At 39.0% G+C, this 243,793-nt stretch overlaps 3 long non-coding RNA genes across 7 annotated transcripts; 2 read left to right on the plus strand and 1 right to left on the minus strand.

The window, feature by feature from the left end:
- Positions 1-43,448: 43,448 nt before the first annotated feature.
- LOC122199992 lies at positions 43,449-88,796 on the plus strand. Of its 2 annotated transcripts, none has more exons than XR_006193686.1 (7): positions 43,449-43,471; positions 46,548-46,764; positions 67,213-67,291; positions 67,791-67,871; positions 77,424-77,483; positions 79,386-79,511; positions 88,611-88,796. It is a non-coding gene; the product is annotated as an uncharacterized LOC122199992 (long non-coding RNA). The 2 variants fall into 2 exon arrangements; XR_006193687.1 differs by lacking the exon at positions 43,449-43,471 and adding an exon at positions 43,477-43,513.
- Positions 48,167-243,208, minus strand: LOC122199995. Of its 3 annotated transcripts, none has more exons than XR_006193693.1 (7): positions 243,061-243,208; positions 242,933-242,956; positions 241,757-241,780; positions 237,543-237,691; positions 236,155-236,244; positions 99,281-99,318; positions 48,167-48,242 (listed from the first exon to the last, which is right to left on the minus strand). It is a non-coding gene; the product is annotated as an uncharacterized LOC122199995 (long non-coding RNA). The 3 variants fall into 3 exon arrangements; XR_006193691.1 differs by having other exon boundaries at positions 237,516-237,691; XR_006193692.1 differs by lacking the exon at positions 241,757-241,780 and having other exon boundaries at positions 237,516-237,691.
- Positions 90,547-110,659, plus strand: LOC122199994. 2 transcript variants are annotated; one of them, XR_006193689.1, is made up of 6 exons: positions 90,547-90,647; positions 91,890-91,928; positions 92,289-92,435; positions 96,310-96,410; positions 98,136-98,237; positions 110,248-110,659. It is a non-coding gene; the product is annotated as an uncharacterized LOC122199994 (long non-coding RNA). The 2 variants fall into 2 exon arrangements; XR_006193690.1 differs by lacking the exons at positions 98,136-98,237; positions 110,248-110,659 and adding an exon at positions 97,744-97,976.
- Positions 243,209-243,793: the final 585 nt, after the last annotated feature.

Here is a 243,793-nt window from a genome sequence, read left to right on the forward strand (position 1 = left end):
GAGAGATGGTAGTTAATACTGTGGTAGTAAATCAAATCAAGGTGTCATACATCTTAAACTTGCAGTGTTCTGTCAGTTGTATCTCAGTAAAACTCCAGGGGGCGCTAATGGTGGGGCTTTAAGGTGAGGTGGAGAGAGAAAGGCACCTTGACCAATGTTGGGAAATTAACTTACTGAGGAAATAGTGAGTGCTTAGGGTCCTCCACTGATGTATTATAGGCATTCATTTACTTCATTTATATCTTGAGTTAATCTTTACTGAGGCAATTCAGACATTTCCATTAAACATTGTTAAGGTCTTTAAAGTGGAGTGTTAAAGTCCCCTGCAATCACCACATTCTTATCAATAAGGTTGCTTATGTTTATGAGTAATTGTTTTATATATTTGGGGGCTCTGGTATTCGGTGCATAGACATTTATAATTGTTAGCTCTTCCTGATGGATAGACCCTGTGATTATTATATAATGCCCTTCTTCATCTCTTGTTACAGCATTTAATTTAAAGTCTAGTTTGTCTGATATAAGTATGGCTACTCCAGCTTTCTTTTGACTTCCAGTGGCATGATAAATAGTTCTCCATCCCCTCACTCTCAATATGAAGGTGTCCTCAGGTCTAAAATGAGTCTCTTGTAGACAGCCAATAGATGGGTCTTGTTTTTTTATCCATTCTGATATCCTGTGTCTTTTGGTTGTCGCGTTTAGTCCATTTACATTCAGTGTTATTATAGAAAGAAATGGGTTTAGAGTCATTGTGATGTCCGTAGGTTTCATGCTTGTAGTGATGTCTCTGGTACTTTGTCTCACAGGATCCCCCTTAGGATCTCTTGTAGGGATGGTTTAGTGGTGACGAATTCCTTCAGTTTTTGTTTGTTTGGGAAGACCTTTATCTCTCCTTCTATTCTAAATGACAGACTTGCTGGATAAAGGATTCTCGGCTGCATATTTTTTCTGTTCAACACAGTGAAGATCTCCTGCCAATCCTTTCTAGCCTGCCAAGTTTTAGTAGAGAGATCAGTCACGAGTCTTATAGGTCTCCCTTTATATGTTAGAGCACGTTTATCTTTAGCCGTTTTCAGAATTTTCTCTTTATTCTTGTATTTTGCCAGTTTCACTATGATATGTTGTGCAGAAGATCAATTCAAGTTACATCTGAAGGGAGTTCTCTGTGCCTCTTGGATTTCAATGCCTTTTTCCTTCCCCAGATCCAGGAAGTTCTCAGCTATTATTTCTTCAAGTACACCTTCAGCACCTTTCCCTCTCTCTTCCTCCTCTGGAATACCAATTATGCGTATATTATTTCTCTTTAGTGCATCACTTAGTTCTCTAATTTTCCCCTCATACTCCTGGATTTTTTTATCTCTCTTTTTCTCAGCTTCTTCTTTTTCCATAATTTTATCTTCTAGTTCACCTATTCTCTCCTCTGCCTCTTCAGTCCGAGCCATAGTTTTCTCCATTTTATTTTGCAGTTCATTGATAGCATTTTTTAGCTCTTCCTGGCTGTTCCTTAGTCCCTTGATCTCTGTAGCAAGAGATTCTCTGCTGTCCTTTATACTGTTTTCAAGCCCAGTGATTAATTTTATGACTATTATTCTAAATTCACTTTCTGTTATATTGTTTAAATCATTTTTGATCAGTTCGTTAGCTGTTGTTATTTCCTGGATGTTTTTCTGAGGGGAATTCTTCCGTTTCGTCATTTTGGATAGTCCCTGGAGTGGTGCGGGACTGCAGGGCACTTCCCCTGTGCTGTCTTGAATAACTTGCGTTGGTGGGCGGGGCCACAGTCAGACCTGATGTCTGTCCCCAGCCCACCGCTGGGGCCACAGTCAGACTGGTGTGTGCCTTCTCTTTCCCTCTCCTAGGGGTGGGATTCACCCACCTAGGGGTGGCGTGGCCCGTCTGGGCTACTTGCACACTGCCAGGCTTGTGGTGCTGGGGATCTGGCATATTAGCTGGGGTGGATCTGCAAGGTGCAGGGGGGCAGGAAGGGCAGGCTCAGCTCGCTTTTCCTTCGGAGATCCACTTTGGGAGGGACCCTGCGGCACCAGGAGGGAGTCAGACCCACCAGAGGGATGGATCCGCAGAAGCAAGCATTCGGTGTTTGCGCGATGCAAACCAGTTTCCTAGCAGGAACTGGTTCCCTTTGGGATTTTGGCTGGGGGATGGGCAAGGGAGATAGCACTGGCGAGTGCCTTTGTTCCCCGCCAAGCTGCACTCTGTCCTCCGGGGCTCAGCAACTCTCCCTCCCGTTGTCCACCAGCCCTCCCGTTCTCCAAGCAGAGCTGTTAGCTTATAACCTTCCAGATGTCAAGTCACGCTTGCTGTCGGAACACACTCCGTCCGGCCCCTCCGCTTTTGCAAGCCAGACTCGGGGGCTCTGCTTGGCCGGCGGGCCACCCCTCCACCCCGGCTCCCTCCCGCCAGTCCATGGAGCATGCACTGCCTCCCCGCCCTTCCTACCCTCTTCCCTGGGCCTCTCATCTGCACTTGGCTCTGGAGACTCCGTTCTGCTAGTCTTCTGGCGGTTTTCTGGGTTATTTAGGCAGGTGAGGGTGGAATCTAAGTGATCAGCAGGACGCGCGGTGAGCCCAGTGTCCTCCTACGCCGCCATCTTCCCAGGATCCTCCTGTTAAGGTCTTTAAAATGACAGCTTTGAAATGGTCTGACTGTAACTCATCATAAATACATTTTATGCCCTGAGCCACAGCACACATATATGTTCATGTGTGTATATAAGGTACACATAATTAAAAAAGCAAGAGTAATAAAACAACTCTTATCCTTACAACTCAAAGATTGAAACCAGCAGTTTAACAAGCACTGATTTAGAAAAATAAGTTCTTTTGGCAAGCTTGACCAGAAAAATGTTCAGTGGCCTATAAGTTACTTTGTTCGAAAATAAGTATTTCAGAAAGCATTTCAGTGCTAAAATGTAACAAATAATCTTAGATTACAGCCATTTGTGACTATTGCAATTGTGAATTTTCCATTACTACCTTATTTTTTTTTCTCAGGGACTACATTTCTACACATAATTTTATAGCAGATAAATGACGTAGCGTAAGGATATTGTTTTTCATCAAATCTAGTCTGTGTTTTCTACTCTCTTTTTACCCTATCTTGGGCTTCCTTCTTATTTAGCTTTGGTTAAGAAATGATTTCTGTATCCATTGGCCTTGTTCACAAATGAGTACACTGTCTCTTACATTCTGTAAGAGAAAAACTGTCCATCCTTAAGTCAGAGCCTAAAGAATTTTCCTCTCCCAGTATTAGTTTTTCACTAACTCTAATCCCATTAAACATTTCATTGTTTGGGATAACATGTCTTTTGCCTTTAAGGAAGTGCTTCATCATCATTCTTGCCTAAATATGTTGTTGGCAGTATGGAAAGGCAGTTATAATATTTGATATTTAACATTTTTAGGTTAAAGATTCATTAAGTATTCCATTTTGTCATCATGAACAAATTCAGCAAAGGTGGATAAGAGTCTTTTGAAGCTAACTGTGTATGTAAAGTTGAAGAATATGAATATAAAAATATATCATTTTAATTAAAGGAAGTTGCTTAGCCATTGAAGGAGTGACTTTCCTTCCTTATCACTGTAGAATAATATGCTTGGTGAAACCATTGTAGAAAATAAACTATAATTATTCATTCATTCCATCCATTCCATCCATTCCAGAAAGATGACTTCTGGGGATTAAAGATGTACATGGGAACAAGATTATAATCTAGCATAGGAAGCAGGCTTATAAAAATAATTAGAGTACAACGTGATCAATGAACTAGTTGAAATATATAGAGCACAGTGGTACTAAATGGCATGAGGGAGAAGGGTTCAAAAGATGGGTTCCTTAAGCTGAATATTGGAGGAATGTGGAAGGAAGCTTATTCCAAAGGACAGAATAGTTGTGAGAAGCCATCAAGATGTTTTCAATCTTTCAAGGCCTGCCTTAATTAATTAATTTCAAGGCCTGCCTTAATTAATTAATCTGATTCTGGCAGGTATGATTTCCTCCAAATTTACAAAAAGAGCTAGTTCATCAATGAAGGAGTCATTTTTCCCCCTGCTGATTTTACAATGATTGGCTGACTTGTGTCATTGTAGAAAATGGTCTCTACTTAAATTATACTGAATTTCTAAAGGGCAGTTACCACTACAAGACTGCGTATTTTTGCCCCCTTTGGTTTTCTCAGCTAAGTCTCTCCCTATGACAAAAGTAAGACTTTTTTTTACCACTCAGTTTCCTGGCAAAGTTGCTTGTTTGCAAAGTCACACACCCAGCCCAGAGAAATGAAAAATTATTTTAGTCAGTCAGTTGGCAATGCTATTTATACAAATAGGTTAGGAACACTACAAGGATTTGAAAGATAGCCAAAATCCGAAATTGCAAAGCTCAGAGTTTGCATTGTGTAGTGGCAACAGTAGACAACAGACCCCACCAATTCTTTCCTCCTGACTTCAGCTCCCATATCTTTTTACCAGGTATTGAAAAGAACAGAGGTTGGGCGCTTGGGTGGCTCAGTCCATTAAGCATCCCACTTCAGCTTAGGTCATGATTTCACAGTTCATGAGTTCAAGCCCTGTGTTGGGCTCTGTGCTGACAGCTCAGAGCCTGGAGCCTGCTTCGGATTCTGTGTCTCCCTCTCTCCTGCTTGCACTCTGTCTGTCTCTATCTCTCCCCAAAATAAACAAACACTAAAAAAACCTTAAAGAACAGAGTAATTTTTAAAAATATGAATTTGTGGTAGTATGGAGATTTTCATTTATTTGCTTATTGTATTTCCATTAGAATGCAGATGTTATAAAAGCAGAGACCTCGTCTTATTGTATTTATTCCTGTATCTTCAATACATAGAACAGTGTGAAGCGTATAGTAAGAACTCAACAAATATTTGGTTGGTGAATGAATATATACTGAAATAAATCAGTACTGAATGAAGTAAATCTTTTCTTCTAGCAATATTACTTTTTATAAACAGGAAGATGTGGTTGCATTCTTCTCAAAACCAGGGAAGCAGGGAATGAGCATTTTGTGATTTTTTTTAAACATTGCAATTTCAGGTATGTGGTTCATTTATTCATCTAAAATCTATTGAACATTTACTATTTCTTCCACAAAAATAAATAGACATGGTCTGTCCTTTCATAGAATGTAGATTGGGATGGATTGGCAAATGTTTAAACAAGTAAGTGCTATAATATTGATCCTTAGTATTTATACAATTTACATTCTTAGTTTGAATAGTTCACTAGTAAGTACAGAGTAGTTATACACCGTAAATAGTAATTTCACTTAGACATATATTTAAATTGTCCATGAGATAGGAGTTGGGCAGGGAGCTAGTCAGTGAGCTGAGACTGTTTTTCATCATCTGCACATTCATATACACATATGTTTTGTCTCCTTCTTAAGAAACATTTTTGGGAGAAATTTATGATGCTCTGGCTTTGTGAATTTAGGGATTTCTAAAGATTAGTCTGGATTGCTACAGGAATGACCTCTTCATCTCTTCAGTAAGATTTTAAGAGTCTACTATTATTTATGCATGCTAAAGTAGAGGAGTATACAAGAAACCAAGATAGCAGAGGGGATGGGATGATAGAGTATGGCTGGTGAAGTGTGGGAAGAGGGAGTTCAAGAAAGTAGGGAAGTCTTTATTAAGAGGGAATGTGAGATGAGTGTTGAAGATTAATAGATTGAGTAGGAATTTCTCAGGTAATTAAAGTAGGAGGACAGTACAAGCAGAAGAAATAGCATATCAAAAAGTGCAGAAGTGTGAAATTATTCTTTGAATTTAGAAAATGAGAAGGCACATGGTGTTTTAAGAGGAGAAATTGTAAGGAGTGTCTGATGAAACAGGGCCATTGGCAACGAGCCAGGCCATTAAAAAATATGAACTCCTTGCAAAGGGGTCTGGATATTAATCAGGAGGAAGTCAGGAACCATTGAGAGATTTTAGTTGGGGAGAAACTTTTTCAGAAGAATGTCCTAGAACATTTTAGAAAGTACCACCTGGAAGCTATGTATTGGAAGATTGAAGAGGAACCAAGCTAGACACAGGTAGACAAATGGTACATCAGGGTGGTACTCGGTAAGAGAGTGACAGCCCCAGCTAAGGTGGGAACAACAGGAAAGGAGAGGAGAGAAGCCAGTTAAAGATTTCTAAGTGATTTCAGTTACTAAACTAAACTAAGTCTAGTTTCTGAACATGCGTTGTCTTCCTTTTTAAGAGATCTGTGATTTTCTTTTTTCAGAAGTGTTACAGTATTTTTCTTCTGTTGAATTCTTTCTAAATGACTGGGGCAAAGGAGCAATTAAAAAATGTGACCTTAGGGGGCGCCTGGGTGGCGCAGTCGGTTAAGCGTCCGACTTCAGCCAGGTCACGATCTCGCGGTCCGTGAGTTCGAGCCCGGCGTCAGGCTCTGGGCTGATGGCTCGGAGCCTGGAGCCTGTTTCCGATTCTGTGTCTCCCTCTCTCTCTGCCCCTCCCCCGTTCATGCTCTGTCTCTCTCTGTCCCAAAAAAAAAAAAAAAAAAAAAAAAAAAAGTGACCTTAGTGCTGTGTTTAGGAGATTGAAAATTCTTCTGAGGCTTAAGAAATTAAGAGTGTCTGTGGTTTCCTTCCCAGATCAAGAGACTAAAGTCATCTAATTGAGAAGCTCATGTCCTCATTACATGTTCTCATCTTGCAGATGTGGGAAAATGCCAGTGTCTGGATTCTCTTTGCCAGATTCTGTGAGTCAGGTTCAGGGGACTCTCAGTGGGAAAGTCTCCAGATGGGCTGCCTCTCTCGGGACATCTCTCAAATTTGGTCTCCCATGGTCAGGATGGGCCTCTGAGTCTCTGCTTACCGCAACATGGATGTCCTTTTTGCCTACTTTCTTCTTTGTCCAGAACTTAGGCTTTATTAAGGGACTGACTCTTGTCCTGATGGGTTTTCTTTACGTTTAAGATCCCCTTTTTTTCATTGCCTCAAGCTTCGTCACTTGCCTCCTTATGCATCACCTACTTCTTGGTTTTGTCCTGCCGTTTTGCCCTGATCCACAACTCCTACGTGTGTCTGCTCTACAGTTTCAGACTGTGGACTTGGCTGTACTTTGATCATGAATCTTTTCAATATTTTGTTCCTCAAAATTATTCACCCAGCTGTTTTTCTTTCTTCCCCCGTGTTTTACTGGTCAATCTGCCAAAGACACGGCATGTGGAACCACTTCAGAGTTGATTTTTCCCATTCAAATCTAACTCACATTTGACACTCCCTTTCAAATGTTCACCCCACACAAAGGAATGTATTCTTTCTTCTTTAGCCTTTATTCCAATACATGACACCTAGCACACTAATCCAGAGTTTTGGACATCCTCAGAATTCTTTTAACCTTACCTGCATTTGGTCACCAAGTCCCATCAATTTGCCACCTAAATCTCCAAGACGGCTCCTCCTCTCCATCAGCATTACCACTCATATTTCAGTAAGAACTCCTTTAACCTGCCATCTTTGTTCCTCAGCCAAAAGTCTAAAGTCATTTTCCATCCTGTAGCCCATGTCAGTACTCTGGATCAAAAATATAATCTGCTAATGTACAACTTAAGTTTTGCTTGTTTACCTAATAAATTTGTATCAATCACCTATTTACAAGATAGACACGACTGAGTCTCAGCCTCTTGATAGCTTTCTTAATCACATCAAAAGTCCTTAAAATGCTTAAAACCCACAGTCTGTTCTTGCCTGTTGGGGGAAAAAGGGGGAATGATACTGTGTAAGATTTGCTTTTATTTTCTTCTCCCCCCCCCCCAAAAGTAATGCATAGTCCATGCATGGCTATATAAAAGGGACATACAATCTGGTGTAGGAAGCTGGAATCCACTGTGGACTGTCACTGTGAAAGTCACTGGAGATTCCAGCACTTAATTAGACAGGCATATGTCTGTTACCGACTACCCTTAAGTTCATAATAAAAATTGGTATCTTACCATTTCTGATGTTTGGTTCAAGGTACTCTGAAACACTTCTAAGTCATTTCTATGAGAATATACTCTTTTTTAATATTGTGACAGAAACAAATTACATATTGAAACGTGTTACTTTATACTAAAGAACAGTAATCTGCCATGGCTTGATTTTTGTTCTGATGATACCCGTCCCTATTTACATTTAAAGTACTTGATGTTATTTTGGTAATTGTAGGATATATATGTTCTGTTCCATATGCCAAATGGATATCACAGCCCGATGTTTTAGTGGCTAGTGTCAATAAGAAAGAGGGAACCGGCTTCATTTTGCCACGTGCCTGGCTCCCGATTACAGCCCTCACAGGTAACCCTTAGAGAGTCAGTTCCACTGGGCAGGTGCCATTGCTCCGATACAGTCACTTAACCTGACTCAGTTTCTTCTGTTTGTTCATCTTGTTGTTTTTCACTTGGTGGTAGAAGGGAAATTAAAACACATGGGGGAGTATCTTAGGCAAGTTTCTGGCAAATTACTCTTTAGTTAAATCTGCATTTTAGGGTATTTCTTGTATGAAGAGGAACAGTTGAAGAAAACAAAACACGTTTCAGATATCTAATTCAAAAGGCATAGTCATATTCTGAGGTGTTGAAAGAAATGACTTATTCATATTTCACTTCAGTATTTATTGAGCCACTACTATCTGCAGGAATGTTCTGGTAGGTGCTGAGATATAACAATGAGCAAGACATATACTACCCTTGTTTTTCAGAGATTAGCACCACGCTGAGGAGATAATGAAAACAATTGAACAAAACGTAGTGCCTGTTAGGGGAAATGCAGTGACTACAATTCATGCCAGGTCGCCTATATTCCTGATGAAACGCTATGTGGAAGAAACAATTTATAAGCTGTGGTGTGAAAGGTGAGAGGCCATCCAGATAGGTCAAGGACTGGGGAGAGCAGAGAGAGCAGCTTATGCATGGGTAGAGCACTGATGATGGCCAAGCTGGGTGTCTGAAAATGTCCTCCAGGCAAGTGGTGGAAGGGAGTCAAATCAGGTAAAAAGTGACAATAAAGGCCCAGGGCAGTAAAGCAGTGGGGTGGTTTTAGGAATATATAGGTGACTTGGTACCAAAATATATGTCGAAATATCTGTGTAGGTTTTAATAGTCTTATAAGGTCACATATTAATAAACACAAAGTAAGAATCAGAAATCCTTTTTTAAATTAAAGAAAAAAAAGTTTGGTTGAAGCTACTGAGTTCTTATCCCACATTTCACGTGCTCAGAAAATGGGGTCAAAACAAATTCGTACACATGAACTGTTCTTGGGGTTCTTTGCATGAAGAGATTCCTTAAAATTAACATTGAATTTGTCTTTCATGACTGCTCTGTATACATTCTTCATTTATCATGTTACCTTTTTGAAGAAAAAGGTTTCCTACTCTTTTTCCCTTTGCTTGCTTAGATGGCATCATCAAGTGTTGTGTTAATTAGAAATAAATATTACAAAGCCTTTCATTTCAAACTTGAGAGCTTTCTCTCAAAGCCCACGTTAAAAGCAGAGCCCTGGTTAAATCAGATGACTTCTTCTAGTCCATGGACTCATTGATTCCTGAGAATCTATTATCCTTTTATTCAGTGCTATAGAATGCCATCAAAAATAAAAACATCACAGCTGGACTGAAGCAGCACTAAAAGAACAACTTTGAGATCTGAGTTGTAATTTTATCCCCAGTTGCTAAAGTTTTTACTTTCTTTTTACAGCCATTAACTAGTTTCTTTTAATTTTTAGCCAGATTTGGGATGATCGAAAGCTACAACTTTATAAAGTTCTGGGATGATGTTCCTTTATCAATTACCGGACTAATATGATAAGCAGTGGCAGGACTGGGTATAAAAACACCAATTCAAGATCCCTTGTTTAAAAGGTGCTTTTCAATCTTAGTTTGCAAATATTGATGAGAGATACATAGATAAATAAGTATTCAATAACTTGACTGGTAAAAAATAAAATGTTGTAAGTATTTAGAGGAAGGGAAGGGGTAACATTTGTGCTCAGCATAGAATTTCATTTTGTTCATTATCCAGTAAATAAACTTTTTAAGATTGTGTAATGCAAAATTTAATGGTAAATGGTGAATAGGGACATGGTTTGAAACTGAAAAGTATATTAAAATAATGGTTCTCAAATATTGAGGTATCTATGGCTCTTTTGAAAATCTGATAAAAATGATGGATCCAACATATATGAACATCTTCAGGAAATCTGTAGATGCCTTGAAGTTTGCCTTTGGAGCCCTTGAGATTTATGAATCCTACTTAATGATTTCTTAATTTCTAGTTTTGTTCATTGTTTGAATTTTGCCTTCCAACGTAAGGTTTCTTTAAACTTTGTTATGGGGTTAACTTTGTTTTCAAACAATTTAACTTTAAAATGAATATTAGGCTAAATCTTCCAGAAATGTCGCCAGGTGAGACACCTATTAGAGATATTGAGAAGCCAACCTGGTCAGTAAAATGAACATGAGCGCCATCTAATGCCCAAATGGAATAAATGTCGGTAACAACAGTAATAACACAACATGACTAGGATATGTAACACTAGTAAACATTAAAAAAACTGTGAAAATGTGTCCTTTTATTGGTGGAGGATCATATGATTTACATTTTGAAATAACTTTTTATTTTATAATAGTTTTAGATTTTCAGAATAATTGCTAAATTAGTGCAAGGAGTTCCCAAATAGTCTACATGCAGTTTTCACCAAACAATAGCATGACACTGTTGTTATAATAATAAACTCAGATGGATGCACTATTATTTTCTTTTAATTTTTATTTTTTTAATTTACATCCAAATTAGCATATAGTGCAACAGTGATTTCAGGAGTAGATTCCTTAATGCCCCTTAGCCATTTAGCCCATCCCCCCCCCCCACAATCCCTCCAGTGAACCTCAGTTCTTCATATTTAAGAATCTCTTATGTTTTGTCCCCCTCCCTGTTTTTATATTATTTTTGCTTCCCTTCCCTTATGTTCATCTGTTCTGGGTTTAAAGCGTCATATGAGGGAAGTCATATGATTTTTGTCTTTCTCTAATTTCGCTTAGCATAATATGCTCTAATTCCATCCACGTAGTTGCAAATGGCAAGATTTCATTCTTTTTTATTGCCAAGTATACTCCATTGTATATATATACCACTTCTTCTTTATCCATTCATCCATCGGTGGATATTTGGGCTCTTTCCATAATTTGGCTATTGTTGATAATGCTGCTAGAAACATTGGGGTGCATGTGCACCTTCGAAACAGCACACCTGTATCCCGTGGATAAATACCTAGTAGTGCAATTGCTATGTTGTAGGGTAGTTTTCTTTTTAATTTTTTGAGGAACCTCCATACTGTTTTCCAGAGTGGCTTCACCAGCTTGCATTCCTACCAGCAATGCAACAGAGATCCTCTTTGTCTGCATCCTTGCCAACATCTGTTGTTGTCTGAGTTGTTAATGTTAGCCATTCTGACAGGTGTGAGGTGGAATCTCATTGTGGTTTTGATTTGTATTTCCCTGATGAAGAGTGAAGTTGAACATTTTTTCATGTGTCGGTTGGCCACCTGGATGTCTTCTTTGGAGAAGTGTCTATTCATGTCTTTGGCCCATTTCTTCACTGGATTATTTGTCTTTCGGGTGTTGAGTTTGATAAGTTCTTAATAGATTTTGGATACCAACCCTTTATCTGATATGTCATTTGCAAACATCTTCTCCCATTCTGTCAGTTGCTTTTTAGTTTTTCCGATTGTTTCCTTCGCTGTGTGGAAGCTTTTTATTTTGATGAGATTCCAATAGTTCAATTTTGTTTTTGTTTCCCTTGCCTCTGGAGATGTGTTGAGTAAGAAGTTGCTGCGGCCAAGATCAAAGAGGTTTTTGCCTGCCTTCTCCTCAACGATTTTGATGGCTTCCTGTCTTACATTGAGGTCTCTCATCCATTTTGAGTTTATTTTTGTGTATGGCGTAAGTGGTCCAGGTTCATTCTTCTGCATGTCACTGTCCACTTTTCCCAGCACCACTTGCTGAAGAGACTGTCTTTATTCCATTGGATATTCTTTCCTGCTTTGTCAAAGATTAGTTGGCCATACATTTGTGGGTCCATTTCTCGGTTCTCTATTCTGTTCCATTGATCTGAGTGTCTGTTCTTGTTCCAGCACCATACTGTCTTGATGATTACAACTTTGTAGTACAGTTTGAAGTCCAGGATTGTGATGCCTCCTGATTTGGTTTTCTTTTTCAAGATTTCTTTGATTATTTGGGGTCTTTTCTGGTTCCATACAAATTTTAGGATTATTTGTTCTAGCTCTGTGAAGAATGCTGGTGTTATTTTGATAGGGACTGCATTGACTATGTAGATTACTTTGGGTAGTGTCGACATTTTAACGATATTTGTTCTTCCTATCCAGGTGTGTGGAATATTTTTATATTTTTTAGTGTTGTCTTCAATTTATTTCATAAGCTTTCTATAGTTTCAGTGTATCAATTTTTTACCTCTTTGGTTAGATTTATTCCTAGGTACTTTATGGTTTTTGGTGCAATTATAAATGGGATCGATGCCTTGATTTCTCTGTCGCTTCATTGTTGGTGTATAGGAATGCAACTGATTTCTGTGCATTGCTTTTACATCCTGAAACTTTGCTGAATTCATGAATCAGTTCTAGCAGTTTTTTGGTGGAATCTTTTGGGTTTTCCATATAGAGTATCATGTCATCTGTGAAGAGTGAAAATTTGACCTCCTTCTGGCCGATATGGATGCCTTTTGTTTCTTTGTGTTGTCTGATTGCACAGGCTAAGACTTCCAATACTATGTTAAATAACAGTGGCGAGAGTGGACATCCCTGTCTTGTCCCTGACCTTAGGGGGAAAGCTCTCAGTTTTCCCCATTGAGGATGGTACTAGCATTGGGTCATTCATATATGGCTTTTATGATCTCGAGGTATGACCCTTCTATCCCTACTTTCTTGAGGGTTTTTATCAAGAAAGGATGTTGTATTTTGTCAAATGCTTTCTCTGCATCTATTGAGAGGATCATATGGTTCTTGTCCTTTGTTTTATTGATGTGATGAATCACATTGATTGTTTTGCAGATATTGAACCAGCCCTGCATCCCAGGTATAAATCCCACTTGGTCGTGGTGAATAATTTTTTTAATGTATTGTTGGATCCGGTTGGCTGATAATCTTGTTGAGGAGTTTTGCATCCATGTTCATCAGGGAAATTGGTCTATAGTTCTCCTTTTTCGTGGTGTCTCTGTCTGGTTTTGGAATGAAGGTAATGCTGGTTTCAAAGAAAGAGTTTGGAAGTTTTCCTTCCATTTCTAGTTTTTGGAACAGTTTCAAGAGAATAGGTGTTAACTCTTCCTTAAATGTTTGGTAGAATTCCACTGGAAAGCCATCTGGCCCTGGACTCTTGTTTTTTGGCAGATTTTTGATTACTAACTCGATTTCCTTACTGGTTATGGGTCTGTTCAAATGTTCTATTTCTTTCTGTTTCAGTTTTGGTAGTGTATATGTTTCTAGGAATTTGTTCATTTCTTCCAGATTACCCATTTTATTGGCATATAATTGCTCATAATATTCTCATATTATTGTTGTTATTTCTGCTGTGTTGGTTGTGATCTCTCCTCTTTCATTCTTGATTTTATTTATTTGGGCCCTTTCCTTTTTCTTTTTGATCCAACCACCTAGGGGTTTATCACTTTTATTAATTCTTTCAAGGGACCAGCTTCTGGTTTCATTGATCTCTTCCACTTTTTTTTTCTTTTCGTTTTTTCTTTTTGGTTTCGATAGCATTAATTTGTGCTCTAATCTGTATTATTTCCTGTCTTCTGCTGGTTTTGGGTTTTATTTGCTGTTATTTTTCCAGGTCTTTAAGGTGTAATGTTAGGTTGTGTATCTGAGACCTTTCTTCCTTCTTTAGGAAGGCGTGGATTGCTATATACTTTCCTCTTATGACCATCTTTGCTGCATTCCAGAGGTTTTTGGCTGTGGTGCTATCATTTTCAGGGGCTTCCATGTACTTTTTAATATCCTCTTTAACTTGTTTAGCCCATTCATTCTTCAGTAGGATGTTCTTTAGTCTCCAAGTATTTGTTATCTTTGCAAATTTTTTCTTGTGGTTTATTTAGAGTTTCATAGCGTTGTGGTCTAAAAATATGCATGGTATGATATTTATTTTTTTGTACTTGTTGAGGGCTGATTTGTGTCCCAGCGTGTGGTATATTCTGGAGAACATTCTATTTGCACTAAAGAAAGTATATTCTGCTGCTTTAGGATGAAATGTTTTGAATATGTCTGTTAAGTCCATCTGGTCAAGCATGTCACTCAAAGCCATTGTTTCCTTTTTGATTTTTTGATTAGATCATCTGTCCATTGCTGTAAGTGTGGTGTTGAAATCCCTTACTGTGATGGTATTACTATCAATTAGTTTCTTTATATTTGTGATTAATTGATTTATATATTTGGGTGCTCTCACATTTGGTGCATAAATGTTTACAACTGTTAGGTCTTGGTGTATTTTTCCCTTAATTATGATATAATGCCCTTCTGCCTCTCTTGATACACTCCTTATTTTAAAGTCTAGATGGTTTCATATAAGTATGGCTACTCTGGCTTTCTTTTGTTGAACATTTGCATGATAGATGGTTCTCCATCCCCTTACTTTCAGTCTGAAGATGTCTTTAGATCTAAAGTGGGTCTCTTGTAAACAGCATATAGATGGATCTTGTTTTCTTATCCATTCTGTTACCCTATGTCTTTTGATTGTAGCATTTAGTCCTTTGAAGTTTAGAGTGAGTACTGAAAGATATGAATTTATTGCCATTATGTTGCTTGTAGAGTTGGAGTTTCTGGTGGTGGTTTCCAGTTCTTTCTAGTATTTGTTGCTTTTGGTCTTTATTTGTTTTTTTCATCTTTTTTCCCTCAGAGAGTCCTTCTTAAAATTTCTTGCAGGGATGGTTTAGTGGTCACAATCTCCTTTAAGGTTTGTTTATCTGGGGAACTTTTTATCTCTCCTGCTATTTTGAATGACAGCCTTGCTGGATAAAAAATTCTTGGCTGCATATTTTTCTGATTCAGCACATTGAACATATTTTGCCATACCTTTCTGGCCTGCAAAGTTTCTGTGGATAGGTCTGCTGCAAACCTGTTCTGTCTTCCCTTGTAGGTTAAGGACTTTTTTTTTGCTGCTTTCATGATTGTTTCCTTGCCTGAGTATCTTGTGAATTCGACTGTGATATGCCTTATTGATGGTTGGTTTTTGTTGACTCTAATTGGAGTCCTCTGTGCTTCCTGGATTTTGATGTCTGTGTCTTTCCCCAGGTTAGGAAGGTTATCTGCTATGATTTGCTCACATAACACTTCTACCCCTTTTTCTCTCTCTCCATCATCTAGGACCCCTGTGATTCTGATGTTGTTCCTTCTTAAGGAGTCACTGATTTCTCTAATTCTTACCTCATGCTCTTTTGCCTTAGTCTCCCTCTTTTTTTTTTCTGCTTCATTGTTCTCCATAAGTTTGTCTTCTCTGTTGCTGATTCTCTGTTCTGACTCATCCATCCTTGCTGCCATGGCATTCATTCTAGATTGCAGTTCACTTATACATTTTTTATTTCATCCTGACTAGCTTTTACTTCTTTTATCTCCACAGAGAGGGATTCTAATCTATTTTCAACTCCAGCTACTATTCTTATTATCGTGATTATAAATTCTGGTTCAGGCATCTTGCTTGTATCTGTGTTGGTTAAGTCCCTGGCTGTCATTTTTTCCTGCTCTTTATTTTGGGGTGAATTCCTTTGTTTCATCATTTTTAAGGGTACAAAGGAATTAGGTAAAAAAATTAAAACTAAAATTAACAAAATTAAAACTAAAAAATTAAAAACAAACACACAAAAAAAATCAAATAAATGATGCTAGATCCTAGGTGTTTTTTGGTCTGGGTGTTGAAAGGGGCTTGATAGAGTAGACAAAAAAGGCAAAAGGAAAAAAAGGGAAATTGTTTGAAAATTTGAAAAAATGAATACACTGAAGTAGAATAAAATGAAATGATGGAAGTAAAATAGAATTTGAAAAATTTACACAAAAGTAATATAAAGTAGAAAAAAATAAAAATATTTTTAATAAAAATTGAAACTAAACAAATTTTTTCTTTTTCTGTATTCAAGAATAAAGAAAAAGATGAAAAGACAAAAATAAATTGAATAGATGGACTGGCGAACAAACTGAAATACGACTGAAATACAACTGAAATTACTTCGTTTTCCCCTCGAAGTCAAACTGTGAAGTGCTTTATGGTTTATAAACTAAGCAGGCAGAGAGTCTTTTGTTCCTGAAGAGCGAGGTTCACCCAGTTGGATGGGGTTTAGTGCAATGGCTCTGTTCTCCACTAGGTGGCATTGCTTAGCTTACTGGGGTGGATTGTTGTGGCGCTTGTAGGTGTGTGTGCACATGCACGGAAGCGGTGATAATAGCTTCACCCAGCTACCCCTGTCTCTAGTATCAGAATTCTGTGCTCTCCCCTTTCAGAAGTCACACACCTGTCCTTTGTCTTCAGCTTCCATCCACTCCCCACTTCCACACTGTCCTTTGTCTTCAGCTTCCATCAACTCCCTGCCCCAGGCAGAGCCTCCCTCCTGACTTCTATCTCCGATGTGGCTCTTTTTCCCCACCCCTTATTTCTGAGGAACTGCGGCTTTGACACGTCCTGCCCATCTATGGGAGGGTCTCACCGAGCAATGGCCAGGTGCTGGTCACACCCAGGAACGTTTGCGGGACCATGCTGCTGCTGAGGCCCAGAAACTGTGGCTGCTTGCCAGGCCCCCCCCACCCCGAAAAAGTCTGCACGATTGTGTAGCAGCAGTGTTTCAGGAATTATGACAAATCACAACACACACCTCGCGCCAGGCTTCCCTCTTAATATCCTTGTTCCAGCCCCAGTGAATGTGGTTGTTCTCCCAGGTCCACTGAGGCCTTTGCCTTTGGGAAGTCACATAGCCTCTATTAGGTGTCCTCCCAGCAGGGGAACCGCCTTTCCCTATGTGGCCCGAAGACACCTGGACCCCACTCTGCTCCTGGGGATTAGCCCTTCCCACCAGAGCACTGCCAGTATTGAGCTGTGGAGTTTCAGACTCTGCACTCCCCCTGTTTATAGTCTTAATGGTATTTAAACCCTCTCCTTTCTCCTTTCTCCCTTTTTAGTTCAGTGCCTGCGGCTGTTTCCACTTTTCCACTTTCTCTATAGCTGCTTTTGGGGGGGGGGTGCTTTTCCTGTACTCTCCCCCATCCCCATCTCTGTCCTCTCTGCACGCAAAAACAGCTCCCAGCCCTCCATGGCTGCTCTCTCCCCTAGTTCACCTCTCCATGCTGTGTACCTGCTGATTTCTGTGGTTCAGGTTGTGCAGATTGTTGTGTTATCTTCAAATAAGTTTTCTAGGTGTGCAGGATGGTTTAGTGTTGATCTGGCTGTCTTTCATGGATGCGAGATAAAAAAAAAAAACAACCTTACATGCTGTTCTGCCATCTTGGCTCCTCCTGGTGCATTACTATTAAGTAAAATCTGTAATTTATTCAGATTTCCTTAATTTTCTCCTGTCCTTTTTCCCCAAGATGCCATCAAGGATAGCAAATTGCATTTAATAGTCATGTCTCCTTAGGCTTATTTATGATGATGGTTGTTGTATTTGAATTTTATTGTAGGTGTTAGTTTGCAGAATATTTTTGAGAATTTTTCAGAAAATAATTTCCCTAGTTTTAGTCCTTTGATATTGCTGTATAACTAAGCAGATTTTATGGACGTTTGTAGAAATATAAATTATCATTGTGCATTTTCTTCTATAGTAATGAAAAAAAAAGAGTTGAGAAAGAAATACCAAGATGTTAGGATGCAGGGACCAGTTTGGCAGAAAGCATAAGAATTATGTTTTCATTTGGACTCTCATCCTTACAAGTTGCTTTCTTTAGTAGGCCATTTACCCTTTTGTTTCTGTATCTGTGGAATAAGGTCTGTGAACCTGGAAATTCCCCAGCCCTTGCACTATGAGAAAATTTAAAAAATATTTTCCTAGTACAAGTTAATAATCTAATGTTTCATGTTGGATATGAGCCAACACTTAGTATGTACCTAAGCTGGTACAGTATCTCTGCATTATAGATGGCAAGATGTTAGAGAAGTAATTTGTCCAGGGTCATTGAGCAAGTAAGTGATGGGTCAGATTCTGGTCTATGACAACTTCCAAAGAGACAACACTGCTTTCAGCATCCATAAGCCTACAGCGCCCTCCATCCCAGCCACCATGCTTGTCCTAGGTTTGCTCTAATGACCAACACTCCCAGATGAGTTTGTTTCTCTTGACAGTTCTACTGGTCCTAGCCATGTAGACTCTATAAAACACTATATATGAGCATGGGTTGCCACCCACCCAAAAACAGATGTGCTGAGGTTTCTCAAAGAAACTTCTGTCTCTAACCAACTGAAATGCCTGAAGTCTGAGGGGTATTCACAGTTCTACACAATTTGCTAATATTTTAATTAAACATATATTCTTATTGGTTTCAAAAGTCTTCAACATACAGGAATGTTGTCTTCTGGGAGCAAGAGAGAATATTGTGTTTCCTTCTCAAAACTGAAAGGTGTTATGTATGTGTGAATGCATATGAAAGTATTTACACAGTGCTGGCTAAAACCATTTGCTGGGAAAGGGTCGGGCTGTTTAAACTACTTGGCTCCGGCAGAAACCAAAATGATGTCCTACACTTGGTGGTTCTCAACTTTGGATGCACGTTAGAAACCCTAGAGGGAGTTAAAAGCCCCATGTCTCATTCCAGACTCATTAAATCAAAACCTCTGGAAGTGAGAACCAAAACTGCAATTCTAAATCTCCGCAGTTGGTTCTTACGTGTGGCCAAGAGTTCTACATTGTAACTCAAGAATTTAATTTTGTTACTTTACTTTCATTTGGGGGATAAACTTGTCCATGCTATCAATTCTTATAAAGAAAAAAAAAGATAATGGCTTATAAAAGTGGGTAATTATTAATGTTTAGTAATTAAATTCAACATTTTTTTTAATTACACATCTATCAAGTGCATTTTCTGAGATATAGAAATCTTTTGAGATGTAAAATAAATTAAATTTTCACTGAAGAAGTTCAGTTATCAACAGTAATCATGGACATCATAATATATGCCATTTTATCATAGAGGAACTTTATTTGTTTTAAGTACTTTATTTGTTTTAAGTAGTATCTAAGTGGAAGATCATATATTTTCAAATTTAATTTCAGTTTTTGTAAAGTAGTAATGTTAATATCTCAAATCTTGAAGGTGATATTTGTTGACCACATGTACTTTTCTTAAGAAATAAGGTTTCTACCTTCCCTTAATTTTGTAAGATTTCAGGTTCCTTGAAGGAAGTGAAGAGTCTTTCTGTCCTTCCTTTCTTCCACAATGCCTAGCAAGTGCTTGAGATTGAATTGTTACCTAATAACCTTTAGAAGGAAAGGAAGGGAAAGGAGCTGAAGGGAAGGAATGGGCAAGGGGCAAAGGAGTTCTCACATTTTGCATTTTACATTTCTTTTGAGGGATTTTCTGTTCTTTCAAATTGTGCATCTCCCAGATTATTATTAAAAGGGCTCAACTTTCAGGCTATTTCTGTTGAAAGGAAAGTTATTCTATTGGTTGACTTTGGTGCTTGGTCTTGAGAATAAGTTACAAATACATAGATTAAAATATTAAAAATATTAAAAAACGAATATAAATTTTTTAGTTTAGATGGATTGATTTATAAATTGATGAGTACACACTCCTTACTATTAGAATTCTTTGTAAATCCCTTTATGCCATTTCTACATATTTCAGCTTTTTTTAAATCACTTTTTTGAATCCACAATATTATAAAGATTCTTTTAGACTAGAAATTTGCTCCAGATTATCTCTTGTTAAGATTTGCATTTTGACAGATGATTTTCATCACTTAACAGAGAGAATTGGTCAGTAGCAATATTTTTTAGTGGTAGTCTCAAAACAGAAACTTTTAAGGGCTTTGAAGTTTTAGCAATTAACATACTTTGTCATTAAAAAAAAATGAGCCACTAATAAGGAATGCCTTTGTGATATCAGAAGGAGATTTCAACCTGTGCAATTAAACAATATAGATGTATTTGATAGAATGATTTGATAAATGTTATAGATGTGATTTGTAAAGTAAGTATTCCCTTAGCATCATGGGTTACATAGCCAAAGACTGGATGTTTCTTGAGAAAAAGGTTTCTAGAGCACTGGGTGTTGTGTGGAAACCTGTTTGACAATAAATTTCATATTAAAAAAAAAAGAGAGAAAAAGGTTTCTAATTCTTTTCTGCATATCAGAATGAAAAATCAAATGCTCTTAGGAGATGGTATCAATCACCTTCTTAAATTAAAAAAAAATTCTTAACTTTCAATTCTGCTATTACTCTTTAGTATAATGAGCAGTTCTGTATGTGTTTAAAGCATAGCACTTTGTTAATGATTTACCAGTGTCCGTATTTCTGGCACAAAATGCCGTGTTTTTCAACTGCTAAATTATATGCTGGTTATTCCTAAATACACGCATATTTAACTCAAGTAGGTCAACTGCCTTAAATCAGTTTCTTCCTTTCAAAAATAATTCTTAAAGTATTTTTTTCTGAATTTACAAAGGTAAATTTCAGATTCCACCTAGAGGCCTTAGTAATAATACTCCTACAAGTTCAGTCATATTTAAGTCTTTTATTAGCAGCGAATGTATTTAAATACATGGTTATCAGTGCCCTGTGAGAAGGTGACAGTGAAGCTGAACCACAGTGCCCTCCCCTTCCCCTGCAGTCTCTGATAACATTGCCAGTGGTACCCTTTGTAGGATTCTAGGCATGCCCTCCTAATCATCTTTTGTAAGGTCCTATCCTTCCCCACCAAAACACCACAAACAAGACTACCAACTCACTTTCTCCCCTAACTCTAAAGTACCAGTTATTTAAAATGTCACCATTTTATTTTATAAAAGTCACCATGTATCTTGTGTCTGAAATTATATGTTACCATACCGGTGATGAGAACCATTTTTTTTTTTTTGTCTAGTATTTTCTGTAAATTGAAATTTATCTATGAGTGGTACTTCTGTAATGTTTAGAGTAAACAGACATTTTGCCAAAGTGGTATTTGTCCAGGCATATTACTTGAGACTATGACATTTTGACACCATCAGTTGGAGTCTGAGTCCCGTGATAGAAGGAAAAATGCCATGTATCTACAGAGATGATTTCTCCCTGCTTTCCTGCACATGGAGAAATTAGGAGAAATTGTAAAAACCTACAGAGGTTATATGAGTTGATTGTATTCTGCCTAAGAATCTTGAACTTTTAAAATCAAAATGTAAAACATTAAGTGATATTTTCTTGTCAGGGAAATATTGGTTATTAATAAAATAAGACAAAAATGTGAAAATCCATTTCATTTATTTCCTTTTATTAGTGAAAAATTTTATGATGAAACTTATGCATGTTAATACTGGTAGAAGAATGAAGTACTTGTTTTCTTCCTTGTTTCTTAACAATGTGAGCAATGGTTTTGGTCTCCTGGCTATTAAAACAGTTAATTAACTATTTTTAAAATAATTTTTAATGTTTGTTTATTTTTGAGAGAGAGAGACAGCACAAGCTGGGGAGGGGCAGAGAGAGACACGCACACAGAATCCGAAGCAGGCTTCATACTCTGAGCTGTCAGCACAGAACATGACCTAGGGCTCCAACTCATGAACCTGAGATAATGACCTGAGCTGAAGTCGGATGCTTAACCAACTGAGCCACCCAGGTGCCCCAATTAACTATTTTTAAAAGCTTAAAATCTTAATTACATAAATCTAAGAATGATACTTAAATACAAACACAATTACACAGATAACTGGCTCTTTCTACAGAAGTCTTTCTTCTTCTTCCTACTATAGACCTGCTGTTTTAATTTGGAAATTCTGTCTTGCTCCAGCGGGACTATTTCAACACAAATTGGTATTTGATTTTCATAACTTGCTAGCTCCTAACTCCTGTTAATCATGGTATCAGTCTGATTCGGACGTTCGGGAATTAGTCCATCTATTTACTGAACTATAAAGGGGTCCTTGCCACATAAACACCACCATGGGCGCCATGAGGTATGGGAAGGGAACTTGCACGAGTGCCCCCTGTGGGCTAATTGCTCTTTTTCATTGTGCTCCTCTGGACTTGAATTTATTTGTAAAATGAAGGGCTCAACTAATGAATCTGTGCTGCTCTCCCAACCCAAAGATTCCTTCTTGACGAAACCAGTTTTGGCTAACGGAGGTCTAACCCTATAAGCCTTCTATTTTTAGGCACCGTGGGAGAAATATTATCTTAAAATGCACTTGTTTATGTGCCTCAGCAGATGAATAATCAGTGAAGTATTAGGAGAATAACTGCATCTTTTGATGAGTGGGGACTCTGATGTTTTCCAGAGCTTTGCAGTCTTTCACACATTTCAGGTAGATAGAGGAGATTGGGTAACAGGTATCCTAACCTCAGGATGGATCCAAAAGTTACTGTGTTTTTCAATAAATCCCTAAGGTGAACACTATTTGTTTTCATAAATGTTCTCTGAAAAGTGAAGTCTAGTGTTACGCATCAAGGCTTTGGTCTGATTAAAGCATTTATTATTTCGTGTGTGTGCTGGTCTACTAAGTACCTATAGGGTGCCAGAAGCCTGTGTAGGGCAGATTCTGCACCATTTCTCAGATTCTGCACCATTGCCACTTTGGACTGGAAAATTCTCTGTTGTGGGGAGGCTGTCGTAGGCATCTTTAGCTCAACTGAATAGATGAAAAGAATAGAAGCAGCTCCCCATCCCAGTTGTGAAAATAAAAAAAATGTCTCAAGACATTGTCAGATGTTCACTGAAGGGCACAAATGTCCCTAGTTAACAACCACTGGTTTAGTGCAAAATGACCTTCTTTAGTGAGGACATCCTGGGCAGATGGATGCCAATGTTTCTGAGTGGTTAAATTATTTAAATGATGTTAAATCTTGCTGAAAGGAATCTAAATTCATCATTGAGAGTTGAATGTATCTATTTTGTCTAACTGCTCGATGTTCCTGACATATTCTGAGTGAGGCAATCATTCCCTTCTTTACATAGGAAACACTTCTTGCTATCCTTCCCAATTTTTGGGAAATCTCAGTAAGTTGTCAAAAGAAATGCAGAAGATGGGTGCCTGAGTGGCTCAGATGGTTAAGCATCTGACTTTAGCTCAGGTCATGATTTCATGAGTTCAAGCCCTGCATCAGGATTCAGTGCCAACAGTACAGAGCTTGCTTGGGATTCTTTCTCTCTTTCTCTCTCAAAATAAATAAACAAACTTAAAAAAAAAGAAATGAAAAGAGAGTCTGATGATTCAGTTTATAATTTGTCAATAGTATCTCCTTCCAAAATTAAATAACTCTCTGAGTTTTGTTTCATTGTATGATAGACACAATGACAGCAAATTTGTGCTATTTGTGTGGTTATTGATATTTTTGTGCATGTTTGGTGATATTTTGTGCAGGATGTTTTGTGCCCTCTAAGAGAAATCGTTTGTTTAAATGACCATTTCTCCATCCACCCCGCCCAAGGATATCAGGGTTTTTACTTCTAGTATTTTTTAGGTTATAATAATTCTAATTCTGATAACTTCATTTAAAAAACCCTCAGGTCTTTTGACAGGAGGCAGCAGTGGAACTATACAAGCCTTCTGTGTAGTGTGTGGTGGGTATAGAGTCTTTTTCTCAAACAAAACACACAGAGTAAAGAGGCTGTGAGATGTATCTTGCCTCCTGCATAAAAAGATCAATACAGTGATCACAGGTCCAAACTGACAATCTTAGCATCTGAGGTGTTTTTTAGGCAAGCCTTCATTACACAAAGTAATTTAATATAAATAGGCCTCATAAAAGCAAACCCAAGGAAGTATAATAATATTGCAAAATGCTTTCTTTTTTTTTTTTTTTTTTTTTTTTTTTTTAATTTATTTTTGGGACAGAGAGAGACAGAGCATGAACGGGGGAGGGGCAGAGAGAGAGGGAGACACAGAATCGGAAACAGGCTCCAGGCTCCGAGCCATCAGCCCAGAGCCTGACGCGGGGCTCGAACTCACGGACCGCGAGATCGTGACCTGGCTGAAGTCGGACGCTTAACCGACTGCGCCACCCAGGCGCCCCGCAAAATGCTTTCTAACCTGAGAGAAGGTGCTTTATAATTATCTTGTTTAAAAGGACTATTGCCATTCAGCAGTTTTCTTTCTCTTTCTCTTTTTCTTTTTTTTTTCTTTTCTCTTTCTTTCTTCTTCTTCTTCTTCTTCTTCTTCTTCTTCTTCTTTCTTCTTTCTTCTTCTTCTTCTTTCTTCTTCTTTCTTCTTCTTTACCTTTTTAAATCCAAATAGATAATCGCTCATCAGAACCAGGCCTATGGGGCACCTGGGTAGGGTAGTTCAGTTAGTTAAGCATCTGACTCTTGATTTTGGTTCAGGTCATGATCTCATGGTTGGTGAGATGGAGCCCCATGTCAGACTCCATGCTGACAGCACAGAGCCTGCTTGGGATTCTCTCTCTTCTTCTTCCTCTGCCCCTCCCCTACTTGTGTGAGCACCTTTCTCTGTCTCTCAAAAAAAAAAAAGAAAAAATATGCATACATTTTTCTGACAGGTTTCTTAAAAAAAAAAAAGTATGGGGCACCTGGGTGCCTTAATCGGTTAAGTGTCTGACTTTGGCTCAGGTCATGGTCTTGCCATTGGTGAGTTTCAGACCCACATTGGGCTCTGTGCTGACAACTCATAGCCTGGAACCTGCTTCAGATTCTGTCTCCTTCTGTCTCTGCCCTTCCCCACTCATGCTCTGTCTCTGTCTCTGTCTCTATCTCTCAGAAATGAACAAACGTTGACAATTTTTTTAAAAGTACTATCTCTGCTTCCACTTCAAATGGAATAACAGACTGGATTCATACTTCTACCTTAAACAATTAAAAATCCAGAAGAAAAAGTACAATAGAACAGTTTTTATGACACTGGCCACTAGGCAATAGAAAACAGTGATCCCTGAGAGATAGGAAACAAATAAGATGAATCATAGGATTTCCCTGGTATGTTGCTTTGGGAATATCCAGACTGTGGTGCAAGGAGAAGCAAACCAGGAGGCATTGAACAAATTCCTGTAGTCAGAGAGGTGGAGCTCAATCTGGGGAGACCAAGGAAGCTGGAGGTCACAGACAGGGAACCAGTAAGGAGAGAGTTGCACAAAGACCACCAACCTTCTTCCAAGGAGCCACCTATATGTTCTGCACAACATTGATTATTGTTTCTATGTGAGAAGATTCCCTTGTCTCAATAGGGAAAAACACCTGGAAGGACTAGAGGAAAAAGTTCCTGGCACTCACAAAGAACCTGGAAAAAATTGCCTGTTCCCATCAGGAAGACCTGAGAACCTCATAAATCATGGGCACTGGGTGCAGTACTCTGGGTGTTCTTGCCTCAGTAGTGGAGAATAATTAGCCCTACATGAAATACTGCTCAAGACTTGCCTAACAAATCCTAAAAAGCAAGACTTGAAAAGACCAAATTGTTTCCAAGGAACTTGACTACATCCATAGACAGAACTCAAGAATATGTACAAGGATCTAAAAAATATCCCCACTCAACAAAGTCAAATTTGTGATACTGAACATTCAACCAAAAATTACTAGCTTGCAGCAAAGCTGAAAAATATTACCCATAATGATGAAAAAGACCAATCAAAACTGAAATAGACTAATAGATGTATTAGCAGACAAGAGTTTTAAAATAGTTATTTTAACTAAATTCCATATGTTGAAAAGTTAATTTGATGCCTGAAAAAGAAAAATCCCAAATTGAACTTCTAGAGAGGAAAATCACAATGTCTGAGATTAAACATGCAGTGGATGGGGTTAGCAAAAGATTACACATTACAAAAGAAAAGATTAATAAATCTGAAGAAGTTATAATAGAAGTTACCCAAAATAAACAGAAAAAGTAATTTAAATGATTAAATTTTCTGTCTTCCATGGAAATACTTCAAGTATCCCAATATGCATGTAATTGGAGTTTCTGGGATAGAGGGGTGGATATAAAAAATATCTGAATAAGAAATAGCTGAAATTCTTCCTAATCTGAAGAAAACTACAAACTCACAGATCCAAGAAACTCAACAAATCCCAAACACAAGAAACATGAAGAAAACAACATCAAGGAAAATCATAACTAAATTCTGCAGGGGGTGCCTGGGTGGCTTACTTGGTTATGCACCTGACTTTGGCTCAGGTCATGATCTCACAGTTCATGAGTTTGAGCCCCACATCGGATGAGCTTGAGCCCTGCTTCAGGTGAGCTCAGGCTCCATACTCTCTGTCCCTCTCTCTCTCCCTCTCATTCTGCACATTGTGGGATTTTCTCTCTCTGCCCCTCACTCACTTGTGCAGTCTCTATTTCTCTCAAAAATAAATAAGTTTATTAATTAAAAAAAATATTTAAATAAATTTTTCAAAACTAGAAAAAGACAGAAAAAGATCTAGTACATATGAAGGAATTAATATAAGCACGACAGCAGTGTTCTCATAGGAAACAATATACAGGAGGAGATGGTGGAACAACATCACTAAAGCACTAAAAGAAAAAACTGTCAACCTAGAATTCCATACTCAACAAAAATATCTGTCAGATAGGGAGGCAAAATAAAAACGTTTTCAAACATACAAAAGCTGAAAGAATTCATCATCAGTAGACCTAGAGTTCAAAACATGTTTGAAGAAATCTTTTAGGCAGAAGGAAACTGATAGCAAGTGTAAGTCCAGATCTACCCAGAGGAATGAAGAGCACCTTAAATGGTAACATCATGACCCTTCCCTTGAACTTGCACTATCTATCTTGCCCCATCATGACTTGGAACATGAAAGTGCTCCTGACTCAGCTTCAGGTTTTCCAACAAGGAATATATGACGAGGCATAAGGAGGAACACAATGATAAGACCTGTCCCTGACCAAACAGAGCTTCCTGACAATCTGGACCACTCACCTGGGAACTATTACTAAGAGACTAATAAAAGTATACTTTTTAGGATTTATGTATTTTAGAGTATTACTTACTGCACATTGACCTCTATCTTAATTAAAACAATTATTTTTAAAGCTGTAAAGTGCCCTTTACATTAAGATATTTAATCTACTTGGAAATTTTTTTTCAATATGAAGACACAGTTGATGTGTAGCATCCTAATGGAAATGCTGTCTTTTTTTCACTAATCTGAAATGCCAACTCTATTATATATCAATCACCTGTATATACATGGAAGTCTTCCTTGACTTCCTCTTCTGTTAGTCTGTTTATATATATACTGGTGTATGTTCACACTAATAGGGAAAATTTTTATTCTTTATAAAGTTATTTATAAATATAAAATTATTCTTTATAAATATATATAAATATAAAAAAATAAAGAAAAATCTTTATTCTTTCACCAGTGTTGGATTTCAAAATAAATGTTAGAATCACTTTTTAAAAATTAGATGAAAGGTTATTAAGAGATGCAGCTACATCACAGTGATTTCAGCCTGTCTTACCAATAGTTGATGTATGCAGGAGTCTCCAGTTTTATGACAAAGGTTAGTCTCAGAATGACTTTTTGTCCTCACAACTATAGGGACAGAAGGAGACATGGTAGTGAAGGAGTGACACTTTACTTACATAGTAGCTCCTAGGGGTCAGATTGCTTCCCTCTCTTCCACATTCCCCTGGGACTAAGGATCCCATTCCCCACTTGGTCAACATTAGCTTCAGCTATTTTGGTGTAGACCATGTATATGCAACTTCATTGCTGTAATCACACTGAAGTTTATATTGACTTCACACTGAGGACTCCTCCAAGGCATGGGACAGACTAACAGTTATCAGATTCACAGAGTGTAAACTATACAGCCCTTAATTTATTTTTCAGGGTTTTCAATAGATAATTCTTGACTGGCGCAAGGGTTAAATTCTCTATAACTCCATTTTGATACAATGTTGAAGAGTTTTGACAACTTATTCAACATTTATCACTTACCATTGAGGGCCTACTTTGTTCTAGGTATAGTATTAAGTACTGAATATTCAGCAATAAGAAAAAAGATATGGATACTTCTAGGACAACCCAACATTTAAACAAAATAAACAGAAATATACATATTTAATTTATAATTGTGCTTAATTTTATGAAGGAAAAAATAGGGTTGTATGTGAGAGTAAATGGAGGGCAAATAAGTTTTTTATGTGTTAGAACATGTGTACAAATGAAAGGTGATCTGACCTGTAGTATAACCAGATTTCTGTAGCTAATTAAATACAATTTTTTCCTATAATTTCTTATTTATTCCATAGTATTCATGTTCACTGCCACTATAATGTTCCAGATATCAGGCTCACAAAGATGACCAAGACCAACTTTCTGTCTTTGAGGAGATCCTAGTTCGGTGGTTTACATAATTAGCAGTAGTACCCCTCCTTAAAAGAATTGCATACCAAAAGAAAAACATAAATATATCCTTTTCATTTTTCTTTCTTTTTCTTTTAGATGAGGATAGGCATTCACTCAGGTTCTGTGCTCGCTGGAGTTGTTGGGGTAAGAATGCCACGATATTGCCTGTTTGGAAATAATGTCACTCTGGCCAGCAAGTTCGAATCAGGAAGTCACCCTCGGCGCATCAACGTCAGCCCTACCACTTACCAGTAAGTGTTCTCTGGCCTCCACCCCCTCCTGTCGTTGACATTGCCTTGAGCCGATATCCCGTCATTTGTGAGACCCTGTATTTTTTGTGTTTGATCCTTTCATTCTCTGAGGTAATATGAATAGATGCACCCAGTCTGAAAGATAGCAACTGTGACACAAACGTTTATTTGCATCATGAGCAAGTGCATGAAGAGCCTGACTTGGCTGAGAGGAAACACAGGTTTGTCATTTCCCACAGTCATTGTCCTTCTGACAAGAGAACAAATGTTAAGTGGCTGCATCACACAAGAAGTCTTCACATTTCCAAAATGTTCCTCAGTATTTATAAAGCCAAAGGAATGAGATAGAAAAGACATTTTGTCTACATTTATTCTTTGGAATAATTAAGATAAAAACTCTCTAAAGATAAATATATACTGGGCACAGAGTGAAACTGCAAACTCTATTTATTCTTAAAGGTCATATTTGTTAACTCGATACATACAGCTGACAGCTGAACGTATCTGTATTTTGTGCCTGGTAGATGTCCCCTCACCCACTAGATACTAAACTCCACAGGGACAGGGAGGATCTCTGCTTCAGCTCATCATTATCTTCCCAGAACTTACAAAATATTTTTGGCACATAATCTCTGTATAAATATTTATTGAATTATTGAAAAATGCATTGATAGGGTGGACTTCTCTAGAAGAAGAAAACATGACTATCTCCTACATGTTAGACTTTGGCTTTACACTAGGCATCTGTGTGCAAACTAATTTAGTGCCATGATTTGGATAACTAAGAAATTGTATTGTAAAACTGTAGAGTGGAAATAGTGGCCATTGATTCTTTTATTTTATTATTTATTGTTTACTGAAGTATAATTAATATACTTCAGTTTCAAGTGTGTAACATATTGCTTTGACAATTCTATACATTCCTCACTGTTCACATGATAAGTGTAGTCAACATAAGTCATCATAAAATGTTTTTATACTATTATTGACTATATTCCATCTGCTGTAGTTTTCATCCCTGTGACTTATTTATTTCACATTGGAAGTTTTATCCTTCTTAATCCTCTTTATTTTACCCATTCCCCCGCCCACCTTCCTTCTGGCAACTACCAGTGGTCTCTGTATTTAAACATCAGTTTGTCTCTTTTCTTTGTTTGTTTGCTTTTTAGATTCCACATACAAGTGAAATCCTACGGTATTTGTCCTTCCCTGTCTGACTTGTTTCATTTAGTGTCATACACTCTAGGTCCATTAATGTTATTGCAAATGGCAAAAGCACATTGTTTTTTAATGGCTGAATAATATTCCACTGTATATGTATACCACATACTTATCCATTCATCGCTTGATGGACACTTTAGGTTGCTTCCATATCTTAGCTCTTGTAAATAATGCTGCAGTAAACATAGGGGTGCATGTCTTTTTGAATTAGTCTTTTCTTTTTCTTTGGGTAAATACCCAGTAGTGGAATTACTGCATCATATGGTACTTCTGTTTTTAATATTTTTAGGAAACTCCACAGTATCTTCGAGTGGCTGCACCGTTTTACATTCCCACCAGCAGTGCACAAGGGTTCCCTTTTCTTCACATCTTTTCCAACATGTGTTTTTTCTTGTCGTTTTGATACTAGCCATTCTGACTAGTGTGAAGTGATGTCTCATTATTTGTTTTGTTGATGTTTGGGGGGGGGGTGTTGGTTTTTGTTGTTGTTGTCTTTTTCCTGATGATTAGTGATGTTGAGCATCTTTGCATGTATCTGTTGGCCATCTGCATGTCTATTCAGATCCTCTGCCCATTTTTAATCAGATTGTTATTTGATGTTGAGTTGTATAAGTTCTTTATCTATTTTGGATATTAACCCTTTATCAGATAGATCATTTGCAAATACTTTATTCTATTCAGTAAGTTGCCTTTGTCTTTTTATTTTGCTTTCATTTTGCCACTTCATTGTTTCCTTTGCTGTACAAAAGCTTTTTATTTTGGTGTAGTCAAAGTTTATTTTCACTTTTGTTTTCCTTGCTTCAGGAGACATACTTAGAGAAACATTGCTAAGGCTGATGTCAAAGAGATTACTGCCTATGTTTTCTTCTAGGAGTTTTATGGTTTCAGTTCTCATATGTAGGCCTTTAATCCATTTTGAGATTACTTTTGTATATGGTGTAAGAAATTGTCCAGTTTCATCCTTTTGCATGTAGCTACCAGATTCCTCAAAAACATTTTTTGAAAATACTGTCTTTTCCCCATTATATATTCTTGCTCCTCTATTGTAGATTAATCAACCGTATATGAGTAGGCTTATTTCTGGGCTCTTTATCCTGTTCCATTGATCTATGTGTGTCTTTTGATGCCAGTACATCCTGTTTTTATTACTATTGGTCTGCAATGTATCTTGAAATCTGAGATTGTGATACCTCTAGTTTTGTTCTCTCTCAAGATGGCGTTGGCTATTTGAGAACTTTTGTGGTTCTTTAAAAATTTTATTTGTTCTAGTTCTGTGATAAATGCTGTTGATATTTAGAAAGAGATTGCATTTAATCTATATATTGCTTTGGGTAATATGGTCCTTTTAGCAACACTAATTCTTCAAATCCATGAGCATGTTATACTTTTACATTTGTTGTTTCATCTTCAATTTCTTTCATCAATGTTTTATAGTTTTCAGAGATTAGGTCTTTCACCTCCTTGATTAATTTTATTCCTAGGTATTGTATCCTTTTGGTGCAACTGTAAGTTCGATTGTGTCCTTAAATTTTCTTTCTGCTACTCTTGCATTTCTTTACAGAAATGCAACACATACTTTATATTGATTTTGTATCCTGCAACTTGACTGAATTCATTTATCACTTGTAATAGTTTTTTGGTGGTGCCTTTAGGGTTTTCTATATATAGCAACATGTCATCTATAAAGAGTGACAGTTTTATTGCTTCCTTAGCAATTTGGAAGCTTTTCATTTCTTTTTGTTGTCTTATTACGATGGCTGACTTCCAGAACTCCAGTGTATGAAAGTGGGAGGAGTGGAACCCTTATTTTGTTCCTGATGTTAGAGGAAAGTCTCCCAGTTTTTCACCACTGAATATGATGTTAGCTATGGATTTGCTGTGTACAGTCTTTATTATGTTGAGATACTTCACTGAGTTTTTATCAGAAAAGGATGTTGAAAATATCAAATGTTGTATCTGCATATCTTTACATATGGTTTTTACTCTTTCTCTTGTTAATGTGATTTGTCACACTGATTGACTTGCACATACTGAAACACCCTTACATCCCTAGAATAAAACCCACTTGATCATGGTCACTGATCATTTTAATATATTGTTGAATTAGGCTTGCCAATCTTTTGAGGATTTTTACAGCTACGTTCATCATCTATGTTGGCCTGTAGTTAGTTTGTTTGTTTTGCACTTCTGCAATTGTTGTTAGCTTTTTGGTCTGGTTTTGGTATCACAGTAATACTAGCCTTGTATGATGGATTAGGAAGTTGGTTGATTACTGAGTCAATTTCATTACTAGTAATTACTCAGTTCACATTTTCTATTTCTTCCTGATACAGTTTTGGAAGATTATATGTTTCTGTAATTTATCCATTTGAGTAAATTGTCCACTATGTTGGCATATCATTTTTCATAATATGCTCTTATCCTTTGTATTTCTCTGGTGTCAGTTGCTATTTCTTCTCCTTCATTTATGATTTTATTTGAAACCTCTCTCATTTTTTCTTGATGAATTTGGCTAAAGTGTTACCAATTTTATTTTTTTAGAAAACTGACTCTTGCTTTCATTGATCTTTTCCATTATTCTTTTAGTCTCCATTTTGTTATTTTCTGCTCTGGTGTTTATTATTTCTTCTTCTAACCTTGGGTTTGTTTGTCCTTTCTTTTCTTCTTAGTTTCTTTAGGTGTAAGGTTAGGTTATTTGAAAATTTTCTTATTTCTTGAAGTAGGCCTGATTACTATAAAATTCCCTCTTACTGCTTTTGCTGTATGCCAAAGATGTTGGACTATTGCGTTTTCATTTTCATTTGTCTCCAGGTGTTTGTTGATTTCTTCTTTGATTTCTTGGTTGACACTTTCATTGTTGAGTAGCATTTTGCTTATCCTCCACCACATGTTGGTGTGCTTCTTCCAGATTTTTTTCTTATAATTGATTTCTAGTATCATATTGTTGTGGTTGGAAAACATACTTGATATGAGCTCAATATTTTTATATTTACTGAGACTTACTTTATGGCCTATCTGTTGTATCCTGGAGAGTCCATGTGCACCTAAAAAGAATTTGTATTCTGCTCTTGGGGGATGGAATGTTCTGTATATTTGTCAGCTTCATCTGATATAATGTGTGTTTCAAAGCCACTCTTGTTGATATTATATCTGGATGATCTATCCATTGATGTAAGTGGGGTGTTAAAGCCCTCTACTACTATTGTATTACTGTCAGTTTTTGCTTATATCTGTTAATATTTGCTTTATGTATTTTGGTGTTTCTATGTTGTGTGCATAGATATTTACAATTGTTATATCCTCTTGATGTATTGTTCTATTTATCATTATATAGTGCGCTTCATTGTCTCTTGCTACACTGTTTGTTTTAAAGCCTATTTTGATATGAGAATTGCTATACTGGCCTTTGTGCACTTTCATTTGCATAGTGTATGTTTTTTTTTTTATCTCTTCACCTTTAGTCTGTATGTGTTTCCAGGTTTGAAGTGAGATAGTTGTAGGCTGCATATAGATGGGTCTTGTTTTCTAATCCATTCAGTAATCCTATATGTTTTGATTGGAGTATGAAAACCATTTACATTTAAAGTAGTGATTAGTAGGTATATACTTATTTTCTGGTTTTTTTTTTTTTTTATAGTTCTTCTCTGTTTCTTCTATGGATCTTTTCCCTTGTGGTTTGATGGCTTTGCTTAGTGTTATGCTTGACTTTCTATTTTTTTGTGTATAACTATTATAGGTTTTTGATCTGTTGTTACCATTGTGTTCATATATAACTTCTTTTTTGAATGTTTTTTAACGTTTATTTTTGAGACAGAGAAAGAGAGTGCAAGTGGGGGAGGGGCAGAGAGAGAGGGAGACCCAGAATCTAAGACAGGCCCCAGGCTCTGAGCTGTCAGCACAGAGCCTGACAGAAGGCTCAAACCCATGAACTATGAGATCATGACCTGAGCCGAAGTCAGATGTTTAACCAACTGAGCCACCCAGGCACTGCTGTGTTCATTATAACTTCTTAAGTATCTAGCAGTCTAAATTAAGTTGATAGTTTCTTAAGTTCAAACACATTGTAAGTACTAAATTTTTACTCACCCTCCATGTTTTATGTATATGATGTCACATTTTACATCTTTTCGTTTTGTGTATTTGGCTAATTTTTGTAGATACAATTGATTTTTACCACTTTTGTGTTTTAACCTCCATACTGACTTTATTAAGTGATTAATCTATTTTTTTACCATATGTTTGCTTTACCTGTGAAAATTTTCCCTTTCATAATTTTCTTATTTCTAATTATATCCTTTCCTTTACATTTAAGGAATTCTCTTTAGAACTTTACATAAGGCTGGTTTAAAGGTGATGAATCCTTTCACTTTTGTTTGGGAAACTATCTTTCCTTCTGTTCTGAATGATAGCCTTGCTGGATCAAGTATTCTTAGTGTAGTTTTGTTTTGTTTCTTTTCTTTTAGCACTTTGAGTATATAATGCCACTCGGTTCTGGCCTGCAAAGTTTCTGCTGACAAGTCAGCTGATGGCCTTATGGAATTTCACTTGTATAGAACCTTTTTTTTTTTTTTTTATTGCATCTGTTAAGATTTTCTCTTTATCATTACTTATTACTCTTTTAATCATTATTTGTCATTTTGTGGGCCTCCTGGGATCTTTCTGCTTCCTGGACCTGGATGTCTGTTTCCTTCGCCAGGTTCAGGAAGTTTTCAGCTATTATTTCTTCTAAGAAGTTTTTTTTTTTTCCTTCTTTATCTCTTCTCCTTCTGAGATCCCTATACCGTGAATGTTATTACACTTGATGTTGTTGAGTTCCCTTAACCTTTTCTCATTTATTGTTATTTCTTTTTCTTTTTGCTGTTCAGCTTGGATGCTTCCCATTACATTGTCTTACAGTTTGCTGATCCATTTTTCTGCATCCTCTCGTCTGCTATTGATTCTCTGTAGTATATTTTTTATTTTATTAATTGAATTCCTTATCTCTGAGAGGTTATTTTTTCTATTTTCTTCTTGTTGAAATTCTCACTTATTTCATCCACTCTTTTCCAAAATCCACTGAATATCTTTATGACCATTGCTTTGAATTCTTTATCAGGCATATTGCTTATCTCTGTTTCATCTAGTTTTTTTCAGTGGTAGTATCTTGTTCTTTCATCTGGTACCTATTCCTTCATCTCCTTTTGCATGACTCTTTTGTGTTTGTTTCTATGTATTATGTCAGCAGTGTCTCCTGGTCTTTAAAGTAGCGGCCTTGTGTAGAAGAGGGCATGTGGTGTCCTATAGTAATGTCCCCCTGGTCACCAGAACCATTTGCTCCAGGAATGTCCCCTCTGTGGGCTGCATGCACGTCCCATTTTGGCTGAGCCATGATTGTCTTTATCCCAGCCTGTTGCAAGACTAGCTTTGCCTGCTGTTGGTGTACTATTGGGTGGTGAATGTGGCGGGGGTTGGGGGGTGGTTAGTTTCCTCAAAGTTGAGAGGCCCGAGGCTGCTGTGGGCTCATTGGTGGGCAGGGTTAGAAGTCCAGCTGACTGTCTGCAGCTGGGATTTCTGCCAGAACTGCAGGTACATCAAAGGGCAGGGCTTTCTCCCTGCAAGTCTCAGAGACTGTTATTGGTGAATGGGGCCAGTGGTCTACAGTTAGCATCTCTGCCACAGCTATTGGAACACCGAATGGGAGGGCTTACTCCCCCAGCAGACAGCTAAGAGGCCAGGATGCTGGAACTGAGGGCACTGGGGTGTGTGGTTACCTTATCCCTTCCCCAGGGCAGGAGTCACTTTGGAGTGGTACTTGTCCCTGCTGGAGCTGCTTACAGGGTGTTGCAATGCAGGAGCTGCTTTGGAGTGATGTCTGCTAAGTTGAGTGGGTTGGATCAGTGTAGCCGGAAAGGAATGTGAAAGCTGGGTGCACAGGGCTAGCAAGGTAGATGGAGAGTGTTATCATTGGCTCCTGCAAGTTTCCAGCTACCTAGGCTGGGGGAGGAGAAGAAAAATGATGCCCACTAGCACTCTTCTTCCTCAAGAAATCTCTTGAAGGTCTCTGCCCCTCCAGAACACATTCCAAGATTAGTAAATAAATCTCCTTCACATATATCCAAGCTCTTTTAAACTGTTGCTTCTGTGGTGTTTCTCAGGGTTGAGTTACTACGCTGAGTTTCCTACTGCCCTCTATGCTTGTGACATACCTTCCATTGATAGTTAGTCTCACTGGAAGTTTGGTTCCCAACTGTAGCTCCTCCGCTCCTACCCTTTTCATTCCTCTCGGGGATTAGTTGTGGAGGGTCAGCCAGTCTTCAGGCTGTTTCCAGAGTCAGTTGTGCAGACGTAGCCATTATCTTAGCATGTCCTTGGGCTGAGGGGAGCTCAGGGTCCTCTTACTTTGCTATCTTCTCTGAATTTCCCTTGGGTTTTATTTATTTATTTATTTATTTTTTAACGTTTATTTATTTTTGAGACAGAGAGAGACAGAGCATGAACGGGGGAGGGGCAGAGAGAGAGGGAGACACAGAATCGGAAGCAGGCTCCAGGCTGTGAGCCATCAGCCCAGAGCCTGACACGGGGCTCGAACTCACGGACCGCGAGATCATGACCTGAGCCGAAGTCGGACGCCCAACCGACTGAGCCACCCAGGCGCCCCTCCCTTGGGTTTTAAATTGTATCTAAAACAAACACCCTGAGACAGAAAATGTGAATATATAGATGATGATAAACAAAATGGTGATATTTTGAACCTTTTGATATATCTGTAGAGAGAGAGGTTAGTCTTTTAGATGAAAGATATATATGCAGATTTCTGAGGTGATGAGAAAGGGAACTGAAATTTCAAATATAAACTCAAAAGAAAGTTGCATAAGAACTACCTGTCATTTAAAGGGTATTTATATAAGGGTTTTGCCTCTTTTAAATTTCTTCCATTTTTTTTTTCTAACACAATTCTGGGCATACTACAGATGATTTGACAGTTTCCATCTTAAAATTTTTCTATTTTAAAAAATGACATGTAAAGAATGGATTAACTGTTTGAGGAGTTCGTGCCCTGAGCTGAGACAGGATAGGTATAGCTGGCTTTGTTTACACATAAGCAGTAAAGGAAACCTTGCAAGCCACACAGGATCTGTGCCTTTGGGTGCTGTTTCTATCATAATCTTTTTCACATTGAGTTTGTGATGATCCTCGGTGGTCAATAAGGTCTTCAGGCTTGAATCATTTCAACCAAAACATTTTATTCTGTTATTGTCTACCTCCATCCCCCCACCAAAGAAAACAAGTGGAGCCATGGTCAGACACATTGAGCTGCCATATGGATAGATTCTAAAAGATATTTTTTCTGATTGGGCCCAAATCCTGTCATTCCTACTAATACTTTATGCAAATGTTTTTACTTTTATTCTATTTTACAAAAAAAACCCCTTTCCTTCCTCTTTCCCCACGTTTCCTCCTCCTTCCCTTCTTTCAACAAACGTGTTGAAAACCTCCTACATTCCAAGCAGTATGATAGGCACTAACATTATAAGGATAAACAGCATAAAAACCATCTCTACCCTCAGGGACAAGATCAGAGACTAGGTGATAAATGTACCTGAGCAAAACAAATTAATTTAAACAGACTAGTGCTGAGGTGAAGAAACCCCAATTAGAGTATTGGAGCAAGAGGAGGAGTGGGCTAAAACGAAACCGGTACATCATGTTAAGAGGTTTCAGCCTAATGCCAAGTGCGAGTATATTGAAGTATATTGAAGTCTTTTAAGCAGAGGAGTGACTCGACCAGATTTGTGCTTTAAAAATGATGAAGACTCTTATGTGGATCCTGAGAAACTTAACAGGAACCTGTGGGGGAGGGGAAGGAAAAAAAAAGAGAGGTTAGACTGGGAGACAGCCAAAGCATAAGAGACTCTTAAAAAATGAGAACAAAGCCCTCAGGCTGATAGGGGGTGGGGGGGTGGGTGATGGGTATTGAAGAGGGCATCTTTTGGGATGAGCATCTTTTGGGATTGGAAACCAATTTGACAATAAAGTTCATATATTTAAAAAATAAAATAAAAAAAAATGATGAAGATGGTGGAAAGGAGAACAGATCAGGTGGTACATAGGGGCAGCACTCCATTGATTGAAAGCGGGTAATCCTACCCCCATTTCATTGCTGGGAGCACAGCTTAGTTATACTGTGGACTCCTAACCTTTGGCTATTTCACCTTGCCTTCCCAAGCTTCAGAAGAGCAGGTGGTCTTACTGACCTCTGACATCCATGTAAATCTGGGATACCATTAAAAACACTGTACCTGGGGTCCTGGCAATGATCTCAGTATGACTGGGTTTTCAGAGTCTGGATCAGTTGGTTTAGCCTGTGCTACTCTGCACAGTTGACTCATGTCTGATTGTTGTGTTCTACACTGCACAAGGTGATTTATGAACCCACAAGTGTGGAGTGTACCTCCCGTTTCCTAGGACACTGAAAGTGAAACACCAGGATTGAATTCTCAGGAACGTTCCCTACAAGGAGGCAAAACTGCACTTTTTAGAGCAAATAGGAACTTATGATATAAAACTCAAAGTTTAGCTTATGAGAGCTTGAAGTTTCCAGTTTTCTTTCCTGAATTATATCCTGTAGAGTGCTCCCTATTGTCTGGTTATCTGGAAATCTTCAGAGAGGTTTATGTTCACTTTATTTTTAGTAAGACTATATGATCATCATAAATACGTGTGAATCATTTGCATATTATGATGAACTGAAATAATTTTCTCAGTTACTCATTCCAAACACATTTTGCCCAAAATAGTAGTTTTCTGAAATCCCTGAACTTTTACAAATATTTTGAAGTACTAAAAATTAAAAGAAATAATACTCATGACCCCACCACTTGTTTAATACTTTAATTGCCTCAGATATTACTTAATAAAATAAAACTTTTCCTTTGGAATTTTTACTCCCTTTCATTGTGACAAACACCACCATGAATTTGATATATTTCAAAGTTCACTGTTTTATACATTAAATTTCTCAAAAATATCCATAAACAACAGAATTTTATATATTTTTATTTGCATGAATGATAACACAGTATATGAAAATTTCTCAAACATTGGTTTTTATTAAAAAAATTTCATATATCTGAGATCGATACATGATGGAACATAAGCGCTAGTTCATCTACTGCAACATTCCATTTTATGACTACACTATATTTTAATACTTATTCATCTGCTCCTCTATTGATCAACACCTAATTGTTTTTTCCTAGTTGTTAACTATGACAAAGTGTGTTCCTATGAACATTATGTACCTGTAATTACTTAACTCACTTTACATTTCATGTCATATAAATTGAGTGTCTTATACATAAGAGTTGGAATTATGTATATAAACCACAATTTTTTTATCCATTCATCAGTTGATGGACATTTAGGCTCTTTCCATAAATATGGCCCTTTGTAGCAACATGGATGGAACTGGAGAGTGTTATGCTAAGTGAAATAAGCCATACAGAGAAAGACAGATAGCATATGGTTTCACTCTTATGTGGATCCTGAGAAACTTAACAGAAACCCATGGGGGAGGGGAAGGAAAAAAAAAGAGTTTAGAGTGGAAGAGAACCAAAGCATAAGAGACTCTTAAAAACTGAGAACAAACTGAGGGTTGATGGGGGGTGGGAGGGAGGGGAAGGTGGGTGATGGGTATTGAGGAGGGCACCTGTTGGGATGAGCACTGGGTGTTATATGGAAACCACTTTGACAATAAACTTCATATATTGAAAAAAAAAGAGTAACCACTATTACTAAGAGAAAAAAAAAGAGTAACCACTATTACTAAGAGAAAAAAAAAGAGTTGGAATTAGAGTACTTCACAATTTTATAGACATAAGGAATAACACTTTAAAAATCAGAGCTACAAGTTCTATATGGTAACCTTCACTTTTTTAGACTCTTAATGTGTGAGTCATCTTGTTGCATACAGTAATGGCCAAGAACCATTCCTTCTTCACCTAGAGCAGTTTATTGATTGTTTTAGTTCTGGGAAAAAAGGTAGTCAATGAGTTTTTTAAGTTTTCCATATTTGATGTTTTTCCCCTTTTTCTCTAATAAATGTGAAGCTTATACTCATCTTTATTCCCACTCATCCCAGTTTTGAAATAATGCACACATGATAAACACTTGTCTTTTACCATTATGTTACTGATCTTTGGAACTAAAATAATTGATTATATTTAGGATAGTGGAAGCAAATTTTGAGATGGCTTGAATTATCAAATGATTTGCCTGAGCAAAATCCATTTCCTTGCTAATTGCAAACTAAAAATGTGCAAAGACTCTTTAATTCCTGCGATAGAAGTTTTCCTTAACCTTCAAACATTTTTCTTTTCTTATTTTGCAGTTGATCTACTTCTGGGCTTTTCAAAATACCTATTTTTCATTCACTGTCAAAGTCCCCTTCTGCTAACACCCAGTTACCTACTAACTCCTGCTCATCATGTTAGGGGATCTACAGTGGACAAGATGAGGTAGTGGTCGAGTGTACAAATTCCACTATCAGAGTGCCTATGTTGGAATCCAGGCTCTAAATATCTGTATACAGTTTAGCAACTTAATTGCTTTGGATCCAGTTTTCTCATCTTAAAAATGGGTACCTATTCCTGATGATTATCATTGGGATTAAACATGTTGTTTATAAATCTCCTAATACTTGGAACACAGAATTCATTTATTGCTTCATCCCATTCTTTTTTTTAAATTAAAGTATTGTTGACACACAATGCTAGATTAGTTTCAGGTGTACAGCTTAGTGACTCAACAAGTCTATACCTTGTTATGTTCAACACAAGTGTAACTACCATCCATCACCATACAACATGTTACAATACCACCTACAATATCCTCTATGCTCTATTTTTTATTCCCATGACTTCCCCATTCAATAACCAGAAGCCTGTATCTATCTCCCACTGCCCTTCACCCATCCCCTCCATCCCTAACTCCTTCCCCTCTGGCAATTACTAGTTTGTTCTCCGTATTTATGGGCTATTTTTGCTTTTTTTATTTGCTTGTCTTACTTCTTAGATTCTATGTTTAAGTGAAATCATGTGGTATTTGTCTTTCTCTTATTCCCGTCAGCATCATACCCTCCAAGTCTATCCATGTTGTTGCAAATGGCAAGAGCTTATTGTTATTATTGTTATTATTACTTTGGTGGCAGAATACTATTCAGTTGTATATATACCCCATCCTCTTTATCCATTCACATATTAATGGACACTTTAGTGCCTATTAATGCCATACATTAGTTATTGTGAATATTGCTGCCATAAACATGGGGGTGCATATATCTTCTGGAATTAGTATTTTTATTTTCTTTGGATAAACACCCAGTAGTGGAATTACTGGATTCATATGGTTTTTCTAGTTTTAATTTTTGAGGGACTTCCATACTGTTTACCACAGTGGTTACACCAACTTACATTCCCACCAATAGTGCATGAGGGTTCTCGTTTTCTTAACACCCTCATAAACACTTGCTATTATTTTGTCTTTTTGATACTAGACATTATGACAGGTGTAAGGTGATATTTCATTGTGGTTTTGATTTACATTTGCCTGATGATGAGTGATGTTGAGCATCTTTTCATGTGTCTGTTGGCCATACCTGTATATCTTCTTGGAAGAATGTCCAGTCAGGTCCTCTGCCCAGTTTTTAAATCAGATTTTTTGTTTTTGTGTTTATTTGTATAAGTTCTTTATTTTGGCTCTTAACCCCTTATCAGATATATCATTTGCAAATACATTCTCCCAGGGAGTAGGTTGACTTTTTTACTGTGCAAAATCTTATTTTGGTGGAGTCCCAATACTTTGTTTTTGATTTTTGTCTTCCTTGACTGAGGAAACATATCTAGAAAAATGTTGCTAAGGTTAATGTCACAGAGATTACTATCTGCATTTTCTTCTACAAGTTTTATGGATTTGGGCCTCACATTTTAAGTCTTCAGTCAACTGTGAGTTTATTTTTATGTATGGTGTAAGAAAGTGGTCCAGTTTTCCCAGCACTATTTATTGAAGAAACTGTCTTTATCCCATTGTGTACACTTGCCTTCTTTGTTGTAGATCATTTAACCATTTATGTACGGGTGTGTTCCTGGAGTCTCTATCCTGTTCCATCTGATCTGATTTTTGTGCCAGTACCATCCTGTTTTGATTACTATAGCTTTGTAGTATATCTTAAAATCTGTGATTGTGATACCTCTACCTTTGTTCTTTTTCAGCATATTTTGGGTTATTCAAGGTCTTTTGTGGTTCCATACATATTTTAGGATAATTTGTTGTAGTTTTGTGAAACATGCTATTGGTATTTTGATAGGGATTACATTGAATGTTTAGATTGCTTTGGGTAGTGTGGACATTTTAACATTAATTCTTCCACTCCATGAGCATTTAATTTTTTTGTGCTTTCTTGAATTTCTTTCATCATTTTTTAAAATAATTTTCAGAATATAGGTTTTTAACCTCCTTAGTTCAGTTTATTCCTAGGTATTTTATTCTTTTTGTGCAAATGTAAAGGTAATTGTCTTCTTAATTTCTCTTTCTACTACTTTGTTATTAGTGTATAGAAATGCAGCTGATTTCTGTGTTAATTTTATATCTTGCCTCTGTATTGATTTCACTTGTCAGTTCTAATATTTTTTGGTGCGGTCTTTAGGGTTTTCTATATAGTATCATGTCATTTACAATAGTGACAGTTTTACTTCTTCCTTACCAATCTGGATGAGTTTTATTTCTTTTCTTGCCTGATTGTTTCACTAGGACTTCCATTACTACACTGAGTAAAAGTGGCAAGAATGGACATCCTTGTGTTGTTTCTGATCTTAGAGGAAAAGCTGTCAGTTTTTCACCATTGAGTGTGATATTAGCTGTGGGTTTTTCATATATGACCTTTATTATGTTGAAGTATGTTCCCTCTAAATCTACTTTGTTGAGTTTTATCATGAAAGTATGTAGAATTTTATTAAATGTTTTTTCTGTATCTACTTAAATGGGAATTCACTTTGTTACTGTGGTGTATTGATTGATTTGTGGATATTGAACCAACCTTGCATCCCTAGAATAAATCCCACTTGATGGTGGTGAATGATCCTTTTAATGTATTGTTGAATGAGGCTTGCTAATACTTTGTTAAGGAGTTTTACATCTACATTCATTAGAGATATTGGCCTATAATTTTTTTTTGTGGTGTCCTTGTCTGGTTTCAGTATTAGGGTAATGCTGCCCTTATACAATGTAGGTGGAAGTTTTCCTTCCTCTTCTATTTTCTTTTTAAAGAGGGAGTGAGCAAGAGAGAGAGAGCATGCATGTGAAAGTAGGGAAGGGGCAGAGGGAGAGGGAGAGAGAGAATCTTAAGCAGGCTCCATGCCCAGCACGGAACACATTACAGGGTTCCATCTCATGATTGTGAGATCATGACCTGAGCCAAAATCAACAGTCAGATGCTTAACCAACTGAATCACCCAGGTACCCCCATAGTCTTCTACTTTTTGGAATAGTTTGAGAAGAGTAGGTATTAACCCTTCTTCAAGTGTTAGGTAGAATTCATCTGTGAATCTATCTGGTCCTGGGCTGTGTTTTTTGTTTGTTTTGATTAGTAAGAAAATTGAATTGGTAATCAGTCTGTTCAGATTTTCTATTTTTTTCTGATTGAGTTTTTGGAGATTGTATGTATCTAGGATGTAAGTTGTCCAATTTGTTGGCATATATTTTTTTGTGTTTAGTATCTTATAATCCTTTGTGTTTCTGTGGTGTAGGTTGTTATTTTTCCTCTTTTATTCCTGAGTTTCATTATTTTGACCCTCTGTTTTACTTGATGAGTCTGGTTAAAGGCTTATCAATTTTGTTTATCTTTTCCAAGAATTAGCTCTTGGTTTTATTGATCTTTACTATTATTCTTTTTACTCTCTATTTCCACTGTGATCTTTTATCATTTCCTTCCTCCTATTAAATCTGGGGTTCATTTGTTCTTCTTTATATTATTCCTTTAGGTGTAAGGTTAGATTGAGATATTTCTTATTTCTTGAGGTAAGCCTTTATCACTATTAACTTCCCTCTAAAAAGTGCTTTCACGTGTCCCAAAGATTTGGGACCATTGTGTTTTCACTTTCATTTGCCTCCATGTATTTTTAAATTTCCCCTTGGATTTCCTACTGACCTATCAGTTTTTAAACAGCATGTTGTTTAATCTCCATGCATTTGTGGTTTTTTCCTATTTTTTTCTTGTAATTATTTTCTAGTTTTATATCCTTGCAGTCAGAGAAGAAACTTGATATGATTTCAGTCTTCTTAAATTTATTGAGACTTGGATTGTGGATTAACACGCTGTCTATCCTGGAGAATGGCCCATGTGAACTTGAAAATAATTTACGTTCTGCTCTTTGTGGACAGAATGTTCCGTATATATCTGTCAAATCCATCTGGTCTAATGTGTCATTTAATGGCACTGTCTTCTTATTTATTTGCTGCCTAGATGATGTATCCATTGATGTAAATGTGGTGTTAAAGTCCCCTACCATTTCTGGATTATGGTCAGTTTTTGTGTTTATATTTAGGTGCTGTCATGTTGGATGCATAGTTATCTATTTATTTTTAATTTTTTTAATGTTTATTTATTTTTGAGAGAGACAGTGTGTGCATGGGGGGAGGGGCAGAGAGAGAGGGAGACACAGAGTCCAAAGCAGGCTCCAGGCTCTAGGCTGGCAGCACAGAGCCCGATACAAGGCTTGAACCCATGAACAGTGAGATCATGACCTGAGCTGATGGGAGTGGAGGGCGGGGGTGATACTTAACCAACTGAGCCACCCAGGCGCACCCTGGGGGCATAGATATTTACATTTGTTATATCCTCTTGTTGGACTGATCCTCTTACCATAATGTAGTACCTTTGTCTCTTGATATAGTCTTTGTTTTGAAGCCTATTTTGTCTGATATAAGTATTGCAATCCTGGGTATCTTGTTTTCTGTTCTTTTGTGTGTGTGTGTGTGTGTGTGTGTGTGTTATTTTGTTTTGTTTTGCTCCCACTTGCATGGTATGTATTTTTCCTTGTCTTCAAATTCAGTCTGTATGTAGTTTAGGTCTGAAGTGAGTCTGCTGTAGGTAGTATATAGATGGGTCTTGTTTCTTCATCCATTTTCTCATACTATGTGTTTTATTGGAGCATTTCAACCATTTACATTTAAAGTACTAATTCATAGGTATATACCTATTGGCATTTTGCTAATTGTTTTGTGGTTGTTTTGTAGTTCTCTGTTCCTTTTTCCTTCTGTTGCTCTCTTTCCTTGCAGTTGGTGAATTCTTTAGTGTTATGCTTGGCTTTATTTTGTCTATTTTAGGTTTTTGTTTCCTGGTAACTATGAAGCTTATAACATCCCAAGTATATAGGGTTCTATATTAAATATTGACGGTCACTTAAACTTGAACACATTCTAAAAGAACTTCCATTTTTACTACCAGCCTCCACATTTCATATGTATGTTGTTCTATTTTAACCTTATTTTGTGAGTCCCTTTAATTTTTGATACAATTGATTTTACTACTTTTATTTTTAAACTTCATACTAGCTTTACAAATGATTGCTCTACTACCTTTACTGTGTTTACTTGTACTCATGAAATATTACCCTTTCATAACTTTCTTCTAAATATGGCCTTTTCTTTTAACGTTGTTACTAACGCAGGCTTAGTGATGAAGTCCTTCATTTCTGTTTGCCTAGGAAACTATTTCTTCTTCTGTTCCAAATGATAATCTTACTGTGTTGGGTGTAGGGGTGTTTGTTTTTTATTATTCAGCACTTGGAATATATCATACATCCCTCTTCTGACCTGCAAAGTCTCCAGAATAATGAGGAGATTGCCTTATACAGCATCTGTAGTACGTAGGTAGTTGCCTTTCACCTGATGCCTTTGAATTCTCTCTTAATGTTTCATGGTGTGGTTCTCCTTGGGTTCATCTTGTTTGGAACTCTTTGTGCTTCCTGGACCTGGTAGTCTGTACTAACCTTTTCCATGTTGGGGAGGTTTTCAGTCTTTCTCTCTCTTTTCATGTTGGGACCTTCATAATGTGAATGTTTGTTTGTTTGCTTGCTGTCTTAGAGAGCCTTTAACCTATTCTCACTTCTCCTTATTCCTCTTTCTTACTAGGTGTTTAGGTGCTTTCCATTAGCCTGTCTTCCAGATCACTGATCCATTCTTTTGCCTTTTCTAATATAGAGTTGACCCCTGTATTTTTCATTTCGGTTACTGTATTTTTCCACTTTAGTTCTTTTTTCTATTTTATACCTCTTGAAGTTCTCACTGAGTTCATCCATTCTTTCCAGTCTGGTGAACAACTTTATGACATCACTTTCAACTCTTATCAGCTAGATTACTTATCTCCAATATTAATTCTTTTTCTTAGGTTTTGTCTTGTTCTTTCATTTGGAATATTTTCCCCCTTTCCTTATTTTGCTTGATTTTCTGTGTTTGTATTTATGAATTAGAAGAAAAATTACTTCTCCCAAACATAAAGGAATGGTCTTGTGTATTGTTATGCTCTTTGTAGACTGCGTGTTCCTGGTGACTGTGCCAGCTTGGAGATTTGGATGTGATGGACTGGGGATCCTGCAACACTCCTTGCTGAAGCTTCCCTGGTGGGCTGTCCGGAACTACACTGGGTGCAGTCCAGGCTGTCTGTGCGGAGGGTGCCCTGGCAGGACAACTGCAGTGGAAGTGGATGCAACCTGAGGGATCCTGGGGATCTCTGCACCAAGGATGGCCAGGTAAGGATGCTGAACTGCAAGCTGGGGGATCCTCCAGATTTCTACACCAAGGACACCCAGGTAGGGAGGCTGAAGTGGCTGTAAGCTAGGGGATCTCTGCACCAAGGCAAGGGGCGGAAGTGGCTGCAAGCTGGGAGATCCTGGGTATCTATGCACCAAGGATACCTAGGTCAGGGGACTGAAGTGGATGTAAGCGGGGGGATCTTGGGTATCTCTGCAAAAAGGACACCCAGATAGGCGGACTGAAAGGTCTGAAAGGGGATCTCTGCACCAAGGACGCCCAGGTAAGGGGGCTGAAGCATCTCCAAGCTAGGGGACTCTGGGGATCTCTGCACCAAGGACACCGAGGTAGGGGTTGAAGTGCCTGCAAGTTGGGGCATCCTGGGGATCTTGGCACCAAGGACACCCACGTAGCGGGGGGCTCAAGTGGCTGCAAGGTGGGGAATCCCTGGTATCTCTGCACCAAGGAAACCTAGATACAGGTACTGAAGTGGCTGTAACCTAGAGCATCTCTGCATCAAGGACACCCAGGTAGCGGGGGCTGAAGTGGCTGCAAGCCAGGGTATCCTGGGGATCTTGGCACCAAGGACACCCCGGTAGGGGGGCTCAAGTGGCTGCAAGGAGGGGAATCCCGGGTATCTCTGCACCAAGAAAACCTAGATAGGGGTGCTGAAGTGGCTGTAACCTAGAGCATCTCTGCACCAAGGACACCCAGGTAAGGGGGCTGAAGTGGTTGCAAGCCGGGTATCCTCGGGATCTCTGCACAGTTATACCCAGGTAGGTGGGCTGAAATGGCTGCCAAGTTGGGGGACCCTGCACAAAGGACACCCCAGTGGGGGCGGGGCTGAAGTGGCTGCAAGCTTGGGGATCCTGGGAATCTCTTCACAAACAACACGCAGGTAGGGGGGCTGAAGTGGCTGCATGCCAGAATGTCTGTGGACTCTCCATACAGGGGGTGTGCTAACAAGGCAGCTGGATCTGAGGTAGACACAGTGATATTGGCAGGGTGCTCTCTGGGGTGAGCACATAGAAGACACCCTGTTAAGTTGGCTGGAGCCTAAGTGAGGGTGGGGTGTCTTGTGGTACCCTGTGTTGGAGGTGCCCTGGTATGTCCTTTGGAACCTAAGTGGTATCGACCCTGAGCTGTAGTGAGCACTGACAAGGGCCGCTCTCAAGGATAGTGATGCTCTTCAGCCCTTCTAAACCAGAGTCCCAGCAATTGCCCCACCCCATGACCCCGCCATTTGCCAAGCTTCTAGGACTGGTTCATTTATATTCTAGTTGCCCTTTTAAATTCAGACTTTTTTTGTCTGTGGCCCAGGACAGACACGTCTGCTCAGGGTCCCCCAGGGGTATCCATCTCTGCTGCGGTTTAAAGTGTTGGGGTGGGGTTCCCATCCTTACCGTGCTGTTTCTCTTGCCGTTCTCTCTGTGGCCGACCTTTTGGTGTGCAGAAGCCATTCAGTCAGCCCTCAGTCCTGCAGGAGGAACTGCTCTGTAAGTAGGTGTAGATTTGGTGTGTTTGTGGATAAGGTGAGTTCATGGTCTTCCCACATCTCTGTCTTGGACCAGGACTCTATGCTGTTGTTTCCATGAAGGAATAGATCATCTTATTTCTGGACTTGATCCTCATATTTTGTAAGTTTAGCCATATTGAATGATGTATGATAGATAGTTGGATTATAGGCCTTATCTGGCAATCCCAAAGAAACAATGTATTTGGTAATTTGGCCAAAGCCATTTTAAGCCATGACTCAGAACTGAGCTAGCAATCAGCTTATTCCATTAGCAAAGGCCTCTTCCTAATGACTAAGTCATATAATGTGATTTTAAAAAACCCACTTATTTCTTTTGTAAATGCCCATATTTAACAGAGATACATAATTATATACATGTTAACTAGGTTACTACACACTTTCTGGCTTAAATGACACAAAGTTTATTATCTTCCCGTTTTGTAGAACAGAATTCTAACATGGGTGTCACTGGGCTAACATTGTCATTATGACTGCATTCTTTTCTGGAGGTTCTAGTTGATTATCTGTTTTCTTCTCAGCTTCGAGAGGCCACTTGTATTCCTTGGTTCATTGCTTCCCTCCTCCATTATCAACTCAGGAATATTGCATCTTTATTATGCTGTTTCTATTCATCACATCTCTTGCTCCCTCTTCCACTTTTGAGGACCCTTGTGATTACATTGGGTCCACTGGATAATCCAGCCACCTGAATTCATCTTTGCCAGGTGTCCTAACATACTGTTTCCAGACATTAGGACACAGGCGTTTTTTTTGTTTGTTTGTTTGTTTTAGTGAGGGAACTGCTTATTCTGCCTGTAACAAGGGGGAAAAAATCTCAGGACTAAACTAGCCCAGAACTATAGCCCTGTCATTTTGTGCTGCTATAACAAAGTTCCATTGTCGGAGCAGCTTATAGACAACATGAATGTATTTCTCATAGTTGTGGATGCCTGAAGTCCAAGATCACATTGCTGGGTTCTGGTGAGAGCTTCCTTATGGCTTTTGGATAGCTGCTCTCTCCCTTTATCCTCACATAGCAGAAATAGAGGGGAAGCAAGCTCCCATAGGACTCTTACAAGGGTTGACGCCCTTACAAGAGTCTCAACCCTCACCTGACCTAATCCCAACTCCATCCCAAAGGTCCCACCTCCTAATACCATCACACAGTGTGTTGAGTTTAAACAAATTAATTCAGTCCATAACAAGGAATGAATTACAATTTTGTATTTAAGAAGAAGTGGAGTCCTTTGCTTGAGGAGGAGATTAAGGAACAGTTCTAAGAAACATGGAATTTTTATAAAGATGAGTACTGTCTCCTCACTCCACAATCTGCCTGCAGACATACTTACCCCCTATATATCTCTTAAAAAGCTGCACACTCATGAGGTTGTAATCCTTAACATCAATAGAAGACCAGTACCAAGCCATCAGGTTCCACAAACCACGTTGTGCAGGCTTGAGCTTGTTATAGTTATAGACCCAGTTCTCCTGAGTTCTGCACTAGGAGTCTCCTCTTGGTTCAGGGATTAATTTGCTGTGTAATTTTTTGCAAACAAGATAATGACACTGGGTTTGGTTTCTTAATCTCTACAATGAGGGTGGTGGTGACCAAGATGGTCTCTAAAATGAGTCCATTTTTCAGGTAAGAGGAAAGTGAGCCTTTGAGTAAATAAGTCAACAAGAATGCATGGCTAGATAAGTGTGGAGTAAGAATTCAATTCATACTCTAGAGCCTTACACTGGGCTGCCTGCATTCTTCTCCTTGGCTAAACCATCTCCACTGGTCAGTAATGAATGACACGGAATGATAATCTCTGAATAGGATTTACCTTGATGAGTGGATTTTCTCTGCAAAAGAGTGGTGCAGAGAGCAAAAGGGAACAAACCAGAATCAGAAAGGGGATCTTGTTCCTTTCCCATCTCTTGGTACCCTGGAGTTTTCTTCATACTCAGGCTGGTGAAGAAGAGGTATGTTCTTCTTAAAATATTTACTTGGTGTCTCCATACTTCTACCCACATCAGTTTCTCTAACTCTGGATCTGAACCCAAGTGTATATGACAACGATGTGTCAAATACAGTTCTCCATGTTAAACAGCAAACTGTCTTTTGTTCATGGGACTTTGTCTCTAATGCATGTAATAACCCTGGCAATCTTCGTGGATGCACATTGCTAGTGTACTAAGATAGGTGTGGAATAAAAGAAGAAAGATGGTTACTTGTGTATATTTTTCTGTGCATGTAAAAGTTAGTAGTTACTAATACTAGTTCAAAACACTAGCTGGAAAATCTTCTTCTATGCCTTTTGTTGGTATAATTATTATACAAGAGGTAGGTACTATATTTTAAATACTTACTCTTTATATAGATACTTAATGTAGGGGAAGATTCCCAAAGAGCTTCAGAAAATTCCTATATCTAGTAGTTTACCTGTAACTTTCTGTTTTTAAAATATCAAAATGCTCATCTGCACTAGTCATGGGATGTTTAAAGAAAATAAGAAGTATTTGGCCTGTTATTTTACACTGTTCTGTTAGTCTTAAGTGAATTTATTGATCGTGTTAATCCTTTATAGAAGCACCGAGACAGTAAACACTGTATTTTACCAAAAAAAAAAAAAAAAAAGTAATAATAATCAGTGAAGACAAATGACTTAAAACTTGAGTTGTGCCTCAAGAATTATATTTCTACTTTTCTAATTATAGATAGTAGCATTAATATTACCCTCTTAAACGTGCCAATAAAAGTCTCATCTAGCAAAATTGAATGATATGTGAATTCACAACCTGTACTAAATGTTAGAACCATAAATAAGCTTGGAAATAAATTAGATCGAAATATTTCTTTTTCCACAAGGAAATTGAGAACCAGAGAATGTAAGTGATTTAACCAAGGCTATTAGCTAATTTGCTTCAATGTCCCCTATATGGGGGGGGGGGACTAAATTTAAGAGATCAGATTTATATACTTCATCAGCCTCTTCTCCTGTCTCATCTCTATTACTGCCTTAACATACTTTCTCCCCACAAAAATTAGTATTTTTAGAAGCATCATTTTAGGGGAAGTTGCAAGGAATGTTTGCTATAAAATATTATCTAAAAAGAGATACGTTAAACTTTTGAAAAAAAAGGAAGGAGTTTGCTTTTGTTATTTAGCTTTTAAATATTTTTCTCAGGCTGCCTTGCCTTCTGTGGGACTGAAGTCATGAAAACTCTGTATATATCTCCTTACAATTTAAGCTAATTCTACATGTGATTGGTTCAAGAATATAAAATATAGAGAACATAGAATTCCTTAAAATTAATTGTGGTCCTAATTTTTAAATAATGAAATCAACAGAGAATTATCCATTTTTCAAAATAAATGTGCATATTTTCTTTTTTCTACTCTGTCCCTTTTATACAGAAAGGCAAGTGTGATGATGGACTTGTTTTTAAGAAATAATTTTGCCTCATATTTTTTCATTTCTCTGATCAATTATTTGACACAAGCTGACTACAGTTATCTTTTCTAATCCCTCATTTGTCATATCTTTTTAAAGTTCCATTATTAGACATGGAAAACTTTTGAGTGTTTTAAATCTTTTGGTATTTAGTCTGTTAGAAGGAGTTTTTAGCCTGTTAAAAAGGTCATAATTGAAAATGGTCACAGAATCCAGTGGGGGAGAATCATCTTTTGGCTTTAGGAGTAGAACCCAGTGATTAATCTCTTACACAGAACACAGAGTGCTTATCACAGGTGCCCTCCTTAATGCCCATCACCCATTTAGCCCATCCCCCCACCCACCTCTTCTTCAGCAACCCTCAGTTCTCTATAATTAAGAGTCTCTGATGCTTTGCCTCCCTCTGTTTTTATCTTATTTTTCCTTCCCTTCCTGTAGTAGTGAAATCATCTTTAGCTATTTAGCATCCTGAAATTCATCAATTTAACAGACATTTGTTTTGCTATTCAAATAGGAAATGCATGCTAGGATGTACCCTCTCGCAAAACACCAGGCATGCAGACTATGGAATCCATAGTAAGCACACTTGGCTGTCAACATTTAACTCAGGATGCTTGCAGAAAAAAATGAGTCACAGCATCAGCATAGGGCTCTCTGCCCTGTATTTTTCAGAGGACATGCAGGAAGACTATCCCTTTCTGAGGATTAACTTGAATTAAAAACCCATAAATTGATAATTCTACAGAATTGCCACAAAACCTGCAACTTCAAGTGTTTGTGACCTTAAAATGCATACATATTTGGTGAGATCCTTCTTGCTGTATTTCATAGTGAGCTGGATTCTTACGGTCCTTATTTGGACAAGAGTGTTATTTCCAGAGCATGAATTACTGAGTTTCAAGGGATTTTAGGCTCTCTAGCTGACTCAATAACTATAGTTGCATTGGGCCTGTCTTCAAACCACATCAGATCTCAGAGCAAAGAGCAATGAAGCACAAAGCAAAAATACAGAGACTTCCATTTCTTCCACTGAGTTGGAAAGATGAATAGGAAAAATTCAGGACCTACAGAACTCTTTAAAAAAACATAAAGAATCTTCATCATTTTTTATTTTCATTTTTCAGAACTGGCATCCTTCTCCAGCACTCAAAGGCATAGTGTCTAATGCCATCATAATAGGGTCCAGATACATTCCTTATCAAAAAGATATTCAGATAGGGGTGCCTGAGTGGCTCAGTCGGTTAAGCGGCCGACTTCGGCTCAGGTCATGATCTCTCGGTCCATGGGTTTGAGCCCTGCGTCAGGCTCTGTGCTGACAGCTCAGAGCCTGGAGCCTGTTTCAGATTCTGTGTCTCCCTGTCTCTCTGAACCCTCCCCTGTTCATGCTCTGTCTCTCCCTGTCTCAAAAATAAATAAAACATTAAAAAAAATTAAAATAAAAAAAGATATTCAGATGGATAATTAGCAACAACAGACACTTCTAATGTAACACAGCAGACTGAACGCCTGACTTCATCATTACTATCTTTTTACTATTGTTTCAGAAAAAATTAAAGGTGTAAAACAAGTACAGTGTTCTCCCAACATACAAGGAATGGATGAGAACAAGATGGAAAGTATATATGTGAGCGGTATTTGGCTTTGTACAGAGAACAAAGCTGAAGTCTAGGGTTCTGATGAAAAGGTACAGATAAGAAGCAACCATACACTGGCCAATTCACTCACATACACAAACACAGAATGAGAGACAGGAACTAACGAGAGGATTAATCTCCCAAGTACAACATATAATGGAGAAGATTTCCAGAATAAGTACAGGAAGTAGAAACCACCCCAAGTATTTTAAGCAGGAAGAGATTTCATACCATGAATGATGTGTTTACAGAATCAGTAAAAGGGGGGAAAAGTGGATTCTAAACTGGGTATTTCAAAATGATGCCCCTAAAATGTAGAACTGGCTAGTTAGGCCAGCCCCTATCCCTGAGGTCACCATGAGAGCCATGGCCACCACCATAGGTGCCTTTGAACATCAGGAAACTGAAAAGTGGACACATCCCAGTGATTAGGAAATTATGTGAGAAAGTCACCAATAGGTGAGAAAAGCCCACTTTATGAGACTCAGGGAACTAGGAACTGGAGATATAATCTATAAGATTCTAATCTTGACAGTGTTAATAGTTGCCAAAGGGAAGTGGAGTCCACTTCTTCCATTCAAAATGGGCAAATACATCTAACTCTAATAACTTAATAATCACACATAAACAGTTGTAAGGAATTTGGGGAAATCTAGTTTTCTACCTGGGTAAGTGATGTGCTTACCTGAAACTCCACTACTAATAAAGAATAGAGGTGAGGGGATAAGTAACCTGAGGAGGATATCAGAGGTTTGCATTCCTTGAGATTTTGAACCAAAACTGCTCTAAATTTAGGCAGGTAAATATAGGGGGGTTAAGTAAAAGTCTATATACTGAACAGTGTTATTTCTAGCCCAATTCCTCCATTCAGCTTTCAAAATGCTGTAAGCTAGGTGTAATGCAAGGGGCATGTTTGCAACATTAGTACTTGGACAAATTAGCCCAAAGGAAAGCCACTAAATATATTTATACTTGGGGAGCTTAATGACATGGTCAGGGGAAACCCACAATTCCACAGTCTCACTACATTTATGATAAATCCTCCAATCATATTTTAATGGCTCACAGTTAAATAGAAGGAGACTTTGAGGAATATTAGTCATTTCTTGAATTACTTTAATATGAAAGAGAAATACCAAAACAAACAAGGAAACAACAGTTATTTATTTAATGTCTGGAGAAGCAGAAACAATACAGAGAACCACCACCAAAACCAAAAATCAATAAAAGGTTGATTAATATTGTCATAGGTTTCAGATGATAATTAAGAACACAACACAGTAAAAAAGAAACAATTCTATAGCATGAATGAGATTTGGAAATTAAAAATGTGGTATGTGAACTTTTAAAACTCTATAGAAGAATGAGAAGGTAATACTGAAAACAATCTCGTAGAAAGTAGAAGAGAAAAATGAGCAAGCAGATCAGATAAGAAGGAAAACAAATTTAAGGATCAATTTAAAAAGTCCAATATCCGACTAAGCATAAATCCAGAAAAAGAACACATACAGAAAAACCGTAAGAAATTATCAAAGAATTAACAACAACAAAAATCCCAGAACTAAATTATTCTGTATTTAGTTCAATATTCAATATTATTCAATATTAAAAGGTTCCACTAGGGGTCATTTTAATGATTAAAAAAGATGCATTGATGAAGTTGTGGTCCAAGATGGTGACTCAGGAAGACCCTAAACTCCCTTCCTCCATGGATGCACCAAACCTACACCTATTTATAGAGCAATTTCTCCTGAAGAACTGAGGGATAACTGAACAGCTTCTGCACAAGAGATAAACCACTTAATAAGATAACAGTAAGAGAAACGGACATAGTAATAAAGGAATTGCCCACCTTCAACACTACCATTCACAGTGGGGAGGGACAGTACTGAAGAAACTGTGAGCAGACTTCTCTGCTTTGGAAAATAAGAAAAGCTATAGCTTAAAACTAGAATATAACTTTTTTTTTTACATTTTTAAAAACGTTTATTCATTTTTGAGAGAGAGAGACAGAAAGAGAGTGAGAGTAGGGAAGGGGCAAAGGGAGAGGGAGACACAGAACAAAGCAGGCTCCAGGCTCTGAGCTGTCAGCACAGAGCCTGACATGGGGCTCGAACCCACGAACTGTGAGATCACGACCTGAGCTGAAGTTGATGTTCAACTGACTGAGCCACCCAGGTCCCCCAATGTAAACTATAATATAAAGGAAGCAGAATCCAACCCAGACTCTTGCCATATGGTGGAGGAGTTACTGGGACTCTCTCTAGGTCAGAGGGGCTGATGAAGGCCAATGTTTGCATTCCCACTCCAACTTGATGGTGTGGACAGGAAAGAGTCTGGGTGTACTAGCCAACCTTCTGCTTCAGTGAGCCCTGGATCCCTAGCCTACAACAGCCTCAGATATCCTGGGACACAGAAAAAAAAAGCCGTGATTTCAAAGAACAACTAGAATATAAAGGTCCTTGAGAATGGCCAGGGGATCTCCTGAAACCTTCTCCAGGTGGAAGGGGCTGGCAAATACTATGGTTTACATCCCCACCCCCTCACACAGCTTAAGAACAAAGACAAGAACACTGTCCTGGCCTCCTTACCAGCCTACCACTTCAGTGACTCCTAGGCTCCAAGCCCACACCAGACTTACCTGTTCTACCTAGGCAACCCCCACATGGGATACAATAGGACACCCCTGGTCCGTGATCACTACAGCTCCAGCCATCTCACCAAGGTGACAAAGATGCAAAGCACCCCGTAACATTCTAGGTGCATACGATGTTGGTTCCAGACAACTTCCAGAGTACTGCTGGTGCGGAGTGCCCCAGAACCTCCTTATCCATGTCTGTTTTGGCTCCAGCCAGAGGCCCTTGAATGGAGTGCCCCAGGAGCCCCTCCCACACACACGTGCCTCTGATCCCACGGTTCTACTAGGGCACCCCCTGTGTGAAGCACTCAGGAAACCGCCAGGGTACCCCTAGTTCAAGGCACTCCAAGACCCTTGGCTTATACTCACTTCAGCTTCACGTGTTCTCGCAGGGGCCCTCTGCATAGAAAGCCCAAGGACCTCCCTGGGCAATGCCCACTCTAGCTCCACTCATTCCTCCAGGGTAGCCCTAACTCAGAAAGCCTTGGTACTCCCAGACCATGACAGGCAATTTCAACCAGCCAGCCAAAGTCAGCAGGCACACACAGTGTTTGCAGGAGATGACCACAGAAAGATCATTCCTTCAAGTTTAGAAGTACCAGTTCAGCCTAATTCATGGAACCAAACACAGAAAGTCAAGGAAAATGAGGAGACAAAGGAATATGCTTCACATGAAAGAATAAGTGCCAAGCACACTACAGGAGAGGCCACTTCCTTAACATGGGGAACCCACTCCTTTTATCTGTGTCTTGCTAGAGATGGACCAACTTCCACCAACTCCCACAGGTGCCTTTGATAGCTGAGCTGTGTACTTCTTTATTGGCATTATCGTCCAGGAATCAACTCCGAACAGAACCAGCAGGAGTGTTCACAACTCTCTAACGGTTGCACCAGGTAGCAGAGACATGGCTCAAGCACCCTCTGAGCAGTTGGAGTGTTAGGACAACAGAATAGCAGCAGCTGCTTAACTCCATGTGTCATCATGAGAAACGAGTTCCATGTTTCTGCTACACAAGAACCTCTCAGCTGTGACACTTCCTCAACAGCCTGCTCAGTACACATGTGATCACAACATTCAGTCGTGGACTACAAATCTAGCCATTTATTTCATGAATTCATCTTCAGAAAAATGCCATACCTTTTCACACATGAGAGAATCTAGTATGTTTTCCCGAAATGCCTATATCCCTACTTCCTGTTGGGACTTTTTTTTTTTTTAATGTTTATTTATTTTTGAGAGAGGGGAAGAGAGAAAGAGGGAGGGACGGAGAGGGAAGGGCACAGAGAGGGAGACAGAATCTCAAGCAGCCTCCACCCTGTCAGCACACAGCCCTGTGTGAGCCTCACAAACCACAAGATCATGACCTGAGCCAAAACCAAGAATCAGATGCTCAACTGACTGAGTCATCCAGGCACCTCTGGTCCTTCCTTTAAACTTTATCACTTATATTTTTCCTCACCTCAAAGAAATCAATATAAAGTAAAAGGTTGTAACGCCTTTTTTCATTCCATGTTGGGTTCCCGCAACATGGTTTTCCACCTGATGGGATTAATAATCACAAGCATTTATGTAGCAAGTACTCTATGTGAAGCACTGTGCTAAAAGCTCTACAAATATTGTCTTATTTAAACTTCACAGAAGCCCATACCCCCAAAATACAAAGACACTAATTCAAAGGGTTATGTGCACCTGACATTTATTACAGCATCATTTAGGGTAGACAAATTATGGAAGCAGCCTAAGTATCCATCAACTGATGAATGGATAAAGAAGAGGTGGTGTATATATATACAATGGATTATTACTTAGCCATAAAAAAGAATGTAATCCTGCCATTTGCAATGACATGGATGGAGCTAGACGGTATAATGCTAAGTGAAATAAGTCAGTCAGAGGAAGACAAATACCACGTGATTTCACTTGTATGTGGGGTTTAAGAAACTAAACGACTGAGCAAAGGGAATCAAGAGAGAAATAAAGAGACACACCAAGAAGCAGACTCTTAACTACAGAGAACAAACTGGTGGTCCCCAGAGGAGAGGTAGGTGGGGAGATGGGTGAAATAGGTGAAGGGGATTAAGAACACACTTATGATGATCACTGAGTGATGTTATAGAATTGTTCAATCACTATATTGTATGCCTGAGACTAATATAACACTGTACGTTAAATATACTGGATTGTTTACAAAAATTAATAAAAAAATAAACTTCACAGAAACCCAGAAAAGAAGGCTCTCTCTACAGCTGAGGAAGCTGAGATTTTAATAAAGTTCAGTAAGTTGCCCAAGTTCTCACAGGTGGTGAGTGAAAGGGTAAGGACATGAATCTAAAAGTTCTGCTCCCAAGCCCCTTGTTACCACCACACCAATAATTTTCCAAGTATGTTCCTGGATCTGCAGCATCAGCATTAACTAGGAATGTGTTAGAAATACAAAGTTTCCATTTCTATCCCAGACCTTCTGAATCCAAAACTCTGGGGGTGGCAGTCGGTTTTTGAAAACCCTCCAGATGATGCTGGTCCATGCTAAAATTTGACAACCACTGATAAACTGGGGTCTGCAGACTGAGGCCAGACAGACAAATCTAGCCAGCCATCTCACTGTGGGGCCCTGAGCCAATAAGGGTTTTTATGTTTTTTGAAAGCTGTCAAAAATAAAACAAGTGTATATTATGGAGAATGTATGTGGCCAACAAATCCTAAAATATCTACCACCTGGCCTTTAAAGAAAAAGTCTGCTAACACCTGACTTAGATTATACTTTTCAGGGGACTGTACTTGATTTGTTCCAGATATTTACTTTCCAGTAATTGATAACAAGCAATTGCCGACATTGCCTTCCTCACTTTCTCTCTCTTGACCCTACTATTTGTCACCCTAATACTTTTAGCAAAGTACATGCGTCTGTTCTATAGATTACTGTCCCTTTATATTGACATATCTTTACAGATTTGAATTTGCAGCAAGCGTTCTAGAATGTGTTCACTTTCTCTGGGGCACTGTGCTTTCAAGCACTCCCTGGTGGCTTGGAATACTTTTTTATTGTTTTCTCCTTCATACATCTAAGCTCTCAGAGTACTTATTATATATAGATGGCTATATTTTTCTCATGTGAAGATATACTTTCATTAAGTACTCTTTTCATTGATTCTAAAACATAAATTTTGGTTTTTAAATCTCTGAAACAAGGATACATCTTTTTAAGTTTATTTTGAGAGGGCGAGAGTGAGAGTGGGGGAGAGGCAGGGAGAGAATCTAAAGCAGGCTCCGTGCTATCAGTGCAGAGCCCCACATGGGTTTCGAACTCACAAACCATGAGATCATGAACTGAGCCGAAGTCAGATGTTTAACCTACTGAGCCACCCAGATGCCCCTAGGATCCATCTTAAAATCCATGATGCTTACAGCTCTTTTGGACCAGGAAGCAGTCATGCCATTGTTTTCTTTTCCTACAAGGATGGACTAGGTCATAGCTACTCACATTTCTAGAGTTATGAACATAGCCAACTACCCCTGTGGAGTTTTATTTAAAATGTATTAAAAGATCACATGGTATTTCTTCATAGAAATATAAAAGGTTCTCCTTATTCAAAATAACATGGGAAGTGAGTGAAGCCAGTATCTTGGGATAATAACCACAATTCCACATTTTCTTTCAAAACAATGAAAAATGCTTTATAAGATTGAACAAAGGAAGACACCTGTGAGTAGATGAAGCTGTGATATATTCTGTTGATGAGAAACATGAAAAACTGCCTCAAACGTGGTAGGCACCATGGTGAAAGTTGGGGGAAACCACCCAGATCCTTAGAGCAGAGGAAAGTAATTTCTAAGCAGTAAGAGTCTGTGCCAATAATTCATGCAGCATGCAAAATTATCTTTGTGTGATATTTTATTTGGCAGACGTTCGGTTTTACTTAGTCATTCATAAAATAGAGAATCTTGCAATTGATGTCATCTTAAATTATATAAAACAGAGTCTTAAAAGTGGTATGAATGAATGTTGCTAAATATTATGTGATTATATGTTAATTACAGCAATCTGAATTTAATAACGCCTATTTTTTAAATGCCAATATTTGGATGCTACTTAGCCAACATTCAAACAGCTACAATCAAGGTTGCCACAAACACACAAGTGTTGCTCAATTAATGGGTCTCAGTCTACTTAGATATTTTTTTCTAACTTATTCTAAATCTATTAAACTCTATTTTTTTCCCGAGGTGAAAGAGGCCAGGATGTACTTGATTAACTGTGTCAAACTCTTGCAGATTACATCCCGCTTCTATTTTATATTGTTTTACACCTCTTTTTCACTCAAGACTTTTAACTACCTGTCTAAAATCAACCTGAAGAAAGGCTTAGGGTAGCTTTTCCAGAGTAACCATTTTCAACTTCAGCTTCATCACAGAGAGCAGAAACAAAGAAAAAAGATCATTCACTTTCATGAAAGCACTGGTTCTTTTTTTTTTTCAATTGTATTTTTTTATTTACATCCAAATTAGCATGTAGTGCAACAATGATTTCAGGAGTAGATTCCTTAATGCCCCTTCCCCATTTAGCCCATCCCCACTCCCACAACCCCTCCAGTAACCCTCTGTTTGTTCGCCATATTTAAGAGTCTCTTATGCTTCGTCCCCGTGTTTTTATATTATTTTTGCTTCCTTTCCCTTATGTTCATCTGTTTTGTCTCTTAAAGTCCTCATATGAGTGAAGTCATATGATATTTGTCTTTCTCTAATTTCGCTTAGCATAATACCCTCCAGTTCCATCCACGTAGTTGCAGATAGCAAGATTTCATGCTTTTTGACTGCCCAGTAATACTCCACTGTATACATATGTATACACCACTTCTTCTTTATCCATTCATCCATCAGTGGACATTTGGGCTCTTTCCATAATTTGGCTATTGTTGATAGTGCTGCTGTAAACATTGGGGTGGATATGTTCCTTCAAAACAGCATACCTGTATCCCTTGGATAAATACCTAGTAGTGCAATTGCTAGGTCATAGGATAGTGCTATTTTTAATTTTTTGAGAAACTTCCATACTGTTTTCTAGAGTGGCTGTACCAGCTTGCATTCCCACCAACAATGCAAAAGAGATCCTCTTTCTCTGCATCCTCGCCAACATCTGTTGTTGCCTGAGTTGTTCATGTTAGCCATTCTGACAGGTGTAAGGTGGAGTCTCGTGGTTTTGATTTGTATTTCCCTGATGATGAGTGATGTTGAGCATTTTTCATGTGTCAGTTGCCCATCTGGATGTCTTCTTTGGAGAAGTGTCTATTCATATCTTTTTCCCATTTCTTCACTGGATTATTTGTCTTTTGGGTGTTGAGTTTCATAAGTTCTTTACAGATTTTGGATACTCACCTTTTATCTGATATGTCATTTGCAAATATCTTCTCCCAATCCATCAGTTGCCTTTTAGTTTTGCTGATTGTTTCCTTCACTGTGCAAAAGTTTTCATTTTGATGAGGTCCCAGTAGTTCATTTTTGCTTTTGTTTCCCTTGCCTCCAGAGACGTGTTGAGTAAGAAATTGCTGCAGCTGAGGTCAGAAAGGTTTTTTCCTGCTTTCTCATTGATGATTTTGATGGCCTCCTGTCTTACATTGAGGTCTTCCATCCATTTTGAGTTTATTTTTGTGTCTGGTGTAAGAAAGTGGTCCAGGTTCATTCTTCTGCATGTCGCTGTCCAGTTTTCCCAGCACCACTTGCTGAAGAGACTGTCTTTATTCCATTGGATATTCCTTCCTGCTTTGTCAAAGATTAGTTGGCCATACGTTTGTGGGTCCATTTCTGGGTTCTCTATTCTGTTCCACTGATCTCAGTGTCTGTTTTTGTCCATGTACCATACTGTCTTGATGATTACAGCTTTGCAGTATAGCTTGAAGTCTGGGATTGTGATGCCTCCTGATTTGGTTTTCTTTTTTAAGACTCTTTTGGCTATTCGAGGTCTTTTCTGGTTCCATACAAATTTTAGGATTATTTGTTATAGCTCTGTGAAAAATGCTGGTGTTATTTTGATGGGATTTCACTGAATATGTAGATTGTTTTGGGTAATACTGACTTTTTAACAATATTTGTTCTTCGTATCCAGGAGCATGGAATCTTTTTCCATTTTTTTATGTCTTCATCAATTTCTTTCATAAGCTTTCTATAGTTTTTCACCTCTTTGATTTTGATGCAATTGTAAATGCAATTGATTCCCTGATTTCACTTACTGTTGCTTTATTGTTGGTAAATAGGAATACAAATGACTTCTGTGCATTGATTTTATATCCTGCCACTTTGCTGAATTCATGAATCAGTTCTAGCAGTTTTTTGGTGGAATCTTTTGGGTTTTCCATATACAGTATCATGTCATCTGTGAAGAGTGAAGGCCAGACCTCCTCCTGGCCAATCTGGATGCCTTTTATTTCTTTGTGTTGTCTGACTGCACAGGCTAAGACTTCCAATACTATGTTGAATAACAGTGGCTAGAGTAGACATCCCTGCAAAAGTGGCTCCCTGCGCTTCTCTCTTCCCAAGTTCACCTCTCTGCACCACATACCTGCTGGATTCTGTGGTTCAGGTTGTGCAGATTGTTGTGTTAATCCTCAGATCAGTTTTCTAGGTGTGCAGGATAGTTTAGTGTTGGTCTGGCTGTATTTCATGGATGCAAGACACACAAAAACTTCCATGCTGTTCTGCCATCTTGGCTCCTCCCTGAGCACTGGCTCTTCTAAAGCTCACGATTATATATTTCACATTAAACATAAAGGGAGTGGCTCCCATCGTCCCTATCAGCCTGTGTTTACTGAGATGTCAATGTTTCATCCTTCTACTTGACATTTGTCCCCTTGCCAATCATAACATGACCACCTCTGAAAACTGCTTAGCACTAGGGGGAAACCAATGATCAAAATCTATGAATTTATTCATATTTAAATGGAGTATCAATTTTAAAACTTAAAAGATATTGGTACCTGCAAAAAGAACACTGACATTTGAATCCTCTTTATAGCCCTTACTTGAATCAAGAGAAATCCAAGATTTATTTCCTACTTGACCCTCCAAATGACTACAGAGCAAATTGCACAGTGAGCGTCCATCTGTGGTAACTTAAGATTCATATGCTGTCTTGCCTGATAATGATCTAGTACTACGTGAGTGTTTCTAAGTGAGGAAAGATGTGTCCCTACACTGGCAGTTACAAAGACAAGTAGCTCTTGAATTTTGGGAGAAGAAGATCAGCCTTGGTAAATCAACAGCATCCTGGCTTTAGCTCATTTGCCCTGACTTTCATGTAAGAGTGTACTTTGAAATATTGTCACCTATGGGACTAGTGATGCAGAAAGGAGATGAACAGTGCTTCAAGCACAGTGTCAATGGACAAAACTATGTACAGCATTTCAATGTTAGCAACTCCATGATGAAAATAATAGGGAAATTAACAGTCTCTTCCTGTCTGTCTCACACAAACTTTGTAGGCAAGGTCATTTTATCTGCTTAGTTTCCTTAACAAAATCTTATAATCTGAAGAAAATTGTGAATCTCAAGATGTCCTGCTTTCTGAAGTATGGCCACAAATCTACATTAGAATGGAAAAAAAAAACACATGACATATTTTTATTTTCTTCAGTATATGGTCAAACTACACCAAAGATTTGTCTAGTATTTTAAAAATATCATTTTGGGGTGCCTGGGTGGCTCAGTCGGGTGAGTGTCTGACCTTGGCTCAGGTCATGATCTCATGGTTCGTGGGTTCAAGCCCCACATGGGGCTCTGTACTGACAGCTCAGAGCCTGGAGCCTGCTTCCGGTTCTGTGTCTCCGCCTCCCTCTGCCCCTTCCCCGCTCATGCCCTGTCTCTCTCTCTCTCTCTCTCTCTCAAAAATAAACATTAAAATATATCATTTTAAGGTTTCCTTGATTAGCTTTTCCTGAGTAGGCTAAATGGCCAGTTGGTCAGCTGCATTAAGAGTCCTTTGATAACATCTTGCCTGATCATTTAGTGTAAAATAACTAGTATAATCTTTTAGTATAAAATACCACACTATATAATAAAATGCTGATAGGAAGACAGGAAGGCAGAAAGGGTAAAAAGGAGGAAATAGAAGGAAAGAGAATGGGGAAAGCAGTAAAAGAGAAGAAGGGAGGAAAAACTGAAGGAAGGGAGGGAAGAAGGGGAGAAAATGCTAACTTAGAATATGTTAGACAAATACTTAACATTTTAGCTGATTTTCCAAAATACGTAGACATATATAAAAACAGAATCTAAATCTGAATTAAAAAAGAGCTTACTATAAAGCACTGGGTGTTGTATGGAAACCAATTTGACAATAAACTTCATGTATTGAAAAAAAAAAAGAAAAAATGAGGCTATTAATTGTGTGCTTACCTGAGATTCTCCTTTTATATTTACAAAACTATCTGTATCAAAATAAAACCTGTATGTGCAAATTTCAAAAAAAATAAAAATAAAAAAAAAGAGCTTACTTTGGCTATTTCAGTTATTAATTATAGGTTGCAAATAAGCTGGGGTGTTGATTTCTGGCAGAGGTGGGGAGTACGAGATAAAGCACACTTTGAAAATTCCAACATATCTACACTTTTGGATGGTGAGCACGTCCTCTGGCTTAACCCTAATCAGATGTCCTAACTGCATATTCACCTACTGGGGGCGTGTTAAGGGGCAATCTCTGATTGCTGGGCACACTAAATCCAAAATTATACATGAACTGAGACTGGGCTTATTTTTGCTCCTTGGGAAATACTGAACACTTGTCTTTTTCTTTGGCTGTTTGGGAAATCTGTGGGAGACCCAGGCCGTGGTGGGGTGTGGTTACACGGACAGGATTTTGAATGTATGGGCAGGGGAAGCCCACCCCAGAGAGATTGGGAGAAACACCTGTCACTGTCCAACACCACATCTTCTCTCTGTTAGTCTGGATTATCTAGTATTGATTGAACCTGAGGACTTGACAGGGATGGGGGAAAGATCACTAATTTTCAGTTCTTTGAATTGTTTTGGCGTAAAGTAAAATCTATCGTTATAGCTATTTTCCTATTTCTGAAGGTGAACAAACACAGCAATGCTAATAGTTAAGTGCCATTTAAAATATGTGTGGCAGGGGTGCCTGGTGGTTCAGTGGGTTGATTGATGGACTCTTAATTTAGGCTCAGGTCATGATCTCAGGGTTCATGAGTCTGAGCCCCACTTAGGGCTCTGTGCTGAAGGCATGGAGCCTGCTCGGGATTCTCTCTCTTCTTCTTCTCTACCCCTTCCCCACCTGTGCTCTTTCTCTCTCTCAAAATAAATAAATAAACTTGAAAAAAATAATAAATATTAAAGAATAAAACGTATGGCAAACTGCCATCTTATTTGGCATAATCTGACATATTTGCAAATGGTGTTAGTTTTTCACTCTCATGTAAAGTACTCATTAAGTTTTATCCGAAGTAGAAATGGTAAGGACAGGGTGGAAAACCTGAAGAATAAAATGTCCAGTATGAGGGGAGGGAAAGTAGAGAAGAAAACAGGGTGAACATACTTTTCGTTTCTTGAATAAGAAAGGCATGAGGATGCACAGAAACTCCTTGTGCAGCTGATTAAAAATTCCAAGAGAACTGTTCCTTTTTCCTCATTTCACACAAAATGAGCAGTGGGTAAAATGTGTCATCAGACAGAAATTTAAACATGGACTCTGCTCACTCTCTGTCAATACCGAAGAAAGCACTGACCTATTTTTCTTCATTAAAAGTTTGATGCTTTAAGTATATAGGACATTCTCAGGACTGAGTCTGAGCACATTATGCAATTTATTGTCAGGTATATTTAGAAACCTAGGAGTATTTTATGAGTTCCAACATACTAGTTTTTGTTGTTGTTGTTGTTGTTTGTTTTGTTTTTTTGGTCCATTTCAGATTACTGTGATTCTCCGAAATGAGAATTTAAAAATTGTTAACATTTACAGTTTACTCTGTGAAATGCATTACCACTAGTGTAAAAAAGAAAACTACAGATTAGGGCTCCTGGGTGGCTCAGATTCTCCCTTCCCTTTTCTCTATCCCTCTCTTGTGCTTGCTCACTCACTCTCTCTCTCTCTCTCAAAATAAATAAACTTAAAAAAAAAAAACAAAACTCAGCGCCAAAATGGAATCACTCATGTTAGAGCCCCACATCAGCAAACCAAGACTTAGCACCCAACTTCCGTGTGGTTTCAACCCCCTGGGAATGTGACCTTTAACCAGCCAGCCTAGAACTTCCTGCTCAGCACTAGGAGGAAATCCCATGAAAGACCCTTTGGGTTCCCCTTAGCAGGGCAACCTTGCCTCAAACAGTGCTTTCTGTGTTAATACTTTCCTAGTCTCCTTTCCCTCTCTGACCTTAAAAACCTTTTCTTTCCTGGAAGCTGGAAGTTGCTCCTTATTCTTTGCTGGGTGGGATGCTGCCTGATTCATGAACTGTTCGATAAAGCCAGTTAGATCTTTGGATTTACTTGGTTGAATTTTTGTTATTTAACACCAATGTTCATAATAACTGTGCAAAGTGAGTTTCTTTAACCTTACTTTACTGACAGTGCATAGTACAAATGGTAAAGAGTGTTCACAGACCTGGATTCAAATCCTAGCTCTACTCCCTACTTGTGATGTTTAGCAATTGATGTAATGCCTCTCTCATAGTCTTCATTCATGAAATGGGATTAATAGTACCTATTTCAAGCATGTATCGTAGGAATCAAATTGGACATGCACTGGCATATAGTGATGACTCAATGTTTCTCAGCTTGAATTTAAAATACCTTGGGTGAGGCCATAGAAGTAGTCAGTAATGCTTCTGGGTATCAGATCTGGACTTATCTACCCTCAAAACGAAAATCACATTTTCTACTATAACGCAATACTCAAATCATTACAACAGGATATTTCACATACATTTAAGGTGTGAGACAGTTAATACATTAATTCACTACACTTTAAGGACAGAGTCACAAAAAATAGATTCCTATACACGGTCAGTGCTTTATTATCAGATTTTTAAAAAACAGTAGGTCTCAAGAGCCCAGAGGATTTCAGATGGCTTACCATGAGTAATATGTATTAAAACCTGAGATGGCCTTTAACGACACACTTGAAAATAAATTACATTGAGTCCATTTTCAAGCAAAACTTGTCAGATAAAATTATGAAGTGATGGATTCTTAAAATAATAATGAGACACAGCTCTTTTACAGGTTCTTATTTTCTGCATGATGGTATGCTAAGGCCTTTCAATGCCCTATCTCAGCTGGACGTCCAAATAAAATTCATGAGGTAGGTCACACATTCTTCCCAATTTGTGGCAGAGCAGTGGAGGCTTGAAGTCCTATAATCTAGCCAAGTGGAAAAGCCAACATTTGAGTCCAAGTGGGCCTGATGCCTAACACTACTTTTCTTGGTTTATTGTTTGGTATTTTCTGACAACTTTTATTCTGCTGACATATTTTCGTATCATCACAGTGTCTCTTTAGCAAGGAATTTTTGTGTACATTAAGTAAGGGTATGGAACAATGAAAGCCCAGTTTCTAACCTTAAAGCAGAAGTGCATTCAGTGGGACATGTTAATTAAGGCACAAGTAGTTATTTATGGGGAACAATAGATCTGGGTAGAACCAGATGGGAATATGTTTCGACATCCATCCCCAGAAATCTCACAGGAAAGAAGTTCTAAGCTATCTATAAAACTCTCAAAAGAGAACTATTTCATTCAGTGGCTGTTTGACCCAGGCTGCTGCTTCTGGCCTCCCTCAGCCATCTGGTTCCTCTGCCCCAGATTCTCCAGGCCTATCTGATTAAACATCATGAAGCTGTGGAAGACCCAGCCACCATGGGCTTTTGGAGGTTCCAGATGAAGGTCAGTGTCCTTCCCTATCACTTCCTCTAGACAATTTTCTTCACTGGCTGATAATGGACACTAAGCAATTTCCAGTCTACATGTGAGGCAAAGGCCATCTCACCTTGTGTGAGCTTGTGTCTCAAGCTACAGGAGACCTGAGCTCCCAAGGTAATCAAATGCTTGGCAGCCATGTCATTTACTACCATTGGCCAGAATGAGTGTCACTCTTCAACTCGTGAAACACTGTAAGAGAGGTAACCAGTGACCTCATAATTGTTGAAGCAGAGAACTCTGCCCAGGCCTGTTAGGACTGATCCTTGATGTACTATTTGGTGTTGTTGTCCACTCAACCTTTACCCAAAGTTTGTCTCAACTTCCTCACTGCCCTCCATGAAGACAAAGCTCTTAGGACAATATTTACCTCTCAACATTGTTTATTAACTCTTAGTGCCGATTATTACCTCCCTCATCAATCTTATCCACAGCCATATCTCCCTGCACTGCCCCCCATATATCCAGCTGGCTGGAGTGGACTTAGAGGACCACATGTAGATTCTTAAATGTTCAATGATGTTTCCTAGCTCGGGTTCTCTCTCCACATGATGCAGATTCCTCGCTCCCTTTTTTAATTTCCCCTTTTTCAAAACTTAGCTCATGCATCCCTTCCCCTGGAAAAGTCATTTCTGACCATTCCATATAAAAGTGAACACTCCCCTCTTCATAGCCTTGCTTAACCCTATGCATATTTCTGTTTTAGCACTTAGAGTGCTTTACTGCACTTGTTTTTACTCATCTCTTCTGTAACTAGACTGCAAATTCATTAACTTCTTCTGGACCAACTATAATCTGTCGTTACTGAAATTAACTCTCTCCTTCCCCCTTACTTGTAGCCCTAAGTCTACTCTCCAGATGTAATCAGTTACTAGATTCATGTGTATGCTACCCGAAATCTTCCAGGCATATGCATTTATATTTATAATATTGAGATTTTGATAGATACTTCCATACTTAAGACAGGGTACAAACTGGTCTGAGGCTTACTTTTTAAATACATTTAACACCATCAGGGACATCTGCCCATATCAAGACATCGTTTTAAATAACTCTATGAGATTCTGTCATAAACATATATCCTGCTTAACCAGAGGGAAGAGATCTCACTCATTTTGTGTGCCTTCCACTTAATAGGGTGCTTAGTACCCCCAGCACACATGACACGTGTGAGGGGCATTACAAATGCCATTATCCAAACAGAAACACATGCCTTTTCCACTTCCAAATAGGTGGCCTTCTGCTTGAACAAAGTCACAGCTCTACCCCTGGCTCCTTCTAGACTCGGCCTTCCGATTCCTGACTTTTTCTGGAACACATTTTGGACTGAATAACCCTGACTTCATCCTTGGAATATCTGATTAAGCCTGGCTTTTTTCTTTTCTTTACTTTTGTTTCCTTTCTTTTTTCTTTTTTTTTTTTCAAAGAAGAAGACCAGCTGGACAAAAACAGAACACTTGATTCAGAAACTCATCTCCAGAGCCAGAAGCACTTCAGTGCTGTCCCCCTAAAATGCGGACATGCCAGGCAGTCGCCAGCAACACTGGCCTTATCATCTCTTCTACCTGGTTTGTGACTCTGGTCAAGGAAATGAAGATTTGACTTGGTGGTGGAATTAGTCATCTCAGGTTGCCATGACTGAAGGCCACAGAACAAAGGGGGTGGCTTTAAATAATAGAAATGCATGTTGTCACAGTTCTGGAGGCCAGAAGTCCAACACCCAGTTGTTCACAGAGTTGCCTTCTGGTGAGGCCTCAGGGCCCTACCTTTATGACCTCATTACACCTTTAACTGCCTCCTTCAAGATCCTACGTTCAAATGCAGTTACTTTGGAGGTTAAGGCTTCAGTATGTGCATTTTGGGGAGACACAATTCAGACTGCAAGTGGTAACACATCCACGGTAATTGTATGTCCTGGTCGCCTGAGACAATTCCCAGTTTTGTCTGTTATCTGGTGTTTCGTTCAGTTGGCCACCCCTTGCACTCTCAATAAATATGGTCACCCTGAGCATCCTCCCTCTCCCTCCAAGGCCTTGTCCTCTATCTCCCTGGTTGGATAAGACATAAATTCAACCACAGGAGAAGCATTATTGTGAGCCGTACACAGATACCTCTTTGGTATGAATTGTGTTGTTCAAGTCTATAAAAATGGATTTTAAAGCACAGGTTTAATGCTGTTTTTTATGCATGGCCTATTACTTCTGTTCATTTCAGTCACACTCCCAATCAATTTTTGTCCCTCAGGTTCTTTGGTCTTGAGGTCTAATATGGCTTTGGGTGTAACCATGTATTTCAGGAGGGGTCTCTGTGATCCCCTGGAGGAATAAGAAATCTACCTCTGTTCCAGACACTTCCAGCACATGATCCTCAACATCCCTTTAAAATTCATGCTTTTGGCTTGGACTACTCATCTGTGAAAACTGTCTTCTGAAGGCTTTGTATTTTCCTCCTTCCTTTCTTTCCTTCCCTCCTCTCCCTTTCTCCTTCTCCTTCTCCTCCTCCTTCTTCAGTGGCGTACTTATTTTGTGATTCGGAGGAGTGTTTCCCTCCTCTTCAGCCCCAGCCCTCTCTCAGCTTGCTCTTTGATGAATATTGGCTTGATCCCCAGGCCTTCTGCACTGTGCTCTTCTTAGATCTTCACTTTACAGGGACTACGCTACCTCTTTCCTCTGCTTCCACTACTGAGCCTGAACCCCAACGGGATTTGGTAGAGACACAGCTCCTGTTCTCAAATGACAGGAAAGAACACCTCTGAGGTTGATCCATGCTTTCAATCAGAATGTTTCTTTATCTGGACAACAAACTGATTCTATGAGCTGGATGCACCTGCTCGAAATAGAGTTTCCCTAGCATTGGTAAAATTCAACGGGAAGTGAAAATTCAACTAGCTGCCAGTCTCAATATTGAATATAGGTAAGACCATCCTCAACTGAGTGCTAACAGGCTGAGTACCATACACGCAAGAAGAAACTGTTTTGGCCAAGTGTTATTGCACCAGTGCAACAGTATTTTCGCATTAATTTGTTCCTTACTCTTTCAACACATAGTTATTGAGTACCTAATGCAGTGCGCTAGGTGCTATTCTAGGTTTGGAGGAACCACTGGGAAATAAAGACATAAGTTTGTGCCCAGATGGAATTTGGAATAAGTCAAGAAGAGTAAAAATTAAATCCACTATTATAGCATAATGAGGTAAATACTTTAAAAGGTCTAAGCACTGAATACTATGGGAGCCCCAAAATAGGGCACTGAATCCAACATGGTGGCATTAAGTATGGTTTAATCTTGAGTAAGTCTACCTCTTAGAGTGCTTCATGGTTCAGAGATTGGGAAAACTATCAGATATGGTGGGTGGCAGTGAATGAGGAATATGTTTGCCTCTGCTGTCCATTGTCCTAGCCATCAGTCACATGTAACTCTGAGGCACTTGGAATGTGCTTAGTGCACCTAAAGGATTGCATTTTCATTTTATTTTATTTCAATATATTTAAATTTAAAGACTGAAACAGTGTCAAATATTTTAAGTTAAACAAGTTTGTTTGGATAGGACTCTACTTCACATTAATTGGGCATATTCAGCATTTACATCTCCAAATTTACATTACCAAATTTCCAAATTTAGCAAAAGAACTAATATTAATAATTCTATTAGGAAATAAGATATTAGACTGAAGAGGGGAGAAGATGGTGGCGTAGGAGGATGCTGGGCTCACCTCATCCTGCTGATTGCTTAGATTCCACCCACATCAGCCTAAATAATGCAGAAAACTGCCAGAAGACTAGCAGAATGGGCTCTCCAGAGCCAAGCATAGAAAAGAGGTCCACGGAAGAAGGTAGAAAGGACGGAGAGGCAGTGCGGGCTACACAGACTGGTGGGAGGGAGCCGGGGCAGTGGAGGGGCAGCCAGCCTGCCCAGCAAGGCAGAGCCCCTGAGTCTGACTTGCAAAATCAGAGGGGCCGGACAGAGTGAGTTCTGAGAGCCAGCAGGACTTAACACCTGGAATTTTAAGAGTCAACAGCTCTGCTCTCGGAGAGTGGGGAGGGCAAGAGGAGCTAGGGGGGACAGTTGTTGAGCCCTGGAAGACGGAGCTCAGCTCTGTGGGGAACAAAGGCGCTGGCCAGCGCCATCTCCCTCGCCCATCCCCCAGCTGAAATCCCAAAGGGAACCAGTTCCCCTCACTGAACTTGCTTGCACCTCACAAACACCCAACACTGTGCTGCTGTGGATCCATCCCTCTGACAGGTCGGCCTCCCTTCTGGTGCTGCAGGACCCCTCCCGCAGGGGACCACCTATGGAAAAGTGATCTAAGCCTGCCTCTCCCACCCCTGTGCACCTTGCGGATCCACCACGGCTAATACGCCAGATTCAATCAAAGCAGCACCTCAGGCCTGGCAGTGTGCAAGTAGTCCAGACAGGGGCCACACCACTCAACAGTGAGTCCTGCCCCTGGGAGAGGGGAAGATAGGGTACACACCAGTCTGACTGTGGCCCCAGTGGTGGGCTGGGGGCAGACATCGGGTCTGACTGTGGCCCCACCCACCAACATAAGTTACTCCAGACAGCACAGGGGAAGTGCCCTGCAGTTCCCCACCACTCCAGGGACTATCCAAAATGACGAAACAAAAGAATTCTCCTCAAAAGAAACTCCAGGAAGTAGCAACAGCTAACGAATTCATCAAAATGATTTAAGCAATTTAACGGACCATGAATTTAGAATAATAGTCATAAAATTAATCGCTGGGCTTGAAAAAAGTATAGAGGACAGCAGAGAATCTATGACTACAGAGAACAAGGGACTAAGAAACAGGAGGAGCTAAAAAATGCTATAAATGAGATGCAATAAAATGGAGGGGACCGTGGTTCAGACTGAAGAGGCAGAGGGGGGAATACGTGAATTAGAAGATAAAACTATGGAAAAAGAGGAAGCTGAGAAAAAGAGAGATAAAAAATTCCAGGAGTATGAGGGGAGAATTAGAGAACTCAGTGATGCAATGAAGCGCAACAATATCTGTATAATAAGAATTCCAGAAAAGGAAGAGAGAGAGAAAGGGGCTGAAGGTGTACTTGAACAAATCATAGCTGAGAACTTTCCCGATCTGGGGAAGGAAAAAGGCATTGAAATCCAAGAGTCACAGAGAACTCACTTCAGACATAAGTTGAATTGACCTCCTGTGCAACATATCATAGTGAAACTGGCAAAATACAAGGATAAAGAGAAAATTCTGAAAGCAGCTAGGGATAAACATGCTCTAACATATAAAGGGAGACCGATAAGACTAGTGACAGATCTATCTACTGAAACTCAGCAGGCCAGAAAGGAATGGCAGGAAATCTTCAATGTCATGAACAGAAAAAATATGCAGCTGAGAATTCTTTAGCCAGCAAGTCTGTCATTCAGAATAGAAGGAGAGATAAAGGTCTGCCTCAACAAACAAAAACTGAAGGAATTCATCACCACTAAACCAACCCTACAGGAGATCCTAAGGGGCATTCTGTGAGTGAAATGTTGCAAGGACCGCAAAGTACCAGAGACATCACTACAAACATGAAACCTAACCTACAGACATCACAATGACTCTAAACCCTTATCTTTCTATAATAACACTGAATGTGAATGGACTAAATGCTCCAACCAAAAGACATAGGGTATCAGAATGGATAAAAAATCAAGACCCATCTATTTTCTGTATACAAGAGACTCATTTTAGACCTGAGGACACCTTCAGATTGAAAGTGAGGGGATGGAGAACTATCTATCGTGCTACTGGAACTCAAAAGAAAGCTGGAGTAGCCATACTCATATCAGACAAACTAGACTTTAAATTAAAGGCTGTAACAAGAGATGAAGAAGGGCATTATATAATAATTACAGGGTCTATCCATCAGAAGAGCTAACAATTATAAATGTCTATGTGCTGAATACAGGAGCCCCCAAATATATAAAACAATCACAAACATAAGCAACCTTATTGATAAGAATGTGGTGATTCCAGGGGACTTTAATACTCCACTTACAACAATGGATAGGTCATCTAGACACAGGATCAATAAAGAAACAAGGGGCCTGAATGATACATTGGACCAGATGGGCTTGACAGATATATTTAGAACTCTGCATCCCAAAGCAACAGAACATACTTTCTTCTCGAGTGCACATGGAACATTCTCCAAGATTGATCATATGCTGGGTCACAAAACAGCCCTTCATAAGTTTACAAGAATTGAAATTATACCATGCATACTTTCAGACCATAATGCTATGAAGCTTGAAATCAACCACAGGAAAAAGTCTGGAAAACCTCCAAAAGCATGGAGGTTAAAGAACACCCTACTAAATAATGAATGGGTCAACAAGGCAACTAGAGTAGAAATTAAAAGAATACATGAAAACAAATGAAAATGAAAATATAACAATCCAAATGCTTTGGGATGCAGCGAAGGCAGTCCTGAGAGGAAAATACATTGCAATCCAGGCCTATCTCAAGAAACAAGAAAAATCCCAAATACAAAATCTAACAGCACACCTAATGGCAACAGAAGCAGAAGAGCAAACACACCCCAAACCCAGCAGAAGAAGAGAAATAATAAAGATCAGAGCAGAAATACACAATATACAATCTAAAAAAACCAAGGGTTGTTTTTTTGAAAAAACAAACAAAATTGATAAACCTCTAGCCAGGCTTCTCAAAAAGAAAAGGGAGGTGACCCAAATAGATAAAATCATGAATGAAAATGGAATTATTACAACCAGTCTCTCAGAAATACAAGCAATTATCAGGGAATACTATGAAAAATTACATGCCAACAAACTGGACAACCTGGAAGAAATGGACAAATTCCTAAACACCCACACACTTCCAAAACTCAAACAGGAAGAAAGAAAAAAATTGAATACACCCATAACGAGTGAATAAATTGAATCAGTTATCAAAAATCTCCCAACAAATAAGAGTCCAGGACCAGATGGCTTCCCAGGGGCATTCTACCAGACATTTAAAGCAGAGATGATACCTATCCTTCTCAAGCTATTCCAAAAAATTGAAAGGGAAGGAAAACTTCCAGACTCATTCTTTGAAGCCAGCATCACTTTGATTCCTAAACCAGAGACCCAGCAAATCAAGAGAACTACAGGCCAAAATCCCTGATGAATATGGATGCAAAAATTCTCAAAAAGGTACTAGCAAATCGAATTCAATAGCATATAAAAATAATTATTCACCATGATCAAGTGGGATTCATTCCTGGGATGCAGGGCTGGTTCAACATTTGCAAATCAATCAATGTGATACATCACATTAATAAAAGAAAAGAACCATATGATCCTGTCAATCGATGCAGAAAAAGCATTTGACAAAACTCAGCATCCTTTCTTAATAAAAACCCTCAAGAAAGTGGGGATAGAAGGAACATACTTAAACATCATAAAAGCCATTTATGAAAAGCCCACAGCTAATATCATCCTCAATGGGGAAAAACTGAGAGCTTTCTCCCTGGGATCAGGAACACGACAGGGATGTCCACTCTCACTGCTGTTGTTTAACATAGTGTTGGAAGTGCTAGCATCAGCAGTCAGACAACACAAGGAAATCAAAGGCATCAAAATTGGCAAAGATGAAGTTAAGCTTTCACTTTTTGCAGATGACATGATATTATCCATGGAAAATCCGATAGACTCGACCAAAAGTCTGCTAGAACTGATACATGAATTCAGCAAAGTCGCAGGTTACACTATCAATGTACAGAAATCAGTTGCATTCTTATACACTAATAATGAAGCAACAGAAAGACAAATGAAGAAACTTATCCCATCAACAATTGTACCAAGAAGCATAAAATACCTAGGAATAAACCTGACCAAATATGTAAAAGATCTGTATGCTGAAAACTATAGAAAGCTTATGAAGGAAATTGAAGAAGATAGAAAGAAATGGAAAAATATTCCATGCTCATGGATTGGAAGAACAAATATTGTTAAAATGTCAATACTGGGGCGCCTAGGTGGCTCAGTCGTTAAATGTCCGACTTCAGCTCAGGTGATGATCTCGCAGTCCGTGAGTTCAAGCCCTGGGTCGGGCTATGTGCTGACAGCTCAGAACCTGGAGCCTGTTTCAGATTCTGTGTCTCCCTCTTTCTTTGACCCTCCCCTGTTCATGCTCTCTCTCTGTCTCAAAAATAAATAAACGTTAAAAAAATTTTAAAAAAATAATAAAATGTCAATACTACCCAAAGCTATCTACACATTCAATGCAATCCCAATCAAAATTGCACCAGCATGCTTCTCGAAGCTAGAACAAGCAATCCTAAAATTTGTATGGAACCACAAAAGGCCCCAAATAGCCACAGTAATTTTGAAGAAGACCAAAGCACGAGCCATCACAATCCCAGACTTTAGCCTCTATTACAAAGCTTTAGTCATCAAGACAGCATGATATTGGCACAAAAACAGACACATAGACCAAAGGAATAGAATAGAAACCCCAGAATTAGACCCACAAAAGTATGGCCAACTCATCTTTGACAAAGCAGGAAAGAATATCCAATGGAAAAAAGACAGTCTCTTTAACAAATGGTGCTGGGAGAACTGGACAGCAACATGCAGAAGGATGAAACTAGACCACTTTCTTACACCAGTCACAAAAATAAACTCAAAATGGATAAAGGACCTGAATGTGAGACAAGAAACCATCCAAACCCTGGAGGAGAAAGCAGGAAAAAACCTCTTTGACCTCAGCTGCAACAATTTCTTACTTGACACATCTCCAAAGGCAAGGGAATTAAAAGTAAAAATGAACTATTGGGACCTCATGAAGATAAAAAGCTTCTGCACAGCAAAGGAAACAATCAACCAAACTGGGAAAAAATATTTGCAAATGATATATCAGACAAAGGGCTAGTACCCAAAATCTATAGAGAGCTCACCAAACTCCATACCTGAAAAACAAATAATCCAGTGAAGAAATGGGCAGAAAACATCAATAGACACTTCTCTAAAGAAGACATCCAGATGGCCAACAGGCACATGAAAAGATGCTCAACGTCGCTCCTCATCAGGGAAACACAAATCAAAACCACACTCAGATACCACCTCACGCCAGTCAGAGTGGCTAAAATCAACAAATCAGGAGACTATAGATGCTGGCAACGATGTGGAGAAATGGGAACCCTCTTGTGCTGTTGGTGGGAATGCAAACTGGTATAGCTGCTCTGGAAAACAGTGTGGAGGTTCCTCAAAAAATTAAAAATAGACCTACCCTATGACCCAGCAGTAGCACTGCTAGGAATTTACCCAAGGGATACAGGAATACTGATGCATAGGGGCACTTGTACCCCAATGTTTATAGCAGCACTCTCAACAATAGCCAAATTGTGGAAAAAGCCTAAATGTCCATCAACTGATGAATGGATAAAGAAATTGTGGTTTATATACTCCATCATTTCTTTACCTAAATGTTGTCCCCACAGAAAGGCATTCTTTGATCCCCAAACTCAGTTATGCCTTCCTTCTTTCCCTCTCACAGTTCCATGGCCTTCACATGAAAGTGATCTGTGTGACAGTCTTCTCCACTGAGCTTAAGCAGGTACTGGATTATTATTTATTTATCCCCATATCTAGCAGAGTGCCTAGTACATAGTAGGTGTTCGATAAACACTTGTTAATCACTTGCTACTTCATTGAGTGAATGGTCCAATAAATAAATGAATGAATAAAGTTAAATCCATCATTCAGTTGCTCACTTAAAAAAAAAAAAGCCCATCATTAATAGTTGACATTTCCTTCGATGTTCGCTGCCACACATATTCACCAAGTGACGTGTATAACTACACAGCCAGGAGACACTCAGCATGCAGTTTCTAATATGAGGCCAAACTATTTCCATGCCCAGAATGGAGTTAGCAGAGATTGGCTGCAGATAACATCTCCTGGCTGGAGATTAAGCAACTGAAAGATCTTGCTTACCTTCCCTACCCCTTCTCAGATCATCAGCTTTTGAGGAATAAGTCAAGTTGGTTAAAAATAAGTAAATTGTGGGGCGCCTGGGTGGCGCAGTTGGTTAAGCGTCCAACTTCAGCCAGGTCACGATCTCGCGGTCCGTGAGTTCGAGCCCCGCGTCAGGCTCTGGGCCGATGGCTCGGAGCCTGGAGCCTGTTTCCGATTCTGTGTCTCCCTCTCTCTCTGCCCCTCCCCCGTTCATGCTTTGTCTCTCTCTGTCCCAAAAATAAATAAAAAACGTTGAAAAAAAAAAATTAAAAAAAAAAAATAAGTAAATTGCAAAACTAAGTTTCATGACACTCCTACATGGTAATAACTACACCTTGAAAGCCCTAAAATGTTCAATGGAAATTTTTACACATTACGATAATATAAGATGTCAAGGCGATTAAGATAAAAAGCACATCAAACTTTCCACACATGAAATATTAAGGCCAACATAATAGTTCAAAAGGAAACAGGGAAATTTAATTTTTTTCACTGCATTGTTGACTTTTCTTCATCTTCCTTGAATTCATTAGGAAAAGCAGTTTGTTCTTCCCAGAAGTGGATCACATGCCCTGTGTAAATCTCTAGCAGCACATATCAGAATATGTAATTTTTGTAAAAACTAATTTGAATCGATCAAAAATAATAACATACTTTTCTTTCAAGGAAAATAAACTGAATATTCTAACCTTAGAGAAAAAATTAATTAGAAGATGAAATTAAAGCTATAGAAAAACAGAGCATCCAAATATTGATTAAAGTTTCAATTACCCAACTGTCTCTTAAAATACATTGAGAAGCTCAGTAGAACCCAAATGCATGATGTTTGGGAAATCTTGGCATTTTCTAGCAAAACCCAAATGCGTTCTTATCATTATTTATGTAATATATAAGCAACTCCTCACTTCACATTTAGGGGGAAAGAGTGTTAAACAGAAGCATATTAGAAATGTATCAGCCTGTGGGGCGCCTGGGTGGCGCAGTCGGTTAAGCGTCCGACTTCAGCCAGGTCACGATCTCGCGGTCCGTGAGTTCGAGCCCCGCATCAGGCTCTGGGCTGATGGCTCGGAGCCTGGAGCCTGTTTCCGATTCTGTGTCTCCCTCTCTCTCTGCCCCTCCCCCGTTCATGCTCTGTCTCTCTCTGTCCCAAAAATAAATAAAAAACGTTGAAAAAAAAATAAAAAAAAAAAGAACCCCGTTCATGCTCTGTCTCTCTCTGTCCCAAAAATAAATAAAAAACGTTGAAAAAAAAATTAAAAAAAAAGAAAAGAAAAAGAAATGTATCAACCTGGGGCAACTGGGTGGCTCAGTCGGTTAAGCATCCAACTTCAGCTCACATCACGATCTCGCAGTTGGTGGGTTTAAGTCCCGCAGTGGGTTCTCTGCTGTCAGCCTCCTGGGAGCCTGCTTCGTATCCTCTGTCTCCCTCTCTCTCTCTCCCTCTCCCCTCCCCCCATCTCTCAAAAATAAATGAATATTAAAAGATACATTTCCATTGCAGGAGACTGAAATCTCAAACTGTGGCCTCAACATCGTCATCTGAAAGCTGGTTATCTATTTTCTGAATTTTTATACTGATCTGGAAGAGAAGGCAAGAAGAGCTAGCACTTTGGGCATCTCTACACAGGTCCATACTGAACACATTAATTTTAATTAATTTGTATAAACTTGTGATCCAGACATTATGGGAGCACTCACCCAGTCCACACTACCCTTTCTAGAATGTATCCCATTCACAGCCCCTTTTGAAGGAAGTGACTCCTCACCACCAGCTGATGTAGCTTAGGTTGAATGCAAACACAAGAAGAACCAGCATGTAGATGGAGAGGGACTAATTAGATTCTTTCTTCTGAGAAGTTGCACTTGGAGATACTGGGGATGTTATTCAGATGATAGTGGACAATTGAATCGAAGTGTCAGGGCAAGTAGAGGAATGTAAAATCATATGAAACTCAACGAGAGAAAAGAAGGAAGCAGAGATAAAGGAGAATTTCATGCCCTAAAAACGTAAGAATGAATGTGTAAAAGAATTTTCTGTTCTAGTGTCTGTTCCCAGGTGGCCTGGATTATTTCATTTCTTTCCTTATCCTAAAACTAAGTTTACCTTAACTTAAACTGGCTTAAATGGGCTTTATCCCTTGCAACCAGTGATGCTATGCTGATATGTTAATTTCTAGAAAGGTCTGTGGCTGAAGATGACCAGTTTCTCCTCCCTTAAGCAGTCTGTGTGTGTTCACACATGGCTTGAATGTCTATCAGTGAACTCGTGGCTCCTCCAAATTAGCAACATCATTTCTAATGGCCAGTCCTCACACTTTTAAATTGACAATGGCCATGAAAGCTAATTTTCCAGAATCAGGCAAACTCTCATCCCATTTCTCCCTTGTAAATACAAAATTCAAGCAGCATCTTGCAGAAACAGCCAGGAGCAGGTTATTGCATCTGGGCTTTTGGGACTCAGAGTGCCAATTTCCCAGCACTGATAGGTGAGGTCCTTGAAGCTCCCTTCCTAAAATGGCAGCGCTCTAAATAACACAGTGGAGACATATTGAGATGGATTCACAACTGTCTGCAAAGAAACCTCCTGCTGACGTCAATGGGAGTTTATCCTGAGGGCCTGAGAATTAGGCGCGTATTAATACCTTTTCCTCAGTGATTTCAATCTGATTTAAAAGCTTTAGCTTTTTCTTTCCCGAGAGTGGGTAGGAGAAATGGAGGATGTGACTGCGTGGGAACACTTTGAGGTTCCCTGTGTTTTACTTAGGAATTTTACTTCCAAATTCAAGTTGGGAGAAACTTAGCCCTGGTTCTTCTACCCCTATGCTTTGACTCTCACCTCCCCTGCCCCGCCCCCCCCCCAACTCCCTTTTAGTATTACTGCACTTCTCCTGCATGATTTCAAGTTTCACTGATCATTGGGAAAAGTTCTGAAAGTGACATCGACATTTAAAAGCAGATGACATTGCAGATGTTGAATATTTAATTTTTTTTTAACGTTTATTTATTTTTGAGACAGAGAGAGACAGAGCATGAACAGGGGAGGGGCAGAGAGAGAGGGAGACACAGAATCTGAAATGGGCTCCAGGCTCTGAGCTGTCAGCACAGAGCCCGACACGGGGCTCGAACTCACGGACCGTGAGATCATGACCTGAGCCGAAGTCAGATGCTTAACCGACCAAGCCACCCAGGCGCCCCGTATATTTAATCCGTAGGTTTGGCGGTCGTGGTGTACTCGGCCTTTTTCTACATTTTTAAATTATTATTTTTTACTTTTTAAGAAGTCAGCTTGTTTTTTGGCAGTTTGGGTGTGAGCACTCAAACTGATTAATTTCAGTGTGACTATTAGAGAAAACCTTTTAAATATAGAGAAAAGAAAAAAGGCTTATAACACATGAGAAAGGCTATAGCTTTGGAAACGCATTGCGTTTTTTTTTTTTTTTCAAACAATATATGTATGAATAACACATTCTCCCTTTACCCCATTGGATATTCTTGCTGCATAGACTAAAACTCATCATTGGAAAGACATATTTTTCTAATGTTTCAGGTGTCTAACAAAATGATTCTAAAAACACACATAACCTCTTAATTTGTTGTCCAAATGAGGACACTTTGAGAATGAAAAGGTGTTGTAAATAATACACTGGGACAACACGTATAAACCAGTTTATCTCACAAATAAGGCACTGGTTGTCACCATTTCCCCCCAAAGATCCAAATCAATGCAAATAGTTCTCTTCTAGTTTTCTACCATATGCCAATTAGGAAAATTCCAATTAAAACAACAAGGTAATGCCACTGCATACCCAATAGATCAGTCAAAATCTGGAATATTGACCATGCCAAATGCTTATGAGAACATAGAGCAACAGAAACTAATTCATTGCTTGTGGGAATGCAAATGGTACAGCCACTTTGCAATGGTACAGCCAATGCAATATGGCCACAGAATACACCTCAGAGTGGGATGATGGGAATATGACAGATTACTGCCTTTTCTTTGTTGCTGGCCCTGGCCAAAATGTTGTAAAATTTATCTCAACCGTTGTACTTTACAAGTAGACAACCACAAGGAAACGAATGTCATAACATTTTTAAGGATCACACTCAGGTTCACAGCAAAATTAGGAGAAAAGTAATGAAATTTCCTATATGCCTCCCTACTCCCATACTATGACATTTATTTTTTATTGTGGTAAAATACATGTAGCATAAAATTTACTATTTTTAGGAGCACACAGGTGGCTCATTCGGTTAAGCGCTGGACTTCAGCTCAGGTCATGATTTCACGGTTCACGAGTTTGAGCCCCACATTGGGCTCTCTGCTGTCAGCACAGAGCCTCCTTCAGATCCTCTGTCTCTCTCTCTCTGCCACTTCCCTGCTCATGCTGTCTCTCTCTCAAAAAGAAACATTTAAAAAATTACTAGTGTTAAGTGTACAGTTCAGTGGCATTAAGTAGATACACATCATGGCACAACTATCAATACTATCCATTTCTGGGACGTTTTCATCACCCCAAACTGGAACTCTATACCCATGAAAAGGCAACTCCCATACCTCCTCCCACCAGTCCCTAGTCACCATTATTCTGGTTTCTATCTCTATGGATTTGACTGATCTACATGCCTCAGGTAAGTAGAATAATACAGTAAGTATCCTTTGCTAACTGGCTTGTTTCAGTTGGCCTAACTTTTTCAAGGCTCATGTATGTTCTAACATGTACCAGAATTCCATATGTTTTAAAGGCTGAAAAATATTCTAATGCACGCATATACCACATCGTGTTTATCCCTTTATCAACTGATAGACACTTGGGTTGCTTTCACATTTTGGCTATTGTTAGTAATGCTGGTATGAGCATGAGGGTACAAATAACTGTTTGGGTCCTTCCTTTAAATTCTTTTGAGTATATACCCAGAAGGAGAATCGCTAGATGATACGGTAGTTCTAGTTTTAAATTTTCTTTCTGAGAAACTACTATACTGGTTTCCTTAGCAGCTGCTCCATTTTTCATGCTGACCACTAGTGCACATGGGTTCTGATTTCTCCACAACTTCACCAACACTAATTTTGTAAATATTCTTTTTGTGTTTTTAATAATAGATAGCTTAATGGCTGTAAAGTGATGGCTGTAAAGTGGTATCCCGTTGTGGTTCTGGTATTTCCCTAATGATTAGTGATACTGAACATCCTCTGTGCTTATTTTGCCATGAGTGTATCTTCTTTGGAGAAATGTCTATTCACATTCTTTGCCCAATTTTTACATTGAGTTGTTTTTCTGTTGAGTTGTACAAGTTTTCTTTATATGTTCTAGATATATCTGAGTTAATTAGATATGGTATAACACAAGGATCTAAAATTTTTTGCATTGTTTCCAATGTCCAGTTTTCCCACAATCATTTTTTTGAAAAGACTTTTCTTTCCCACTGAATCCATTTGACACCCTTATAAAAATCACTTGACTGTATATGTGAGGGTTTATTTGTGAACTGTTAATCCCATTTATTGTTCTGTATACCTGTCTTCATGCCACCACCACAGTGTTTCTACAACTGTAGCTTTGCATTAAGTTTTGAAATCAGGAAGGGTAAGAGCAACTTTTTTTTTTTTTTTCAGATTGTTTTGGCTATTCAAGGTCCTTTGCAACTCCATATGAATTTTATGATAAATTTTTCTACGTCCGCAAAAAAAGTCAACGTTTAATAGGATTGCTCTGAATCTGTAGATCATTTTGAGTAGTACTGACGTTTTAACAATTTAAGTTTTCTAGTCAATGAACATGGGATGCCTTTCTACTTACAGGCATACCTTATTACAGATAGTGCTTTTTTTTTTTTTTTTTTTTTTTTTTTTTTTTTTTTTTAACAAAAAGTCTGTGGTAACCCTGCATCAGCCAAGTCTATTGGTGTTATTTCTCAACAGGATTTGTTTACTTCATGTCTCCATGTCACGTTTTCAAATGTTTTCATGATTATATCAAAAGTGCTGCAATCCCATGATAAAACTTTAATGAATGAGGAGTTGTTTCTATTAATGGTTTCTTAAGACGGAATCTATTCCTGCTGAAGATGCTGTCATGACTGTTGACATTACAACAAAGGATTTAGAATGTTACATAAACTTTGTTGATAAAGCAGCAGTAGAGTTTGAGAGGAATCATTTCAGTTTTGAAAGAAGTTCTGTTGTGGGTAAAATGCTTTGAAACAGCATCACATGCTACAGAGAAATAGCTCATGAAAGGAAGTGTCAGTCAAGGAGGCAGACACCATTGTTGGCTCCTTTTAAGAAATTGCCACAGCTGCCTGAACCTTGCGCAACCACCACCATGATCAGTCATCAGTCAGCAATCATCAACATCGAGGCAAGACCCTCCACCAGCACAAAGATTAAGACTCACTGAAAGCTCGGGTGATGATTAACGTTGTTTAGCAATATTTTTAAATTAAGGTATATACATTGGTTTGTTAGAAATAATGCTATTGCATACTTAAGAGACTACAATATAGTGTAATCATAAATTTTATATGCACTGGGAAAGAAAAAAATTCATTCAACTTACTTTTTTGAAGCGGTCTGGAACCAAACCTGCACTATCTCTGAGGTGTGCCTGTATTGGTTTCTTCTGTAATTTCTTCCAGCAATGTTTGTAGTTTTCAGTGTGCATATCTGTTACCTCCTTGGTTAATTTTGTTTTCATGTATTTTATTCTGTTAACCCGTTGGAGCCAATGTGGATTGAAAGATATAAAGAAGAAAAAAACCTGTCTTCTTCTCCATTAACACGTGGCCTCAGTACTCCTTAAATGAGGGAAAATGGCCCTTTAATGCTTCTTAAACTTCAATACCCCATCTCTGCTAAGATCCTGTACATACTTCCCTCTTCTTCCTGAATTACTGTCTCATCTTTGTTTCTTTTCAAGATGTGAAGTATATCTTAAGAGGATTGGACAAATGTGGCCTGACTCTTGTATGGGGGATTTTTCTCCCTCATTCATTTCCCAGGTTAATGGTTATGATAATGGGGGCCAATTGTCTGGTTAGTGTAGCATGGGATGGGGACTTGAGGGAATCTTCCCAAGCAGCTGCCCAAACTCCTTTGTTTCAGGGCGGTTCCTTGTCTTCCCCTGCCCAACATGGACTGCCTATTTTCACTTTTTGCTGGTGAAAAGAAAACGTGTATCTGTTCATCTGTCTGAGCTGACCAGCTTTAGGACTGGGAAGCTTCTTTCTCTGCCCTCTGGGCTCTTATCTGCCTCCGGCCTTGCTGGTGGAGCCTCGCCTCTTCTGCCTTCCCCTTGTCCATTCTGTTTCTGCACCGCCGTGGGTGTGGCTTGCATAATCCACTCCTATACCACCCTCTGTGCCTCCAGTGCCACTGGCTCCTGGTCCTCCTAACCTCGCTTTCAAGGAGCGACTAGCGCTCCAAGCTCTTGGGCCACACCTTTATGAGATTCAAACTCGAGCACCTCCTTAATCAACGGGGTGTCCAGGGACTCCTCCCTGGACTTCAACCACCCACTTCAGATTTTCCCACAAGTGCCCCAGGGAAAAGTTGACAGTGAAGAACTGACTTTTAAGTGGACATAGGTGCATCATATTCTGTATTCAAACTAATTTAAGTGTGTTAGTTTAAGATACACATCTTTAGAGTTAGCAGCATTAAATATAAAACTTTAATTCTACCAAGGTTTACTGAAAGCCAAATAAGCGTGTGTTATTTCTGTTGCAATTTTTCAGCAAAAAATATGACTTCATATGAAGGTTAACTTTTTCTGTCTCAAAGGTTTCATGGGTTATTGTTAAAAAACAAGTAGAATGAATAAATAAAAAGTTTCAGAGCTTTCAAAATATTTGGTAACCTAAAACTTTCAACTTTTACTAAGTTAGATGATAAACTGGATTGAATTCACTGGATATATAAGTCTTCTCCAAATAAGATAAAATACTGAAGCTTTGATTACTGATGTAGGTTTGTGTTTTTGGTATCTCATTGCACACAAACTCAGGATTCTTGGGTCTGTTGGTAAACGTGCCCTGTGTTTTGCTGTAAGACTGTACTATGGAAAAGCATGTTTTTAGGAATTGCAAATTGTATTTATAAAGTTCAAATATAGAGAATTCTGGTGTGTAACAGTTCACAACTGGTTACTGATTTTGGAGACAAAGGCATAAAAAATTAAATTTCCTTACTACTACAACCCATTGACAAGTTACTCTTGTAACCTCTTCCACTTACTCTCTCTCTCTCTAAAAACAAACAAAAAAACCCAAAACAAACAAATAAAAAAACCCACTTCCTTTGGAAACTTCCTTTATCTTTACCCCCCAAGATATATGATGATGGCAAACATCCCTCAAGCATATGACCCACTGATACACATCTGAAGGGTTTAATGACTGAGGTTTTACTAAACAGTAATGAATGACGTTTTCTTTTTTAAAAATCTTTTTAAAGTTTATTTATTTATTTTGAGAGAGAGAGAGAGAGCAAGCAGGGAGCAGTAGAGGGGCAGAGAGGGAGACAGAGAATCCCAGCAGGTTCCACGCTGTCAGCCCAGAGCCTGATGTAGCTGGAACTCACAAATCATGAGATCATGACCTGAGCTGAAACCAAGAGTTGGATGCTTAATTGACTGAGCCCCACAGGCACCCCATTAAATGACATTTTCTTAACAGCTAGCCACCTCAAGGTCCTGGAAACCTTGTTTCCAAAATTTCTTAGAGACTTAAGCTATCCCTAACCCCCTCCCAATGTGGAAGTATATAATCAGTCACTCCTCACGACTCCAACGCAGGTCTTTCTGTCCAGGGGACCTATCCCCATGTTTTAATAAAACCACCTTTTCACACCTAAAACATCTCAAGAATTCTCTCTTGACCATTTGCTCTGAACCCCAACATTTCCATGTCAATCACTGCTTGCTTTTCACTGGATCAAAGTTCTGATAAATATGGTTAGGACACTTGGGGGTGATGGGAGAAGCAAAACAGTGTGCAGGAAAGGAGGAGGTATATGAGAAAGATAAAAGGAATCGAAATATATTTTTCTGAGGAAAAAAGAAAGTAATTTTCTCCTAAAATAAGATTATTTAGAGAGAAAAGGCTTAGGACAAAATCTGAATGAAAAAGAAAATTGTACAAGGTTTGTGAAGGGCAGTCTTTGCAAAAGAATTTGATGTGTGGTCAAGAGAAAAGTTCAAATGAATGGACTTTAAAAGTACACTGCTGTAAGATTGACATTCTGCTATTCTCTTTATTAAAAAGACAAAGTTTTCTTGATTTGTGGGTCTGTTCTTAATAGGAATTATAGACAAAGTTTTTTTTTTTTTTATCTTCCCAGAAAAACAAGGTTTCTATGTTTTGTCTTCCTCATCTTTGATTACTTATGATAGTGAAAACTTCCTCAATATAGGGCACCTGGGAGACTCATTTGGTTGAGCATCCAACTTTTGATTTTGGCTCAGGTCATGTTCTTGGTGCTGTGGGATTGAGCTCTGCATCACGCTCCATGCTCAGCATGGAGATTCTTTCTCTCCCTCTCCCCTACTCACATCCTCTCTCTACAATAAAAAAATAAAATAAAAATAAAAACAACAACAACAAAACTTTGTCAGTATCAAAGAAGCTACGTTTTTATATATAACTTCCTGTAAAATTCCTTATTGCTCCCTTGCTTAAATGTAAATACTAGTTTTATAATGATCTGTAATCCTACTTAGGTATGAGCTTTAAATTTTTCTGAGGTTTTTGACAAGCTTCATGACATTTGAGTTGTAAATGAAGTCTTTTTGATTAATTAGGCTGGTTTATTTGGTATGTGAAGTTATTTGGGAAGCACCGTCAAGGGAATAATAAGCCTTAGGTTGTATTGTTTGGATAAATGCTGTAACTGTTCCAGGAATTATATGTAATTTCTAAAGTTTTAATATGTTTTGGTATACGGCCCTCACTTGGTATTCTGATTAGTCAAGTGTTATAGAAATAACTGGATTTCCTTGTCAGCTCTATTGTAACAAATTCTCTCTTTAACCATGTTCATTTTTGAGTCTTTTGTCATTTATAGTTATTCTCTAGAAAAATGTATTTAATCTTCAGGAAGACTCATTAAAATGACTTTTGACAAATACAGGTTTTTGGTTTTATTTTGTTTTTGAGAGAGAGAGGGAGAGAGAGAGGCAGAGCACAAGTGGGTGAGGGGCAGAGGGAGAGAGAATCTTAAACAGTCTCCATGCCTCGTGTGGCGCCTAGTGAGGAGCTTGATCTTATGAACATGAGATCATGACCTGAGCCAAAACAGAGTCGGATGCTTAACCAACTGAGCCAACCAGGTGTCCCCAAGTGCAGGTTTTTGGTATCTTTAAAATCACAAAACTGAAATGGGTAAGAATTTCCAGAACTAATGGAAAAAGCTGTATTCAAACTGAACAAGAATTAGTAACATGGGACTAAATGAATTGAGAAAGATGATTATAGTATTTGTGACCCCCTGTTTGAAACACTGTTGCTTCTCTAATGTTTGTTCTTCCAGATCAAGGTTACTTCCTCTTAAGATACCCATGATATACAAAAACATTATAAATATTCCTTTGTGAACAAATTGAAGCATTTAACTTTTCTCCCTACCTGAACCCTCTGACACTCAGAAACTGTCAGTGAATATTCGTTCTTCTGTGGCAGGTATAATCATTTGCATAAGTTTAATGAGAATCTGTTCTCCTTGTAACAGGAAACCACTGGAAACATCAGTTATATTACCAAAGCTTTGACTGGAATGTCATGTTTGACAGACATGCATAGACTCAGATATGACCATACAGTTTTAAGGAACTACGGCTGACTTTATGAAGCACAGAGTCAATAAAGCACCTTTGGAAATGTTGGCCTGATACCTTGCTTATTACAGAGTTCCCAGCAGCCTGAGTAAAGAATGTCACTTCCTGGCAGGTGCAGGAACCTCAGGATATTGTGGGGCCCTTGGCAAGAGGAATTTTCCCAAATCTACAGGCACTGCAGTCAACTCTGATGACTTGGCATGGCCTCTGACCTCAAGAGGTGATTAAAAGTTCAATCTAGATTCCTTTATAAAAAGTTCCAGCAAGGCATATTTTAATAGATACATGATGATCAATCATTATTCCTGATGAGTGTATCTAAATGATTATGCCAAGTTTAGTAAAACTGGACTTATCTTACATACAAAGTAGTCTTTATTTGGCTGGCTATCTTTGATAAAAATTATGGTGATTACAGAGAGAAAATATGCTTCCATAACACATCTTTATAGATATTAGATTTTTAAAAAAAATTTTTTTTAACGTTTATTTTTGAGATAGAGAGAGAGACAGAGCATGAATGGGGGAGGGTCAGAGAGAGGGAGACACAGGATCCGAAACAGGCTCCAGGCTCTGAGCTGTCAGCACAGAGCCCGACGCGGGGCTCGAACTCACAGACCGCGAGATCATGACCTGAGCTGAAGTCGGCCACCCAACCGACTGAGCCACCCAGGCGCCCCTGTAGATATTAGATTTTAATACTATTTACTGTAAAGTGCACTAGAATATGAATTCTTCTGGGTTTCTGAAATATCTGGCTATGGCTCTCCAAACTAAAGTTTCCAGTATTTCCTCAGTATCATAATTTAAAGTCATTAAAAACTAAAATTTCCCTTTTCCCTGAAGCCCTGAATATTGATGCTGCACAATTTGGGGTGGACTTCAGAGAAATGGGCACAAAGCTTGTGTATGGAGAACCTTCGTGCGTGTTGCTCTATGGGTCATTCAAAAGGATCACCAGAGACATTTGAATTACAAACCAAAAGTCATCTGATTCCTGCTGCCTGATCCCACTCCATCTGAGGATGCTTCAATTCTGACACCTAAAAATCTTCTCATTGGTAGCACTGGAGACTGAGACACTAAGTTTGTAATTTTCTACAACCATTAACTGAAAATTTTCTTTTGTTTCCATAGAAGTTCCACTTATTAATTACCGAATTGCTTGCCAAATAAAACAGAGTCTATATGATGGCTAACACCACCTGCTACACAATTAAGGCCTTAAGTGACTCTCAAAATAGCATTACGTTATGAAACACTGAAATAACTCAAATGCGTAAACCAAAATTGAATGGTCTGAGATGTCTTTTTAAAAAAAATTTTTTTTTAATTTTTTTATTTATTTTTGAGACAGAGAGAGACAGAGCATGAGCAGGGGAGGGGTAGAGAGAGAAGGAGATACAGAATCCAAAGCAGGATCCAGGCTCTGAGCTGTCAGCACAGAGCCCGACACGGGGCTCAAACTCACAGACCATGAGATCGTGACCTGAGCCAAAGTCGGACGCTTAACCGACTGAGCCACCCAGGTGCCCCACAGAAGAGGTTTTTCTTTTTTCTTTTTTTGTTATTTTGATAGAAAGTGAGTGAGTGGAAGAGGGGCAGAGAGAGAGAGAGGACAGAGGATCTGAAGCAGGTTCTGTGCTGACAGCAGAGAGCACAATGTGGTGCAAGAACTCACAAACCCTGAGATCATGACCTGAGGTGAAGTTAGATGCTCAACAGACTGAGCCACCTAGGTGCCCCTTGAATGGTCTGAGATGTCTTAAGAGCAGCAGGAGGAACATGCTTCATTATTAAAATAGATTGTTCTGTATGTTGCAGATTATCACAAAAATGTAAACACGATTGCTAAAAGATACAGATTGGTGTTTTAAACGACCTCGATCTGTAAACTCCTGGACTGGAAGAGGATTTTGGACAAGTATCAGGTCTTTTTATTGGGCTTCTTTTTCTAATATTAATCTTATTTTGTTGTGTTTTCTGATGTTTCTCTGCCTGGTGCTGAGACTCCTTCACTGCCACAACTTCCGGCTGACAGATGATCCTTTCTACTCAAGGAAATTCATATATATTGTCTACCTTGTACTGGGCTGCCTCTGCCTTTGGTTACTCCAGTATATAAATTCCCCAACTGACCAATGTCCACCCATAGGCAGAGACATCCCTATGCCCCTATTCAGCAGGAAGAAGATATAGAAGAGAAGACCTTCCACCCTAAGCAATCTTAAAGATTTAAAGGTCAGGGGGAAAATGATGAAGAGAACAAAGGCAAGAGAAATGTAGATAAAATTAAATTTCCTTAAAACTTGCAGCTCATTGATAAGTCCCTGAGATATGCAGCGTGTGACATCCCTCAAAGAACTCACAACTGCCTCAATGTTAATGCTTTACTAGAGACTAAAAGCAACCTCAGCTTGACAATAGCCAGGCCTCCAGGATCCTTTAAATTTTCTTTAACATAAGGAAATCCCTTTGGAGACTTCTGTAATCTCTAACCAACTCCCCATCCCCAACTTAAAAATATATTATCAGTTACGTTTCACAATCACAGAGTGGCTCTTTCTGCCACTGAGTGGTCCTGTTCCTGGGCTATAATATAAAACACCTTTTTGCACTGTAAAATGTCTCAAGAATTCTTTGTTGACCCTTGTGCTCAATGACCCCACATCAGTTATACTATTTACTTACTGTTTGTATGGTTACTGTTTGGTTTTCACAATGCAGTGGAAGCTCCATCATACAGACTTTTTCTTGCTCTGCATCCCAACACTAATCCCTAGCACAATGCAGGGATGTTCTCATTAGGACACATAAACCAACAACAACAAAATGTGATCACTTTCTATTCTCAAGAGAATGGGCAGGACAAAATATTCACTTATTCTTTGGCCAGCCCTGTACAAGTAAGCCAAAGGATACTGGATGGCTGTTGAAATGGGAGAGAGGGCTACAGAGAAGGAACATGGGAGAAAACCAAACACAGACAGCTTTACTGACCCTGAAGTTGGAACTCAATTTTCATTTCCTTTTGACACTGATGTATCTACATTAGGGCACATGCTGGGCCTAGCCTAGGATCCTAAACTTCCCCCTGAGGGGTTTGGAGATTTTTTTTCTCCCTCTTGATTCATTCCACTATGGATGCTTATTATCACATGTTAACTTTCTAGGCTGCTGATAAAGCTACACTTCAAATCTGAACAATGGAGGTAAGCCTGTCTTAGCCCTCATTTGAAACAGTCAAATCCTTTCTCTTCTTCTCAATATAGTACATTTCCTGAGGGCTACGTTCCAGTTAAATAAAGACCAACTCCCAAGCTCTTTCTACTACCTATTTTCAACCTTTGCAGCCCTGTGCTGCCCTCAAATTCTGGGATTACCTCAAGCAGCTGCACAACCCACAGGGTGGGAAGACTCTTGCTCTCTTGCAGGCTAAACTTGAGAACAAAGTTTTGATTTCTTTGACAACCTGGATTTATTTTTAGAGATATTAGAATGACTCACCTCTCCTGACATTTGTTTCTATAAAAACTAACTTCAAAATGTCACACTTCCAACTCTGTACAAAGGGCAAGAAAAAAGCTGCAAAAGCAATTGAACTTGAAGAGGACTCCACTTGAGACTTGCTTTCATCCTGCCTTGTCTGCCCTCCCTTCCCTTCTCTTCTGAGATTGATGTGCCTCTCCTGACCACCCCCACAGAGCCACATCCTGCAGGTGTGTGTTTGTGTGAGTGACCAAACAATGGACCTCTAGGACCAGGAAGGCACTAACACAAGCCAAAATAAAAGTGAGCCCTTGTTTGCATCACTGCCTCTGCACATGAATTGCTGACTCCAATATTATTAACAGAGTATACATATGGCTCACAGAAATATTAAAAATAATTGAAGGATGTACAAAACAGAACATTGTTCCTGATACAATATTCAGTACCTTGCACCTCCCTTTTGTTTTATTAAATTTCTCAAGGGAAGTCGACAGACATAAAGCAAAGAAGATAACAAAGAGTATGAGGCAACTGATAAGTATGTCATGAAAGATTTCCATATGAAGTAGAAAAAGAAAAAGGCTCCAAAGTGAATAGATAAAAAAATATAGGGAGAAACGGACAAAAATGCAATCATATTTCCCAATGCAAAGCTTATTGTGGAGCTGGAATTATAAAGATTTCCCTTGCTCTGGCCAAAATTTTTAATTTCTACCTGTTACTTCTAGAATGAAAAAACAAAGTACAGCAAACTTTAAAAAAGTGCAGTTTTCACAGTGTTCTCTAAGTGAATATGTGTGTCTATACTTAAAATGTATTTACTTGTAATGTTTGTGAATTCCTGGATCGGTTACACTAAAGGATTCATGTTGGCCATAAGCAAAGGCTAGAAACATAAATCTGCTCCGGCTTAGGATACCAAAAAGATATTATAGGAACCAGTTGAGAGAGCAATAGAATGGATTCTGGCTGCCAGAGAGATGCAGTACAAGTCTGAAACTGCTGAGAAAGGTCTTCTCATATATCCAAATTAACTAGAGAATAAGAGGAATAACTCAACCTGGGAATCGTGACCATACTAAGCAGCAAATAGATGTGAAATATTTGCCAAGCATTTATCATACACTAAATGTCCATACCTAAATTATATGAGGAAAACACAACAGATTTAACAAAGTGTGCCAGTTTTTCAGGCATGCACAATCTAAAAATATTACATATACCCACCCTTCAAGACTTGAAAGATGTGAGGCCATTGTACATGCAAAAGAATCTTATATAAGGGGAAACCAGGGGGAATTTTAGAAAACCCAAGATGACAAGGAGACTATTACTGAATCCTGAGGACAAGTAACAGAAGAAGGAGTAGTATTAGAAATGGGAAAATCAGTCTAGTTGGTTAAAGTTGGATAGCATTACATTTTGAAATAAGCTGCATTTCAATGTATTTAATGTTTCCAAAGCTATTCATAAATTCTCAATATTGTATGACGAATGAATGAATAAGCAAATGAGAAAAACTAAGTATATTGTGAAGTGTACTGTGTACATTTTTTTTTAACATTTATTCATTTTTGAGACAGAGAGAGACAGAGCACGAATGGGGGAGGGTCAGAGAGAGGGAGACACAGCATCTGAAACAGGCTCCAGGCTCTGAGCTATCAGCACAGAGCCCGACGCGGGGCTTGAACTCACGGACCGCGAAATCATGACCTGAGCCGAAGTCGGCCGCTTAACCGACTGAGCCACCCAGGTGCCCCTGTACTGTGTACATTTAAAGATGGTGAGGGTTGAAAACTTGTGTGCAGCCTGCCTCTCCGACAATTTACTTATTCCCAGCAGGGTCATGCCATGAGTATTAAAGACTAAGATTCTATCTTACACTTAGGATGAGGAATTTCTCAAGTCCCTGTTTTCCAGCATCTGATTCAAAAGGTGTTTTTTCAGATCTCCTTTGTTCTTCATCTTAATCCCCCCCAACCACCACCCGTTCCTGTTCTTTGTCTATGCCTGTTTGATTTGTTGACTCATTTTTAGGTTGTGTCTAGCCTAAAATGCTTTAGACATTGTCTTAACTCTCCCATCACCTGTCACGGTGTAGAAATTGGGTAGGGGCAATGCCACCACTGTTCTTGTACCCAGGCTTCCAGGACCCAGCCCTAACAGTCTTATCTGGAAAAAGGTTTGCTGAATTGGCTAGGAGTCCACTCTACTGAGGTTATGTTGAGTCAGTTAGAAGGCTGGATTCCAGTTATGGTGACTCCATTAATTAATTTTGGATTCTAGAATTCAGCTGTGAACAAGACAGATATAGTCTCTGCTCTCATGGAACTTACATTCCAATGAAGGAGAAAATGATAGTAAGTTTGGAGAGGCATGAAAGAAATCATTAAAGGGTGGTAAGGTTCAGCAATGCTATGATCCCACTTCTGTGTTAAGAGATTACTTGCTTCTGTGCACAGGAGATGTGTTGAGGGGGCCAGGAGTAGACCGTAGATGGTCAGTTAAGTGACATGAAAGTAGACCAAAGTAGAAAACACAGTAGTTGGGACAGAGAGTGGAGATGGGCAGATATGAGTGTACTAAATATGTATTTTGGAAAGTAAATTTGACAGGACTTGTTATTGCAATGGAATTGGGTGACAGGAAGCAAGAGCAAGGGTTCTGGGAAATCAGTGGAGTCTCGGGCTCTACTGGCTTGGTATTTGACTCACAGCAGCAAGGGAAGACTGACTTAAATATTCATATTACAAGCAGTTTCCACTCAGCAAATTTTTCAGTGTAAATCTTTGCCCTAATAGAAGTAAGCCAAACTCACATCTCTGTCGTGTGGCAGTACTTAGACTAGAAGTTGGTCCAAAACTGTGAACATACAGTGCCCAGATTCAAGACCATCTGTTGGGTGGGATACAGCTCATTCAGAAGCAGATCATCTAGATTTAGTAGTGGCCAGATGCCAAACAAAGATGTGACAATTATAAACCAAAGGAAGCAGTTGGTGTTTCCCTGAAAGGTGAGTTTTGAAGAAAGGTCATAGCGATTCCTATTCTTTGATTTGTGTCCTCTAGTGGCTTAAAAAAAAAAAAAAGTAAATGATTGTAGGAAGTGCTTTGAAATAGGGTGAATGACATCTGTCTTGGTCTATGAAAGTATTTGGCCACCTGGTTGACTTTTTACTTAAAAGGCAATTATCTCCAGGTCATTATTTCTGCTGAAAGATCATGACCAAATTTACAGATGTCAATAGGTGGACCTCCATATTGGATTTCCATCCTCTGGGCTGTAAAAGGGCTACAGAAAAATTACCTTGTGTACCCAGGGGATGCTGCATTTTGTCATGAAGTCCCCAAATATTAAATAGCTAAGGGAAGTTCTCTTCATTTCACGTAGTCTATGCTGTCAAAGCTATACATGATTTCTTTACTTGTCTCCCCAGAAGTTCCAAAGAATACAGAGGAGATAGGAGAAAATTTACTCTCCTCCAGTTCAAGGGTCCCATTATACAAGTGGTCTACTTTTTTTAAAAAATTATTTTGACAGAATTCAAGAAAGAAAATCAGGCAGAAAGACAGTGATGCAAGTATTATGGTGATCATAGTTGAGAAAGATTGCTTTGTTTTTTTTAATGATTATTGATTTTGAGACGGGGGGGGGAGGGAGGGAGAGAGAGAAAGGGGGAGAAAATCCTAAGCAGGCTCTGCACTCAGTGCAGAGCCCAACATGGGGCTCAATCCCATGACTGTGAGATAATGACCTGAGCTGAAATCAAGAATTGGATGCTTAACTGACTGAGCCACCCAGGCACCCCAGAGACCACTTTGAAGGATTAGAGGGTGATAAAATACTTCCATTACCAGAGCGTCTTCTATGCACTCCGTTATGTTAGATACTTTAGACCTATTTTTCTACTTAAATTTCACAGTGACTCTTTAAAATAATTGTTGTTCCTATTTTATAAAAGAGGAATCTAAGACTCAATCAATCTATGGATCCAAGGATTGAAAGAAAATATTCCAGTTGAGTCAAATGAATGAGACATATGTGTATGAAAATGGCAATAAATACTAGTGTTAGACACTGACTGTTCTTTTGGACCCCCAGGCAATCCTAAGACACTGTCTGCAAGAAAGCTAACTTCATGGAATTTCATGCCTCTCTGAACAAACTATGCCATTGAGGTCTCTGTCACTCAAATGGTTGAGGTAATATGAACAAAACAACTGGCATTATTTTATTCTCTCCACCCATTTGCCTCATGTGTAGCAATCTGATAAATATATTTCTCCTCTTTCTCCAGTATACAAAAGTTCAACCTTGTCACTATAGCATTATCATGTCTTACTAGATTAAGACTTCTCTGTTTTGGATTTATTCAAATAAAAGCCCTTGTTAATGTATAAATATTACCTTGAAAAGTCAAACAAAGTAAAGATACAATAGGTAGTTTAAACCAGTATGACTAAATTAGTTTTGACAAAGAAAAGAACAAGAACACAAAGCAGTGAATAGTGTGTGTTGTGGAGTCAGGGTTGGGGTGTGTGGAAGAACGGTTTATTTAGAATTTAGTATAAAGGGAAGGCAGGAGTGGAGGAGGGAGGAAGGGAGAGAATGAGGGAGAGAGGAGATGGCTTAGGAGGATGGAGGAGATAAGAAAGAGAGGAGGGCAGGAGGCAAGGCAACAGTAATATCGTTGAGTGTAAGATGCATCTGCCTCACAAATTTTATGTAAATGGCTCAATGTACAAGTACAAGGACACCTGTTTCTTTAACCCATTTGTGTTTAGACTGCTCTCTTCTTTTTTTTTTTTTAATTTTTTTTTAACGTTTATTTTATTTTTGAGACAGAGAGAGACAGAGCATGAACGGGGGAGGGGCAGAGAGAGAGGGAGACACAGAATTGGAAGCAGGCTCCAGGCTCTGAGCCATCAGCCCAGAGCCCGACGTGGGGCTCGAACTCACAGACCGTGAGATCGTGACCTGAGCTGAAGTCGGATGCTTAACCGACTGAGCCACCCAGGCGCCCCTAGACTGCTGTCTTCTGAAGGACTGACGTTACATGATCAGGGTGCTTTTTTATAAAGGGTGAATTACTTTTAAAATAATTATCTCTGAAAATATACTACACGGAGACTAATCATGGGACTCTCAGTTAAATATATCTTTTCTCCTTTGAAACTTCATTAGTCATTCTTGAGAAGGGATGCTGCTGTTTTAAGTTTGCATACCAAGAGAAGAGGAAGAGAAAGAAAGAAGAATCATTAAGCTGCCCAGATTTAACTTGGGCTGGGTGATCCAATTTCCAGGGCTGATGAATGTAACCTTTTCCTCCAATGATCTAAAACACAGGAAGGTAGCAGTCATTGTAGAGATTATCCTGGTGTAGGTAGCTTTACCTGTCTTTTGGTTTTTGTATTTTGCTAGAGAAAATGTGTTATTTCTTGAGATTGCTGAAGCCTTAGAGACCCACCTGTGCTGTCATGGTTTTCCAGGCTCACTGAAATGTGACTTACTGTTCTTTCTTCTCTGTTCAAGCAGGACCAACAAGTTCCTTGAACAAATATTTATGGGCTGTCACCAAATGCCAAGAAGAAGGCTCAGCCCTAAGACTGAAATAATCCATAAGGCATAGTTTCTGTCTTTGAGGAGCTCACTTAATTACGCCCAATATTTAAGATTTTTCTTCATGCCTAATAATTCTGAATGTTTTGTTGCTAATTTACATTTCAATATTGCAGGGGCAGCCTAAGTAAACTGATTATTTTCACTGAGATACTTTATTTATTGTTGACCCATGGCCAATGGATCAGTGGTGGTACTATAGCCATTTTGGTGCATGGACTGAACAGTAAAACCTGAACTCTTGACTGTTATTCACCAGTGCCAGCCCCCCAGCAGTGACCCTGAATCTAGTCTTTTCTAACTTGCAGATCTCTGGATTAGTGTCTATTAAATACAACTGTGAGCCTCCACTGGGCAGGAGCAGGAAAATGGTCACTTCCGTCCATCACACTGTGTCAATCAAGATACAAGTACAGTATAACTATGCTTGAATGATAAAAGATTGAAATGAAGAGATCTGCTTTATAACATATTTGATTTTTAAATATACTTTAAGGTGCTAATTTATGATGAAGTTTATAATAAAACAAATAAGTGATCAGAGGAAAAATTAAATAACACAAGGAGAAATATACAACACTTGTACTGGAAGACTAGTACATTTCTCTTCATAACTAATAAACCAAGAAAACAAAAAAAGCCACCAAGACTACAGAACAATGGAACACTATATTTACAAAATTGACCTAATTTACTATATACATCTCTGTATATAAATCTCTAGAACACTCACTCTTTTTAAGTGCACATTTACTACATTGACAACATAAAAGGTGGTTAGTCTCAACAGATTTAGGAAAATTCAAAACATACCAGATATGTTCTCTGACCACTTTAGAATGGAATGATGTTAGATATAATTGAAAAATCTAGAAAATTCTATAATATTTGGAAATTTTAAAATACACTTTTAAATAACTCATGGTCCAATGAAGAAATTACAAATGACTATCAAAAAATCTTTGGAACTGAATCATAATGAAAACAACACATCTGAAAACACGTGATATATATCTAAATCCATGCTCAGAGAGATATTTATAGATGTTAATGTATATGCTATAAATGACAATTATTTAAGCATCCATTTCAAAAAATTGGGAAAACAACAGAAAATTAACTCAAAAAAATAAAAAGAAAAAATAATAAAGATAAGAAGTAGAGGAATTAACAATAATACTGTAAGGATAAAGAGAAAAACTTTCTGGCTATATATGGATGGAATGGACAAAATCCTAGAAAATCACAAATCACCAAATGTGTCCCCCAAGAAAAACATACCAGTCCTATATCTATGAAATAAATTGTATTCATCACTCAAAACCATCCCCAAAAGAAAACTACATGCTCAGATGCTTTCTTATAAATGTTTCATGATTTATAACTAATGGTTAAAGAAATGATAACATCACTGTTATAAAAATTTTCTAGAGAGTAAGATTGGAACACTTACCAAAATGTATGTCATCTGTTTGATCTTGATATCAAAACCTAAAAAAAAGAAAAAAATACGAGACTATGATTTTTTTCAAAATTCCGGGTGTGTGTGTGTATGTGTGTGTTTAAATTGGCAAGCTATTTCTATAATGTATACATAAACCAAAAGTTCCCCAATAACTAAGACAATCTTGGTGAAGATGAGCACATATGGAAGACATATGATGCCATATATGAAAACGTATTATAAACTACATTAAGTAAGTCCTCGCTTCGGCAGCACATATACTGAACTACATTAAGTCATATGCTTTTTATCTAAAGGTAAACAATAAGCCAATGATTTAGAAAGGAGATTCTAGAAATAGGTCCACACACATATAGACATTTGGATTATAAAAATTAGGATTAGAAGTAAAGACTGTTCAGAAAATAGTGCTGGAATAATGAGGTATCAGTGAGGAAGTGGAAATCTGAATTCTAGCTCATAATGAAACACATTCCATGTGAAATTAAATCTAAACATAAAGGGTAAAGTATAAAATATAATTTTTATATTTTGAATTTTTAATCTTGACAAAAAAGCATTAATTTGACTATATTAAAATTTTTTTTAATATTTATTCATTTTTGAGAGACAGAGAGAGACAGAGTGTGAACAGAGGATGGGCAGAGAGGGAGACACAGAATCCAATGCAAGCTCCAGGCTTTGAGCTATCAGCACAGAGACCAACGTGGAGCTTGAACTGAACTCATGAACCATGAAATCATGACCTGAGCCGAAGTTGAGTGCTTAACTGACTGAGACACTCAGGAGCCCCCCTAATTTGACTGTATTAAAACTGAAATATTTCATTAGTATAGATTCCATTAACAGAGAGAAAAAGGCAAATCCACAAATCAGACCACACTCAACAATTACATCTGATAAAGGGCTCATTTCTAAAATGTATAGAGAACTTCCATAAATCAATAGAAAAAGTCAAATAATTTGAAAAATTTGCAAAAAAAAAAACTTGAAGAGGAACTTCAAAAATTAGCACATCCAAATGACAAATGAGCACTGAAAAGATGTACTTCTTCCTTGATAATCAAAGTGCAGATTACCACCACAATGACAATCCACTATGCATCCACCAATATGCCTAAAACTAAAAAGACTGGCAGTGCCAAGTGTATATGAGAATATAGAATAAGTCAACTCTCATACATTACTGAACAGGGATATAAATCGCTTAAGTCCTTTGGAAAAGTCTTTAGCAGTATTTACTAAAGTTGAAACATACACATATTCTTTGCCTCATATGTTTTTGTCGTAACTCTATCCAACAAAAATACATATGAATGAACAGTTGTAATAGCACCAAACAGGATATATAATTCAAATGTATACCAATAGTAATTGGGGGGAAACGTTGTACATTACAGGGTATGTTATACAGCAATGAAAATGAATAAATTCTAGTTTAATTCAACAGTATGGGTAAGTATTAGTAGCATAATATTGAACAAAAGACTCCAGACATGGAGGAAGAGAGGCAGGAAGATTGTGGAGTAGGAGGATCCTAAGCTCCACTTGCTCCATGGACACTGAGATAACACCTGGACCTGTGCAAGTAACTCTGAAAACAACATTAAGATTCAAAGAATAGACCTGTACAGTTAATCCTAAAGAGGAGGCCACATCATTCAGGCTAGGAGGGACAGAGATAGGCAGGGAACCAAATCCCTGGTGAGACCAGCACAGCTAAGAGGGACACTACAAGCAAGAAGAAGCAAGACACTCAGATCTCACACAAGATACCTCTGGCACAGGAGACCTACACTGGGGGAAATAAATCCCCATAACATCTGGCTTTGAAAAACAGCAGGGCTTAACTTCAGGAGCTTTGAAAATCAGCAGAGCTTGGGGTGCCTTGGTGATTCAGTTAGTTGAGCATCTGATTCTTGATTTTAGCTCAGGTCATTATCCCAGAGTCATGGGATTGAGCCCCATGTCAGGCTCCTCCCTGAGCATGGAGCCTGCTTAAGATTCCCTCTCTCTCTCGGGGCGCCTGGGTGGCGCAGTCGGTTAAGCGTCCGACTTCAGCCAGGTCACGATCTCGCGGTCTGTGAGTTCGAGCCCCGCGTCAGGCTCTGGGCTGATGGCTCGGAGCCTGGAGCCTGTTTCCGATTCTGTGTCTCCCTCTCTCTCTGCCCCTCCCCCATTCATGCTCTGTCTCTCTCTGTCCCAAAAATAAATAAAAAACGTTGAAAAAAAAAATTAAAAAAAAAAAAAATAAAAATAAAAAAAAAAAAGATTCCCTCTCTCTCTCTCTCTCTCTCTCTCTCTCCCTCTGCTCCTCTTCCCAAATCATGCCCACCCGCCCTCCTAAATAAATAAATAAATAAATAAATAAATAAATAAATAAAATTAGCAGAGCTTAATTGTGGGAGAGCTGGAGGGTGAAAGGAAATTGGAATATATGCCCTTAAAGAGTCAACATAATAAATACCTCAAAGCCCAAGACCTAGCCAGAAGCAGCAGTTTGTAAAGTATCTGGGATAAAGTGAAGGAGATCTACTGACTCATCTCCGAATGTGTGCTGTAGAACAGGGACCTTCAGGAACTTTCTCTAGAGACAATAGCGTTATGGGTGCCATTTCTCTCACCCTCCCCAGCCTAGATAATCAGACATTTCCAGGGGGCAGTTCTGCCCTGCCACAGTGCTCTCGCACTGCAGACCTGCCCAACATGCTTGTGTTGGCATGCATCCCTCTAAAAGGGCTTCTGCCCCACCATACCCTCAAGGCAGCCCCAGCAGGGATAAGCACCATTGCAAAGTGACTCCTGACCTGGGAAGGTAGACAGTTAACCCCACACACCAGTGCACTCATAGTTCCAGCAGCGTGGCTCTTAGCTGGTGGCACAGGGAGCAGCTACTGCCCTTCAGTGCCCAGCATCTGTGGCAGAAGCTAATTGTGGACAGCTACTCTGAATACTGGCCCCACTCACCAAGGAGAGCCTCTCATTTGACCATGCATGAAATAAGCCCTACCCTTTGGTGTTCCAGCAACTGTGGCAGACAGGCTAATTATACAAGCTAGGCTGACTGCTGGTTCTACCAACTAGAGTCTTACTTGGTGATCTCATACAGATCTTCCAACAAATCTTGTCTAATCTGCTCACAGAAGGCAAAGCAGATCACTGCAGCAGGCTGGGCTGAAGGCAATTATGGCTCAGCCACAACAGTAGAGTGCATGCAGGCCACACAATGGGCATTCCTTGGGCGCCTCATTCTGATGACCAGGGTAGACTGCACTACAGGGCACTGCAAAACCTCTTTTATGGGAGACCACTATTCTCAAGAGCAGGAGACACATCTGACCTATCTAATACAAAGAAACACACACAGAGAATTAGATAAAGTTGTAAGAGGAATATGTCACACATCAAAGAACAAGACAAAATCACAGTAAAAGAACTACATGATATGAAGAAAAGCAAAACATCCTGATAAAGAATTTAAAGTAATGATTATTAAGATCTCACTGGGTTTGAGAAAAGAGTGGATAAACTCAATCAGAACTTGAACAAAGAGATAAAAAATACAAACAAGATCTAGGCAGAAGTGAAGAATTTAATAAATGAAATAAAAAATTTACTAGAGGGAATCAACAGCAGATTAGAGGATGGAGAACAGATCAGCAATCTGGAAGACAGAGTAATGGAAAGTAACTAAGTTAAACAGCAAAAAGAAAAAACAATAATGAAAAATGAGGATAGGTAAGGGAACTCAGCAACATCACCAAGCATAGTAACATTTGCATTATAGGCATCCTAGAAGAAGAGAAAGAGAAGGGGGCAGGAAATTTATCTGAGGAGATAACAGTTGAAAAACTCCCTAATCTGGGGGAAAATAACACAGACATCCATATCCAGGAGTCATAGAGAGCCCCTAAGCAGTAGTACCCAAGGAAGGTCACAGTGAAACACATTTTAATTAAAATGGCAACAAAGTAATGATGAAGAGATAATTTTAAAAGCAACAAGAGAAAAAAGTTACATATCAGGGAAACCCCATGAGTCTATCAGCTGAATTTCCATCAGAAATTTGCATGCCAGAAGAGTGCAGCATATGTTCAAAGTGCTGAAAGGAAAATCCTACAACCATGAACGGTCTACCTGGCAAATTTGTCATTTACATGGGAAAGAGAGATGAAGAGTTTCCCAGGCATAAAATTTAAAGGAGTTCATCACCACTAAACCAGTCATACAAGGATGTTAAAGGGAATTCCTTGAGTGGAAAGAAGAGGTAAAAAATTATGAAGAAAATTGTGAAAGGTAAAAAATTTCAGTTAAAAACATATATATATTAAAGGTAGTAGATTAAATCAATTATAAAGTCAATAAGAAGGTTAGAACACAAGAGTAGTAAAGTCAGTTTTATCTACAAAAATTAGTTAAGGGATACACAAAATAAAAAGATGTAATATATGCAATCATATGCATAAAATGTTTGTGGGGGGGACTAAAGATTTAGTGCTTTTGGAATGTATTCAAACTTAAGCAACCATCAGCTTAATATAGACTACTACAAACATAAAATGCTATATATGAACTCCATGGTAATGTCAAATCAAAAACATATACAAGTTATACTAAATATAAAGGGAAAGGAATCCAAAAACAACAGTAAAGAAAGGCATCAAACCACCAGGGAACAGAACAAAAGACACAGAAAGGAACAGAGATGAACTAAAACCAAAAACAACCAGAAAGCAATTAACAACATGGTAGTAAGTACACACCTATGAAGAATTACTTTCAATGTAATGGACTAAATTGCTCCAAGAAAAGAAAGGGTGACTGCATGAATAAAACAAAACAAAACAAAACACATGTATATGCTGCCTACAAGAGACTCACTTCAGAGCTAAAGACACATATAGACAGTGAAAGTTCAGAAAAACACATACCACGAAAATCAGGGGAAAAAAAAAAAACTTGGTGTGGTAATACTTATCTCAGACAAGATAGACTTTAAAACAAAGTCTCTAGTTAGAGACAATGAAGGGACCTGCATAATTATAAAGGGGACAATCCAACAAGAGGATATAACATTACAAATAACTATGCAACCAACATTGAAGGACTTAAATACATAAAACAAACATTAACAGACATAAAGGGAGAAGTTGACTGTAACAGTAATAACAGAGGACTAACAGTAATAATAGAGGACTTTAACACCTTACTTAACATCTATGGTTAGACCATCCAGATAGAAAATTAATAAGGAAACAGTGGCTTTGAACAACACCTTAGACTAGATGGACCTAAGGGTTATGTACAGAACATTCCATTCCAAACCAAAAGAATGCACATTCTTTTTTAGTGCACATGAAACATTCTCTTGGATAAATCACATGTTAGCTCACAAAACAAGTCTCAGTAAATTTAAGATTGAAACCACAACAAGCACCTTTCTAACCATACAGGATGAAATTAGAAATCAATTTCAAGAAAAAAAATGGAAAAAACACAAACATACGGAGGACAATCAACATGCCACTAAACAATGAGTAGGTTAACCAAGATATTAGAGAGTCAAAAATTACACGGAGACAAATGAAAATGAGAACATAAAGGTACAAAATCTTTGGGATATACCAAAATAAACCCAACTGGGTATATATTTTTTTAGCAATATAGAGCTTTCTCATGAAACAAGAAAATTTTCAACTAAACCACCTAACCTTATACCTAAAGGATCAAGGAAGGAAAAACAGAGCCCAAAGCCAGTAGAAGGAAGGAAATATAAAGGATTAGAGTAGAAATAAAGGAAATAATGACTATAAAAAGAATAGGAAATATAATGAAACCAAGAACCCATTCTTTGAAAAGATAAACAAAATTGATCATTAGCAAGACTCATCAAGAAAATAAGAGATCCTAAATTAAAATCACAAATAAAGGAGAAATAACAACCCACACTACAGTACTATCAAGGATTATAAGAGATTATGAAAAACTATATGCAAATAAAGTGAACAACCAAGTAGTGGATAAATTCCTAGAAATATACATTTTTCAAAACTGAATCACCAATATATAATTTGAACAGACCAATTAGTAGTAACAATATTGAATTGGTAATCCAAAAACCCTTGGCAAACAGAAGTCCAGGACCAGATGGCTTCAAAGAGGAATACTACCAATGATTTAAAGAAGAGTTAATGCCTATACTTTTCAATATATTTCAAATAATAGAAGTGGAAGAACAACTTCTAAATTCATTCTACAAGGCCAGTATTACCCTAATATTAAAACCAGACAATGACATTACAAAACAAGAAAAGTATAGGCCACTATCTTTGATGAAGATAGATGCAAAAATCCTCAACAAAATATTAGCAAACGAAATTCAACAATACATTAAAAAAATCATTCACCGCAATTAAATAGGATATATTGTAGAAATGCAAGTGTGCTTCATCATTTGCAGATCAATCAATGTGAAATATCATTAATAAGAGAAAGGACAGGGGCATCTGGTTAAGTGTCTGACTCTTGATTTCGGTTCAGGTCATGATCTCTTGATTCATGAGATCAAGCCCTGCAGCAGGCTCTGTGCTGACAGCATGAAGACTTCTTGGAATTCTCTTTCTCAATCTCTCTCTCTCTCTCTCTCTCTCTCTTTCTCTCTGCCCCTCCCCCACTTGCTCACATGTACGTGCTATCTTTTTCAAAATAAATAAACTTTAAAAAAAGTTTCCCTCATAAAAAGATAAGAAAATGGAAACAAATCACATGATCCTCTCACAAGGCACAGAAAAACTGACAAAATACAACATACACTTATGATAAATACTCTTAAAGTGGGTTTTCAGGGAACATACCTCAACATAATAAGGGCCATATAGAAAAACCCAGAGCAAACATCATCTTCTGATCCGTAATCAGACGCGTTATCCATTGCGCCACTGGCCCTGTAAACATCATCTTAATTGGTGAAAAACTGAGATCTTTTCCTCTAAGTTCAGGAACAAGACAAGGATGTCCATTTTTACCGTATTCACCATAGTACTAAAAGTTCTACCTGTACTGATAAGAAAAAGATTGATAAAAGACATCTAACTGGTAGCGAAGAAGTAAAATGGTCACTATTGGCAGATGGCATGATACTGTATATAGAAAACTCAAAACAACAAAAATCTATTGTATCTGAGTATTGAATTTAATAATGTTGCAGGTACAAAATTATAATAATGAAGTCTGGTGCATTTCTGACACTAATGACAAAGTAGCAGAAACAGAAAATTAAGAAAACAATTCCATATGCAATTGCAGAAAAAATAAAAAACCTAGGAATAAATTTAACTAAGGAGGTGAAAGATCTATACTTTTAAAGCTATAAGACGCTGATAAAAGAAATTGAAGACAACACAAATACAAAGATATTCACCGCTCAAAAAAATGAAGAGTATTATTAAAATGTTCACACTACCCAAAGAAATCTATACTTTCACTGAAATCCCTACCAAACCCCAACACTAGTTTTGACAGAGTTACAACAAATAACTCTACAATTTCTATGGAACCACAAAAGACCTCGATTAGCCAAAACAATCTTGAGAAAAAAAACAAACCTGGAGTTATCGCATTCCCAGATTTCAAGATATTCTACAAAGCTATAGTAATCAAAACAGTTTGTTACTGGCACAAAGATCTACACAGAGATCAATGGAACAGGATAGTCTAGAAATAAACCCACATCAATATTGTCAATTAATCTATGATGAAGGAGGCATGAATATCAATGGGGAAAAGACAGAATCTTCAACAAATGGAGCAGGGAATATTGGACAGATACATGAAAAAGAATGAATCTGGATTATTTTCTTACACTATACACAAAAATAAACTCAAAATGGATTAAAGACTTAAATATAACACCTGAAACCATAAAATTCCTAAAAGAAAACATAGGCGGTAATCTCTTGGACATCAACCTTAGCAACATTTTTCTAGATTATGTCTCCTGAGGCAAGGGGGGGAGAAGTGAAAATAAACTACTGGAAATAAACCTAAATAAAAAGCTTCTGCACAGTAAAGGAAACCAACAACAAAATGAAAAGGCAACCTATCATATGGGAGAAGATATTTGCTAATGAAATGTCCAATAAAGGGTTAATATGAAAAGTAATTAAAGAACTTCTACAACTCCAAGAAAAAAACCAGCAAATTCTATTAAAAGTGGGCAGAAGAGCTGAAGAGACATTTTTCCAAAGGAGCCATTACAGATGGTCCAGAGGCACATGAAAAGATGCTTAACATCACCAGTCATCAGGGAAATGCAAATAAAAACCACAATGACATATTACCTTACACCTATCAGAATGGCTGGTACCACCAAGACAAGAAATAGCTTGTGTTGGCAAGGATGTGGAAAAAAAGGAAACTTCATGCGCTGTTGGTGGGGATATAATCCCATATGGCCACTGGAAAACAGTATGGAGGTTCCTCAAAAAATTAAAAATAGCACTACCCTATGACCCAGAGATTGCTACCAGGTATTTATCCACGGGATACAGGTGTGCTGTTTTGAGGGGACACATGCACCCCCATGTTTATAGCAGCACTATCAACAATAGCCAAAGTATGGAAAAAGCCCAAATGTCCATCGATGGATGAATGGATAAAGAAAATGTGGTATATATATATATATATATATATATATATATATATATATATATATATATATATATATATATATACATACACAATGGAGTATTACTCAGCAATCAAAAAGAATGAAATCTTGCCATTTACAACTACATGGATGGAACTGGAGGGTATTATGCTAAGTGAAATTAGTCAAAGAAAGACAAGTATCATATGGCTTAACTCATATGAGGACCTTAAAAGACAAAACAGATGAACATAAGGGAAGGGAAACAAAAGTAATATAAAAACAGGGAGGGGGACAGAACATAAGAGACTCAGATATGGAGAACAAACAGAGGGTTACTGGAAGGGTTGTGGGAGGGGGGATGGGCTAATGGGTAAGGGGGCATTAAGGAATCTACTCCTGAAATCATTGTTGCACTATATGCTAACTAATTTGGATATAAATTATTTTTTTAAATTTTAAAAAAGATTAAAAAAATAAAGTAAAATAAAAAATTAAAAATTAAAAGCACTGACTCATGTTGCCAAGGTTTTAAATTTGGCATCAGTGATCAGATTTGCAAGTTCTGCTTAAAAACCATTAGGCATGCCATCATTTATACGAGACTTAAGAGATAATTGATTTACGCTGTGGGTTTTCTAATAGTATGGTAAAGTTATGTGCAGAAAGAAATCATAATAAGGAAGAAAAACATTTTGAAATGTAGGCCAATTAACAAGACAAAATTTTCAGCTAAAATTTTAAATAAATCAAAGTAGACGTAGCAACACACAAAAAAAGAGGGAAAGAAATATGTTGTTTGTGAACTTTGTAAAAATATAACAAGTTGTAGATAAGACGTTGTCTACGCAGTAAAGCCTGGAAGAAGTTTGGTCTAGCTCAAATCATTGCTTTAATTACTTAAAGACAAATAATTAGAAAAAAAAAACTGGTAGCTATACACAAACATCTGATAGGAAGACTTAGAATTCAGTGGTAGATTTTATGTATATAAACATATATAATGTATACATATAATCCTATATAACTAATATAAGAGAAAGCTAAAAAATGATATTTTAGTGTTTTTATTATGTCTTCCTGTGCTTTATATTTAAAAATATACTCTGAATCCTAGAAAAGAGGTGGTAGAAGAGGCCAGATGAATGTGCTGGGCTTAAAATATGTATTCAGAGTCACAACAAAACATTTTTAATATAATGAGCATAGTAAGAGTAATGATCCAAAGACCAAGACTTCTGAACCTTGAGGTTGAGCCCACAGAGGCTGGGAGAGAGAAGACCCTGGTAAAGCAAGCTAAAAAAGACCACCTAGAGTGATAAGCATAGAGAACTGTGTTTCAGCAGGCAAAGGCAGCTTTTTCGGTTGGCTGTGTTTTTCTTGAGATTAGAAATCAACTTTATGCAATATTGTTTTTAGTTCGTGGAGCATGAGAACTAAGAACTTATACTTGTATTTAGCAAAACAGAGATAATTTCATAACTTTCTTTTTTTTTTAATTTTTTTTAACGTTTATTTATTTTTGAGACAGAGAGAGACAGAGCATGAACAGGGGAGACACAGAATCTGAAACAGGCTCCAGGCTCTGAGCTGTCAGCACAGAGCCCGACGCGGGGCTTGAACTCACGGACCGTGAGATCATGACCTGAGCCGAAGTCGGACGCTTAACCGACCAAGCCACCCAGGCACCCCTTAATAGCAAATCAGATAAACCCAGATTAGAATGGGCCTCAAGAGAATACCAAGGAAAGATACTGGAGATAGTAAGGAATTTGACTGCATGAGGAAGGAGAGACATGGCATTGTAGATGAACAAGAAGTGACTACCAAGAAGTATTTTTTTTTTTTAAGTGGGAGTATTAAAAGCAGGTTTGTAAGTTGGTGAAAAAGATAAAAATATGAATAAAAAATTCTCGATCCAGAAGATTAGAAGAATTTCTGAGGCAATGTTTATGAATAGAAAAGAAAGTGATGCACAGAGTTTGGGATGTGCTTTCATTCCCTAAGGATCATCCAAGATAACAGAAGAGAAGGCAGAGCCCCTGGGAATAGAAGCAGACAGTTGAGTAGACGTAATGGTGGGAATTTGTGGAAGTTTTCTGAATGGTTTTCTTGATTCTCCTCCAAGAAGATATAGTTTGTCAGAGCTTAAGAAACCCATTAGTTGACTCTTAAAACTTTATGATGATGAATCCTGTCATAGTTATGTGCCTTTATATGTGCTTTTGTATTTTGTCTAATAGTATAAGGATACCTTCATCATGGAATATTTTTAATTCATCATTTTTTCTTTCTCTTTACTTACTAGGATCAGAGAACTTAAAACACAGAATGTGATCTTCTGAATTACCTTACATGTGCAATTCCACTGCAGAATATAAGTCATACATCTTTCGAAATTCCTAATATATAATAAATATGGACCCTGTCTTGTGGGGGGAGGAGGAGGGAGCATCAAACATCACTTTCTAAAAGACTATTATTTAAGGAATATGGCACAGAGAGCAAAATGGACTGCTTAGCTTTCTTGCCTAAAATAGACCTAAATCTAAGAAGGCAAAATAATCAATTTCCAAAAACAGTGACTTCACTTCTGGTTGAGATAAAGTAACCATGACTGGATTTACCCTTCCATCTGAAACAACTAAATAAACTGGGAAATGAGGAGAATCAATGGCTTTCAATACACTAGATGTCAGACAAAAAAAAAAGGCAGTTATGCTGAGAGAGGAAAAATAAATGCTATAAATTTTATAATTGTCCCATTATGTATAGAATTTTATAAATGCTATAAATTTTATAGTCTTGAGTGAGCTTTTTTGCCTGGTTGCAGGAAGACATGGGGGGGAAACCAAGGTAGCCTGGGACACACTGCCAGAGTTATGGACACAGAAGTCTGAAGAAACCAGTGCAGCTAGCTCACAGGGCAGAGTACTGGAATTGGTGAAGTCACAGAGAGCGATCACTCCATAGATAGCCACAGGGTTCTCCTAATGACGTCAGTGAGAACTTACAAGTACAACCTTGTGAAGAAACTTTCCAAGGCCAAGGAAAGACGTATCTGGTGGAAATATTAGAAAAGGACATTTAAACATTACACATGTTCAAGAAACTAGAGGAAACACTGAGTAGAAACTGGAAGTATATTTTAAAAGGAAGAAAATCAAACTTTTAGGGATAATAACTATCATGTCTCAATTGAAAAATTTACTGGGTGAAATCAATGGATGAATTGGCATTGCAGAAAAAGTAGCGGATTTGAGGACAAAGCAAAAGAAAATATCCAAAATGAAACACAAAGAGAAAAAACACTGAAGAGAATTAAAAGAGAATCAGTGAGTCGTGGAGAAAGTCTAAGCAGTCTAATATACGTGTAACTGAAAACAAAATTATATGAAGGATTTAAATAAAACTAAAGAGTTTCCAAATTTGAAGCCCACAGATCCATGAATTACCACAAACTTTCTAGAATGGCTGAAAAGATAAAAGTAACCATTCCAAGAGTGAGGATATGGAGAAACTGGAACTCTTTCACAATATTGGCGGGAACATAAAGGAGTCCAATCACTGTGGAAAATAACTTAGGAGTTTCTTTTTTCTTTTTAAGAAAAAATTTTTAAAGTTTATTTATTTTGAAAAAGAGAACGCACAAGCAGGGTAGGTAGGGAAAGGGGGGGTGGGGAGAGTCCAAAGCAGGCTCTGCACTGTCAGCACAGAGCCTGATGTGGCGCTTGAACTCATAAATCATGACATCATGACCTGATCCGAAAGCAAGAGTCAGACGCTCAAGCGACTGAGCCACTCAGGTGCCCCCGGCCCCAGGTGTTTCTTAACATTAATGAGAAACAAACACCTATTATATATGCCATGTATCCTAGTATTTATCCTAGGTATTTGTCCAAAAGAAAAGAAAGCTTAGATGCTCAAACAAAAGCACAAGAGCACACACAGCCATCTATTTGTGATAGCCCCAGTGTCCATTATGCGTGAATGAATAAACAAAGTTTGGTATATCTATAAAATGCTATACTACTTGGCAACAACAAGCAATGAAGTATTAATACATGCAACAACCATGTTGTTTCTCAAAATATTTTTACCACATGAAAGTAAGTAGACAAGATACGGTACATACTTTGTGATTCCATTATATAGAATTACAGCAAGTGAAAACCAATTTACAGTGACAGAAAGGAGATCTGTCTTGGAACCAGAAATGAGGAGCGAGTAATTACAAAACATCATGAGTAACCTTTTGGTGGTGATGGATATCTTCATTATTGTAACTTTTGTAACATTTTCATGGGTATAGACACATCAAAATTTATCGAATGGTATAGTATACTGTATGTTCACTGTACCTCAATAAAGCTATTGAAAGACATCAAAGGCACATATTCTTTCACATGCAAACACATACATGCATATTCATATATCCATACTTAAACAGAGCAAAAACAAGAAGGCTTGTATCACCTCTGCTATTACTCAACACATGTTCACTGTCTATCTTGGGCTAAAAGTTGTGCCACATGTTTAATATAATATGAATCAGACATAATTATATTTACAGCCATGTTGCTACTCTTGTAACTTTTTCCTTTTAAGGGTTACTCTAAGCTGACCCCAAGTTCACTGTGAGTAGGGACCATCTGGGAATAGGGATTATCTCCAACTAATTTGTTGCTCTAGCTCAAGACTTCTCCACCTCAGCACTATTAATATTTGGAGCTGAATGATTCTTTGCTATAAGGAAAAGTGCTATTCATTGTACGATGTTTAACAGCATCTTTGGCTTTTACACACTAGATGCCACTAGCACTCCTCCCTGTCCCCCAGTTGAGACACACCAAAACCGATCTGGATACTGTCCAATGTCCCCTGGGGCAAAACTGCTCCCAAGTGAAAACTACTGCTCTGGTCCCTAAGCACAATGATGGAAACATACGTGCTTGATATATGGTTTTTTGAATGGATAAATGAATAGATATCATTTGTACAAAATTCATACATCTCATTAGTAATGAAACAAATGTTTATTTTTCTAATTTTTTAATGTTAATTTTTCAGAGAGAGAGAGACAGAGTATGAGCAGGGAGGGGCAGAGAGAGAGGGAGGAAGACACAGAATCCAAAGCAGGCTCCAGGCTCTGAGCAAGCAGTCAGCACAGAGTACAATGCAGGGCTCCAACCCATGAACCTTGAGATCATGACCTGAGCCAAAGTTGGATGCTTAACCGACTGAGCCACCCAGATGCCCCCAAAAATGTATGTTTAAACAAAATTTTTATTAAATATTTTTTCAAAAAGAGATCAAGTAAAAGAAAACACACAGGGTGCCTGGGTGGCTCAGTCGGTTAAGTGTCCGTATTGGGCTCAGGTCAAGATCTCGTGGTTCACGAGTTCGAGCCCTGTGTCTGGCTCTGTGCTGACAGCTCGGAGCCTGGAGCCTTCTTCAGATTCTGTGTATCCCTCTCTCTCTGCCTCTCCCCCACCTGTACTCTGTCTCTCTCTCTCACACACACACACAAATAAAGAACATTAAAAATTTTAAAAAATGAAAACACACAATGTTAGAAATGACTAATGCATAAATATTTGAAATGTCGATTGGTGCAATCCACATGGGAAGTAATTTGGCAATTCAATTTGACCCATTTACATGTATCTTAGGAAAATAAAAATCTTCAAAGCTTTATATGTATGTATTTATTAGAGTACTATGAATTTCATCAAAAACTTATAAACTGAGAACTCCCACATTAAAAAGAAATCACTAAATAAAGCTTTCTTCACAGGAAAACATTATGTAATGTTTTGCATTTAGGTTAATATGGTTTTTAATAATATGGAGAAATAATTTTGATATGAGATTAAATTAAAATTTTAAGTACACTTGTAACTAATGCAAATTGTGGGGAGCAGAGAAAATCTGCAGTACAAAAGGTTTCAAATATCTAACTATTTTGCCTTGGAGGAAACACTTTAGCTATAGGTGCTTTAATTAACTGGTTAGATTATTCTTAAAATATTATCAGTAAATAAATTTTGGGAACCTATTATCTTAGGAATTTAGTTTTTCTTATTTAAAATAGATAGCTTATGTAACTGAGTTAAAGAAGATTTTGTATTTATGCAGGCAACTCTACAGGAGACCATATTTTGCTCTAAAATTCTACTGCAAATATTAACAGACACATCATTTCTGACAACAGCAAAAAACAGAGCATAGGAAAAGAGAAAATACTGATAGATCCATTTCCCTGGATCTTAAATAAATTTTAGATTTTAAATGTCACTGAAAATATTAGCAAGAAGCTATAAAATGTATAAAAATAAATTTAAAAGCTCCATAGTATTTCTAAAATATTCAAAGTTTCTGAAAAGTTAATTATTCACTAGGCTGCAGTATGAGGCATTAAAGGGTTGAATTAAAACTGGCTATTTAATAGCTTTAGTATAGACTCACATCAACTTTAAAGGTCAAATTATTCCCTCTAATCATCATGATGTATTGTGAAGACTGTTTTAACACACTATCTGCTAGTGTATGCTAGCAAATGTGTACTTTTAACTCTGTGCAAAGATAAGAATTATAGGCAATATAACACAGAAATAAAATTCTGAACTTTATTCCTAAACTAAGTGTATCTTTAATTTTATATTCAACAATCTTATTATGTGCATACTCTGTGCCAAGGCTGTCTGAGGATTTCAAAGGGAAGGTCAAAGAGTCCAAACCTGGGAGAAAGACAAAGATATAAATGACTTAATTGTGGAATCTACCACAAATGTACACACATGGGTTGATTGGAGCATACAAGAGAGATGTAGTCAAGGCTGCAAGTTAAAAGGAAAGGAGAGTTCAGGAAAAACACATTTCCAGAGCTGAAGGTCTCTGATCTGAGTTTATAAAGAGTTTATAAGGAATAATATTTAGCCAGGTCAAGATGGTGGAAGGTCAGCAGACACAGGAAGAGAAAACAGTCTGAGCCAAGGAAGCAAGAGTGGAGGCTGGAGAATCGTGCCACCACATGTGGGGCTCCGAAAAGGGTCATGGGAGAAAGGTCTTTATTAAGTGGTAGCAGTATTAGGATTCATTTTAGAGTTTAAAGGCTGGGGCAAGAACTGGCCTCAGGAGCATGCAATCTGTACAATCACATAAACTTCACATTTAGAAAGTCCCTATGTTTGCTTTAATGCTTTTCTGTCACCATCTTGAAATTCTTAAGTATTTAAACAAGGCACCTGTATTTTCATTTTGTGGTAGGCCCCTCAAATGATGTGCCAGTTCTGACTGGAACACAAGTGAGCAGGAACAGAAGCAACCAGTCAGCTCATAACATGGCTTCAGTAGCATGGTTCAGAGTTTGAGTCTTCCTTGAAAACTAACAGCAGCCAGTATAAAGAGTACTTTAAACTGTGGGTGTACACAATCAATTGTGCATCTTGCAACAATAACACTGAATCAGATGTGAGTGTGGCTGCAGGGAGGGAGGTAAGAGGAAGCTACCACAGTGATTCAGAAAGGAATGATGACCATACGAAATCACACAGTGACAATGGAAATAAAAAGAGATTTAAAAATTTCCAGAAATATTTAGGAGGTATAGCTAAAAGCCTTGGTGACCAAAAATATAAATGAGAGAAGAGAAAAATTATTCTAGACCATTCCATTCACCCAAACAAAACATTCACAAAGAGGCAGGCAGGCTTTGGGAAAAGACAACTTTGTTTATATGGCTGTATTCTAGACGTACTCACAGCACATAAGCGAGAGAGTCCTGCCTACATGATGTGGTCTCAGAGGCTCTGAATGTTCCAACTCCAGTCTATCCCCACCGGGTTGGGTGATTGCAGGTGACACCATTAATGACTACCCTTTGGGTGAAGGTATCGGGAAAAGAAGACCTCTGGCAAATTGCAGGTATGTTACCTGACAATGATCATCATCAACTTCCAAATACTTATGGAAGTGGGGTGTTTGTGTGCATCTTAATGTGGGAACAGTAACAAGCATCATTTTGTTGTATGATGGTATGGGTGGTTAGAGGTGTAGAAAGAATCTAAAAGAGAAAGAAATGAATGACTAATTTTACCTCCTTATTTGTGTGACAAGGTGGCTCTTCACAAAACAGGTTTTGGGAGAACACGGTACAAAGGGCCATTTTAATTAGCTTACTAAATTACCCACTCAACTAAGAAACATGAATGAAGAAATCTTTACTGTAGATGGAACTGAATTAGGAATGTGGAAGAGTTAGAAAATTTATACAGGCATTCTGTTGGCAACAATATTTACAGTCAATGCATTTGGAATCTTACACACACAAACACACCCACGTTCATCACGGATCCCTTTCTTTAAGATACTGTTATGAAGAAATCCCCAAGAAAATAGAATAACAAAAAGCAAGATTGAGAGAAGTTGAGAAAAAAATATAAGATCATTTTTACAGTTTCTAAAACTAAAACTAGGACTTCCTGAAAGATAGAGCTGTTGTCTAGAGGGAGTAAATTATCAAATTAATTAATTGGGAGAAGTTTCTGAAACTGAAGAATGAGTTTCCAGTTCAATTGCCTGGCCAAATAGATGAGAAAAGGCAAACAGCAACATACATCATCATGAAATTTGAGAACACTGTGGACAATGGGAAGGTCCTAAAATCTGAAACAAATAGAAATATATGTGAGAGGGGGTGAGAGAAGGAGGAAGGGGAGGGATGGGGGGACTATGTCCAAAGTGTCTACAATTATAATGTCATCAAGTTTATCATGGTAAATGTGAAACCTACATTAATATGGTTCAGTGCTTTCAAACTTCTGAGGAAAAATTATTTCAACACACGATTCTATATAGGCCAAGTGGTCAGGGGTAGAGATAAAATAAAGATAGTTTTGGGACACCAGAGGGACTCAGTCAGTTAAGCATCTGATTTTGGCTCAAGTCATGATCTCTCAGTTCATGGGTTTGAGCCCCATGTAGGGTTCTGTGCTGACAGCTCAGAGTTTGGAGCCCGCTTTGGATTGTCTCCCTCTCCCTGCCCCTCCTCCACCCACGCTCTGTCTCTGTCTCTCTCTCTCCAAAATAAATAAACTTAAAAAAAATGTAAAGATAGTTTCTGTCATAAAAGCTTTTTGCATATTGCCATCCATGCACTTGGGGGGAGTTCGGGGAGTACACAAAGAGGAAGGAAGATATTGGAATTAACACTAGAGAGAAGGAAAGAGAAGCCTCAAGAAGATGGTAAAGAGATGTCCAAGGATAACAGAGTTGCCACAGTTCTAGGAAATGGCCTATCTAGATTCTACTTGGAAAAAGGAAGACTCCAAAAGGAATGTTTCAAAGAAAAAAAAAAAAAGTGAGTTGGATACCTTTAAACATACCAGTTTTATTCTAATGGTAGACAAACTGTGGATGAGTTTGTGGATTAATAATGACTATTTAGAAACTACAGCAACTAAGAATAAACCAATTATTAGCTCCTTGGAAAAGATTGTACAAGAAAATAACGTACACTATGTGGTTTAGTTTTAAGTAACATTTACATTATTATAAACAGCAAACTATTTTGGAAGCATAGAGAAGAGAGGAAAAGTCTAAGTGGATAGAGAAGGAAGTTTCCATAGTGGGAAGCCAGTAATTCGGTACGAAAATAAAAAGAGGAGCACCTGGGTGGCTCAGTTGGTGGAGTGTCTAACTCTTGATTTTGGCTCAGGTTATGATCTCACGATTCATGACATGGAGCTCTGCATCGGTTTCCATGCTAAGCATGGAGCCTGCTTGGGATTCTCTCTCCCTCTGCTCCTCTCCTACTCTTCTGCATTCTTCCTCCCTCCCTCTCTCCCCCCCCCCAAAGAAAAGAAAGTAAAATGAAAGCATAGAAATTTTATTTGGTAACATGGATGAAAGAAACCGGTTGAAAGTAGTTGCCTCTGAGAAGCAGAAAGAAGTTTGAGGAGAGATAAGGACAATCTGTTCTTTAAAACTATACTATTAAACTAACTGATAGAAATTTTTAAATGAGGAGTTGATTGGACAGTTATGGATGTGGTTTCCCTGCAGAGGAAACAGTATGAACAGAAGCAAAGAGTGTGATGGTGAATGGTGTCATCTGTCATGTCATACAGTATGACCCAAAGAAAAAGCTAAAAAGGGACAATAAGTAGGAAAACATGATGCTGAAAACAGAGGTTGAGATCTTATTACTGACATATTTGAATACTATCTGAAAGAGTTTAATTTATGCCTATGGTGGCCGTTTACCGTGTTCTGCAAAGTCCTTCTTTCAGAAGGGCTGCACACCACCAAGAAGCATGTTCCTGCCAGCTGACCCTATAGCCGTAGCTGACTACTAAAGGGTGGATCGCTGACCCTTTTCTGGTCAAATGATTCTTCTTAATAATTCAGAATTTTAAATTTGGAAACACAGGGGGAAGAGCTATTGGTAACTGAGTAGTATTATGTGCAGTGTTTAGGGGAAAGATCCACAAACTCATTGAAGTCTCAGAGATGCTCTGCTTCCTGTTTTCCCTAAGCCTGCTCTGAAGTTTTTGATACAAATACTCCATCAATATATTTATTTTTTGCTTTAGCTCTCAGAGTCTGTTTCTGCTATTTACATCTTAACTGATGCACAGTCAACTGAGAACACTGTTGTTGTTCTTTATAATGAAACATGCACATTGAACACAACTGAAGACAGTCTTCTGTTAAGGGCTAGCAGCTCTTTAGAAGGTTCACAGCCTCTTTAAATGGGCTCCCTATCACAAGAGGTATTCAAGTTGAAACAGGATGACCCCTTTTCAGGAAATGTAGAGAGGGGTTATTCAGAAGGAAATGCCTTCAAAGAACCTCAGGCATCCTTCAGTGTCTGAACAGAGAAACTATGACAGATCCAGAGCCTGCCTCACATCCCTAAAAAGTCAGCAAACTGTTTCAGTTTTTCCTAAGACTAACCCTGAGCTAAGAATATCTTCTTCTCATGGTGGATACAAAGTCCAGCTGTTTCATATTTATAATGGGTCCATTTCTCAGGGATTGTGACACATCTTTATTTAAAACGTTTAGGGCTTTCCAAGGGAGTCTGGGTGGCTCAATCAGTTAAGTGTCTGACTCTGGATTTCAGCTCAGGTCATGATCTGATTGGTTGTGAGATCAAGCCCCTTGTCAGGCTCCAAACTGAGCATAGAGGCTGCTTGGCATTCTCTCTCTCCCTCTTTCTCTGCCGGACTGACTCTTTCTCTCTGTCTCAAGATAAATAAACTTAAAAAAAAAAAAAAAAGGTTTATGGCTTCCCATGTCTACTTCAAAGAGAAATAGCTCCACCTAGGGCACTGGTGAGGGGAAAGTGACCAAATTTTGTACCAAAATATCCTGGCCCTTTAGTCATAGACTGTCAAAGTTGGACACTTGACCCAAGTACAATGAGCCAGTTGGCAAGCCAACAAATTATTGTATAATCTATAACTTTAAATCCATGGGTTCATGTGAAATGATACACTGGGCAACCCATTTCCTCTCTAAGAATTATTCAACTGAAAATATTAGAAGACAAAATTTTTGTAGAGGGATCCGATGAGGGGGAATCCAGGCTGGAATAGGAATGGTAAGGCAAAGTTGAAATTTTGAAGAATCAGAATTTTTACAAGTGTACCAAATGCTGACTGATACAGAGGTTTGCCTCAGGTAGATACACAGTGATGGACAGAAGTTAAAAGAGGAGATACCCCATTGGTAACGGAGAGAAAGTGAGCTGCCTTAGTCCCTGTTAATGTTTTTTTCCCCTAGTTCATTGGTATTTGTAGAATAATCTATCCTTTCTTTAACCTAGTGTGAGAAGATGTTTGTTCAGTGGAGGCAAATGAGCAATCAACTTTAAGCAACCAAAGACCCTTTTAGGTTTTAATGTAACCTACAGTCATTTGCTTAGATCCAGGGAGTGGGAAAGTTTGGTAGTATTAGTGAGGCAGGAATGATAAATGGTACTTTGCTTGGTAAGGATGCGTTTAGTGGAAAAGTTAATGGAAAGTTTAATGGAAAAGCTAACAATGTTTTGCATAATAGTAGATTGTTAAAAGCAATTTGCTAAAAACAACCAGAGCTGGGATTCTTAAATCAGCCAATTTCAGGAAAAATAGTCAAGCAAGTAAACTCCTGAATTAAAATAAATGAGAAAATGGGATTCTACTGGAAAGAGTAAAACATAAAGAGCAATGAGAAACATTACATAAGAAGAAAAGGGACAGTGAATTAATGAAATTAATATCTTAGTTTGGACATGGGAAAGTCACACTAAAATTAGAAGTTTGAAGTCTGGATTTGTGTAAATAAAACAAATGTATTCAACCTATAGACTTGAATACTTAACATTTGAGTTTCATAAGGAATTGGACTTGTTTTGGACATTTTATGAATGATTTGTTTCTGGAACACCAAGAGGAAAAGACTGAGGCAAGGCCTAGCTCAACAATTATTAAGTTTTAGGAGGGGAGAACAAGAAACTCTCCAGAAGAAAGTCCTGGGTGTTGAGCCACAGGAATTACTCACTACTTTGCTGGTAAGCCAGTGAGCTATGTGATTTAGTACACACCCCAGGAGAGGACAGGATCTGAATGTTTAGGTAAGGGAATCCAAGACGATATTATCAACATATCTTTTCATTTTTATTTCCCATTGATTCCCTACTACAGAGTTCATCAGTCTGTGAACTGTTGAATTTCACTGTTCAGTGCTTTTCATCTATTCTTCCTCCTGTTTGGAATTCTCCCTCCTTTCCATCTTTTTCTCCCCAAATCCAAGGTCAAAACACATCTTTGCTAGAATGCCTCTCTGGTCTCCTTGGATAAAAAGCAATCTGCCCACTTCTTTTTCAGAACTCATTGTTCTTACTTCTGCCTCAAAAACCGTATTAATTTTCAAAGCATTTTTTTCTTTTATTACTTTGAAAAGCAGTTTGGCTATTGACTTTTCATGTTTGACTTTTTGATATGATCAGGCTTGTTTTATCCATGTAACATAATTTTAGGTCCCCTTCATGTTATGAGGTCCTAAACATAAGACTAGCCCAAAGCCTACTATCAGGTTACTAGTGTGGACTCAGAAGGCACTGCTATGAAAGAAGGTTACACACCACGTATTACACTCCATTCTAACTCCGACACTTCTTTCAGTCTGATTCCAAGCCCACTAAGTTCTGAGGTTTTAGAAAATGTGCCCAAATCTGTGATCCTGTGGGGTATGGTTCAATGTCAGCTTTTGTTACTCAAGTAAGCAGTCCTTAGCTTACAGCTTTTGTTTCCAGGGCTTCTAATTTTTCTGTCGAAAAAGAATCAGTACTATCTAGAGTCTAATTCCCTGAAGTAACTGGAGTAGTACTTGTCCCAATTTTGGTAATTTTGATGCTACTTTCCCTGGAATGTATTTTATCACTCAAATCTCAAACTTTACATGACAACATGACTTTCAGAGCTGCCAGATCAATTTAAGTTGATTTAATTTGATTAAAATGAACGTAACTGGGAGGCTGGAACCCATCTCCCTAATTCCAGAGCAGATGGGGGAAAGGACAGTACCTGGTCTGGAGACAGAGTTGGGTCTTTATACAAATTACAATTTTAAACCCATGACATAAACTATTTATAGCTAAGGGATATGTCATTAAAGGATATGTGGCTCACAGAGTCTTTTTATTTTTTCAAGTATGTTCAAGAATACTTATTTTGGACCAAGGTGCCACTGAAGAGAAGGAATTACCACCACCCTGCATAATAATATAAAAGACCAATTGACCAAGTGTACAAGCTGAGCTGCAGTTATGAAGCAGCCAGGGATAGTTTTTTTTTTTTTTCCTCAGTAGGTCATGAAATGGTAGAGTATTAATGATAACTCTTGGGAAAAGTGGTGTGTGTGTGTGTGTGTGTGTGTGTGTGTATTTGTACTTATGTTGTGTGAAATTCAATCATTTTACTCAGATTGACAGAAATGTACTACTATAGTTATAATTTACCATCAGCTTCCCAGAATATGCCATTCCAGAATGCGCCACTGTGGCAGGTGGATTATTTCAAGCTGAAGACAATAAAGCCCCAGCAGATTCACGGAGAGCTTTTAACCTCCCCTTTAACTGACGAAAAGAATTGAGATACGGGGCCTATGTCTTAAAGAAAGCTACTGCCAGAGATAACTTTTTTTTATATCAGAAAGATATTTGCATTGCATAACAAACAGTTGTTTAGGAAATATTTGCTCTTCTCATTTTCCTGTGAATTCCCTTCCACCCCTTTGTAACCCTAGACCCCTACCCTCTCCTCCTTGGCTCAGGATGGTATATAAGCCTCAATTACCTGACTTCAGGGGAGTCTTAGATTTTAATGGGGCTACCATACATTCAAAATTTGTTTCTTCTGCTCATCTATCTTATGTCAATTGAATTAGACCAGCCAAAGTACCTAGAAGGGAGGAGGAACGTTTTCCACCCCTACAGGTGGAATTTTACAAAATAGATGTCAGAATAAAGCCGAAAGGGGCATTCTTTCCTGTATTGTCATTCCATTTAGTTTCTTCCCCTTCTAGCTGTTCATGAAGTTTGATTAACGGTACAAATTTGTGTGGTGGTAGGTGGTAGGTTGAGAAAAATAACAAGTGGGTCAAAAAGAGATTTAAGGACTGTCATAGTAACTCCCAGTCCACAGCCAGCAAGCAGCAAGGAGGCAGTGGTGACCTGTGGCACAGTGTAGAGGATTGGGAGACGTGGAGAAACAGGGTAGAGGGTCCACCAACCTTAACCCACATGCCTTCCTTCAACAATCATCAATATTTTGCCAGAGTTGTTTCATCTACCCTCCTTCCTTTTCAGTTGCATTAATTTAAAACAATCTCCAGTTATCATGTTGTTTACTCCCAGGTATTCCAACATATTTCTTAAAAAAACAGAGTGAGGGGGACAAGAAACTTCTTACAGTATCATGAGGTCATTGTCTCACCTCTACACTAATCAACAATTCATTAATATCATCTAATGCAAAATTTATATTAAAATTTACCCAACTAGTCCCCAAACTGCTTTTTGTCAGTTAATTTATTTGAATCATACTTTCTAAAAGTCAACTTAAAAATCATTTAAATCTGATTTAGTCTCTTTCAAGCCTATTTTAATCATTTTCTAAACCAGTATTGCAATGTTGAAGGAACTTTCATAGACGTCATATTATGGATTTGGATAAGTACTTCCCCTCCTATCATTTGACTTGTTTTCCATCCCCTGTGTTTCCTGTGACTAGAGATAAGATTTAAAGTCTTGATATATGCATATGTAATAAATAATGATAAATTGTATTTATTATATATAATATATGCAATATGATATATAATTATATAACCTTATATAATTATATAATTAGATATATAAATTATGTAATTATATAACATATACATATATTCACACACGTATGTACCATAGGCAGTGTTTAATTCTTCATATTGCCTCACATCGCAACGCACATTATATTTGGTTGTCTTTGGTCTGCTGACATCCATCAGTGAATTCAGACAGTGACATCCTGTTCTCTTTATAGTCAGGTTCCTGGGCATAGGATGACCAGGAATCTTTGCCTAGATTGTCACGGTATATGCCTGTTGTCCTGGCATGATTACTAACAGTGAATCTTTCACTTGCAAAGTGTCTCTGTTTGGATTATAGATTACTCATCAATTTCATATTTAGTAATTTTGTCATATACTGATGATGACTACCTGTTAGTTACTTCATTAATGATCACATAATGATTTTATAATTCCATCATTTTTTTCTGCACTTATTAACTGGGAACACTTTCATACGAAATTCTTTCCTACATCCATAGGACTTGTGGGATATCCTGAAATACCATTTATGTCCAAATGGCAAGGTAAATGCTGAGTTCTTCTCTTTCAGTTGCTAATATTCACAATATTGAATTGGTGCCCAGACAATCTCTAATGGATGTCCAAAGTCCAATGAGTTTTGGTTTCTTTTTTAAAAAAAATATTTATGAATGCATCACTTTTTTATATTAAATGTGTTTTTTCCTCTTTTTTATTTTTTTTATTAATATGAAATTTATTGTCAAATGGTTTCCATACAACACTCAGTGCTCATCCCAACAGGTGCCCTCCTCAATTCCCATCACCCTCCCTCCCCTCCCTCCCACGCCCCATCAACCCTCAGATTGTTCTCATTATTTTTTTTTAATTTTTTTTGTTTTTTTTTTACATATATGAAGTTTATTGTCAAATTGGTTTCCATACAACACCCAGTGCTCATCCCAAAAGGTGCCCTCCTCAATACCCATCCTCCACCCTCCCCTCCCTCCCACCCCCCATCAACCCTCAGTTTGTTCTCAGTTTTTAACAGTCTCTTATGCTTTGGCTCTCTCCCACTCTAACCTCTTTTTATTTTTCCTTCCCCTCCTCCATGGGTTCCTGTTAAGTTTCTCAGGATCCACATAAGAGTGAACACATATGGTATCTGTCTTTCTCTGTATGGCTTATTTCACTTAGCATAACACTCTCCAGTTCCATCCACGTTGCTACCAAGGGCCATATTTCATTCTTTCTCATTGCCACGTAGTACTCCATTGTGTATATAAACCACAATTTCTTTATCCACTCATCAGTTGATGGACATTTCGGCTCTTTCCATAATTTGGCTATTGTTGAGAGTGCTGCTATAAACATTGGGGTACAAGTGCCCCTATGCATAAGCACTCCTGTATCCCTTGGGTAAATTCCTAGCATTGTTATTTCTGGGTCATAGGGGAGATCTATTTTTAATTTTTTGAGCAACCTCCACACTCTTTTCCAGAGTGGCTGCACCAGTTTACATTCCCACCAACAGTGCTAGAGGGTTCTCATTTCTCCACATCCTCACCAGCATCTATAGTCTCCTGATTTGTTCATTTGGGCCACTCTGACTGGCGTGAGGTGGTATCTGAGTGTGGTTTTGATTTGTATTTCCCTGATGAGGAGTGATGTTGAGCATCTTTTCATGTGCCTGTTGGCCATCCGGATGTCTTCTTTAGAGAAGTGTCTATTCATGTTTTCTGCCCATTTCTTCACTGGGTTATTTGTTTTTTGGGTGTGGAGTTTGGTGAGCTCCTTATATATTTTGGATACTAACCCTTTGTCCGATATGTCATTTGCAGATATCTTTTCCCATTCTGTTGGTTGCCTTTTAGTTTTGTTGGTTGTTTCCTTTGCTGTGCAGAAGCTTTTTATCTTCATAAGGTCCCAGTAGTTCATTTTTGCTTTTAATTCCCTTACCTTTGGAGATGTGTCAAGTAAGAAATTGCTGCGGCTGAGGTCAGAGAGGTCTTTTCCTGCTTTCTCCTATAGGGTTTTGATGGTTTCTTGTCTCACATTCAGGTCCTTTATCCTTTTTATTTTTGTGAGTGGTGTAAGAAAGTGGTCTAGTTTCATCCTTCTGCATGTTGCTGTCCAGTTCTCCCAGCACCATTTGTTAAAGAGACTGTCTTTTTCCCATTGGATATTCTTTCCTGCTTTGTCAAAGATCAGTTGGCCATACTTTTGTGGGTCTAACTGTGGGGACATCCCCAGGGTGAAGGGGTGCATAGGGCAAGGTATAGGGAAAGGGTGAGGAGCTCTGCAGTGCACCACTCTTCCCACATCACCTATTCTCCAACCTGGATGCTCTCTGGACGCCATCCTTCTGGGCTTTTATGGAGGCTTCATTACATTGGCACAGCTGATTAAATTATTTACCATTGGTTACTGATCCAACCTCTATCCCTACTCCCTTCCCTGGAGATTAGGGAGAGGACAGGGAAAGTTCCAACTCTTTAATCATATCCTTTGATTTTAATTCAGTGTTTTCTCCCCATTACACTATAGAATCCCTCATTACTCATTAGAACTGTGTACCTTAATAAGTATTGTTATATCTTCATTAGTTCTTTTTTATATAAAATAAATAAGTTGTAATAAAATATTTGGAAATGTTTATAGGACTCTCATTTTAAAATCACTATTACTAGCCTATGTAGTCCTTAATATCAAGAAATCTATGTTGATTATTCTATCTCCACAGTTGAGCCCTGATGTTTACATGGAAAGAACTCAGTAAATATTGAAGATAAATAAATATATTTTCAAAGTATTTTTAAAAATCTTTGAATATTCCACAACAGTAATTATGCCTTGAATATTCTGAGGTAGTGTATTTCCTTTTTTCAAAGTTTATTTATTTGAGAGAGAGAAAGAGAGAGTGTGCACACTTGTGTGAGAGTGGGGGAGAGGCACAGAGGAAAAGAGAGAATCCCAAGCAGACCCTGTGCTATAAGCACAGAGCCCAACATAGGGCTCGATCCCATGAATGTGAGATCATGACCTGAGCTCAAATCAAGAGTCGGATGCTCAACAGATGGAGCCACCTAGGTGCCCCTGAGGCAATATATTTCTATTGGAAAGAACATCAAGCTTAGGTGCAGACATAGGTTCCATGTTTTATCAGCTTCCTCATCTGAAAAATCTTTAATATCTTTGGCATTAAACTCTATGATATAATAAAATAGGTACCATATTATGATTTTATTAATGTTTTTGGTAGATTAGTTTGGTGGCCATGATATTTCACCCTTCCCTGTATCTGTTCTCTTTGTTATTTAACGTGGAAATACCTCCCAGAAAAGGCTCTTTGGTAATTGGGCTCAGCTGTATGACTTGCTTTGGCCAATGGAATGTAAGCAAACATGGTGCAAACAGGGCATCGACACTGGTTTGCACAGTAAAGCATGTCTTCTTGTGCATCTGCCATCCTCACAAGAACATCTCCTGGAGAGACTGCTGGTCCCAGGAGGAGAATGAACTAACATGCTGCAATGTTTTACTAGTAACCTGTTCTAATCTGTCCAATAAAAATATCATTCTTGGTCAAAGCAACATTTTTCTAGATATGTCTTCTAAGCCAAGGGAAGCTAAAGCAAAAATAAAATATTTGGTTTACACCAAAATGAAAAGCTTTTGTGCAGAAAACCATCAACAATACGGAAAGGTAACCTACTGAATGAGAGAAGGTATTTGCAAATACAACATCTGACAAAGGGTTAATATCCAAAATATATAAGGAAAAGTCATACAAGTGAACACTAAAAAAAAAATCTGATGAAAAAAATGGGTCAAGGACCCAAATAGGCATTTGTCAAAAAAGACACAGAGAAAGACAACAGACATATGAAAAAGATGCTAATTGTCACCAATCATCAGGGAAATGCAAATGCAAACCACAATGAGATATTGCTTCACACCTGTCAGAATGTCTATTATTAAAAAGACAGGAAATAACAAATGTGTGCAAGGATGTGGAGAAAAAGGAACACTCACTACTGTTGGTGGGAATGTAAACTGGTGCAACTACTATGAAAAAGACTATGAAATTTCCTCAAGAAAATTAAAAATAAAAATACCACATGATACAGTAATTCCGCTATGGGTCTTTACCCAGAGAAAATGAAAGTGCTATTTTTAAAGAATATACGCATCCTTATGTCTATTGTAGCATTATTTACAATAGCCAAGATAATGAAACAACCAAAGCGAACATCAATAGATGAAAGGATAAAGATGTCATACACACACACACACACACACACACACACACACACACACACACCATAATAGCACTCTGCCATAAAAAAGAACGAGATCTTGCTATTTGTGACAATATGGATGAATCTAAAGGATATTAGGCTATGTGAAATAAGAGAAAGACAAATACCACAAAATTTTTATATGTGGATTCTAAAAAACAAAACAAAATGAACAGAAAAAAAAGTAGAAGTGGACCCACAAATAAATAAGGACCAATTTTCTACAAGAGAGGAAACTGATAGTTGCCAGAGGGGGATGTAGGGCAGATGGCAAAAATGCGTGAAGAGTTGTGGAAGTCCAGGCTTCCTGTTTTGGAACGAATAACTCATAGGGATGAAAGGTACAGCATAGGGAATACGGTCAATAATACTGTAATAGCATTGCATGGTGACAGACAGTAGCCACATTTGTGGTGAGCACAGCACAAGGGATAGACTTGTCAAATTACTGTGTTGTACACCTGAAATTAATGTAACATTGTGTGTCAACTATAAGAATAATTATAAAAGACCATTCTCCAGTACAGGGATGTGAGTGGGGTAGGGAAAAAAGCTCAGAATGTTTTTACTTATTCAGATTTTTTTTTTTTAACTCCTGAGATCATGGTTGATTTTTTTTTATTTTAACTTTTTTTTTTTTTAAAGTTACATCCAAGTTAGTTAGCATATAGTGCAACAATGATTTCAGGAGTAGATTCCTTAATGCCCCTTACCCATTTAGCCCATCCCCCCTCCCACAACCCCTCCACTAACCCTCTGTTTGTTCTACATATTTAAGAGTCTCTTCACTCATATTGAGGACTTTAAGATACCAAACAGATGAACATAAGGGAAGGGAAGCAAAAATAATACTTATTCAGATTTTTAACAGTATTGTATCTGTCCTAGGTACTTGATCTTTGGTTCATGAAAACTTCAGCAATCTTCAAATTTTTTCACTATGTCCTTGGTTAAAATACCCTTTCTTCTACCTAATACACAAGCCCTTCGAAAATGTGAGTGCTTTGATGGTTCTTTATAAATCTCTTTCCAATCTAGGACCCACTTTAAGAACTTTCCCTTTCTCCAGATCTATCTTCCCTTTAAAGGTTTATGCTTTTCTATGATCCTTGTTATATTTGTTATTCTGTCGTCATGGACATCTGTTTCAAATTCTAGCTAATACAAGATTGACCTGAAAGAGTTTTCAAGTCCAGAATCTTGAGCCATCCATACCCATCAACTCTCTGGGAATGGGATCAGAAAATCTCTTGTTGAAAGTTACTCCTCAAACGGATTCTTGTAGAACATTTTTTTTCTAGCAGGTTGGCCCAGTTTTCTTTATCTTGGCTATCAAAACTGAGGAATAAAATGACCCCTTCCCTCACTGCCTCCCCTTTATTAACTGGTTCTTTCTTGTTTATCAGAAAAGAGACTAGTAAAGGACATTTCTGTCTCTAATTTTGACACAATAGTATTTCCAGTAAATATGTATTGATAATTAATGTCTTTCATCATGGTTCTAATTTCAGTGTGGGATGTTTTTTATTTATTTTTATTTTTTATTAGAAAAGCATTATCCATACTGTCTCTTCAGTCAGGCATTCATATATCCTTTTTGGATTCTTTTAATGTCTATTTTTTTATGCTATAGTTCATGTGTTTACTCTCCTCTCCAAAAAAAAGAGTACCAAGTCTTTTTATGAATTTATGAATTCAGTCAATCTTTTAAAATATATAATGAAATACAGGAGAATAACCCAAATTTGCAGATGAGTACAATACGACTGATTGGTACCACTTGTTCCACAGTGTGCCATTTATAATCAGCAAAACTAGGTTTAAATCAAGCCCTGTGTTATTCTAAAAGACCATGATCTTTCTACAATGTCTATATGATAAGTTAAGTTAAATTGAAATTACACTTGCATTCACTTCTTTGTTTCCAAGACACCTTGTTTGATTTTAAATATATATGAATGAAATAAAATTTCTCTTTCTGTATATATTATGAAAATTTTATTTCATATATACATTTATATATAGTATAAAAATTCCCTGATTGCTAAAAAAAATAATAGGATCTTCCAGCTAAAATATACAAAGGAACAGTTTGAAAAGAGCATCATGCAAATAAAGGCTGTTAATATCAAAATCCCCCAAATAAGCTGATACTTTATATATTCCTTCTACCTTTTAGTCACCCCAAATTTAATTACTGCCACACAGCCTTAGTTTATTTGCCAACTTAACATGGTTCCCATTTGTGCCATTTGTGTCATCATGGTTCCCATGATGAATGGCGGGTGGACCTAAATGTAGCACAAAGGATTTCCTTGAAAATTTCAATTTTCTGCTTTGTCTAGTAGGTTCTCAAGCTCCAACATTTAGAAAATATCACATTTAAACATCAAGGAAATTGGTTGCTGACAGGGAAAATAACCTATGACAAGAAACTTGTCATGGCAAGGGCCATGTTTTCTTGGTTTCTTCTTTTTGAAAAAGTAGCAGTGACCCCGTTAAAAGCATTCATTGCTGAGAAACATGCCAAACACTCACTGATTTAGTCCAGGCATTTTAAGTCTGGTGGATTATATGTTTTCCAAACTATTCATGCATCTAGTTTCTCTTTCTGCCTGATTCTCTCTCCCTTTTGTTCACACCTGCCTCATTAAAATTTCCATCAAGGAGAGGAGACCTAATTCAATCCTGTCACTTGTTAACTGCTCTTCCAGCAGCTGCATGTGTTGGCAAATTAAAAGCAATGGCTAATGTGTGTGTGGAGCCCAGCTTCTGTTTTCATTGTAAACTAAGGACAGCAAATGATCTTTGAGTGAACATTGTGTTCAAGGTGGTCCATTAAGAAAAACTGAATTTCCAGATTTCTCTGTCCATTAGGAGCTTGTGATAAAGAATAAGGAGGCTGGGTTTTATGCATAGGGCAATCAAAAGGGCAAAGGTTTAACAGATGTACTTATACTCATGCACTTCAACATGGGCTCTGAATGCAAATAACTGCCCTTAGGCGTAAGGTACAGGCATAAAGATAGATGTACTGAAGAGAATCCCTGTAGTACTAGCAACATAAATGGAATGTGATGGTAATCCTGTCAAAGCAAAGATCAGACAAGGAAGAGATAAGGAATAGGCAGGAGCACACTGTAAAAGGCTTGAAAAATGCAACCAGCCAACAATTGCCTTGAGATCACTGGGTCAATGAAGAGAACCCAGCAAAAGGGGTTGAAAGCAACACATTCCTGTGGCTGATTTCACCCTTTGTGCCCACAGCTCCTTTAAACACATTTGATAATGTCTGGGGGCAAAGGAAAGTAAATTAATCACCACAATAAATAATTCTTTTAAAAAAACACAACAAAACATAGTATCTGAAATTAGTAAGGAATCTAGAAATTATCTGGTCTCAAATCCTAAAAATTAGGAGAACAATACTTCGGGAGATTAAGAAATTTGCTAAACCTGCCCCTGAGGTTCTTATTTCTTCATGTCACCCTTCACCAGAGCACTGAAGACTTTTGCAACTGAGATTGCGGAAAATTTTAATAATCTGTGAGACATCACTAGAAATGATGGAGGAGCCAGAGACTGAAGACTGATTGTTTTCCACCAGTGAATCTGATGTTGATCAATGTTTCATCAGTTCTAAAAGTAAAGACCCAAGATAATAGGATCCAAGATGAATTCACTAAGTGTAATTCAACTCAAACTAAACTTTTCTTACTTCAAATTTTTATTATGTTAACAAAGAGTGTATCAAAACAAAGAATACAACTCTCTTATGAAGTACGTCACTTAAAATTTTTTTCTTTCAATCTGTTGCTTGTATTTCATTATCTTCACAGTGTCTTTTGGAAGAGCAGTATTTATTTTGATGAAATCTAATTTGTCAATTTTTTTTCATAGATTGTTCCTTTGTATGGTATTTATGAAATCTTTCCTTCACTCAGGGTTACAAATTTTTCCTTTTATGTTTTCTCCTAGAAGTTTTGTAGTTTTAAATTTCACATTAAAGTGTATAAGTTACTTTTTGAATAGGATATGAAATATAGACACAGATGTGCTTTTTAACAAAAATGGACATGTCATTGCTCCTGCACCATGTGTTAAAAATGCTATCCTTTCTTCATAAAATTGCTTTTCCATCTTGATCAAAAATTAGTTGACCATATATGCTGTATTAGTCTGCTCAGGCTGCCATAACAAAATACTTGAATACTTGTAGCTTAACCAACAAAAATTTACTCTAAGTCCTGGAGGCTAACAATCCAAGATCAAGGTCCCAGGTGATTTGGTTTCTGGTGAGAGCTCTCTTTCTGGCTTGCAGATAGTTGCCTTTGAGCTCTATTCTCATAAGGACACTAATTCTACTGGATTAGGGTCCCATCTATATGGCCTCATTTAACCTTACTGATATCTTTATAGGCCCTATCTCAAAATACAGTTACACTGGGCTGTATTAACATATGTGCTAATTACTTGTGGCCTGTCAATTCCTTTGATGTATTGTCTATCTTTATGCCAACACCAACTGTCTTGACTATAGTAGCTTTATAATAAATTTTGAATCAGGGCTCAGATCTGTAATTCCTCCAAATCTATGCTTTTGAGAGTTGTTTTGCATTTCCATATGAATCAAATTTGAATTTCTACAAAAAATGTGCTCATATTTTATTGATTTGTATTGAATCTCTAGATAAATTCAGTAGAGTTGAAATTTTAACAATTTGAGTTTTCAAATCTACAAAAACATTTATTCTTTATTAATTTCTATCACTAATATTTTATAGTTTCAGGTTGTACATACCTTTTGTTAGATACATCTGTAAGAATTTTATATTTTGATGTTACTGTGAGTGTTTTAAATTGCTAGTATACAAATATACACTTGATTTTTTTTGTATTGATTTTATCTTGCAATGCTGCTAAACTCATTTATTAGTTCAAATATCTTTTTCTGTAGATTCCACAGGGTCTTCTATGTAAACAAACAAGTTATCTGTCAATGAACAATTTTATATGTTCCCTTTCAATCTGCATGCAATGATTAGAGCTTTCAGTACAATACTGAAAAACATTGTTAAGAATCCTGATTTTAGGAGGAAAGCAGTTAGTCCAACATTAAATAAGATGTTTATGTTTGTCATAAAAATTCCCTTATGTTCCATTTATGCTAAAAGATTTTATCATAAATAGATGTTAAACATTAAAGCTTGTCAAACACTTTCTCAAAATCTACTGTAATGATCATAGTTTTTATCTTTTTCATACTGTTATTATAATTAATTAAATTCTTTTTAAATAATCAACCTTGAGTTTTGGAAATGAATTATGCCTCATTATGATGCATTATTCTTTTTATACTTTTGGGTTTCAAGAGTTATAATTTTGTTAAGAATTTTTTTATCTAGGAGGAGCCAAGATGGCGGAACAGCATGGAAGCTTGTGTGTCTCGTGTCCATGAAATACAGCCAGACCACCACTAAACCATCCTACACACATAGAAAACCAATTGGAGGATTAACACAACAATCTGCACAACCTGAACCAAAGAATTCAGCAGGTACACAGCGTGGAGAGCTGAATTTGGGGAGCGAGAAGCCTCGAAAGGGAGGGAACACGTTTTGTGGCTGGAGAGAGGACAGAGACTGGAGAAGGGGGGAGAATATGGGAAAAGCACCCCTCCCCAAAAGCAGCTGGAGAGAAAGTGGAAAATTGGAAACAGCTGCAGGGACTAAATTAAAAAGGGAGAAAGGAGAAAGGAGAGGGTTTAAATTCCATTAAGACAGTAAACAAGGGGAGAGCAAAGGCTCCAACTCCGTAGCTTGATACCTGGTGGTACTCTGGTGGGAAGGGTGAATCCCCAGGAACAGAGTGGGGTCTGGGAGATTCTCGGGGCCACATAGGGAAAAGCGGTTCCACTGGTTGAAGGACATTTGGTAGAGATTGTTGAAGCCACCTAGTCCCAGCAGACTCCGGAAGGTGGCCACATTCACTGGTACTGGGGCAAGGTCATTGAGGGTGAAGACTGGTGCCAGATTGTTTGTTATGATTTTCCATAATCCCTGAGACGCTGCTGCTACACTGTCTTGTGAACTTTTTCTGGGGCAGGCTGGCAGATGGCCACAGTCTCGGGGCACTGGCAACAGCAGGGTCCAGCGGGTGTATGTGGGTGCAGCCGACATTCGGCCATGGCTCATTTGGCCATTGCTCAGTGAGACCCTCCTGCAAAGGGGCACAACGGGTCAAAGCTGCCGTCCTTCAGAAGTAAGGGGCCAGGGAAAACAGCCACATCTGAGACAAAACTTGGGAGACAGATACTGCCTGAGGCCTGGTCATTGAGAGTGAAAAAGCGGGAAGTGGACCAGAGCTGAAGACAGAGGACGGGTGCGCAATTGCTGATCCGGGAAAACAGACTGGGTAGCTGGGTGGTGCCATTTTCACCACTTCCACACATGTGCATATGCACCAACAAGCACCACAACAATCCACCCCAGCAGGCTAGCAGCGCCATCTAGTGGAGAGCGGAGCTGTTACACCAAGTCCCACCCAACTGGGTCAACTTTGCTCTTCAAGAACACAAGCCTCACCACTGGCTTAATTTATGGACTATAAAGAGCTACATGGACTGACCTCTAGGGGAAAACGAAGCAATTTCAGTCCTACTTCAATCTGCTAGCAGGTTCATCTATTCAATGTTTTTTGGTTTTTTTTTCTTTTTCATCTTCCTTTTTCATTTTTACAATTCTTTTCTTTTTCTTGAATACAGAAAGAAAAAATTAATTTTTATTTTCAATTTTTATTAAAATATCTCTTTAATTTTTATTACTATATTTTATATTTTGTGTAAGTTTTTTCAAATTCTACTTTACTGCCATCATTTTATTTTAGTCTACTTCAGTCTACTCACATTCTCAAATTTTCAAACAATTTCCTTTTTTTCTTTCTTTTTCTTTCTGTTTTTCATTTCTTTTCTTTTTCTTGAATGCAGAAAGAGAAAAACTTCATTTACTTTCAATCTCTTTTAAAACTATTTTTATTTTTTATTACTATGTTTTTTGCTTTTATGTAAATTTTTTCAAATTCTATCTTACTCCCATCATTTTTAGTCTACTACAGTGTATTCACTTTTTCAAATTTTCAAATGATTTCTTTTTTCTTTTATTTTTTAATCTTTTTTCTCTTTTTTGTTTCTTTTCCTTTTTCTTGAATACAGAAAATAAAAAATTCATATTTATTTGTAACTTTTATTAAATATTTTTATTTTTTTCCACTATATTCATTACTTTTGTGTATATCTTTCCAAATTCTGTTTTACCCCCATGATCTCATTTTAGTCTATTTCAGTGTATTCATTTTTTCAAATTCTCAAACGATTTTTTTCCTCCCCCCACTTTTTTTTTTCTCAAAGCTGTCAAACCACTTTCAACACCCAGACCAAAACACACCTATCATCTAGCATCATCTATTTGATTTGTGTGAGTGTTTAATTTTTAATTTTAATATTTTTTAAATTGTTTTTAATTCCAACTTTTCTACCTCATTAATTCCTTTTCTCCCTTCAAAATTCCAAAACGAAGGAATTCACCCCAGAAGAAAGAGCACGAAGGAACAACAGCCAGGGATTTAACCAACAGAGATACAAGCAAGATGTCTGAACCAGAATTTAGAATCACGATAATAGGAATACTAGCTGGAGTCGAAGATTGATTAGAATCCCTTTCTGCAGAGATAAAAGAAGTAAAAAGTAGCCAGAATGAAATTAAAAATGTTGTAACTGAGCTTCAATCATGGATGGATTCAGCAGCAGCAAGAATGGACAAGGTAGAGAATCAGAGATATAGAGGACAAACGTACAGAGAATAACGAAGCAGAAAAAAAAGGGAGATTAATGCAAAAAAGCATGATTTAAGAATTAGATAAATCAGTGACTCATTAAAAAGTAACAACATGGGAATCATAGGGGTCCCAGAAGAGGAAGAGAGAGAAATAGGGGTAGAAGGGTTATGTGAACCAATCATAGCGGTTAACTTTCCTACCCTGAGGAAACACACAGACATCACAATCCAGGAAGCACAGAGGACTCCATTAGATTCAACAAAAACCGACCATCAACAAGGCATATCATAGTCAAATTCACAAAATACTCAGGCAAGGAGAGAATCATGAAAGCAGCAAGGGAAAAAAAAGTCCCTAACCTACAAGGGAAGACAGATCAGGTTTTCAGCAGACGTATCCACAGAAACTTGGCAGGCCAGAAAGGAGTGGTGGGATATATTCAGTGTGCTGAATCAGAAAAATAGGCAGGCAAGAATTCTTTATCCAGCAAGGCTCTCATTCAAAATAGAATGAGCGATTCTGAGAGGAAGATGGCGGTGTAGGTGGACGCTGGGCTCACCGTGTCCTGCTGACCACTTAGATTCCACCCACATCTGCCTAAATAACCCAGAAAGCTGCCAGAAGACCATTCTGTTAAGAATGGACTCTCCGGAGCCAAGCGTAGACGAGAGGCCCACGGAAGAGGGTAGAAAGGGCAGAGAGGCAGTGCGTGCTACACGGACTGGTGGAAGGGAGCCAGGGCAGTGGAGGGGCAGCCACCCGGCAAGGCACAGCCCCGAGTCTGGCTTGAAAGCGGAGGAGCCGGATAGATTGGGCTATGACAGCCAGCAGGACTTAACATCTGGATTATAAGTCAACAGCTCTGCTCCGAGAGTGGGAAGGCTAAAGGACAACAGGAGGGAGAGTTGTTAAACCCCAGAGGACAGAGCTCATCATGGCGGAGAACAAAGGCGCTCACCAGCACCATCTCCCTTGCCCATCCCCAAGCCAAAATCCCAAGGGAACCAGTTCCTGTCACGGAACTTCGTGCACCACAATAACATCCAATGCTGTGCTTCTGTGGATCCATCCCTCTTATGGGTCTGCCTCTCTCCCAGTGCCCCTCCTGAAGCGGACCACCGAAGGCAAAGCAAGCTGAGTCTGCCCCTCCTGCCCCTGTGCACCTTGCAGATCCACCCTGGCTAATACACCAGATCCCATCAAAGCAGCACCACAGCCTGGCAGTGTGAAAGTAGTCCAGACAGGGGCCATGCCACTCAACAGTGAGTCCTGCCCCTGGCAGAGGGGAAGATAAGGTACACACCAGTCTGACTGTGGCCCCAGCAGTGGGCTGGGGACAGACATCAGGTCTGACTGTGACCCGCCCACCAACACAAGTTTCTCTGGACAGCACAGGGGAAGAGCCCTGCAGTTCTGCACCACTCCAGGGACTATCCAAAATGACGAAATGGAAGAATTCTCCTCAAAAGAAACTCCAGGAAGTAGTGACAGCTAACGAACCGATCAAAAACGATTTAAGCAATGTAACAGAAAATGAATTTAAAGTAATAGTCATAAAATTAATCGCTGGGCTTGAAAAAAGTATAGAGGACAGGAGAGAATCTATTACTACAGAGATCAAGGGACTAAGAAACAGTCAGGAGGAACTAAAAAATGTGTGGAGTTTCCTCAAAAATTAAAAATAGACCTCCCCTATGACCCAGCAATAGCATGGCTAGGAATTTACCCAAGGGATACAGGAGTGCTGATGCATAGGGGCACTTGTACCCCAATGTTTACAGCAGCACTCTCAACAATAGACAAATTATGGAAAGAGCCTAAATGTCCATCAAATGACGAATGGATAAAGAGATTATGGTTTATATACACAATGGAATACTACGTGGCAATGAGAAAGAATGAAATATGGCCTTTTGTAGCAACGTGGATGGAACTGGAGAGTGTTATGCTAAGTGAAATAAGCCATACAGAGAAAGACAGATACCATATGGTTTCACTCTTATGTGGATCCTGAGAAACTTAACAGAAGTTCATGAGGGAGGGGAAGGAAAAAAAAAAAGAGGTTAGAGAGGGAGAGAGCCAAAGCATAAGAGACTCTTAAAAACTGAGAACAAACTGAGGGTTGATGGGGGGTGGGAGGGAGTAGGGTGAGGGGTACTGAGGAGGGCACCTTCTGGGATGAGCACTGGGTGTTGTATGGAAACCAATTTGAAAATAAATTTGTTATTTAAAAAAATATAGAATGAGAGATAAAAAGTTTCCCAGACAAACAAAAATTAAAGGAGCTTGTGACCACTAAACCAGCCCTGCAAGAAATTTTAAGTGGACTCTCTAAGGGGACACACACACACACACACACACACACACACATAAATGCCAAATGCAACAAAAGGTTAGAAAGGACCAGAGACCACCACCAGAAACTCCAACTCTACAAGCATCATAATGACAATAAATTCATATCTTTCAGTACTTACTCTAAACGTCAATGGACTCAATGCTCCAATCAAAAGACATAGGGTAACAGAATGGATAGGAAAACATGATCCATCTATATGCGGTTTACAAGAGACCCACTTAGATTTAAAGACACCTTCACATTGAAAATAAGGGGATGAAGAACCATCTATCATGCTAATGGTCAACAAAAGAAAGCCGGAGTAGCCATACTTATATCAGACAATTTAGATGTTAAAATAAAGACTGTATCAAGGGTATCATATCATAATCAAGGGGTCTATCCACCAAGAAGACCTAACAATTGTAAACATTTATGTGCCAAATTTGGTAGCACCTAAATATATAAATCAATTAATCACAAACATAAAGAAACTCATCGATAGTTATACCATAATAGTATGAGACTTCAACACCCCACTCACAACAATCTAACAGATTGTTGGACAGATCATCTAACCAAAAAATCAACAAGGAAACAATGGCTTTGAATGACACACTGAATCAGATGGACTTAAACACATATATTCAGAACATTTCATTCTAAAGCAGCAGAAAAGACATTCTTCTCCAGTGCACATGGAATGTTCTCCGGAATAGACCATATACTGGAACACAAATCAGCCCTAAGTAAGTATAAAAAGATCAAGATCATACCGTGCATATTTTGAGACAACAATGCTATGAAACTCAAAATCAACCACAAGAAAAGATTTGGAAAGGTAACAAATACTTGGAGACTGAAGAACATCCTACTAAGGAATGAATGGGCTAGCCAAGCAGTTAAAGAGGAAATTAAAAAGTATACGGAAGTCAATGAAAATGGTAATACCACAACCCAAAACCTCTGGGACGCAGCAAAGGCAGTCATAACAGGAAAGTATATAGCAATCCAGGCCTTCCTGATGAAGGAAGAAAGATTTCACATATACAACCTAACCTTACCCCTTAAGGAGCTGGAAAAAGACCAGCAACCTAAACCCCAAACCAGCAGAAGACAGGAAATAATAAAGATTAGAGCAGAAATTAATGCTATCAAATCCAAGAAAACAGAACAGATCAATGAAACCAGAAGCTGGTTCCTTGAAAGAATTAACAAAATTGATAAACCACTAGCCAGTTTCATCAAAAAGAAAAAGGAAGCAATCCTAAAATTCATAGGGAACCACAAAAGTCCCCGAATAGCCAAAGTAATTTTGAAGAAGAAGACCAAAGCAGGAGGCATCACAATCCCAGACTTTAGCCTCTACTACAAAGCTGTCATCATCAAGACAGCATGGGACTGGCACAAAAACAGACACATACACCAATGGAATAGAAAAGAAACCCCAGAACTAGACCCACAAACGTATGGCCAACTCATCTTTGACAAAGCAGGAAAGAACATCCAATGGAAAAAAGACAGTCTCTTTAACAAATGGTGCTGGGAGAACTGGACAGCAACATGCAGAAGGTTGAAACTAGACCACTTTCTTACGCCATTCACAAAAATAAACTCAAAATGGATAAAGGACCTGAATGTGAGACAGGAAAACATCAAAACCCTAGGGGAGAAAGCAGGAAAAGACCTCTCTGACCTCAGCCGCAGCAATTTGTTACTTGACACATCCCCAAAGGCAAGGGAATTAAAAGCAAAAATGAACTATTGGGACCTCATGAAGATAAAAAAAACTTCTGCACAGCAAAGGAAACAATCAACAAAACTAAAAGGCAAGAGACAGAATGGGAAAAAATATTTGCAAATGACATATCGGACAAAGGGCTGGTATCCTAAATCTATAAAGAACTCACCAAACTCCACACCCAAAAAACAAATAATCCAGGGAAGAAATGGGCAGAAAACATGAATAGACACTTCTCTAAAGTAGACATCCAGATGGCCAACAGGCATATGAAAAGATGCTCAACCTCACTCATCAGGGAAATACAAAACAAAACCACACTCAGATACCACCTCACGCCAGTCAGAGTGACTAAAATGAACAAATCAGGAGACTATAGATGCTGTAGGGGATGTGGAGAAACAGGAACCCTCTTGCACTGTTGGTGGGAATGCAAATTGGTGCAGCCACTCTGGAAAACAGTGTGGAGGTTCCTCAGAAAATTAAAAATAGACCTACCCTATCACCCAGCAGTAGCACTGCTAGGAATATACCCAAGGGATACAGGAGTGCTGATGCATAGGGGCACTTGTACCCCAATGTTTATAGCAGCACTTTCAACAACAGCCAAATTGTGGAAAGGGCCTAAATGTCCATCAACTGATGAATGGATAAAGAAATTGTGGTTTATATACACAATGGAGTGCTATGTGGCAATGAGAAAGAATGAAATATGGCCTTTTGTAGCAATGTGGATGGAACTGGAGAGTGTTATGCTAAGTGAAATAAGCTATACAGAGAAAGACAGATACCATATGGTTTCACTCTTATGTGGATCCTGAGAAACTTAACAGAAACCCATGGAGGAGGGGAAGGAAAAAAAAAGAGAGATTAGAGTGGGAGAGAGGCAATGCATAAGAGACTCTTAAAAACTGAGAACAAACTGAGGGTTGATGGGGGGTGGGAGGGAGGGGAGGGTAGGTGATGGGTATTGAGGAGGGCATCTTTTGGGATGAGCACTGGGTGTTGTATGGAAACCAATTTGACAATAAATTTCATATATTAAAAACAAAACAAAACAAAACAAAAACAGAACTGAGGGTTGATGGGGGGTGTGAGGGAGGGGAGGGTAGGTGATGGGCATTGAAGAGGGCATCTTTTGGGATGAGCACTGGGTGTTGTATGGAAACCAGTTTGACAATAAATTTCATATATTAAAAAAAAAAGAAAAAGAAAAAGACCCAAATAAATAAAATCAAGAATGAAAGAGAGATCACAACCAACACAACAGAAATAAAAACAGTAATAAGAGAATATTATGAGCAATTATATACCAATAAAATGGGTAATCTGGAAGAAATGGACAATTCCTAGAAACATATACACTACCAAAACTGAAACAGAAAGAAATAGAACATTTGAACAGACCCATAACCAGTAAGGAAATCGAGTTAGTAATCAAAAATCTGCCAAAAAACAAGAGTCCAGGGCCAGATGGCTTTCCAGGGGCATTCTACCAAACATGTAAGGAAGAGTTAACACCTATTCTCTTGAAACTGTTCCAAAAACTAGAAATGGAAGGAAAACTTCCATACTCTTTACATGAAGCCAGCATTACTTTGATTCCAAAACCAGAGATACCATGAAAAACAACTATAGACCAATTTCCCTGATGAACATGGATGCAAAAATCCTCAACAAGATTATGAGCCAACCAGATCCAACAATACATTAAAAAAAATTATTCACCACGACCAAGTGGGATTTATACCTGGGATGCAGGGCTGGTTCAATATCCGCAAAATAATTAACGTGATTCATCACATCAATAAAAGAAAGGATAAGAACTATATGATCCTCTCAATAGATGCAGAGAAAGCATTTGACAAAATACAGCATCTTTTCTTGATAAAAACCCTCAAGAAAGTAGGGATAGAAGGATCATACCTCGAGATCATAAAAGTCATATATGAACGACCCAATGCTAATATCATACTCAATGGGGAAAAACTGAGAGCTTTCCCCCCCTAAGGTCAGGAACAAGACAGGGATGTCCACTCTTGCCACTGTTATTCAACACAGTATTGGAGGTCTTAGTCTCAGCAATCAGACAACACAAAGAAATAAAAGGCATCCAGATCGGCCAGGAGGAGGTCAAACTTTCACTCTTCACAGATGACATGATACTCTATATGGAAAACCCAAAAGATTCCGCCAAAAAACTGCTAGAACTGACTCATGAATTCAGCAAAGTGGCAAGATATAAAATCAATGCATAGAAATCAGCTGCATTCTTATAACCAACAATGAAGCGACAGAAAGAGAAATCAAGGAATTGATCCCATTTACAGTTGCAAAAAAACCCATAAAATACCTAGGAATAAATATAAGCAAAGAGGTGAAAAATCTATACACTGACAACTATAGAAAACTTATGAAAGAAATTGAAGAAGAAACAAGAAAATGGAAAAAGATTCCATGCTCCTGGATAGGAAGAACAAATATTGTTAAAATGTTGATACTACCCAAGCCAATATACATATTCAATGCATCCCTATCAAAGTAACACCTGCATTCTTCACAGAGGTAAAACAAATAATCCTAAAATTTTTATGGAACCAGAAAAGACCCCGAATAGCCAAAGCAATCTTGATAAAGAAAACCAAAGCAGAAGGCATCACAATCCCAGACTTCAAGCTATACTACAAAATTGTAACCATGAAGACAGTATGGTACTGGCCCAAGAATAGACACTCAGATCAATGGAACAGAATAGAGAACCCAGAAATGGACCCACAGACATGTGGCCAACTAATGTTTGACAAAGTAGGAAAAAATATCCAATGAAATAAAGACAGTCTCTTCAGCACGTGGTGCTGGGAAAAGTGGACAGTGACATGCAGAAGAATGAACCTGGACCACTTTCTTATACCATACACAAAAATAAACTCAAAATGGATGAAAGACCTCAATGTAAGACAGGAAGCCATCAAAATCCTCTTTGATCTTGGCCATAGCATCTTCTTACTCAACATGTCTCTGGAGGCAAGGGAAACATAAGCAAAAATGAACTATTGGGACCTCATCAAAATAAAAGCTTCTGCACAATGAAGGAAACAATTAGCAAAACTAAAAGGTAACCGACAGAATGGGAGAAGATATTTGCAAATGACATATCAGATAAAGGGTCAGTATCCAAAATCTACAACTTATCAAATTCAACATCCCCCCAAAAAAATCATCCAGTAAAGAAATGGGTGAAAGACATGAATAGACACTTCTCCGAGGAAGACATCCAGATAGCCCACTGACACATGAGAAAATGCTCAACATCACTCATAATCAGGGCAATACAAATCAAAACCACAATGAGATACTACCTTACATCTGTCAGAATGGCTAACATTAATAACTCAGGCAACAACAGATGTTGGTGAGGATGTGGAGAAAGAGGACCTCTTTTGCATTGTTGGTGGCAATGCAAGCTGGTGCAGCCACTCTGAAAAACAGTATGGAGGTTCCTCAAGAAACAAAAATAGAACTACCCTACAACCCAGCAATTGCACTACTAGGCATTTATCCATGGGATACAGGTGTGCTGTTTCAAAGGGACACACGCACCCCCATGTTTATAGCAGCACTATCAACAATAGCCAAAGTATTGAAGAGCCCAAATGTCCATCGACAGATGAATGGATAAAGACAATGTGGTATATATATATACACACACATACACACACACACACACACACACACACACACACACACACACACACACAAATGGAGCATTACTCAGCAATCAAAAAGAATGAAATCTTGCCATTTGCAACTATGTGGATGAAACTGGAGGGTATTATGCTAAGTGAAGTTAGTCAGAGAAAGACAAAAATCATATGACTTCGTTCATATGAGGACTTTAAGAGACAAAACAGATGAACATAAGGGAAGGGAAACAAAAATAATATAAAAATAGGGAGGGGGACAAAACAGAAGAGACTCATAAATATGGAGAACAAACGGAGGGTTGGTGGAAGGGTTGTGGGAGGGGGGATGGGCTAAATGGGTAAGGGGCATTAAGGAATCTACTCCTGAAATCACTGTTTCACTATATGCCAACTAATTTGCATGTAAATGTAAAAAAAAATTTTTTTTTAATTTTTTTTTTAACATTTATTTATTTTTTTTGAGACAGAGAGAGACAGAGCATGAACGGGGGAGGGGCAGAGAGAGAAGGAGACACAGAATCCGAAGCAGGCTCCAGGCTCTGAGCCATCAGCCCAGAGCCTGACGCGGGGCTCGAACTCACGGACCGCGAGATCGTGACCTGAGCCGAAGTCGGACGCTTAACCGACTGAGCCACCCAGGAGCCCCCCCCAAAAAATTTTTTTTTAAATAAAAATTAAATTAAATTAATATATATATAATTAATACTCATGATGGATGTTGGCTTATTAGATTTTTTTCTTTTAATATTTTGTCTTGTTTTTGGAATCAGATCTTACTGAATTAATGGGGAAAAATTCACATCTCTCTAATTTCTGGGAAAAAATGTGTATAATTGGCATTATTATTTTTTTTAATGTTTGGTAGAATTACCAGTTAAGTCTGGTCCTGGAATTTACGTTGCAGAAAAGTATTTAGGTATATATTCAATTTGCTAGTGCAAGCCTATCATTCCCTGCATTTGAGTGGTCAAGGTATCAGTGCCTCAGGGCATCTCAAAATGAAATTGAGAATAATGCCTTTCCACCCACTTGCTATCACTCTGGACAACACAGCATGTTTTTCAGTCTCATAGATTCCAACAACAAATCACTGCTCCAGCTTCTGCCACAATCCCTTTCTCCACAGAGCTCACAATGAGTCTTGGGGATGGTCCCACCCAGGAGTTGCCACACACCCTCGAATGTCCTGTAAGTTTGAACATAAGCAATGCCACATTTATTTCCCTTAATCACAGAATATTCTCCTCAAGCCTCACCATTGCCCAAAGCTACTAAGAAATTTGGCTCAGCCCTTTCCATGCTCCCTCTGCTTCCCCTAGGTTGTTTTTGAATTAGCAGATTTCCATACTTCAAGAGAAACAAGGAAAAGCCCTGGTTTTCAGTCCAGAGCATCGTAATTCATTGTGTCTTGTTCAGGTCCAATGAAGAACCTGCTTCCCTGCTTCCCTGTAATAGCTCTTTCCATGCTAAGCCAATCTCTGCTTTGGGACATTTTGTGTGTTTTCCAAACCAAGAGGGTTTTTTACCCAAATTTCCGAAGGTGCCCTTAGAGGTGAGTAGGACTTGGGTCAACCACTCACACAGGCTGCCACTTTTTGGTCCTCTGCGTCTTAAGGAGCTTTGTGATCACTACACCCTCCTTGGAAACAGCTCCTTCCTGCCTCAGATCTTACAAGTTCACTAAGTTGAACTGAGCAGAGACCACAAGTCCCAGAATCAGTCAGTTAAATACAGAACCATCTGTTTCATCCACAACGTAGGTTATACCATGTGAGAGAATAATTAGAAGTGAATTCACTTTAGAATTTACTATATGTGACTTCAGTTAGTAAATCTAAAGACCTGACCAATTGGATCCACATTCCTGCATGTTAAGAGTAATAACTGAGAAGCACTTCAGACTGGGGCACACACCCACGACTTTTCTTCAGTCCTCACTGCTCCATACTGGTCTTTTTTTCTTTTTTTAATGTTTCTTCATTCTTGAGAGAGACAGAGACAGAATGTGAGCAGGAGTGGGGAGGAGAGAGAGACACACACACAGAATCTGAAGCAGCTCCAGGCTCTGAGCTGCCAGCACAGAGCCCAATGTGGGGCTCCAACTCACAAGCCAGGAGATCATGACCTGAGCCAAGGTTGGATGCTCAACTGACTGAGCCACCCAGGAGCCCCAGCTCCATAGTGTTTTACATTCAGCTCTTTTCATTCCTTTACGTTGCCTTGTTGGCCACTGTAGTCCTTAGATTCCTGGGCCTACACCTTACAAACAGCATGATAAAGTTATGTTTTATAGTCTGGTTATAGCTGGCAATTTTCAGCTCTGAAACAAAAAGACTCAATGTGTCTCCAGGACAAGACCACTCCGAAATCCAGACCATGAGACCTAGACAGTTATGTCCCATGGTCTGGATGAGGAAGTGGTAAATCACATTCCCCTTCTTTGGATGCTGATTCCAAAGCACTATATCTCATATACCAACTTACTAAATCTGACTCTGCCTCCTATACTCCTATAAAATACATTATTATGTCTCGTTTAGTATCAGTATACCCTCCTGACAAGTATCAGTCCCTCCATGTGAACCAACACATGCCTCTCCCACCATTCCTCAACTGGTACCTATATCAACTTGATCCCAGCAGTTGCTGCTTGACTTCAACCATAATAATGAAGTCTGTGTCTGAGATGTTGTAGAATTAGGTGAGATCATACATGTTATGGGTTCTTTGGGTTCAGTCTTTGCTTTGCTTGAACTCTCCATTGCTTACCCCATTTCAATTGCTGTATCCCATCTGTTCAGATTTTTCAGAGTATAATAAATTGTCTGAAAAACCAGATGGGTAATTAAAGCTAAAGAAAAAATTAGGGGCTATTAAGCATCCCCTGGACACATGTCCAAACTCTGTCCTTAGAAAATTGGAGGAGGAAAGGGTATGCTTTTGCAGGCTGTGAGTCATTCTACTAGAAATTTGAAAAGTAAATTCAAGTCACAAGCCTAAGTTTTGAGGGCATCACCCTAGCAGCGTTCACAAAGGCTTGCAATGCACTTTAATCTTTGCTGACTGACATCAACAAAGACACAACCCACCTCTTCAGATTGTATAATAAGAACACAAGTGCAAGTTGTCAAAGGAAGAGCCTGTGACTTGCTGCTATGCAAGAAATTAATCATTGGAAAAGAAAAGTAAAAAGGTGAGCCTGTATCTCACTTCCTTTAAACTATCTCCAAAAGACAGCAGAGAAATACAGGGTATTTCAAGTTACTAGAAATCAAATGATGTTAAACAGCTATCAGTTTATTACATCATTTTACAAGACATTCAAGACTGATGCTCAGCTTCTCAACACACTCCAAAAGTAAACACTGGGTCAGGTCAAAAATCGAAGGGGTTAAGTCAAGAGGCCATGTAAGAAATTACTTTGCAGGATTTAAGGGCTGGCGCACTGACAACATAAAACCAACATCCGTAGAACTTTGAAGCCATCCCTTCACAAAGATTCCAGAAATACACATTATTGTAATCATATTAAATTCCAAATATGTTTCATTAAACAAATGTTTATTAAAGTGATACAGCTGTGGACAAAATACACATGGCGCTTGCAATCACAAATCACAGTTCCAGGAAATCATGATATGTGCCATGTAATAGGGCAGATGGGGGGCAGGTACTGTGAGAGCATCTAGGAGAGGTATTCAACATATCTGAAGAGGGAGCAAAGTCCAGGGAGATTTTCCCGGAAGAAACTGTCTTAAACCGAGTCTTAAGTTTATTCATTCATTTAAGTATGTTCACTGAGAAGCCACTACTATATGTAAAAAGCCAAGTTCACAGAGAACAGAGTGGTGGTTGCCAGAAGCAGAGGTCAGGGAGAAGGGGTGAATCAGTGAAGGAAACCAAAATGTACAAACTTACAATTATAAAATAAGTAAGTCCTGGGATGTAATATACAACATGGTGACTATACTAAATACTGTATTGCATATTTCAAAGTTACTAAGAAAGTAGATTTTTAAATTCATTGCAAGAGAAACAGTTTGTAACGATGTACGGTGATGGTCATTAATTACATTTATTGTGGTGATCATTTCACAATATAGAAATATCTAAGCACTATGTTATACCTTAAATATAATGTTGTTTGTCAATTATACCTCAATTAAAAAATATTTAATTTATACAAATAACTTACAAATAATAATTAATATATATAATATACAATATGATATAATATATAACATATATAATAAAAATAATTTATACAAAAAATTTATATTTTAATTTATACAAATATCTAAGCACTATGTTGTATACCTTAAATATGTTCTTTGTGAATTATACCTCAATTAAATTTTTTAAAATTTATACAAATAATTTATAATTATAATATATAATATATAACATATATAATAACAATAAAAATAATTTATACAAATAATTTATATTTTAATTTACACAAATATCTAAGCGCTATGTTGTATACCTTAAATATAATGTTGTTGGTCAATTATACCTCAATTAAAAATTTTTTTAAAAGATGAAAGATGAGATATTTGTTGGCGGTAACGACAGGAAGATGGCAGCATAGGAGGACGCTGGGCTCACCTCGTCCTGCTGATCGCTTTGCTTCCACCCACATCTGCCTAAATAACCCAGAAAACCACTAGAAGACTAGCAGAACACGGTCTCTGTAGCAAAGCATAGACAAGAGGCCCACGGAGAGGGTAGGAAGGGGGGAGAGACAGTGTGTGCTACACAGACTGGCCAGAGGGAGCAGGGGCAGTGGAGGGGTAGCCCGCCCCGCAAGGCAGAGCCCCTTGCAAAAGCAAAAGGGCCAGACTCTGTGAGTTCTGACAGCCAGTGGGACTTAATATTTGGAATGTTAAAAGTCAACAGCTCTGCTCTCAGAGAGCAGGGAGGGTGAGAGGATGCCGGGAGGGAGGTTGTTGAGCCCAGGAAGACAGAGCTCAGCAGGGGAACAAAGGCGCTGCAGGCACCATTTCCCTCTCCCATCCCCGAGCCTAAATTCCCAAGGGAACCAGTTCCCATACTTGCTTGCACTGCTCAAAGGCTGTGCTTCAGTGGATCCATCCCTCTAACAGGTATGCCTCCCTTCTGGTGCTGCAGGGCCCCTCCCACAGGGGACCACCAACAGCAAGCCTAGCTAAGGCCTGCCTCTCCTGCCCCTGCGCACCTTGAGGATCCACCCTGGCTAATACGCCAGATCCCACTGAAGCAGTACCACAAGCCTGGCAGTGTGCAAGTAGCCCAGACAGGGGCCACGCCACTCCACAGTGAGTCCTGCCCCTGGGAGAGGGGAAGATAAGGTACACACCAGTCTGACTGTGGCCCCAGTGGTGGGCTGGGGGCAGACATCTGGTCTGACTACGGCCCCATCTACCAACACAAGTTTCTCTGGACAGCACAGGGGAAGAGCCCTGCAGTTCTGCACCACTCCAGGGACTATCCAAAATGACAAAATGGAAGAATTCTCCTCAAAAGAAACTCCAGGAAGTAGTGACAGCTAACAAATTGATCAAAAATTATTTAAGCAATATAACGGAACAAGAATTTAGAATAATAGTCATAGAATTAATTGCTGGGCTTGAAAAAAGCACAGAGGACAGCAGACAATCTACTGTTACAGAGATCAAGGGACTAAGAAATAGTCATGAGGAGCTAAAAAAAATGCTATAAATGAGGTGCAAAATAGAGGCAGCCATAGCATGGATTGAAAAGGCAAAGGAGAAAATAGGTGAATTACAAGGTAAAATTATGAAAAAAGAGGAAGCTGAGAAAAAGAGATAAAAAGATCCAGGAGTATGAGGGGAGAATTAGAGAACTCAGTGATGCAATCAAACGAAACAGTATCTGTATCACAGGAATTCCAGAAGAGGAAGAGAGAGAGAAAGGGAGGGGTTGAAGGTGTACTTGAACAAATCATAGCTAAGAACTTCCCTAATGTGGGGAAGTAAAAAGGCACTGAAATCCAAGAGGCACAGAGAACTCCCTTCACATGTAACTTGAATCAATCTTCAGCGTGACATATCATAGTGAAACTGGAAAAATACAAGGATAAAGAGAAAATTCTGAAAGCAGCTAGGGATAAACATGCTCTAACTTACAAAGGGAGACCCATAAGACTAGTGGCAGACCTATCTACTGAAACTTGGCAGGCCAGAAACGAATGGCAGGAAATCTTCAATGTCATGAACAGAAAAAATATGCAGCCAAGAATCCTTTATCCAGCAAGTCTGTCATTCAGAATAGAAGGAGAGATAAAGGTCTTCCCAAACAAAAAATGAAGGAATTCACCACCACGAAACCAGCCCTACAAGAGATCCTAAGGGGGACTCTGTGAGTGAAATGTTGCAAGGACCACAAAGTACCAGAGACATCACTACAAACATGAAACCTACAGACATCACAATGACTCTAAACCCTTATCTTTCAATAATAACACTGAATGCAAATGGACTAAATGCTCCAACCAAAAGACATAGGGTATCAGAATAAAGAAACAAGACCCATCTATTTGCTGTCTACGAGAGACTCATTTTAGACCTGAGGACACCTTCAGATTGAAAGTGAGGGGATGGAGAACTATCTATCATGCTACTGGAACTCCAAAGAAAGCTGGAGTAGCCATACTTCTATCAGACAAACTAGACGTTATATTAAAGGCTGTAACAAGAGATGAAGAAGGGCATTATATAATAATTACAGGGTCTAACCATCAGGAAGAGCTAACAACTATAAATGTCTATGTGCCGAATACAGGAGCCCCCAAATATATTAAACAATTAATCACAAACATAAGCAACCTTATTGATAAGAATGTGGAAATTGCAGGGGACTTTAATACCCCACCTACAACAATGGATAGATCATCTAGACACATGGTCAATAAAGAAACAAGGGCCCTGAATGATACATTGGATCAGATGGACTTGACAGATATATTTAGAACTCTGCATCCCAGAGCAACAGAATACACTTTATTCTCAAGTGCACATGGAACATTCTCCAAGATAGATCACATACTGGGTCACAAAACAGCCCTTCATAAGTATACAAGAATTGAGATCATACCATGCATATTTTCAGACCACAATGCTATGAAACCTGAAATCAACCACAGGGAAAAGTCTGGAAAACCTCCAAAAGCATGGAGGTTAAAGAACACCCTACTAAAGAATGAATGGGGGTGTCCCTGGGTGGCTAAGATTGTTGGGTATCCGACTTCAGCTCAGGTCATGATCTCACACTCAGTGAGTTAAGCCTCGTGTCGGGCTCTGTGCTGACAGCTCAGAGCCTGGACCCTGCTTCAGATTCTGTCTCTCTCTCTCTCTCTCTCTCTCTCTGCTCCTCTCCTGCTCATACTCTGTCTCTCTCTGTCTCAAAAATAAATAAAAACTTTTAAAAAAATTAAAAAAAAAGAATTAATGGATCAACCAGGCAATTAGAAAAGAAATTAAAACATGTATGGAAACAAACGAAAATACAAACATCCAAATGCTTTCGGATGCAGTGAAGGCAGTCCTGAGAGGAAAATACATTGCAATCCAGGCCTATCTTAAGAAACAAGAAAAATCCCCAACACAAAATCTAACAGCACACCTAAAGGAAATAGAAGCAGAACAACAAAGACACCCCAAACCGAGCAGAAGACGAGAAATAATAAAGGTCAGAAATAAACAATATAGAATCTAAAAAAACTATAGAACAGATCAATGAAACCAAGAGTTGGGTCTTTTTGAAAAAATAAACTAAATTGATAAACCTCTAGCCAGGCTTCTCAAAAAGAAAAGGGAGATGACCCAAATAGATAAAATCATGAATTAAAGTGGAATTATTAAAACCAACCCCTCAGAAATACAAGCAATTATCAGAGAATACTATGAAAAATTATATGCCAACAAACTGGACAACCTGGAAGAAATGGACAAATTCCTAAGCACCCACACACTTCCAAAACTCTAATAGGAAGAAACAGAAAACTTGAACAAACACATAACCAGTGAAGAAATTCAATCAGTTACCAAAAATCTCCCAACAAATAAGAGTCCAGGACCAGATGGCTTTCCTGGGGAATTCTACCAGACATTTAGAGCAGAGATAATACCTATCCTTCTCAACCTATTCCAAAAAATAGAAAGAAAGGAAAACTTCCAGACTCATTCTATGAAGCCAGCATTACTTTGACTCCTAAACCAGACAGAGACCCATTAAAAAAAGAGAACTACAGGCCAATATCCCTGATGAATATGGATGCAAAAATTCTCAACAAGATACTAGCAAATCGAATTCAACAGCATATAAAAAAGAATTTTTCACCATGATCAAGTGGGATTCATTCCTGGGCTGCAGGGCTGGTTAGATACTTGCAAATCAATCAATGTGATACATCACATTAATAAAAGAAAAGATAAGGACCATATGATCCTGTCAATCGATGCAGAAAAAGCATTTGACAAAATTCAGCATTCTTTCTTAATAAAAACCCTCAAGAAAGTCGGGATAGAAGGAACACAATTAAACATCATAAAAGCCATTTATGAAAAGCCCACAGCTAATATCATCCTCAATGGGGAAAAACGGACAGCTTTCCCCCTGAGATCAGGAACATTACAGGGATGGCCACTCTCACCACTGTTGCTTAACATAGTGTTGGAAGTGCTAGCATCAACAGACAACAAAGGAAATCAAAGCCATCAAAATTGGCAAAGATGAAGTCAAGTTTTCACTTTTTGCAGATGACATGATATTATACATGGAAAACCTGACAGACTCCACCAAAAGTCTGCTAGAACTGATACATGAATTCAGCAAAGTCGCAGGATACAAAATCAATGTACAGAAATCAGTTGCATTCTTATACAATAATAATGAAGCAATAGAAAGACAAATAAAGAAATTGATCCCACTCACAATTGCACCAAGAATCATAAAATACCTAGGAATAAACCTAACCAAGGAAAAGATCTGTATGCTGATAACTATAGACACAATGTATTTTAAAGTGTTAAATGCATCCTTTAAAAGAAAGTATTCTTAGGGTGGATTTTCTTAAAAAACAAGAGGAACACTCAAACAAAGTGACACCATAAAAGTTTAAATTAAATACATGGAAAATGTTAAAGTAGGGAAATACCAAACAAAACAGGTTTAATCATAATTGAAAAATTTAAAATACTTCTTTGAAATTGAAAAATCAAGTAAAAGCATGACATGTCATTAATTATCCCCAATACTGAATATACATGCTTTGAAGCAGCAAAATCAGGAATACTGACCATGCACTAAATTTCAAAGGAAATCTCAACAAATCACATTTTCTTAAGTTAATTTTGAGAGAGAGACAGAAAGTGAATTGGGAAGGAGCAGGGAGACAGAAGGAGAGAGAGAACCCAAATATGGGGCTCAAAATACACAAAACCATGAGATCATTCCCTGAACTGAAAATAGGAGATGGAGGCTTAACCAACTGAGCCACCCAGGTTCTCCTGCAAATCACAATTGTTATCAAATAGTGTTCACTTATCACACTAGTTATAAATAAACCTCAAAAAAATTCCCCAAATCTTATAGATGTACAAACAAACTTCTATCTCAGTCATGAATAAAGGACATCATAAGAGAAAATTACAAAAGATTAGGAACAGAATGTCAACTCAGTTAGTACCTATGAAATGCCTTGAGGCATACCTAAAGTGGTACTTACAACCTTAAACATACTAGAAAGGAAGAAAGACTGAAAATAAATAACTTATGTTTTCTATTCAATAAGGAGGAAAAATTGGGGGACCTAGGTGGCTCAGTCAGTTGAGCATCCGAATTCAGCTCAGGTCATGATCTCACAGTCCGTGAGTTCAAGCCCCTCGTTGGGCTCTGTGCTGACAGCTCAGAGCCTGGAGCCAGCTTTGGATTCTGTGTCTCCCTCTCTCTCCGCCCCTCCTCCACTCATGCTCTCTCTCTCTCTCTCTCTCTCTCAAAAAGTAAATAAAAAAATTTTTTTTAAATGAGGAAAAATTAACAGGAATGCAAAGAAAACTTTTACAATCTAACAAGGAGAAAAACCACAGAAATAACTTAAAACAGAAAAGCAATGCAGAAGATCAGAAGAACAAAAAAATAGAATCTTTAAAAAATCAAATAAAATAGACAAATCTCTGACAAGTTATAAAGGGAAAAACAACACAAACGATGTTAAGATGGAGAAAATGGTAAGTAACCAAGAAGAAATTTTACAATCCAAAAAATGCTATCAGTTTATGTTAATATGAAAAATTTATCAAATTCCTTGTTCTAGGAAAAGTATTTACTAAAATCAGTTAATAAAGTTTAAAAATCTGAGTAGACCAATAACCATTAAAATAAGTAAACAATATAATTTGATTAAAAATAGGCAGAGAACCTGAATGACATTTTCCCACCAAAGACATAAGGATGGCCAATGGACACATGAGAAGATGCTCACCATCACTAAGCAAGGACGCACCTCAAAACCACAATGAGCTATCACCTGACACCAGTCAGAATCACTGGTATCAAAAAGACAAGAAGTATCAAGTGTTAGAGAGGATATGGAGGAAAAGGAACCCTGGTGCACTGGTGGGGGGAGCGCACACTGGTGGAGCCACTCTGGAGAACAACATTGAGTTTCCTCAAAAAATTAAAATTAGAACTACCATATGATCCATTAATCCCACTGTATGGTCTTTACCCAAATAAAACCAAAACATACACACACACACACACACACACACACACACACACACACACCACACTGGAATATTACTCGGCCATAAAGAAGAGTGAGATCTTGCCATGTATGACAACACTGATGGACCTAGAGGGTATAATGCGGAGTGAAACAAGTCAGACAAATCAGACAGATAAAACACAAATACCATGATTTCACTTATATGTGGAATCTAAAAACTAAAAGAAAACAAAAAGACTCTCAAATACAGAGAACTGTTGGTTGACAGAGGGGAAATGGATGGGAGAAGGGTTAAAAGAAAAGAAAGGGGATTAAGAGGTACCAACTTCCAGTTAGAAAATAAGTAAGTCACAGAGATGAAAAGTACAACATAAGGAATACAACCAATAATACTATAATAACATTGTGTTGTAACATATGTTGACTACACATCATGGTGAGTATTAACGTACAGATTTTTTAATCAACGTTGTTCATCTGAAACTAACATTGTATGTTAATTACACTGGAATTTAAAAAATCAATGTATTATTTAAATACACCATTATTATTTAGCACAGAGGCTCCCAGACTTCTCTTGCCTGCCTCCACCCCCTTTACTTGCAGATCAAAACCAAATTCCTGCTCACCTTTTTACCCCTTATGGGAACCTATCAGAATTTCAAACTGGGTGAGGGAGGAGAGACAAGCCATTCATTACACTGACAGAAATGCATCCGTATATGGCTACGATGCAGCTGGAGGAATCTCATATCTCTGATAAGATATCTTGAGGTCAAGTCTAACAACCAGAGTCCTGGTCTGTCCACATAGATAACATCACAAAACAGGAGCACACTCAGATTTCAAGAAGAGCAGTGATAAGACATAAGGCAGAGGAGAAAGGGAATTTCTGGAAGAGAAGAATTTTTCTGAATTTGCATAGGATACTGGACAAGGCCACTGTAGCAATTAGTTGGGTCTGTTAATGCCACAATACCTGACCTTCCTGCCCTCAACACACCTGTGGCTAAAATAATCACAGCCGGAAAGTTAAAAGAAAAAGTAAATGATATTCAGAGATTCTCTCCCTAAAGAAAAGGTACCAGGCCCAAATGATTTACAAAAATTTTTATCAGGGCACCTGGGTGGCTCAGTCAGTTAAGCCTCCGACTTCGGCTCAGGTCATGATCTCACAGTTTGTGAGTTAGAGCCCTGCACCGGACTATGTGCTGACAGTTTAGAGCCTAGAGCCTGCTTCGAATTCTGTGTCTCCCTCTCTCTCTGCTCCTCCTGCACTCATGCTCTGTCTCTCTCTCTGCTTCAAAAATAAATAAAAACATTAAAAAAAATTTTTTTTGTGTGTGAAACCAGTGTGCCAGGTGGCTCAGTCGGTTAAGCATCTGGCTCATGATTTCAGCTCAGGTCATGATCTCACAGTTTGTGAGATCAATACCCATGGGCTCTGCACTGAGAGCATGGAGTATGCTTGACATTCTCTCTCTCTCTCTGCCTCTCCCCTGCTTACACACATACTCTCTCTCTCTCTCAAAATAATAAACTTAAAATTCCTATCAAAGCTACAAGCAACAAATAATCCCTATTTTACACAAACTGTTCCAGCGTTTGGCAAAGGAAAAGTAACCCAACTCATTTCATAATTCTGGAAAAACAAAGATCCCAAAACTGGGTAACACAAGAAAACCATGGGCCAGTCTCACAGAAGCAAAAATTACGTTTTTTAAAAAATGAAAATCATCATTTGCAATAGAAACCAATGTTGTAAACAAGAGTACCTATCCCAACAATCCAAACTGATTCAACAGTTTAAGAAATCAGTTAATTGATCACATTAACAGATTAAGTGAAAACAATAAGTTTTTAGAAATAAATATTCAAATTATCTCCACCATCAATGGCACCCTTTCAAGATTAAAAAGTAAAATTTGTGACATGCTAAGAACAAAATGAACGTTGTTAAATTGGTTTCTATCCAAATATTACAGCAAATATTAGAAATATACCCACAAAAGTCAGAAAAAAGATAAAGATACCCGTTATCACTGCTACCACTCAACACGGCTTTGGGGGCCTAGCTAATGTGCTAAGACAAGGAAAAGAAGAATGAGGCTTAGGAAGAACAAAATAATAACTGTAGTAACTCTTACTCTTTCGTCTGGCCATTTTTTCTCTCTCCTATGTGTTGGTTTGCACAATGGTCCTGTACACAGAGGGGAAGGAGTGACCCAAGAAAGAGGCGAACCACTCCAGATGGGTACGTGGCAGGTTTGTAAGCCAAACGAAAAGAGAGTAACTTCCTCAAGCAGATAAGTAGCCCAACAGGCACCAGCTGGGCAGAACACAGGTGAAATCTCTAAGAGACAGTCCACATTCTTGCAAATGGCAGGATTTCCCTTTTTATGGCTGAATAAAATTACATTATATGTATGTGTACCACATTCTCTTCATACGTTCACCCATCAATGGACATTTAGGGAATTTCCATTGTAAATAATGCTACAGTGAACATAAGGGTGCATGTATCTTTTGGAATTAGGGATTTCATTTTCTTCACGTAAATACCCAGAAGTGGATTGTAGCATCATTGTGAAGACAGTGATGGGAGGTGTTTCTAGACAACATTGACTGTGATGGAATTTGACTCAGAGACTCCTTAGAAGCAGAGGAGGCAATGTGACAGGAATAGAATGCTCTTGACCTCAAAGTCCTCTTTGGTGAAAAGGATCACTAGGTATATTATGGCAGGTGAATGGGGGTGAGAGTAAGATTATGAGGCAGTGAGTTCAGCCTCATCAAGGAGTCTGTTGAGTTTATACAGGGATTTACTACTTGAATTTCAGCCCTGTGGAATTTCAGACCTAGAAAGACTATCAGTGTCCCAGCTAACATGATACCGTCCCCTTTCCCATTTTACTATCCTTCTAGTTTAATCTCAGGTTGCAAACCTCCAGTGACAGGAGACCAAGTTTCTTCCATGGAAGAATGTCCTCTTTGGGGGTAAATATAATTACAGAGGAAAAAGCATCTTTGAACTTCTAAACTAGATATTACTTTTTGGTTGATCTGTGGGATTCCACATTGTCATGTGGACATTTCTGAAAACTTTTATCTCATTGTGCTTCTATTGTTCCATGTGCTTGAATTTCCTAGCAAACTTTAAAATCAAGGAGGGAAGTTACAATCTTATTCATCTTTGCACCTCCAGGCACAGCAGAGTGGCTGACATATAGTTGCCACTCAATACATGTTTCTTAAATTAACTCAAATTGAATTGACTCACACCTAACAATTTGCATTCTAAATTTAAGAGCCAAAACCAGTCATTTTAATCCCTCTTCCACATGATCCTCCCATTAGAATCTGGTTTCCAGCATCTGCCACAAAATTGAAATACCATGGAGACTATTCTCAAAAATTCTCGGAAGACAAAGTTATATCACATGAGAACAAAGAAGGATAATGATTCATCACACCTTCCAATGCACAAAGAATTATTTAGATCTCTCTGGTAGAGGATAGAAAAGGATGAGCCAGAGCATAACTGCGAAACATTCTTCATCTTATTGCACAGAGACAGGAGTTAAAATGTTTAAAAGGTTATAATAAGTGTCTCCTTTCCTCTTAAAGGAGTAAAAAAGAGGCTGTGTTTATGTAGGTGAACAAAGTTCAAGACTCATTGAACAATGCAGCTGGGCTGAGCCACGTTGTTCGACAAATCAGCAAAATGACTTTCTGGCATAACTAGGCTAACCAGAGTGAGTGGACAAGTTAATCCACCTGCAGAAGCAGCCAGTGGTGGTTGAACCCTGACCACTCTTCTCCTGGCAAACCAAGTAAGAAGAAAGCCTTTGGGGCACCTGGGTGGCTCAGTCGGTTAAGCGTCTGACTTCAGCTCAGGTCAAGATCTCCTGATTCATGAGTTTGAGCCCTGCTTTGGGTTCTGTGCTGACAGCTCAGAGCTTGGAGCCTGCTTCCAATTCTGTGTCTCCCTCTCCCTTTGCCCCTCCCCCACTCACACTCAGTCTCTGTCTCTCAAAGATGAATACACATTAAAAAAAATGAAAATAAAAAAGGAAGAAAGCCTTCCATTTTTGAGAGCCTTCTGAGACAGGCCTCATCCACAGCTTACTAATATTCATAAGGACCAAAAACTCCCTTATGCCTCTGCACACAGGTCAAGGAAAACATGCCCCCAGGAGTAGTTTTATTTTTCACAGATAAATTCTGCCACTGCAAAATTAATGACCCAGTCTCCCTGAGTACATAAAGATTCTGTAATTTTATCTTTAAATAATAATGTCTTTAGTGCTGTTTTAGAAACTTCAGATTCAAAAAAATTTAACGTGCCATCAGCCAGTCATGACATGGTTTTAATATATTTGAGGAAATAACTACATGCCAGAAGAATGAAGATCAATGGTTATTTTCATTTTATTCTACAAATAGCTGTTTAATCCACTTAAGCTGCTTACGGGATCATCCTATGTTCCAAATGTGGATTTCTCATAGGAGTCCAAATTGTATCCAGACTTTAAATCCTCCAATCTTGTCTGATTTCTGATAAACTCTAGGATGCAGAATCTGAGTTTTGACATAATGCCTACCACATCCAGATATTCAGGACACTTTCATGAAACAAATTAGAAGTGTTTTCTTTTTACAAGCTCCAAAGGAACCTAATAATGAAACCACTCAATCTCTACTTCTTTGTTACTCCTCTCTCAGGATATTTTAAAATTCATTTTCTTGTGGCTCTGACCTTAATTGGCTTTTTTCCCTGCTCAACCTCTCCTTTAAATGGTAGGCAAATGTAGGCAAATAGGTTCTACTTAATAAATGGGTTAGAAAAACAGCTTTGGCAAAAAGCCGCCACCAGGGGGCAAAAGCACCTGAGGTGAGCTAGCAAGCTGCTGTAATGGGATCACCAGTAACTTGTTACATCACCTGCAGGAAATTACTTTCCATCTGATGCCAATATACTATTGTGCTTGAATCACAAACTCCACTTGCCCCCCAGACCCTTTGCTTCTTACACCCACAAGTTAGTGATTACTCTCTGATTGTTTTCTCCACATTCATGTGTGTAAAATCTTGTTTTCTTCACGTTTACCACGTGGGTAACATCTAGTGAGCTCAATAAATATGGGCATGATAGCTCTGTTGGGGGCTCTTGTCTCCTCCCAGACATTAACCTCTCTCATATTCAGTTCTGTTCCCGCTCTCTTGCTGGACAAGAAAGAACTCCAGGCTCATAGTCTGTGACAGGCAAATGGGGAAGACCCCCATCTTGTATTGGATTCATTCTTTCTCCACCAAATGTCCAGAGGACTACTCTGAATCTATAGTATACTGTGTGCTGAAAATGCCAACATAAAGGAGACGGAAGCACTGACACAAAAACTTGAAGTCCAGGTAGAGACACATACAGAGAAACATAAAATTTGAATTTGCATTGGCAACTACAGTAGGCGAGGGTCTCCATACTTTGCATTTGGGAAAGCTAGATGGACCACAGAAAGGAGTGGTGTTCTCTATTTTTCTTATGTTAGCAACCAATCTAAAGTAAAATTCTATTTCTAGTCCAAACTTGAAGATCAAGTCAACTATTGGACACCGATGATTAGACATCCCACAGGTATATCAAACTCGAACCATCCTTGCATTTACAAAACTGAATTTCTCAATTTTACTTTATTTTTATTCTCTAGATTGTTCCCACGTTACCTCCCTCATTTATTTCACTGCAATAGTTTCCTGACTTTTGTATCTCCAGTCTATCCTTTATTGCCAATGTCTTCTGCATTGAAATAAAAATTGATTTCTGACACACAAAGCTGATCACACCCTTGCTCATATAAAACCTTCCAATAATCTCTCATTGTTCACATGAAGAATGAAAAAGCATACAATGTTTATGTGCCAAAAACATGCCAAGCATACCTACTCTGTGGTCAATAAGTATTTACTGAATAAACCAATACCTCCCCACTTCACTGTATCCTGACAATTCTCCTGTGCTAAGTAGAGCGATGGGCTCCAAAGACGTCTATGTACTAATTCCCAGATTGTATTCATACATTTTTGGATGGCAAGGGAGAATTAAGGTTGCTGATTAGCTGAACTTAAAACAGGGGCAGTTACCCTGGATTGTGTGTATGGGCCCTTTGGTCCTTGTAAGTGAAAGAAAGGCAAGAGAGTCAGTGTCAGAGGGACACAGCCTGAGAAACACTATGGCTGTTGTTCCTTTGAAGATGGAAAGAGGCCAGGGAAAGTGAGCTATAAATGCCGGAAAAGGGAAGGAAATATATTCTCCCCTATGACTTTCAGGGAAACTCAGCCCTGCCAGTATCTTGATTGTAGCCCACTGGGATGATTCTGGACTTTGAAACTAGAAGATAATCAACGTGTGTTGTCTTAAGCTATTAAATTTGTGGTAACTGGTAACAGCAACAATAGAAAGGTGATGTACCTCATTACAGAGCATGAACCATTGCCCTGTCCTCAAGTGTTCACATATGATAAGTCCATCTTGGACAAGAAGGCGGACTCATTCATTGTTGTCTGGACTGAAAACTGAGTCCGCTCTACAGAGTAGAACCTTAATAAAATTGTATTGGGTGAAATAAATTTGTCAGGGAGGTTTTTTTGAAAAAAAACATTTTCAACATTTTCAACATTTCCAACATTTTCAGAAATTCTTAAGGATCTGATGTCAACTAAACTTCCACAAATATTGAATATAAATTTCTTATAAACATTCAAATTGCTTTTGTTCTCACTTAATTTGCCATCGTATATTCTATGTAATTTTTTCGAGCTGTATATTTTCTTTTCTTTATACATTTTCAGACTTTCATGCTTCCCTTCTTCCAGAAAGTCATAATGGGATTTAGCTCATCCTTATTCTCTTAATTCTAAGGGTCAAAAGGCTCTTGACTTAATTCTACCTGTTCTGTCTTTGAACATAATCCTAGTCAACTAATTCCAACTCTCTTTTGTTGTGAATGATTTAAAGAGTGTGTGCTGCTCACTTTCTCTCCTGCTCTAGATTTTTATCTTGACCTTTATTAAGAACATGTAGGTAAGATACAGGACACGACACACTCACTTTATCCTGGATAAGTTCCCTGAAGCTCTTACTATTCGCATTGACCACATCCTCTATTTTTGCCTTGTGAATACCATTCTAGTTTTCCTATTATCAGCACTTAGACTGACCCCTGTACTCTGCACCTTCTCTGCATCCTTTTGTAAGGTTTCCTTTTCAGCTTTAAAAAATCTTTCCTTCTCTTCCTATAGTATTTCAAATGGAGTTGTCTGATTTAAAGTTTACCCCCTGCCTAGTTTTGTTTTTGTTTTTTTTAAATCTGCTGATTGTGTTAAAGGTTGAACACAAATGACAACTAAACAGAGAATTTCACTCAGCTCCCTTCTTGTTACTAAAATGTGAACTTCCTCCTCATTTGCTCTGTTATCCTGTAGCCCCATGAAAAGTGCCATCATCAGTGAAATGGTGTATCTATTGGTTGGAGCCAAGCACCACTGATACATAGGTAAGTTAGCAAAAGAAACGCATTGATAAGTCTTATCTATTTGCCAATGATAAATATAGTCCTATACATACCTTTTAATATTTTCCCCATTTATGAACTGCTTTGTACTTTTTGAAGTAAATACCAGTCACTCTTACTGGATCATTCTCTACTTTTTATCTTCAGTTCCATTCATTTTTCCTTTTGTCTCTATATGACTTTTTACTATGTTTGTTTTCTGTTCCAAGGATAATTTTCATAACTTTCAAATGTTGACACTTCTTTTGTTACTGCCAGAATGACATCATTTTGAAGTTAAACCAGGGCTCAGACTATTGACATTCATTTTCATCTTTATTTGTTGCAACTCTTCAGTTTACAATTAGGTTTCGTTAGAGAAACAGATTCTCCGAGACCATACATTCACTGACTGAGTGTGAGAAATATTTTCTTACTCCCATTGCCTTTCTTATTTCTTTCTCCCATTTCCACATAAAACTGTAAATTACCTTGGTTTATATGTCTTTACATATATTGGTGGTTATTTCAGTATATACTAAATTTGCCTATTTGGCAGTATGATTGAGTGAGATATCAATTTGGTCTCTGTTTTCACTGCTGTGGTGTCATTGCTTCCCCCAGTAAAAGACTGTGGCCAACCTTTATGATGTGGCATACAAACAGCTTGCATCTTTGAGTTGAGGTAAGAGGATGGTAAATTTTATACTACAGATTATGGTGGTTTAGATTCTCCAAAATGCAGACAGCAAGATGGATTTACAAGTGCAAGTTTATTTTATAAAGGATAAAGCATAGAGACCTTAGGCATAAATTGGAGAGCTGCAAAATGTGTTTCTCGTCTGAAGAAAGGGATGATGGAGGACTGGATAAGAACAGCCTCTGACCACAGTACAGATCATAGAATGTCTTACCTAGGCCAATGGGGCATCTTAGAACAAATAATGCCCACCAGAGAAGTCCAGCATTGGGCAGGAAGGGCCCAGATCTCGTACCCCCGCCATGCTGAGTCATTGGCAAGGAGCGGCCTGAGGAACATGGGACTCTGGTGTGAACATGGGACTGACTGGATTCTGATGGTGTGGCAGCTGAAGACTATACCCCAACCTTGCATAAGGTTCTTTATTGAAGGGAGATCTGAGTGGCATTTTCCCATGGCTGACACACAGGACCCCAAGCAGAATCTACTGGCCATGCAATGGACAGTCATCCCCAAACATTGGGAAGGTGGAGAGAAGTCTAAGATGAAATATGAGCTAACCTGAGAGGGAGTGTGAAATGCACTGGGATCTATTCTCTTACTACCAGATTCCAGGAAATGGTGACACATGGACCCATCCTATTTCGCTCCTACATCCTAAGTGAGGGGTGACGATAAGACAGTACAGAGGTGGGACCCCATGCCAATAGATTAGCAGCACAGATACGTAACCTAGAGGGGAGTCCGCAGCCAATCCTTGGACCAGGATATCTGAGCATCTGCAGAGCAGACTCTTTCACCAGAGCTTAAGAACCAGGGTCTAAGAGCAACATCAGGTAGCAAAAGGAGAAACCAAAAGATAGTTGACCTCAACGGACACCATTTTTGTGATAGAACATAAGGCTGAGTTTATTTAAGACCTTGTGGAAGGATACACTACAAAGAAGTGACTGGAATTGAATTTGGTACCACCCAGTATGGCAGGAGGACTCAGAACAGGTTAGACGGAATGTACAAGGAAAGACCAGCACTGTGGGACGAAAGCGGTAGTGGATGTGTGGGCAGGTAGTGTGGGATGTGGTCTCGCAGCAGATGCGAGGCTTCCTGGTGTTCTGCACTCTCTGCTCTGTTGACTACTGCTGCTGGGTTGCTCCACAGTTACCTTCCTAAATCCCTGGCAACCTCTCCCAAACTCATTTTCCATCATTTTCCATGCTAGTGTGCTGTCTGCACTGCCGCCGACCTCATACAAATCCCTACTGTGCAATCGTCTTCTCCCTTTCTGCCAGAAGGGTCTTGACTGTGCCTGGTGACTACCTGTTCCAGGAGGGTGTACCTCAGGAGAACCTTCAGATGTCTTGTGACACCATTTTTCTTGTTTTTGTTCTGTTTGTTTACATGACAGCTTGTCGTTCCCAGATCGCACAAACAGTCCAGGATGAGAAGCTTGCAGAATTGAGTAGGTGGCTAGGCAGGCACAGCTTCAAACTGCAAGTGAACCATGTTAGTTACCACGTTACTGCCTCTCAGCTCCCAGACCCACCTCTTTTTGCTCTAGTTTGTGATTCTGGACCTCAGACAGACAATTACATTTCCTCTGCCAGCTGGGTCAATGCTAGGCTTTGTCAACAGGGGCCGCCAGAGGGAGAGTGCCTGCCTGGAGGAGGGAAAACGGGTATTTTGTGCATGGCAATGAATGGTCATCATGAGTTGGTCCCAGCAGATGTCAGGAAAGCAGGGGTGGCTTTCACACTTCTGCACCAAGAGGACCCCAACCAGTTTCTTCTTCCCTAGAGGGGCAGATGGCATATTTCTGCACCAGCAGCCATACCTTCTGCTGAGTGGTCTCACGGTGGGAGGGCCCTCTTCTCCCTAAGTTTACTTTTCTCACAGTCCCATGGGTAGTAGCTGCTTTCTGCACCCGCCACCTTTATTACACCTTACAATTCTTTTCCACCTTTTTAAAGGTAACCATCTTTTACATAGTTAGTACTTCTTGACAGTAAGCTTTCCCTGTTCAAGTTCCTGGTATAGTTTCTATGAGCCTAAGTAACTCAAAGACACACTAGACCCTTCGACACTCTGAGCTCAGCCAGCTGACCCAAAGTCTGACATTTGCCTTCTCCACTCTGTGTCCTGTTTCTCTATCTCTCCAATCCAACCTCCTTTAAAGATCCAGAGGGCATAAAACAAGTATGTATGTCTCTGAATTCCAAACGGTGGAGAGAGTTCAAAGGCATTAGGTGTCACGCAAATTAGTTCATCTGTGCAACTTCTTATTTGTCATTAAACAATCCTTTATAAGTAAGTAATCTCCTAAGTAAATAAGACAAACTAACCAGCTCAAGCCCGTGAAAACCAGAATATTACGTTAAGCTCTATAAACATTGGAAATATACTAAGAGGATATTACAGATGACTTTGCACCAATAAATTTGAAAAGTTAGGTTACATAAACGAATTACCAGAAAGAATATATAACTCATGAAAACCAACTCGAGAAACAAAAATACTTAAAATGTCTTCTTAACTGTTAAAAATTTGAGTCAGAAGAACATACTGTATAAGAAAGCTCCAAATTCAAGTGTCTTCACACTGAATACTTAAACACACCCAAGAAACAAATATTTTAATCTTACTGAAATAATTCCAGAGTACAGAAGAAGTAAGATCTCTTCCAATTTGTTTTTGAGGATAGCAATTTGAGGCTAATTGTTTGAGAAGATACTTGTGAGGCAACAAGGAAACCACAGCCAATAGAGAAGAAAGATGGTACCCCAGAATAGAGACTGCAGAACAACAGTGTCATGCATGTAGTTCGCAGAATCTGAGATCCAGTATCACTAAATAGAGCAAGGAAGAGGGGCTTTTGGAACTAAAAGGCAGAAATCTGACAAGGACAGTACAAGGCTTATGCCACCTAAGCATAATGATACAAAAACCCTAAACAAAGTGCTAAATCAAAACCGATAAGATATAAAACAGATATTACTATGTGATCACATAAGAATTGTCCCAGAAATGCATGATTGTGATTTAATATCAAATAGTTTAAATTCTTCATGTAGAAACAGGAACCTTCTTGCACTGTTGGTGGGAATGCAAATTGGTGCAGCCACTTTGGAAAACAGTGTGGAAGTTCCTCAGAAAATTAAAAATAGACCTACCCTATGAACCAGCAATGGCACTGCTAGGAATTTACCCAAGGTGATACAGGAGTACTGATTCATAGGGGTACTTGTACCCCAATGTTTATAGCAGCACTCTCAACAATAGCCAAATTATGGAAAGAGCCGAAATGTCCATCAACTGATGAATGGATAAAGAAATTGTGGTATATACACAATGGAGTACTACATGGCAATGAGAAAGAACGAAATATGGCCCTTTGTAGCAACGTGGATGGAACTGGAGAGTGTGATGCTAAGTGAAATAAGCCATACAGAGAAAGACAGATACCATATGGTTTCACTCTTATGTGGATCCTGAGAAACTTAACAGAAACCCATGGGAGAGAGGAAGGAAAAAAAAAGAGGATAGAGTGGGAAAGAGCCAAAGCATAAGAGACTGTTAAAAACTGAGAACAAACTGAGGGTTGATGGGGGGTGGGAGGGAGGGGAGGGTGGGTGATGGTTATTGAGGAGGGCACCTTTTGGGATGAGCACTGGGTATTGTATGGAAACCAATTTGACAATAAATTTCATATATTGAAAAAATAAAAGAAAATTCTTCATGTTAACAGATTAAAGAAAAACATATCATTTCAATAAAAAAATTTGATAAAATCCAAGATTAATTAATAATGTTTTTAAAAAACTCTTAGCAAGTGAAAAGTTGAAGGAACTACCTTTAATTAAGGGTATCTACAGAAACCTGCAGGAAAACATACTTAAATGGTGAAATATTGAACATTTTCCCTTTGAAAACAGAAACAAGATCAAGAAGGCTTATCACTGTCTCAGCTATTCAACATTGTACAGGATCCAGGAACACACTAGGAGTTGTTTCTCAAAATGTATATAATTCTGTTCTCCAAGTGCAATGACCCACTTCCCCTGGGGGCCTCCCACCACTGACACTCTCAACACCATGCTGCTTCTAGAACCCAAAGCATCCACCAGGCATCATGCTTCCTGGAACCTGACAGATGGAGCACCTGACTTTGGGAAACCAACTGACTGTGTAGCTGGAATTGGCCATCATGAATTGGATCCTATTGAACCAACAAGGTCAAAAAGTGGGACAGGCCCACGCAAATCCATCTTACTTTGGAAGGGGTACATCTTAGATCAAGCAGGAACAACACCACTGGTCTATACCCCAATGGCACCCATCACTGTTTCTCCAGCTTATTCCTATGGCTATATGGGGCATCCCAAACAACCAGCTGAAGGAGGAACAAAAAATCCAAGACCAGTTTACAAGCACGTAGGCTTGATAGGTAAGTGCTAGACTCAGGGATGGATTTGAAAGACAATGATGAGAAAAAACACCCTCCCGCTGGGTATAGCTTTTAGGGGTATATCTAGTCATCTACTTTATGTGGAAAGAGAAATGGCCTCAGGTTGGAATATACTACCTCAGGGGCAGTGACAAATAGCTTGGCCTGCTGGTCAGGGACCTAAATGGAAAAAGACAAAAAGATGTGGAACAAGGGGGTCTGGGGTAGATGCCTCTTGAGGGACAAATATGATTGAGCAGAAAATGTGATGGTTTCTCTATGACATGTTAATGCCTATCAGAAAGCACTGACCATGGAAAAGGCCCTAAGTGGTCAAGTAGACAAAATGTTTCAGCCAGTTGATGTCATCCAGCCTCGATCACTGGCAACACCAGCGATGGTACAATAACCACATGAACAAAGTAGTCATGGCAGCAGAGACAGATATTACACATGGGCCCAAGAGCTTATCCAGTCTTGTTTAGTTATTACTGCTGCTTAACATCCAACCTGAAAACCACACATACTAACATGGAGTCCTCAGTATGGTACCATTCCTCAAGGAGAACAATGAACCAGTCTGTGGCCACTTGGTGGCCCATTCCATGCTTGAAAAAGCTAGCGCTTCATTCTCAAAAGAGAAAAATGAATTTATTTTGGGTATAGGTTTGTCTTTTTCTGCCCTCTGTGTACCAGCCAGTAGCACAGTCCTAAGGCTTATGGAATGTTTACCCACTGACATGGCATCCCAAATAACATTACAGCAGACCAGAGGGCCCACTTCACAGCAAAGGGAGGTCCAAGAGGGAGCCCGTAATCCTAGGATTCACTGGTTGTATCACCTACAGAACCACCCAGAAACTGTCAGCCATCGTTGTGACATCCTGCAGCAGTGCCATTCTGGAGGCTATATTCTGCAAGATGAGAACCATCTCCAACATGCAGTATAGGTACCAAGTCAAGGACCTTTCCATCATGCTGTGTCTTCAACAGAAAGAAATCGTGGGTTCAGAAATGAAGGGATACAACTAACAGCTGCCTGAAGTCTTGTTAGTTTTTATGACTGGCTATGTCTTGCAAAAACTGAAGTACAATTACAGCAGTAAAATTAAATTAGAGTAACAAGAACAGCCAAAAATTAATTTAGTTTTATTTAAAATTACAAAGAAAATAACATTTTTGCCATTTTTGCTGACTACTGAGCCTCTCTGTTATACTATATTAGAAAAACTTGCTTCAATACCAAAGCAGAGCCAGCTAATTATATTTGTCAGAGTCACTAGTGATTTTCCAAAGATAAAAACAGGCAAATAAATGATTTCTCAGCTAACTTTTTCTGAAAGTCCCATTTCCAAGGAAGCATCCTGTAACGCCACTCCAAAATGCTGAGTTCATTCGTCTTGGAACCATGTGTATGAGTCTATTATATTTATTCAGTTCTTTCTCATATTTGTTCAAGAATTGATAGGAACGGTACCACATGTTAGCTAGCCAAGTCTAAAGTATAGAAACAGGAAGCTGATGATGTTGCGAGTATATACACATTTGTATATGTTTAATAGATATGTATGCATGCATACAGATAGGTATATGCACCTCGTATTCCCACCCCTCCTCTCCTATCTAATCACCCCTCCACTGATGCCTGCTGGGCTCTCTCACACACTGACTGTGGCCTCCATTGTGCAGCGATATTGGTCTTTTTAGTTCTCTATCTTAACACATGCACTAAAATATCCGTACTCAATTAACATATTTTGTGATAACCACCATTTTTTTTCTTTTGGATGAATGTCAAACTATGTAACATAGAGGCAAACCCAGGTTATTGGCTCTGCCAATTTTCCTAGCCTAGAATGGATTTTTGCTCACCTTTAAAATGGGGCTGATACCCCCTACCTTTGGAGTAGACGGGGGTTATGGCTGATATACATAAAGGACTTGTGAGGATTAAATGAGATAATTATCAAAGTGCTTAGTACAGGATCAGTGTGAAGTAACTAATACTATTTCTCCGTGCCCTTGTGAGAAGTGGGATCTCCTAATACTATCAGAAAGCCAGAAGTTCCAGAAACTTTATAATACTGAATTCCAAGATAATCATGAGCAGTATCCCACAAAATCCCTTACTGCATTAGTCTTTAAAAGTCTTCAACATAGTAATATTTTCAAATTTGAAAGAATAGTATAATAAATGCCTATTTATCCTCTGCCTATATTTAAGAATTATCATCGAAGCGTGCCTGGGTGGCTAAGTCGGTTAAACATCCGACTTCAGCTCAGGTCATGATCTCATGGTTTGTGAGTTCAGGCCCCACGTCAGACTCTGTGCTGACAGCTCGGAGCCTGGGGCCTGCTTCAGTTTCTGTGTCTCCTTCTCTCTCTAACCCTCCCTCCCTTCCTCTCTCTCTCTCTCAAAACTAAATAATAAACCTCAAAAAATTTTTTTTAAAAAAATTTTAAAGCCACTAGGTGGCTCAGTCAGTTCAGCCTCCAACTCTTGATTTCTGCTCAGGACATGATCTCACAGTTGTTGAGATTGAGCTCTGTGTCAGGCTCTGTGCCAACAGTGTGGAGCATGCATGGGATTCTCTCTCTCTCCCTCCCTCTCTGCCCCTTTCTTGCTCGCTCATGCTCACTCTCTCTCTCTCTCCCTCTCTCTCAAAAATGAATTAAAAAACATGAAAAAGAATTATCATTTGCCACATGTACTTAATCTTTTCTCTCTTGCTATGAATTTTCCTTGTTGAAACATTTGAAAATGACTTGCAAACAGCATGATCCCTCATAAACACTCAGCCTGGATTTCCTCAGGGCATCTTTTTTTTTAACGTTTTATTTATTTTTGAGACAGAGAGAGACAGAGCATGAACAGGGGAGGGTCAGAGAGAGAGAGGGAGACACAGAATCTGAAACAGGCCCCAGGCTCTGAGCTGTCAGCACAGAGCCCGACGCGGGGCTCGAATTCACAGACTGTGAGATCATGACCCAAGCTGAAGTCGGAGGCTCAACCAACTGAGCCACCCAGGCGCCCCCCTCAGGACATCTTCATACATAACTGCAGTAACATTGCCACACCAAGGAAAATTAACCATGCTTCCATGATATCGTAATATCCATTCTCTCTTCAAACATTCCTTTTTTAATAACAACAAAAAAAGTCCAGTTATAGTGGCAAAATGAAACAAAAATTACTAACAACAATGGCCACAAATTCAGTGAGATTAAAATAATTTAAATTACAATGACACACAAAATAAACTTTTTTGCTATTTTTGCTATAGAGCCTCTCTGTTACACTGTATTAGGTAAACTGAGGGATTTTTCTTTTCTTCAATACCCAAAGAGATCTATGTAAGGTGGATAAAGTTAATTTATCTTTAAAAAACAAAGGCGGGGGTGCCTGGGTAGCTCAGTTGGTTAAGCTTCTGACTTCAGCTCAGGTCATGATCTTGCAGTTTGTAGGTTCGAGCCCCATGTCAGACTCTGTGCTGACAGCTCAGAGCCTGGAGCCTGCTTCAGACATGTGTCTCCTCTCTCTTCACCCCTCCTCCACTCATGCTTTGTCTTTCTCAAAAATAAGTAAATATTTAAAAAAATTGAAAACAAAGAAGAATAACCAACTTCATTGTGTGCCTATAAATTATAAGTGCTCCTTAAGTAATGCAACAGCTCACATCAGGGCACAAAAGCCAACACTCACAGCTTGCTGTCTGCCAAAATGAAGCATTCTGCCTTCATAATTATAAACAATATTGTGACAAACTGCTCTGAGTGAATATTGGAATTTAAGTCAAGTCAGGAGTGAGGCACAAAACCGAGTCTTTCCTCCTCCATCTCAGAAGCACATTAACTTCCTGGATCCCATGCACTTTGGGGTCACATAGGGCTTCTCCTCAGAAAAGCCAGGCCAAGTTTACAGGCTGTGCCCTAAAGGCTCCGTTAACCCTTACCTCCACGTTAGTGCAAATATGAAACCGGGCGCATCAGCAGACACCTGTTGTGATCATCTTGCAGAAGCCCCTGGGGCAAGAAGGAGGGGATGTTGATCAGAGTGGTTTTGGTTTTCTCCCTCACCGAGCACAGTTTTGACTTAATACACTTAAGCAAGATTCGGTGACTGAGATTCCCCAGCAGCACTGAGGCTTCTGTCCCTGCAGATCACAGCACTGCCCCAGGCACCTAGATTTCCTTTTGTTAACCAGATGGAGCAGAGAGCTTGCCTCCCCACGTCTAACTAGATTGAAGGGAACGGAAAACAGTGCTGCTCACTAGGTGCTAGTGTTTGGCCTCTGCTGGGGGAGGTGGGAGTTACTGTGGGACTTGTTTCCTTGTTACACATGTAACAGGAACCAATTTCAGGCCACAAACTCAGGTACAAGAAGTCTTTATTTCCCCCCTAGAACTCAAGTTCATATCTGCCTTGAGAGCCCTTTCTCTGGAAATGGCAGGAACATGGTCTCTGGTGGTTTGAAGGGTTTCTCTTATTTCCTTCCTCTCCCCATCCTGGGGAAAGAATTTTCCTGTCTGGAAGCCTGAAGGAGAAGAGAAGCTCAGTTCTCCAATTCTTGTGGTCTCTCTTTCAAATATTTTGTCTGCTGGAGTTTGGTGGACCCTCCCCAAGGTCATCAGGCTTTGGAGGCCAGAAATTGTCTTTTTTTTCCCCCCTGTGATTTCATCCTATCAAATCCATGCCCAGAAATGTTAGGCATACAACAGGACACAGATGCTCCAACAAGGGCTAGAGCAAATGGGGGAAATGGTTCTGACTCTGCCACTCATCTCTATTCTCCTGTCATCACTGTGTCACTCAGGCTTTTAGACACGAGGACCCTGGCTAATTTAACCTAAAGCAATGTATCACATGAGGTAAGTAGCTCACAGGGTCTCCAGGGAGGCTGGGAGAAGCAGACCTGCACTGCAGAGATGTTAGGATTGGGACCCAAACTTTAACAACAGAATTGGTTTCTCCCATGAAGGTACCATCCCCACTGGGCAGACACCTGTGCTGCTGGACACCTGCCATTACAGCTCCTGGAGGGTGACGTGACTCCTCAGCCTTCTTCTCCTGCACCAGAATGGCTTCTTCAAATCCTAGCTCCTGAGTCAGAATCCAGGCTGGGTGCCCCTCTAGAGCATCATCTAGAAGCTGGCCTCACCAGAGGACCTGACAACAGGAATGTCCAGGAAAGGTTTTCAGCTTCACTGGTGGGATCAGTGCTGCTTTCCACCATGACCCCAAAGATAGCTAAACCCCTGATGGTGTCTCTGACCCAGTTTATACCACCCTGATGTGCTCAGCACAACCTGTCCCCTGGACTCTGGCCATGTGCCTCACGTCTCTGGCAGACCAGGTGGATAACGGTTCACATTCTTCCTGTGAACACAAAGCAGGCAGTGACAGACACTGTGTGCAGACCTCAGGCCATCATTGTCTCTGCACATCCCCCTTCTGAGCAGGACTGGGGCCCGGCACTGTCTCAAGAATGCCCAACAAGGAAGACGACTCAGGAGCTCTGAAATCCAGTCTCCACACTGCCCTCTCCAGGGGGTTCCCAGAGGGGCCACATCACATCACACATCCCAGGACACAAGTTAATGTCTCAGGGGGCAGATTTTGATCAATAAACACCAGGAGGTGGGAAAAATCCAGCTGGTAAACTGCCTGCTTCTCTTTTCCTGGAAAACTGCTAAGGATCTGTGACTCCAGGTGTTTCTGGAAATGTCCTGTGGGGCAGAGCCCCCAACAGTGCGCTCTGGAGAAGCCATGGCCAGCTTAATAACTCATCTCCTGTATTTTTTGGCTTTTCCTCCTCTCCTGCCTCACCTCTCTGCTGCTCTTGCATCCTTGGGTTTCAATAAAGTGCTAGAGGTGAGCTGTGTCTCAGACTCTGCTTTCTACAGAATGAGCTAAGGTGCATGATGTGGGGGTGGGGGTCACAATATCACTGCGCCCTATGCCCCATAGCTCTTAAAGCAAGGTCCGTTTTACAGATGAGAAAGACGAGGGGTTAAATCATCTCTCAAAGCTGACACTGCCAGTCAGTGGCAAAGTCAGGACTTAAAAATCAAGTCAAAAGGAGTGTGGCTCATGTTCTTTTCACAGCACTGGGTTCCCTGTCTATGCTCAACACCACACAGGCTGGTGAAAAAGGGGTGCGAAATACAGGAAGGGCTCTACAGTAAAGCAGCTTGAAGGGAAGTCTACGAAACCAAAGTGGTTTTGTCCATACCCTGCTCACCAGGGCCTGCGATGGGTCTAAGTGCTTATCTGACCCACTTTCCCAAAGCTCTTTTGCAGGGTGGGAGGGCCATTGCATGGGTGTAGCTTTGAATAAATAGCACTAGTAGGGAGTTAATAGGACAAGAAGCTGAGCAGCTCTTAGGGCAAGATTGAAGGAAAGGAAACATGATTAAGTATAGGGAAAGAGCCTTCAGAGAAAAAGCATCATATAGAGATTTCCCATTTGGAGTGTGGAGTCAGACAGAGGCCCAAATCTTGGCTCTGCCACTAACCAACCGAAGGCAAACTTAATCTCTTTGCACCTCCATTTACTCAACTGCAAAGTGGGGTTATGTGTAGTCTCATTCAGCCCATTGCTAAGTACTTGGTAAATGTAGACAAAAGAAGGTGATGCTGTCATCGGAGGAAGAGCAGTAAAATGAATCCCTCATCCTTTGAGGACCCTAACCCTCTCTGAGAGACCCATACCCCATTCTGCCCCATAAGGCAGAGTCCAGAACATTTTGCTCCTTGGAACCCTTGCAGGATGAAGGCATGAGATGTGTTTCACCTGACATAAACACCTATATAGGACTTCAGTTTGTAAGCGAGTAGCCTAAGGAAAGAAAGAGGCTTTAAGGGGGACATCAACCTTCCAACACAAGTGACAGGCAACAGTGAAGATGTCCTGGTCTATCTACCATTTGCCACAGTGACGGGTTCCTGGCATCCAGGGAGCAGGGAGGAGGAGGGATGGTGGGCACGTTTGGTCACCATGCCAGTGCTGAAGCATGGCTCTGAGTATTGATTTTGAAAGCTCAGCTTAGCTTCTAGCCCATTTCTCTGACCCTTCAGTGTATTCCATGCCCACCTAGCACTTTTTTAGAATGTGCTTCTTCCTTCCTAAAAGAGCCACAGTGTATTGTTTATTTTCAACCAGCAATCCTTGTGGAGACAGTGGAGCTAACATCCATCACACCACATTCAAGATATTCTCACATCATTAGCATTTTCATTTTACAGGTGAAGAACTGGGGCTTGGTAAGGTGCAATGACAGGAGATGTGGCAAACCATCTTTTGGCTGGCATGATGAGGCATGATGAGGCATGATTATGGCACCATCAAATGCCAAATGTCACACTTAATCAACAATTTCGTGGCGAAACCACCATTGCTGTGTGGACTCTTTGTAAGCATCACTTACTAGCAAAGAATTGAGAGGAATGACGGGGGATAAAAAACATCTTTCAGTGTGTCTGAAACCTATAGAAAATAGCTAAGTACATTTTTCGAGAAAATTCATGCCTTGATGAATTTGCCTCTAGGTGGCAAATTCACAAATCAACAAGCAGAGCACAGTGTCCCGAGCTGGAAAACAACTGAAATTCCAATAATGAACAACATAGCTGTTCTACTGTCTCCCCCTTCACTGCCCTTCATGCTAGCAGAATTATCTGCATGCAGGCATGCCCATCTTTATTACATTTTGAGATCCTTCAGGGCAAGATTGAGCTTTTACTTGTTTTCCAACTTTCTATTAAGGTATCTGTTATGGGAAGTTTCAAACATTTGCAAACAAGTAGAGAAAAAAATACAATAAAGACCTACTCACCCATCACCCTTCTCAAACCATCATCAACTCAAGGCCAATTTTGCTTCATCTGTTTTCCTACATACTTTCCCCTCCGCTGGATTATTTTGGAACAATTCCTGGCAGCCAGTATCATTTCCCTCCACAAATGTTTGAACACATATCTTTAAAAGATGATCATCTTTATAAAATATAATCACAATGCCATTATCCCTGCTGGTAATTATATAATTCATTAATTTTATGAGACGTTCAGTTAGTAGTCACATTTCTTTGTCTCCAAAATATTTTTTCCTGCATGTTCACTTTAATTGGGATTGTCAAAAGGCCCATAAACTGCAGTTGGTAGATATGCTTCTTTTTTAATCCACAGTTTCTTTTCCTTCCTATTTTTGTTCTTCTCTTTAGATGTTGAAGAAACTGGCTTATCTGTGTTGTGGAGTTTCCCACAGCCAGGCCTTGGCTGACTATATGACCATATTGTCATATAAAACATCCCTTGACCCCTTGTATTTACTATAAATTAGGTCTAGAAGCTTAGTTGATACAGGTTAGAATTTCTGGCAATACGACTTGAAAGGCAGTAATACCTACTACCTCTATCATGAGACGTGATTTTCTGGTCCTCTCTGATATTAGCAGTAATTGATGATCACTGCTTAGAATCCTTATTTCATTAGACAATTGTGTTTTTCTGCTAGGACAGCCATAACAAAATAGCATGGACTGAGTGGCTTCAACCACAGAAATTTATTTTCTCAAAGTTCTGGGAGGCAGGAAGTCGAAGAGCAAAGTTTCAGCCAGTTTGGTTTCTGGTTAGAGCTCTCTCAGTGGCTTACAGAAGGCTACCTTCTCACTGTGTTCTCACATAGCAGAGAGAGCTCTAGGGTCTCTTTCTCTCTTTGAAAGGCCACCAGATCTATCACATTATGGCTCTACCTTATGACCTCATTTAACCTTAATTACCTCCTTATAGGTCCTATCACCAAATAGAGCCACTCTGGGAGTTAGGGCTTCTTCACTGGGGGAGACACAATTGAGTTCATAGAAACATGTAAAATGTGACCTTCTGATCCTATCGTTTATGCTGCATTGATTAGCCTGAATCCCCCTCTAAGGAGAAAACTCCTCTCGCTGACTATTTGGACACCCTCAGGAATAGTTTATAACAGGAAAGATGAGGATTCTTTCCCTATATTACTGATTTTCAAAAAATGAGTTTGTGTGTTAGTTGTCTTTGTTTTCCAGTGCTTTTAAGATGTCTGACATACAGCAGGGGCTTAGTAAATGTTTATTGAATTGAGCTGAGCTACTTTCATATTGCTTATATACTAAATTCTTTTAAGTCCCACTTTTCTTGAGAGCAACACTTTCCCTCCCAATTTTCCTGACAGTCCTCAGATTCAGATATTATTATGGTTAGTCTTTGGATAAGATCTACTTCTGCACCTTTTAGAGCAAACATGTCAGTACATGAGGGTACATGATGAAGCTCCCTGAGGTCTCAATCAGAATGTGGACAACAGATCTCAAGAAATTCCTGTAAGGGGCGCCTGGGTGGCTCGGTCGGTTAAGCAGCTGACTTCGGCTCAGGTCATGATCTCACAGTCCGTGAGTTCAAGCCCCGCGTCGGGCTCTGTGCTGACAGCTCAGAGCCTGGAGCCCGTTTCAGATTCTGTGTCTCCCTCTCTCTGACCCTCCCCCGTTCATGCTCTGTCTCTCTCTGTCTCAAAAATAAATAAACGTTAAAAAAAACAATTAAAAAAAAAAAAAGAAGAAATCCCTGTAAAACACAGCCCTGCAACCCACCTACATAAGTTGATCAGCCCTTCACCTGGGCTAGACACAGCTCAACATTCAGATTTTCATTTTAGAATGTATTATTTGCCAACTGCACATCATAGAGACTGGAGCCAACTTGTCTGTATGTCAGGCTGGGACTCAGCATGGAGGAGCCAGTGAGAACACAAGCAAATCAAGGACCATGTTTACAATGGCTCTACTTTCAGTGAAATAAACCAAGTAAGTAAAGTAACCCAGTACAGAGGCTGTTCCCCAGTGAACACAACCAGGAGGCTGGAAATGAGGATACCACCAGATCCTAGCTCTGGGAGTCCAAATGTTCCTTCTCGACTCCCCCGACTTAAACCCAGCCACAGGCACACAAACATACACACACATGCTCAAATGTATACATCTTCCACATAGTTTAACTGAGGCCGCATAAGGATTTCCTTTCTTTGTTAAAATTGGCACAGTCAGATATCGGACGCAGACCTGTCTGGCTCCAGAGACAAGCTCTACTGCTACAATGGACTGCACCACCATTCGCTTGTTAATCTCGGCTTCTGCAAGCTACCTCAAATACCTCCACCAATGGGTAGGACAACTGAAATTTATATATATACACATAAAATTCATTTATTTGTTTATTCAATATATACTGTAGATATATACTTGAATCTATAATGTGTCTATGTGTACGTGTGTATATATACATATACATCTATATACATATATAAATTTTTCTAATCTTCTTTGCCACTGGATCCCATGATTAGCACATTGTAGTTGTGCAATAAATACGTATTAAATTAATGAATCCACTTATACAAACAGACCCCAATGAATGCAAGAGCAAATGAGTGTGCGTATAGAAAGAATAAAACCTTGTTACTCAATTTGCGTTCAGAATTACTCACCTGAGGGCGATGTGTTTCAACAATTTTGTTCCTTCCATAAATATTCTGAACAATATGTGGTGAATGAGTGACTGCACGGCTAAAGTATGGCTAAATGACTCACTGTGGCTACAATATCTCATGGATATACAGGTATTCAAACAATTCCCATAAAGCAAACTCAAACAGGAAGCTACAAGCAGAGCATGCATTACAGAAAGCATGGTGTCCCACTGAAGAATGGTACCAAACAGTCCTGGCACCTGATCAAATTATGGGTCCTCGTGCTGTTGTTTTTTTTTCCTATTATGAAAGGAAATGCAACATTGGCTTTTTTTTTTCCTAAAAATCACTGAGACTTGAGTAACAAAATCTGAATATCTATACAGGGCCATTTGGTTGGTTTGCTTTGGTTTCATTTTATTTGTTTTAAGAATATGTGTTTTGAAGAGGTTTTATTTTCCATTCAAAAGCAAAGAGAAGAAGGGAATTTAGAGAGTATGCATCTGCCATGAATTGGCCACAATACCAACTAGTTCCTTCCAAACCAACTCTGTCAATATATATTATTATAATCCAAAGTAAGGAAATAGAAACTCAGAGGTGAAGTGGTTTTCTCAAGGTTGAAAAGCAACTTAAGTGGCAAAGCCAAAGCCTGAATCCAGGTCTGTGGGCTTCAAAGCCCAAGGTCTTTCTTTTTCTTTCTTTTTTTTTTTTTTTTTTTTTAATTTTTGAGAGAGACGGAATGCAAGTGGGGGAGGGGCAGAGAAAGAGGGAGACAGAATCTGAAGCAGCTCCAGGCTCTGAGCTGTCAGCACAGAGCCCGACTCAGGGCTGGAATTCATACACCACAAGATCATGACCTGAGCTGAAGTCGGACACTCAACCAACTGAGCCACCCAGGCACCCCTCAAAGCCCAGGATCTTTCTAAACATAGCTTGAGACCCCGTCAGGCACAACCACGCTTTATTTCCCATTTGAAGAGCTCCTCAATGTGCTCAGCATGAGCAGTGAGTATCTCATAACCACCCTGACAGGCTTCAGATCTTTTGCAGAGGCTGATTAAAATAGATATGCAGTTTTGCTCTTCCTGGGAGTGTCCTTCCTAATAACACATGGGGGAGGGGATATGGAAATAGGAACAGAAATAATATAATACAATGCAAAACTTAGAGGTGAAGAAATACAATAGAATGATAGAAGTTTACAAGGAAAACATATATGTTCAAAGATCACTGTGTGTCCTTTTAAGGTCCACAGATTTATACACATGTATTAAGGACTTTTTCTGATCACCTTAAATAGGTAAGAACACTTACCAAGCCAATCAAATGTGAATGAGTAGTAATGCTTTAGCAAAAATCACCATGCCAGCCAGCTACTGACAGAACAAATGGTTTTGCTACCAGTGAAATCCCTATAGAAATAAAGCCATTTGAACTGAATGGGTTTTGTACAATTTATTTCCAAAAATATCTCAACATAATGTAATTATCCTCAGAATTATTCTTCCCCAGTGATGGCACTGTTTAATCATAGGGCACAGCTACTCAAGCTGAAGTGGGCTTTGTTGGTGTTCAAAAATCATTTGGCAGATAGTCAGGCTTTACCCTATCTTAACTTTCTGTCAGTGAATATGGGAATGTAGGTGTCTCTATTTTCAAAACACTCAGCTCTATGAAGTCAAAAGAAATTTTTATCTTTCTTTTACCTCTAGAGTACCTAGAGAATGTTCACTCGTTAATGCAACAAATTGTATTCAGGGGGTTTATTTATGTCACTTCTGGCTCTTGCCAAAACCCACCAGAGTAAGTGCAACAAATTCCATTTGCCCAAAGTCACTGAGTGGCAGGGTCAACACTTCACTCACATCTGTCTGAATATCAAACTATCACACTACCTACCCTGCCTGCAACAATCTACCTATTATCAAAAGACTGCGTAGGAAATTTTTTCAACTAAAAACAAGAAACTAAAATCACTACCACGTAAGTGAAAACACTAAAAAAGGAAAGATTATGGAAATGAGGACCCAAAAGAAATTTTACTGTAAAGACATTTTAAATTTATGATCTCTCTTTTCTAACAGCTCTTCTTCTGTTTTTTTTTTGTGTTTGTTTGTTTGTTTGTTTTTGGAAATATCCAGATTATAATTAGAGTGGATAGAACCTTAGGCGGGTTTTAGGATCCCTATAGCCTGATAGTAATCTAGCATAACTGATAATCTACACAAACAGTATGTATGGAGCATCTGGGAGGCTCAGTCAGTTAAGCCTCGGACTTCAGCTCAGGTCATGATCTCACAGTTCGTGAATTCCAGCCCTACATCAGGCTCTGTGCTGACAGCTTAGAGCCTGGAGCCTGCTTCAGATTCTGTGTCTCCCTCTCTCACTCTCTCTCTCTCTCTCTGTCTGTCTCTCTCTCTGTTCCTCCCCCACTCATGCTCTCTCTTTCCCCTTCAAAAATAAATAAAAACATTAGAGTAACAGTACGGAATGCACTAAAGATAGTATTATTCTTTAATCAAACATAGGAAAGAAGCTTTGTAGCAAGATGCAAAAAAAATATTTTTGTCCTCAATGATGATTAAAATCTTCACATCATTTTTATCTCCCACCAATATTCAAGAAAGACAAAGCACTTTGTCCCCTTATACCTACTATGCAAAAACCTGGTGTTGCCTGTCATTTTGCAAAAGTACCAGGGAACCAGTTACAAGGGAGAGGGGTGTTACAGACCAGCTTATGAATAACAACTGATTTTACCTCCAAAGCAAGTACCAGCTGATTGATAGTAGCTGCCCAGAATGCTGTTCTCAAGGGAAGCACAGGCTTTACTGCAGTTCAGGACACAATTAACAATTGTGATTAATTGTGAGAAATTTTGATCTTATTATTCTAAATGCTACCCTGTTTAAGAAGTCTTCCCAGGGGAACCTGGGTGGGTCAGTCAGGTAAGTTTCTGACCCTGAGATTTCAGCTCAGGTCATGATCTCACGGTTCGTGAGTTCAAGCCCCACATTGGGCTCTGGCAGTGCAGATCCTGCTTGATATTTTCTCTCTCTCTCCTCCTCTCTCTGCCCCTCCCTTGCTCACACTGTCTCTGTCTCTCTGAAAATAAACAAACAAATTTAAATAATTTTGAAAGAAAGAAAGAAAGAAAAAAAGAAAGTCAGTCTTCCCAGGTCAGATTCTTCCAGAACACAAATACCTTGTAACTTGTATTGCAACAGCCACCCCTATAGAACCTGACATATGGAAGACATTCATAAATAATAAAATAACTACAAGTTTGAAGACGGTAACTTAAAGTCTGCATTTCCTCTTTTTCTACCTTGGAAATCATTCAAAACCAATGATGACAACAAGAAACAAAATCACTAATCCATTTTTTGTGGAAACGGGAAAAAGCAAAAACCCCAAAAGTCAAAATAGGTACACAATCTGTCAAAAACAGTGAAGACTGAGCAGAAGTGTGACTGGGAAGAGGTCGAGAGAGAGAAAGTCAAGTTGGACAGAAAGAACATGGAAAACAAGCTTGGAAAGGAAAAGGGAGGTGAGGGGAGGGGAGAGGAGGGGAGGGGAGGGGAGGGGAGGGGAGGGGAAGGAGGTGAGGGAAGACAAGGGAAGGGAAGGGAAGGGAAGGCAAGGGAAGGGAGCATACCTTGAGGTATGAAACGCGCCTGGGATGACAAACTTCTTACTTGTGATGAGAGAAATGAGACGAACAAGTGACAGGAGAATCATACACAGGTCACAGTGGTAGGCACCCATCTGTTTCAGGGACAGAATGGGGAAAAAGGCTTTTCACTGATTATACAGCTATATCTATACCTATATCTATATCTATAGATATATAAATATATATCTATCTCACAGATAGCCAGATCCTCTATCAATTGACTGGAAAGAAGTACAAACTCACATGCACAAAATCATCAACAATTATCTCAACTAACCCGAAACTGAGTTCTGGGCCTCCTGAGGATGAGTTTTAGGCAAATATATGAAAACGTTCAGGTATTTCAAAAATTGATAATCAAAAAGAACCGATCCAGGATCTATCTACTCAAACCCACCACAAGAAAATAAGATAGAGAGAGAGAGAGAGAGAAGGCCAGATAAAGAAAGAACAAAACGTGGGGGGGGGGGGGGGGGGAGTCACCATGGAGCAGCTGAAAATTTGACCATACTTACACAAGACTTTTTAAAATTAACAAAATATTACCATTTATAAAGAAAAAGTAAGGTCAAGATTCAAGAGCTAAGATGGAAAGGAGGGAAAACTGAAGGAAAGCAGAGAGAAAAGAAGCAACAGGTGATAAAGCATGAACTGACAAAGATCAGGAAAATAAAAATAGAAGAAAAAGTTAAACCATCACAGGAATGAAGGCAGAACTAGGAGAGTCAGAATGAAGGATATCAATAATTAAAGCAAAGGAGAACACAAATAGTATAGAAAAAATAAAAGCATGCAAAATAGAACATAAATGTAACAAAGTTTTGAAAAAAAAAAATAGGTTCACTTCCACCTAGAATGTAACGGTTGCAAAAAACCATCATTCCTTTGGAGGAAAAATGAGAAAATAGCAGATAAACGGGAGAAAATATAATTTCTTTCAAGTTACTGAAGATCTGTGAAACAAAGAAGTCTAGGTAAAGTCAATCACTAAAAGGAGCCAGCCTTCTGCAGGCGAGCAGAGATAAGTGTCACCGTCACCTCTGTGGAGGTATTTGCTGGGGCTGGGAGCATGGAGAAGTCCAGAAGGCGACAAACCCGTGCAGACATGAGCAGAAACCACCCTATCTTTCAATAGCTGTATGCTGTCTGGTGCAGTGGGACCAGAATCCCAACGAGCCCAAATCCAGGGCTGGGCTTTCCTGTTCACCAGTTTCCTTCCACCAGACCTTGGTGAGTAAATACTCGTACAGGGACTTGTCTGGAAGACACAGAAGGATCTGACAGACTTGCACTGCTCAGATTGAAAAGAAATATGAAGGAATAATGGGGGAGAATTTCCCCAAAAAGATAAAGATGTTAACCACACAGTCAAGCTTAGCAAATCCTAAGCAGGATAAATGAAGGAATCCAGTCGTAGGTACATCAGAGTGAGCATTAAAAGTAAAAGGGAAATCTTATACACAACCAGGAAAAAAAATGCCACATAAAAATCAGAGCTAGGGGCACCTAGGTGGCTCAGTCGGTTAGGCGTCTGACTTCGGTTCAGGTCATGATCTCACAGTTCATGAGTTCAAGCCCCGCATCAGGCTCTGTGCTGACAGCTCAGATCCTGGAGCCTGCTTTGGATTCTGTGTCTCCCTCTCTCTCTGCCCCTTGCCTGCTCACGCTCTGTCTGTCTCTCTCTCTCTCTGTCCCAAAAGTGGATAAACATTTAAAAAAATTTAAATCAGGGTTAAAAAACAAAAAAAGAATTACAGCTGACTTTTCATCGAAATAATAGAAGCAATGGCAGAGGGAAGGTAGCTTTAAAATGCTGAAATGAGAAAACTATCAATTTTAAGTTGTAGTGAATGTATCCTTCAAAAATAGGCAAAGATAAAGACATTTTTAGATGAACAGATGTTAAGTGAATTTGTCCTCATCAGATTCATACTACAAAAAACACTAAAAGAAGTTCTTCGTGTTGAACAGAAGTGATCCCAGATAGAAGTCCAGACCTACGGGAAGAAACTAAGGACATTACAAGGAATAAATATATGAGTAGATATAAAAGACTTACTTAGATATTTATAAAAATAATGTTGACCATTTGAACCACAAGTGGCATTTAAGTAAAGAAAGGAAAAATGAATTGTTTGATAAGCAGTTTGGGAACAGATGGTTAGTAACCTGGAAAAAAATTAAGTTGGCATTGTTTTTCATACCTTAGATTAACATAAATTTCAAATGGTTGAAACATTATAATGAAACCGTAGGGAACTGGAATGATCTCTGGAGAAAACATTTGTTAATCTGAGTATGGGGAAGAACTTTGTAATAGGACTTTAATGCCAGGAGCATAAAGTTTTAAAGTTTGATTCATTCACTCCCAAAATTCAAATTTTTATACTTGGTAAAGGCATAAAGTCAAAAGTCATCCAAGAAATTAGAGGGAAATTGCTTTTGTAAATCATATCACAGCCCAAGGGGTAACCATGGTAAAAAATAAATAAATAAAAGGTACGCTAGAAATCAATAAGACTAAAAGTCTAGTAGAGAAATAGGCAGAGTCCATGAAAGGCCATGAAAGGCCATTCACAGAGAAAGACATGACAAGGTGCTTTATTTTAGGTACGCTAAGAAGAATGCAAATTAAAAGTACACTGAAAGATCAGTTTCACCAAAAGTGGTCACTGTGTATTCATCCAAAACATCCATACATTTTTTGGCAAGACTGTGGCAACAATGACTTTCACCCTTCCTTACAGAGGACACAGCCCTTCTGGATGGCACATTACTCAGTGTTCAGAAAAGTTACAAATAAGGGGCGCCTGGGTGGCTTGCTCGGTTAAGCGTCCGACTTCCGCTCAGGTCATGATCTCGCGGTCCGTGAGTTCGAGCCCCGCGTCAGGCTCTGGGCTGACAGCTCAGAGCCTGGAGCCCGTTTCGGATTCTGTGTCTCTCTCTCTCTCTGCCCCTCCCCTGTTCATGCTCTGTCTCTCTCTGTCTCAAAAATAAATAAACGTTAAAAAAAAATTTTTTTTTAAAGTTACAAATAAAAGTATTCTCTGATCCAGCAATTCCATTTCTACAAAATTTGACCTATAGAAACAATCAAGCAAGTACAGGTGTAGTCAATGAAATGTTGTTTGTAAAACCAAAATGAAAAGAGACAACCCAAATGCCTGTCACTGAGGCACCAGATCCATTAATCATACTACATTCCTGTAAAAGGAAACTATAGCCGTAAAAACAAGGAAGCAGGGTGCCTGGGTGGCTCAGTACATTGAGCCTCCAACTCTTGATTTCAGTTCAGGTCATGATCTCATGGTTCATGGGATCCAGCCCCATGTCGGGCTCTGCACTGAGAGTGGTGCCTGCTTGGGATTCTCTCTCTCTCTCTCTCTCTCTCTCTCTCTCTCTCTCTCTCGGCCCTTACCCCACTCATGATCGCTTGCTCTCACTCTCTTTCTCTCTAAAATAAAAAAAAAAGGAGGAAGCAGTTTATGCACTGAAACAGAAAGTCTTGAACTTTATAAGCTAGGTTGTTAAGCAGAAAAAATTTAAAATGCAAAACAGTGTGCATTACAGAACAACTTTAAGAAAAAGAAAGGAAAGAAAAATATTTTTACTTGAATATGCATAAATATCTAGAAGGATTCACCAGACTGATAACATCGAAAGTCCTCACAAGGGGTGGAGAGTACAGAGCATAGAAGGGAAGATTGAATGAGAAGAGACACTTTTTATTTCATATCCTTTCATACTTTTTGATTTTTTAAGCAAAAACTATTCAAACCCTATTCAAACTCTATATAAACACAATACAAGTTTAAAAAATATACTATCTTGGTCATGTTGAATTTGGTTGTTAAGAGTAAGAAAAGAAAGGACTGTTGAAAAGAAAGAGGGAATCTTTCCAGTCCCTTTACTTTCCCTTTTGTGGAAAATAAATCCAAGCCTTGTGGAAACTAGAAAATACACATCACAGTTGTACACAACCTTTCAGCTCTAGATTCTTAGCCTGTCTCACAGACTCCGTCTACACCTCAAGTACATGTATGCCCAGGAGACAAACTCTAACCGCTCTGGCAAACATCACCCCTGGACACGGATGTTTGGCATCACAAAACCACCAGTGCAATGAGTAGGGCTCATTATCCCCCAAAAAGGAACAAATAGTGGGTGTCTGGAAACAAAAAAGACAGAAATAAGTTAAGCTGGCAGTGGGAGAATTTAGTATAGACCCTAACGTTATTTTCCCCTGTCTCCACTGTGGGCAAAGATCATAAGATACAATTAGAAGATACCAGATAACTAAACCATAAGTTTTAAGTCTCCATGTATCAGTTATCTATTGCTATAACATTACCACACACTTAGCATCTTCAACTAGCACACATTTGTCATCTCAGAGTTTGTGAGTTGGAAGTCCAGGCATTGCTTTGTTGAATTCTCTGCAAAAAAGTGTTGGCCAGGACGGGTTCTCATCTGAGGTTCTCCTGGGGAAAGGTCCACTTCCAAGCTTGGATGGTAATTAGCAATATTCTGTTCCTTGCAGACTGCCAAACTGAAGGTCTCGGTGTCTTGCTGGCCAGAGATCACCCTCAGTTCTTTGCCACATGGCTGTCTGCACAGGGAAGTCTACAAGATGGAAGCTTGCTCTTCAAGGCCAACAAGGAGGAAAACATCTCCTCAGAGACTGGAAGTTATATTATCTAATGTAATCCCATATACAATCCCATACATCCTGACCCCTTTGCCATATTCTATCAGCTGGAAGCAAGTCACAGTTCCTTTCTCCCTAAAGAGGAAGGGACCACACAAAGCAGATAATACCAGGAGGCAGAGATCCTGGTGGCCTCTTTAGAATCTACCCACCACATCCAGCACGACAAGAGATTAAAAGAGAATTAATATTCTCTGAGCCAAAATCTTACCACTGATATTCAAGTAGTTATTTGACTTCTCTGTGTAAATATTCATCTCCCACTGCTTGGTCTCTACAGCTAATTTATAAGTACTCTCTGGGCAGGGATGATTTGATGGCCTATTGGTTGGTGGCTGAGTTTTTTGTTGGCAATCCATACCCCATTTCTATTCCACCCCCTACTAGTTCAGTTAAGTGTCTGAAAACTCTTAGTGGAATGCATTTCTTTATTATCAGTGTCTCTATTTGAGAGGTGGCACTGTGCTGACAGCTCGGAGCCTGGAGCCTGCTTCAGATCCTGTGTCTCCCTCTCTCTCTGCCCCTCTCCCGCTCTTGTTCTGTCTCTCCCTCTCTCTTTCAAAAATAAAATAAACATTTTTTTTTAAATTAAAAAGAAAGAGATCTGGGTATTGTATTAAAGAAGTGCCTTGGGAAAAAGTTGCTGCAAGGCAGAGAGTAGGTAAAAGCTAGCCCTGTACTTCAAATCAAGGAGGCTATATTTAAAGGGGTCAGGGGCAGTTCTTCTATCACACTGCTAATTCCAACATCTTATTAATCTCAGCTCCAGAGTTATTTCCAGGAGTAGAAAGTGAAAAAGCTTTTGAATTGACTGTTTCCATTGGCCAACTGAGAAACCTCCTTTAAGAACCGTTTTTAATATTGCATTTGTTCTTAAGAACTCTTAGGAATTCTAAATTTAACTCCATCAAGAAAATGTCTGAGAATGCGACTCCTCCCTCTATGAAAATTATTTGCAGTTTTCTCTTATGGAAACACGACATTCCAAATGTTTCCGTCAGTGTTGTTTGTTTTTAATAGAGCAAAACTCACAGTATTCTTTTCCACTCAACTGTGAGCAAAACAATAGCAGTAACGTGAATAAATCCCATTTCTAAAGCAGTATCCTTACATATTGGTTGGCTCTTGTAAGAGGCCTTATACAGCAAAAGACACTGCTGGCTTTTAGTTTCCTACATGTGCTTTTTACTTCTCGTTCTCAAAGCCCTTTACATGAAGATTTCTTTACCCATATGAGAACTTACATCTAAAAAAATTACTGAACTCAAACATGCATTCTTGAGGCACTTTGCACTGTAAATAAAACACTGAGCATCTAGGACAGAAGCAGAGAGAGAAAAAGAGATAGAAACAATTGTTCAACCCATCTTGTTTCTTAATGACCATTTCTCCTCCTCATTTTCTTTCCCTTCTTTATTTCCCAACCCTTGAAAAGTATTCCTTTGTACCTTCTCCATCGCTATTTCTAAATTAGCTTTTTAAATTATTTTTATCATGAAGCAGGGCTGAACATACTAACATAAAAAAATGTTCACAATAGAGTAAGTAAGGGGAACAAAAATCAGAACAGTTATAGTAGGAGTCCAATTTTTGTGTTATATATACATAATAAGTTACAGTAAATACATATGTTTTTTTCTGGCATTCAAATCTATTTAATCTGTTAATATATATTAATAGACTTACGATGGGAGAGAAAATAGATTAAAATGCTAGAAAGATACCTACCATATTTTTAATACAGTGATGTGGGGGAATGACAATTGGAAAATGGGACTCAGTTGATAGATATGAATTTCCTTGCTTTTAAAAAAATGTCAGTTACAAAGAAAAAGGTTAACGCTTTCAAATTGCATCTATTTGCACAATATTCAGTTATGCCCAAAGCTGCCCAATCTTGTTGTGCCTATTACTGATACACTGCAGGATTTTGAAAAGGATGGAACTCGGCGGTGACTGTTTCCCCTGCTATTACCACAAATGTCATTATCTCAAAAACAGACGTGCTACCTACAATGCAGACCTACACGCATGCACCTTGCCCTGGGAACTTGCCCGACATGTCCTGTCTGCACTCCATGGCACCTGTCCCCACAGAACCTCCTCCAAGCGTTCCAGCCACTGCCCTAAGAGCAGAGCAGAGCACCTGCCTGCAACTGTCAGGTTTGGGAAGTTAGTCAATGCTTCCCCTGGGAAAGCTCATCACTGTTTTCAAAAGCCCAGTTATAGGGGCGCCTGGGTGGCTTGGTCGGTTAAGCGTCCGACTTCAGCTTAGGTCATGATCTCACGGTCCGTGGGTTCGAGCCCCGCGTCGAGCTCTGTGCTGACAGCTCAGAGCCTGGAGCCTGTTTCAAATTCTGTGTCTCCCTCTCTCTGTGACCTCCCCCGTTCATGCTCTGTCTCTGTCTCAAAAATAAATAAACGTTAAAAAAAAAAAAAAGCCCAGTTATAAAAGAAATCACCACACAAATGGGAACCCAGAGAATAATCTCAAAAGCAATAATAAAGCCATAAAACCTCATACTTAGCACGTTATACTTGCCCATTTCTTTTTTGATTCTCACAATAATTCTGTGAGCTAAGAGAGGCAAGGGCTTACAGAGAGTCCCTGCTTTTTGCTGCTTTGCACTTCGCCCATGTGCTCACCCAACTCCACCAAAAATCCTTACACTTGGTGTTTTGCTGAGTCATTTGCTTAATCATCACCTCACCTGCAATCTCCAAAAAAGCTCCAGACCTTTGTATCCAGGGAACACAGCTAAAATAAGCATTTTTCTTCTCCTGGGAAGAAACACTGTAGAGAAGAGCCTGACAGCTAGAGTCAGAAAGACTTCTGATCTAATCTTGGTTCTGCTACTTAGTAGCTCATGCAGTCTTGGTCACATTGCTTAACCCACTAACCCTCAATTTTCCCATCCATAAAACAGGGAACTTAATTCCTACTTAACAGGGCTGTTGTAAGGATTAGATGAGAACCTGGGATGAAGCAGCTGGGTTTAAGGAACCTCACTAAGCATTTGGACCTTGGCAAAATCCTTTCCCTGGCCCCATCTGCTGGCGATAAAGAGTAAAGTCATGGCTACAATGAAGGAAAACAGTTTTCACCAGGTAGCTGTTCTTGGACTCACGAGTTACAGAAACTTGTAACATTGAAAAGCAGGAATCGACTGTATCAATGTCTCTGTGTGGTAGTAAAAGAAACCAAAGGATGCAAGGCAGAGTCACGCAGCTCGCTGGGAAGAGAACTGTAAGCTCAGAGTCCACAGAAGCCAAACCGAAGAGGTCTGTGGGTAGAAGGAAGGGAAGACAGGCTTCCAAGTCTGGCTCCACTGCTGTTCTCGGGGAAATCTCTTCCCCTCCTCAGAACCCTTGGCTCCTTTCTACGCCTGTTCCATACTGACAGATACACATATTTTTGTGTTTTACAAACTTTGCGAAAGGCTTGCAGTAAGGATGCCATACATTGCTGATACATAAGCGTTTACATTGATGAGTGGACATCCACAGTCTGGAAAGTTCTTCAGCAAACTGACACCAGCAGCTTCTCCCTAAGAGCCTCTTTCTGGAGACGCCAGCTTCCCACCACAGAGCTCAGACTCCTTTCTCCCTTAAGTCTCTATTATCTCCAATTCCTTTACGATTTTTCAGAAAATGTCAATTGCCACTTGCTCCTAAGCCCTGGACATGTATTTGCACCAGCACATCCATTAATAAGGCCCATTCACATCAAGGCCCATCCTTCTGGGTCTCACCCTTCAGACACACCAACTTTCAGAGACGACAGCTTCACTTCTGTCTGTCCCCACCCAAAATCTCTGTCAATAAAAGGGCACAGTGTAGATATTTACAGAAGGACCAACCCTCCCCCACAGTCTCTCCCTAAACTCGCAAGTAAACCTGAGAAAGCAGAGGCAGTTACAGTTACATCTTTAACATTGCATTTTTTGTTCATCCCACTACTCAAAGAAACAATACAGACTGAGGCTGATTACTTTTGAATATTAAAGAGCGAAGAGAAGTCAAAAATGACATATCCCTAAACTCAGGAAATTGGAAGGAGAAGGTGTCGAGATGCAGGATGGACTCTGGTTTGGGAAGCTCGGGGTCAGAAGTCCCTGGCGTTGAGCACACGGACGTGTCCAGTTGTGCGCAGGACATGTGGGCGCAGAGTAGAGGGAAGAGGTCAGCGCTGGAGCTTAGGTGACGCACAGCTCCCAAGATGACATAAGAAAGATGACTAAAACAAGACAGGAAGCTGTGCTCCTCAAAGAGAAAGGGGTGCAAGGAAACAAGGAAAGAACAAAGCTCAAGCCTCAGGCGATGCCTACAGTTAGCAGTTGCTGGGGAAAAGAAAGAACAATGACACAGAAGAACCCTGAGCATCTTAGAGACTGGAAGAGCCTCAAAAGAGAATCAAAACAATGTGCTGTCACAAAAGCCACAGCGACAGAGAACTTCAAGGGAGAGTGGGAAGTAGGATCAGAGGCTCCAGGTAGTTCAAAGATAATTGTTTCACAGGGTCTGAAAAAGGGCAGGAATCTCTTACCACTTCAGTTCTGCAGTGTGTTGGGAATAAAATTCAAGTTTCAAGTTGGTAGTAGCATGAGCAACTTTATCTAACATTTACTGAGCACTCAAGCTATGCCCAGGTTGCCAGATGAAATACTGGGTGCTCATTTAAATTGGAATGGTAGGTAAATAATGAGTAACTCTTAGTGTATCTTCCATTTCACATAAATAACTTTTTAGTATAGGTATGTCCAACTGCACATAAAAAATCTGAAATTCAAATTTAACTGGGAATCCTGTATTTTTAAATCTAGCAATCCTGCATATACAAGGCACTACCTGAAGCATTTTATATACCTAACCCATTTAATGCTTCTAACATCCAGTTCATTTAGGAGGTCTGTTGCATTTTGTTCCTCTCTCCCCTGAGAAAGCCATAAAGGTTCTATGCTGACAATAGAGAATAAGTCTAATTTTGCATATTTGCATTGATTAATAGAGCTATTTATTAAGGTATATCTGTGCCAGGAATACAACAAGGAAAAAAACACACTATATCCTCCCTTATGGAGTTTATTATGTAGTCTTCCTCTCCTTTTTTTTAATGTTTATTTTTGAGAGAGAGATGGAGTGCGAGTGGGGGAGGGGCAGAGAGAGAGAGGGAGACACAGAATCTGAGGCAGGCTCCAGGCTCTGAGCTGTCAGCACAGAACCCAGCACGGGGCTCGAACTCATGAACTGCGAGATCATGACCTGAGCTGAAGTCAGACACTCAACAGACTGAGCCACCCAGGCTCTGTAGTCTTCCTCTCTTAACCCCTCACGGAAAGGAAGCCAGTATGATCACACTGTGTTTATGCGTGTGTGTGTGTGTGTGCGCGCGCCTAGGAGCTTTAAAGGCACTCACAAAAATCTAAAATGAAATGCTGACTGTCTAGCACCATACCATGTAAATGACCAGCACTGGCAAGAGTATTAGGAACATGCAAATCGTCTTTTATTCCATATGCATAATTGTCTAGAAGGCAGAGGTAGATTAAAGAATAAAGAATGGGTATTTCCATAATACCTTAAAGGTATAAAGCAAAAAAAAAGCAATGTTGAATATAATTGATCTGATTCAGTGATCTTATTTATTAAAAAGTCTTGAATTTCAGGGGTGCCTGGGTGGCTCAGTCAGTTAAGCATCTGACTTCAGCTCAGGTCATTATCTCACAGTTCATTGGTTTGAGCTCTGCATTGGCTCTGTGCTGACAGCTCAGAGCCTGGAACCTGCTTCGGAATCTGTGTCTCCCTCTCTCTCTGCCCCTCCCCTGCTCATGCTTGCTCTCTCTCTCCAAAACAAATAAACATTTTTTTAAAGTCCTGCATTTCACCCTACATAAGTAAGGCAAACATAGGTCTCTGAACTGGTACAACAAAATTGGTTTGAGAACTGCTGAACCCATTAGAACTTCTAGTTCACTGCCTTAATAAGCTACAATGTTAACAGAAATCTCAAAATTTACATCATGACCTGTTTAAGCAGTGGACTCTAACATACATTTTCATATAACTTTTATCAAAGAGTCAATTCTTGATTATAGAGGTGCTTAGGAATATAGCAAAAGGAGTCTGAAATTAAGTATAAAACAACCTAAGAGAGTTTTCCTACATCATTACTTACTAACATTCTATGATTTCTCTTTGAGCCTAAATTTTCTTATCTGTAATGATCTTTGCCTATTACAAAGGGTCACTGTGGAGGCTTGTGTCCATAAAAGTGTTCCATAAATTATAAATACAAGTGGAAGGAGACCTCATTATTATTAATTATGGCAAGAATAGAAGGAAATATGGTTCGTGGAACACAAATTTGATTAATATGATTTTGGAATCCATCTAGTTTGGATGCAAACTAATTTTGCATTTAACAATGTGAATTTTCAAAAGCATAGTATATAATACAAAGCATTTTTGTCTCATTTTATCCACTAACTGTGTTAGTAATTGCCTCATATTAACAATGAGAGTCTTATACTCCATGGTCTTTCCAAGGTCTGTTCATCTCTATGATAACTAAATCCACAATGACAGTAGGACAAATTGGCACCTAAGCATTGCTAGATGCTGCTGTGAAGTCAGCCTAGATTTAAATTTTTCTTGCAGAAGATGCACAAAGTAAATAATTCACACATGGACCATGAAATTAAAATTCTGAAATATCAACAGAAGGCAAAGGTTTGATTCCTTCTGTCTCAGATATCTTTCTCTAATAGAATTCAGCCTAATAATGAGTTCTTGCAAATATTTAGGAAGCCAAGTCCTATTGGGTATTGGCAAACAAAAGTCTTTGAGATCAAGGGGTTTAAATAGGCAAGAGTAGAGACAGTCAGAAATCTGAGTACATTGGGGTACCTGGGTCACTCAGTCGGTTAAGCTTCCAACTTTTGGTTTTGGCTCAGGTCATGGTATGTGAGTTCAAACCCCCAATATGGGGCTCTGCACTGACAACATAGAGTCTTCTTGGAATTCTCTCTGTCACTTTCTCTCTTCCCCTCTCCCTCTCCAAAAGAAAGAAAGAAAGAGAAAGAAAGAAAGAAAGAAAGAAAGAAAGAAAGAAAGAAAGAAAGAAAGATGCATGGAAGGGGAAGGAAGGAAGGAAGGAAGGAAGGAAGGAAGGAAGGAAAGAAAGGAAGGAAGGAAGGAAGAAGAAAGAAATATGCATTGAAGGGAGGAAGGAAAGAAAGAAAAACAGAAGGAAGGAAGGAAAGAAAGAGGAGGAGGAGGAGGAGGAGAAGAAGAAGAAGAAGAAGAAGAAGAAGAAGAAGAAGAAGAAGAAGAAAGAAAGAGAAAGAAAAGAATAAAGAAAAGAAAGAAGGAAAGAAGAAAGAAAACTCAGTACATTATGGGACATGTTTTTATGGTACAATATTATGGGTATTACCATGAGGATGAAGTAATTATACAGAGATAATTCCACATCAGAGGAGCCAAGGAGCCACATCAGGAAACCAAGCTTTAGCAGGTCAAGGAACGGGTCCCAGAACAAGTGACATCCAAGAGGGGAGAGGATAAGTAAATGAGTTAACCACACATGAGTGGGATGGGATAACATTTGGAACCAGTGAGTGTGTCCAGAGCAGAAAGCATAAAATAAATAAAAGAAGTATGCACTTGATAAAATATGGTAGAACTTGGGAGACCATGAGGGAGAGATAAGAGTCCAGATTGGACAGCTAAGGAGGAAGAGAAAGAAACAGTATAAACCAATCCAGGAGAGTTACAATTAATGTTGAGGGCAAAAGTTGACCTTGCCACATTTTAGCCAGAATAAATAGTACTGTTACTAGTATGGAGAGTAGAGAATGAGTTAGACTCTAAATTTTTTTTATTTAAAAAATATTTTTTAATGTTTTATTTATTTTTGAGACAGAGAGACAGAGCGTGAGCAGGGGAGGCTCAGAGAGAGAGCAAGACACAGAATCCGAAGCAGGCTCCAGGCTCTGAGCTGTCAGCACAGAGCCCAACGCGGGGCTCAAACTCACAAACCGCGAGATCATGACCTAAGCTGAAGTCGGAGACTTAACCGACAGAGCCACCCAGGCGCCCCTGGACTCTAAATTTTTAAAGAAATTAAAACTAGATGAATGGATTTGAAGCACAGGTGAGGTAATTGTAAGAAAGAGAAAGGAGTCAAGTGAAATAAGAGATTTCTTGCTTGCAAGATCTGGTGTATGATGGCTTGTTAGTTAAGAGAGGAGACTAGTCAGTTTTCACTAGTTTAGACCATGGCAACAACCAACCTCAAAGTATCAATGTGCTATGGGAACAATTTATTCTATGTTTGCATTACATGTCACTGGCTATAGGTCAACTGCCACAAATTTTCTCATTCGAGGACCCAACCTGAAAGAGACCCTGTCTGAAACATGCTGCTCTTCAAAGAGAAAGAAAGAACAAGATAGGCTCAGGAAGCAAGTATTAACATAAACATCATCAACTCATACACCATTGGCCAAAGCGAGTCACAAGGCCAAGCCCAATGTCTTCAAAGAAGACAACACACATTTTCTGTGTCCAAATGATTCAGTCTAGCATAATCACCTTTATGGTCACAACTATTTGCATACCTCTTTTATTCACACAAAACGAATGAGACTATAAATGTCTTCTCCAACCAGCCTGGAAATCCAGATCCTGTTCTAGTCTCTATACCAGATTTAAGCCCTCCCGACTCAAGACACCTATAAATAACAACAAAATGAAATAGAAAATATCTTCTCTACACACATCCAACATACAATGGTAAATGGGGACAGGCTAATGATGATAGATATTCCTATTTAACAAAGAGAATAACGGGAAGGCACAGCAGTCATTGGTTAATAGCAATGCTGAAGCCTTATGGGACTAATGTTTCGATAAACCTGTATCTTGGGGAATAGACATATTCTTGTTTAAGGCCAGGTTTCGTTATTTGGGATTAGCTCCCCAACCTATGTTTTCCCATAGTCCTTGGTTACTCCTCAGAGGTCCTCCCTTTTCCAATATCCTCCTTGGCCATATATGAAGAAGGTGTAGAATATGCAGCTCTTTGGGGCTGGGCAGCTTTCTCAGTCTACCCACTGCCAGAAATAGCTTTGGGAGTCACAGCTGCTTTTAATCCAGGCTGGCAACTCTTTTGGCATCAACAGTCATTTAAAAACTTTTTATTACTGTGTTATAATCAGCTTCCTGTGCCATTAATCACACCACCATTATTTTTGTGATACACATCTTTCTACATTCACAACTGGTAGTTTTAGTTTATCAGGATTCTACTAGACCAGTCCCTTAATCTTTGTCCACGAGCAGATTTTATAAAACTAAAAGAATATACTGTCCCCTGCAGTACACTCTGTCCGTGTGGAGGTTTTAACAATAGATAACATGGCACACTCTTGATCTGGTCTTTGTCCCAAGGCTGAACCCCAATGAGCCCTGATTGCTCACAGCATTTCTGTTTCTCCTCTTTTTTAACTAGTTGGAGAAAAAACACAACTTCACCTCTCCACCATTCAAGTCCTAGAATTTCTCGATTCCTTCTGTTCTCTTCCATCCCTTCTTGCAAACTTCCTGGTTCTTTTCTAAGATCCTTTCTTTCCAGTAGAACCTTGGCCAAAGGAAGCTAAAAAGAACCAAGGTGCATAAGTGACATTCTGTTCCTAACCTGTCCACTTAAAACCACATGCACATCAGTCACATTATCTGCTTGCATGTTATCACAACATTTTTATCAAATAATTTTCCACTGAAGAATACAGGCTTCCATCTTTTGGGCCTCCAGTGGGTTTCCTCGATGCCCACTTCATGATCCCAGAGTCAATTCCACATCTTTTATTTGTTTAGCTGAATCCCATTTCTAGCGACCAAATTTGGTGTTTGCATTTTCCCACGTATTGAAGTTAAACCATGTTTTTTTCAGAGCTGATTGTCATCCATATATCCTCTGTGAGGTGAATGGTCTTTTCAAGTCTTTAGCCCATTTTCTTTAATTGTGTGTTACTTTCTTATTTCTGGGTTTTAAGGCTCTTTATATATTCTAGATCTGAGTACCTTACCAGACATGTGATTCACAAATATTTTCTCCCAGTTTGTAGCTTGAGTTTTCATCTTAACAATGTATTTCCCAGAACAAAATACTTTAATTTTAATGAAATTCAATTCAGCACTTTTTTTTTTTTCTCTTACAGATTGTGCTTTTGGTCCCCTAACTAAGAATTCTTTGCCCAATCTCAGATTACAAAGATTTTCTCCTATATTTTCTTTTGGAATTAAAATAAAAATAAAACCATTATAGTTTTACATTTTGTGTTTAGACCTGTGGTCCATTTTAAGTTAATTTTTGTATAATATCAGAGGTATAGGTCAAAGTTCTCTCTCGATTTGTGCGTGTGTGTGTGTGTGTGTGTGTGTGTTTGCTTATGAATATCCAGTTGTTCCAATACCATTTGTTGACAACAACTATTCTTTTGCCATTGAATTGTCTTTGTACCACTGTCAAAACAAAAACAAGAAACCCAATGAGTCATATTTGCGTGGGTCTATTTCTGAACTCTTCTGTATGCACTGACCTTTGTGTTTGCCCTGTTGTCAATATCACTCCTACTTGATTGCTGTAGCTTTATATTAAGACTTAATATTGAGTATTATGGGGGTACCTGGGTGGCTCAGTCGGTTGATTGTCTGCCTTTGCCTCAGGTCATAATCTCACGGTTCGTGAGTTCGAGCCCCAAGCGGGGCTCTGTGCTGACAGCTCAGAGCCTGGAGCCTGCTTCAGATTCTGTGTCTTTGTCTCTTTCTGCCCCTCCCCTGCTCTCTCTCTCTCTCTCTCTCTCTCAAAAATAAACATTAAATTAAAAAAAAATAATATTGAGTACTATGGGGGCTCTTGAGTGGCTCAGTCGGTTGAGCATCCGACTTCAGCTCAGGTCATGATTTCACAGTTTGTGAGTTCAAACCCCACATCTGGCTCACTGCTGTCAGGGTGGAGCCTGCTTTGGATTCTCTGTCTCCCAACCTGCCCCATTCTCTCTGCCCCTCCCCCATCATATTCTCTCAAAAATAAATATACCTTAAAAATTTTTTTAATAAATAAAATAGTAAAAAAAATATGGAGTACTGCAATTTCTCCAACTTTATCCGTTTTAAAATAGATCTGGCTATTCAGATTCCATTTATTTTTCGTAAAATGTTGGAATCACCCACTGATCAAAAATCTATATCCATGAGACAATACTAATAATGAAAGATCAACTTGGAAAAATGTGAATGTATGTTGAAACTTGCAATCCATTTACATGGTAAGTCTCTTCAGTTCTTTAGATCTTTTATTTCTTTCCTCACTCTTTTGTAGTTTTTAGCAAACAGGTTCCTCCCTTATCTTTTTTTTTTTTTATAACTATTGTGAATGGCATCCTTGGCAAATTTTGGTTTCAAGGTTTTCATTGCTTTTTTTTGAAGAAATGTACAGCTTTTTCATGTATTCACCTTGTATCCTACAATATTACTGAACTCACTTGTTAGTTCTAGGAATATTTTTGTAGATTCTTTGGGATATTCTACATAAATAATCACCTTATCTGTGAATAGGGACAGTTTTACTCATTTATTTTCCAATCTGGATTGGGGTTTGGTGTGTCTGTTTCTTTGTTTTTCCTTATTTTGCTGGGTAGGACTTCTAGTAGGATGTTGAAGAAGCATGGCAAGGGTGGACACCCACCTGTGGGAAAGCACGAGGCTATCGCCATTAAGTATGATGTCAGTTGCGGGCTTCTCTTAGATGCTCTTTATCAGACTGAGGAAGTCCCTTCTATTCCTAGTAGGCTGAAAATTATTATGATGTGATGTTGAATTTTTTCAAGTTACATTCCTTCAGCACTTGACATGAGCATGTGGTTTTTCTTTAGATGGTTAATATGGTGGATTATACTAACTGTATTATTTCCCAAAGTCCCTATGGGGAGAGTGCAGAGGATGGATTTTGGAACTTTTTTTCCCAATAATTTAAAGACATGAATTGCCATACAGCACAATTTTAGCTGCATCCTAGGAATTCTGATATGCTGTGTTTTCATTTTCATTCAATATGAAGTATTTCTAATTTTTCTTATGATTTCTTTTCTGACCTATGGGTTACTTGGCTGCGTATTCTTTGATTTATAAATATTTGGTGTTACACAGGTATTCCTCTGCTATTTAATGCTTTGTTTTATTGTGGTCAGAGAATATAATCTGTGTGATCTCAATCTGTTTAAATTTAATGAGACTTGTTTAATGACCCAGGAGATGGTCCATCTTGATCAATGTTCTGTGTGGATCTGACAGGACTACGCAGTGCAGTTGTTGCTATAGCATTCTATGTAACTGTCACTTAGGCTGAGTGTACTGATTGTCCTGTGCAGGTCCTCCATATTCCTACTGGCTGTCTTTCTACTTGTTCTATCAGTTATTAAAAAGGATCACTGCCACCTTCAAATATAACCAGGAACTTATCCATATTTCTTTCCACTTTGTCCGATAGTTTTTCTTCATATGTTGCGAAACCTGTAATTCAATTCTTGCTGTTTAGTGTGGTTATATTTTTTTAGACATTGAAGCTTTTATCATTATAAAACATGTCTATCTCTTGTAATATGCCTTATTCTAAAGTTTACATGGTCTGAACTTAATATATCCACTGTGGCTGTTTTATAACTAGCATTTGCATAGTACGTCTTTTACAAACATTTTACTTTTTGTTTGTATCTTTTTTAAATGTTTTTTTAATTTATTTTTTAAGAGAGAGAGAGACAGAGACAGAGAGAGAGAGAGAGAGAGAGAGAGAGAGAGAGAGAATGAGCAGGGGAGGGGTAAAGAGAGGGAGTCACAGAATCCAAAGCAGGCTCCAGGCTCCCAGCTGTCAGCACAGAGTCTGACATGGGGCTTGAACTCATGAACCGCGGGGTGGTGACCTGAGCAGAAGTCAGATGCTTAACTGACTGAGCCACCCAGATGTCCCTGTCCTTCTTTAGTTCGAACAAACTTCTTGTCTATACTGATAGTCACAGATGTCATCTCTGCAAAAGAAACAGAGGTGGGGACATTTCAAGAACATTAAAAAAATATCACACCCATGTGCCTTTTTAAAACCAACTAAACTTCTATAAAATGTCTCTGATTCTTTCAGAGTATGTGTTGTAAGGAGCAATGTAGGTGATGCCATAGTACTTTCTGTTTTTGCTTATAATGGCAACTACTAATTCTTTTTCTTGATAAGTTAGGTTGAGAAATTTTATTTAATGGCAACTGAAGGGCCATTTCCAACTGGGGAAATTCCTTTATATCTGTCTTCAACTTTTTTTGATAAAAAGTTGCACCAGTATTTTACCACCAGATGAAAAAAAGAGGAATATCATTTAAAAATTAATGTGTTTAGGGGCACCTGGGTGGGTCAGTTGGTTAAGCGTGCAACTTCGGCTCAGGTCATGATCTCACGGTTCGTGGGTTCAAGCCCTGTGTCAGTCTCTTTCCTGACAGCTCAGAGCCTGGAGCCTGCTTCAGATTCTGTGTCTCCCTCTCTCTCTCCCCTTTCCCCCCTTGTGCTCTGATTCTCTGTCTCTCTCAAAAATAAATGAACATTTAAAAAATTAATGTATTTAAAGTAAAGTACAGAGAAAAATATGCATATATCAGGTTTTGTTTTGAATGAATCTTTTTCTCTGATCCTAATGTAAAGATCTTGCGCTATAACTTTTAAAGCCATACAAATAAGAGTGCTAAACTGTGGGCTTCAAAGTAGGTGTGTTTAACCAGTATTACTTGGAAAATAAAATAGAAGAACTAGAAAGAAAGAAAGAAAGAAAGAAAGAAAGAAAGAAAGAAAGAAAGAAAGAAAGAAGAGAAAGAAAGAGAAAGAAAGAAAGAAAGAAAAAGAAAGAAAGAAAGAAAGAAAGAAAGAAAGAAAGAAAGAAAAAGACATTTTCATGGGGTTTACTGTCTTCTGATTTGCATAGTTTCTTATACATTGTTGTAATTCTTTGTCCCTTTGAATGCAATGTGTCCTTTTCTCTTGCTATTTTTAAGATCTTCTTATTACAAATTTTTTTGAAATGTGTCCAGACGTGGTTTTAGTCATGTTTATCCTGCTTGAAGCTTGTTGAAGTTCTTAGACCTGTAAGTTTACAGTGTTCGTCAAAATTGCAAGGATTTTTTATTATTTCTTCAAATATTTTTCATGTTCTTTTCTCTTGTATCATTTGTGGAGTCCAATAACATATATTTAGGTTATTTATCTAAGAGGTCACTGATATTCTGTTCATCTCTTTTGGTCTCTTTCTCTCTGTGCGCTTAATTTTGGGAAGTTTCTATTTCTGTCTTCAGGCTTACTGATGATTTGTTCTGAAGTGTCTTACCTGTTAAGTGGACATGTTTTGTTCTCCAGAGTCTAATCTGTTGATTTTTCATTTTATTTGATGTCTGTGTGTGTGTATACCTTTACTATCCTTCCTCTATTCATGCTTTCCTTTAAATTCTTGAAAATGTTTATAATTTGTTTTAATATGCATGCTGCTAATTCTACTGTTCTGCATTATTTCTGAGTCTGTTCCTATTAACTGACTCTTCTTTTAGTATGTCCAGTGGTATTTTCATTAGATGCTAGACAATAAATTTTATGGTATTAGTTCATGGATTGTGTTGTTTTTATTTAAAGAGTTTGGGCTTTTCTGATAGGCAATCAAGTTATTTGCAGTTTAGTCTAAAGGGCTCAAGGATTGTTTTAAGCTTTGTGAAGGCAGTTATAGAGTATTCTTTAGGGGTAGATTATCCCCACTATTGAAGCAGGGCTCATCTGGGGTTTTTACTGAATGTGTGCAAACAGTCAACAAGGGCTCTTTCTTCTGGCTGGTGGAAAAAAATCAAATGATTCCACTCCTGCAGGAGTTCTGGGTTCCATTCAGCTCACAATTTCCCAGTTACTCAATTTTCCAAATTCTTGGAGCTTTCATCTGATGGACTCATTTCCCCATATTCAGAAAAATATATAGAAATCCATCTTCAGATTTGTGGAGCTCTTTTCCTGTATAATTTCCTCCTTTCCAGAATTCTACTCTGCAACGTCCAGCTGCTTCAAAGTCCCTGACCCCTGATCTCCATCTCACCAACCCAGTAGACCATTATGAAACACTTGGAACATCTCTCTCTGCTGTCTGTTTGGGGATGTGCCCCTGGGCAAAAAGCCAGCATGGTCATCAGGCTCAACTCATTTGCTTCCCTTCAGAGATCATGATCCAATGAGTTCTGTTGTTTAATGTCTGAAAGAGTTGGTTCATAGATTTTGTCAAGGTTGCTAATTGTTTAAGACAGGAAATTAAATCCAGTCCCTTTACTCCTTCATGGGCAGAAATAGAAGCTGTCATACCGTTTTTTTATTCTGGAAAAGTATTACCCTGTTTTTCAAGAGACTAGAACAGTTGTTTTAAAATTCATGTTCAAATGGTTTGTCTAATCATCTCTTCATTACTACATTAAGATCACGTACTCTTGTCAGGAAAACTACAAAAAGATTCTGTGATCCTTCAGGATATATACCAGAAATATACCATAATATACCATAGTAAAGTAACTCATTGTTTATAACATATATTTAGATTTAAATACCTTGTAATTATTCATAATCACAGGTTCAGACCCCATCTTTTTTCCTGATAAAATCTCTTTTTCCCAAAGAGTTAGGCTTTTTCTGGTAATGACTCAACTCTATACAGTAGAAGAAATATACATATATTTTCTAGATGGTTACATATTGAATAGAAGAAAGAGATATTTACATATTTTTATATACAACATAATCCTAAAAATATCATTTATGCAGTATGATAAATAGTATGCTTTAACATTTATTATACTAGAAACTGATTTTTGCTTTTTATACTTTCCCTATACAAAACCAAAAAAATATGGTTCATATTTTTATTTGACCCAGGTGATTTCTTTTCCCACTCTGTGATTCATAGCCCTTGACAGATAAGAGGTTCTCAACAGTCAGTGTATGCCCCATTTCCCATGGCAGTTTTCATTAAAAATTATAAATGAGGATACAAAGTCTCTTAAAAGCATCACTGAATAATGGAATCAGATAAATTGCTCAGAGATCAGCTGCTATGGTTTTTACACTGAAAAAGAGAAAATCATTTAACATAGTACTTGGTACAGCATTTTCCTTGACTAAACGCTGGTTCTCTTATGCACCCTCTTCTCTCTCTCTGAGCAGGAAGATACCCTAATGCCCCAGTGGCAAAATCAAAAACGCTTGATTCTGAGACCCATGTTCTGTTTCAACGCTAATCTTGCTTACAGCTAAGATTTAATACGAGGCTAGCCCAACACTGTTCTCTTTACCAGTTCTAACACTGGTTCCAAAACCACACTTAATTCCCAGGGATACGCTGGAGACACTTCATGACACAGTGAACCCCGGCTGCATATTGCAGCTAACGATCCCAACTATGCAAATGAAGCTGTGACATCTGTAATTAGAAAGGATCTCACTGTCAATCATTGGACATGAATCAGCATCTTCACTGCACTTCAGGAAAGGCTTTTTAATGAACAAGGTCTAATAATTTTAAAGGCTTAATGAACAATTACGCTAAACCAATGATAGCACTAAGAAGATTCCTCATCATTTATTGTTTTTTCTCAGATGTGATTTCTAATTATAGCATAGGCAAGATCGTGATTGAGGTTCTACCCTTATCAAGACACCATCTCCATTACAAAATGAATCTACCCTTTACCTAATGTTATGTATTCTAACTAGTGGAAGGAGATAAAAGAGAACTGATATTTATTCAAGATCATTACTATAAAGACTCTCTTATATATTAACTCATCTAGTATATATCCAAATAGCACCATATGATAGATATTATCATGTGTATTATTACGCTCATATTTTTAATATAAGGAAACATAGACTCAGATATATTCAGGAACGTCTCCAAAGATTAGAAAGATAAAGAGAGAAAGAATTTGAGTTGGACCCAGAATAACAGACTTTAAACCTAATACCCTTTCCACTGTATTACACTGCCTCTCTTTTATACCACTGTAGCTACATACTGCCATTAATTTGGGGTCCAAGAGTAGTAATTTAATTCCTATTCCTGTTTATGCATTTTGATTAAAAATTGATATATTAACATGCCTCTCATTTTTTAAAATTTTTATTTGAGGCAATTTTATCTGATTCCCATAGGAGATACTATGGCTTTATTCAGTCAGTAATACCTTGCATGTCTGATGTCAAGCTAATTTATAAATGGAAAGATTTGTAAATAGCTATCATTATACTTCTGTTTACACCTGCTTCTGTCTTCATTGCACCTATCACTTCTGCTCAATGCCTCAACAAATGGGGCAAAGATGGTTTTCCTGAGTCTCATTATATCTACCAGTGTCTTGTGATCCTCTGAAATCCCTACACTCACTTGTTTTTTCTTCCCATCAGGAAGCCATTTCATTAATTTGTCCTATGGGCAAAAAAGTTTTGTTTGCCTTAACACAATGGAAACATGTCCATGTGTATAATTAACAACATTAATGCCATTTTATGTGGGGGCTTAAGAGCAGAAATTAGTAGCAGTTCTCAGCTCAGAAAAGCCCATGTCTTTGTTTTTGTTTTGTTCTGGTTTTCACTGTCTCTTGTCTATTTCGATCACAGTAGTATTAGTTAAGTGAATTGAATAAATCTGAGAGGGCCCTCATTTCTTCTTTTTAAAGTTTATTTATTTGAGAGAGAGAGAGAGAGAGAGAGAGAGAGAGAGAAAGCACCAGGTGGGGAGGGCAGAGAGAGAAGAGACATCGAGAATACCAAGCAGGCTCTGCACCCGCAGCATGGAGCCAGATGCGGGGCTCAAACCCATGAACCTTGAGATCATGACCTGAGCCAAACTCAGACACTTACCCAACTGGACCACCCATGTGCCCTGAGCCCTCATTTCTTCTTGCCTTCTCACCTGGAAGGCTTGTATTATAAAACCAAACTACCAGGAATCCCAGAACACTTAATTACTGCTAGTGATGATTTACCAGAATCAGTATTTTAGAACCTATTTCTATCCTAACTGAAGTCTTCCAAACCACGGTCATCAGAGTAATAACCCTGTAAATAAAATTTTCATTGTTTATTCTGTCTTTGGGGGCAGCTTATGTAATGTCAATAAAATGACATCTGAGCCTGCAAGGCTATATAGAAATAACTGGGAAAAAAATACCAGAAGAGATTCACTTCCAAATGCATTCTTTTCCCCAGTGCCAAGCACAAATGTATCAGTTGGGGAAATCTAATGTCTCCAGAAGACCAAGGTCACCAAATGTTGTGGGCTCTATGAAAAGCCTACCATTTTATTTCAAATTGACACATTGCCCCATCTAGTTGAAACTCCACAGCTCAAGTACAAGTACAGTTTAGTTTAGGTTCTTATTAAACTGGCTCAAAACACTTTAAAATGAAAGCTTCTGAAAGGAATTAAAAAATGTGCTCTGGAAATTAAAATAGTAAAATAAAAACAATGGATCTCGTATTTGCAACAAGTCTGAGAATCCAAAAAGAAAGTCTCTAGGGACAATATGCAACATTAACCACTGTGTTAACAGCTCCCCCATCAGTGACGACTAATTGAAAACTAGCCAATCCATATTTCTACTAAATGAATACATGGTATTATTGGAAGGCAGAAAGTTAAACTCTATTCATCCAGCTCCGTATTAATAAAAGGAAGCTATTCCTTCACTATTTACAAATGTGCCAAGATTTCATAAAGCCAAACTATACATGTTTAAAGACAGGGACTATTAGAAAGGAAACTTAGATCTTAGACCCTGGGTCCACAACAAGAAAGACAATGAAGACCTGAAGAAGAGCCCCTCACCTGATGTCTCTCTTGCCCTGCTTTCTCATCTTCTGTCCCTAGTTTATTGGTATGTGTCAGTTAATAGACAAACACTGTTAGAAACTAAAATTAATATAAAAGAAGACAAGACATGGTCCCTAATCTACTTTCTGAATTTTATAGTTTGCAGGTGAAAGAGAGAAGGAGAAAAAGCTAACATTTATCCCTAGCAAGAGGAAGTATTGTAGAGTAGTTAAGGATATCGGCTTCCAGTCCAGTCCACACTGGGTTCAAATCCCAATACTACCACTTACTGGCTCTATGACCTTGAGTAAAATACTTAACTGTGTCTCAGTTTCCTTACCTGTGTAATGGACTGATAACAGGATCCTTAGGGTAAGAGAAATAAACAAGTAAATACATTTATTAGCCCTCACTAAATATGAACTGTTGCCATTAGATATTCCACATCAACTACCATACTAAGTGCTTTTGAATACATTCACTTTTGACCTTTCCATCACCCATTGTAATAGTTACTCAATTACACAGATGAGAAAATTGGCACGCAGAGAATTCAAATTCATTGTCCAATGATAACCAGTAAGTGTTGTTGTGAAGACTGAGACTCAGATCTAATCGTAAAGCTTGTATTCTTTCCACGACATGTGCCTATCTGACTTATTTTTGAGGCATTTTACAAGATGCCAGCTTTGATACTTTTTAAAAGGGTCAGAGGAATCCAATCAATGATTCCATACTTAAAAAACAAAACAACAACAACAAAAAACAACACCTGAGGCTTTTAAAACTCGGCTTAACAGGATTTCCCCTCCCATTTAAGATGGATCCAATTAACTCATGTCCTAATTAACTATCCTGTAAGTGGCCTGCAAATTAATTTGATCTTCTTTTCTCCACATTGATCACGTTCCTTTCTTCTTATCAACAATACCTTCTTATGGGGCACCTGGGTGGCTCAGTCGGTGAAGCGTCCGCATCTGGCTCAGGTCATGATCTCACAGTTTGTGGGTCTGAGCCTGGCCTCGGACTCTGGGCTGAAAGCTCAAAACCTGGAGCCTGCTTCAGAATCTGTGTCTCCCTTTTTCTCTCTGCCCCTCTGCTGCTCATGCTCTGTCTCTACCTCTCTCTCAAAAATAAATAAACATTAAAATTTTTTTAAAAGAATACCTTCTTATAACAATTATAATTGGTCATACAACTATTTTCAGAAAACTGAGTTTTCAAAATCTGCTGTGTCCAGAAAAGAAAATAGAATTCATTCTCCCATATGAGATCATAGATATGACAGACCACCCTAGGTTCACAGAGTATGACTGACATCCAAACTTACATTTACTCCTGCACCTGCGTCTTGACCCAGATTTTGTACTACTCGTCAGTTCCTCCATCCCTCAGTCTCCCCAGCTGCAGACTGAAAAGATGTGAAGACTCTAAATCCACTCATTTATTTGCTGAATATATAGTGATTGATTACTTTCATTGTTCCAAGCACTGGAGGCTGGAACACTCTGTTCCAGCTTCTGGAGAGGCTACTGTAAACAGAAGAAAGTCCCTGCCTGCATGGAGATTTATTTCCTAGTGGGAGAAGAGATGCATTAAATTGATAAGACTATCCAAGGGTAAAGAATGCAATGGAAAACAAACAAACAAACAAAAAAAACATGGAAGAACAAGATAGTCTATGTATATGGATAAAGTTGCAATATTGAACAAATTCATTAAGGAAACCTCACTGAAAAGATGATATCTGAGCAAACACCTGGAAGAGGTGAGCAAGCATATCACATGATATATGGGGGAGAAACATCCCAAGCAGAGATAAAAGCAAGTATGAAGACCTTGATGCTAGAAGATGCCTAATGCATTTGACCGATGCAAGCAAACCACAGTGTCAAGAGGTGAGATCAGAAAAGTAATGAGGGACCAGACCATGTAGTGCCTGATAGAGTACTACTGTAGTACTCTACAGCTACCTGAGTGAACTGTAAAGACATTGAAGGTTTTGGAGCAGAGAAATAACGAGATTTTACTTAAGTTTTGAAAGGATTCCTTTTGTTGCTATATTAAGAATAGATTGTATGGTATTAATGGCAACAACAAAGATAGAAATAAATATTTTTCTATCTGTAGAAGAAATTTAATGTGTTTCATAGAAAACAGGAGAGAAGAAAAGGGAAGTAAGAAAGTACAGCAAATGTAAGATATGACGTTAAGTAGCAAGAATAAGGCCTACTACATCAATAATAACAATAAATATAAATGGGTGTAATTTTTCAATTGACAGAAGGACTCAGATTAAGAAAATAAAGAAAGTCAATAAAACATTGTGTACAAAACAACTTGGAAAAATTTTAAACGTTGAATATGAAAAAAATTTTTAATTATTAGGCAAATATGAAACAATTTTGAAAGCAATATTGTTATCTGACAAGATACAAGGAAGACAAAAAGTGGCACAGAAGAATATTACATGCTGGCAAAAGGAACAATAGAGCAAGATGACATAGCCCTTATTAACATCATTGCACCTAAGAATGGTGCTTGAAAATACGTCAAGCAGCAACTGACATAAGATATATATATATAGAGATAGATATATAGATATATAGATATATATAAATAATAGTAATTGGAGATTTAGCACACCCATTTCTGCAAATGACAGATGGAAGAGACAAAAATAAACATCAGGATTTGAACAATATTGTAAGTATGCGGGTGCTAACACACGCACACACACAGGCACACGCACATAGACAAACACACACACACATACACACACACACACAAACACACACACACGAAGAGAAAGAAATCTATACCTAACATAAAGAGTACACCTACCATATGAGCACTGAGTAATGTACAGAATTATTGAATCACTATAATGTACACCTGAAGCTAATATAACACTGTATGTTAACTATACTGGAATTAAAATGTAAAACTTAATTTAAAAAAAGAAAAAGCAATCTATACCTAAGAAAGTAAGATGCTCATGGAACATTTACAAAAATAGACTGTATGTTAAGAAAAAAAAAAGAAATCATCAATAAAAGCCAAAGTATTAATATTACGTAGGCTATATACACTGACCATAATGCAATAAAATTGAAAAATAAAAACAAAGTAGAGCTTAAAATTTATATATCTGAAAAAACTAAGTGGAATATTTCTAAAAAAATAAAAAGGAAATCATATTGGAAATTCAATATGTTGATGTTAGTGATTATGGGGTTTGTTTTTTTTTTGGTTTTTACTTAAATTGGTTTATTTGTAATATCTAAAAAGGCAGGTAAAACAGCACACCTTCTGATGCTGATGTTAGTGATTATGAAAGCAGTGTATTAAAATTTGGTGGAGATAACTAAAAAGTAAGTTATGTCTTAACTCAAAAAGAGCCAATTTTCACCCTTTTGAGGGTGTTATCACCCATGTTGAGAATGCACACCATAAATAATCTACCAATTTACATGAATTGAGGCACACAGAGGGTCATATTAAATAACACCGCAGGGATGTCATCAGCAAAAGCTATAGATTTTATTTAATATCTAAGCACTATATATTACATATATTAATATATAAGCACTATATATATAGGCACAATATGTATGTAAATGGAAGGATAAAATATTTAAAATTTTTTAGAAATGTTTATTTTTGAGAGACAGAGAGAAAGAGTGAGAGCAGGGGAGGGGCAGAGAGAGAGGTCTACACAGAATCTGAAGCAGGCTCAAAGCTCCAGACTCTAGGCTGTCAGGACAGAGCCCTACATGGGGCTCAAACCCACAAACCGTAAGATCATAAACCGAGCTGAAGTCAGATGCTTAACCGACTGAGCCATCCAGGAGTCCCATAACAAGAACAAGTCCCATAACATGCTTAAATGTAAGAAGGGAAATCTAATAAGATAGAAAGGACAGGGATGTAAGTTTATTTTGTAGAATTGACTCTTTGAAACTATTAACTTTGAAAATTAAAAGCAAAATTAAATTTAAAGACAAATGCCCACAATTTGAAAGCAAAAATGAAACAAATTAACTTGCAAGGCAACTTAACCATAGGGACTACTCAATTTCTTCACCAAGTATATAGCAAGAAAAAAGTCAAAGGGAAATGTATAGACCAAAAGTAACTTAAACAACACCTCACAAACTGTGGTGTAGGGTACATTTTTTCAATACTGATTCAAAAAAATAAACCGTACCAAAAAAAATTTCCTCAGCCAAGTGCATAAATTTATTATTAAGATATCATTCAGTTTTGATGCCACAGAAATAAAAGGGATCATAAGAGATTACTGTGAATAATTTTATCTCAACAAATTTGATAACCTAGAAGAAATGGACAAATTCCTAGACACATACAAGCTACCCAAACTGAATCATGAAGAAACAAAAAATCCAAACACATAAAGAATTAACAGCAACCTTTCACAAATGCTTCCAAAAAATTAAAGAGCAAAAGATACTCCCAAACTCATTTTATGATATCAGCATTACCAAATTAGCAAAGGCATAAAAAGACTATAAGAAAAATAAACTCCAAGTCAATATCCTTGATGAGCAGACATGCAAAAATCCTCAACAAAATAGGAGCAAACCAAATTCAAGAGCATATTAAAATATATATACATATATATATATATATACACATATATATATATACATACATATATATATATATATACATACATATATATATATATATACACATATATACATACATATATATATACATATATATATATATATGTATGTATATATATATATATATTGCATGACCAAGTAGGGATTTATTCTTAGGAACGAAAGGAATATGAAAACCAATATTTGGGATATGCCATTTAACAGAATGACAAATGAAAATCACATGATCATCTCAATAGAAAAATTATTTGACAAAATTGAGTATCTTTTCAAGATAAAAACTCTCAATAAACTGGGAATAAAAGGAAATTACATCAACATAAGGAAGGGTATATAGGAAAACCTAAAAATAACACTCAATGTTAAAAAATGCAAAGCTTTTCCCCATGGATCAGGAACAAAACAAGGATGTCCACTCTCGCTATTCCTGTTCATCATAGTATTGGAAGTCCTAGCCACAGAAATTGGGCAAGAAAATGAAATAAAATCAAACAAATAGGAAAGGAAGAAGTAAAACTGCCTTTGTTTACAAATGACACAATCTTATATGTAGAAAACTCTAAAGATTTCACCAAAGCACTGTTAGAACTAATAAATTCAATAAAATTGCAAGATACAAATCTACACGAAAAAAACCAGTTATGTTTTTTGTTATTTTTTTAACATTTCTTTCAGTTTTGAGAGACAGAGCATGGGCGGGGGAGGGGGCAGAGCGAGAGGAGACACGGAATCTAAAGCAGGCTCCAGGCTCTGAACTGTCAGCACAGGACCCGACACTGGCTCAAACCCATGCACTGGGAGATCATGACCTGAGCTCAAGTCAGATGCTCAACCGACTGAGCCACCCAGACTCCCCACCACAAATTTTTATACTCTAATAATGAACCATCCAAAAAAGAAATTAAGAAAACAATCTCATGGATAATTCATCAAAAGAACAAAATACTTAGCAATAAACTTAACTAAAGAGGCCAAAGACCTGTACACTGAAAAATTACAACACAGTGATGAAATAAATTAAAGACCCAAATAAATGGAGATATCCAATGTTCATAGACTAGAAGATTTAATATTATTAAAATGCCCAAACTATCCAAAGAGATTCTAGATCTGATGCAATGCCTATTAAAATTTCAATATTTTTTTCCTGAAATAGGAAAAGCAATCCTAAAATTCATAGGGAACCACAAAAGACTTCAAACAGCCAAAACAATCTTGAGAAAGAACAAAGCTGGAGACATCACATTTCCTGATTTCACAATATATTACAAAGCTACAGTACTTAAAACAATATGGTACTGTTATAAAGACAGACATAAAGACCAACTGAACACACTAGAGAACCCAGAACTAAACCCATCCAGATTTAGTCAACTGATCTTCAAACAGGGGTGCAGAAAATACACACTGAAGAAAGAGCAGTGTCTTCAAGAAAGGGTACTGGGAAAACTGGATATACACATGTGAAAAAATGAAATTGCATTCTTATCCTATATCATACACAAAATCAAATCAAAACTGATTAAAGACTTTGATGTAACAGTTGAAACTGTAAATCTTGTAAAAAAATAGAAAAAAAAATCTCATGACATTAGTCTTGGCAATGATTTCATGGATATAACAACAGAAGCATAGGCAACAAAAGAAAGATGAACAAGACTACATCAAACTAAAAAGCTTCCACACAGCCAAGGCAACAATCAACATAAGGAAAAGGCAACCCATGGGATGGGAGAAAATATTTTCAAACTGTATATCTGACAAAGGGTTAACTTCTAAAATATATAGGAAACTCCTACAACTCAACAGAAAAAAAAAAAAAAACAATTAAAATAGGCAAAGCACTTTTCAATAGACATTTCTAAAAATGACACACAAACAGTTTAGGATGAATCTTCTGCTATACCAACACACAGAGGATAATATGCTCAATATCACTGACGATCAGAGATGTATAAATCAAAACCACAAGGAGATGTTACTTATAAATATGTTAATCGGGTAGGTTTCATGTGAAGTATCTTTTCTGAAGTGAAATAATACAATACAATAAAAAAAGATACCACTCAGTTTTTTAAATATTAGGTAGGATAATGGCATTGTGGTTATATTTCAAAAAAGAATCCGTATATTTGGAGATTACAGTGTGGATATTTATAGGTTAAATTCTAAAATGTATGGGTTTGCTGCAAAATGATCTGGAGGGAGAGAGAAGTAGACAAGGTAGAGGGGAGATGAGATGGTCCAAACTGTACCTGCTAAAGCTGCGTGCAGGCATATGGAACATCACTGTTGCATCCTACTTAAATAAACAAATACACACACACACACACACATACACATAAATATATAATGTTTTATAAACTATTCCATATTTTAAGTTATATGATATATTTCATGTATTTTATTTTAAAAAATACAAAATTGCATATAAAATAATATATTGCTATATAAAATATTCAACATATAAATATTAAATTATATATAAAAAATATGCATGAAAGTTGCAAAATAAAAGTTTTTTTAATGAGTATTATTCATCTCAAAAATTTGGACTTAGAACAACCAATCATAAATGCCCCGCCCCAAAAAAAAGAAACAAGGAGGGAGGAAATAATAAAGTTAAGAGCAGAAGATGAGCAAAACTAAATGCTAGTTCTTTGGGGCGCCTGGGTGGCTCAGTCGGTTAAGCGTCCGACTTCAGCTCAGGTCACGATCTCACAGTCCGTGGGTTCGAGCCCCGCGTCGGGCTCTGGGCCGATGGCTCAGAGCCTGGAGCCTGCTTCCGATTCTGTGTCTCCCTCTCTCTCTCTGCCCCTCCCCCGTTCATGCTCTGTCTTTCTCTGTCTCAAAAATAAATAAATGTTAAAAAAAAAATTATAAAAAAAATGCTAGTTCTTTGAAAAGATGAATATAATAAACAAGAAATACCTATAGTAAGATTAAGCAAGAGGAAAGGGGGGAAGGATATGGTTAAATCAAATTTAATTTAAAAAGGAAAATAAAAAGATATCAGTTATTTAAAAATGATAAAAATCTATTGTAAGCAGCTTACACTAATGAATTTGAAACAAGACAAAATGAGAAAGTTCTAGAAACGCACAAAACACAAACACTGGTGCAAGAAAGAATGTTTAAGGCACCTGGGGGGCTCAGTCAGTTGAGCATCTGACTCTTGATTTCAGCTCAAGGTCATGATCACACAGTTCATGAGTTCGAGCCCCGCATCAGCCTCTGTGCTCACAGTACTGAACCTGCCTGGAATTCTCTCTGTCTCCTCTCTCTCTCTGCCCTTCCCACATGCTCTCCCACTCTCTCTCTCTCTCTCAAAATAAATAATAAATGAACCTAGGGAAAACAAAGAGAAGTTTTATAAGCAGTAAGTATTAAAGAAATTAAAATGGTATTAAAGACTGTTTCTCCCCCCAAATCCAGGCTATCTTGGCTTTGCAGGACAATTCTACCAAATTTTCAAGGAATAATGCTTTACTATTTTACATTAACTATTTCAGAAAAAATGGAAAAACAGATGCCCAATTCTTTTTATGAGGTTAGTGTAATCTTTTTCTCAAATTTTTATTTATTTAAATTCTAATTAGTTAACATAAAGTGTAATATTGGTTTCAGGAGTAGACTTTAGTGATTCATGAGGTTAGTGTATTCTTGATTCCACTGTCATAACCTCAGGGAAAGAACATTGTAAGTCCATTTCATTTATACATGTAGTAGAAAAGATCCTTAAATAATATGTTAGCTAGTAACACGTTCATTAAATAATTCTACAAGTCCCCTCAAAAAATAATAGCATTAAGCTGCAGAGGGTTTATGCAAGGAACCTAAGAATGATTTACCTCAAAAATATTAGAGTAATTCCTCATGTCAGTAAACTAAAGGAGAAAAAGCATAATTATTTCAGCCGATGCCCAAAAAGATTTGATCAGATTTAACATGTCTTTAAAATCTTATTTTTAAGAAGAGCAAGCTAAATTAGAAGAAAATCCTCTTTTATAAGTAATGAGTAATACTATTATAAAACTTCATCTTCAGTATTGGTTACTATATCAGACACTATGCAATTGGACTTTATAAATCTCATTAAATGCTTACAGAAATACTATGAATACTAAGAAGTACATGTAGAGAGATTAATTTATGTGCCGATGATCATAAAGCTAAAAGGTGGCGAAGAAAAGACTCAGACCAGGGCTGCCCAGTGACAAAGCCAAATGATTTTTCCATACTCCCCACTGATTCTTGTACAAAAGCCAAGCCAGTTGTGTTGTTTTCCATAAAGACCTAAAGCTACCCCATAATGAAGCTTTTTGTCCTGAGTAGAGGTCAGTGCTCATGATGATCTTTCATCACTGCATCTATATTTTATCTTGGAAGAATTACAAACAGCCCCAAGATGAAAATAAGCCTTATCCAAAAAATAACTTAAAAGGTAACAGAGACAACACTAACACAGATGAGCCTGGGTGTGGTAAAACAGGTCCAGATTCTGCAGATATAAAGAGCCACAAATTCGCTTTGATCAAAAGAATGCGGAGATGTAGTACACTGATTTCGGGAACAGTGACCGTAGGATGAACATACTGCTCATTAACAGCCATAAAATTCACCACAATTTACAGAAGAATGTATGTAATGAACTGTATGTCAACCCTGCCTAACAATTAAACTTCTGTCTAGAGCAAAAGAACAGAAGCTACAATTTTTCTGCCTGATGTTAAATGGGGGCAGATGGCAGCCAAGGTCAGAACATCAGAGTAGAAGGCTATAGACGAGTGCCAGGCACTCTCGTATCTAATCTTCCCAGCTCAGCTTGCCAAAACTCCCAGCTGGTCTAGGGAGCTAGAGAGAGGAAACGCTGGGGACAGGTACACCCAGAAATTTGGTCCTGGAAAACTTACCTTTGACAGCCCTCTGAGTAAGTACTCTGAGAATATGCTGAGGTTGCATCTTGTTGGCAAGCAGGAAAATGGCTGGAAATCTACAGAATAGTCCAGAGATGGCAGGAGTCCACAGACAAACCAAAAGCTCAAAGAAAGGTAGAGGGCGCTACTCAAGAGACCAGACAGGATTCCTGTCCCAAATGATGGCAACACTTTGGTGAGGCCTGAAGACCAGGGACAGTTGCTACCCTGGTTCTAATTGCTTCTGTCTCTCCTACTCTAAGTAGTATCTATCTGCACATTCTTAGTTATATCCTTTTCCTGTATTAAAGGAACTTGTTTTCTTTACCAATATGTATTAGCATCTTTCTGTTAATCATATCACTATCCCATTACAACAACATCATAGGAAGGGAAGGCTCAGTGATCTCAAGGTCACTCAACCTCCGTTAGGTTTTAACAAATAGTACTCATTCATACTTAGCTTCTCCTACTCCTGACTTATCTATAATGCTACCTTATTAAAATATCAAGTTTCTTATAATACAAAAAATATCTATGGTATAAAAGAAGGGATTTTGAAGCATTTATTGACCGTTATCTATCTAGACAATATATATTTATTTATAATCCTTGTAACAAAGCATTCTATAGAAAACAAAACTTTTACCATGCATATGGCTAAAAGATTACATTTTTCAGATACATTTTCAGTTTTAGGGATGGCCATGAGATACGTTTGAGCTGATGATATACACCAAGGTGTCGTATAAAACTTCTAGAAAGTCTCCTTAAATGGGAGGGGGTGTGTCATTCTCTGCTTCCTCCATTCTGTTAATTCATGTAATGGCCGGAACTCCAGCAGCCATTTTTGGATCATGAAGACAAGGATCACAACACAGAGTGGAGAATCACAGAAATGGTTCTTATGCACATCATGAGGATTCTATTCCATACCCCTGATCTTCTCCTGTATGAGAAAGATTTTTTAAATATCATTTAGCCAGAACTGCTTTTGTGTTTTCATCATACGTAGGTAAAGCTGATCCTAACCAATACAAGAATGTAACATCCCAAGTTCATGTATCTTTAAGTGACAAAGCCAGGATTCAAACGTGCTCCAAAGCCAGATCTATATGATGCCAGAGTCCAAGAGCTCTAGAAAATAATCCAGTGAAGAAACATGTTTCTTAGATTTGGTTCTCCAGGAAACAGACTTAGGGTTGGAAATTGGAGATTTGCATAAAAGAAACTTACTGAAGAATTCTCTCAGGTACCACATCCATGAATGCTAGACAGATAGAGAAGCTGAACAGTAATTCAGTTGCAAGAGACCTCATTCAGTCCCATGGGTGCTTCAAAGCAGGGATGGCCCTTCAGAGATGTCTCCAAAGTGAGGTGAAGGGGCAGGGTCTTTGAAGTCCACCTCTACCAATCATTGTATGCCAGGTGTCTGCAGGTAAGGTCCATACCTTGGGTGAAGTCATTTCTCAGAAGGGGCTCAGTTATGAGCCAGCACTAAGAGTTAACATTCCCAGCTGCAGGAATGAATGCCTTGGTTCTATAGTTTCTAGATGTTGCTAGAGCCTCCACTGTGATGCATTTATTGTTAAGGAGATATCAAGAGGACTTAAATCTGTTTCAGATATGATCTGGCAACATCTGTTCTCTCCAATGTGGTACATACTTCAGCACCACAAGGTGCTATGCTGAGTGCCACAACAAATAGGAAGATGATTTAAATATATGTCCTGTATCAAGAGGTCAATATGGAGATGCCAGTGACCTGATGATTAGCAAGGTTGAGAATGTCTTTTGTGATAAAAGAAATAAGTGCATGTCCTGAGAATTCAGAGAAGGGAGAAGTTATTTCCAACTGGGGATTTATTTCATGAGAATATCAGCACATGAGCTGGACCTTCAAAGTGAGTAAGATTTGGACATATAAAGGTAAGTATGGGACTAAGAGAGGTACTCCAAGGGGAGGAAATAATGGGACCATAATGAGTAAGAAGAAACAAGTTTCATTGGTTGACGTATAAAAGCAACAAAAGGAAGTAGGAAAACTCCCATGACAAAGGAGTTTGAGGAATATTTTGCTGAGAGTTGCAAATGCCTAAAATTAATTCCAGAAGCAAGAGTGACCAATTGAAGTACTCTGAGCTCCAGAGTGACACAGCAAAAGCTCTATTTCAGGAAGATTAAACAGAATGAGAGGAAGGGCCAGACCTTCAGAATTGTTGTCATCTGCTTCAGTAAAGAAGAAACATCAAAAGTGTCTTTGTCAGTCAGTTTCTTCAAATAGTGCGCCAAATAAGCAAGGCCATGCTTTTTAGTGAGACAATCCCTTTTCTTTCCACTGTGTCAGTATTTCAGTCCCAGATTCTAATTTTCCCTCAAATAGACACTGTCTTTAATCAAACTGTTTTGTTCAGTAATTAGTCTGATCATATACTGTAACCACTAGGAAGAGCACAGGGGTCTCAATCACTGATGCAGCCCAAGATCTAGTAAGGGTCAAGGACTAAACAGAGACCCAGAAGAGACAAAACTAGCATCACAAGGAGTCACAGAGGTGGGAGAGGAACGGATGGGATGAGTCACCATGGTGCCCCCAAACTTGTTGGAGAAAAAAAATGTACTATTATGGGTACGCTAGAAAATTCCTAAGTATGTTTATTAAGTAGGTTACCATTCTTTTATTTCTGTAACAGGTAAAAATAAAAATAGACCAAAACAAAATAAAAAAAGACACTCTAATTCAGTGACAATGACACTTCAGTCTCTTATGTGCAGTGGTTAGACATACAGTCTCTGAAGTCACATCCAAAATACAATCTGTATTACTTGTCCAAATTGCTGGACAGCTCTATGCCTTATTTTTCATTGGCAAAATGGGGTCACTAATTGTATCTGCCTTGAGGGCTTTGTAAAGATTAAGTGAGTTAATATATACCCTTATAAAGTGCTTGGCACAAAAAGCATCCAATAAATGCTAATGATCATCATCATTACCACCACCACCATCATCAACATCACCATCATCATCATCACCACTACCATAATCAACATCATCATCATCATCATCTTGCGAATGTAAGAGTTACTCATACAAGTTTTTATGCAGATGCATTTACATAGCTTTGAATCACGTGGTATATGCATTTCTTACTAGCATTCAGTTATTCAATACAATGTCTTGGTCAACTATTTTTCTTTCTTAATAACTCATATTATTTTTAAACAATATAACAACATACACATGAAAATACCTCTTTTTTAATCCCCCAAACCCCTCAGTAGCTGTACTTCTCCAGCAGCATCTTTCCATCTACTGCTGTCTCTCTCCCCTCCCCACACTTTGTTCAGAATTAATGCAACAGATTAGGCAGAAATCATCAAAATTCCTGAATCCCAAAAGAGCTCTGTTCTAATGTAAAACCCACAGACAGCACTCAGGCCAACACTACCGCTGCCCTCCTAGCATGGTTCACTCCCGTGAGGTCTGTGCCACCATAATGGAGATGAAGTTGGGTACAAGGAGGAAGGAAGGTTTGAGTCATCTTTGTGTGCGTGGCCTCCTCTTTCTCATGCTTCTACATGGTATGGTGGTGCAAAAAAAAAAGCCAAGAAGCACCAGAGAGTCATCCAAAGGAAAGGCATGAATACTCACGTGATTAAGAAGCAAGGGAAAGGTATGATGCTCACAAGCTGTCCAGCAGTGTGCCTCCAGTCAGGAGAACTACTTAGTGGTTCCATTAGCAAGGCCAGAGCTCACACATGCCCTCTTCTAGGCCCCTTGCCAGTTACGTGGGACCCCACAATTTCCCTTCCAAGTGTCTCCAGTCTGCTTCCAGGGCCTGCTCAGTTCTCCTCAGGAGGTCTGGCACAGCTATTTATGCAGCATGGACAGAGCTTGGATGTGTGGGCCACAGGGTCCGCCTCTGGGAATGCAAACCTCCATGCGGTGCATGACATAACCAAGGGCATGCAGAGAATGGAGCAAGCTACAGGCCTTGACCAGGGGCTATGGGCTAACTCCCCATTGCTGCCACATTCCAGCACAGATCTCCGAGGAAGCCAAGCGTTCTCAGCTCAAACTTGGCCTTCCAGCCATCATGAAGATAGAAATAGGGTAGACAGCATTTAAAACACTTAGTTTGGTTAATCAATTTTTAAATATTTACACACATGGGTCCTCATTTGTACTCTTGTGCCACATCATGCACATGACAGCACGATCATTTGTCCACCTCCACCTCCACTCCTTAAGAACCACGTGGGAGCCTACAAACGTCAGTGGCCCAAAAGGCTTTCAGTCATGGACCACGACAGGTTCATCCCAACAAAAAGTACTGAGACCGGTAGGAACAGGTGCTGTAAAATGCCTAGATGGTTCACTCAAATACCTTTGTAACCCAGCAACCATCAAATACTTGTTGAATGAAAAAGGAAGGAGTGGGTGTGCCCAAACTTTCTCAAAGGGCCGGGAAACTTGAGAAACTTAAATATAGCTTTCCTCTGGGTAGCACCATTACTGCTGATATGGAGAGGTGTCTTGTGCATGAGAAACAACAAAGCAAATGAACAATACCAAGAGCTGTGAAATTTGCACAAAATGCATATAGAAAGAACTATTTTCTGCTTTTTAACAACACACTGAGGTACCCACATGTGTAAACCAGGGATGTTACACTTGGAAGCAGGTGCCACTTCTGCTCAGCTCCTTGATTACATATTCAAATAAATGTACACAGCTTTATTTGAATGTGTAATCCTATGTGAATGGGAACATTCAAACAAACTCATTCAGTCCATTTATGTAGACGTCTGATGGCTGGCTCATTCTAGGAAAATGCATGTACTTTCCCCATTTTGCTTTCTACACCATTAAGTGGAAGAAATACAATTTAAAACATTTTGTTAAACTAGCATTAAGGATGGTGGGTTATGTTTTCTTTCTTTGTGGAGAAGTTACACTGAACTGTGATGCATAGAAACATATGTACGCATCTCCAACAAAATGAATATATATTATATATGACCTCAATAACATTCTATAGGATAAAATGTCTTAATGTATAGCAATATAGGTTTTTATGTATAAAGGGAAAAATGGATTGCATTAAAATAAAGGGAAAAGACATTCTTTCTTGCCTCCCCTGCTGCTTTGATGATTGTGGATTGCAGGGTTTGGATGGGGGAAGATGGAAAGTGGGACTTTATCATTATATAAAGGTTTTTTTTTTAATACTTATAATTGTGCTCCAGAGCCACTAACGTGGGGAATCCTATAAACCTGAGTTTCCAGAAGGTTCATCTGAGAGCAGTGTGTAAAAAAGAAGGAAGAAAGGAGAGGCTGGGAGGGAAGGCATCTGTCCTTTAAGAGGCTCAGAAAGAGTAACAGGGGCATGGAATGGGATGTGGTAAGGGAGACTGGGTTGTTCAGCAAGGACTAGTCATGGAAGGAGGAACAAGAGGACTGGAAATCTAATGGCTATCATTGCCTCTGCCCTCGCCTGAACCACAGACCCTCATTCCAGTGCACGGATGGACCTAACACACAGGCACCTTTCAGAACTCAAAGTGCTCATGGTCCACCAGGACTTACAATCTTTTCTACTTGGGTCTTCCACACGGTGTGTGGCTTTGTGAAAATCTCCACACTCCTAATAAACATTCTCTGACACCACTTCTCTGGCAAACCCGGGGTCTCGTTCTTTAGTCGGTCTTTCTGAGTTTGGTCAAAGACAAAATACGAACATGAACGTTTGACGGGAGAGACAAAAATTATAAACATCTCCCTGCTGCCTGTCTTGTGGGCTTCTCTTGGTTTCTGTCTGGCCCCTTTCAGATAGAAAGATAACACATAAGTAATTTATTTGGGAGGGATTTTTAGGTGTGGGGTTTGAGAGAGCCAGAATGGGCCCAGGGGACTGACTTGGGCCAGTGGAAGAGTGAAAGGGAAAATACGAATTTGAGCCAAGCTCTCCTCAGAAACAAAGTGTGTGTCTGGCTGCACCAGTAGGTAGGCTTACCTCTGAGTATGTGCAGTCTGACGAGACAGAGCCATTATCAACACCAGGCACAGCTGGAAGGAGAGAACCCCACCAGCTGGGAAACCTCATCTCCCCTTGCATCTACCCAATGGAATCTAGCTTCCTTTCCCATTATTTTATGGAAACAGCTCTGGTTAATGGGCTCCATCTTCAACTCATATGGACTCTCTATCTCATGCTGCTTGGCTCTCAGCCATGGCTGCCAGGTGCTCTTGCGTCTCTGCCCTCTGGATGGTGTCTGCCTCACCTCCACTCTCTCTGGCCGCTCCTGAGAAGCCCACCTCACCAGTCTTACCCAACTGACCTGCCTTTGTGTCTCTTCTCTTCTGGGTATTTTCTTCATTAGAAATCTCATTTTATCATATGGCTTCAAACACATGCACCCAGAAGACTCTGAAATCTCTATCTTTTGTTACTGAAATGTCACCTAATCTTCCCTTTCCAGTTGTTTAGGGGTCTCCTGATATTGGTTGGCTTCTCCGTGTGAGTGCCCCGAAAATGAAACTCATCTACCTCCCTCCCAAACCTGCTTTTTCTCCTGAGTTTCCCTACAACACAATTCTCCCAGACACTCCTACTCAAGCTCTAATTGTTATTTATTCATTCAGTGAAAAACAAAAACCCACTCAAGCATCTGTTGTGCACCAGGCACTGGGGACTGGGACAGCTGCTGGGCATCCGGTCTTGCCACAGTCACCTTCAATGCCTTTTTCCTTGATCATGCAACCTATTGCTAGGTCCAACCAACTCATAGTATCTTCCAAATCCATTCTGCCCTGTGTGTTCTAGCTTCTGCTATCCAAACTCTGATCTTAATGACTTCCAAGATGGATCTTTGCTGTGGCCTCTTAATGGGCTGCTTTCTGTCCTCCATGCTAACTCATTTGACAATCCTGTACCAGATTAATCTCAAAGCACATTTATCACTGATCAGAAGCCAACAGAGAGACGTAAAAAGACAGTGCCGTCTCAACTAGCCGTGTGAGCCTGGGCAAATCGCTTAGTTTTCTGACTCTGTTCATTCCTCTGTAAAATGATTCCTTCCTCATTGGGGTGTTGTCAGGATTAAGAAAATGGTAACATTGTTTAAGCTCTTTATGCAGAATATTTCACTAAATCCTTGCCACAACACTATGGAGTATATACTATTATTATCTTTCTTTCATAAGTAAAGAAATTGAGGCACAAAGAAAAAAAAACTCATCTAAATTCATAGTTCTACAAAGAAGTAAAGCCAGGATTGTTGGGACCCAGACCACTAGATTAAAGCCAGGATTGGGACCCATACCATTGGATTCTAGAGTACAGGCTTTTCCCAGACACATAGGTACAAAACGAATGTTAACTCTCATCATCTTCCCAGATACATGAGCTAATTTTTTCCCCTCTGCATTAACTAGATAGAGTTAGGTTTCTAACACTTGCAAATGAAAGAATCTTAATTAATACGACTGCCAAACTCATGGGGTTTTCACCAATTTATATTTGGTGAATATTAGGGAGGCACAGGATAGTTTCTACACACCAACAAATCCAACTTTATATGCAAAACATGTAACTTTTGAATCATCTCTTTCACATATATACAAAGCATTCTGTTTAATGGAACAAGCATAGAAAGCTTACCCAAAGCATATTTCTCCTATGTTTTCAAAGCAAACACTCAGATGTTTACTCAAAAACATATAAAACTTCTAATTCTCATATTTGTAGTTTGCTTAGAGTGCACAGGTCAGATTTTGAGCCTCCTTTTATCCTGATTTTGCTAATATCTCACCTAAAGTGTCAACGGTCATTAAGCAAATAAACTAGAATTTACAGGTTGTTCGTTTATACTTGTTCCTCCATCTCAGGTGGCTTACTCATTTAATCATTAGTCAACTATTTGAGCAGGGCTTTACATTCTATTAGATAATAGGCTGAAGAGCACAGCCACCAGCCCAAGAGTTGCTGACCATGCCTGGGGCATCTTTGCATCACCAAATACATACTCCATTTATTGAGTGTTGTCTATTTCTCTTCCTACCACCCTAACATCAGACTGTACTTTTACTTCTCAAAACCTCCTGTCTGCAGCTGCAGAAGGGACCCAAGCCTCAGCCCTAGGAATGCTCTCAGTATGTCTTTCTGGCACAGGACTTAGTCTAGGAGCTAGCACCTAGACTTAGCTCAGGTTTACCTTTAACTTTACATCCTCAGGCTTTGCATATACAGAATTTCTCTTTGAAGCATACATTTTGTTAAACAGTTTCAGCTATGCTTGGTATTTTAAGCACTGAATCCATCACAGGAGAAATGACTGTTGAATCATTTCTCATAGAGTAATTGTAAATAGAGCTAATGAATACTGGACTAGCTTTACAAAAATGTTGTACATAGGGGCACTTGGGTGGCTCAGTCGGTTGAGTGTCCAGCTCTCGATTTTGACTCAGGTCATGATCCCAGAGTCATGGGATCAAGCCCCACATTGGGACCACAGTGAGTGCAGACCTGCTTAAGATTCTATCTCCCTCTCCCTCTATCCTACCCCCAGTAGTGTACACACTCTCTCTCTCAAAATATAAAAAAAAAATTTAAATGTTGTACAAAAATAAACCAAGTAAGTGAGTATAATACAAATCAGATAAAACAACAATACACTTGGCTGTATCTAATTTTATAGGGTCTTTATAGTTCATATTGTGTTTTCAATGCTCAAAACAAAAATCAATCACTCAATTAATTAATTAGATAGACTAAACAAACATAAGTCCTAAAGTTTGTGCATTAATGTATAACCAATGCTGTTATATGTTCTTTGTGGCTCCATAAAGCTGAACTGGATACATTGTTTGGATTAGAATTATTCTTTGGGCAGGCAGAGAGCTTTTCATTTTCATACATTTTTTTTTTGAACTTTTTTCATCTCTCAAGGCAGCCTTGATAAGATTTAAGAGCTCTGTAAATACTTCCAAAGGTTTTTATTGAGCCACAGAGGTGTCCAAGGAACATTCAATCCCAAATTTAGGGAAAACAATAAACAGGTAACTCGGTCCCTTCCATAAAATCTGACAATGAGAGAGTGAATGTGTCAATAAATAAGCCCATCCTCTTTTTTAAGATATCTGCTATTTTTAAATTTGCCTAGCTGCTTATAATAAACAAACACATCAGAAGGAGGAAGTATCTGATTGAACAGTTCCATTAAATCTCCCTTTTTGTCTCATAGGGGACTCAAGCAAATTTTGAAGGGGGGGGGCTTTTAAGTAATAATACACTGTTTATTAAACATCAAAGTCATTCACTGCTTAAAATCCTTCCCAACGGCTTCTAATAATGTATAGAATAAAATTCAAATCACTTACCCAATAAATTATTGCTGAACACCCCTACCCACACTCACATCCCATTGTGGCCCTCCTTGCGGCCAACCTGTGAACCTTAGAAACTATTATTCTTCCACCTAATCCACCTACAACCAACACAGACAGTGAATGTTCCACGGAAAACTGAAAATCTGAGCAGGTCAATAATGAGTAAGGAAACCGAATCACTAATCAAAAATCTCCCAATAAAGAAAAGCCCAGGACCAGATGGCTTCACTGGTTAATTCTACCAAACATTTAAAGAAGAATTAGTATCAACCCTTCTTGACCTCTCCAAAAAAAAAAAAAAAAAAAAAAAGGAAAGAGAGAAAAGGAGAGGACACACTCAAACTCATTTTATAAAGCCAGCATTATCCTTATACCAAAAACAAACAAGACCTCTGCAAGAAAAGAAAATTATAGGCTAACATCCTTAATGAACATAGATGCAAAAATTCTAACTAAAATATGAACTGGGGCACCTGGGTGGCTCAGTCAATTGAGCATCGGACTCTTGATTTTGACTCAGGTCCTGATTCTAGGGTCATGGGACCAAGCCCCACATTGGGCTCCATGCTGAGTATGGAGCCTGCTGGAGATTCTCTCTCCCTTTGCCCCTCCCCTGCTCATGCTCCCTCTTTCTCTAAATTAAAAAAATAAAAATTTAAAAAAATATATATAAACTGAATTTAACAACGCATTAAAAGGATCATAAACCATGATTAAATGGGGAATCTGTTCCAGGATTGCAAAGATGGTTCAACATTCACAAATCAATAAATGTGATACATCATAACAGAATGAAAGATAAAAATTTTATAACTATCTCAATAGATACAAAATAACTTAAAATTCAAAACTCTCAATAAATTTGGTATAAAAGGAATTTACTTCAACATAATAATGGCCATATATGACAAGCCCACAGACAGTATCACTTTCAGTAGTCAAAGCTGAAAGCTTTTGCTATAAGATCAGGAGCAAGACAACAATGTCCACTCTCACCACGTCTATTCAACATAGTATTGGAAGTCCTACCAGAGCAATCAAGAAAGAAAAATAAAAAGCTTCCAAATCGGGAAGGAAGAAGTAAAATCACCCATTTGTAAATAACATGATCTTATTATATACAGAAAACCCAAAAGACTCCACCAAAAAATAAAAGGAAGAAAGAAAGAAAGAAAGAAAGAGAAAAGATATAAACATATAAAAGACATGTTGCTACTATATTTACCATGTCACTGTATCTTAAGGGAAAATCCTGGCAATATGCCATTCCGTCCATTCCAAGGATCTACAGTAGCTACACTTAATCAGCTGTATTTACTGCAGAGTCAGTTGTTAGGTCTTATACCCAGGCCAGGGATCGGCCTCCTGATTGCCAGTGGGGTGTCAATGCCTTATGGCCTTGAGAGGTAGACCAGCAGCTTTAGGAACTTAACCTGGTTGTGCATGCCATGCATGCTGGCAGGGGGAAGCAGCACTGTCAGGCATGAGGAGATAGAATGGGGCAGAATATGCCAGACCAGGACCCCCATGTTCTCCCCTCTTTCGATGGGGTACGCTCCATTCCAGGTATAGTGCATTTCAACAGGTCTGGCTTTCAGCAGAACAGGATCCCAGTAGAAACTGAGTAGATCCCCCTCACCCAGAGGTACAAAGTAACTCACCTATCCTATGAGATATCCCATGGCAAATTCCAGTAGACAACATCTTTTGGTGTTCTCAGCAGCATAGCACATTCATCCACAGTGAGAGTTGGGGCCCTAGGTGTCTCCCTAGACTTCTCTATCTTTATAGTATTGGGTGCCTCAGCAGGGGTCCCCAGTCTGGCATCGGGGACCACAGACCCTACTGCTTGATCATTCAAATGTATTAAAGCCTGTGACAGCACATTAGTACACCTGGCCAAGGTGGTTTTCCCTGTTAATAATTTAATCTGCTGCTTTAATATTCCATTTTCCTTTCTACAAACCAGTGCTTTATGAGCCAGGACATGGAAAACAGTGAGGATCACCTCAGGCTCTTGCAGGTGAGCCCAAATGTCTTTCCACATAAGCTGATACCACAGGGCTTAATTATGACCATCTGCCCTTTGGCATCCCAGTGTCTAAATTCTAGGTTAATCTCTTTAGAACAACCCACCTGTCGGTGCAAAGGGTTAATGGCTAGAGCTCATGAGTGATCACCAGTGAAACTGCTCTGAGTTCAGCCCAGAGACTGCTTAGCTTATTCCTGTTTCCATCCAGATGGCATCACTAATGGGTTAAATAGCAACTTGAGTTCCTCTGTGTGTCCCCAACTATAGCTGTCTGTATATTAGGCGAATTTCCCCCATTTCCTCTATAGGCCACAGAGGCCATAACACGAATAACTGGGGGCATTTGAAAGATCTACATATTCTATAGGACCCATTAGCACCCACATTTCTGGAGACAGTGGGCTGTACATGGAAAATTATAAAACTTTGATGAAAAATTGAAGAAAGCAGAAACAAATGAAAGATATCCTATGTTCATGGATCAGAAGAATTAATACCATTGAAACTCCCATATTACCTAAAGCTATCTATAAGCCAATGCAATCTCTATCAAGATTCCAATGGCATTTTCACAGAAGTAGGAAAAAAACAACACTAAAATTTGTATGGAACCACAAAAGATTCCAAACAGCCAAAGCAATATGAGGAAGCATATAAAGCTAGAGGAATCATACTTCCTGATTCAAATTATATCACAAGGTTACAGCAATCAAAACATTATGGTACTGGCATAAAAAAAGACACATAGGCCAACAGAACAAAGAGCCCAAAAGTAAATCCATGCATACGTGGTCAATTAATTTACAACAAAGAAGGCGAGAATATACAATGGGTGAAAGACAGTCTTTTCCTTAAATGGTGCTGGAAAAACTGAGTAGCTACATGCAGAAAAATGATATTGAATTCATATTTTATACTAGTCACAAAAATTAACTCAAAATAAAGACTTAAATGTTGTACATGAAACTGTAAAACTCCTAGAAGTAAACCAACAGGAAAAGCCCCTTAACATTGGTCTTGACAACATTTTTGGATATTATACCAAAAGCACAAGCATTAAAAATTAAATAAACAAGTGGAACTACATGAAATTAAGAAGCATTTCACAGCAAAGGAAATTATCAACAAAATCAAATGTGAACCTACAGAACGAGAGAAAATATTTGCAAATCATATATCTGATAAGGGGTTAATGTCCAAAATATATAAAGAATTCATATCACTCAATAGCAGAACCCACAAAAAATCCAATTTAAAAATGGGTGAAGAACTTAAATAGACATTTTTCCAAAGATTTTTCCAAAGACCCACAATGGCCTACAGATACATGAAAGATGCTCAATATTACTAACATCAGGAAAGTGCAAATCAAAATCAGAATGAGATATTGCCTCATACCTGTTAGGATTCTTATCACAAAAGAAGACAAGCGATAACAAGTGTTGGTGAGAACATACAGAAAAGGGAACCTTTGTGTACTGCTGGTAAGAATATAAATTAATACGCCCACTATGGCAAACAGTATGGAGGATCCTCCAAATATTGAAAATATAAAAACCAGGGTACTTGGCTGACTCGGTCAGTGGAGCATCAGACTCTTGATCTCAGGGTCATGAGTTCGAGTCTCACACTGGGTGTAGAGATGGCATAAACAAACAAACAAACAAACAAACTTAAAAACAAATAGAACTACCATATGATCCAGCAAACCCATTCTGGATGTACAACCAAAGGAAACAAAATCACTACCTCAAAGAGATATCTGCCCCTACATACTCACTGCAGCATTATTCAAAATAGCCAAGACATGGAAACAACCGAAGTATCCACCAACAGATGAAAGGATAAAGATGTAATATATATATGAGATATTATTCAGTCATAACAAAGAAAATCCTGTGATATGTGACAACATGGATGGACCTTGAGAGCATTATGCTTAGTGAAATAAGTCAGACAGAGAAAGACAAATCTTGTATAATACTACTTATTGATGAATCTAAAAAAGTCAAATTCACTCATAGAAACCAAGAGTAAATTGCTGATTGTCAAAGGCTAGGGATGGGAAGATGTTGGTCAAAGCGCACAAACCTTCAATTATAAGATGACTAAGTTCTGGGGATTGTGCAGCATGGTGACCATGGTTAACAGTACTGTACTGTGTACTTGAGAGTTGCTAAAAGAGTATTTTTACCACCCCCCCCACATACAAACAGGTAACAATGAGAGGTGTCGGATGTGTTGACCAACCTTACTGTGGTAATTATTTCACAATACATATGTGTACCAAATCATCACATTGTACATTTTGAACCTACATAATGTTATTTGTCAGTTATATCTCAATAAAGCCAGAAAGAAAAATCAGGTCAAGCATTTACTTCTTTATACAGCCATTCTGGGACCCTTTTCCCACGCAGTGAGAGTTGACTCAGTTCTTCTGTTCCAACCATACTAAGCATATGTTCTAATAATAACACTAATAACATTTTATTACCCTTATTTACCTGTATGCCTATCATCCACTAAGAGATTATAAGCTCTTTGAGGACAGGGACTATTTTATTCATCTTTACACCTTTTGTGACTAAAATACAGCTTTACATAATTATATTATAAGTGGGAAAAATTAGATTATAAATGGGAAGTGAATAAATAAACTTTGTTTCTCCAATAAAAATTCAAACTGGAAAAAAATTGATCTAGGAAATTTGGCTCAAACTTCTCAAGCATCCTTTAGAAATTCTATTTGAGCTGAAAACAAGGTATAACTTTTTTAAAAACCAAGAGGGAAACAAGAGGTTGTAACATATCCTGAGGTCACTACGCCTACACATGTAATGCCCTTAAAGTCTGAGGCAATGAACACAACAACAACAACAAAAAAATCTGTTTATTCTCTTGGGAAAAATAACTCTTTACACAAATGACTGATATGTTTTACGTGGGAATAACTCCTCACTTTTAAGGAATTTTCTATTTGGTAGGGAGCTTGTTAAAAACTCAGATTCCTAAAACCCATGCCAAGCAAGCCCTACAGGATCGATGTCTCTGAGCAGGTGCAACTTTTACAATGTTCCCAGATGTGTCCTGACATTTGACCATGGCTGGCTTCTCTACCCTGGGTTTACTGTTGGGAGGCCCAGGTTCTACTCCGGGGGTTTGGGCTTGTTTTCCCCTCTTTCCTGACAATTCTCAGAACTGGAGATTTTCTCCTCTGATGCAAACCTAATGGCCCAATTATCTATGACTTTCTGAACCCCAAATCTTATTATTGCAAAGTACATTTTTGCTTTGAAAATTACTTCAAAGTGACAGATAACCTAAACATTCACTGGTTTATCTGATTAAGAGACTAAGCCCTTCTGATTTCATCACACCTGTCCTCTTCCCTCTGCACTAGCAGCATCCAATTTGCTTCAGTGCACAGGTCTCTGGGCTTGAATCTGATCAAGCCTAACAGCAGAGTTGCAGAAAATATACATATATGTCATTATGTGGTCATTAATATCAGTAAACGAATCAATATAAGATTTTGTGATAGTAACTTATATGTGGTACCTATTGGAGATATGTGGTAGATTTTTTCTTATCAATCAAAGCAATACTATTATGGTTATTTTCAGCAAATTTTAACAGTATAGAGGTTAATTAACAATTAGTGATCCTCATAGATGTCAATTTACCAAGATATTATTTTATTCTCTTAGCAATGGAACTATAAAGCCCTCCAAACCAGACAATAGATTATGTTATGATTTCATTGTTGGTCTCATGGAACTTTTCCAAAAATCTATCAGGTTTTCTGAAGATGTTAGAATTACATCCATTTGAACAACAGAAAGTATATGGGTTTCTATTTATATCTATTATGTTCAAATGTTCAATCAATAGCTTTTTCTGAGATTAGTGCCACAACTGCAAAATAATCCATACCCAATGGAGCCAAACAGAGAGAATTCCTTACATTCTTTTCTTATCAGAGAAGCAGGCTCTGCTTTGAAGGGGGGGCTGGGTGTTTTTATCTGCCTTTTCACTAATTTGACTAGGAAACAATGCATAGTTTATTTCCACATATAAATTCACAAAGCTGTAGAACAAAGGAGCCAGAAGGGACTTTAGAAGTCAACCTCCTTGTTCAAGGTCAGTGGCAAAAATGAGACTCTTTCTCCTGTTCCATAAATCCAATTCAGTTGATTTAACATACATATGTTAGATACCAACTTTGTATAAAGGAAACATCTTTTGAAGCATAATGTTTGTAAAGAACAATTGTCCCAAAATACCTGCCACAAATCTCTTTGATGTGACACCGTCTCTTGATGAAGTTTTTGTTAAAACAAAATGTATAACCAGTAGCAATAACATAATCTGAAAAGAGAAATTCTTTGTCCGCCCATGACTCATTCATTTGTCCAGTCAATTATCAAGCATATAGCAAGAGTCTTACCATGTCAGGCACAACAAAGTCTAAGGGTAAGTAGATCAACCAGAGATGGATCCTACCCTTGAGGAATTTACTGGCTAGTGGGGAGAGACAGAGATATCAACTAATGGCTAACAGCATACAAATTAAGATCAAGGCAAGGAAATGTTGAAACAGTGGTTTAACATTTAGCCTGAAGGAAGTGAGTAAGATAACATTTGTGATGGATTTGGAAGTACGCCTGGTCATCTTTCTTTAAGGTTTGAGTGCAATTAATGGGACGCTATCTCTGCTATGCTTGGAGTTACCAACCATCAGGTACTGTAACAGAAAGTTCACTCATTCTGAATCTCTCAGATTCTCTTCTCTTTCATACATCAAAACAGCAGTGGTTTCAGTTTTGCCCTAACCCAGTTTGATAACTGGAGATATAAAACCTGGCATCAGCAGGCTGTGTTGGAAACATGGTACTGGGGGGTTCAGAAGTGATCTCAAGGAGTAAGGCAGCATCTACTCACAGCCGTAAAGATTCTGAGGATGGAAGAACACACTCCCCAGCATTATGCTCAGAGAAGGGGCCAGGACTCTGAGGATCAATGCTCTGTCATTCCCTCACCTATGCATATTCATAAGGCATAAGGCAGCCCCAGAGTGGTGAGGTCAAGGCAGGTTTTTACAGAGTTCCTGTCACCTCAGGGGTTAGTGATTATGGAGTTCTCGCTGTGAAGGGAACCTTTTTACGAATAATAGCAAAAACTGACCAGAAGACTGTAGGGGGCTGTGCTCCTGCAGAGGAAACTTTTCCCAAAGGCCCTATGAGGACAGCTTAGGGTTCAGTTGAGATGATGTCTTGCCCTAATGGGCCCAGTTTTCAAGCTTCCCTGAGCCAGCTTTTCAGTTCACCTGCCCAGTTGCTTACAGGAGAGCTAGCTAGCTGCATTAGGACTAGTTCCAGGGTTTGCCACATCACAGGAACAGAGCACTCTCGCTTCTTGCCACAACTCAGAACTATTTCTGATCCCATGTCTCACCATGACAATAAGAGTTGTCACCTTCTCCAATACCATTATGCACCAGAAATGAAATCATAATTCAACCTTTCTTCCTGAAATATACACAGATTCCTTTATGCAAATTTATCGAATCATTTTCAAGAACACTCAGATGCCATCACTAAGAGAAACTGGCTTCCATAAATCAAATGAAAGTCTCTATTCACCTTTTCTGCAGACCTCCTTAACACAACTTCTGTCTCTAAGCAGCATAACACAATGGTTGAAAGTACACCCTTAGAGCCATATTCCTTGAGTTTACAACATCCTGGCTCCACCACTTATTACCCGTATAAATTTAAATGTCCTGTGTCAACTCATCTGGAAAACAGATGTTACAATAGCTCCTGCTTCATGGGGTTGTTATGGTACCTACAAGATAGATAAAGCATTTAGATCAGAGTCAGCATAATATAACTGCTAGTGATTATTATTATTTTAGTAAGAGCAACTAGAAGCTGTTTTCATAAGAGAGGGAAAACTGTCTGATAGGATGCTGTATTACAAAAAAGATTAAAAAATTGAAAAACAAACAACATTCAAGACATCTCAGAGGAAAGAGTTACTATAAAGATATGAATGTATTTGAACTTCCAACATGTATTTATTGAAGCCCTGTTTAAAAAAAAAACAGGGATACAGTCACTCACAAACAGACCACAATCTCTGCCCTCATGAAGCTAATACTTAATGGGGGGATTGGGGAACAGATAATTTACCAAAAACATAAGCAAAAGGATATAATATATGAGTTCAGGATGAGTACTTTGGAAAAAAATAAATGGGTATGATCATTCAAAGTTAGGAAAGAAGGTGTAATTTAGTTAGGGTGGTTGGGGAAGCCTTATTGACAAGATAGCATTTGCTCTAGGACCAGAAGAGGGAAGGCTTCAATCCATGTGTATAGCTGAGGAAATACTTTCCAAGTATCTTGCAAAGTTTCTGAGATAAAAACTTGGTGCATTTGAAAAACAGCAAGGAGGTCAACACAGGTTTTGAATATAATGTGTTTGAGATGTTTGTTAGACAAACAACAGAGGACATCAAGTAGGCAAATAGGAGACAGGAGTTCTGGGGGAGGTCTGGGCTGGTGATTTAAATTTGAGGATCATCAGGGGAAAAGGTATTTAGGAGAGTGATAACAGCCAAAAGAAGAGATGTGAGGATTGAGACGTGGAGCCTCCAATATTTAGGGTTTGGGGAGACAACAGGAATCAGCAAAGAAAACACTGAGGAATAAGAGACTTGATCAATGTGATATATTACAAGTCAAGTGATAAGCTATATCAAGGAGAGTTCTGATTAATATAACAGAATTAGTTATATATTATTAGTTAAATATATATATTATTAGTTATATATATTATTTATATATATTAGTTATAATATAACAGAATTAGTTCTTAGTTCTGATTAATATAACAGAATACCACACATGGGTGGCTTATAAACAATACAAACTTATTTCTCAAAGTTCTGGAGTCTGGAAGTCCAAGATCAAGGAGCATCATGGTCAGGTTCTGGTGAGAGCTCTCTTCTGGGGTGTAGATTTCTCCTTGTATTCTCATGTGGCAGAAGCAGAGAAAGGAGGCAGGCTCTTTCATGACCCATTACAAGGGCACTAATCCCATCCCTCAGGACATCATCCTCATGACCACATCTAATCCTAATTACTTCCCGAATGTCCCACCTCCTAATACCATCATATTGGGGAGTAGAGTTTTAACATACAAATTTAGGGTAGGACATAAACATTCAGTCCCTAACAGTGAACATTTGCATTGATCTAAACATCATTCATTGGTCAAGTAAGATGAAGACTAAGAATAAAGAATGAAGTCTAGTATTGCCCAAAAGACTTAGCAATATGGAGGTTTTTGGTGACCTTGAAAAAAGGAAGCCTACTTTGAGTAGCTTCTAGAGGTCATGAATGAGACAAACTGGAAATAATGAATGTATCCCCAGTTTCGGCAGAAAAGGGAACAGAAACATGAAATGGTATCTAAGAATGAGAAATGGGATAAAGAGAGGTATATTTTTCTTAGGGGAAAAGCAATAACATGTTTATATGCTTTGGGGGATGATGCAGTCAAGACGGGGAAATTGACATGCCAAGGAGGTGAGAGTCGCCAACATCCTAAGTAAGGGGGAAGGAAGTGAACCTAGTGAATCTAATGGGATCTAATGTAAGGCTGGGGGAGCTGGCTTCAGGCAGGAGCATGGACAATTCCTCTCTAGGAGCAGCAAGATATATCTGCTAACTAATTCTGCTTTTTCAGTGGAATAGGGAACAAAGGAATCTGCTGAGATGAAGGATCAAGACTGATGTATTAGAGACTTGAGGAGTGAAGGAAAGCTATGGAGCAGTCATGTAGGGGAGTGGACCAGAGAAATACAGTAGGATGGCAGGGTGGCACTACTACCCATTTAATATTAGCACTTAGGGATTTCAATGAGACCAAGCAGCTGGAAAAGGAGGGGAAGGAAGAGGCAGAGAGTGAAGAGTCGGAGGGTTTGGTGAACAGTATAAAAACCCTGGTAAGGATTTTATACTCCAACCTACAAGATAAAGGGAAGCTAATCCTGTTTGTCAAGCAGGGCAGTGGCATAATTTAACATGGCTTGTTAGAGAGAAAATTCTGGTCGGTAAGAACATGATGGGCTAAAAGTTTTTAGTGGAGACATGGGCTTTGTGGTATCTAAAACTCCTCCTTACAACCAAGAAAATATATAGTTTGCTCTGTAAAACTAACCCAGTAAATAAAAGATTTCCCAACAGAATATTGTTGAAAACTCCAAATCAGTCATGAGTCCCCACTAAGCTTTGTAACTAAGTGGCTTTCTTAATTTTCCTAGTTTCTCATAAATATAGACCGTGTGCTCTGACCCAAATCTGCTCTTGCCCTGCCTCAAGGTTAGCAGAAAGAAAATATTCTCCTATGACTTGGCTTATTAAAAAGAGCAAAGAAAATTCATTTGAGATAAACCAACTATTTCTCATGATGGAAAATCTGCATGATTATTTTGGACATAATGTATTGCATTTGTTTCTGGCTGACTTTGCCTAAATTAGTGAAGCTTTTTGAATGACCAAATATTGCACATTTCACTTACTCACATACACATGCTCATGAACACACACACACACACACACACACACAGCATGAAAGTGAACAGGATATAACATAAATGCACTAAGGACATAAAAGTTTAATTTTCCTGTAAAACATAAAATAACTGCCTTGGGAACAGTTTTCCATTTGATAACTTCGCAAACAAATTTATGTTGACGTCTATTTATTAACCGTTTTTAGAAATACTATTTTTAATGATAACTGTAAATACAAATGTGATTATGGTTCAGAAAGAGGGAAACATTTTTTTTTCTCTTTGGTAAATTAATCATGCCGAAAACTGAAAGGATATCAGTTTTGCAAAAGACAATTCCAAGAGACAACATTGTTGATATCTGAACCATCATTTCAGTGAAAGTAGAGTCAGTAAGTCTGTATCCTTGACTCAAAATCATGTACCATTTTTGGAGGGAACCCCAGAAACTCTCCTCCAACATGACTGTCATCCATTAAGATTGTTATCTTAATCCTGAATACCCAAATAAAAGACACCACACATTAATTCTTTGATCACTAAAGAAAATAGGTCTACAAGAATGATATATAGCAAACTTTACTAGCTAAGATAGTATGCTTATCTCTTCCAAGTTACTTGAAGATTAAGGCTTTCATTCAGCTTAATGGTCAATGTGATATATGATGGGTTCCTAGGGAAAGAACAGTAATTTATGCTTGGAGATTCAGGCTATTTCTTTGTTTTAGTCACCAGTCATTTTAAGTATGTTACTGTCTACAAAATTATTCTAGAACTATTTTTTTTATGTTTTATATTATATTTGAGAGAGAGAGAGAGAGACAGAGCATGAGTGGGGGAGGGGCAGAGAGAGGGAGACAAAAAATCTGAAGTGAGGCCCAGGCTCCCAGCTGTCAGCACAGAGGCCAACATGGGGCTCGAACTCACAAGCAGTGAGATCATGACCAGAGCCAAAGTCAGAAGCTTAACCGACTGAGCCACCCAGATGCCCCTAGACCTATTTAAATTCACAAATTAATATCAGACTGCGAAAGTACTGATGACTATGTAAGCCTTTAGCTCATTCACAAGGTACATTTATTTTAAACAAAATTTATTTCTATAAAATGCTCTAGACTTCTGTTTTTAGGAGCTACACAGACATAGAAGCAGAGAACCAATAGTTTCCTCATACACAACTTAAGAGCCATCTCTACACCCCTGATGCCAATTTAAAACAACAATTACATGACCTGAGGGCACCCATAAGCTCAGGGCAATGGTTTAGAAATGCCAAATGAAACCAGAGCTCAACAAGTGTTCACACCATGACCTATAGTATTTCCATCTACATGTCCAAATGACAACTATTAACAGCTACTTTCCTGTCAATTTAATGACTGCACAACTTGCATGAATGCAAATGCAACATACTTTTTAAAGCACAGCTCATTCTAAAATATAAAATCTGTGGAGAAAAATTCTAATTTCCATTTTAAACAATCAGTGCACTCAAAGAGAGCGATATTCTCCTAACTATAAGTAACTGATTTTCAAAGTCTATGACGGTTTTTCACCAATAGAGCCCAGGCATGTTATCAAGAACACATGGTAAAGTCTTACAACAAAGGCAATGACCTTTTCCTCTATATTTTAGGATAAAATAACAGCTATTGCCTTGACATTATGAATTCATTGTATAATTCCAACCTATTAAAAAGGAAACAAACTCTCTTAGTATTCTTAGTGGCTAAATTTTGCAAAGGGAAAAATCCATTTAGATAATCTTTAAGGATAACAGGAATTGCAGCAGTAAAAAAAAAAAAAAGGGGATATGACATTCAAATTCAAACTGTGGGTATAACTACTCAAATTCTAAATGTAATCCCATTTCCTAAAATGTGACACCAGCTTTACAGGTACCATTGCTTATAATATGTCAGGCTGAGTATGGCTTTTCCCCATTTATCTTGGGGACAGTGTGGTAGAAGAAAGAAAGTGAGCTTTGGAGCCCATGAGGACAAAGTTATCAAAATGACAGCACTTATTAGTACTGTGATATCAGAAACATGACCTTTTCTCTTTTGAGCCTCAGATTGTAGATTTTCGAAATGAGAGTAATCATACAGATTGTAGATTTTCGAAACGAGAGTAAGCATACTTACCTCACCTGGAGGTTATGATGTGCATCCTAAGGATGTAATTCCAGTGCCAGCCAGGAACTTGGAGTATAGAGGTAGAGGGAAGATGCAAGCCTATACAAATAAATAAACAGTTATAACTTGGACTAAGGGCAAACTGGGATTAGCACTGGGTGAGCAAATAATGAGGGCAAGGGCATACAGAAAAAAAACCCATGTGAGTAGTGACTAGGTACTACAGACAGAAAGCTGTTATGGAATGGATTTGCCCCCAAAGTCCATACTTTGGAGTCCTAACTACCCATGGGACTGTACTTGGATACCAGATCTTGAAAGGTAAAGTGGAGGTCGAATGAGCTCATTGGGGGAGGGGGGGGTGGACCCTAATCCAATAACTGGTGTCCTATAAGAAGAGAGTGGGCACCTACACACACAGAAGGAAGACCACGTGAAGACAGTGGGAAGGAGGTCATCCACCAGCCACGGAGAGAGGAGACCCACCCTGCCCACACCTTGATCTAAAGTGGGAGAAAATAAATAAATCAATTTCTGTTGCTTAAGCCACCCAGTCTGTGGTACTCTGTGATGACGGACCCAGCAAACTAACACGAAATCCCAACACTTACTCAGCAAGTGGTGTCTGAGCCTTTGTAGGAGTTAGACACTGTTGTAGAGGCATAATGAAACAGCCCTAAACAAAGCTAGTTTGGTATTTGGACCCCATAGAACTGACATTCTGGCAGGGACTGCAGTAGGCAATAGACAGCAAGGAAATAAGAAAAACAGATGATGCCCAAGGCCAGGAAGAAAAAGAATGCGGGGAAGGGAGATCAGGTGTTTGGGTTGGAGAAGGAGCAGTATTGTTTTAGACAGAGAGCTAGCAGAGGCCCCACTGAGCAGGTGATGTCAGAGCAAAGATATGACAGAAATGAGGAGTATGTATGTCATCTGGGCACATGGGAGAACATTCCGGACAGAGAGAGGAAAAGCCAGCGCAAAGGCCTGAAGCAGGAGTGTGTGCCTGACATGCTCAGGGAGCAGAGAGGGGGCCGGTGTGGCCGCAGCCCAGTAAACAAGGGGAGGGGAAGAGGAGAAGCCTTCAGGGAGGTAGCAGAGGCTGGGGAGGGTAGCACCTGTGTGGTGCACAGATGGAGTCAGGCGTCTGGAGACATGAAGAGCTGGGGGCAGAGCTTAGAGACTTGGAGGCCCCAGCTGCTTGTAGATAGGAGCCTGAGGCTGGCTGCGATCGCCCCAGAGTAAGGACGGGCGGAAAGCTGATGGGAGGTGGGAAGAAGATGAGGACAGACCAACACAGACACTGGTGAGCAGCGGCCCGGGCGGTGGGAGGAGGAAGGAAGGAATTTTTAAACAAAGGGAGTAATTACGTGTGTCTGTAAAATGGTGCCACGTACTCCGCAAACTGGGGTTGAGACTTCACCGTGAGCTTCAGCGAGATGAGTGTCGTTCCTTAATGAGATGAGAACTAGAGCCCAGTGGGAGAGGAAGCCGGCTCAGACTCAGCTGACAGAGGGAAGATCTGCAGGTGCTGGCACGTGCAACGCTAGGACGTAGGAAGACAAACAGGTGGTGGTGGATGGGAAGCGATTGCCCCCCGTGGGCCGGGAGAATCAGCTGCAGGTGCACAGGATGGCCGGTCGCGAGGAAACCCCCAGGTGTGCAGGAGAGAGTGAAACGGTGCAGGAGCCGCGTTAGCGAGATGGCTTCCTCCCTTAGGACCACGGCTCAACTGTGGCAACGGGACACCAGCCAGAGCCGTGGGGACAGATGTAGCAAGGTGGGCGGCTGTGGGGTTGCTGGGACTGTGTGTGATTGGCAAACACCGTGAAGATGCCCTACGTTCTCTCTGCCTGTAGGACGCGATCACGGCCGGGATTTCAAAAGCGATGCACATGAGAAACAGAGCATCGGGCCCTCCATAGGGACCCCCGTGTTGTCCTCTTAGAGCAGACATTCCCACCTCCTTCTTGCCCCCGTCATCTTCGTGATGCCTGGCAATCCCTCATCTGCTCTCCATTTCTATGATTTTGTCCCCTCGAGAGTATTACACAAGTGGAATCGAAAAGCGTGTGACCCTTTCAGGATTCGCTTTCTCCCCTCTGGACATAATTCCCTGGAGATTCGGTCCTGCTGCAGTGTCTATCAGCAGTGCGTGCCCTGGCACTGCTCACCAGTGAGCACCCCACCGCACGGGGCTAGCATGGTTTGGCTGTCTCCCTATGGAAGGACACGTTGTACTAGGCTGGACAATGGCCCTCAAAGAAATCAAGTCCTGATACCTGGGATCTAACTCCCATGAATGGGATCTAGTTGAGGATCTTGAGTCCTGGGTTGTCTGAGTGAGCCCTAGATGGAATCACGAGCATCCTTAGAAAGACAAAGGGAGACTTGACAAAAGAGGAGGCACTGTGTCCATGGAGACAGACTGGGGTGATGTGGGCACAAGCCAAGGGAGGTTGGTGGCCACCGGGAGCTACCAGAGGGAAGGGATACACTGTCCCCTGGAGCCCTGGGGTCTCCAGAGGGAGTACAGCCCTGCTGACACCTTAGTCTCAGCCCAGTTAAGTGAATTTTGGGTTCCTGGCCTCCAGAACTGTGAGAGAACACAATTTTGTTCTCATAAGCCACCAAGTTTGTGGTAAAAGAGCAGGTGTGCACACAAAAGGTCCCCATTCCCATCTCCCTCGGACCTTGGAGTCTTCCTTCCCTGAGAAAGTCAGGGAAGCTCTGGTATTTCAACCTAGTTGACTGAAGGCAGCCATTGAGTCATTATTACGACCGTTCCCAGTTCTCAAGGCAACACATGAAATCACATTTCCTGCAGGAGGAACCCTGTACCATGTCTGGCCTATCATATGTCACCCTCCTTGGTTTAATACTCTTTGAATCCACTCCCATCCCCAGTCTCCTACCATTGCGAAGTGGTAATGCCCTGCCACTCCCCTGCATGAGCACCTGATCCTGTGTGGACCTGATCCCGTACCTCCATTGGGAGTACGCTGGCATCCCGTTATCTTCCAGGAAGTAAACACGGATGGCAGACGTGGAGCCTGAAGATCACTGCTCTCTGTCACGACGGTATTGTCTTAGGTGAAGCCATTGAAACCTTTTCTCTAGGGGTTCTGGGGGTGGGGTAAGACTATTTCCCTCCAATGGGGGTCCGGGGGAGCTGCTTCTCTTGGCAACAAAACACAAGATACTCCCCTTATGAGGCCATAGATTTTCTGATGTTTCGCCCTTGCTTTCAATCTCTCCTACTCCCTGTGTATACCTCAGATACCCAAAACTGACCCCGAACAATCTCTGTAACTGCCCCCCATGGCCACAGTGACGACTCCACCCTCTATCCTCCAGCATGCTGTCCTCCATCACTCTGTACCAGCACTGGTGGTAACGTGAGCAAGTGTGAAATCACCTCTTGCTTCCAACGACCAGTATCCACTTCTGCCCACAAGGAAGTTATTTGTATGTCCACCAGAGAGAAGAGCAGTCCAGTCCCAGAGTCCCATCTTGAGGCAGTTTCCTGAGGCCACTCCAGGTACAAATTACCATTTGTGCACAACTGCGACAGGAGACAGACCGCACACCCAAAAGCAGTGAGTGGAGAGCGCTGCAAGGGTAAGGGAGCCTCCAGGAGACAGCGGAGAGAGCAAAGCAGCCATGCTAAGCAAAGGCAAGATGTTTCCACTAAGAGGAAAGTACAAGGAAAAGTGGTTCCTGATCCTAAGAGATTTATCCAGAGACAAGGGTTGTGTGGGGGGATGTGATACAGAGGAACATGACTACAGAAGCCCCCTGTTATCCATGGGGATATGTCCGGAGACCCCAGGTGGATCCCTAAAACCACAGACAGTAAGTACAAATACTATAGTGGCCGTGAAGGAGTGCTGGCAGAACAACCCTACAGGACCCATGAAGGGGTGCAGGCAGCTCACCCCTACATGGCCCATGAAGGGATACTGGTGGCACACCTCTGCAACACCAATGAAGTGGTGCAAGTTGCTGATGAAGGGGGGCAAGCGGCACACCTGCAAATCTCCAATGAAGGGTTGCAAGACGCCCATGCGTGTTTGCAGGCAGCACACCCCACAACGCCAATGCAAGGATACAGGACACCGATGTGGAGTTGCAGGAGGTTCACACCTACTTGGCCCATAAAGGGGTGCTGGTGGCACACCCCTACATGGCCCATGAAGGGGTGTAGACAGCTCACCCCTACATGGACCAAGAAGGGGTGCTGGCAGCACACCCCTACATAGTCCATGAAGGGGAGCAGGCGGCTTGCCCCTATATAGCCCATGAAGGGGCACAGGCGTGATGCCCCACACGGCTGAAGAAGGGGCACAGGTGTGACATATCTAAATGGCCGATGAAGGGGCACAGAAGGGGTGCAAGCATGACACCCCTCCAACACCGATGGGGGGGTGCAAGTGTGACACCCCTACATCGCCAATGTAGGTGTCTCGAGGCTGTCCTAGAAGGGTGAAAAATATGACTCGTGTACTGTAGGCGGCTGTTAGGGATGCAGTGATGAACATTCATAGTACGGCTCAGGCATTGGTATATGACCTTAAGATCTGAATACCAGAAATAGACAACCAACTCCTTAGTTATGACCAGGTGAATTTCACAATAGAAGCAATAATGTTAGTATGTGCAACAAGAAATATTTGTCCTTGCATAAAATTCTATCAGAGCAGATGACTACAGATAGTTAACAATAAGATAAAAAATAACCTAACTGTAAAGTCACTATCAAACCAATTGTTGACCCAACACGGATAGGCAATCAAGGAAAGATGAAAAGAAGTAAAAGGAACTCAGTGAACACAAACCCCACCTGTTTACCAATAAAATCACCTCTAGCATTTCTAGTATTAGAGGCCTTGCCTGCCCAGGGACATTCGCGAAACTGCTGTGGTATCCTGATCGTGCAAAGGTAACATAATCACTTATTTCCTAAACAGTGACTCATATGAATGGCCACACGAGGGTTTTACGGTCTCTTCCAATTGGTAAAATGGACCTTCCCATGAAGAGGCGGGAATAGGATAAGAGACAAGAAGACCTATGGAGCTGCTTTTATATGCTTTTAGCTTCATTTTTTTAGAGAGATGGAGAGAGAAAGAACACAAGTAGGGAAGGGGCAGAGAGAGAGAGACACACACACAGTATCTGAAGCAGACTCCAGGTTCAGAGCCATCAGCACAGAGGCCGACCCAGGGATCGAACCCACAAACCATGAGACCATGACTTGAGCTGAAGTGAGACGTTTAACCCACTGAGCAACCTACACACTGCAAAAAAAAAAAGTCTGACCTAAAAGGAACATCACCGCTACGTCGCTTGATGAAAGGAGGCAGAGAGGGTGCATGTGTGACCCCCTCCCCCGTCAAGGTGGGGCTGAGTGCATGAGTGACACCACTCCCTCCCTGAGGCAACGACGCAACCGAAAACACCTCCTTCACCAAGGAGGGGCACATGCGTGAACCCCCTCTTGTCAAAAGGGGGGATGCACTAATGCCTGAAAAACTTTGGTGCCCCAGGGGAGGAAGCATGACCTAGGCCTTACCCTATGCATGATGGTAATGCTAACCCTAACACTTACCTTAAGAGACAGGTGTTTCTTCAGCTGTGAAAGTGAAAAGAACATTCACGAAACATCACATTTCATAGTGACATCACTACTCCCACCCAGTGGTGTGGCGCTGTGCAAGGGTGACCCTCTCACACCCCAAAGGGGGACGAGGCGCAAGCCTCAACCACCGCCTGAGCCAAGCGGAGCGGGGCGCATTTGCGAAGATCCTCCGTGGTGGAGGAGGTGCTCTGCGCGTGCGTGAACAAACACCCTTCCGCACTGAGAGGAGTGGGGCGCATGCATGAACGACCTCCCTTGCTGAGGGTGGATTGTACGCATGCGTGAACACCCTGCCGCCACGGAGGGGCTCTCTGTGCATGCGTGAACACCCTCCCTGGCTGAGGGGGGTTAGGCGCATACGTAGAGGACCTACCTCAACAAGCGGGGTGTGCACATGTGTGAACACCATTCCACCAGGAAGGGGCACTGTCCGCATGCGTGAACATCCTCCCTGGCTGAAGGGGGGGTGTGCACATGCACAGACTCCCTACCTTGACAGGTGCGGGTTGAGCACACATGTGAACACCCTTCCGCCACGAGGGGGCGCTGTGCTAATGCGTGAACACGCGCCCACCATGAGGGTGTCTCTCCAGATGAGTGAAAGACTCCCTCGCCTAGGGGGGCGGGGCATATGCAGGAACCAGCTTCCCCGCTGAGGGAGATTGGGCACATTGAAGAACACCCTTCCGCCACGAAGGGCAGCTGTGCGCGTATGTGAACACCCTCCCGCCATGAGGGGGCACTGTGGGCATGTGTGACTACCTTCCAAGCTCAGGCTGGCAGCGCATATGCGCGAACACTCTCCCTTGCTTTGGGGGTTTGTGCGCTTTCGTGAACACACTACAGACACCAGGTAGCTCTGCACGTGTGCCACACCCTCCGCACTGGTGGGTGCAGGGCACATAGCTCCATACCATCCCTCTCCCAAGGGGACGGAGCATATGTGTGAATAATCTCTCACGGTGACGGGGCAAGGCGCATAGTTCAACACCCTCCTGTGCCAAAGTGGAATCAGGAGAATGACTGAACATACTCCCTTACCAAAGGGGGAAGCGCTAATGCTTGAAAACCTCCCATGCGCAGGGGGCAGGTGGCTTGACCTAACCCTTACCCTACCCCTGATAGTAATGTAACCGTAAACCTTACCTTAAAAGATTCGTGTTTCTTCAGCTGTGAAAGTAAAAAGAACCTTTCATGAAAAATCACATTTCATAGTGACATCACTTTTCCCTCCCCGAGCGGTGGCCCTCTGCATGGGAGAGCCACTCACGCACCAATGGGGGGCAAGTCAGAAGCCTGAAACTGCCTGGGCCAAATGGTGTGGGCCACGTTTCCGAACATCCTCTTTCACCGAGAGGTTGCTCCGGGCATGTGTGAACTCCCACCTGCGCCGAAGGGTGTGAGGTGCATGCACGAACAACCTCCCCCGCTGAGGTTGAGGGGAGGTTGTACGCATGTGCAAATGCTCTACCTTGCCAAGCGGGGATGTGCGCATGCGTGAACACCCTTCCGCCACGAGGGGGTGCTGTGCACATAGGCGAATGCACTTCTGCCACGAAGGGGCGCTGTGCGCATGCGCGAACAGCCTCTCTGCCTGAAGGGGGTGTGTACATGCACACACATCCTCCCTGCCTGAGGCTGGGTGTGCACATTCACAGATGGACTACCTCGCCCAGCGTGGTTTGTCTGCACGAAACCCTTCCGACAAGAGGGGGCGCTATACACATGCACAAAAGCCTTCCGGCACGAGGGGGCGCTGTGCACTTGTGAGAACACCCATCCTACACAAGGATGCTCTGTGCGCAGGCGCGAACGCCCTTACGCCACGAAGGGACTCTGTGCGCACGGACGAACAGCCTCCCTTCTGTGAGGGGGGGTGTGAGCATGTGCAGCCGGCCTACCTCGCCCAGCATCTTTGTGCGCATGCGCGAACCTTCCACCACGAGGGGGCACTGTGTGCATGGGCGAACACTATTTGGCCACGAGGGGGCACTGTGCGCATGCGTG

The sequence above is a fragment of the Panthera leo genome, chromosome D1 (genome assembly GCF_018350215.1).
Source record: "Panthera leo isolate Ple1 chromosome D1, P.leo_Ple1_pat1.1, whole genome shotgun sequence".
In the NCBI taxonomy this organism is placed as follows: domain Eukaryota; kingdom Metazoa; phylum Chordata; class Mammalia; order Carnivora; family Felidae; genus Panthera; species Panthera leo.